Genomic DNA, 288,358 nt, shown 5'->3' on the forward strand with positions numbered 1-288,358 from the left:
CACTTAGAATATTCATTTTTTAAATGAGTTGCCACCAACCATTCACATATAAAAACTAGGACAAGATGATTAACAATACTGTAATAAAGCATGTGCAGTAAGAACACAGACACGGTAAGTTCCTGAAGTGCTCTCTCCCACCCCGGCCCCTGTGTGAGCGGCTGTCAGGGTCTGAGGGCCACGGAGGTGGTGAGGCACACACAACAGAGCTTGCAAGGAAAGGAAGAGCATCTTCACTCCATCTCTCAGCCGAAAACTGCCAGCTCTCTCAATTTACATTTTTCAGTTTGCAGTATACAGGAAAATTTTTAATTCATTTCAGATTATAAAAGGTAATTTAAAAAAATTATTTCAAGACCAAAGAAAAACCAAGATCCTGAGTGGCAATGAAATGAAACACCGTGGCTAGAGATGTGCAAGAAATTCCACCCTGAAGAATTCCATGAAAGGTGTGCATTTTTATGGGCATTAGGAATGTCAGAAAAAGGCAGAAGGCAGCCCTTTCTGTAATACAATAATCGTCCTGTGATGCTTTCTTCTCCCAAAGACAACTTGTTTGTTTCTGAAATATAGGAAACTGCTCTTATGAGCTTTGATATTTTTCTTTAAATTGTTTGAGATTAGAATAAAGAGAAAAATTTCACAAGGAAAATTCAGTAAGGCAAACCCTTATTTAATTCAGAAATTAAAGCAGCAATTGAAACCAGAAGTGTATTTAGCAAGCCGAACCCCCCCACACACTTTTTGCTGGTAGGCACCTCATCATCACCACGAGTGACTAAGAGAGGCATGGCCCTCCGGAGGCCCACAGCACCTTTTCTGTGGAAACACCAGCCCCTCCTCAATCCCTCACCCCATCCTTAATCCCCTGATTCTCATTGGCTTCTGAACAATTTGACCGTCCTCACTGCTGAGCTTGATAGGCTATTTGCGCAGACCCCTTCTCTGATCCATTCTCCACCCTGATCTGTGCTGCTGGAAGCTGACCTCTGTGATTTTCTGACACCAGATTTCTTTGTACCTGGCTTCCAGCTAGGCCCCACGGACAGGAGGCACCAGCAGGTGATCAGAGGGCAGGAGGAGAAGGAAGTTGGAGGATTGATGTTCCAAGCTTCTTCTCTGCCAAGCCACAGTGGCCAGAGACTGATCTTTCACCGAAGGCAGCCCTCCCAATAGCAACACTCCTGCTGAGATGGACCTTTCAGGTCTAAGGATGCTTTTCCCTCCTGACTGTGGCAGCCCTGCGGTGTGTCCTCATTCCTTATTCATATCCCTTAGCTCTATCCACATCTTTGTGAATCACTCTTAATTTCACTCTTCTCTGTTGCCACTTTTGAACTTGACACCCATTTCCTGCCAGGAGGCTGCCTGGTGCAATGCCTTTGTCCTACTTGGCATCTGAACTTGTATAAGAAACCACTGCTGCTGCTTCCTCAGATAAAGGTAGTCCCTACCTCAAATTCTAAATACTGAAGCACCTCATCATCTCTGAAATGCACCCTGCCACCACCAGGGTGACCCATTCTCACGGTCTTCTGTGAAGCACAGCTCAGCTGGACACCTTCCCGCTGTCCCTCTTTGTCTCCATCCTTTCCTGAATCACTAAGACTCTGAGTCTCCATCCCAGTGTACCTACCAATCTGGGCACCCTTACAGGTTATCTAGACCACCCACCCATGTGGCCATGAGATTCTGGAGCTCCTTGACTTCTGCCACCTTCTTCTGCTCTATCTTTCGCATACCTTTCTAAGATCACGTCTTACATTTTGTCACCAGCCAGAGTCGGTCTCCTCTGCAAGTTCAAAACTCAGCATCCGGATTCTTTCCACCTTTCATTCAGTTTCATTCTTCCAACCATAGCCGCTTGTGACACTATGAAACTTCCAGACTTCTAACCCTGCCTTTTCACCAGAGCCTTTACCCACCTCACTCCCACGGACATTTCCTTTCCTATGCATTCTAGACACGTTAACACATCATCTGACCACTTCCCTCCAGCACCTTCTCTCTCAGCCCTCCCTTGTCAAACTCCCTCCCTCCCTTATTTAACCTTCCGGAAGCTCAGTTTCAGCAATGGTCATACAAGCAGTCCTCGAAACACTTCACACTCAAGTAGTCACTACATAGTGACTGCCCAATGATGTTTATTACCTTCCCCTTTCCTGAATGAAATTTATGATGGTACATTTGTATCTCAGCACCTTTTCCCAAAGATGACAAAGCCTCTCCTCGTGCTAAGCTATTTCTTCCCTAGACTGACAGCCAATAACTCTCATCAACTTTTGGGATTTCTTTTTAGAAAGTAACATCTATCTTCTCTCTCTCTCTCTTTATTTATTTTTAATTATCATTTTGCTAAAACAAAACACAAGTGGTTAAATCAGCATAAGAAATTTTTAAAGATTGATTTACCTTAAAAGCTAACCTACCTGTTGCCACCAGTTGCTTGGAAACTATGGACGCTCTGTATCTGGAAAGACTGGTCCCCTCCCATTCCTTTTCCTCCACCCCCTTACCTATCCTCACACCTCTTGATGTGCCCTGGTCCTGCCAATTGGATGGTTTGGAATCGCTGCTGCAGACTCACAGCCTGATTGGCTCAGATCACTGTCAATCCCTATCTTGTCCTCGCCTTTTCTCAAGTTTACAATTCTGTTGCCTAGAAGTCCGGCGTCTGTAAAAGCCCCAGTGGTTTGTTGGAAGAGGAAAGACAGCCGAAAGTTTTTCTGGCAACTGTTTAGTTTCTAAAAAGGCACCAGAACTTGCCTCACATGTTTTATAAGAAAATGCTCAACAGATTCTCTTACTTCCTTTAGGTAACCCCTTCCTGCCCCTCTATTGTCCCCAGATAGCTCACTGCCAGGCTGTGTAATCATCAGGTGACACTTAAAAGCAGCACACAGGGGAGCAGGCAGGTGTAACTACAGGCAACAGAGAGTCCTCCCGCCTGCTCCGTATCCACTCACTGAGAGGATGCCTTTTCCATCTGTGACTACTGTAAAATTGCCACGGTTTTCTTTTAGAACTTTCACAGGTTCAGCATTTATTTTTAGGGCTATGATGTACTTTGAGTTTATTTTGGGATATGGTACGAAGTAACAGGCAATGTCTTTTGTGTATCTTATTAAATAAGAATCAAATCGCATTCAGATATGCAATTATTCTAGTAAAATTTGCTAAAAAGATTTTATTTTTCCCACTGAATTCTCTTTGCACCTTTCTTAAAAATCAACTGAAAATACTTCTGTGAGTCTATTTCAGAATTATCAAGGTGTGCCTGGAGAGATGGCCAGAGGCAAATCCCAGAGGCCTTGTCCTCCATGCCATAAAAGCCCTCGAAGGGTTTCATCAGGAGGTGACGATTGGATTTCCACACCATCTGGGCCATAGTGCAGGATGCGCGGAGGAACGAGACTGGGGGTGTCGCTCTGGTCACTGGCTGCTAGTGATTAGATTTCATGGATGGGGTGAAACACTTCCGGGCACCTGGCATGGAGTTGGTCTCACTGAATTATCAGATGTTCAGGGAGAATGATGTGGTGGGAATGGAAAAGAAGTTACCAGCAGGGATCCTCATCCTTAAGTCCCTATGTCACTTATGAGGGATGAAATCCTGGCCATTCATTCTCATTCATTCTTGGAAGGAGGAATTTCAGTCCATCTGAGAATGCAAAAGCAAATCATTGAAGGGCACAATCATTGAAGGTAGAATAGTTCCTGAAACCAACAAACTAGAGAGGCAGCTTGGCGAGTAGTTTAGAAAGGGAGAATAAAACGGCAACAGAACAAAAGAAGAAGAGAGAGGTGCAGGACCTAAGGCTCCAAGCCTTACTTGAAGGTTCGAGGTCCCCACTCAGATTTCTGTTAGCACATCTCTGACAGTAGGAGTCTGGGAAAGGGACCTGTGCAAAGTGGGACACACAGCATCAGCTGTGGAACAAAGACAGGCTCCAGGACAGACAGACGGGCAAAGGAGGTGTTTCCGCAGGAGAGGACTTGGGGCACAGCTCAAGGTGGTGTCCTGGGAGGGGCTGACTCTGCCTCCCTGCAGGAGAGGACAGGCTTTCTGAGCTTTGAGTGAGTTAAGAAGGAGATGCAAAAGGTAGGCCCATCCTGACCAGGCGGTGGCACAGTGGCTAGAGCCTCAGACTGGGACACAGAGGACCCAGGTTTGAAACCCCAAGGTTGCTGGCTTGAGCGTGGGCTCATCAGGTTTGAGCAAGGCACACCAGCTTGAGCCCAAGGTTGCTGGCTTGAGCAAGGGGTCACTCGCTCTGCTATAGCCCCACCCCACCCCATCAAGGCACATATGAGAAAGCAGTCAATGAACAACTAAGGTGCCACAATGAAGAATTGATGCTTCTCATCTCTCTCCCTTCTGTCTGTCTGTCCCTATCTGTTCCTCTTTCTGTCTCTCTCTGTCTTTGTCACACAAATAAAAATAAAAAATAAAAAGAGGTAGGCCCAAAAGGGAAGAACTGGGCAAATACCTTATGTCATTTTCATAGAAAGGAGAAAGGACAGAGAGGATGAGCCAGAGCACTGTGCCTAAGGACAGGAAGAGGAGGAAGGTGGGGCCGTCTGGTGAAGGCTTGAGCCTGAGGATAGGGGTCCCCTGATGAGGGGCAAATCAAGATGCCAAGACCCAATCCGTGGATGCCGGAAGTATAATGCAAGTTCCCGGCGGCTTGGGGTGGGGGCAGGGAAATAGGGAATTACTGTTTATTCAGTGCACAATCCTTGTTTGGGAAGATGAAAACAGTTCTGGAAGTGGATGGTAGTGATGGTTGCACAAATATATGAATGTGCTCAATACCACTGAACTGAATACTCGGTACGGTAGTTAAAATGGCAAATTTTATGTGACGTTTATTTTACAATAATTAAAAAAAAAAGAAAGAAAGGAAGGAAGGAAGACCAAGGTTGCTTCATAAGACTTTCTAAACAGGGGGAATAGCAGGCTGGTGTGAGCTGGGGAAAGTTTTCAGAGAACTGGTGGCTCCCCATTGCCCCCTCCAAGCCTGCTCTGTGCTTTCAGGCCTTCTTCAGCTTCCTGGCCCCACAGAGCTGCAGGGCTACCATGCCCAGCATCTTCCCACAGAGCCACCTGGTGCCCAGGGTGACCAGCAGCAGGAACAAGAAAACGTCCAGAAGGTACTGCTCATACCACGGCTGCTGGAAGCCATGGGGTTTGAGGTGTGCCGCGCCCCCTATCTGGAGGATGTGGTCGATCCAGCCCACCAGCCGCTGGGTGGGAGTCAGGGGGTGGGAGCGCCTGACAACGCTGGCGGCCACCGCTGCCGGTTTGTACCTGTTGGCAGATGCACAGGTGGGTGTTACTCATGTGGTCTCGGAAGTCTTAGAGACCTCGTGCCTCACACACACACTTTTCACCATGTGCCCAAAGGACTCCCTTTCAAGGAAAAGTGTTGATTTGGCCTTGCCAATGTCCACCTGGGTCCCTTTGAAAAATTTAAACTGCCCTGGCAAAATAGCTCGGTTGGTAAGAGCGTTGTCTTGAAGCACAGAGGTTGCCAGTTTGATCCCTGGTCAGGGCCCATACAGGAAAAGACTGATGTTCCTATCTCTCTTTCTCTCTCTCTTTCTCTCTCTCATTCTCTCTCTCTCTCTCTCTCTCTCTCTCTCTCTCTCAAAATTAATAAATAAAAATGTTTAAAAAAAAAGAAAAATTCAAATTGATACCTACATGTAAAGATCCCTGCTTAGTGCTAAAAGTGCTAAACTATAAAAAAAGTGACTAAGACTATATGGACTAGTCTCTATGCCAAAGAGGCTATGATATACAATGGGAAAGTTGTGCAGGATGAAGAGAGAGAGAGAGAGCCTACTCTGTGCTGGTGTCTAGGGTAGGTGACAAATGTGACTCCAGGGACTGTGGACCAGATAACGCCCTCACTTCCGGCCCCTGCTGAGCATCACACCAACCTGTGCTCAGAGGCGGATTAAGGTCGGTTGAGGCCCCGGGTGCAGAAGAAAAAAATATTGGGCCCCTTAAAAAAAAGAGAGAGGAAAAATGAAAATACATGTTGACCATATTTTTAAATAAATAAAAAAATATTTGCTTTTTTTATTTATGTGTGCCCACCCTTAAATCTGCCTCTGCCTGTGCTGGTGTCAGGGCGGGGCTGCAGATTTGCACAGGCCACGCTGAGACCTGTCCTGTGCTTGATCCAATCCTCTGCTGTCATTATCTTAAAATCCTTCAACTTAATAACAAAGGGCCTCATATGTCCATTTTAAATTGGGCATCATAAATCATGTAGCTGGTCCCGATGCACAGTACCTGGGGACCTGCCCAGCCCAAATGACTCCTTCACAGGGCTCAGTGGGTGATGGCCTTTGGGCCTTGGTGTTTGAGAATCCAATGGAAGTTAAAAACTCATTCATCAGAAACTAAACATTTTCAACACAAGATACCAAATACGGTGGCACCTTGACACATGAGTTCAATTCGTTTCATGGCCGAGCTTGTGACTCAATTTGTTCATGTATCAAATCAAATTTCCCCATTTAAATTAATGGGAGTACAATTAATCTGTTCTGGCCTCCAAGAACCACACAAATTTTTTATATGCTTTTAAATAAGAAAATGTACTTTATAAATAACAAATATATATATATATATGTATACACACACATAATAAGAGAGAATGTAAAGAAATAAACTGGTTTATAAAGTATATTTACCTTCAAAGTCAGGGGAAGATGCTGGCAGAGGGGGAAGAGACTGGCGGGGAGGTTTTTATTTTGTGCGCTATCGCCTAACATAACTTACTCTCTACACACTTAACACTACATTTAATTGGAAATTTTAACTTACACACTATGTATGATATGTAACTTTATTGCTAAATTTAATTGCTATTTATCATCATCTTCTTCACTGACTTTTGGCTTTTTTGCCACACTTTCCTCACTTTCACTTAGAGGCCATTTCAACAAAAACCTTTCCATAGAAGTTTGTTTCTTCTTCCCTTTCAGAATGTTCAGCAGGCTATCTAGTGGAGGGTGGCAGAAGCTCTTGATTCAAATATCTACTTGAGACTCAAAGCAAAAAATCCCACAAGTGACTGCTCGTCTCTCAAATTGCTCGTGATTTAACATGCTCGTGTGTCAAGGTACCACTGTATATATAAAATGTTGGTGGTATTCAGGCCCCCTAGAGCTTAACAACATCTCTAGGGCTGAGAACTTTAGGCTGTGTGGTTGTTTCACTGTCATTCAGCTAGAACTACATGCAGCTCTCCTGTGTGCAAGGTCATAGGTTAAGTCTTGAGATCTGGTTTGGGATTGTAGCCTGAAACCCTGTTATTCAGTCCTTCTCAGTTATAGAAAAGAAATATACATGTTTCTCTTCACGTGACATGGTGGTGCTGGATGGGAACTTACACAGGAAGTCCGTGGGTCCTTTTTACTGACTCACGAAACAGAAATTCATCACACTTACTCTGTGCTGGGCCCTGGGGGCAGAGGGGAAACTGAGGCAGCCCTTCAGATTGACTTCCCAGGGTAGGAGAGCAGATGAGAAGTTAAAAGGGCTAAAGAAATCGGGTAACTACAGATCCTGGGTAGTGTCAAGTGGAAGTGATAAATTAAGATTGGGATGGATAAGGGAGCCATCTAGTTAAGACTGTCAGACTGATGGCCTCTCCAGGGAGGCTGTGGGAGAGCTGGCGCCCAAAGCTCATGGAGGAGCCCTGTGAAGAGGAGGGAGCTGCTCAGACCAAGGGCCTGAGGTGTGGAGCAGTGTCACGAACCAGGGGACAGAAAGGCAACCTCCTGCCTCAGTTGGAATTCTACTACCAGCACCTCCAAAGTAAAGACCTGGCAAGGATGCCCTGTGGAAGTAGTTCAGGAGTCCCACAACCCAGAAGGTAGAAAATTGTACTCAGCATCTAACCTAAATTGCCTGGTCTTGCTCTCAGAGGAGAACAAGTTTCAGCTTCTATGCAAAGACCCTCACAGTGCCCTATGCTTCTGCTGTCTCCGTTCACCCTTGAGACCATCAGCCCCGACAGCTGCCTACCTCTCGTCCTCTATGACTTCCCGCATCTTCCGAGCCAATGTCTTGGCCTTGATCTGGTCGAACTGGATGGAGACACCAAACTTTTTGGCTTCTACTCGGACCATGTTTCCAGGCTGGTCTAATAAGATGGGAACTCCCACTATGGGCACACCATGTTGGATGGCCTCCATTATGCTATTCAACCCACCATGGCTGACGAAAAGACGGATGCGAGGGTGAGCTGTTGCAAATAAGAAAAACAGCAGAACATTTTAGGATGAACACCAGGAAACACCAGGGAAAGTAGCAAGGGCAAAGGAATAAACCCAGGAATCTCCAGATGTACTGTGAACACTGTAAAGATGATTTAACTTGAGACACATCTAAGGTGTACATTCCAACATACATGATTCCAAGACTTGTTCTTGCCTCAGCCAGAACACAGTCAAGGAATTCTGTAGAGAATAATGCAAAGCAAGGCACATATCTCCATCCATCCATCCATCCATCCATCATCCACCATCCATCATCCATCAATCCATCAATCCATCATCCACTCTATCCAGTGCCTCTCTTTGATGCTTTCATGTTTGTTCTCTCCCCCCCCCCCTCTTTAGAGCAATCTTCTCTTAATTTCCCCCTTCTATGAATTCCTGGCTCATTCATTGACATCACAACTCCTAGGGCACTCATAAAACTTACACTGTATGTGATGTCTCCTCAAATACATGAGAAGCCCCCTGAAAGCAGAGACCCTATGACTCAGTATTTCCAGCTTCTGCCACTCCATCTTGCCTTCATTTAAAGGTAACTAAAATGACTGTGAATAACAAAGAGTTAATCTCAGCCTGTGCCACTCAGCTGGGGTGTGCGTCCAAATCTCTTGTCTCTTCTGTGAAATGAGAATTATTATGTCCCAACCCGACCTAAAGAAATTCACTTGCAGATGTGTCTCCAAAGATATGTTCCTTAAACTCCACAGTTTGTTTTGAGTGGTAATCTTGATTCTGAGCCTCGGATCCACTCAGCAGCTATGGCTGTGAGGAGTCTCTAAGAAGTAGCACTGGGCAAAAAGAAAACCTTCTGTGTGGGGAGGAGGAGGGGACTCTGGGACCAGCGATTCAGTGCATCAAATAACTGGCCAGGAGATTGCTCAGAATGGTGCTCAGATTGGCACTCAGGTATTTTGGCACAACACAAAGACACTATTGGCATCAATGATGTAAAGGTATGAGTTGCTCACACTTTAGTATCTTAGGATGTATCTCTGAGTGGAAAGATGGGAGGGGTGTGTGTGTGTGTGTGTGTGTGTGTGTGTGTGTGTGTGTGTAAGATCACATGGATGTATAGGTGTTCATAAAGCCACTAAGTATAGTGGCAACAAGCACCCTGGTATGTGTTCTCAGAGTCACCAATGGTTTTGGACTCTGGGTGACCTTATTCAAGACCAAATGCAGTACATCAAGGTGACTTTGATGGTGGCCAATAGTGGACCTGAGACAGAAAAGAATGAAAGGGAGATGGCTGTTTAGCCATCTTATCTCATTGGAAGTGTGGCCTGATTTCCCATGAACTCCAGCTGGCTGCTGCACGTCTGCCATTGGGACACTTAGCCTTAGCTAAGTGCTGCTCCTCTTGTCCTGAGGGATTTCCCAAATAAAGGTTAGCGCCGTGATAAGCCCTAAACACACAGACACAAAAGGAGAGAGGCACACCTGGGCAGTCCTTACCCAGGAGGTCACACTGAGGAAGCCAGTCCATGATTTTCACATTTGTTGCCAATTTGACATCTTTGGGCCAATGAGAAGGATTAAACTTCCATATCACCCCTTGAGGCAGATAACCAAAGGCACTGTTCATCTCCTTAAGAACCTCCCTGGATTTAGCAATGCTCACCATAGAGCCCAGGGCCACAAGGACAAAACCAGAGTCTCTAAACTTGGTGATGAAAGTCTCAAATTCCTGGAAAGAGGTAAGAAAGGAAAGAAGGCAAACAAATTTGTCACAAAAGCCTAGTCAGCCATGCAATGAGAGAAAGGCTGTTTATTAACATACCCTTTTGTCACTTCTGGGCTCACAGTCCTGAAACTATGGTCACATCACCCTCCGCAGACAGTTCTGCACTCTCTGCATTATGCTCACAACCATGCTGTTGGTGGGAGCATCTTTTGTCTTGGAAACCCTAAGGCTAGTGCCAGAGCAATCCAAGACCCTCTACTCATTTCAGGTCCACTGAGACATGGTTACTGGGGAGTTTTCCGAAGCCAGAGGAGAGGTGGCAGTGTCGGGAACATTGCTGGTGGGAGTGACAGTCAGACGGAGGGAGGCGGCCCATCGGGGGGTTGAGTGGGGAAGCTGGGAGAAGCCTGCTGGCATAAGAAGAGGTAGAAGACTCCTCCCCTCTCGCGGCTAGTGCACCATGATACCCTGTGAGAGTCTCGGCCTCTGATCTTTGTAATTCACCTTCTCCCTCAGTGGTTTATCCACGGGGTTATAGAATATACCCCCATGAGATTTTTAAGAAGCAGCAAGTCTAGACTTGGGCACCTCATTTTTTCAAGTCCACCATGCAGTCCTTCAGGCAGGGGAACCTAATGTAATCTTGGTATTAACACAGTTTTGCTAATTCTGACTTTCAAATATTTATTTATACCCTCTGGACATCTGTGACTTGCCACCAGTTCACAGACCTTCATCCTCTGAAGGTGATTCTTTCTAGCAAGACAGTGTCTGATTTATCATCTCAAAAGACCACTTTGAAAATAGCCTGATCTTCTTGTATTACCATGAAAGCGATAGGATATAAAAATTGGAAAACAGAGAGGACAAAATATTTTTTTAAAGCCCACCATGTCACAGACCTACAACCCTTCCTCCCATTCTGCTCCTGTCTAAAAAGTCTGTCCCCCGTGCTGTGGCCACAACCTGGTATACCCTCCTGCTGGATGGGTCCTCCTGCAGTCTGACCTGACTACATTTGTGTGATAGAATCTTCCACTCTACCTCGGCACTGTGGGCCCCCTCTCCTCCCAGCTCCATTCCTAAAAGATCCTGCCATCAAGTCAGAGCACAACCAGCCTATGAGTCACTACCCAAATCTTCCTGATCACTCAGTGCAAGGTCAGCAGAAGTAGGGTGGACATGCCCCTGGAGGCCCAGGCCCAATCAGCGCGCTCCCTGGCTCTGACGTGGATGGTAGTGGGGAAATCAGGTACAGCACCCAAGCCTCTGTCTCCTAAAAAAAAAATGGAGACCATCACACTATACACATTTCACAAAACGGCAACCCTGTGCTGATGGGCAGCAGGCAGCCCACTCATTTCAGCTCCCCTTCATTTTGAAAACTTCCATGGCCGGGACTCTGAGTCTGGGCTTTGCATTCAAATGAACTGAGCAGCTTTTACAACTTCTAATGCCCAGGCTTGACCCAGACTCGTCCCATCAGGAGGTGGAGTTAGGAACCAGGGCTTGGCAGGCTGGGGACGCTGGAGATGGGGCCTGCAGCTCTCACTGTCAGGCCCATACAGTCCCACCTTGGCTACACCATGTTTCTCACAATGTTGTGTGTTTCATGGTGAGTCACTTATCTCCCAATAATCCCTGCATGTGACATGCTTACAATGCACTTCCTGCACATATGATCATAAAAAATGCATACGAAAATGCCCACATATTAAAAGGCTTACCCCAACAGACAAGGCCAACATAAGGCCAAGAGGACCATTTAAGGAGGCCCTCAATCTCAGGGGTGTTCAAGCACTAACAGTGTACCTGCATGGCCTTGCAAGTGAGTACTTCCTTAAAAAATATGCCTCAGGTGCCTCCCTGGTTTCACCCCATCAGCCCCAGTATTCCACTGCCAGGGGCACCCACAAAACCTCCAAAGCCCTTTGTATGACATCCACGTTCAGCCAAGGTGGTACTTACATGTGATACCAGCTTACTAGGCTTTGTCATTATGCCCCCAATATACACAGTGTTGGGAAGCAAAGGCCAAGCAAATTCAAAGGCAAAGTCAGAGTTAATAAAACACAGGGCCCTGGCCGGTTGGCTCAGTGGTAGAGCGTTGGCCTGGCGTGCAGAGGTCCCGGGTTCGATTCCCAGCCAGGGCACGCAGGAGAAGTGCCCATCTGCTTCTCCATCCCTCCCCCTCTCCTTCCTCTCTGTCTCTCTCTTCCCCTCCCGCAGCCTAGGCTCCATTGGAGCAAAGATGGCCCGGGCGCTGGGGATGGCTCCTTGGCCACTGCCCCAGGCGCTGGAGTGACTCTGATCTCGGCAAAGCGACGCCCCAAAGGGGCAGAGCATCGCCCCCTGGTGGGCAGAGCGTCGCCCCCTGGTGGGCATGCCGGGTGGATCCCGGTCGGGCACATGCGGGAGTCTGTCTGACTGTCTCTCCCCGTTTCCAGCTTCAGAAAAATACAAAATAAATAAATAAAATAAAATAAAATAAAATAAAATAAAATAAAATAAAATAAAATAAAATAAAATAAAATAAAACACAGCTCTGCTTTCCTTATGAGATGAGACAAAACTGGCCTAGAGCCTTCCGGAAAATGCTCCCTGATGGTGTCGTCAAACGTAGATTGCAGCAGCCATTGCCTCCTGAAGAAGTTCAAGCTCATTAGAAAGTTCTTTACTCTGCCCCAGAAGTCCATGTGATCTGTTAACAAGGAATAGAACACTGGCACATAAGACACTGGGCTCGGTAGCCCGAGGTCCATCGTGCCAAACGTGGCGGTGAGCACAGACACAAATGGCTTCCCAAGCTTCTCGGCCACCAGGAATGAACAGTAGTCAAAACTGTCAGCTATCACCAGGTCGATGTTCTCATCCTTTAGGGAATCCATGAGATCATGTCTCCTGAGCACATGGCTGCACTGAAGCGCCAGCAGTTGCATCAATTGTAATGAATTTTCAAATCTATGTCTATAAGAAGGGACATAAGGGATAAGTGTTTGTTGGTGTGAATTTCACAGCACAGGAAAGAATCCTGGGCTCTATAGGAAATACCCTAGGTCAGGGGTCCCCAAACTTTTTACACAGGGGGCCAGTTCTCTGTCCCTCAGACCGTTGGAGGGCCGGAGTATAAAAAAAAACTATGAACAAATCCCTATGCACACTGCACATATCTTATTTTTAAGTAAAAAAACAAAACGGGAACAAATACAATATTTAAAATAAAGAACAAGTAAATTTAAATCAACAAACTGACCAGTATTTCAATGGGAACTATGCTCCTCTCACTGACCACCAATGAAACAGGTGCCCAGAAGTGCGGTGGGGGCCAGATAAATGGCCTCAGGGGGGCGCATGTGGCCTGCGGGCCGTAGTTTGGGGACCCCTGCCCTAGGTAATGAAGAGCACATGTAGCAGTCGCCCTCCTGGTCGATCCTGAACACCCTCTTCTTGGCCACTCTGAGCAGATGTTCTGCTCCAAAGAGTAGCCCCATCCTCTCCTCCCCGTTCCTACTCACTCCAAATCCCAAGCACTATCTACTCCAGTTCATTAGAAAATATATCTTTGAACTGTCAATTCTTGAAACCCATGGGCACTACTGAATCACATTAACTGAGAACAAATGGTTGTGTTGGGCCCTCTGCTCTGGGTGCCATCTCTGACCATAGCAGACCTCGCAGACTTCTTTCTGCTTGGTGTATCCCCTGATGTTCTCAACCTTTATCTTCATACCAACATACTATGAGTGATTTTGCCGTTTACTCTGCCAAACTCTGGAAGTCATTTAGTGACACAGTCCCATAAATATTGATGATATAGGCTATTTTTATAAACCACTGTATATTCTGTAAATGACAGTCTCTCTCACCCAAGGGACTCTTTGATCATATTAGAACACAGAATCCCAGCTGAAAATTGGAAGTTCAAATTTCTATGTCCATGGGTTAAGCAATTTAAAAAAGCTTGATTTTTGAACACTTAATTCTTCTTCAGTATTGGCTGCAGTGAACAGAGAAGATAATGGCAAAGCTTTACTGATGTGTAATTCAGACTTTGCCTATGGGATTTTCTTCTTGCAATGCTTTCCGATCGCTTCCTGTATAGAATGTAACCCTGTTTCCTATTTGTACAAGCACAGGGAAATAAATGAGGATAACCGTCTACACTATGCCAAATTATCAGAGGTAACAGGTGCCACAGCTCAAGACACCAGGGGCCGCAGGGAGGATTCAGAGAATCAACACCAACTGTACACATTGCACCATTGCCTCCGGGACAAAGAAGACCCAGAGGCTGAGAACTCATTAACAATATGCAGATCTTGGCTTGATCATTAGGATCAACTGCAAGTCACACAACAGAAGAGATTGGTTAAAGTTATTCAATTTTTTAAGATTTCACATAACAAACAGAGTGATTGCTAAATATTTTGGATAATTTCAGTTATGCTAGAAAAATTCCTAAAAGATAACTCATGGTCTTAAAATTAATTTAAAAGTTTTCAAGAATGCATAGTTACTCAAACCTGTTCTTAAAAATATTAAACTAAGGGAGAAGAGACAAAGCATATAATAATATATAAATATAAATATATATACTACATATATATTATAAATAAAAATATATAACTAATCAGCAAGACAAAATAAATTAAATGTTACATGAGTAGGTTAGGTCAGACCTATACAGGAGGTACTGTGGTCCTTCAGTTTGAGTAGGAAGACTTAATTAAAAAAAAAAAAAAAAAAAATATATATATATATATATATATATATATATATATATATATATATATAGGTTTTTTTTGTATTTTTCTGAAGCTGGAAACGGGGAGAGACAGTCAGACAGACTCCTGCATGCGCCCGACCGGGATCCACCTGGCACGCCCACCAGGGGCGATGCTCTGCCCCTCCGGGGCATCGTTCTGCCGAGACCAGAGACACTCTAGCGCCTGGGGCAGAGGCCAAGGAGCCATCCCCAGCGCCCGGGCCATCTTTGCTCCAATGGAGCCTCGGCTGCGGGAGGGGAAGAGAGAGACAGAGAGGAAGGAGGGGGGGGGGGTGGAGAAGCAAATGGGCGCTTCTCCTATGTGCCCTGGCCGGGAATCGAACCCGGGCCCCCCACACGCCAGGCCGACGCTCTACCGCTGAGCCAACCGGCCAGGGCCAAAAATATATTTTTTAATTTCTTTTAAATCTTATTTGAGCAGGACCATGAAGAGTAAGTAGAATTTTTAAAGTAAAAAAAAAAAAAGAAAAATAATAAGAAGGTGAGACTACTGTAATTTATAGAGATAGACATGGATTTCTGTCTTTCCATTTTTATGTCTAAGATTAAGAAATTATATGTTCCTTTCCATTCCAAATGAAGCATAAGGAGTCAGCTTCATGTTTTATTTGCATGAGGGTGATGGCTATTTAAAACCACTTTCCACCTGACCTGTGGTGGCACAGTGGATAAAGTGTGGACCTGGAACGTTGCATATGAGAAGTAACAACTATGAGTTGATGCTTCCTTCTCTTCCCCCTTCTCTCTCTCTCTCTTTTCTTTCTTTTTTAAACATTTTTAAAAGATTTTATTTATTCCTTTTAGAGAGGAGAAAGAGAGAGAGAAGTGAGGAGCAGGAAGCATCAACTCCCACATGTGCCTTGACCAGGCAAGCCCAGGGTTTTGAACTAGCAACCTCAGCATTCCAGGTCGATGCTTTATCCACTGTGCCACCACAGGTCAGACTCTTTTTTCTTTCTAAAATCAATAAATAAAATCTTTTAAAAAAATAAAAAGGGAGTGATGTCAGAGAAATGCCATCGTGAGGGGTGCTCCTGATCTCTCTCCTTGAAATTTCAACAAATTCAACAACTAAAGACAGAAAAAAATCTCAGGAGCATCTGAAATATACACACACCAGACAAAGGTATGGTTGGATGAAAAGGTGGCTGAATATATAATCCACTCTGAAGGAAATAAGATGGAGAACAGAGTATTCCACTTTCTTCACTGATCTCGAGAAGGGCCATTTTCGTCTGGAACCGAGAGAGATGAAGGATCTGGGGCAGAGGGAAGAAGCTGGGATAGGGCGGATAATCAAGTCAATGAGAGCATGCCTGCTAGGCCTGAGAATGCGGATGCAGATGCAGGGTGAGCACGGGAGGCAGGCTCCTACAGAAGTTGCCTGTGTGGGTTGCCCACGGAGGCTGGTGAAGGAGCAGCTTTGTGCGCTTCTGGGTCTGCAATCACGGGCGGTGTGCAAGTGGCTCCACCTGGTGCCTCTGGCATAGGCACACGTGCTCACGAGCTAAAGGGCTTAGCCCAAGAGTATTAGCGGTGAATATCTGCATGGGCTGCAGCCAGCGTTTTTGTGTAGTCCTGGCTCCCCAACCAACAGCACAGGAAGTGCACAAGGGCTGGGATCCCTAGGCCTGGACCTGTCCAGGCAGGGCGCCTCTATGAGCTGATACAGGTCTCAAAGCGCATTCCTGCATTCCAGCACTGACTGAGATCACAGGCATTGTGTGCCTAAGTGGGCAGGAGCAGACCTCCATGTGCGCTGCGGAACTTGTGGTGGCTACATGCACACATGGCTTGCTGCAGGCTACCAAACAGGGCATAAGGGAGAAGCCTGTGGAGATTAGATCCACGGAGCACTGAGGCATACTAGACGTGCCTGGGGGCCCTTAGGAAGGCTCCTGAGATGTGCTAGACCTGTCCACTGGCCCTTAGAAAGGCGCCAGACCTGCAACCAGCTCCCAGCCCTCTCTGTTCTTGCTGGTGGCTCTGGTTGGCACAGCACAACCCAGAACTGTGCTTTGAGTGGTACTGGAGGAAGCACCTGGCTGTTCTTAGAGCCGTGATGGTGAACCTTTTTATAAAAACTGCCCACTTTTGCAGTGCTGGTCAATCTGGTCCCTCCTGCCCACTAGTGGGCATTCCAGCTTTCATGGTGCTAGTTCAGGAAGGAGAGATGTGTAGAGAGGCACCTGGAAAACTAACTGAGTCTACCATTGCCGGAGCCTCCAAACTCTAACAATCCCCACCTACCAATGGACTGAGGCCAAACCTACATCATTGCCATTGTGACACAACAGCAAATCTCTCTGCTCAAGAGCCACACAGGGGCAAAACCTGTAGCACAGCATCCAGCAGCTTGGGGACTTAGCTGTGAGGTTGCCCCAGCCACTGTTTGCAGAACAAGAGGCTCTAAGGCCATGCTGGTGAACCTTTTTATAAAAACCGTCCATTTTGCAGTGCTGTTCAAAAAAAAGAAGCTACCTCTCAAAACCAGGGAAAAAATTACCTTTTTAATAAGTTCTTTTCCACTTTGGTCATTATATCTTCTTCCTTTTTATTCTTTTGAACTTCATTATCCATAGTTGTTACATTTTTCATTCTTGTTTTTTTATGAGGGTTACACTTCAAAAACCTTAACTTTTTTTCTCATTCAATTGTCATTTATCAACAAATTATTTTACTTTGGATTCATATTTTTCTTTGTGGCATTTTGTGTGTTTTTTACTTCATTTTTTATCTCTTTGTCATTTTCCCTCAGTTCTGGCTCCCTGTTCTCTGTAGTTTTTGTTCCACTTATTATAACAGAATTTTCATCTTTTCACTGTACCTTTCAATTTTTTTATTTTTAATTATCCCTTATTAGTAGTATTAACAAAACCACTCTCAAATGCCATGAAGAAAAAAGAAATCAAATATCATGGATACAAAAGACAGAGATGTAGCTCAGAGAGATGATGAAAAATCTCTAGAAAAAAATTTCAATTGCTTGAAAACCTTAGAGTTAAATGACAGAGAATTAAAAATTGAAGTCCTAAAAATACTCAGAGAAATACAAGAAAGCACAGAAAGGCAATTTAGAGAGCTCAAGAAACAATTCAATGAACAAAAAGAATACATCACCAAAGAAACTGAACTATAAAAAGGAACCAGAGATGAAAACTACATGAACTGAAAAATGAGGTAACAAGCTTAGCTAATAGAATAGGCTAGGTAGAGGAAAGAATTAGTGACATAGAAGACAGGCAACTAGAGACACTACAGAGAGAAGAGGAGAGAGACTCACGAATTTTAAAAAATGAGAAATCCCTACAGAAATTGTCTGACTCCATCAGAAAGAGCAACATAAGACTTCGAAGGATTCAAACCAGAGACTGAGACCAAGGTAGAAGCGTTGGAGGAGATTGTGTCCCTGGGAAAGTCGATGGGTCTGGAGGTAGATGAGGGTCATGTAAACGAGCTCCTTGAGGAACATGAGGAGGAACTCTCAACTGAGGAGTTGAAGGAGCTACGGATGATGCAACATCCGGAGCTTCTGCAAGAGATTAGTAGTGAGGAAGAGGTAGAGGAGGAGGAAGTGATTTCTACAAGTGAAATTAAAGACATGCTAGCAATGTGGGAGAAGCTTTCAAGTTTCATTGAAAAGAAACACCCAGATAAAGTTTCAAATGGTCGTGCTTCAGCACTTTTTAATGACACTTGTTTGTCACATTTCCGTAACATTTTAAAAGGCAGGCAAAGGCAAACCTCTTTGGATAGATTTTTATTCAAAAGTCCTGAAAGTGAAAGTGCCAAAAGTGCAGCCAAAAAGGCAAAAACAGGTAATGATTAAATGAAAAATATGTAATGTTAAGCTTAGGTTAAAGTTAAGAAAGTGGATTTTTTTACAATTAAGTTTATGTGGTTTCATTTTAAAAAATTGCAGTTTTAGTTTTGTTTAAAGTAAAGAAAATGCAGTTTTAGTTTACATTTAGTGTTAAGAAAGTGCAGTTTTAGTTTACGTGTCTACAGTGCCTGCATCCCTTCCTCCCTCCCTCCTCCTCTGCCATTCACCTCCACTAGCCACACTCATCTGTCTCCAAGGTAAGAATACAGTACTAAATAACACTTCTTTCATTTATTTCATATATTTTGTTATGCATTGGTAAAGTATACATGTGTGTTTCTTAATTAAAAACATGTCTTTTTTATAATTTAGGATGGTTTGGGGATGTTTTACAGGGCTGGAACGGATTAAATCTATTTCAGTTATTTTAAATGGGAGAAATTTTTTTGATATATGAGTTGACTGACTTATGAGCTTGGTTACAGAATGAATTAAATTCAGATCTCAAGGAACCAGTGTACCTGACTTCAAATTATATTATAGGGCCACGATAATCAAAACAGCATGGTACTGGCAGAAAAATAGACAGTCAGACCAATAGAACAGAATAGAGAGTCCAGAAAAAACCCCACATATATATGGTCAAATAATCTTTGATAAAGGAGCAAAAAACACAATGGAAAAAAGAAAGCCTCTTCAATAAATGGTGCTAGAAAACTGAAGAGCCACATGCAAAAGAATGAAACTGGACTACAGTTTGTCCCCTTGTACCAAAATTAATTCAAAATGGATCAAAGACCTAAATATAAGACCTGAAACAATAAACTACATAGAAGAAAACATAGGTACTAAACTCATGGACCTTGGCCATAAAGAGAATTTTATGAATTTGACTCCAAAGGCAAGGGAAGTGAAGGCAAAGATAAATGAATGGGACTACATCAGACTAAGAAGCTTTTGCACAGCAAGAGAAACTGAGAACAAAACAAACAGACAGCTAACTAAATGGGAGATAATATTGAATATTTTCAAACAACTGCTCAGATAAGGGCCTAATATCTAAAATTTACAAAGAACTCATAAAACTCAACAACAAACAAGCAAACAATCCAATTAAAAAAATGGGAAGAGGACATGAACAGACACTTCTCCCAAGAAGAAATACAAATGGTCAACAGATATATGAAAAGATGCTCATCTTCATTAGCTATTAGAGAAATGCAAATCAAAACTACAATGAGATACCACCTCACACCTGTTAGACTAGTTATTATCAACAAGACAGGTAATAACAAGTGTTGGAGAGGCTGTGGAGAAAAAGGAACCCTCATTCACTGTTGGTGGGAATGTAAAGTAGTACAACCATTATGGAAGAAAGTATGGTGGTTCCTCAGAAAATTAAGAATAGAACTACCATATGACCCAGCAATTCCTCTACTGGGTATATACCCCCAAAACTCAAAACATTGATACGTAAAGACACATGCAGCCCATGTTCATTGCAGCATTGTTCCCAGTGGCCAAGACATGGAAACAACCAAAAAGCCCTTCAATATATGATTGGATTAAGAAGATGTGGTACATATATACTATGGAATACTAATCTGTCATAAGAAATGATGACATAGGATCATTTATGACAACATGGATGGACCTTGATAACATTATACTAAGTGAAATAAGTAAATCAGAAAAAACAGAACTGTATCATTCCATACATAGGTGGGACACAGAATTGAGACTCATGGGCATGGACAAGAGTGTGGTGGTTACCAGGGATAGGGGAAGGGAGGAATGGGATGGGGTAGGGGAAATGAGGAGAGGGAAGGGGGAGGGGAAGAAAGGAGAGGGAGGGGGGAGAGGAAGAAAGGGGAGGGAGGGGTGGGGGAGGGGAGGGGCAAAAGAAAACCAAATAAATGGGAGAAATTTAAAATTAAATAAAAGGTGGTGGAGGACAATTTGGCTTTGAGTGATGGGTATACAACAGAATCAAATGTCAAAATGATCTGGAGATGTTTTCTCTGAAACTGTGTACTCTAATTGATCAATGTCACCCTGTTAAAATTAATTGTCCAAACAAAATTTTTTTTAAAAATCTATTTTAATAAAATTTAAGTTTTGCACTTTAAGAGCTTACAACATAAGAATTGGAAAAAATTAAAAAATAAAATAAAAAGGACTTTATATGGCCCAATGCTCAATTCTTAGGATATCAATGTTCTTAAGTCTTCCCTCCATGAATAAATATATATGTTAAAAAAGGATGACAAATATGTGGCAAACATTAGCTCTGATTTTCCTACCAACAATGAGGGTTGAGATGCCCACGTTTCTGTGTTAGAAGATTGCAAGGAGATCCTAGAAGTAACAACCCCCACTTTCTATAGAAATACACATATGTTCTTAGTGGAGGAGGAAAGTGCATAGTAAGGAAGAATCTCTACTGACCAGACTGAATGATTTGGTGTGAAATAATTGTTTACACAACTCACTCTGTCATCTATCCTTTTGTTCACCCATACATCATCCATCCCATCTATCCATCATCCATCCATCATCCATCATCCATGCATGCATCCATCCATCCATCCATTTATTCATACTTTCTTATAAACTCAGTCTAAGTATCCATGTACCTACCTATTAATTTGTATCACTAAAATAGTGATTATTTGGTTCAAATAAGAAAAAGAAAATACCTGCCATTCAAAGCTTCCTCAATGAGAAAATTTTAAAACTTCTTAAATTCTTTGTTATAATCTTCAGGTGGACACTAAGTGATGACTTCGTATGATTTTTCCACATCCTTAAAATCTAGAAAAATAACAATCACTTAAAAATATTAAATATATCACACAACAGGATTAACATTAGCTTGATTATATCAACATTTGTTTGTTCCAATAAATCTACATGCACTTGAATAGTTGCCTTTTGAACCATTATTGTTTGGTTTGCTTTCTTATTCATTCAATCTTATAAACTGAAAACATTTATTGACAACCTTACAATGATTCAGGAATGCTTTTTAATTGAAAGTAATAAAAGCTTCCATTTAAAGATTTTATTGAAGGTAGGGCTATTTGTCTCACTGGGAGGGAAGAAAACAAAATTAATTGAGTTTCATATAATTTGTCTAGGTGGCATACATTGGAAGTGGGATAGTATTATTTAAATAAAGGTCTCTTTCATTCCATAGCCTCTGCTCTTTCTGTCATGGATACATTTATTTTTATTACTTAAGTTGATACATCCAAATAGTAATTTGTTCCAGTAAAAAGTACTAAATGGCTTCGTTAAAACTGTAGTTTTCGCCCTGGCCGGTTGGCTCAGCGGTAGAGCGTCGGCCTAGCGTGCGGAGGACCCGGGTTCGATTCCCGGCCAGGGCACATAGGAGAAGCGCCCATTTGCTTCTCCACCCCTCCGCCGCGCCTTCCTCTCTGTCTCTCTCTTCCCCTCCCGCAGCCAAGGCTCCATTGGAGCAAAGATGGCCCGGGCGCTGGGGATGGCTCTGTGGCCTCTGCCTCAGGCGCTAGAGTGGCTCTGGTCGCAACATGGCGATGCCCAGGATGGGCAGAGCATCGCCCCCTGGTGGGCAGAGCGTCGCCCCCTGGTGGGCGTGCCGGGTGGATCCCGGTCGGGCGCATGCGGGAGTCTGTCTGACTGTCTCTCCCTGTTTCCAGCTTCAGAAAAATGCAAAAAAAAAAAAAAAAAAAAAAACTGTAGTTTTCTATACCTCTACTTACACTTGGCTCCTCCCCTAGTACCCATGTCTAATATAATATGGGTCCATTTTTGATGTTTGACTGCTGACAGATTCCAAGCCCTATCTTACTCTCCTTTTTCTGGGCCCCATTTGGGGAAACTGGTAAGAAAGTCTGAGTGCTCTGTTCCTTCTCCCTAGTGAGAGTTTCAAAACATGCAAGTCAGGTCAATGAGGGTGAGCCCTCATCCTATCCCAACCCACTACCCACAGTGTAAACTCAGGCCAGTCCTTCTTCCTCGCTCTGGAAAGTGATTTTTCAGATTTTCTTGGGAGACTGAGCTGCTCTTCCAAAATATCCTTATTTGAGTAGAACATTTCATATTCTCAATGCCTGTGTGTCTTCCTCAGTCATAACATCCAACCAAATTGTGTGTAGGAGTTGGGAATAGGTTAATGTATATTCCATACATTGAAGCTCCCATAACCAGTCTTAGTGAAATTACTGAGTCTTTCCAAGTATCTACTGGAAAAGGCTTTGCAGTCATAGATTTGGGTAATACGTTCTTTTCAGCACCTATTTCAAACCTGCCACTTCAGTTTGCCTTACCTTGGAAGGGACAGTTAACTGGCTGCACATTGGGTACTTCACAATCTCACGATTGGCCATGACCTTTGTTGGCAAGACCTTCACCACATCCAGCTTTCTCCAGGAGCATGGGTATGGCATTACACTGAGTACATACTCTTCCAAGGAGATTAATCTGACATACTCGCTCAGTATAGAAAAACACTCACAAAGGGGCCCACACAAAGGGCTATGAGATTGCTTCCACAAAAGCTCAAGGTCCAGTACCCTTGTTAAATTCCTGGGAATCATTTGGCCAGTTAAAGTAATCTCTATCCCTGAAACTGTCAAGAAATAATACTGGGCTTCCAGTCCAAGATGATAGCATAAGAAAACCCTGAATTCACCTTCTCATATTCTATAAACACGTAGAATCTACACCTACAGACAGAGCAATTTCTCTTGAAGACAAACTGTAATGCTCATTCATTCCAAATGAGAGATCACCTAGAAATGCATTGGAGAGACAGAGACATGATGTTGTGGGAACAATCCCAACCCCAGTGCACTGGCGTGCATCAGGGAGAGATCATTGACGGGCCATGTACAGACTCACATAGTACCCCAAATGGCAAAAACGTCTGGTGTCTGTCCAAATTGTAATACAATAGGCACAGCCATCAGTGTCCCCCAAACTGTAGACACTTCAGCAACTTCCTTTTATGCCTCCTGTAGTTCTTCTGACCACCTATAAAGGCTGTATCAGTTTCCTACAGCTGCTTTAACAAATTACTGTAAACTTAGTGGCTTAAAACAATGCACATTTATTATCTTATAGTTCTGGAGATTAAAAGTCCAAAACACGTCTCACTAGGATAAAAGCAAGGTGGGGGCAGACCTGCATTCTTTCTGAAGGATGTAGAGGTTGAACTGTCTTGTCTTTTCCAGCTTTTAGCAGCTTTCTTCATTCCTTGGACCACGGCCTCCTTCCAATTGGCAAATCACATCTCTCTGACTTTTCTTAGCACCATCACATTTACTTTTGTATTCTCCTGTCACTGTATTTAAAGAAGGACTTCTTGGAATTACATTGGGCCCATAGGGACAATCCAGGATCATTTCTCCATCTCAAGCTCTTTTTACAACCACATCTGCGAAGTCCCTTCGCCATCCGGCATATTCACTGGTTCCAGGGATTAGGACATGGAGTATCTTTGGGGAACATTCTCTTCCCACTACATTCTGCTCTCTGTACCTCCAACACTCATGTCCATCCCACATGCACCTTATTTGCAGACATTGAGCCAAGCTCTACTCCTGAAGGGACAAATGAATATGCTACTTCAAAGCCTCAGAAATGCCCATTATTGGGGAATATTGGGAGAAACTCTAGACTCTTAAAACAGAAACTTAACGATAAGTCTGGAGGGATTCATGAACTCCCCAAACTGTATATGGATTTTGATGCAAATATGTTTGTTAAAGGGGTGAATTGTTTCTCTGGATAAGAGTGAATTCCCATGCAGAACATCAAAATACAAGGTCTGTAGCTTTTAAAAGTTTCTCAAAGTTCTGGGGAACTACCAATTTAATTTTTAATCTAACATTTTAATTATATGTAATTATAATTTTTAAAATTCAGAACAATACAATAATAGGCCTGACCTGTGGTGGCACAGTGGGATAAAGCATCGACCTGGAACACTGAGGTTGCCGGTTCGAAACCTTGGGCTTGCCTGGTTCAAGGCACATATGGGAGTTGATGCTTCTTGCTCTTCCCCCTTCTCTCTCTCTCTCTCTCTTTCTCTCTCATTCCTCTCTCTCTAAAAATCAATAAATAAAATTTTAAAAAGTCTTAAAAAAAAAGAACAATACAATATAGCTGTTTAATCAGATCTGCAGTAAAGGCAGTTGTAAAAGATTATACCTATAAATGGTGTTCAGTAAAAAATATAGAGCTTATTCTAGAAGGTGACTAAAATGGTTTTAAGCAGGAACTCCAACAAATGTTTGTATGCTATAACATTCAGAGCAGCGTTATTCACAATATTCAAAAGATGGAAAAAAAGTATCCACCAACAGATGAATGGATAAATTAAATACATATACACATATTGGAATATTATTCAGCCCTCAAAAGGAAGAAAATTCTGATACATGCTACAACTCGGATGAGACTTGAAGACATTATATCATTGGAAATAAGTCAGACAGCAAAGGAGAAGTACGGGTTGGGACAAAAGGAGGTTTCCAGCTGTGAGTACATGGAACACAGTTTACTCTTGCATTATTATACTGCTCACAAAAATTAGGGGATATTTCAAAAATGAATATGAAGCGATAAAATATCCCCTAATTTTTGTAAGCAGTATATTTATTAACTATTGTATTATTTTCTATACAAACAACTGTAACCCTACTTTATCCCCAGCCTGTATTGTATAATTCCATTTATATAAGCTATCCAGAATAGTCGAATTATAAGAGAAATAGAGTAGAATAATGGTTGTCAGGGGCAGAGGACAATAGGTAACTAGCAGTTATTGTTTAATGTGTACAGAGTTCCAGTTCATGATCATGAAAAAGTCCTGAAAATGGATGGTGGTGATGATTGCACCACAATTGGAATGAACTTAAGGGTCAGTCAACTTGACATTGTCAAGTTTATGTTATGTATATTTACCACAATAAAACATTTAAAAGAAATTTTCACAGGAAAAAAAATACTGTTTTGAAACAATCTGAACAATAACAAAAAGTGAAGTCACCTTTAAAGTTTTATACTTTATCAGAATTTTGTTCCCCAAAGATGCTGTTTAACATTGGATTTTTTAAAAACAAAACTTCAGTTTTGTTAGATTGAGCAATCTAAAGCTTAAAGTCCTATATCCAACATAATCATTAACCTACCATGAGACCTTGAGTAAATTATTTAAGTTCTTTGGGCTGCTGTTTTCTTGTCTGTCAACAGAAAAGAGTTGGTAAGATTTATGTGCTGATATTAGCTGAAAATTGTTTGGATTCAATGACCCAAAAGAGTCTCCAGCACTGGCCAGGTAGCTCAGTTGGTTAGAGTGTCATCCCCATATATCAAGGTTGTGGGTTCTATTCCTAGTCAGGGCACATACAAGAATCAATCAATGAACACATAAATAAGTGGAACAAATCAATGTTTCCCTATCTTTTTCTCTATTAAAAAAAAAAAGAATCGCTACTCATAAACTCATGAGCATTCACTGAATTTTCAAGACAGCAAGATCATTTCAACGATAGAGCCTCATCATATTTGCATAAATGACTGTCAGAGAAAGCTTCCTCAAATTTCAGACATCATTTTAAAAAAAAGTAATCTATGCTATAGAAAAAGGAAAGTGATGCTTACCTATTAGAAATCTAAATTGCCAAACATTTCTATTCAACATATTTTCAAGCCATGTTATAAAGTGAAATTTATCAAAAGATTCTGTAATAATGTGAAGGGTTGTGTAGAATGAAGTAGATGTCCAGGTTAGGGAGGAAAATATAACACTACGGCGTGTGGAACTCTAGTCAACAAATTTAAGAAGTTTTCTAGCACCTTATATAAACACACACACGCACACATTCATTTTTCATTCTTACAATCCAATTAAATTTTTAGAACTATTTGAAAAGCCCATCTACTCAAAAGTCATTGTTGTCTTTTGTCTGCAGTGGAAGATATTAAGAATTAGTGGGAAAAAGATACCTGACATTACTGAATTTTCTCTCTGGCAAAACATGGCGACATTATGGCCATGATCGTGAAGAATCTGAGATACCCGGTCCATCAGTAGATAATGACTTCCACCTAGAAACAATGAACAACTTCATTTTTGTAATGATGAGAATAGAAGTTCTGAGGTTGATAGGATGAAAAAGCCAGATAAGGAAGAGAAGGGGTCTTGAAACAGAAAGTTGATGTTGAGTAAAAGAGATGAACTTGATCAATTTCTCCATCTCCCTCTGAGTGAGCCCCTAGGCCAGGAGTTGGGAACCTATGGCTCATGAGCCAGATGTGGCTCTTTTGATGGCTGCATCTGGCTCACAGACAAATCTTTAATAAAAACATAATAACGTTAAAAATATAAAACATTCTCATGTATTACAATCCATTCATTTCCTACTGCTCATGTTCATGGTTGCGGGTGGCTGGAGCCAATCACAGCTGTCCTGGACAACACCAAATTTTTATTGGATAATGTGTAAGGTACACAGGTTGTTGTATGGCTCTCATGGAATTACATTTTAAAATATGTGGTGTTCATGGCTCTCTCAGCCAAAAAGATTCCCCCTAGGCCATGCACCCAGAGACTACTGGCCCAAATCCCTCACTTGTGGCAGATTTCCATCAAATATTCCCTCTTGTGACTCATAGGCTCCCTCTCGGTGTGACGATGTCTCAGTGCATATGCCTTAAGGGGTTTCTGACGCGAAGGTACATGCTGCATTTTAGCCAAGGTTTAGTGGAGACACCACTGTCCTATAGAAATAACTGCACTGTTAGAAATGTTGGCATGTGAGTGTGGATGGTCTAACTAACTGACAATCAATGAGAGGCGTTTCTGAAGTCTTTCTCTTTGGAAATTTGTGCTAGTATAGGAACCAGAAATGTGTGGATTTGAATATGAGTCCCAGAAACAGCGATTGGGGCAGAAGGATGTGGAGCTACCACTTGAAGTCAAAATCCTTGAGATTGAAGGCTTTGTAGGCTGTTTTATGTATTTGCTAGGCCGTTTCTCAGTCAGAGCCTGAATTTTACAGAACATCAAGTCACAACATCCAAGATAACGGTGAGTGCATGGGGTGGGCCTGCAGGGCCCTACATACTTGAGAGACTGAGGATCCACCCACCCTAGGACAATCTTGGGATCCTAAGGAAAGAGAAGATTGATTCTCAGGGGAGGTTCAAGTCCCATCACATCAATGTCTCCTCCTAGAACCAGTTTCAACAGAAGTCCTTTGTTTGAATCTAAGGTCCCAGTCACAGGGAAAGACCAGGAGAGAAGAGTTTGGAGATGAGTGTTAGAGGAGTGGAGCTGGTGTGGAGGAATGGTGTGGTTATTTCTGAGGGTTGTGTTTTTTTGAATATCCAAACTTGTATAGTCTGGAGTAATGGGATATATAAAGTACAGATCTCCCACACCTTTTGCCCACGTTTTAATCCTTGAAACACCTAAAAACTGGGAAGAAGATGGTGACCACATATGCACCCAGTCATAAAGGGTCTCTGTGAGCTCAAGGGCATTCTGGGGTGGAGAGGAGGCTTCCAGGCCCTCACCCCACACCAGTCTGCCTGGCATCTGAGGCAGGAGAACAGGAGCTCTTAAGAGGTGGGTAAGTTCTTTTACTTCATTGCTACTAACAATCAGGGAGATTTAAAATAAAATTTCAAATGGAATGGAATTACAGGGTTTCTTTAAGAGTGATTTTTAAAACCCTCCAATGAAAACGGCATGAGATAGAAGGTGTGGAGAGGACCCTGGGGCTGGAGAGCCCGAGTCAATCCAGGTGTGGCTGTGAGAGATGTCGGCGAGCTCTTGCAGAAGGCAACTTTCTCCCCCAACCCTTCACTTCCCGCTCAGGAAAATACCGTGGGGACCGAATCGGGGGATTTATGGTTCTTTCTAGCTCAAAAATCCACTAATTCTCGGTGATCTGAAAGATATCTAAAAGAGCTCACTGACTGTCCATTGAAATAGTCTTGAGAGAGCTCTATTCTATGATGACCCCTTTATCCTCCTATATTTTTCCCTTTTATCTTCTATTCACTTTGGTACAAAAAGTAAAGGAAATAAAACTGAGGCCACAAAATGCAGAATTAACGGCCCCAAGAGTCGTTCAAAGAAGCCCAGCAGCAGGGCAGAAAGGAAGGGGGGGGGGTGCCCAGGGTCCATTCCTCAGCCCACCTGAAATCTCCAGGTTTCCTCTACATAACAACACTCCACCCTCCTGTCTTTTAAACATCCTCCCTGCTCCACCCTGGCTCCTGTGAAATCTCAGAAAGAAAGCTGCTGCTGCTGCTCGCCAAGCCCCTTTCCCAGACCTCCAGGGGCCGTACGTGCGGGCCACCCTCTCCGGAACTGCTGCCTCCCTCTGAATGTCCACTTGCTCTCTGGAGGCGACCGCCCGGGACCCCCTGCACCGGGCTTGACCCACACATCTGTCCCCAGCCCCTCACCATACACACAAAGGCGCCCATCTCTTCATCCTCCAGGAAGGGGCAAAACCTGCCCAACGCTGTTTGCAAGAGCCTTGGATTGGTTTCCCGGGACGCACCTGTCTGAATTCTTCGGTCAAGCACTCACCCATAAAAGTCACAGTGAGGATTTTGGCAGCCTCTGAGAGCAGCAGCCCAAGCAGAAGGAAGCCCACTAGCAGCAGCGCCCGCTGCCCAGCCATGCTCGCTCAGGTAGAAGCAGCGGACCGCGCCCTGCGCTGTGGGCCCTGCGCGGCCACGCGGAGGCAACTGCGCCCCCGCACGGGAGGAAAGACGCTGGTGAGAGCTTGCGAAGAGGCGAAAGGAGGCTCTCGCCTGATTCTCTCCCTTCGGTCCCCCTCAGCCCTTCTGCCACTCCGCCCTTGGTGCACGCCCCACTAGGTACTCTGTCCCCATCCCCCTTAGCGGGAAGGAGGGGTTAGCCAGCTGATACTTAACCCCTCTGACAGCTAATTCCCACACTCTCTCTATAAAAAACGCTCCGACCCAGGAAAGGTGGGGACTTATGAAACCATGTCTGTGACAGTTCCACTTAACAGGGACTGAGCCTCATCTCCGTTTTATGGACCCTTCCCTGAACTTAGGGAACTCCAGCAACTATCTAACTGTTTCTGTTACCTACTACCCTCTCCAGTTCCTGCTGCCCCAGCTACCTGCTTCAAGGATCTGCTGGTGTCCCAAGCTCAAGGACACTAGTCTCTGTCCTTGGGAGTGGTTTGTTTCTGCTCTGGAAGCGAATCCCTAAGAGAAATCCACCTACCACTCCAGGATGACATCATGACAGCCTCTCTCATAGATGTAGTTTATCCATGAAAGGGTGCTACTGTCCTAAGTCTCCAAGTTCAGGTCTTTATCCCCAGGCCTGAACCTCTAAAGCTGAGGCTATAATTCTGAGTGAGCATCAATCACCACACAGGACTGAGGAATCTGTTAGAGCCTCCTCAAACACAAGCTGGGACATCCTTTAACTCTGCCCTTCATACATACAGTCAGACTCGGGAAGGACAGGGCATGCAAACTCCAGAATTCATCTTTGCATTTTCTGTCCTCAAAACAAGATTGGCTTTAGTGACGGTTTTTAGTGCAACTCTATAACAGGCACAGAAGAGGCTTGAACTTAAGACCTGAAACCAGGAAACTCCTAGAAGAAAATACAGGCAGTAAGCTCTTTGACAGCAAGCAGTCTTGGTGATGATTTTTTTGATTTTGCACCAAAAGCAAAGGCAACAAAAGCTAAGATAAACAAGTGGGACCATATCAAACTAAAAAGCTTCTGCACAGCAAAGGAAACCATTCACAGAATGAAAAGGCAACTTAACAAGTGGGAGAAAATAGTGACAAACCATATATCTGATAAAGTGTGAATGTCAAAAATACATAAAGATTCATATAACTCAATATAAAAAAATTGGTGAATAGACATTTATCCAAAAAAGACATACAGATAGCCAACAGGTGCATGAAAAGGTGCTCAACATCACTACTCTCAGGGAAATGCAAATCAAAATCACAATGAGAATGGCTGTTAGCAAAACAAAACAAAACAAAACAAAAAAAACCTCCACAAAATACATTGAGTGTTGGTGAGGATGTGGAGAAAAGGGAACCCCTAGGCACTGTTGAAGGGAAGATAAATTGGGGAAGCCACTGCAGAAAACAGTATAAAGTTTTCTCAAAAAGTAAAAACAGAACTATCATGTTGTAAGGTCGGTGAATAATGGGGGATGGTCACGTGGGGAACCCAGACCTGCGAACTTTGGCTAGGACCACCCACAAGCAAGCGTGCCAAAAGAAGCTTGGCAGGAGCCCTTTGGAAAAAAGCGACTGTCTGTCAGCCAGTGAGATTTCGCTACGTCATATTAGCCGGACATCCCTAGAGGACCCCTTTAAATATCTCCCACCGACTTCCCTGGCCTCCATCTTTCCTCGGGGCCAGGGAACCTTGCCGGATGGGATGCGCTCTGTACTCAATAAAGCCTTTTGTTATTCCACACTTGGTGCTCTGGCCCCTTCCTTCCTTCTCGGTGGGGAAAAATACCTTACACATGTGACCCAGCAATTCCACGCCTGGATGAAATAAAAATAGTAACTTGAAAAGACATAAGCACCCCCTGTTCACTGCAGCATTATCAGAGCAGTCAAGATATGGAAGCAGCCTACGTGCCCCTCAACACAGGAAAGGATACAGAAAAGGTGACACATATACCCTTCCCTTTCGCCCTCATCTCTCTCAGAAATGAAGCCTGTCCAAGACTGTTACCTTTGTCCCTCATGTTTTTGAGTCCCTCTCCTGTTGTCAAAGTTTCCTTCTACCAGAAGTCTTTTTCGAAATTTCCATCCATAATGCAGATTTTCTCTTTCTGGACACATTTTAGTTTGTGGATAAAAAAGGGCCACATGCTTAACCTGACAAGCTCAGGGAAAGCCTGCATGGTGTCCTTATAGACTCACGGACCTAAAGTAAACACATAGGATGGTCTGAAATGGAAACTTTTTTACTGAAAGTGGTTTATGGTGGATAGTCACGTCCTAGGGAGTTATTCTCTATCGAACTAAGGTCAATGCTTGCTTTGAAGTCTGTCTTTTGCCTTTTGTATCTAAAATAATGTACTTGATAACATGCCTTTGAAATGTAGGGGTAATCTTTTTTCTGCCCCTCTCAGGGTAGGCATCCCACCAAACTAGGAACCAACAAACCCCTTCATTGTTATCATGTTAATTAGCTTACCTATCTTATGCCTCCGTATGTAAAAGAAGTTTTGGTGTATGCATTTTACCTTTTATCCAATCCCAGAGATTCCCCCCACCTTGCTTTGCTTTCTCCTGCCTCCCTAATCTAGCACCAATCAATTTCATGTAACCCCTTGACTCTAATGTATAAAATAAGTGGTAAAACTGCCATTTTTTGGAGCATTTTCTCAATCTGTTGAGACTCTGCTTCCCAGCAATTGTCAACAGTTTGGCTTTCTGCTTACAGGAAGGTGTGGGCTTCATCTGGACCCTTTGTGTTGCTCTGTGCATTGTCCTGGAATCACAGCCACAGTTCCATCCCCTTTCTCATCTGCTTGGGAACTGAACACAGGCTGGAGCCCCAGGATGGGGCTCATCCCTGCCATCTTCCTCCCCATTGCACTTAGAAAGTCACTGCAGCCTTCTCTGCCAGCTCCTTTCTCAGTCCCAGCCAGAGACTGTAACCAAGAGACTGAAATTTTATTTCTATTATGTTCGAGATTGCTTATTGCTTTGCTGTATAACTGACTATAGGGCTGGACAAAATATCAGAACCCAGGCAGTTCTCCTGCGCATGGTCAAGAATTAAGGCTTTCTGGCCCTCTGCCATGTGGTTCAGACACTACAGTTCACTTAACCTGACACCCACTTCCAGCTCTCAGGCCTTACCAGCTGCCAAGGCAGAGATGTTCCTGGCTTCCCTTCCATCCCTGATTAGCCAGGTGAGTTCTGCACCTGAAAAGATGTCTCTTGTCTGGAAGAGGGGTAAATATAATTTGGTGGAAACTTTCATTTCCACATCAAAGTTCTATATGGAGATCACACTGCCCCTCCCCCTTTTCTGTCCCCATTGGAGCATGAACATGACATCCGGAACTGGACAGTCACCTTCAACTTTGAGGTAAAGGGCAGGAATTGTAAACACATTCTTCCTGACACTGTAGAGCTATTGGACCAATGTCAACAGTTGCCTGCCTCTTATCTAATTCCTACATAGAAAAAATGAACCCCTTTTTGTGTAAGCCAATGACAAAAAAATTGTGGCCTAACCTGTGGTGGCACAGTGGATAAAGCGTCTACCTGGAAATGCTGAGGTCGCCGGTTCGAAACCCTGGGCTTGCCTGGTCAAGGCACATATGGGAGTTGATGCTTCCAGCTCCTCCCCCTTCTCTCTGTCTCTCTCTCCCTCTCTGTCTCTCTCCTTCTCTCTCTCCTCTCTAAACATGAATAAAAAAAAATTAAAAAAAATTGTGATCTTCAAACTATTTTGTCAACTATACCTACAGAATATTTCTGTGTAAATAATTAAATAGGATGTCATTTCTGGTCATTGTAATGGTGTGGTTTAAAAATACAGTTACAGCCCTCTGTTAAATATATGCAACGGGTTGTAAACACCTCCGCAGTTTGATACTCACATCAGCCATTCTTAGTATTGATAATGAGCTCTTTATTAGTTGAAAATTTTGTATCATTCAATTTTTTCTTGATTATTCTTTTCTCCAAAGAACTGAATATTCTACTCTATATATGTTTGTGCTTGAAAGAAATGTATTGCTTATTCCTGCATAACCTTAACCCTTTGAGTAGTAAGTTTTCTTTCATGCCTGCTGTCCCCCAGGAATGAGTATTTTTCAAAAAATGAAATTAGTTCCAGTTACAGTTTTATTAACTTAAAATCATGTTTGTTTGATAACCAATTTATGGAAACAAGAAGAACATACATGTGTCTTTTTTCTTTTTTGTATTTTTCTGAAGCTGGAAACGGGGAGAGACAGACAGACTCCCGCATGCGCCCGACCAGGATCCACCCGGCACGCCCACCAGGAGCGATGCTCTGCCCACCAGGGGGCGATGCTCTGCCCCTCTGGGGCGTCGCTCTGCCGTGACCAGAGCCACTTTAGCGCCTGGGGCAGAGGCCAAGGAGCCATCCCCAGCGCCCGGGCCATCTTTGGCTGCGGGAGGGGAAGAGAGAGACAGAGAGGAAGGAAGGGGAGGGGGGTGGAGAAGCAAAATGGGCGCTTCTCCTATGTGCCCTGGCTGGGAATCGAACCCGGGTCCCCACACGCCAGGCCGATGCTCTACCGCTGAGCCAACCGGCCAGGGCTACATGTGTCTTTTTTAAATGTTGCCTTACCCATGTACGATGGTACCCTGGATGGTCAGGAGGCACGAGGACTTACATGAACGTCTGTACTACTCAAAGGGGTAAGCATCAAAAATATGTATTCAGATTAAAATATTTATATTTTCTATGACAATAATGCTCTATTAGCTTAATATTTTACTAAATTATTTTGTTTTAATATTTGATTAAACAAATTTTTAATTTGATTAATAAGCCCCTAACACAAAATATAAAAATTTTATTTAGAGCATATCTCACAATGAGATAAAGGACATTTTTTCAATTCTTTCAAAATTAATTCATTGTCTACAAATAAACATTACTTCTGGAATGACACAGATTGATATCAATATCTCCTAGTTATATCAACACTGAGAAAATTGTTCACATCAATAACAGGAGTAGCAGGAGTTCTGTTATGACCATCTTGAAAATGATGTACCTAAATTCTATGAACACCTTCAGCATGCTCTGTGCATTCAGGCCTTCTTCAGCTGCCTGCCCCACACAGCCACCTGGCAACCTCACCCAGCATTTTCTCAGAGCCACACGAGCCTAGGGTGACCAGTAGTAGGAATGAGAAGACGTCCAGTAGGTACTGCTCATACCATGGCTGCTGGAAGCCAGGGGTTTGAGGTGTCCTGCCCCCAACCCCATCTGGAGGATGTGGTTGATCCACCGTACCAGCCGCTGGGGGGGTGGGGGTCGGGTCAGCGGGTGGGAGCACCTAACAATTCTGGTGGCCATCGCTGCCCATTTGTATCTGTTGGCAGATGCACACACACACACACAAATAAAAAATATGCATATATATACACACACACATATATATATGCACACATATACATGCATATATATGCACACTATACCCATATATGTATATATACACACTCAGTATATATGCTGTATATGTATACTATAATCAGTTGAGAAATGTCAAAAGCCAAATGTTATTCAGCCAATTCTGAGATGAAAGCTGATTCTGACCATCATAGAATAAACTTCTGAAGGATTCCCAAATACAACACTCAAATGTTTGTGTTATTAAAAAATATAATTGCCTGACCAGGCAGTGGCATGGTGGATAGACCATCGAACTGGGACACAGAGGACCCAGGTTCAAATCCTCGAGGTCGCCAGCTTGAGCGTGGGCTCATTCAGCTTGAGCATGGGCTCACCAGCCTGAGTGCAGGGTCTCTGGCTTGAGTGTGTGATCATAGACACACACTATGGTTGCTGGCTTGAGCCCAAAGGTCACTGGCTTCAGCAAGGGGTCACTTGATTTGCTGGAGTGCCCTGGTCAAGGCACATATGAGAAAGCAATCAATGAGCAACTAAGGAGCCACAACGAAGACTTGATGCTTCTCTTCTCTCTCCCTTCCTGTCTGTCCCTATCTGTCACACACACACACAAAAACTGTATTATTCACTTGAAGTGTTAAAAATGCTCTTGAAAACTGCAGAAATGATTGTGAACACAGTATCCAATGTGTGGGGACCACACATGCAATGTATGAATGGGTTTTGGGATGTCAGAGTAGCAACACATATTTGGGCGTGTCTGGAGCTTAGATCTGACTCAGAAAGATACGGAGTTTGCAGGAGACCTTTGGTCCATTTCCACTGGAGCCTGAGCTTAGGAAACACATTCATATTATTTTCCTTTGGAGAGCTGAGCCCAGCATGCAGCCTCCTTCCCTGGTGGTGATCCCTACCAGACAGGCCCATAGACATTCTAGGACCACTGTATAGAGTCCAGGGCTGAGTGAGCAGGAGTTGCCAATGGGACTGGCTTGAGAAAGCATTGTAGTGTCAATCAAAACAGAAATCACTTATAATGTTGAAGTGGTTGAGAAAATGCATACACAGCATTTAAGAACTGACAAGCTGACAATATTGAGTCTTCCTATCCATGAACATGGTGTCTTCCTTCATTTAGCTCTTTGATTTCTTTCATCAGAGTTTTGGGTTTTTTCCTCATAAAAAACCCAAAACTTCCATGTTTTTTGTTAAATTTATACCTAAGTTTTCATTTTCAGGGGTGCTAATATAAATGATACTGTGTTTTTAACTTCAAATGCCACTTGTCCACTGCTGGTATATGGGAAAGTGATTGACTTTTGCAAATTAACCTGTATCCTACAAACTTGCTATAATCACTTAATTGTTTTAGGAGTATTTTTCTTCAATTCTTTTGGATTTTCTACACAGATGACAATGTGTAAGAATCTTTTATTTCTTATTACAAATCTGTACATCTTTTATTTCCTTTTCTTGTCTTATTGCATTAGCTAGACTAATGTAAATGGTGTTATATTTTTATTTCACATCTCTTTTTTTTTTTGTATACAGAAAAGCAAATAAGTTTTCTTGCTCAGCCTGATTATGGTTTCATCAATGTTTCTTCTCTTTCCACACAGCCAGATATTGGTTTTATCATTATTTTTTTCCTGTTTTCAATTTCAGTGATTTCTGCTCTAATGTTTATAATAATTATTTATTTTAATTATAAATACAGATTAAAGAAATATGTTGTCTAAATTTAAAACATAAAACATTTATAATGTCTTAATAAATTTGTAAGAAACATAGAATGCTTCAGTCTACTTAAGAGTTTAATCTCAAAGATGGTATGATGTAAAATGCATAAATAATGAACAAAATTCTTAGTAACTTGTAAAAATGTACTTTATTTCATGCAAAGCTACATAATTTTCTGTATTTTAACAGCTAGCCAAATAAGCACTTCAAAAATTCATTACATCACAATAAATTAAAATAGTACAGAGCAATTCCAAGTCCATGAGTTGGTCAAAACTAAACTAAGAGAACCTTATGCATAGATAAGGCTAATTTACTTAATATCTTTTTCCAAATACATATTTGAAAATGTAATGAGAATCTTCAGAGAAAAAGTTAAATCTACAACCCACTGATCAAATAGAAAAACATGTCAGTATATTATATGTAGTAATGGTTGATTAAAGATAAATTTGGCATTATAAATCAAAAATGAACGTAATATTTTGAAAAAGTATGATCAGATACATATTTGAAAAGTCTTACCTTTTATTTCACCTAATCCACTGAATTAGATAATTAGTACATACTTTATTAATGCAATACAGAAATTAGGCTTTTGGTATACTTTGCTTGGGTATTCCTATATATAAAAAGATACTGAAGAGATGTAGGAATATTTCAAATTCACACTGGACTACTGAACTTTAGAGTATTGCCCTAAGGAAATAGGTTCTGGGCAGAATTTATTTGAGAAATATTTTTAATCTACTTAAAAGCAATACTATAATTAGTTACTTACAAAAACATTTTACAAAAATTAAATACCAGGAAGTAACAACATCAATATCTGAACTCTTTTTCAATGCCATAATTTATAAATATATATTAGTTTACAGTAATTTAAAAGACGGGTCTACATGTTCTTTACCTTCTAACACGAGAAAAACTCTTCAAGTTTGTTTTCAAAATATGGACAAAAATCCATTGGATTGCTTTTAAAAAATAAAATCTAGTCTCTCCCCTACAACTTGATGTACTAAGTAGGGAAGATGCTAGCCTGCATTCTTTTGAGAAATGCAGCTCTAACCAATTAGGTTGAAATGATTTACATCAATAATATCAATTCAAAATGGTATTTTATAGTCAGATTAATAAATTTTGACTTTACCCTACATGTCTGCCATAGTAAGCTACTCTTCCTTCCTTCCTTTTTTTTTTCACCAAGCACAGAAAAATCTCTTTTTGCAAAAATAATATGAAATCAAGATAACAACAAAGAAAAGATTTTAAGGGGAAAAAAGTTAATTCTCCCCAGGAAGTGTAAAAACAAATGTCTTTTAGGGTATCAATAAGAAGAGGAACATGTCATTCTTACTTTAGCAAAACAAAATCACAACCAAGTTTCCATCAACCTCAATGGCCAAGTCTTTTAGGAAAATGAGGCTGAGAGTGAAAGGAATTAGAGGGGAGGAAATGATCCCTTTGTAGTGGGATGCAGGATGAGCAAGGCTAGTGCCTGCTCTGTTGGGGATGGCTCATAGGGCCTGGCCCCCAGGAACTGGGACAAGAGTGTGACACTGCCTGGTCTTCCAGCTCTCTGTGCAGGAAAAAGTCACTGAGTTGGAAAGAAGTACCCTATACAGAGAGAATTCATATTTTAGAAGTCCCCCTCTAACCCTCTTAAACTGTTTCAACCTCTCCTAATGAAAATTTTAACAATGATTTGTGAATTCCTTTTCATAAAAAGAGGTATTAAAGTTTTTAATGTTTTGTTTTTTAATAATCACTGCTTTTGGAAATCTATTTTTACGCAAGAACATTACACTGAGAATGATTCATTTTACTGAAGTGCCTTCCTTAGTGACCTACAAGACAACACAAGGAGCTGGCATATGTCACATGTCCATTCAGATGTTGCTTAGTTGCCTAGCAAAATCTGTTTCACTACTTTAGGTGCAATACTGCCATTCAAGTGGTGGGATTTGTAGTTAGAACTAGTTCCTTCTGCGTGTACTGAGCCTCAAAAACAGCTGTGCACACAAAACACAGAAGAATCTGTCAACACTTTAAAAGTCAGCTCTACAGAGAGACCTCAGAAAGGAAAGAGGGTATAAGCAGAATGAGAAAGGGAAGAAGAAAAGAGAGAGACAAGCCTCTAAATCCATTTACTTCTTACTATTTAGAATGTAATACAATATGACCCAATACACTTTGGAGACTCAAGCACATTAAGATTTTTCAGGGATAAGTTTTACCTCTTAGTGTAAATACATTTATCCTTGTGATTCTTAGGCATGGTCTATTCAAATCACAAGAATAAAAGTCACATAACTAAACAGTGTGAATTATAATCATGCAGAGTTTTTTTCCTTTAAAATGGTAACCAACACACAATCAAGAACATTCCTTAAACCTACTAAAGATATAAAAAAGTGAGGTTTGCTACTGTACATAAATGAAATTCCTTCATTAATATGCTCAGATAAACTTCAGAAAACACACATGGCCTTTCTCATCCACATTTAACTTCATTTGGGGACACAAAAGGCAACATTTAAGAACTGATAATCTATTCAAATAGTAGATTCCAAAAAACGAATCACTTGACAGCATCTTTTTGAAGGGTTGGATTGTCCAATTCTCTGATCTGTTTTCTATAAATAAAGAACCATTGTAGCCCTGGCCAGTTTGCTCAATGGTAGAATGTTGGCCCAGCATGTGGGTGTCCAGGGTTCAATTCCTGGTTGGGGTACACAGGAGAAGTATCCATCTGCTTCTCTACCCTGCCCTCTCTCCTTTCTCTCTATCTGTCTCTTTTCCTCCTGCAACCAAGGCTCCCTTGGAGCAAAGTTGGCCTGGGCGCTGAGGATGGTTCCATGGCCTCTGCCTCAGGCGCTAGAATGGCTCTGGTTGCAATGGAGCAACACCCCAGATGGGCAGAGCATCACCCCCTAGTGGGCCTGCCAGGTGGATTCCAATCAGGTGCATGTGAGAGTCTGTCTCTCTGCCTCCTTGCTTCTCATTTCAGTAAAATATAAAAAAATAAAGACAAAACAAAAAAGAACCACTGATGTTTTGATTTAACTCTTGTGAAATGAGGGCCTCTTATGTGATGAAATTATTTCAAAGCCCTTGTATTCATTTGGCAAGAGAACAAATTCTAATAATTAGGCTTATCCCTTATTTTATTTTAATAATTTTTGACAAAAATGCTCTATTGATAATAGATTATATTAATGGAGTAACAAAATTAGCAACTTACAAATGATTCATGAAATTAGTAGGTCATTACTTTCTGCAATGATAATTTGAATTATTGGTTTACTGAATATCCTTACCTAGCAATTAGTTAGAAAAATAATATATAAAATTTAATCAGATATCTATTATTATATAAGAAAGACATCAAAAGGTAATTGACAGAAGTAACTTCAAAAAATGTACTTTGCACGTGAAGTATTAATTTGGTAGCAATGTTTTATAATAGATGTCATTTTAATAAGATTCTCAAAAAAGAAATCTCTTGTACCTATTACATTTTTTTTAATACAAAGTGACTTAATAAATATTAACGTAGTTTCCCAGCACTAAACTCCCAGTCACCAGAGATTAAATCTTTACCTTTTGAACTTAAATTTACCTACTCAGGTAACCTTCCTAAATGATCTTAGTATACAAATCCTGCAAGATAGATTCTGCTTAAAAAGTTAAGTACCCTAGATCAGTGGTCCCCAACCTTTTTTGGGCCACGGACCGGTTTAATGTCAGAAAATATTTTCACGAACTGGCCTTTAGGGTGGGACGGATAAATGTATCATGTGACTGAGACAAGCATCAAGAGTGAGTCTTAGATGAATGTAACAGAGGGAATCTGGTCATTTTTTAAAAATAAAACATCTTTCAGACTTAAATATAAGTAAAACAGAAATAATGTAAGTTATTTATTCTTTCTCTGCAGACCGGTACCAAATGGTCCACGCACCGGTATCACTGCTCTAGATCACTTAACCAAATTTATTTGGGAAATAACAGAAGTCATAAAGGGAGCTACCATTTGTAAAGTATAATACTTTGATTATCATAATCATAAAAAAGTTTAATAACAAAGGAAAGTAGTACATTCCCTTAATACTTTCCTATCAATTTATCTTAGGACATTATAAGTTACAACAGTAAGCAGATAATTTCTTCTCTTTTTATGCTTCAGCTTCTGTAACAGCATCTGAGTTTTATTATAAAACTAGATGAGAAACATTATATTTATGAAAAATATTCCCAGAAACCCAAAGACTAAATAATGAAACAATACTATTTTCACAGAATTTTTGGTGAATCTTCCCAACAGAAATCTTTTTGCTTTGGGGCCTTAAAAAGTTTTCTGTATTAATAAGAAACTGATCCCCTTTGTGGGTGATTACTTCTCCATCCAATGTCAAAGTACCATTAGGAAAAACAGGACAGCTAAAAACTGATTATTTTCTTTTTAACTCCAATATATAAACCTCAACTCAACAACCTCACAATAGCTTTGTGAGGTAGATCAGTAGGTAAATAGCAAGTACTATCTTCATTTTGCAAATGAAGAAATTGAGGCACTGAAAGGTTACATGTTTTGCCCAAGGTATTCAATGGTCAACCATAAAATTACAAACAGTATTAAATTATCTCTGCTCCTGGCCTATTGCTCTCGAACCACACTTCACAATAAAAGGCTGTGTGTGTGTGATCTCAGATGGACACTCTATATAACCTTTGATTGAAAGTAAAATCTATCCATTGATAATTATTTTAAAGGAGAGCTAATCTCAAAAACTCATAAAAATTGAAGAAAATTAGATAAATGCAATAATACACTACTCCTTTTGGTATCTGCATAGACCTGTGTCTTTTTAAAATTTACATAACACTAAGTAAATAGGAAAATAAAAATTGAAAATTATGATTCAGAGAAAAATTACAAATCATATATTCATATTGTTAGAGTGACTATATAATTAATCTGCAAACTGGAATACTTAAGAGTAAAAGTGAGCACTATTAAAAATTACACAGAGTAACAGATTTTTAACTGAGACTGTCATGATCAAGCTCAAGTACAGTCACCATTGGGTGAATCCATCGTTTGGATCCTCTAGGATTTGTAAACATTTCAGGGACATAAAAAACGCTCTGCAAGCATGTTTTGCTCAACTATATTCCATGTGTGATGTATGATTTAAAATATAATACCTAACCCTGACTTAAACACAAAGGTTTAAAGAATCAATTAAAAATAATCAGCATGTTTAACAAGTTTTTACATATTTCTACTCTAATGTAAACAGGATATCTCATTTTATTCGACCTCACTTTATTGCACCCACAGATCTTACTTTTTTTTACAAATGAAGGGAATGCCTTCCACTAGCCAAAACAGCATGACCCACTTAATTGAGAGACTCACTTTATTGCTGTGGTCTGAAACTGAGCCCACCATATCTTGAAGGTATGCCTGCAGTTTTCTCTTTTCTATCAACCACAACTTAAGTGTTTAGTACTAACAAAAAATAGATTCACTTTTTAACCATTGAATAACCAGATTTTTTTTTCAGAAAGCATAAACAGGCACCTTTAAAAGTTAGAGAATTTTATGGGATTCTTTGGTTATGAAAAAAACAACAATACTATTTACCATTAATGTATAGGATTCTCCTTAAATGGAATAATCAAAACTTAAATCAACAAGCTCAATGGTAAAGGTGACTGACCACTTCTCTCTGAAATGAAAACTGTTTACAAAGCAATACCAAAAGCATCAACAATTTCCAGTTACTACCAAAGACTGACAGGATTACATATCATCTGATGACAGCACACATACTAAAGATATTAACACTATCAGCTGAAGTATAATGTTAATTGCACATGCAAAAACCTCACTAATATGCATAGAGTTGATAAGGAGCTTTTTACATTCAGTTATGGCTGATAAGTAAGCCTTGTTCTAAGACATGGGTTTTGTAAATATGGTTATTATTTATGGTCTCCAATTCTTTGGGAAATACAAGATTAACATATTCTTTAGAAACAGCAAAAATATAAATCTAAACAAAGTCGTATAACGTTATTTAGTTTGACGTATACGGCTTCCTTGGAGCTTTAAATCAACTTTCATGGGGAAAAAAACCCTGAAACAAATTGAATTACATGTTCTCAATATATTGATCTTAATCATGAATGAAGTCCCTCCTCTGTAACTGTCCTCCTAAGGCAGACACTTCAGGAATGATATGCAATGACCTCTATTAGGAAAGATCATACTCAGTGAAGAATGAACTGCTATTACTAAGATGTGATTAATTTTCAGTGTCTTCTTTATCCTGACCCTTTTCACTGAGAGTACAGTGTAAATTCTAGGGTAACAGATATTCATAAAGACTGAACAGATATGTTGATTTTGGCCAGTCATTCTATAAATTCTTTCAGATTTTAAACATCGTCAAATATTCTGCTGCGAGACATCGAGAGGTATCGTCCACCAGGCTGATACCTGAAAGGTGGATAAAGAAATGATCTGAGGCATCAAAAATAGCAGAGGAGAGAAAAACAAGGACACATTAAAAGGAAGTGGCTACACAATTTGTAAGCACTGTAATATCTATTCAGGAGCTGGAGATAAAAACCTATTTTCTAAGGATATTACCCAAAGAGATTTACTCAATTATAAACCCGCCAACAACTGTTCAGAGTCCCAAATAGGATCAGAGATGTAAAAGGAAGGGGCAGAGAGATGTAAAACATATCATGGAATGTAAAAGACTTAACAACCACTCTTGATTGTTGAATAGAATAGAATATTTTTTGTTATTTATAGGCAGGCAATAGTATAGCAATATCTTCATGCATGTATTTTGTTTCTGTATAATTATTTTCACATAGCATCATGGGTAAAAGCACAGACTCTATAGCCAGAGTCCTGGGATTTGAGTATCTGACTTTGCCATTTACAAGCTGTGTGACTCTGGGTCAGTTATCGAGCCTCTCTGAATTCAAATCTAATTGGATTTACAATGATAGAATACAATATCATGTGCAAGTGCTTAAAATAGTGTCTGATATCCATCATAGCTAGTTGGCCATTGCTAAATATGATAAATTTCATAAATGAGACTGTTCGAAATAGACACTCTTAAGATTCCTACTATCAATTTCAATTCTTGTTTATTTATAATGCCAATAGTGGTTTGTTAAGATTTCAGTTACCACCATGCTATAATTTTAAAAACCAGAAAAGCATTAGAAGGTATAAAAAGGCATCAAAGGTTGCTTAATACGCTTTTTATCGGTAGTCAAGATGAGAATTTTCCTTATGTTTATTTATCTCTTGAGTCAGCATGTCATTAAAATTTTAGAAGAATGCTGGAGCCAACATGATGCAGCTGGAACTCACCTTCCTGATTCAGATTCAAGGGAATCATCGGTAAATGCTTCCGCATTGAAGTCCAAGGGTTCTGCATCTTGTAGGAGTTCTATTCGGTCCCTTTCAGTCCTGTTATTAGCCCTCATGTATTTGGAAGCTGCTGCAAAAGAAGAAAAACAACAGGTTGACTTTTCTATTGTCTTTTTGGGTCAGTCTGTGAACTCACAGAAAGGAAAGTCAAGACTACAGTGGATCTGAATTTTGATGGCGACAACATTAAAATAACTATGTGGTTCCTTACAATCAGATTAAAATGATAAAGAGTATGATAGAAAGTAACAAGAAAAAGTTTTCCCTTGTAACAAGTCTAATATCAAAAGCAGCTATAGTGTAAAGACTGAATTACTATGAATCAGAGTTAATATTTAACTTTGGTATCATAATAAAATTATTCACAATCAAATCCGGTTTCAGATGGGTTTACAATGAATCCAGGGGCTGCTACATCTCATTTCTTGGCTAAGATTTTCTTTAAGGTGTACTCAACTCTAGCACTTTAAGAAAGGCCTGAACTATATAATTTTATTAACCAATGTCACCCCAAAAATTCATTAAAAAACGAAGAAAAGGAAAGAAAAGAAAAGAAAGGAAAAGGCCTGAATCCTTTTCCCAAAAGGCAAGAGTTTAGGGCACCAATGTCCAACAGAAATAAAATGCGAGTCCTCTACTTTTAATTATTCTAGTAGCTACATTAAAAAAGTAAAAAGGAACAGGTAAAATTAATTTTAATGTATTTACTTTAACTCACTATATCCAAAATATTATCATTTCAACATGGAGCCCAGCCACACTGCAAATGCTCAACAGCCACACGTGGCTAATGGGTCACCGTGGTCAGCACAGACCAGGAGCACTAACTCTCCCTTCCCTGCGCGGATGGGGTTTCCTTCATGAACCATCTACATTTTGTTTTGAGCAGTCCAATTGCTTCAAAATAACTTTATGATAGAGTTCCTTTGGAAACTTAGGGCATACCAATTCTAACCTATCTTACATTTCTGCCATCTTGGACTGCCTCTTCATCTTTCTCCCATTCACTCAGCAAATACTGGTTGCTTGCCACATGCCTGGTTCTCTCTAACTCATCACATTCAGGCTTTGTGTTTCCTCTTCTCTTAACCATTCCCTCAAACTCTTGAATCCTTCCACTGCTAACTACTACTCCATGGTAAGCAGGCTTTCCAACCTTTCAGTAAAATACTCCATTTCCTAGCTTTAACTAAACTTTACCTCTTCCTTTTTTCTTCTCCCCTAAGTATCATTCAAATCCATCCTGCCCTCTTCATCTCCAGAGCCACTGTTTATTTTAGGTTCTCATCAATTTTTTCAGCAAGAGAGGAGAGAGAGAGACAGGCAGACAGACAGGAAGGGAGAGAGATGAGAAGCATCAATTCATAGTTTTGGCACCTTAGTAGTTCACTGACTGATTTCTCATATGTGCCTTAACCTGGAGGGGCTCCAGACAAGCCAGTGATCCCTTGCTCAAGCCAGTGACCTCAGGGTTTTGAATCTGAGTCGTCAGTGTCCCAGGATGATGCTCTATATGTCACTCACCTGGTCAGGCATACCCTCATCATTTCTTTTTTACATCATTTCTTGACTGCATTACCAAAACAGACACTAAATTGGTCTCTGTGTCTTACTTTCCTGAAAATCATGTTTTGTATGGCTGTCAAAATCTTTCTAGATAAAAATATCTCAGTACATTTCTTTCTAGATTGAAATCTTGTCTTTGGAATAAATCCCAAACTGTGCACAATAATATCTGTTTCCCAACTATCTTTGTAGCTTCCCCTCATATCACGTTCCCCATACTTTACTCTAATCAGAGAAAAACTTGAATTTCCCAAGGTTCTCTCCTGTTACTCATTATTTCTTCTGCTTAAAACACCTTCACCTGGCTAAGTATTATTCATTCCTAAATACTCAGTTAAGTTTTCTTTATCACAGAAATCCTTTCCCAATAAAGAACCCTTTCCATTCTCTAAGCCGAGTTCCCTCAGCATCAGGGGTGCATTCCTGCATCTCCCCTAAAGACAGACAACCTCTGCTTCTACTCAATATTGGGTTTGGCACAAATCATGCTTTAAGGATGTGGGAAAGTTTCTTAACCCACTGACTAATGTCTCCTGCCTAGTATCAATCCCTCACTAAATTATGAGCACCTCAAGGATGGACATTTATGTTCTCTATATCCCTATATTCCTGAAAAAGTACCTGACATACATGGGTTGGTCAATAAATTATTATAAAATTATTATAAATTGCTCATATTTAGCTATTAGAAGTTTGCTGGTATGAGCAAAGGAAGGTTTAGAATTTAACAATGTCAACAGTATTTTTTAAAAATTGTTTAGCTTATCTTCCCCAAAGGGGGGGGTAAAAACTAAAGCATGAAAAAAACAAAAACAAAAAACTAAAGCATGGTAGCTTCAGGGCATTTTCTATAAGCAGTCACATATAACTCTTCTAGCATGAAATCAATATTTAATCCATTTTCTTTCCCTGTGATTTTAGTCTACTATAATATTCAACCCTTAAAGCATTTCTAAAGTACTTATTAGGCTCAAATCTACTTATAGAAAAGTAAAGAAAAACACCTAGGTAAATAATAAAAATCAATATCTGCCTAGAATATGCCTGGGATAAGTACTATTACTTGGAGTAGAACAATTACAACTGTTCATCTATATTCCAGATGTCTCCTTTTCCTACAGATGCATATTTGAGTTTCCCTCCCTCTAATATGCTAAGGGACAGAAAAGTAAACTCAATGCAGAACCACATTCCTGAATGGGTCTCCTAATCCTCAGTCTCTATGCAAGCAAGCGTAAGAAAAAATTACTACACCACTTACATCGGTTTGTACTAATATCTGAAAAATTGGACTCTTTTGAATCAATATGAACATTTCTGTTTCTAGTGGAATCATCTCTATTGTGTCCATAACGTTCTTTCCATTCCTAGGAAAGAAACACAGGTGAATATATATAACAAAAGAGCCCACAGGCAAAAAACAATTTATTAGTGTCAACAGATTATCTACACAGAGTAATATAATTTACTTATTTTTCATCAGAAATTAATATAACTAGTACGGTGCCTTAACAAATCATAGGTCAGTAATTTTCCTTATCTCTACATGACTTTTAATAGTTTCCAAACTTAACTTTTAAAAATGAAGACATTTCTAGACATATTTGCTAACTCTGATTATACTATTATTCAATTTTTCTATCTAAAATGTCAAAACAATATTACAACTACAATAAACTTACCTTGACAATGTAGAAGTTATGAGAACTTACAATAATTAATGAGATGCTAACAAAATTTTCTTCCACTCAAATTAACTACAAATTTTGAGACCTCTAAACTCATGATTGATACCAAAATTAAAGTTGTATACAAAGATAAATAGATAATGACTTACATGGCATTGTGTGTAGTCTTAACATCACTAAAACCATATTAACTAGGATTCTAGTCATTAAAATCTTAAAGCTATAAGGAACACGAGAGGTCACCGAATTCAACCTCCCATGCTGTGTGCAGGGCTTCATTCTAAAGCAGTCACACCAGATGCTTTTTGGTTCTCTTACTAGATGACAAGGAAATTTCTATGCATAATCACCCCTGCAGTTTTGGTAAAACGAGGAAATTTTTCTAGAGAAGTGAATGCCGTCTCCGGTAACTTCCACTCTTTGGTTCTAATTATGGCTCCGAGATAAAGAACAAGTCTCCATTTACATGACAAACACTAGCATGTTTTGTCATGTAACAAAGATGACTAGCATGTCATGTAACAAAGAGTCTTCACTTCTCCAATATAGATAGACCTAGGTGTTGAAAATGTGTGGTGACTCTCATTAGATTGTTCTCATTTATTGCCTTTTTACTCTCTAGAAGTTTAATGTGGCTCAGTAAACAGAAGACTGAAGAAAAATTAAAGAGCAATAAAATTAATGTCATATTATAAAAAAGTATGATTTAAAGCAATCAAAATTAATAGACTGCATGAATTTATTCATTCCTTTAATAATTATATTCTGAGCACCTACCTAGATGCTGAACATGAAATTATTACAAATGTTTATTTTAGTTTTCCTTTTTTTCAAAAACCACATCTCTGTACACAGTATTGTGTGTTCACTCTCCAAGTCAAGTCTTTGATGCTAATGACTTAAAAGTATGTCTGACAAGACACCTAGCATGGATATATAAAACTGGTAAAATTACCTTTCTTTAAAAACATGTCTTAAGTCTTTTCCAACTATTCTCTGGTCTTTATCTAATTTTTCTAAATCAGAAGATTCTTATATTTCACAATAATCTTTAGGTTGCAGCAATGTAATAAGTACTGTACTTACTCTTCTTCGATTTTCACCTTCTTCTTGCCTTTGCCTTTTTCTCTTCTCTAGAGACAGAAAAGTGGTCTCAAATTTGGTATAACATAATTAGATGTAGAGTAACTGAAGTAAAGGTATCAGGCTATGACCAATTTCTTTTAAATTACTACAGAATCAAAGGTAATAGGCTATCGTTGGAAAGGACCTTAGAGATGAACCTAACTCCACAGAGAATACCTTTTCTACTTCTGTTGGAGACAGCCCTTTAGGCTTTCTCTAGTTCCAGTGAGGGAAAGTTCTTCTTTATGGTGACTTGAAATGTGTTTCTCTGTAACTTCTCCTTTTTATATGTTTTACTTCTAAATTAAGTTCATACTTCTTTCTACACAAGAGTCTTTCCTCTTATTCTCTTCTGGCTATATACTCAGGGTTTTCGTTTTTGTCTTTTTTCCCATCAGATTTGTGCTTCACAGACTCATAGTTCTGTCCTCTAAATACCTTTTGACTTATCATTCTTACTCTTGAAAATCTTACCAAGGACTGGATATGAAACTCCAGATAAGGTCTAATTTTTTTAAGTTTATTTTACTGATTTTAGAGAGAGGAAGAGAGAGAGTAAGACAGACAGTAACATTGTTCTATTCCTCTATGTGCCTTGACCGGGGATCAAACCCGCAACCTCTGTGCTTCAGGATGGTGCTCTAACCAACTGAGCCAGGAGTCCCCGAACTATAGCCCTCGGGCCGCATGCGGCCCCCTGAGGCCATTTTTCCGGCCCCCGCCACACTTCTGGAAGGGGCACCTCTTTCACTGGTGGTCAGTGAGCATTTGTATCCTGTGCTCCTGGAGTACTGTATGTGGTGGCATTGCAAAGCGTAGCACCGCTCACGTACAGCACTACTTCCGGTGACGCAGCACGCACACGTCACAGCTCCGGAAGTGCGTCATATCACTTGTTATGGCTAGCAGTGACAAATATGGGACCAGACATTGACCATCTCATTAGCCAAAAGCAGGCCCATAGTTCCCACTGAAATACTGGTCAGTTTGTTGATTTAAATTTACTTGTTCTTTATTTTAAATATTGAATTTGTTCCGTTTTGTTTTTTTACTTTAAAATAAGATATGTGCAGTGTGCATAGGGATTTGTTTATAGTTTTTTTTTTATAGTCTGGCCCTCCAACGGTCTGAGGGACAGTGAACTGGCCCCCTGTGTAAAAAGTTTGGGGACCCCTGAGCTATCTGGCCAGGGCAGATGAGGTCCAATTAATACAAAAAGCAGTAGAACTCTTACATTAACTAGGTACCACCCTCCTATGGGAGCATGTGAAAGCCACACTAGATTATTTTAATGCTGCAACAAATTTTGACTTACATTTATCTAACGATTATATATAAAAGCCCCAGATCCAGGTAAGAAGAATCACTATCCCCAAACTTAAGTTTTATTTCCCTTTTTCCCCTATCCTACCATCACCTGAACCTTAGGGAATGTGATACATTCAGCTGTGAGACTGCATTCCAGTACAGTTTCATGTTAATGATCATCCATCACATTCTGAAAACTAGTCTTGGCCTGAATGACTTTCTTGCAGTGTCAAACTGATGATTTTTTAAATTAATAAATTTTGGTAGCCCAGGCCAAGTAGCTCAGTTGGTTAGAGTGTTGTCCTGATACACCAAGGTTGTGGGTTCAATCCCCGGTCAGGGTACATGCAAGAAACCAGTGAATGAATAAAAAAGTAGAAAACAAATCAATGTATCTCTCTGTCTCACTCTCTTCCTCTCTCCCTTCCTCTTTTTCAAAATCAATAAAAATATTTTAAAAATTAATGAGTTTTATAGTTGTATTAAACTTGGCATATCTGTCTCAAAGTAAACATGAAAATAACTTTAGCACCATACAAGGGCATTATTTAACTAAAGATATATCAAATAATTTCTGCTGCACAATTTCCTTTTATTTTATTGTTTTAAAAAAAAGAGAGCAAGAGAGAGACAGAAACACTGATCTGCTCCTGTATGTGCTCTGACTAGGAATCTAACCAGCAACCTCAGCACGTTGGGACAATGCTCTAACCAACCAAGCTATCCAGCCTGGACCCTGCTGCAGAATTTCTTAAAGATAGATGAGACAATCATTCATGTTTTCAAATTATTTTTGCTACAAAGGCATTATGTAGGCTTTTAATTAAAAATATTAACTTGTAATTTCTTAAGAAAGATTAAATACTATATTACAAATTATAAAAACATTAATTCAGTATTTTGAGTCTTTGCACGTTCTCATCATTTATTTTAAAAGACAAATCTTACCTCGCCTGATTAATTCTTTTCCTTCATCAACTAAGTCTGATGTCATATCATTATCTCCCATGAACTGCTGGAAACCAAGTAGATTCAAACAACGAGTTCCCAAACTAATAAAAGTAGATTTTAAAAAAAGCATTATTTCACATTGTAAATGTTTGGGTAAACTGTTTTTTGGTGCTGTCACCCTCAAAGAAGCCTGTTTCATTATCAGTTATCAGAGCACATCAATAGAGTTACATTGTCTTTTTTTTTTTATAGAGACAGAGAGAGAATCACAGAGAGGGATAGACAGGGACAGACAGACAGAAACGGACAGAGATGAGAAGCATCAATCATCAGTTTTTTGTTGCGACACCTTAGTTGTTCATTGATTGCTTTCTCATATGTGCCTTGACCGTGGGGCTACAGCAGACTGAGTAACCCCTTGCTCAAGCCAGCAACCTTGGGTCCAAGCTGGTGAGCCTTGCTCAAACCAGATGAGCCCGCACTCAAGCTGGCGACCTTGGGGTCTCAAACCTGGGTCCTCCGCATCCCAGTCCCACGCTCTATCCACTGTGCCACCGCCTGGTCAGATAGAGTTATAATGTCTTTAAGAACTATTTATTTCCCTTTCAAAGACTTCCAGGACTCTACTGCCTAGGGTATGCAGCGTATCCAGATTTCTTAAGGAAACAAATTAAGTTAAGCTATTAGCATACCTTTAGAAAACTACTATGCTAAGAAACTAAATAATAGCTATAATACAAAAGCAGTTTATTCTTTTCTTATATTCAAACAGCAATTTTAATACTGCTAATTCTGTGACTTTAAATATTCCCTTGCCATCTTCATATCCTTATAGAAATACTATACCCTTGGATGAGAAGCCCTAAAGTATATCACTGTCTCTGAAAAGGTCTTAGCTTTGTGTAAAGTGTCAGAAAACAGCCTTAAGCTCTCTAGGCATTGAGTCTGAAGACTGCACTGTGTATGGCTGTGTTGCTAGTAATATATACAGGTATTATTTAGACCTATTATGGCACAGTTTCAAAAGGAAATGGACTTATAAAGTCAAGTTACCATTAAAATGTCAGCAAGGCATTGCTTCATATATTCCTATAATAAATATCTATTTGAGAGAGAATTCGAAAATTGAGAAACACAACCTTCTTTTTTTCCTTAAAGACAAATTAGCATTCAATGTTTAATCTAATAAACACTAGAACAACACTTTTAAGGAGTTATTTTTAAGTTTAACAATTTTCCTTTTAGACATTATAATTCCTTGTATTTAATATTTTATAGTTGACAGAGCACTATCCTATCCATCTATTACTCGATCCATATAATAATCTAATAAGGTAAGAGGAGTTGCTAATCTCTTACTACTAACATGAGAAGAGATCATTTATACATCACAAGCTCTTAATGTTCCATAACAGTGTTATACACTTTTAAAGTGAATAAGCATATAATCAAAACTCAGTTCTGGATAGCCGACAGGTGATTGTTTTTTGGGGTATGTGATTTTCACAGTATAAACCTAAGTCATTATAGACAAACTTAGAGAAAACCCCCCAAAACAATAGGTTTATTATCAGTTCATATTAACTTTATATATCAGTTCATATTAAGCTTTATTTTAAATTATAATTCTCTAGTTCCTTTACTTATGAGAAAGTAAAATATAGATTTTTTAAAAATTAAACAGAGAATTTATTTCAAACAATAAACTTGTCTGTTTACCAATATCCCAATGTGAGTACATACATAGTATTTGTAATAACTATATAATGGTATTGGAAGATTTAAATTAAAAGTGGTTGAATAAGACTTAGTTTTATCAGAAAAGCAAACTGATTAACATCAATAAACTATTTTTTAAAAAGCAGCACTTTTGGTATGTGCATTAAGGAGTGATGAGGGTGGCTGAGGGCACCTGACATGAGGAGGTAGACAAGGCAGATGCTAGAAGCCAGCACACCTGCCCTTTCGAGTCTTACCTCTAAGATTTCATCGTGTTTTCTAATCCTATCAAAAGAGTGGCCCGTGTCCTTCTCAGCCTTACATGTACTATCTGATTGCTACTGCTCCTCAGAGACCATTTGTGCTATGAGCTGAAGCACCTAGAAACCCAGCAACGATTATGGGAAAGCCTAAGACTAATTTATGTTACTAGGCAGAAGCTGGGCATGACATGTTTTATAAGCTACATTGGCTTCAGTGTCGAAAGCCAGAGAACTTCGAGCTAACATTCTGTAATTATTGCTATGACCTTGTAGCCTAAGTATTTGCAATGACTAACTCTACCTCTCTTTTCCTGGAAATATCTTCAGAGAAAGACCCTTACCTAATCACTCAAGCAATCTCTTTAAACCAGTGGTAGTCAACCTGGTTCCTACCGCCCACTAGTGGGCGTTCCAGCTTTCTTGGTGGGTGGTAGCGGAGCAACCAAAGTATAAATAAAAAGGTAGATTTTTTTTTAAGATAAGTTGTTTTATAAAGATTTATTCTGCCAAACTTAGTGAAAATCCGAAATAAAGTACTTGGTAAGTAATTATTGTTATATGTTTTAACTTGCTGTAACTGTGCTTTATAAATTTTATAAAGTTACTTCCCTACTTTATAAATCACCATTACTGTGGAACCAGTGTGTGGTTAGAAAATTTTACTACTAACAGAGATACAAAAGTGGGCGGTAGGTATAAAAAGATTGACTAACCCTGCTTTATCCTATCCCAACATCTCCAAAGCCAAAATAACACAAACAACAATCTGAACCCAACCAGTAAATATTGAAAAGATCTTTAAGAAGAGAGGATATTGAGATCAGACTAAGAGTGTGTGGAAAGATAACATTGAGTGTCTCACCTAAAATAAGTAGCAATGCACAGAATTACCACCAGCATAGGGTAATATATGTAGAATCCATCTGCAATAAAGGATAAAACTTTCATGGAACCCATAATCTGAGGAGCAAGAAAAAAAGGAGAAAAATGTAAGTTAAATCAGTACAGTTCTATATTTTAATTTGTTTCCATCACTAGAAAATTCATACATAACTAGATATATCAATAAATTTCTACTTTTCAGAAAGCATAAATATAGCACTACTGGACTGATTTTTAAGTTCTTATCACAAGCAAAAAAATTATTACTGAAGTGATGAATGTTAACTAAATTTATTGTAATCATTTCCCAATTTGTGTATATATCAAATCATTATGTTGTACAACTTCAACTAATACAGTGTTATATGCTGAGTATATCTTAATTTGCTTACTTATTAAGGTTTTCCCCTAAAATAATCAACACTTTGTAAACATTACTGAAAACTGTCATATGAAAGTCAATTATTATTATAGGTCAGATCTATTGATACTACTTAGCTGGAAGACCTATGTGAACCAAAAATCATTTTTTTTTATAATAAAAAAACCAAATTCACTTTCATCCAGTCATTAGTAATTATATATACAACTTTTAAAAGAAAGTTAGTTATTAAAAAAAAATCCAAATAATTTTACAGAACTTTTCTGTATTTCACAATACAGAAAACTTATTGTGAAAAAAATTTTTTCACAATAATAATATTCATCATGAATCTAAAGAACTCTGTTTCTGACCATACTTACAGATGTATAAGCAGTTGGTTGCGTATTCTGGTGAGAGATAGATGAATCCATATGTGTCAAACCCAAGAAATTAAGACATAAAGGAGGAGTCAAACGGCAAAATAACCTGCAATAAGCATTTACAAATAAAATATATAAAAAATACACAACAAAATCCTTTTGATATTACACTGAAATGTAGTAAAAACATTTTAGATCATTGTAACTATCATTTTCACCTATCTGTATTACATATATCTTTGCTTTATTAATGTGAATCGCCCTTACTTCCTTGGGAGACATTCTGAAAACCCTATTAATCACATCGTCCTTAAAAACCTCCAAGGTAACCCTCCAGTCTCAGGCTGCCTGCTTTGGTGGTGTCTGCCACTGATTTATGCCAAGAGTTGGCAAAGTGCCTTTGTATGGGCCTCTCCCAAGTCTACTATCTGGACAATCTGTCTCGGTAGCATGGCAAAGACGGTAACATCTTTATGGTGAATCGCACTCACTACCTGAAAGGTCTGAAGTTGTATCAAAGTACGTCACTGGTAACTGTAGTTATAAAAAATTGTTAGAGCTCCATCTGTCCAGGTAAAAACAGAACATCACAGAGTTGAAGAATAGGGAAGAGAAAAATGAAGGGAGGGGAATGAAAAAGGTAAACTGATTAAGAAGTACAAATTGGTAGTTACAGAATAGTCACTGAGATGTAAAGTACAGCATAGGAAACACAGTCAATAATATTGTAGTAACTATGTATGGGGCCAGGTGGACACTTGAAATTTCAGGGGATCGCTCTTTAAGTAGTACACGATTGTCTAATAAGTATTCTGTACATTGGAAGCTAATACAGAATAATGTTGAATGTAAACTATAAAAAAAGTGGTAATATGAGGAGTGCTTTTGTGGTAATAGAATAGTTTAGCTTATAGGAATCTACACACACACACACACATACACACACACAAATAAAGGATAAAAAATAGAATTACATAAGGTCTTGAGCCTAGTTAATAGTATTGTGTCAGAGTAAATTTCCTGATGTTGATACTGCAGAACAGCTATATAAAATGTCTCCTCTGGGGAAGAAGCTGCAGGAAGGGTAATAGGAGGACTCTATTATATTTGGAAAAAAGGTAAAAACAAAGGTCTTAGAGATGTTTTGTATATTGATTCTTCTGCAAACCTCTCTAAGTCTAGTTCTTCTAAACACCCAATATGACTAATTTAATAAAATGAACAAATAACAGATTGAGCAACCTAGCCCAAGCTGAAGCTCTCTCTCTTGAAACTCTTGCTAAATCTCTAAGCAAAAACTATTCCTGTTGGTATTCTCAGTCCTCCGCAATTCAATCTGAGGCCACAGAATCCCAGAACATTCTGTAGGTCTGATTTAGTCTCTGAACTTTACCAACCTATTTAGTGAATCTCTAATTGGTAAATCCAGATTCACTGTGCCTTCCCTTTCAATCCTAGTCTAGCATCCCTATTTTAACCGTAACTTCAAGCAGTATTTATCTAGCAATCAACAAACATATAATTAATGGTACAGGTGTCAGTGGAAGACCCATAAACAACAAGAAATAAAAGAGAGCTCCACAAGGATACATGCAATAGGGATTTCCCTTGTTTCTGAATAAGATCTACTCACATGCCACTGAAAAGAAGGCTATAGGCATCAGTCTGGTGATGTGACGCCAAGTAATAGTAGTTAAACACACGAATCCTGAACACAGTGGAATAAACACAGATACTTAGGAAGAAGATGGAAAGGAAGCAAGCAATCTGAAAAAACAAACCAAAAAAACCCAGGTTAAGACTAATGCCTTTTGCCTGACCAGTGGTAGTGCAGTGGATAAAGCATCAACCCAAAATTCTGGGGTCACTGGTTCAAAGCCCTGAGGTCACCGGCTCAGAGCGCCGGCGTGTCAGTGTGGGGTACCTGGCTTGAGTGGGAAAATGGTCCACATGATCCCAAACCTTGTCAGCGTGAGCTCAAAGGTCATTGGCATTAAAAGCCAAAGGGCACCGGCTTGAACAAGGAGACAATGACGTGGCCCTGGTTGAGGCACGTAAGAGAAGCAATCAATGCACAACTAAAGTGAAAACAACAACGAGATGATGCTTCTCACCCTCTCTCCCCCTTCCTGTCTCTCTCAAAAAAAGAAAAAAAAAGACTAACAGACTAAAGACTAATAGTATTTTATATACTGTCAGAGCATTATCCTTTATTTCTAGCTAATATTATCGACATTCTAAAATTTAAATATAGTAACAGATTTTTAACCACTTAAGAAAATCAGAGTATGAAATAAAACTACATCTCAACCAATTTCCCATCCTGTTCCTAAGTTTCAAATCGACCTCCTGCAGTGAGCCTGTTCTCCCATTCCCTCGGCACCCTTCACATGAAGACTGTAAGTTATATGTTCCATTGGCATAAAAAGAATCCAGGTAATCTCAGAAGAGTATATTGTGCTATTTTGTACCTTTTTATTTCTCCTCAAATATAGTTCTTAGTTTCTATGGTCTGGGTAAATTGATGAAACTAATTTTTTGGAAATTTGAATGACAACACTGTGGGAAACTTCACTGCCTTCCTTACTGCATACAGAGAAAAGAGACCACAGGTAAGGGTTCTACTACAGACTGACATTTACTTATAACTCATATAAATGAACTGACCTCGATATAAATATAATTGTATGTTTTCTCAGCCAGCTGTATGAAGACTGCAAAGAGGGATAAGACAGGTGTGGTGCTAAAGAATGTGCACTCTGACCACACAACGATCACAGAGAAGACGGACAAAACCACGGCTAGTATTCTGGAAAACCACGGCCGTAGAAGACATTCCCAGTACCACTCTGGAAGGGGAAAGAAAAATTATTAGAAAAACCATAAAAGAGTAACAAGGTATTTATACTGTTTCACATCTGTATATGAGATACACAGTTACAAAAGAGAATAAAGTGAACACAACTACCAACTTGAATGTTTAAGGTAAACAGAAGTTTTAATACTTTGACAATGGCATTATCATTAAATTCTTCATGTTAAATTTGATAACATTGAAGAAAGTGTCATAAATAATCATAAAGGAGCATAGAATATGACTATTTAGAGTGCAGGTTTTGTAAATAGACTAATAAGTGTAAATAATCAAAGAGTCCTTCTTAGGGGAATATTTTAGTAGTATTTCAAGACTGGAGGAGAGATCCAAGCTTATGCTGTAAAAGTGCTTAAAATTAAATATGTATCATGTATACAAAATATGCTGATATCCTGCACATATTTTTGCACAGAATTTTGGTCATCTGTGAAGTAACAGTGCAAACCAAATAGATCATATGTTATATGACAAGTAAAATAGTTTTTGTGGGGGGAGGGGGATTAACAGATGCATAACATTACCACATGGTATAAGTCATAAATAGTCCAAATACAAATCAACTCCACATTGGTGAAAACATATACATTTTCTTCAGAAAAATTATCAATCAAACTTTGAAATTTGTATCAAATTACATACCAACTGTAGGACTGTAAAAATATTGGATAAATCTGTTTTCTGGTTCGGGTGATTGAAAAGTGTGAACAAACTGATGAGTAGCACTTGTTTCGTTCTTCGCTACATCTTCCAGATAAAATGCCTGTTCCAACAGAATCTGCCACTGTACTTGAGTTCGACGGTGCCGCTGCACTGAATAAATGACCTAAACAAGAGGACGGGGTACATTCAGTGTTCTGGTCCAACCGTGCCTCAACCCCCATGCAGGTGCATGTTTTTGTTGTCACCACAATGGGAGGTGCTGGTGGCATCCCGTTGGTGGGGCCAAGGATGTTACATTCTGTACTATAATGGAACAGTTATATTCAGTGAATCCCTAAATGCCAAGAACACCCCTGTTAAGAAACATGAAGTTAAAAACATTTTACTCACAATTTCTTTCTTGTGGGCAGTAATTATAGATCTAACTAAACTATCAGTAAGTGACATAGCTATAATTAATAAAGTTACCTGTTTATGTAATTTCACCAGACTTTTTTCACTTGGATAGGTATTATGCTTTTCATCAAAATCTTCATAATCATCCATGTTCCTACCCATTTTTTCCTGATACTCTGTAGGACACTGGAAGGAACACGTAGGTTTGTAAAAACTTTATTTGTAAAAAGATAAAAATTTTATTTTCATTAAAAATCTTTCATTCTTGGGCATATTTTCTCAAAAACATCCTTCTTTATTGTAATTTCTATGTAGTTGGAATTTTAGTTGATGACATGTTTCTTGAAAATATTTTAAAAGATACATTGAGTTTCTTCTTACCTCTATTAATATTAACCTTTGTGCTAAGATATACTAGCTGGAGATGGGTGGGGCAGGGGAGCTTACCGACGTGAAGCAACTAGTATCTGAGAGTATTATTCTAGGAAGCACCTAGAAACTGTCAATTTTTTTCCAGCTAAATAATGAAGAAGAACCCCAACAATCCGAGATGTTGAATTTTTATAAAGAATAGTACTGAGAAACAAATACATTATTTTGAGTTGTCTGTCCTGCTATTAGTCATTTATTATCTATGTGAACTTGGGAAAGTCAGTTAACTTCCCAGAATAGGTCTCAAAAAATAGCAAATGTGAGAGAAATGATTAGAGAAATGATTCTCATGACTATCAACTTAGCCAAAAGGAACACTAGCTAATACTCAACATAAAAAATTTAAAATATAGGAAAAGATAGTTCAATGGTACTATGGTTGCAGAGAAAATAACTGGCCAGTTCACTGTCCCTCAGACCGTTGGAGGGCCAGACTATAAAAAAAAATATGAACAAATCCCTATGCACAATGCACATATCTTATTTTAAAGTAAAAAACAAAAATGGGAACAAATACAATATTTAAAATAAAGAACAAGTAAATTTAAATCAACAAACTGATTAGTATTTCAACGGCAAAATTATGTTTTGAATAATCATTTTTAGAAGTACATGAATGCTCCTGATTCAATAATAATACATCAAAACCTTAATTGTATGGCTTCTTATTAAATATGTGTTAAATGCCTCACAATGTCATTCATTTGATGGTATATGAAATACACTGTAAAATGACCTATAGGAAGCAAACTGAAGCAGGTCACTAAGGCCCTCGTTTATTTTCATACAGGATATACGCCTTTAAAGACTGTTGTCAATGACACCCTTATAAACTGTAAGGGTCCATCTCCATGGCTGTGTCATGGCAGTTGTAATACATTACTCATACAAACTCTATGTCCACACTGCAATGGAAAATGCTGCCAATAATTAATGTTAAACTTGGAACACAAAGGAACAAATGTTATGTTCAAATGACTACTGGTTTATGGTCTATATTTCCATAAAAGAAAAAGGAATTAAGAAGACTTCAATCATAGGCTGCTTTCATACTTTCCTGATGATTTTATTGTAATAAAATATAGAAACATATCTCAAAGGAAAATAGATGCAACTTATAATTTAATTACCTTTTTAAGTATTGTGTCAACACATTTTCTCAATGGGTGGTTATACTTGATGCTTTCATTCACTTTACGAACCTCCTACATAAACAGTAAGAAAAATGAAAATATTTCCATTTCTATAGGTTGGATCAGGGTCCCCAAACTTTTTACACAGGGGGCCAGTTCACTGTCCCTCAGACTGTTGGAGGGCCAGACTATAAAAAAAAATATGAACAAATCCCTATGCACAATGCACATATCTTATTTTAAAGTAAAAAACAAAAACGGGAACAAATACAATATTTAAAATAAAGAATAAGTAAATTTAAATCAACAAACTGACCAGTATTTCAATGGGAACTATGTGCCTGCTTTTGGCTAATAAGATGGTCGATGTCCGGTTCCATATTTGTCACTGCTAACGGTAACAAGTAACATGTGGCGCCGCCACATACAGTACTCCAGGACTCACTGACCACCAATGAAAGAGGTGCCCCTTCCAGAAGTGTGGCGGGGCCGGATAAATGGCCTCAGGGGGCTGTAGTTTGGGGACCCTGGGGTTGGATGTTTGAAATGAGAATGCTCCAGGTACTATATAAATATACATATTCTCACAAATTTAATTTCAATCCAGATTACTTAACATTTATATGAAGTTCCATTCACAGAATAAAAGTTCTTTAGAACACAAGTGAAAATGCATGCAAAGTTATACAGGGCACAGCAAAAGCAGGTTTACAGTTGTAAGTATAGGAGAGCTTGTCTTTGTATTATTTATTAGTTAGTAGATTATTTTCCATATGAACAACTGTAAACCTACCTTTGCCCTGCCCTGTATAATAGGTATTTCAGCACCATCACACTTTTTATTCCTTTCTAACACTCCCTTGTCATTTGCTTACTGGGTCCACAAAGATGAATAAAAATTGTTAAAAAGTCTCAAAGGATGAAATTTTGCAATCCTGAATGAACAGGGCTGTGCTCCTTCAACTTGCTTATCAAGCTGAATTGTCTCACTGTCTGAAATACAGTGAAGAGACCAGAGGAGCAGGACAGGTTACCAATGTCACAGAGCACCTGCCTTCCCTGTGGGAGAGAGCTCCACAGCAGTCACAGCTAATGATTCACCCCTATTTGTTTATTACGGGCACCCTATGGGCCAGCCCTGCGCTGTGTAACCACAATCCGTACCAGAGGGTGACTGGGAAGACGTGGTATCATACGTGTTTGACTAAGATTAGAGTCTAGTGATGAAATAATTAAATAAGCAATTTAATGTGTATGAAAGCCATCAAGGGGTTAGGGAGCAGCACCTTTAGAACCAATAGTTCTGAAAGAATCATTATATTCTCTAATAGTAACAAAATTTTTAAAAAGTTGGAACCACTGTTCTAGATGGAATAAACAGCATGTTCAAAGGCTGGGAAGCAAGAGCGAACTGACCAGAATGTTGTCAAGAACACTCTGATTGTAGGGTCAAGAATGGCCTTAAGGTACATAAACTGGAGGCAGGGAAACATCTGGCATACAGACAAAGTGACAAAAAAATATCTGTAACTTATCTGACAAAAAAGTCACTGTCCTTAATATATGGAGGGCTCTTGCAAATCAACAGAAAAATGAAAGGACACAGAAGAAATACAATTGGCTGATAAATGTCTGGAAAAGACACGTAAGCTCACTGAAAAACAATTACAAATTTTTAAGTGCGAATAATTTTCTTATAAAATTATAAAAAAGTGTATCATGTAATGAGGTAAGATTGCAGGGAAACAGGTCCCCGTATACACAGTAAAATGTGGAAGATAATTTAGCAATATGTATCAAAAATTTAAATATGCAGACCTTATGAATAATCTGTATTGAAACACACTGCTCCTGTCAAATGGTTTAGCTTCATGAGTTTGAAAGCACATCACTTAATCTCATTATTTAATTTAAACTGATTAGTTAACTAATTTTAACTGATTATTTAAACTAATAATCAGCATAAGTAGGAGTCAGCCCATCAAAGGAAGAGGCAAGAATATTCCAGATAGAGGGACAGCACATACAAAAGCCTTCAAGCAGAAAGAAACAAATTTTCAAGGAACTAAAGGAAGTCCAGGTTGATTTCAGGATAAAAAAGAGTAAAGGCCTGAGAAGTACTTGATCAGGTTGAAGAATGATGTCAGCAAAGCACCCCAGAAGTCCTAACACCAGTTCGTTGTGGGTCAATGTGTGAGGCCCACACACGAGAATAAGATAAAACCCGGGTTTTTAAAAAGTGCTTGAAGCATCACTGGATTACAACTTTCCATTGCTATGCTGTCTTCAAGTTTTATTGACTTGTTAGCAAAACTCTGAACATGAACTATATACTCTGGTTATGTATTCATATATGAAATATATTTTTTCCTTTATATCCTTTAACCGTATTAAAACAAAATGAGTACTGAAACAGCTATTGATATTTGCTATGTGTGTTACAACAGTAAGTTTCCTTTAAAAGTTCCAAGTTTTTATAAAGTGTGGAATGTATGTGAAACATTAGCTTATTTTCTTCACTTAAAGAACGTAACCCTGAGCTCTGTCAATACTGCACCTCATCTCTTCTTTACGAGGCGGCCAGACAACACGGGTGAAGCCAGGCGAACAAGTGGTGTTCGGCAGAAAGAAGTAGTTGTTTCTCCCTTTCCAAAACCTCTACCTTGAAAAATGACTAAAGATAGAAGGGACTTCTTTGGCCATGTAGCAAATACCCTCTGAATAGTCTGACAAGGCTTATAAGTTTTATTAATGCTTCAAAGAAAAGCAATAGCCACACAGATGTATAAAACTGCAACTTGACGATTTCATGGGTAGATAAAAACTATAATCACTAATTACAAAAAAAAGGTGACTGAACTTTAGAGTCTGTTAAGACTCTGTGTTTAAAGGTTTTTCTCAAAGTAAATTATCTGCATTCTTGCTCCATGCCTTGCTCTGCGCCCCTGTGGCAGCCAGAGTGCACCCTGGGGTCAGTCTGCTCCCCTCGGCTGGGCTCAGGGATTCCTCACCGCTTCCCAAGTGCAGTCTGGACTTTCCACTGTGACATTAAAGGCCCCACTATCTGGCTACAACCTACCTTTCCAGCCTTACAAGCTTCATCTTTCCAACATTAACCTTATGTTCAATTAATTTGGTTTTAAAATCTCCTAATATGTGACCAGGATGCTGCCAGCTATAAAAAAAATTCTACCCATCCTTCAAGGCCCGGGTCATGTTTCACTTCCTCCTCTGCTCACTATTCAGAAGTGAAACCTCTATCCCAGAGCAGTTTCTTTATATACAGTAATTCACATAGCATTTACCATGCACCACAAAGGACTGCAGTTCTCCACTGTAGTTAGTAGCATCCTAACAGCCAGTTCTGCATAGCACTTAACACAAGAGGAAGACAAGAATTATTTATTAAATAATACATATATTTCCTTCTCAAGTTTATAGATTTTCAGACATTCAAAAAAGCAGAAAAGGTTCCAAATTCCCTGGAAATATGTGGACCAAAAAAATTACACCTAATAAATGATGCATTTTGGGGGGGGTTATGGGGCCAGAGTCCTGCTATCTGTGTGGATATGCTTCTATTTGCAAAGCATCCATTAAGAAGAGTGGTTTCTTACAGTATTTTAATGCATCCAATTAACATTTTGTAGACTTTAAATTTCCATGATATTTGTATGGCCAGTAGCTGTGGCAATCACAGCCATGCACGTGCAGGTTCCCATTAGATTTGGACAGACGGTAAAGAAACAGCGGAGCTGAAAACTGATGGGCCATTCCTTTATTCTAGCCTCGTACCAGCAGGCGAGTAAACACACAGACACAGAGGGCTCCAAAACCCACTTATTCAGTGCTCACAAAGCTACTGACACATCTGGGTTTTCCTAGAATCAAAGGTCCCCACTAGCTCAGTCACCTTTGGTTCCCCATCTCCTCTCTCTGCACAAACTCTGCACAAACTGGCTTCTCTTTCAGCAACCTGCCATCTTGGCTGCATTCTCTGCAAAAACATTGCCTCCTTCCTCTTTGTTCTCCTTCTTTTTAAAACTTTTTGGCATGACAACCCCTCCCCCAGCATACATTAGCGTAACAAAACCCCTTCCCAAGCAGGAAAGTAATTAGCAGTTTCACAGATCACATATCTGGGCATTTTTAACAATAAAAGTGAGCAAAATCAAAAAACATTTTACAAACTTATTTGTCCAACAATATTATATGTCAAATACAGTCAACAGAAAAGAGTGCTTTCCTTTCTATGTGGAAAGTTTTCTCCTTCCTAAAACTTTTTAAATTCCTCACACCTAACCCTAAACTGAAATAGCAGATAAAGCACCTGTTCCTTAGCAAGGTGCTCCTAGTTCACAATAACAAAAACAACATCTCTCTTCATTCAGACACTCAAAATCCAGATCTCAAAAAATAAAACGTATTTATATTTGTTGGACTATTGAATGAACTGGTGAAATTCATGTTCCTCAAATCTGAAACAATTAAATTTGATACCATCTTTTGGGGGAAACCCTATCCATTTAAATGATCTTTTAATTATTTTATTATCAAATAGAAATTTTCAAATATTTTCCAAAAAAATCAAGTTTTTAATATATAAAATTACCAAATATAAATTATCGTTGTTTGAAAAATATAATAATATTCATTATATGCCTGAGGAAATGTAATAGATTACTTATATTTATAGGAGATTTACTCCTATATTGCAAAACTACTTTAATGCCACAGTTCTTATATTTCATAGGGAATAAATGCTCAAAAGTCAACATAAAATTTTTCAATCACAGTATATAGGGTAAGCAAAAGTAGGTTTATAGTTGTTTGTATGGAAAATAATACAATATTTAATGAATAAAATAATACAAGAATAAACTCTGTGCTTCACGTACTCACAACATAAACCTACGTGAGCCCCACCCGCACAATCTTTTCTTCATTGACTCATCCACTTGAAAACGGTGCCGAATGTCTCAGAGTCTGGAGGACCAGGGATCGTGTTATGGTTTGAACTGCAACTTCTCCCAAATTCATGTTGTTGTTTCTTTTTCTCCGAAATTCATATGTTTAAGTTCTCAGAATGTGATCTTATATGAAAATAAGGTTGTTGCAGATGTAATTACTGAAATTAAGACAAGGTGTGCTGCAGTACAGGGCCCCTCATCTAGTACAAGGGGGAAATCCGCACACAGAAAGGTGGACAAGGAGAACACCATGTGAAGATGATGGCAGAGGTCTACAAGTCAAGGAATACCAGAGACTGCCGGCAAACACCAGAAGCTGAGAGAGGCGTAGCAGAGGTCTTCCCTCCAGTCCTCTGAAGGAACCAACCCTGCTGACATCTTGATCTTGGACTGGTAGCCTCCAGAACTGTGAGACTATTCATGTCTGCTGTTCAAACGGTCCCCTTTGTTATGACAGCACTAGGAAATGAATACAGAAGCCTTCCCAGAAGAATCCTCACTTATGTTGAGACCCGAAAATGAAGTAGGAGTTAGCTGAAGAGAGTGGAGAAAAGAGCATTCCAAAGGTTCGGGATGGTATGCTCAAAAAGAAGAGGTGATGAACGCAACGGCTAAGTTTAGGGGTCAGAAGCCAGGTCAAGTCTCGCCCAACACTTGTTCTTGTTTGGAACACATCCATTCTCACTCATTTATGTATTGTCTGTGGCTACTTTCATGTAATAGTGATGGAGCAGTTGCATACAAATCCTAAAATATTTACTATCTGGCCCTTCACAGAAAGTCCGCCAATCCCTGTTAAAGCACAAATTGAAGTCAGACTGCCTGGCTCTGTCACTCACTCACTGTGTGACTCTGGGACACTAACAACCTCTGTGTAACTTATTTTTTTCATTCATAAAGTGGGGATAAAAAATCTCCCTCATAAGGCTGTGAGAATTAAATGTATTAGTATATGTAAAGTTCTTGGAAAGTCATTAGTAAGTAAGCAACTCTATATATTGTAGTTGTTTGCTGTTATTCTCACCATTGTTAAGTTTGAGGAACAAAGTTGACCAGTGTAAAAGAGAGGCTAGAGATAAGACTGGAGAGCTAACCATGGGCCAAATCATTTTTCAGTAGGCCACAATAAAACTCTTTGGAGTTTATTCTAATACGAATGAAGAGCCTTCAACAGGAGGTTTTAAGGTGGAGAGTGACATCATTAGAATAGTATATTTTCGCAGAAGAGCAAAATGTGAGATGACTATGAAAATCTTTTAAATCAATAACCAAATTATTTAACAGCAAGATTTTATAATCTGTTAAATATTTTTATGTATATTATTGAAATCTATACTTTCAACACCTTTATGAAGATAGTTCAAGTGATTAGCATTTTTTGAGTACAATGAAGTGCCTTATTAAGATTACAGACAGGAAACAAAAGTTACTGATACAAACTCCCATGCAAATTGTTTTCTACTGCGAGTTCCAGACATGGTGGGAGTACTTCGGGTTTACTTTCAGGAAGAAGTGTTCTCTGATTCCTAATTTTCACTCCCACTATGTCAGGGTTACCTATAACATTAATCTGAGACACTTTAGAGAGCAAAAGAGGGCACTATTAGAAGCTACCCAAGGACAACGCGCACAGCCCTGCACTGTCGGGTATATTCTCCCTGAATCTTTGGCAGTTAGAAGATGGAGATGACATCTCATGAAGCTGAACTGCCAATTCATCATCTGAATGAATGAGACATCCTTAAGAAGTGTCCAACATCAAATATTAAAGTCCATCGATGTGCTCACAACAATAAACTAACCATGTATCCAAAAGGGGATATGCAGAACTTGCTGTTAGGTGTAAACTTGACTGTAAGGCTTACAACATGCTCACCTCCATGACGTCTTCTAATGTCTCTTCTGCATCTGCTTTCTCTGTCATCAGTTTGGCCGCCTTAAAATAAGTTTTCATAAGCAGGTAACCTCTTTTTGCTCCGTTCCAGTACGACCGAGGGATTTCCACCAAGCCGTACCCCAACAACAACACAAGAAGAAACAGACCCCACGTATTTGCAGCAGCTATCCCAATTGTCTGAAGCTGGTTCCTACGAGAGAGAACACAGCAGACAGCTGTCATAAATTTTCCCAACACAAATCTAAAATGAAACTAACTAGTGTTAAATGGTTTGTCAGAAAACCCTAAAAGATGGCTAACATTTTATATGAAAAAAATTAGACCTTCAAATCCTCAGCTCCCTTTTTAGTAACAGTGGATGTTATTCCATATTTTCCTTCTTAGTAATATGAATTATTCACATATTTTTTTGAGGAATCTATAAAACATATAACTTGTTATGCTTCTTGGTAAAATGGTGCTTGATATGAGATATATATATACATTAATTTTATAAAGTGGAAATATACACAGAAACAACATTAAGAAGATTTTTCTTACCATTCTAAGTGCAAATGTGGGTTTACAGCTACATAAATTAAAAATGCTCCAAAAATCAGCAAATAGGTGCCGTAATAGATAGCGTTCTCAATCAGTGCGGTTTTGATCTTCCCGGTGATAGAGAACCCCCCGGATCTCGCGTACGACTGCATAAATGGTAAGAGAATCCTAGGCGGAGGGGGGAAATGTGGTTAATAGCACTCGAGATGTCTTCATAATCTCAAAATACCAGAATCTCAATTTTAATGTGTTGTCTAATGTATTTTTTAATTTTAATATATTTGTTTTTACAAACACATATGATTTTGATTAATTGTTAATATCAAAAAAATTATAATAAATGACTGAATTTTTTGTAATATTAAATTTGGGGGAGAGCTAAGCACATTCCTGGGAGCAAAAGAGGCCATAATGACCAGCAGAGACTAGAACAGTGAGTGATTTATGAGTCTTAAAAAAGGCTTGAAAGCCTTATGAAGAGTTTGGACTACATCCAAAGAACAATGAGGAACCATTTTCTTTAACAGAAAAAGGGACTCAGTCAATTTTAGTTTTCTTAAAACTGACAAGGCTTCAGTGTGGAGACTAGAGTTAACAGGAACAAAATTGGAACTATCTGTGTTGTAATGAAGAGCAGGCTATCAATATACTGATTTTGAAGTGCCTAGGACTTCAAAAAGCTGGCGATCCAGCTTCAGAGTTCAAGAAGCAGGATGAGAAACAGACAGATCCGGGGTCACCACTGCATCGGTGATACTGAAATAACATCAGGAGGGCAGAGTGTGCAGAAGGAGAAGTGAGAACTGAGGCTGCCCTCTGAGAAACGGACTTTTAAAGCAGAGGAGAAAACAGGAGGAGGGGAAGCCCGCTGAGACAGGACAGCAGGGAATGGAAGGAGACTCAGGAGTGCACATAGAGTAGAAACCAGGAGAAGCACGGGTTTTAAAGTTAAGACAGAAAACAACAGAAGCAATGCTGCCGGGCGGTCAGGTAAGTGAAGAGCCTGCGTTTGTGAGGGTTGACAAGTGGGGACAGAAAAGAGCTCAGCGAGCTGAATAAAGAGTAAGCAGTGAGCATGTGGAGACACTAAATGCTAAACATAGACAATTCGTTTAAGACTTTTGGCTGGGTAGGATAATCTATGATACATATAATCAAATGGAATATTTTACAGAAATGAAAAAGAATACTAATAAATATAGCACAACACAAAAGAATCTTAAAAATGCATAAAGCCAAAAAGAGAGGCAAAAAGTACTTCTTGTATAATTCTACACTTCTAAAGTTCAAAAACTCAATAAATTCAATAAAAATTTTTTAAAAATAGACAATATAGAGAAATAACTTAAGTGCCCATCAGTAGATGAATGTATAAAGAAGTAGTGCATATATACAATGTAATATGACTCAGCCACAGAAAAAAATGAAATCTTGCCATTTGCAATAACATGATGGACCTAAAGTATATTGTGCTGGGTGAAGGAAGTCAGAGGAAGACAAACGCCAGATGATTTCACTGATTTGTGGAATCCAAAAGACAAAATAAATGAACAAGCAGAACAGAAACAGACTTGTAGATACAGAGAACATTTTGATGGTTGCCAGATGTCATGGGAGCTGGGAAATGGGTGCAAAAGGTGAAGAGATTTAGAAGCACAAATTCGTAATTACGGCACAGTCATGGTGATGTAAAGTACCGCAGGGGGAACCTAATCAACTATATTGTAGTAACTGTGGATGCTGCCTTGATGTCTACTAGTTTTGTCAGAGTGATCACTTCATAAGTTATGTACAAGTCTAATCACTGGTTTGTACACCTGAAACTAATATAATATTGTACATCAACTGTAATTGAAAAATAAAAAAAAAATTTAATGGAAAAATCAACCAGGCATAAACTCACCTATGGTGATGCAAGTCAGAATCGCCGTTATCTCTGGGAGGGCAATGACAGGGGTATGAGGGGAGCGTCTGGGGACACTGTTAATGCTCTTTATCAACATCTGAGTGCTACTTATGTAGGTGTATTTACTTTGAAAAAAGTTAAACTAAACACAATCTGTGAGCTTTGCAATACTAATTCATACTTCCGTGAAACAATCAACAAAAAAATTGAACTCTGATGAGGAGGTAATTGAGGTGGGAGATAGAAAGTGGGAAAGGGTTGGGATCTGAGGGACTCCTAAGTACGAGAGAACTGTGCATACTTTGCACAAGTACAGGGAAGTGAAGGTAACAAGAGCCAAAGGGAATGGGGCTATGTTTCAGGAAGAGAGATTCATTTAACAGTGACTCCTCCATGTTTTCTGGGGAAGGAAGAACGGAGGGATAGGTAGATAAATAGACTTGATGGGAATCTAAAACGCTGCCATCTGATCGCTTCTATTTCTGCTGGGAGGTAGAAAGCAAAGATGTTCAAGGAGAGAAGGTACTGCTTCTAGGATATATGAGAGTCACAAAGGGAATAGCAGAGGTTGAAGTGACGGGAAAGATTGCTGCAGAGAGTGAAAAGCAAGCCGACTGGAGAACAAAGGAGCAAGGCTGGCGACGATGAGCCCCGTGAGTTCACTGAACATTAGTTTACGGGGCACTACCCCATTCTTCGCGTGGCTTTTCTATTGCAATGTTGAAGGCCTCAAGTTTTAGAGCTGAGCTGCCTGCAGAGTATCTAAAATGCTCAGCAGGAAGTCAATTGTGGGTCTGGAGCACAGAAGAAAGACAAAGCGAGAGTGGATAGAAAAAAAGATTTGAGATGCATCACAAGCCGATGAAACCATGGCTATAATTAAAGCTATACAGGGAAAGTCAGATAACATGATGACCAAATGTGGGACACTGGCATTTAGGAAATGGACCACAGAACTGGAGCCCATGAAGGCAATGCAGAAGGCTGGAGTAAGCGGATAGAAAGAAAAGCAGGGATGATGATGACCTTGGCACGAGCAGCTTCCCGTAACAACGGGACTGCAAGGAGACTGACTTGCACTGAAGGTCGAGAGAGAAAGCAGTAACTGGGAGGGAACAGCAACAAGGAAAATTATTTATTCTATTTTCTATTTCTTGGGGTTTTTTTCATTTCTTTAAGATGGGACAGACTTGAAGCAGAAAGGTAAAGGATAGAAATTTAAGGGAAAAGATAAGTGACAAGTAAATTCTAAAATATGAAGAGTCACTAAAACAATAATTTCTCTTTTTACTTCAGCCAAAATTTAAAAACTTTATCGTTCACTACCACTTACCATGTTAAAAACTGTGATGTCCAATACACCACCCTCCAGAAAATTGGCATGATTCCATCAGGAATGTAACTCCATGGCTTGAAACACGGATGATGGCTGTTTCATAACAATTTAAAGCAAATTCATCATAAGTGATGACTAATTAAATAAATTATATTTATTAACATTCAGATTTTAAATTATTGACTCTAACTTGTATAATTTCATATAAAACTTAAAATTCAAAGCTGACTGTCAAACTAAACACACACACACAAAGGCAACCAAACAGTTTGAGGACACAATGTTCATCCAATAGACTGACTAATAATGCAACAGTACTTAAAAACCAATACACCATGAAATTAAATCTCTGACATGATTATCTTTAATATATACATTCAACCCATTTGTGAGGTTGGTTACTTTGGGGGAGGGGAGCAGGGAGGAGAATGACATTAGACAATTAATTTCTGGAAATTGAAACATAACTAATCAGTCACTGTAGCATAGCTTCTATGAAGATGCATGCCAGCATCTATTCATAATCCGTTTGAATTTTCTGAACATATGTGCATCTGACCATTGATTCTTTTACTGACAGTCTGCCTAGACTGGAAGGGTATCTTCTAGTTGAAGGACTTCCAACAATTCACAATTGTTGCAGATCTATATCCAATTTTTAATGATGCTTCAAAGGGGAGCATCTACATTTTAAATATACCTTCATTCAAGTTAGATTTTAAAATAAAATAAAAGCTGCAAAAAGAAGCATGTAAATACCACGTAAAGCATTGGTAAAAACTAGTCAACATTAATTAGTTTTCGATCTAAGCTGGTATATATTTGAACAAAACACTAACTCATATTGCTGGAAGTGAGACGTAATGCAGCCAGTTTTGTAATTCTATTTGGAAGGTAACTGCTATGAGAAGAGAACTGACCATTTTTCAATGCAAAAATTAAAAGACAGGGCCCTGGTCCATTGGCTCAGTAGTAGAGCATTGGCCCAGCATATGAATGTCCTGGGTTTGATTCTCAGTCAGGGCCCACAGGAGAAGCGACCATTTGTTTTTCTACCCGTCTTCCTCTTGCTTCTCTCTCTCTCTTTCCCTCCTGCTGCCATGGCTCAGTTGGAGCAAGTTGGCCCTGGGAGCTGAGGATAGCTCCATGGCCTCCCCTCACATGCTAAAAATAGCTCAGTTGCCAAGCAACGGTACACCAGCCCCAGAAGGACAGAACATCACCAGGTAGGGGGCTTGCGGTGGGGGAGGGGGAATCCTGGTTCCGGTGCATGTGGGAGTCTGTCTCTCCGCCTCCCTGCTTCTCACTTAAGAAAAAAAAAATTAAAGGACAGCATTGAAATCAATGATGGGAAACTGTTAGCCTAAAATATTTGCCTAAGAAAGTCTGCCACACTTTTTGTTTTTTATTCTGAGATTTCTTTGTTGGATTTTATCTTTTACAATCAAATGCGTTTTTGTACTATGAGCTTCTATCTTCTTTAATACTGGCCACATATACTTGAGATTCTCTGCCATAGTGTATACTGTGGGTTGAAGAAAGTACATTAATACAGGCATAAACATACACTTCTCTCCTACCTCCCACATAATGTTGTCCATAAAACCCATCTGTAAAAACATGTTTAACAGGTTTTTGTTTTTTGGTTTTGTATTTTTCTGAAGTGAGAAGCTGGAAGGCAGACAGACTCCCACATGTGCCCAACTGGGATCCACCCAGCATGCCCACCATGGGGTGATGCTCTGCCCATCTGGGGCTTTGCTCGGTTGAAACCAGAGCCATTCTAGCGCCTGAGGCAGAGGCCATGGAGCCACCTCAGCGCCTGGGCTATCTTTGCTCCCATGGAGCCTTGGCTGTGGGAGGAGAAGAGAGAGGGAGGAAGGAGAGATGGATGGATAGGGAAGCAGATGGGTGCTTCTCCTGTGTGCCCTGGCTGGGAATCGAACCTGGGACTTCCACACACCAGGCTGATGCTCTACTGCTGAACCAACTGGCCTGGGTCTGTTTAACAGTTTTTGAAATAAAAAAATTCACCTTTGAGTTGAAGGTGAACCAATACATACACACAAAAAACATTTATTAGTTTTTTTACTTGGAAGTTTGATATGAATTAAATAAAACCTTTGGTAATTTAAATTTTAGTCATTCATAGTCTAAAACTATAATGATTTCAAAGGCTGTGCAATATGTAAGGAATATCCCCCACACAGAATAACCTCCTTGTCCTTTAGTACACAACCTTGTATGTTAGGCAAAAAAAGAAACAAAAGCATGCCCCATTTTTAGATCAGAGAGTGGCGGAGAGAAAAACAGTTTTTGGAAGTCAAGGTAGAACCAGGACCAAAAAGTCAGGCTTTCTCCAAGTTTCTCATTAGCGTCTACTAAAAGGCCTTGTACATCAATAAATATTTAAGATTATTTAAATATTTAAGTTTTAAACAAAATACAATGTAATTAAAAGTCTACTAGCAAAGGATGAAGGTGGGCGTAGGGTGAGTAAAGAATGAGGATTAACTTTTATAAACATAAAATCCAGATGGTAAAAAGTGACAATTTCAAAACAATTTGTCTTCTATAATATTAGGAGGAAAGGAAGGGAGGGAAGGGAGAAAAGGAAAGGAAGAGAGGGAAAGGAAGGAAGGAAGGAAGGGAAGAAAGGGAAGTAAGGGAAGGGAGGGAAAGGAAGGAAGGGACGGAAAGAAAGGAAGGAAGGAAGGAAGGGAAGGAAGGAAAGGAAGGAAAGGAGAGGAAGGGAGGGGAGAGACAGTAAGAAGGGGAGGAAGGAAGGAAGGGAAGAAATTAACAAAGGAAGAAGAGCAATACCTTGGAGCTGGGGTAGCAGTTGCATACAGGCCTGTACTGTTGCTGTTCTCAGGGGGGCTTGAGTTTGCAGCAGCATGCTTGCACCGGTTGTATATTGTCTAAAGCAACAAATGCATGGTTTAAAAATGAAAATGAAAATGTTACCAAGTATTTAAGGAATAGGGGAGTGTATCAACCTATCTACCTAAAATTACTTTCCTGGCTATGCTTTCTAGTGATTAAATTCATATAGTAACATTTAAATTAAAAATATAAGTATAACCTTACATAATTTAGCTGTTTTGGGACCTAACATATCTCAAACATGCTATATGATTACAAGTGTCTTTTAAATTGTGAAAATCAGTTTCACCTCTTACCGTACTGACATCCAGAGGCAATATGAAGACAATGAGAAAGCAGAGATACCAAGCTAGCAGTGTTCCAACAATGACAAGTCTATGCTGCTTCTTAAAGTCTCCATATCGATGAAGTAGAAATAATGCCAGAAAAAAGACAAAAACAATCTCGAGTCCCAAAGCCGCACCGCTCATTATTGAATGCTCACTCTGCCTAACCAAAATAATTCACGTACAGGGTTGGATCATATCTGTAAACTGAAGGAAAAAAATGGTGGTATTAACAGGAAATGACCACTGGGAAACTTCTTAAATATTGTTTATTAATCTATTATAAATTCTTTGGAAAACGGTCAGGCTTTATAATGGACTATGAATAAGATGAAAAGGATAATCTTACTCTTAGGTTCTTATATCTTATTTTTAAAGCATATCTTAAAATTTCACATAAATTGTACCTTCAGGATAAAAGGTATTTTTGTAAAAAATTACATTAGTTCTAAAAACATTACACATTAAGAATATGAGATGTGGACCGTTTTAAAATAGTGTCATTTGCAATCAAAACAGCATGGTATTGGCAGAAAAATAGACACTCAGACCAATGGAACAGAACAGAAAACCCAGAAATAAAACCACATATATATAGTCAAATAATTTTTGATAAAGGGGCCAACAACACACAATGGAGAAAAGAAAGCCTCTTCAATAAATGGTATTGGGAAAACTGGAAAGCCACATGCAAAAGAATAAAACTGGACTACAGTCTGTCCCCCTGTACCAAAATTAACTCAAAATGGATCAAAGATCTAAACATAAGACCTGAAACAATGAAGTACATAGAAGACATAGGTACTCAACTCATGGACCTGGGTTTTAAAGAGCATTTTATGAATTTGACTCCAATGGCAAGAGAAGTGAAGGCAAAAATTAATGAATGGGACTACATCAGACTAAGAAGTTTTTGCTCAGCAAGAGAAACTGATAACAAAATAAACAGACACCCAACTAAATGGGAAATGATATTTTCAAACAACAGCTCAGATAAGGGCCTAATATCCAAAATATACAAAGAACTCATAAAACTCAACAACAAACAAACAAACAATCCAATAAAAAAATGGGAAGAGGACATGAACAGACACTTCTCCCAGGAAGAAATACAAATGGCCAACAGATATATGAAAAGATGGTCATCTTCTTTAGTTATTAGAGAAATGCAAATCAAAACTGCAATGAGATACCACCTCACACCTGTTAGCTTAGCTATTATTAACAAGACAGGTAATAGCAAATGTTGGAGAGGTTGTGGAGAAAAAGGAACCCTCATACACTGTTGGTGGGAATGTAAAGTAGTACAACCATTATGGAAGAAAGTATGGTGGTTCCTCAAAAAACTGAAAATAGATCTACCTTATGACGCAGCAATCAATCCCTCTACTGGGTATATACTCCAAAAACTCAGAAACATTGATATGTAAAGACACATGCAACCCATGTTCATTGCAGCATTGTTCACAGTGGCCAGGACATGGAAACAACCAAAAAGCCCATCAATAGATGACTGGATAAGGAAGATGTGGCACATATACACTATGGAATACTACTCAGCCATAAGAAATGATGACATCGGATCATTTACAGCAAAATGGTGGGATCTTGATAACATTAAACGAAGTGAAATAAGTAAATCAGAAAAAACCAGGAACTACATTATTCCATACGTAGGTGGGACATAAAAGTGAGACTAAGAGACATTCATAAGAGTGTGGTGGTTACGGGGGGAGGGGGAGAGGGAGAGGGGGAGGGGGAGGGGGAGGGGCACAAAGAAAACTAGATAGAAGGTGACAGAGGACAATCTGACTTTGGGTGATGGGTATGCAACATAACTGAATGACAAGATAACCTGGAGTTGTTATCTTTGAATACATGTATCCTGACTTATTGATGTCACCCCATTAAAAAAATAAAATTATTAAAAAAAATAGTTTACACCTTATGTATGCTATATACAGTGTACTGTGAACAGTTTTTCTATCAATTATATTTCAATAAAATTGTAAAAATCGTATTTTTAACAATGCGTACTAAAATAAATCACCACCAGGAATGTATGTGCATGCCTTTTGTCTTCATCCTAGACAGCACTGCCTATTTTTTAATTTTAAACATTCTTACCAAGATAAAGGTATTCCATTGTCAAAAAAAAAAAATAGTGTCATTTGGAGCTGGTTCTTTAATGTGGTAAGTCCTAACAGAATATTTTATACAAATATACTATGGACCAGATCCTAGGGAGTTAGATATTTCATAAATTCAAGTTTTCTAAATCATCAGTAACCCATTACTTAAAATTTTCTACAAGAGAGGGAGGGAGAGACAGAAAGAGAGGACCATGTGAAGTAATGTTTTCTTTGTTTGAAACAGTATTTTCCTTTACTGCTAATCTTGTCTAACAACTTTCAGAACTTGAAGTTCTTAATTCACTTACTGCTTCACAAGATATGCTTACTATTGTACTTTCCATTTATCTATATAAATCTTATTTTCTGTAAAGAAAGTTACTTTATTTTATATGCATAAAAACTTATCAGTGATTATTGAATAAAGTCATACATTGAAAATATTTTTATTATAAACTGATGATACAGACATAAGCAAATGGTTGTTTCCTATCTCTCTACCCTTATAAAATAATTCACCTTCATTAACAGAAGGCAATATGTACTTTTCACCTTTGTAAAATCAATGTTAGGCATTTTTGTTAGTCTGTGGACTAACTATTATAGATTAATGAATTGATTAATATCTTAATGTAGAGAATCAAGGTTGTGATGCAACCATCAAAATAAAATAAGGCAAAATCAATATATATCTCCAACCAAAACTAGTTATAAAAATAAAATAGAAAGTCTGGGTACTTTAATAAGCTATATTTAAGTCTATGTAAGAAATATCCCTTTGTAGAATATCACAAGTAAAAATCGTGCTTAATAAACTGCTTCTTTATATTGTTGAAGCAGTTTCTTTCTATTCCTCTGTGCATTTCAACTAATATTTTCAGTTTCCTTAAATATCTAAAATTGTACCCACTTTGTCATTTTCATCATATCCTGCTATATTTTTGTTCAAAGCACTTATCCAGTTAATTCAGTGTATTCTTTATATTTATTGTCTCCCTATAAGCCCCCCTGTGCGCACGTGCACGCATACACACACACACACACACACACACGAACAGGCTTGACAAATTTATTCAGTACTATAGTCCAAGTCTCTGATATATTGTCTGGTATGTAGCAGATATTCAAAACTATTTGTTGAATGAACACATGAATGAATAAAAAACATTACTGTATCCTTTAATATATACACTACTTTAAAACTTTTTATGGTCTCGAAATAGATTTTACAAATACTAATTACAACTCAAAAGGCTTAAAAATCTGTCTACTACTAGTACTCAAACTTTCAAATTTCATAATCTATCAAAAAAACTTACACCACTACAGTAAGAGTTAGTCGGATCTTATTTTAAGCCAAGAACAGATAAAGTGGTTAGGCAACCGCTCGACCTAGGATGTGCTGATGAAAACCACGACCATCGGCACGATCCAGCTTTTAAAAAAATATTATTCAATATGAGTTTAATACAATTATTACCTGAAAATTCCTTTAGGGTTTCACCTAGACCTTTATTTGACTGAAATTATCCAGTACAACAAACATAACCATTATAGAAAAGAAGACTATTGAAGATTACCAAGGAAATGTTAAAGTATGACAGAATCAAATGATGGAATATTACTGAAGTATAAGAAGTGATGTTTGTTAAGATTATTTAATAACATAAGAAAATTACCATAACATTAACTGAAAAACTAGATTTGCACAATTTTACATAACATGCATAAAAATGAATAGGACAATAATGGGATCTATGCAGATATCAATATCAGATGGTAAAATTACGGGCGTAAGCAAACAACAAAAGTCAGTTATAAACTTGCAACTAATATGATTTTTTACAATGACTGATATTTTTAGTCTATTTCATTGCTAGTACTTTAAAATATTATAGGTAAATAAACAGAATTATGGATCTACTATTCTAGTAATAAATGATTTGTTTCATCTCTTCCCATATTCACTATCTTAGTGTCCTATTGCTGCTGTAAACAATTCCTGTAACTTAGTGGCGTGAAACACATCCACATTTCATAGTTTATGTGGGTCAGATATCCAGGCACACTGTGGCTCGACTGAGTTCCCAAAATTGAAATGAAGGTATTAGCAGGTCTGTGCTCCTCTCTGGAGACTCTGGGGAAGAATCTCTTTCTAAGTTCACTCAGGTTACTGGCAAAATTCCATCTGTTCTGGTTAGGGACTGAGATCCTTGCTGGCTGTCAGCTGGCATTAGACCTTACCTCTAGAGGCCTCTTTGCAGGTAGCCCTGTATATCTGAGCCAGCAATGAATGCTTATCCAATCCTTCTCCTTCTAGGAATTTGACTTCCTCTTCCGTCCTCAGCTGGAAGAAAGCTCTGATTTTAGGGCTCAACTGCTCTCACTGGGCCATCTGGATAATCTAGTCATACTTCCAGGATTTAGGCATAGATATCCTTACAGCTCTATTTCTCTGCTTACCACAGCATCTATTTCTGTTCAAGTTGAACTCCTGATACATTGTGATGACACAAGGTTAGGACTAGGGGTCCCATGAAATTGGAAATAAAAACAGGTTTCCCTAACCTGAGATGAGAAAACTAATAGTTTTAAAGTTCGTGTATCTAAATTCAAGTGCAGAATTTTGATTTTGTTTTTTGTTTTTACAGTCCAGAATGATAGTACTTTCCAAGGTTCCTTATGAATTCCTATGGCCTGTTTTTGTTATTGCAGTTGAATGATATTCTGCTCGAAGCTAGGGATGCCTTATTCTCCATCTGATTTAGTTACTTGTATTTTAAATTTATAAAGTAACTGTCAATTAAAATCTAATAAAGATAAACAAAAATTGGTCAACTCAAGTTTGGCTTATTTAAAAAAACAAAAGCAAAGAAACCTTACTGAGAGGGCAGCAATTTGGCAATATGTATATCAGAGGCCTTAAAGAAGGTACATGTCCTTTGTCCAAATGATTCCTTTCCAAATAACTTAAAGGAAACCAAAATGGGAACAAAATTTATTTAAAATGTTAGTTTTTACAGCAGCATTATTTAAACATAAAAACATAGAAACAACTTAAATGGTTTACTCAATAGTCCAGGAAGTCTTAAAAATATTCACTAGCCTTCTCGTGGTCCATTGCCTTTTTGAGAAAAACAGTGAAGGGTTTCATAAATCATTAATCCTGCTAACCTGGCCATGACTGATGGGAGGAGAGATCTGTGTCTGAGTCAAGAAACACTCCATTGCAGACAGTACTTAAAGGAGCCCACCAGATTCCACCAGTCTAGAAGAAAGTGAGATCCAGAGAGACCCTTTAGAGATGTCACAAGGGACATGGGCAGGATCTGAGGGAGCATATATAAGAAGCATATGTATATTTCGGACAAATATACATCATGATACTAACAACAGTTGTCACAAAGTAGTCAAGAGATTACTTTTACATTATTCTTTGTACCTTCTTGTGTGTTTTTTTAATTTTAAACAATGAACATGCATTATTTTGTCATTTTAAAATTATTATGCCAAGGTTGTGGGTTCAATCCCTGGTTAGGGCACATACAAGAATCAACCAGTGAATGCATAAGTAAGTGGAACAACAAGTCAACATTTCTCTCTTTCTCTCTCTCCTCTCTCTCTCTCCCCCCTTTCCTATCTCTCTCTCTCTGAAATCAAAAAATAAAGTAAATACAATTATATAAGTCAGTATAGTAATATAAAGATAAAACACATAGCAACTCTAAAATAAAAAATTTTGCTGCAGTGTTAAGTGCCTAAAATCACAACTGTTTTAAAATACAAATGTTTTATTATACCATGGTAAACTTGGGTTCCAAATCCCAACTCTGATTAATAACTGTCTAACTTTATGCAATTGAAATTGTTAAATAAGGATAATTATCTCATACAGGCTGTTATGAAGATCAAATGAAATATAAAAGTAAAACACCAAGCAGCAGTTTCAGACACAAAGCAGGTTGTCAATAAATTCTTGTTGCTAATCTCCATTTCTTTCATATCATGTGCTTCCAAAAGATAACTAGTTGCTTCAATGGTCTCCAAGCATTGTTTTACACTAAGCTCTCCCCCTACCCCGATACCTATGCTTTCTACTTCATAGTTTCTATGATTACCAGTGCCTGGGCCCACCCTTATTCCTATAAAACAAAAATTGATCTTCACTCACAGAAACTGCTCCCCTTGCCTCACTTGACAAATTGGGATTACCATCTAGGTCTGCGAGGTAACCCAAATGCCCCTCACCAGACTCCTGTGAAGAGACATGAACCATGGTTCTAACAAAGGTATGTTTAACAAAGCAGTGCCATACAGAAAGACAATGCCATTCTTCCAGGAAGATGCTCAAAATAGAGGTGGGTCAAGATGGATCACTGGCTGAACTGCAAACATGCGCAGGTCTGCAAAATCACACTCAAAGCCAAAGGTGAAATAAGTCCCTGACCATAGCAATGGTCCTTCTAATAATATTCTTCAAATATTAACGTATTTACACTAAATAACAAAAATAACTGAAGAAAATGCTAAAATTTGGAGCCAAACCAAAATTCAGTCCCAGTGATTAGAAATGAAAGAGACTTAAGGTCATCAAGGTTGGCATTAGCACACAGTAGCAAAAGTAGATTTTACAATGCTAATTTATTCATTCCATCAAATTTAAGTGCCTGATATGCAGACATAGTCTACGTTTCAAATACCAGTTCTGAAAGTCTTAAACATTTTCAATCCAACTAAGTCTTTTACCAACCATCAAGATACAGTGGTACCTTGAGACACGAGCAGACCAACATACAAATTTTTAAAGATATGAGCTGCAACTCGGTCCGTATTTTTGTTCGAGATCAGAGAGAAATTCCGAAATACGAGTCATGATTCGGGAAGCTGCCGCTCGGTGGCACACTGGCGCACGGGTCCAGTATTGGCAGCACAACACCAGCATCTCGTTCTTTCTCATGTCTTACCCACAGAATCAAGTCGAATCTCGTGCACTGTACTCATTTTTGCATCATTTCTGCATATTTTACTTTTTTTGTGTGCTATCATGGAGCCGAAGAAAGTGTGTGTAAAGGACAATGGTGAGAAGAAGAGATTGATGTCAATAGAAGTAAAGCAAGAAATAACAGAAAAACATGAGCATGCTGTATGAGTATTGAACTGGCAAGAGGTTACAAGAAGAACCTTGAACTCAGCATGGAAAATGTTATGGCCTGATATTGTTGCAGACAGGGACTTTGAAGGATTCGAACCAGAGACCGAGACTGAGGTAGAAGCGTTGGAGGAGATTGTGTCCCTGGGAAAGTCGATGGGTCTGGAGGTAGATGAGGGTCATGTAAACGAGCTCCTCGAGGAACATGAGGAGGAACTCTCAACTGAGGAGTTGAAGGAGCTACAGATGATGCAACATACGGAGCTTGGGCAAGAGATTAGTAGTGAGGAGGAGGTAAAGTCAGAGGAAGTGATTTCTACAAGTGAAATTAAAGACATGCTGGCAATGTGGGAGAAGCTTTCAAGTTTCATTGAAAAGAAGCACCCAGAAAAAGTTTCAACTGGTCGTGCTTCAGCACTTTTTAATGACACTTGTTTGTCACATTTCCGTACATTTTAAAAGGCAGGCAAAAGCAAACCTCTTTGGATAGATTTTTATTCAAAAGTCCTGCAAGTGAAAGTGCCGAAAGAGCAGCCAAAAAGGCAAAAACAGGTGAGGATTAAATGAAAAATACAGAATGTTAAGGTTAGGTTAAGTTTAAAGTTAAGAAAGTGGATTTTTTTAAAATTGTTTATGTGGTTTCATTTTAAGAAAGTGTAGTTTTAGTTTTGTTTAAAGTAAAGAAAATGCAGTTTTAGTTTACATTTAGTGTTAAGATAGTTTACATGTCTACAGTGCCTGCATCCCTTCCTTCCTCGCTCCCTCCTCTGCCATTCACCTCCGTTAGCCGCACTCGTCTGTCTCCAAGGTAAGAATACAGTACTAAATAACACTTTTTTCTTTTATTTCATATATTTTGTTATGCATTGGTAAAGTATACATGTGTGCTTCTTAATTAAAAACATGTCTTTTTTCATAATTTAGGATGGTTTGGGGATATTTCACAGGCCTGGAACAGATTAAATCTATTTAAGTTATTTTAAACGGGAGAAATTATTTTTAAACATTAAATTTTATATTTATTGCCATATGGATCTCTCTTATTTCTTTTATTTATTTATTTATTCATTTTAGAAAGGAGGGGGGGGAGAGAGAGAGAGGAGAGAGAGAAGGGGGGGAGGAGCAGGAAGCATCAACTCCCATATGTGCCTTGACCAGGCAAGCCCAGGGTTTCGAACTGGCGACCTCAGCATTTCCAGGTTGACGCTTTATCCACTGCGCCACCACAGGTCAGGCTAAACGGGAGAAATTTGATATACAGGTTGACTGACTTACAAGCTCGGTTACAGAACAAATTAAAACTCGTATCTCAAGGTACCACTGTACTGTGCAATAATCGTTCAAATGCCTCTCATGATTAGCATGTTAATGTTACTGACCTGGAGTACTGTTTCCTAAGTACTTTATGGTTGATAATGATTTTTCAGGCTAAACACACTTTAAGTGGAAAATTTAGAGGTGAAGACAATTTAAAAATGTGAATAATTCCAAATATTTTCAAAAAGAGAGAGAGGTAATAGAAGGAAGGAAGGGAGGGAGGGAGGGAAGAAGGAAAGAAAGATGGAAGAGAGGGAGGAAAGGAGGGAAAGAGGGAGGGAGGGAGGGAGGGAGGGAGGGAGGGAGGGAGGGAGGAAGGAAGGAAGGAAGGAAGGAAGGAAGGAAGGAAGGAAGGAAGGAAGGAGAGGATTGAAGGAAGGAGAGGATTGAAGGAAGGACTGGTAGCAATCGAACACAAAAATCTTATCAACACCTAAGATTCTGAAATTGAATGAAAAACTCCCAACTAGAACTGGGTGCTTCATCAGAATAAGACTGTGTTAACTTAAATATGTATCTCTATATTTTTATTGGGGTGACATCGGTTAATAAAATTATACAGGTTTCAGGTGTATAATTCTATAATACATCATCTGTATGTTGTACTCTATGTTCACCACCCCAAGTCAAATCTCCCTCCATCACCATCTATCTATCCCCTTTCTACCCTCTTCCAACTCAGCTATGTGAAATAATAAGTAGGAGACAACTAAAGATTCTAATAATGAAAAAGAATCAGAACTAAATATGAGTGATGGAAATCAACAGCTCTCCACCCCTAATCAAAATTTACATTTAAAGATAATCATTATTCTCACATTTAAAGATTTTAGGTATAGAGAGAATGCAGTTTAGAATACAGACAGAATACCACAAAAGCATGTCACCCCCACTTTAAAATGTAAGAAAGTCATAACTGAGTTGGCAAACCAACCAAGTGAATGCAATTCCAAAGTATGACAAGCCATTCTGAAGAAAGATGGACACATAAAAACTGTTTCAAAAACAAACAAACAAAACTGTTTCACCTCTAGCAAGGCATAAGGAGAGATAGGAACCATGTAAGAAGGTAAGACGAAAACAAGTGAAATTGTAATTAATGCTTAAAGATTGTAGGTAAAGTTGTAAGACTTACTTTGATAATTACAAAATCCTTAGAATCCTTCCTAACGACTAAAGATTTTTTTAAAAAATAGGACTAACATTTAATGTGTTAGTAGATGCCAAATACTGTGCTAGCATGCTTTATTGAATTAAACCTCATAACCCAGTAAAAAAAAAGGACTGTTAGTATCTTTGTTTAATAAAGGAGGAAAATGGCAGAGAGAGGGTCAGAACTGGGATTCAAACCCAGACATCCTGACTACTGAACCTTGCTTACAGTTAGGATACACCATTCTTTTCTCCGGTGCAGACATGGCTTCTTAATAAAATTTAAACTGTTTAGCCTGGCCTGTGGTGGCACACTGGATAGAGCATCAGCCTGGAACGCTAAGGTTGCAGGTTTGAAACCCTGGGCTTGCCAGGTCAAGGCATATATGATAAGCAATCAATGAATAACTAAAGTGAAGCAACTATGAGTTGATACTTCTTGCTCCCCCCTCTTTTCTCTCTCTAAAAATCAATAGATAAAATCTTTAAAAAAAATAACAAACTGTTTAAATAATAGCTTTGTTCAGCAATTTGTTCACAGTGAACAAATTACAAACATTCTCCAATTAATTATTCCCTTAGATATATCATGGTAGAGTGCTAAGAAAGTCATGTTTAATATAGAATTTAAGTAAGCCTTTTTACCTTGTATCTAAGACTACCATTATTTAAGGATAATATATAATTCTAATCTACATAGGAGAAGTAGAAAAGAAAACAGAGCAAATTAGAATTAGGGTTAGTCTTTTGTTCCTCTAAGCTAAATCACATTTAAAAAACTAGAGGAATCTTAGATTTACCACATGCAGTGATGGAGCTAAGAAGCACAACACCCTCCATCTCAGTAGAATCTCTTTTTGTCATATTTGATTTTCAAGAACACTAAAAGACTACTGAATATAGATATAGCTTATAGTCAAATGTAATTTCCAGTACTTTTTGGCCCCTCCTGCGCACTGATCTTGTAACTATGTTCTTCCCCCTTTGTACGATCAACACTTTCCCAATTCACAAATTCACTTTGTATTCTAGCTGAAGCTTCTGAAGAGTACTAGAAATTACTCTGTCCTTTTTAGATATAAAAATATATATATTTCATTTGTCCTAAATATTGATCTTGTATTCTACTTGTAGAAATATGGTATACCTCTCTCATTAAACTGGGACAGCAGGTGTTCTGAGTAAGATTAATGAATAAAATTAATCAGGAAAACAAAATCATCCACATCATTTGCAATCACAGTGTAACTCTTGAAAAGACCAGACATTAATCTGTACTGTAGCCAGTAATCTCAAATTTTCAATGGATTTAATTCCCTAAACAGAACCACATGTACCAATTTAAACTTTTATAGATGGATAGATAAATAGATAGAGCCATGATTAGAGGGAATGAAGTGTAAAAAGGTATTCCCATTTTAGCAAGCTAAAGTATTTCTGTTATCAAGGCAAACTATTAGTGAAATATCTATTCTGGAATATAAAAACTCTGACTTTCAAAGTTGACAGGGTCTCCTCGAGTCCATTTAGGATCTCATGTCCATCAGGTCAGATATTTCAAGTTCTCTGAAAACTAGTCATGTTCCTTAGCTCTTGGGCACTAATAGCTAAGTCCTAAACAAGACTATTTCTCATCTCTAAATTGAGAATCATCCCACCTATTAGACCTTCCTATCTATCAGCTCTAAATCTAAACCGGCCTCTCCCAGTTATTTTATATGTCAAAACTTTGTTTTCTTTCATCAAGTCATTTTAAAGTTTTTTGTTGTTTATTCTTTTTCTTCCATTAACTTCTAAGTTCTATCTTATTCACTTTCACTACCCTCTTCCAACTCAGCTATGTGAAATAATAAGTAGGAGACAACTAAAGATTCTAATAACGAAAAAGAATCAGAACTAAATATGAGTGATGGAAATCAACAGCTCTCCACCCCTAATCAAAATTTACATTTAAAGATAATCATTATTCTCACATTTAAAGATTTTAGGTATAGAGAGAATGCAGTTTAGAATACAGACAGAATACCACAAAAGCGTTTTTGTTAAAACGTTTTTGTTAAAAATATTTTATCTAATGATTTGCAATTTTTTTTAATGATTTGCAATTTTAAGGGAAAAGATGTAGATTTCAAATTAAGACAACTGCGTTCTCCTTAGCCAAAGTAACAGAAAGGTAAGTTGATGTAAAAAAGAAAAAAAATTAGAATATTGCATTTAAAAATATGTTCCATATAACATTAGTTTAATGAATTCTAAACATTCGGCCTAGTTATTCTTAGCTATTTTCAATCCAAATTAATGTCAACAGATCCTTTCTAGACACCAATTTCACCTACTTCCAAGAACAAACAAAAGGATCATGAATACATTTCTCTGTCAAGAGATGGTATTTCCTTTTCAAGCTAAGCACCAAGCCTGAAGCAAACCTGGGCAGTATAAAGTGAATTAGTAAAAGAAAACGATGTATCATACAGCATGCTGATGTAAATTTTGTGATGACACTGGCCTGCTTACCTGTGAATTTAATAAATCCTCCCCATTTTTATTAAGGCTGCAATGTATTCCCCCCACCCCCTTCCCATTTTCCCAGGCCCCGGTTGTAGTGCAGTTTGCACAATGGATTTCGCACGGTCATCCCATCTGGAAATGGCACACTCTACTCTAAGCCGCCTCCAAACTCTGTTCCGGGGAGATAGGTTAAAAGCAACTCCCTTTCGGGCCGCGACGCAACCCAAAGCAACAGAATGGCTTTGTTGGTGGCCCCAGCGTTGCACACTAAAGCCCTTCGCAAGCACAGCCACCTTATTTGTTCCGGCGCTAGCGTTTATGAGACTTGTCGCGGCTGCAAGAGGATGCGCAGCTCTCCCACTGCACCCAGCAGGGGCCACCGTGGTCTCCTGCTCCCCGAAAATTAAACCACCGCCTCTTCTCGATCTGCGCTTCAATTTAATAACCGCTGTCCCACTCTGATTTGACCCTCACTCCCAGCCTGGGAGAGGAGCGCAGACGAGGCAAGGACCTAGTCCACAGACCCGGTCCTACCCCGGCCGCAGCTCCCCGGGAACGGCGAGAGCAGGTGCGACGCCCGCGGCTCGCAGCCTCGCACCTGGCCGCCCATCCGGGCCACCGCCTGCCCTCGGGGCTGGGGCCGTGGGCCCCACGGGCGCGGCGGCGGCCGCTCGGAGTTCTCAGGATCCTCTGTCCATCGACGCGCGCCCCAGACCCCAGACCCAAGTGCTCCACGCTCTTGCCCCGCAGGGTCACCGTCCGATCTCGCCAGACAGCGTCTGGAAGGACCGGGAGACTCCGCCTCTGCCACAGCGTCCAGGGCCTGGGACTCACGCTCCGAGGTGACGGCTGTGGCGGTCACCAGAAGGCCTTTGGGGCTCCTGGAAAAGGAAAACCCGATCCCCGTCAAGAGGCTGACATGTCCACGCCAGGCGGAGCACCGCCCGCTTCCGCTTCCCCGCCCACCCAGTGGGCCGGCCAGTCCAGCACGCGCTGGGGGTTGTGGGTATCTCAAAGGCGGCGGAGCGGCAAGGGAAGGAAGTGGTAGCGAGCCCGCCGGACTACAGGGCAGTGCAGGGCAGAAACTACAATTCCCAGCAGGTAGCGGGGCGGCAGGCGGGAGCCGCGGAGATCAAGCAGGGAGCCCTGCGCGCGCGGCGGAGATGGGACGTTGCTAGAGTTGGCGGGTCTCGCTGCTGGGGGCCGAAGCCTCCCGCCTCGGACCGCCGCGCACCAGAGCGGGAATCCGGGAAGCGGGCAAGTCTGCAATTAATGCACGCATTTAAAATCCCGGAATCGGTGGACGCCATGCACCGGTAAACCGATTGCGAAAAGGGGCAGCACATGAATGGACCGTGTTAATTCATTTCGGCTACGACTTTTGCTACTTGCTAAAATCGTTGCTAATGCTGGACGGTGAATGGTTTCTTAGCCCCTTTTGGGGAAAGCGTGGATGGATGGATGGATGGATGGATGTATGGATGGATGGATGCTTTAGTGCGAAAATCAGAGTGTGCTATCAGTCTTTCGGTACTGTACTCGGTTTTCCTGCTACCGTTTTGAATGGCTGTGGTTTTCCTCCGTCTTTCCTAGTCTCTTCTTTCCACTTTCAGAAATCCTTGATGCCTTCTACATTATCGGGATCGTAAACCAAAAAGCCTTCTCGATTTGTTCGGTTATTTTCTCTTTTCATTCTTGAGAATTCGCCCCCGGCACTTAAAAAATGCAGTTCTGTTAGCTGCTGCGAAAGTTTTCTGCATTGCATAACTTAAGTTTCCTTTAGGCCTACCAATTATTTATGGGTGTGTTCCTCAAAGGAAAGGGGCTATTGTGCATTTTTGCAGGAAACACCTCCAGGAGATTCCCGACCAGACTAGCAACGTTACCACCAGCTTCACTTGGGGATGGGATTCTAGCAAGACCTCTGAGCTACTGACAGGTATGGGGGTCTCCGCGCTGGAGAAGGAGGAGGTGGACAGTGAGAACATCCCTCAAGAACTGCTCTCCAACCTGGGCCACCCGCAGAGCCCCACACGGAAACGACTGAAGAGCAAAGGCAATGACAAGGACTTTGTGATCATCCGCAGACCCAAGCTAAATCGAGAGAGTTTTCCAGGTAAGGGATGAGGGTAAAACTCAAGTCTCAGAGGGGCCGGGTTCAACAATTTTGCTGGTAAACATTTGTTCGGGATCTTTAGGATGGGACCCTCTTAAAAACGCCTAATTCTGAAGTTATTTTCCAAAGAAATGAAACAACTCATTGTCAATGAACTCAATAAGAACCTTGAGGGTATTTATCTTCAAGTGTACAATTAATTTTTAACTCATATAAAATTTTAACCCAGAAGACATTGCTGCCCTTTTTCCTTAGAAGGGAATCTGTCTATATTCACAGGCTGGTTCAGTGCAACCGATAAATGGGAACATAAGCGGTGATCTTATAGAACTCTTTGTAGTCAGCTTTTATGCCCCTCGTTGAGCTTTTTGCCATAATCGCTTTAGTTATTTGCCAAAGGACTGCTAAGGTGGATGTTAAACTAAGTGGAGGAGACTGAACCAGGTCCACTCCCAGATGGGATTCTTCTGTTACGCTCTGTCTCTGTTACTGGTAGCATTGTCTGTTTAGCCACCCAACCCCAAAACCTGAAATCCCCCATCATCTAACCAATGATTGAATCTTCCTTCCTGTGTCCTAAGTATTTCTAAAGCTCTCTTCATCTCTTACCTGAATATTGGAATGGACTCATCATTCCAGCCTTATCCTCCCCAGATCCATATTCTAGAGCTAGAATGGCCTGACTGAAACATAGAACTCACCATATCGTTACCCTCTTAGTAGCTTTTCATTTCCACTCTCAAGCAGATGAATGAATGCCTCCTAGAGCAGATCAGAACTAAAAGAACTCAAAGTCATAGGGTTAAACAAAGGGTATTGACCTAGGGTTATCCATTTTTCTTGCTAGTAAGTCATTTAAGACATTAATTCAGCAAGTGTTTGCTGAGCACATACTGTGGGCCTTGTGCTTAGCATTGTTTTATGTGCTAGGGAAACAGCAATGAACAAAACGTCAGCATTCCTCCTCCCGTGGCGCTTCTGTTCTAGAGCAAGGACACAATAAACATAATAAATATAGTATGTAGTATGTTAAAGCATGATAAGTGCAGCTAAAAAACAAACTTTGAACAAACCAAGAGGCATTGGAAGTCGTATAATGGGAAGGTGGATGGAAATTTTAAACGGGATATTGATGGAAAGCTTTCCTTGGACAGTGAGCTTTAAGCAAAGACATAAAGGAGGGAAGAGAGTATGCTGTGCAAATGTCTGGATAAGAGAGCCCTCTGCAGAGAGAGCCACCGTGCAAAGACCCTCAGGCAGAGGTGTGTCTCTTGTTGAAGGAATGAGGAAGCCATATTCTAAGACTGGAACCAGTAAGGGGGAGAGCAGTGGGATATCTGGCTAGAGGTGCTTAACTGCTTGCTTGCTTGCTTGCTTGCTTGCTTGCTTGTTTTGCTCTTTTAAAAAATCTTTTTATGGGGGTGGGGTTGATCCTTTCTTTAGTAGAAGGACTCTTTAAGTTACCCTCTGGGAATTTGGGAATCAACATAAGTTGAATTAGAAAGGCAATAAAGGATTGTGGTGAAGTCAGACAAATCTACATTTGAATCTCTAGCATGCTATTTACCAGCCTTAGGAAGTTACTTGGGGCCCTCTCTGCCTTCGTTTCTTTGTGAAATGGAGAAATAACACCCAATTCCTAGGTTGCTGGGATGATTAAATGAAAGAAATGCCGGTGAAGCTCTTAGCATGTTGCCTGTATGTAACACTCAGTAAGTAAACCCAATTAATTTGGTCAATAAAACTTGACATCCATCTGGGAGTCGATTTCACTTTTTTTTGTTCTTAATACTGTTGGTCTGACCCTGTTAGCATCAGGGCTTTTTCCTTCTGGATTTAATGTCACTGTTTTACTTAGTGTGTGGAATGCAACTAGCAATCCGGCTCTTAACTTCCCACACGTGGTGAAAGACACTTGGTGCTAAATGGGCAGTTGTTGATTAATGTGTCCATTGCTGATAGCCTTTCACACCGGATGTGGTCCCTTTGTGCCCTTCCCCATTCACATACACAGATGTAAATGAGAGAGACATTTTTAAACAAGGCGATCTGGAAACCAGAGGAGACTGAGGGACAGTTGCTGTCTTCTAGGCACTTGCAAGTCAAGTTGGGGTGCAGAGACAATGTACAGTAAGAGATCCTCACAGCAAAAGATGGCAGCTGGCCGCCCTATGTAGAGGAGTCCAGAGAAGGGCTGGATTGTTCAATTTGACCTCAAATACATATGTCTGAAGTAAGAAGAGAGAGGCGGGGAGGGAAGCAATGTATATATTGCACGTGTGTGGAATTGCGCACAGCATAGACGGGTTAGCTGGTGAAGGGGGGGCAGGATGGAGAGGTGAGACCAGTGATGTAGGAGGAGGGACAGCTGGATGGAGGATTTCCAGCGGGCTTCCCGGAGCCCGGGTCCCCAGTGGAGTGGATCATCATTCCAGGGAGTTTTGAGTGCAGTTGTCGGGACAGGTGGCTTATAGCTCTGCCAGGATTAGGGTGGAGAGGCCACACCTGCTTTACATAGAGATCTGATGACAGTGGCCCTGGACTGGGAGTTCTCTTGGTTCCTCATTCAACAATCTCTCCCTGCAGGCCCCAAGCCAGGCTCACATCTGGCAGCTAAATGTTCTTTATCTGTCTACTTCGAAAGATAAAAAACTATGTGACCAACCCGTACCAGGATGGGTCTGACTTGCCTTTGTGTGAATGTGTGGGAAGAGTTGGGCAGAAATGGCCAATTGCAAGGTTGTGAATAGGCAGAAAGAGGACAACTGCATTTTATCTGTGGGCATTAAATGTTTGTCCTGATCCCGTCCTCCCCACTTCCCCCTCCAAACAGGATGGCCATGAAAACCCTGTTGACGTCATTCGTTAATCAACTCTTCCGTGGCTATTAAACTGCTGGAAATTCCAGACCCTGAGCTGATTCTCAGACTGGAGACTCCAGGGTTTATAGAGTATGCTGATATCCCCAAGGGAACTTGTTCAAAGTGCAAAATTCCTGAGATACTGATCCAAGAAGCCCTGCCTTAAACCTGGGAATCTGCTTTAACAGCCCCAGTCAAACATAGTTCCTCCAATTTTTCTCTTTTAACCAATAAGAAATATATTTTACATTGCAATCCTGGGTGTGTACTTGAAACAGAAATTTCACAAAACTATATTCCCCTAAGCTATTTCCTAGTCTGCCATTTGATTCTTTCAAAAACAGTGCTGGTCAAACTAGACTGATTTCATAGCTCACTAATGAATCTCAGCCTGCAGCTTTCAAAACTCAGCTGTTAGAGCCTTTCTGGGACCCTCCCAGGCGCATTCTTTGCTCTGCAGCTTCCATTCATTCATTCTGTCAGCAAAGATTTATTGAGCACTGTTAGGGATTAGGAATACAGCACTGAACATACCAGGCAAAAGGCCTACTCTCAGCCTATATACTGCATCTGTTCTCCCAATCCCAGTTTCCCTGGTCTGTCCACTGCTCTTCCCTCATGCTGGGGTCTCACAGAAATCTAGTGGGGCACAGGGTGTCATTGAGGACCCCTGGTTTTGTTTTGCTGTGTTTTGCTTTTCTCAGTTCTGCCTACCTAGCCACAAAGAGAGAGAGCATGAGAGCTAGTATGTGTATTCTCTTTGTGATTTGTGGGAAGAGGAAGGAAAACTCATCTCAGATGGCAGAATCCATAGCTTCCCAGAAGGGAAGCCTGGGTTGTTGCTCCTTAAAACAAGCTAGTGAAAGCAAGCATGAGGTGAACCCCCACCCTTAAAAATACATAAAAAACTGTCGTGAGCAGCAGGGCCTGCTTACTCCTCAGGTATAATTTCTCTATGCTTAAAGAGAGGGACAATTTTAGGAGTCAAAGTTTGGTTTATGATTAAGATGACTTAGGTGTTTTAAATTGAATTCAAGTGTAGGGGATGTTCTAAGAAAGAAATAGGTCAGGTGGGAAGAGTTATCTATCCTCCAGAGATCTAATACATGAAAACTCTTCAATGAGCCATTCTTTCCAGAGGGGTTTAAGAGGCATGACAGGGATGGAGTCACAGGAGTGGACACCTGGTTTTGCACCTCAGGAATAAGTGGAAATGGTGGTGATGACGGGTGATGAGGAGCAGGTTTGCGAGTCTGACCAACTGCTTCCATGTGGTTGAAGACTGGAGGCCTTGAGCTGTTATTTCCCTTACTGTGCAGGGCTGGTGTGCAGTCCTGGGGGGTGCAGAAGAGGAGGCGAGTGGAGGAAAGATCTGGACTTTCTCTTCCGCTCTGGGCAAACAGACCGGGCAGCAGTGTCGTCGGGAATCCAGGAAACAGATGGTTGATGTTTTGAGAATTAAATATGGCAAGTAAAATTAGATTAAGCACATCGTAGGCCTGGATACCAGCCGCTAGAGCATCGATATGAAGACAGACTTCTGCCCCATCTGCTTGGACCGCAGCCAGTCTTAGGCTGCAACACCCCTACCCAGGGGCCCCAGAATCACTGTCCTGTGGTCACTGAGTGGGGCCCTGGGTCCTTAGCTGCTAGTGCATTTCCTTGACCATTGCTGCTTCCATCTGGTAGCCAGCCACTCGGTCGCTCTCAGGGCCTTTGCTTTATGCCCCCTCCCTGCCACCTCTTCCTCCCAGCTCTGGTCCGTGTCTTTTTCCCTAAAATCAGGTTTAAGTCTCCCCTTCCCTACACTTGTAGAACATTGAGTACTCAGAACAGGGAGAGCATGGAGTCTTAGAGCACCTTAGGGTAGAAAGAAGGCATGAATTGGGGTCAGAGCTGGATTTTTGAGTTGTCCCTTTTTTCAAAGTTGTATATTCTCCTGAAGTCTCTTCCCCCACCTCAAAGGCACCTCTGTTCTGATGGAGAACATTTCCTCTGCGCCCTGAGTTGTCTTCAACCTCATGCCCTCAGAAGCCAATAGTGCCATGCCATTCCTTTGCGGATTCTGTGTCCCTACCTGTAGTGCCCTCTGCCATCTGGCCAACCTTCCAACACCCACTTCTTGTGGCTCTACGCCTTCACTTTGGGGCGTGGGGTTTGGAGCAGACAGAACAATTACATTTGACCTTGGGCTCTGCCACCTCATAGTGGTATTCTTCAGTCCCCTAAACAAGTTTCCTCATCTATAAGATGAGATGCTACTACTTAGTACATGAGGTTGCTGCAAAGATTAGAGTCAGTGTCCTTTAATCAATACCTGAGACTTGTAGAGCTTCTGGTAAATGGCCGTTTTAAACATTGGGTTATGTATTTGTTTATTAGCTCATCTCCCAGAGAGGCTGTTAGGCAGGGACTGTTGCATACACTAGCTCCCAGCACTAGAACATTAATTAGGCTCCCAGGAATCTGTTGTAGTGGAGCCAGCCTTGTCATTTTACAAATGAGGAAACTGGTCCTAAGAGGCCAACAGTGTTGCCTTCATGTAAAATACAGCCATTCACTTTCTCTCAGCTATTAATCATTTCTTTGTGACATATCAGTTGAGCATTTCCTAATACTCATTGCCAGGCTCTGTCCTAAGCACTGGTGTTTCGTATTTCCCTGGTTAACAAAGGTTACAGATTTGGCTCATTTACAGTCTGCATGAGAGGAGAATGAAAAGTCTAATGCATTTAGCAAAGATTCAGCCAGCGCTCACAGTGTGTCAAGCATTGTGCTAGATACTGGCTGTTCAGATCTGGGCATGGGGCTATGGTGGTGACCAGGGGCTGCTCCTCTGAGGAAGTGGCATTTCAGCTGGTATCTGAAGGACAAATAGGAGTTGGGCAGTGAAGGTGGACGTTGCGATGCAAAGCCCTCCTTGTTTTAGACTTCTCCTAATTCTAGACTTCTCTTATTTGCGTGGCTTCATTGCCTGGCATTGCTGTCCTCAACAAACCTTTGCATTCATTGTTAGGCAAATTTTCCTCCTAGCATTTTAATTACCGATCTTTTTATTGTTCCTGGCTTCTTGTGTCTTCTCAGTAAAATAGGAAGCATGAAGTTTATTCATTTATCCTGCCCCGTACTGCACAGCAAGCCTCTCTAAGTTTCTTTCAGCCTCATATCTTTAGTGGATACTTCAGCCCCCCCCCCCCATAGTCCTTTGAAGCTCCCCATTCCCTAAGCTTTCTCCTGCAAGCAGATGTGACTGTGGGCTTTCCTGAGCAGGCATGCTGGGAGTTAACATTGTGCCTCCCTCCTAGAATTGTCGTGACTGACAGCAGTTGGTGGATTAATACCCCAGCACCCGTGCCCTCAGCTTGGACAGCTCTGGGATGGTCTCCAGCAGATTTGAACCCCAATGGCCCATAGCAATAACCTCCTTAATTAACAAACCTGGAATTAGTTTCCTTCCCTCCCATATCTCTCTCCACTCCTGGGGCTTCCTGAGATCATTTCCCAACTCAGCTACTTGAATTCAGATCCTCAGGACCTGCTTCTGGTGATCCCACACGTAGCTAGAGGGTGGTTTGGAGGTCTTGGTAAATTACACCATGCCTCTCTTTTGCCTTAGAGTAAAAATTCTCAGCACTACTGAAAAGAAGAGGCCACAAGAGGAAAATGTGCAGATTTAATAGGGAAAGGAGAGGAATAGAGATGGAAAGAGAAAGAATTAGTGAGGCTCAGTCTTTTTCCATATTCTACTTAATTTCACAGTGAACAACTTGCAAAATGATCTTTCTGTCCCCATTCCTGCAGATGAAGAAACCAAGCCCAGAGGGCTTAAGTAACTCACCCACCCAGGGTTCACGGATTTGGCAGCACCGTTGTTGAATTCCAAGCAGTTTCTTCTTCTAGCCAGTGGTTCTTACGTTAGTTGGGTGGTGGTGGGGGGGGGGGGCGGTGCTGTCAAGCTCCTGGTGCCAGGATGGTCTTTGCAGAACATAGTAAAACTTGACATTAGACTTTAGAGATCTAAGTATGTTATTTTTTTTTTGCTAAATCAAATGGTAGAATGTGACCTGCAGATACAAGAAGCAGCAGAGGTCAGGGAGTTCAGAAGCATTAATGGAAGAAAAACCTGTCCATCAACTTTTTTCCAATTAGGGGAGCAGAACAGGATCCTGTTTGGAGAACCTCCATCCTCTGTCCAGGCTGACCTTGCAGGGGCTTTGTGGTGGTGGTAGAAGGTGCCTGCCTCACTGAGCAGCCTCAGTTTAATCTCTAGCCACCTCCTCGGCTCATGTCAAGGGTCAGCATTGATGATCTGCCTTCATCTCTCTACCTCTGGGACTCAGAACCTTTAATTTTGTCCTCTAGATAGAGAGGGGAAGTCATTAATTGAACAACTGTACATCTTCTACTTATTCTTCAATAGAAGCCACTTCTTCCAGGAAGGCTTCCCTGACCACTTCTTTACCACCATATACCACATAGCACAACATCCAGAAGCCTACCTATTGCAGCCTCTTGTGATCTTCATTAAAATTTCCTTCCTTGTCCGTGTCTCAAACTCTGAGCACACCATGCCTTATTCATTTTTGTATCCCTAGAACAGACCCCACCATGTAGCACCTGTTCAATAAATATATGAATAGATGAATGTTTCAAACATTGTGCTAGTCCTTGGAAATACAGAGATTTTTTTTTTTAATGTGTTATTCTCAAGAATTTGTGGTCTAGTAAGGGACAGAGTAAATAATAAATTGTAACACGGGCCTGTTTTGGTACTGGCCTGGAGGCCTTCCAGAGGAGTCGGGGCTTTTGGCCAGGAGTGGGCATAGCTTCTGCAGAGGCTTGAGATGTGATGCAGAGGGACTCATGCTGAGGATTACAAAGAACTCTCAATGGCTGCTGGAACCTATGTGTAGATAATGAACCTAGAAAAATGTGTTGGGCTCTGACATGAAAGCGTTGAACTTCACGTCAATCAGACTTTATTTAGGCTATTTGGGGAGCACCAGTGAAGGACTGAGGGAAGGGCATGATGGGCAGGGAAAGAATAAAATGATCACTCTGTATTACCGACCAGAGGCTCCGATCCAGGGTCTGCAGGCAGGAGAAGCCCCAAGTCCCAGGAGCGAGAGCCAGTTCCCCCTTGATTAGCCCTTTGTTCTCTCAGGTCCTTGATGGGAGGAGACCTGCCCACATTGGGGAGAGAGGGCCCTGTGCTTTTCTCAAGTCTACTGATTCAGATGTTAATCTCATCCTGAAACAGCCTTGCAGAACACCCAGAACAGTGTGTAGCCAGCTATCTAGCCATCCCCAGACCCAAGCTGGTTGGCACATAAAATTAACTACCACAGAAAGGAGAGAATAGCTTTAGAATTGGTATTGGTCAATGGAAGGTAGGAAGAGACTGGGAAGGCAAGTAACTGAGCTAATTTGACAACTCAATATATCTGGTGCGGTTTCCTTCTTGTCAGTTGTCCTATTATCCTTGTCTATACATTCATACGTAAGTGTTTACTTCTTGTTGGGAAGCTGTTTAGAGATTACTTTTATAAGAATAAGAAAACTGGTCTTCCTTTTTCTCCTCCTGGTTTTTTTCTGAACACAGCCACTAGAATGATTTTTTTTAAACTTATGTGAAATCAAGATTTTTGCCACCCCCGTAATCAAAACCAGTGGCTCCTCAGCACATTCACAGTCAAAGCCGAAGAACTCATCATGACACAGAGTCCTGCATGATCTCACCTTTTCCCTCTTGCCTGTACACTGTTTTTCTACACTGTACTCCTTGCTGTTCCTCAAAACACATGCTGTTCCTTGTACCTAGAACACAACCCGGACTCACAGGGCTGACTCCCTCACTTTGTTCAAGCCTCTAGTCAGTGGTCACCATCTCTGGAAGGCCTTCCCTGACCACTGTGTTCAGACTTGGAACACCCACCCCGTACTGCCCATCCTCTCCTGTGTGGGCACCTTTTGATATTACACTTTTAGGTAAGTTGACTTCCAAGTGCTTTCTGTAAATCTGAAAGAAGAGGGAGGAATGTCCATTTGCCTTTTAAATAAAGGTCACTACTCAATAGACCCTCCACTGTTTCCTTAGCATTCCGTAGCAATCAGAAGCATCATGATACCTTAGACCTTGTGTGACATCTGAGCAGGTGCGGACATCGTTCATACCGTCTCCGCCCAAGGTTGACCATTGGGCGCCAACCTAAGGAAGCGTGTTGTGAAAAGCATTCACAGTTTTCTCTATTTTCGCTAAGAAAATGCAGTGCTTACTGTAAAGTACCTACACAGTGGCTGGGCAGAAAAACAATCGTGGGGATGAGTACTTTGATTAGCGTTAAATTCCTGTTTTGAGCTAAATATTGTGTATCCTTTACGTGCATGGAAAGAGCCAACAGAGTGGCGGTGAAGGAATGGTGACAGGACAGCCCTTATTTTCCCCCAAGGTGTCTCCTGGGACTCGCTTCCCGACGAGCTGCTCTTGGGCATCTTCTCCTGCCTCTGCCTCCCTGAACTCCTCAGAGTCTCCAGCGTGTGTAAGCGGTGGTATCACCTGGCGTAAGTATTCTCCACCCCATTTGGCCTATGGGGAAGGGCATCTTCAGGAAGAGACAGGGTTCGTTGACTCATTCATTTGGGTCTGATGAAACCAAAACCCAAGAAAAATATAGGAGCACAAAGCAAGCTAAGGATCTTCATGTTTCTATTAATACTTAGTGTCTTATTTCACCGGGAAAGGGGAGGAGCCTCCTGGAGGTGAACGCTGTCCCGTGTCGGAGAGTTGCTATTTTCCCCGGGTTTGGTAGCACACATGTATTGGGCCCTGACCTGCGAGGGGGTACCTTGGGGGAGGCACCGCGGTTCCTCAGCCCGGTGGGCTGGCCGGTGAGCGCAGTGGGGAGAGGACGTGGGGCCCTGGTTTTAGAACGAGTGTGAACCCAGCCCCTGTTATTGAGGCTCTCTGTGACCTGAGTGAGGTGCTTGACACTTCTGAGCCCCCCTGCCTCCGTGTAGATAAGATGGGAAGAAGGGCATCTTCAGGGCAGGACAGTTCAGAGGATGCATAAGGTGCCGCCTGCGCGGTGCCTGGCTCCGGAAGTGGGTGCCGTGGCAGCCCGCGGTGGTTGGTGCTTTGCTGGTTTGGGGACAGCACCTTTCGGGGACGGACAGCGAGCTGCACGGGGAATGTCTTGGTGAGTTGGAAAGGCGAGAACAGGCTGGGGCCTGGAAAAGGCTGTGCTTATCAGTTTGCATGTGTTTCCGTCTTCATCCCTTCTCATCCCCACCCAACCCTCCGCCATCCATCTCTTCTCCTTCCATGTTGCTAGGACTCACGGTGAGACAGTAGGAGCCCCTTCCTCTCCATTTAGGGAGTGCAGGAAATAAGAAACCCTCGGTATTTACAGCATCCATCCTCCCAGCTAGTGACCCCGTTTTAACTTTCTTTGCCCACTGTCCTGGGCATGCAGAGTCTGTGACTCTTCATCTCAGTTACTGTAAAAGTAATAACACATTTATCAGGCACTTGTATATGCTCCGCACTGCAGTCCTGCCTTCTTAATAACGGAGATCAAAGAACACATTGACCATTTCTTTATGCGGAATTATTTCAAAGCCCTTGCCAGGAGTCTGCTTGTTTCAAGCAGTGTTGAAAAGTAAAATTCTGGTAGTAGGCATTTGAAATGTTCCCTCATGTGTTTGATACTTTTTTTTGTTAAACTGAATTTATCTGTGGTTGTTAAAGCTCCATTATTGATCTGTTCACTGTTGGTACCTCCTTTTTGCTTTAGAAACACTATCTTTTAATTTTATTTATTTTATTTATTTATTTTTTTAACAAAGACAGAGTCAGAGAGAAGGATAGATAAGGACAGAAAGACAGGAACAGAGAGATGAGAAGCATCAATCATCAGTTTTTCGTTGCGACACCTTAGTTGTTCATTGATTGCTTTCTTATATGTGCCTTGACTGTGGGGCTACAGCAGACCAAGTAATCCCTTGCTTGAGCCAGCGACCTTGGGTCCAAGCTGGTGAGCTTTGCTCAAACCAGATGAGCCCGCACTCAAGCTGACGACCTCGGGGTCTCGAACCTGGGTCTTCTGCATATCAGTCTGACGCTCCATCCACTGCACTACTGCCTGGTCAGGCTTTTTTAATTTTATTAACATGTTATTTAGAGTAACCATGGTAGCCTGTTTATGCTTAACAAAAACGGCAAGTGGGATCACTCTGGCCATTTTGAATGTACTTACCTTGTGAGTAATCCATTAAGTGGTTTGAGCAATCATCTTTAAAGTTAACCAATCGAATTGAATTTTATTTTCTGTATTCAGATCCTTGCCTGGCTACTGATAATAATGAGCCATTGGAACTAGAAATATGTAGAAAGAGGAACATGGAAGCCTGTCCATGTTATGAGCAAGAAATAATATGCCTTAAAAATGCCATAGCTAAATTGTAGTCAGCTTAAAAACAAAGGTTTCTTCAGAATGTGCTACAGGGCGGTGTATTGGCCGCATCCTTCTCGTTAGTAGCAGGGCGCCTCTGGAACCCACGCCCCGGACTCACCAACTCAAGCCCCTTCTCTTTTCCAGGTTTGACGAGTCTCTGTGGCAGACCTTAGACCTCACAGGTAAAAACCTGCACCCGGATGCGATCGGGCGGCTGCTGTCTCGAGGGGTGGTTGCCTTCTCCTGCCCACGATCATTTGTGGACCAACCATTAGTTGAACACTTCAGGTAAAAAAGAAAAATCTTGGGAAAAGACTTTTTAAATCTTGAGGTTGAAAACAGATCAAAACCTTTTTTTCCTCCCTCCATGCAGCCTGATCTAGCCTGTGACAGGTCCTCTGTGCCGTGTAGGATGTTAATTGCATATTTTGCCGTGTGGGCACATGGCCCAGATTCCAGCAACGCCCTTCCCATTTTAACTCGGGGTTCCAGTTGGGCTCGTCCCTGGGTCAGCAATGCTTGCTAGCTTCTGCAGTGGGTTCCTCAGCAGATGGCTCTTGTGTCTCATGAGGCGGGGCCAGCCGAGCACCCAGCAGCAGATAGGGCGGGGGCACCCTACTTCCCTAGGGTCCATTCCACAAGAGGAAAAAAGTGTGTGAGGAGAATTTTTAGTTTGGGAGCTCAGGTTTCTGATCCTCTCATGGACAAATTTGCAGCCTGGAGAATTGTCCTCTTTTTGTTTGTTCTGTAGAATATTGTGAAAAAAACATTTCCCTGTTATCGATAGTTTGGTAACACAGCTTAGTGTTAGCTCAAACTTGAGTAGAATGACTGGGTACTGAACAAAAAAAATGGGCTCAAGACAGAAGAAAGAAGGCAGGATGGAGCGCGTATTCTGATGCAGGTGGTTGTTCCCCCTCCATGGTCAGAGGGCGGCGCTCCCCTGCCCCCAGTCTCTATCCTTCTGCGGTGGCTGTTTCCACACATCCCCTGCATGGTTTCCTCTGCTCGCTCCAGCGTCTATCCCCAGCTGCACTCTTTCTCAGTCCTCACACTGCCCTTGGATAAACCGTGTCCTGTGTCCCTACATGTATGCCATCAAATCCTCGCCGGTTGCTCAGCTCTCTCCTCTCAGCATTCCCATTGCTAACGACCTGGACACAGCTGCTCCTGCATTTCCAGCAGGTACCTCAGGATCAGCATATCTGACATTAAATTCAGCCTACCCTGTACAACTTGCCCTTCCGTTATCTTCCCTGTTTCAGTAAATGCCACTGCCATCCACACCCTCATCCTCTCTGGAAGTCATCATAGACATAACTCCCTTGGTTACCCACATCCAGCTCATTCTCACGACATTCACTAATTTCTAAGCAGGACTAGATTGGCAGTGACATCTTGACTTGGCAAAAATCCTCATAAATTTTAAGGTGAATGAGGATGGGAATTAGCTAGGAGCAATTTGTTTTATGGAAGGGACTATAGTGAATACTTGAAATGTGCTTTGAGTGTTTGGTTTGTGATTGGCTATTCATTTGGGGAGGAGGCAGGGTCGGAATTGATGTGGACTGTGTGAGCTGCCTTACGGGACCCCTCTCTTTCTGGTCTCTGTTTCAGCCCATTCCGTGTGCAGCACATGGACCTGTCGAACTCGGTCATCAATGTGTCGACCCTCCAGGACATTATGTCTCTGTGCTCCAAGTTGCAGAATCTCAGCCTGGAAGGCCTACAGCTTTCGGATCCCGTTGTCAAGTGAGTGGCAGCCAGGAGCCTGTCACAAAGGCAGTTGTTTCTATGTGTACTGACTTTGTGTCCTTAGTATAACTGCTGCGCTTATCCAGGTGGACTCAGAAAATATCCGGGACAGTGTTTCAGCTTCTAAAGAACTTTCCAAGGTCTAGGCAACCAAAGCATGTATGCAGTGCTTACTAAGTGCCAGCCTTACACTGGGTTCTAGAGATACCTGGATGAATAAAGGCACGGTCCCTGCCTCATGCATGGGAGAGGCAGATAATTACTGTGCAGTGTGCTTGTTTAATCGTGTTGGTGAATACGTGACAACATGCAGTGAGACCTAATTAAGTGTAGGGAAGGTTGCCTTCTTGGAAGAAGTGACTCTTACTTTGAGTATTGACAATATCTCCATGCAGTAGGACAAAGGGAGCTGTCTGGGTACTGCTGCCCGTGGTTCTAAGCTCTTAAGTAATTGGGACTTGCTGGAGCACAGGGCTCAGTGAGGGGAGTGACAGGAAGTACAATCATCGGGGTCAGGTTGTAATGGGCCTCACCGTGCTGGGAGAGGTCTGGACCTCGCCGTAGGCTATAGAGAAGTGTGGTATAGAACGTGCTTCTGAAAATGGAAGGAATATGGCAGAGTTGAAGTTTAGAAGATCAACTTGTTGACCACCTCAGAGGGTCACTCAAACATGGAAGAAACCAAGTTAGTTAGGACTTGGTTGTGTTCTTCCGGTGATAAAGAATGAAACCTGATGTAAAAATATAGAATAATAGTAATAATAATAGCAGCGAACATTTGTTGAGCACTTACCTATGTGCCAGAGATTAAGTTCTTTAAAGGTATTCTCATTTAATTCTCATAACAATCCCATAAAATATGTTCTTATTGTTCCCTTTTTACAGATGTGGAAACTGAGGCACAGGCTGACTAACCTGTCCAAGGTCACACAGTTTGTAGGTGGCAGAACCAAGATTTGAACCTGGCAATGATGATTCCAGAACTCTTGCTCTATCACTGAGTTTCACTGGCATGAGACATTTGGGAATGTAGAGGAGAGGGCAAATTTGAGAGACATTTGATTGAAAGAAGCCAGTAACTTTATAACTAGAAGTTTGCCTATAAGTTAATTCTAATTATGCCTGAATGGAAATAGAATGTTGCTTTTGTTTATTTAAAAAGTATATTGACAAACGTTTCTTGTGTCTATACTCTGTGCCAGGCACTGTGCTAAGCCCTTTATTACATTCTATTATTTATTTATTTATTTATTATTTTTCTGAAGCTGGAAACGGGGAGAGACAGACAGACTCCCTCATGCGCCCGACTGGGATCCACCCGGCACGCCCACCAGGGGCAAAGCTCTGCCCACCAGGGGGCGATTCTCTGCCCCTCCGGGGCGTCGCTCTGCCTTGACCAGAGCCACTCTAGCACCTGGGGCAGAGGCCGAGGAGCCATCCCCAGTGCCCGGGCCATCTTTGCTCCAATGGAGCCTCGGCTGCGGGAGGGGAAGAGAGAGACAGAGGAAGGAGAGGGAGGGGTGGAGAAGCAGATGGGCGCTTCTCCTGTGTGCCCTGGCCAGGAATCAAACCCGGGACCTCCGCACGCCAGGCCGACGCTCTACCACTGAGCCAACTGGCCAGGGCCCATTCTATCATTTATTTTTAAACCTCCAAGAAGGTCCTGATGCTACCATTTCACAGATTAGTAAACTGAGGTAGAGAGCATTCTGCTCAATGTCATACAAACAGTGAGACATAAATTTTTTTTCACATTTTTATTTTAATTTTTAAATTAAATTTATTGGGGTGACATTGGTTAATAAAATTATATAGGTTTTAAGTGTACAAGCCTATGTATGATACATTGTCTCTATGTTGCATTATGTATTTACCACCCAAAGTCAAATCTCCTGTGAGGCATGAATTATTTTTCACATTTTAATTTTATTTTAATTTTTAAAATAAATTTATAGGGGTAACTTTGGTTCATAAAATTACTCAGGTTCCAAGTGTACAATTTTATAATACATCATCTGTATATTGCACTGTGGGTTCAGCACCCAAAGTCCAATCTGCTCCATGAGGTATGAACTTAAACTCACTTCTGACTCAGAGTCCTGCATTGCTTAAACACTTGACTAGCCTGCTTTCCTCAGAATGCTTATGAATCAAAACGAGCATCTTATTGGTTGTCTGTTCTTCTCTTTTTCCAGTAATCTCTCACAGAACTCAAATTTAGTGCGCCTAAACCTTTCTGGGTGTTCTGGATTCTCCGAATCTGCCCTGGAGACTTTGCTGAGTAGCTGTTCCAGGTAGGAAAGATTTGAGACTAGATTACATGGCTGTTGTTTGAAAGGTATAATCATCACTCACATCTGAACAGAACTGGGACATTTTTTGAGCAGTTCCTACCTCCGAGCTCTCAATCTGAATAATGCAGTGTCCTTTGCCCTCTAAACGTTCTGTCCAACCTCAGGAGCCAAATCCAGTGCGTTTGCAGAGGCTACTTGTGTAATGATCTCCGTTTCTGTTGTTGTTACTGTTTACTAAAGGGAAATGTGGTAATATGTTTATAAACAGGATGGTTGAAAGAAATCTGTGTACACCTGACTATACAGATTTTTTCCCCCCTTTAATATCTGTATACCTAAATTAACAGTTTTTGATTAAATTTGGTACATTGCAAATATACATCATGAATTTGGGTGATTACACTAAAAACATCTTTTATATTGTGTTAATAAGGCCAGCATAAAAGTAAAGGCTATAAAAAAAAAAAAAAGTAAAGGCTATAGAGGTACAGATATTACTGAGAGGAGATATGGTTCACAGAATACACAGTGTGTGTGTGTGGGGGGGGGGGGGGGTGTCCGTGAGTCCGTGTCTCTGTCCTTTTTAATATCCCTTGGTCTCTGCATGAATCTTATTGCATTGTACCTATGTCTCCTTGATCTGTTGAAAGCAGATTGCCTTTGGATAGGAACGTTATCAGTGAGATAATGTATAAGCCCTACATTTTCCAGGAATGCCAGGAATGGGGTGTGTGGTTTAATGATTGAACATACTCCTTGAATGTCTCATTTGCTTAGTTTGAGGCCAAATAAGATGAAGCAGTTTTTTGCAACGTCAGTGTCTCTTTATCAGGAATCAGTTGTTTAAAAGATCTCAGATGATTGTTCCATCTGTATAGTTGTTTGCCAGCAGTATGGGTAGTTGAGAAAGAAAACAGGCTGGAATTTCTGCTTCCAAGTTCTGGTGCAAGGCTTGAGCTGTCAGGAAGGGAGGAGGATGCTCCCTGTAGTTTCCACAAGGGGGCAGCATTCATTCAGGCCATGGCTCAGATCCCGTGGCCACTTTCTGGGGCCAAGTGGATTCTGGGGCAAAATGGAGCCCGGGAGTGGGTCACAGGGCCAGGGGGCACAGTTCCAGGTGAGCAGAGGTAGCTGTCTGGAGAAGCAGAGGTTCTGTGCATAAAATGGCAAGAGTCTATGGCTTCGTATCTGCTATGTGGCCAGAAGCAGTGCTGCCTGGAGAACTTGCTCCTGTGTGATAATTTCATGCTTTTCTTATTACCCCTCTGCTGTGCAGGCTGGATGAGCTGAACCTCTCCTGGTGCTTCGACTTCACTGAAAAGCATGTGCAGGTGGCTGTCGCCCGTGTGTCAGAGACTGTCACCCAGCTGAATCTTAGCGGCTACCGGAAGAACCTGCAGAGATCAGGTAGGAGCCGCTGGGCTGCTGGAGGTGCCTTGGCAGTTGTGGGTCTCACTCACTGAGCCCCTGCTAAGTGTGGTCCTCCCCAAGTTGTCTCACTTAACCCAGTACCTATGTTTTTTCCTTCATTTTTCAGATGAGATAGCAGCTAATCAGAACAGTTAGGTAAAGGCAAACAGCTAGCATGAAGATTTGAATCCAGGGTCTAGAAGTAGAAGCCTTTATACTTTCAAACAATTTATTTGTTAAGCAGAAGAACTTTTAATTAACTAGATTTTTAGGTAAAACTCCAACACAGAGATATATACCGTATTTCTGCATGTGTAAGACGCACATTTTGGGGGGAAAATTTGGTTCTAAAAACTGGGTGCGTCTTCTACAGTGGTTCTAGTTTTTTTTACCTGCATTTCCCACTTTTTCACACTTGTTTTTGCACTTACTGTTGCAGACAGTGATTCGTCATCAGACACAGATGAGGACAAGCTAGTGGATAGGAGTTTGACAGTGATGAGGAGTTGTATGCATTTTATGATTAATATAACTTGAGTTCAATAACTTTATGTAATACACTTTTTTCAAATTTTGGGCCCCCCAAATTAAGGTGCATCTTATACACGGGGAAATACGGTAAATGCAGTGTTTGATTAGTATTAAACAGTGGTTCTCAACCAGGGCTAATTTTGCCTGCAAGGAGACCTTGGTAAGGTCTGCAGACATTTTTTCTTGTCACAGATGCAGGGGTGGCTCCTGGCATCTGTTGGACAGAGGTTAAGGTTAAGTCAAACACGAGAGAAAATTATGCAATCCTTAGAGACAGTCAATGCGAGGTGTATAAGGCCGATGCCCACATAACACAGCCTACTACTGTTCTACTGCATTCTTTTATAAGTGGAAAGTATAGTATACTAAATACATACACCAGTAACATTTATTACCATATCAAATATTATGTACTGCACATGATTGTATGTGCTACAGTTTTCTACCACCGGCAGCACAGAAGGTTTGTTTACATAGAGTCCCCACAGACACATGAGCACTGTGTTTTGCTTAGACATTGAGGACGGCTATGTCACTGATAAGAACGTTCAGCTCTATGGGACCTTCATTGTATATGTGGTCCTTCTTTGAAACATTATGTGGCACATACCCATATATTGTAGTATTTGGTTTTGCTTTTTGCTATTGTGAATAGGACTTTATTTTCCAGTTTTTGCTGATATGTAGATAAATTATGGACTGTTGTTAACCACTCATTTTTTCTCTTTACTGTTTTCTGTAGTTTCCAGGAGGTTCACTTGGGGTTTCAGGGTAGAAAAATCTTTTACCAAGATGCTAATGTGTTTTTCTTTCTAATAGTGTGCGGCTGATTGAACTGTTCTGCATAAGCTCCTAGCACAATTGTAAATGATAGTGTTGATAGCAGATATCCTTATGTTGTTCCTTAATCATCACCATCTTTTTTTTTTCTAGATGTCTCTACCTTAATTGGAAGATGCCCCAATCTTGTCAACCTAGACTTAAGGTATTTTTTAATTAATTAATTTATTTATTTAAATGTGAACAATCATGATTAGAAAGATTTTTAAATGTTGATTTGGAAGAACTCAGCAGTAGACTACTTTTTTCTTCTGCACCTGGAATTGATGGACAGGTTTTGACTCTTCTCGTCTGTTCTGTTACAGTGATAGTATCATGATAAATCACGACTGCTTTCCAGAATTTTACCAACTCAACTACCTCCAACACCTGTCACTCAGTCGGTGCTATGATATAATACCTGAAACTTTACTGTAAGTACCTTTGTTTTTTAAAGCTAGTAGAAGTCAGGGACCCAAAGAGAGGTCACTGGGTGCTAAAATTCGTTATTACTAACAGCAGATGTTTGACACTTGAACATCGATACTAGTGTACCATGAACTGGTTAGGAAAGACCAGCAAAATAGAAAACAACAGGCAAAATTTTCTGCTTAAAATTAACCTGGTAAAAGTGAGTACTATTTAGCTGTGAGCAGGTTTAAATAGAACTCTGTACTGGCATCTGTGGAGGACTTGCAAAAGACGATGGCCTTATTGTCCAGGGTGCTCAGAGTATAAGTGGGGAGGCAGACCCAATGTGGTGTTTTTGTTTTTTAACCAAATAAAATGTTCAAATCAACTCCTGATTCTAAAAGTCTTCATCTGGACTTACAAGAAAAATTCTATAATTTTCTAGTGATGTCTATCCTGGATAGTCAAGGAATGGCAAGAACAGAAATACTTAAGTGGTCACTACTGTGAGAGTGTGATGCTCTCCTTGCAAAGGGGGGAGAAAGAAGTCCAAAGGAGTGAAGTTGACTTCACTCTTAGCTATAGAGCGAGTTCATGGCTAACCTGGGTCTACAGTGTAGACCTCCTGGACAGATGCAGAGTAGTCTGGGTCTACTCTCTAAGCTCTTGTTTGTTTATTTACTTTATTTATTTAAGGGTTAACTTTGTATCTGCTCGGCCATTTCCACAAAATCAAGGTGCATGCCCAGAGAAAAGGAACCTGGTCATCTTTTTTTTTGGAAGTGTTATCTATACCCAAGTCCTCCTAGAAATAATATCATCTCTTGATTTTTAAAAAGGTTTCCTCTCTTTCATCCCAAGGGGCTGGAAAATTCTTCCTCATATCAAATGAAAATCTATAGCAAATTTAATGTCATCTTTACAGCTCCCTCCCTCCTCACACATGACACTGAGTGTCTTCTGGGAGTCTGGTCCAGTTTCCTTCCTCCCCAAGGCTCTGTCGCTGTGGCTGCAGGGACACTTGCTCTTCTGCCACCTACTCGCTCTCCTTTTCTCCTCCCACCTACGGTTTCTTCTTTGAAATACTGTCCACAGCAGAGTGACTTAAATTTGGCTAATGGGGACATCCCAGGACCAAAATTCTCATATACTCAAATTTCATGTAACAGGGAGGTACGGTTGGCGTGGTACTACTGCATTCTGAAGTGATCAACATACCCATATATGTTGTGACCTTTCTTTTGTACTCCTGTTTCTATATCCAGACACTAGTTTCCTTCAAGAATGATTTGTTCTTTCTGGTTTTCTTTTAGGTCTATTGTGACCTCCATGTCATATGATCCCCTTATGAACACCAGACATGTTTATTTTAATGTGGATAGTTCTTTTACTTTCTAAATTCCCCTTCATATTTATTTAGCTAACATATATGAACTGTGTTTGGTGTTTAAGACACTTTGTTAATCACAGAAGAAATACACTTAGAGGAGCAGAAAGACTGGATTTGTCTGTTTTGGCTGAAAAACACGAGGGAAGCATCCAAGGTTCTAGAACAGGGAGTAACATGACCTAGGGTCTTGGAAGATGCCTTGGCCTTTGGTATTTAGACTAGGCTGGAAATTGGAGGCAAAGTGACAATTATTATAAGGAAAGTTTGTTTTGTAAGTAACTACCAGCAATATGAAAACATAAAGGATGCTTCTAACTCTAGGTATTGATATGGTCATTGATTTGCAGCGGGATTTTGTGGCAATTCCAAACCAAATATTCCCTCTCTGAGACTTTGTACTGTGTGTCCCAATCTGGAGCAAATACAGATCAGAGAGGGGAATTTCTGAGCACACAGATCTGAGTTAAGAAGAAAGAATCATTACGAAAAAGTATTTACCTTAGATAAACAAGCTCCATTTTTTTTATGAACCAGAGTTTCACAGTTGACAGAGGTATATTTCATCTAATGTGAAACATCTAAGAGAATTAGCCTATGGGTGACAGAAAAATGTGGTGATATGTGGAGAGGTAAGGTGGGTATTGGCCTCCTCTAAGGGTCTGAACAATCACCCCTCTTCTCCATCTGTACCCAACTACATAACCCTGTCTAAAATATCTTGGCGAAGTCACTGTTAGGTTCTATCACATATAAAGGACTTGTGGACTACTAACCATTATTAACCAAGGGTCCCCAAACTTTTTACACGGGAGGCCACATACAGCGCTCCTCTCACTGACCACCAATAAAAGAGGTGCCCCTTCTGGAAGTGTGGTGGGGGGCCGGATAAATGGCCTCAAGGGGCCGCATGCGGCCCGCGGGCCATAGATTGGGGATGCCTGGGACATTGTCAACACTGCTGACATCTTTTGAGACAGGGAGCCTAAGATCAAGTCCATGTCCGTAAATTACATGTAACTTTAGGTGATTTTCAACTGATACCACAGTAAAACTTGACCACCTCCAGCTTGCTAGTTTATCCGCCCAATATGGTGACACCTTCCAGTATAAATTAAGAATGGAGAAAGGAAGCAAATACGGTTGGATTTGAAATAAACCTTTCAGTTTCAGGTTGTCAGATATTCCAAGCTGTGGCCTGTGCTTAGCGGGTAGATTCACCTTTGCTATTTTCTTAAATCGTCGATTGCAGATTATGTTGTCAGTTTGCATTTTATCAAGGATGATACAAATTGTCAAAACAGGGTCAGGTAACTAGTGGGAATAGTTTCCATAGATACTGCTACTCTGAAAGCCTCTCTCTTCCTTTCCAGTGAACTTGGAGAAATTCCCACACTAAAAACACTACAAGTTTTCGGAATCGTGCCAGACGGTACCCTTCAGCTGCTGCAGGAAGCCCTTCCTCACCTCCAGATTAATTGTTCCCATTTTACCACCATTGCCAGGCCTACCATTGGTGCTAAAAGCAGCCCTGAGATATGGGGCATCAGATGCCGACTGACACTGCAGAAGCCCAGTTGTCTATGAAGTGATACATTGCAAGGTGCTATCTCCTTTCTTTTCTATGGATCAGGGAAAACAGTCAGGAAGCCCAATTGCTGAAGCGCTCGCCCATTTTTATGTCTGGTTTTTCCGTGTGTCTTCCTTCTGCAAGTATATTCGAGAAGCTTCTGAGAGAGAAAACTAGGATGTGTTGCTTTTCTTTTATTATTATTTTTAAATGACTATCAAAGCTTCTGTTGCTGCTAGGCCCCTAAGAGTCTAGTTGTGGGCCTTATGAAATTTCAGGAGAATGAGCCTGTAATTTCAAGACCTCTTAAAAGCAAACTTGGAGCTGTCTCTTCCGGTGCCTTTCTCATTAAATCTGTGTAGAAACAAGCTTAAAAATCACCAGCAAGCAAATCTTTCTTCTTGCTCTCTATGGTAACTGAACTGTCTTCTATTTAATTTTTCACTATTGCTTTATTATAAGACAATAGACTGGAAGAATGATAAGCTATTTGTATTGTGAGTTAAACAGAAGCAGCATAGGACAGTCGATTTGAGGCAGAAAAAGAAAAATACACATTTCAACATTACCTTTTAGATTTGCAGTTAGATTCAGGAAAACAAATAGTCCTGGGTAAGTCACCCTAAAGCCTAAATAAAAGAAGAGCCACATGCAGATGCAGGATTTGAAGGCTCAGGAGGGAGTTTTCTATGACAGGTTAATCTGGAGTATGCTCTGCATATTAATGAAGTATCCTTTAATTTACTGTGCTCCCAGAATATGAAAGTAGCCAAGGAGGTGATCATGATCTTCTAACTTGATGATCAAATGATGTTAATATGGGTTCTTTAGCTTTTAAAATGCCTTGCTTTGTTTTAGGATGGCGATATAGTGTTTCTGTTCCTAAAATGTTGGTGGAGCCACTGAGCTGCAGTTGTTTGCCTTTATTACCAAGGTTCTTGAAGTTATTTTTATATTACTCTGAAATCAAGTTTTTTTAATTGTCCTTTTTGCCGTGACTGGCCCATCATGAAAGCTGAACGCCCACTAGTGGGCGGGAGGGACCAGTTTGACCAGCACTGCAAAAGTGGGCGGTTTTAATAAAAAGGTTCGTCATCAAGGCACTAGAAGCAGGTGTGGGTCCCATAATTCCAGAGCTGTAAGCCCAACTTGCACCTGCAGAGAAGTTAACACCCGGGTGTTGAACTTTTTGACAGCAATGATTTTTGCCAATGGCACATAGAAGCAAACAGATTAAATTCTACTTTAAAATCAAACAAACAAACACTAATTTCTTACTTAAATTGATGACCTCCCCATACATTCACAATGGAACAGAAAAGCCAAACCCCATTATTTCTATTAACATTTTTTAAATCAGATTTTTCAAATGTTAGAAACTATGGTGCGAAGTGCCCTTACCTGCCTAGGCCTAAGGAAGAACACTTTAAGGTAGTTATACCCGAAATGATTATGTTTCAATTTTGTAGTAGTTAAAAAGTGCTAAATACTACTTGATATCATTGTTTACAGATTAGTGACAAGGGCTGAGGATAGGTTCCGGCGGACTCTGACTTCCGGATGCCCTCAAACACATAGTGCTTCCAAACTCAAGTTCAGCCAAAAGCTATTTTGCTAACGTGTCAGAGTAATCTGTATTTTTGTATGTAATTTCTACTTTTATAGACTTGTTTTAAAATAAAACACATTTTTATAAAAATGAGTACTTCTTCTAAGGTGTATTTCTTTTTTCTTTCTCTTTTCCTTAAGTGCTATTTTTAGAATTGGGAAGCATTTGGTGGGGGTGCTCTTTGTCCCAGCCCCCTAAATAAGAGCCTTCAAAACCCTAAAGTGGCCCTTTTTGCCTCATCTAATTGATATGCTCATTCCCAATTAAAATGAGAGTTCGTAATACTTCCTAACAAGGTACTAAATACAGGCTTGTTTATCTTTAAAGTGCTTTAAAAAGTATGGGGGAAACAGCTATGCTAGGCTTGCTTGCTGGTTTTCCAGCTGTAAGCACTTTGCAAGATTAGTGCTTGATCAGAAAGCCACGTGTGTGGCTCTATAAAAGCTACAGGTGGTTTTCCTCGTTGGTGATTCTCCCAGATCGCTCTCCCACCTCTGTGAAGTGTGGTTCCCTGATCCCCTCAGCTGCCGGTGGCGGTGTTTCTGATTCCTCACCCTCCACTGCTAAAGCGGTTTTCCTTTGTTTATTCACTCACCTGACTCTGCAAGCTTTCAATAAATGGGAATGGCCCGACACCTTCCGGCTCTGCAGTTCCTCTGCCATCTGCCCTAATTCAATGTGAACCCACCTGGCCTCAACCACCCGCATTACAAAAACAGCATTTATAAAACTTCTGAAATTTAAGTGATTGAGGAGATAGTGAAGTGCTATCAAGAAAAGTCAGCTGCTCGCATTTTTAAAATACAGCTTATACTGTGTATTTTCTTCTCATTAGGAAACTATTTGCATAGTTCACTTTATATCCAGAGGTCTTCCAAGAATTCATTTCCTTTTGAACCCACCCATTCAAATGATAGAATGGTGATTCTTCTTGAATATTATAGTTTTGGGGTTTTTTTTTGCTTTTCCCCCCTTATCACTACTATGATTCCTTTTCTGTTTTCGATTATGAAAAACATTAAAATGCAGGAAGAATTAAAATATAATTCTCTAATATATATGGTGAGCCTCATCATCCGCTGTCAACAGTCATCAACTCATGGCAGTCGCTCTCCATCATGTCCTCCATCCTTCCCTCAACTGCCCCAAACAAGATTTTGAAGCAAAACCCAAACCTACTGACTTCATAAATATTTTAGTATATACCTTTAAAAGATAGATTCTCCTGAGGTAATTCTGAAACATTAAATATCAACTTGTCTCAAGTGTTCTCTTACCTGGGTGTGTGTATGATCAGGTTCCAAACATGGTCCACACACTGCATTTGATTGACATTCTTTTTTTAAAAAAATTTTTATTTACTTGCCTGACCTGTGGTGGCGCAGTGGATAAAGCGTCAACCTGGAAACACTGAGGTTGCCGGTTCAAAACCCTGGTTTGCCTGGTCAAGGCACATATGGGAGTTGATGCTTCCTGCTCCTCCCCCTTCTCTCTCTCTCTCACTCTCTCTCCCCCCCTCCTCTCTAAAAAAAAAAAATAATAAATAAATTTCTGTTTTAAAATTTTTTATTTACTTATTCATTTTAGAGAGGAGAGAGAGTTAGAATGAGAGAGAGAAAGGGGGGAGGAGCAGGAAGCATCAACTCCCATATATGCCTTGACCAGGCAAGCCCAGGGTTTTGAACCAGTGACCTCAGTGTTCCAGGTCAACGCTTTATCCACTGCACCACCACAGGTCAGGCGACATTCTTTTTTTAAATTAAGGTTTAATTGGCCTGTATTATATTAGTTTCAGGTGTACAACATAATGATTCAATATAAAGCGATAACCACCACACATCAGTTAACACAGAACTTTTTATGGTAACTTTTAAAATCTATTCTCAGCAGCTTTCAAATATGCAGTCCAGTATTGTTAATTATAATAGCCCTTCTGTACATGACATTCCCACGACTTATTTTAGAACTGGGAATTTGTCGCTTTGGACCCACTTGACCTATTCACCCACCCAGCCTGCAGCCTCTGGCATTCACCAATGTACTGTGTGTACTGTGAGCTTGGAATTTTTTTTTTTTAATATTCTACATATAAGTGGGATGATACAGTGTTTGGTTTTTCTTTTGACTTATTTCACAAGCATAATGCCCTCAAGGTCCACCCATGTTGTCACAAATGGTGTAAGAGTTTATTTTTTATGGCTGTAGAATAATCTGGTGTGTCTGTATGTACACACAGTGGAAACTAACTTGAAAAGATCCATGCACCTGTGGAAAGCAGCTGTGTTAGGCTCGATCGCTGGTTTACTGGCTGCAAGCACTTTGCCTGGTTGATGCGTGAACACGTGGCGATGCCACATGTGTATAGTCTATGTAAGGCTATGGGTGCTTGCGTTCAGGGGGATTGCAGATGACAGGTTACCTGCCCACCACTGTGAGGGGCCATTTTGCTGTTTGTTTGCCTGAGAGGCGGTCTCCCCTGCCTGTGTGCTTGTCCGCCATTGTGAGACTGTTAAACGAGAATAACCCACCGCTTTCCGACTCTGCAGTGTCTCTACTGTCTGCCCGATTTCAACGTGGACCCACCTATCCTCGGCCACCAGCCGAGGTTACTGACAATGAACACCCCATGTTCATTGTCAGTAACCATTTACAATAACCAAGATACAGAAACAACCTGTATGGATGAATGGATAAACAAAAGATGGTATATGTTAATATCCTCTTATCCACGTTTTAAATCTTTCTTTAGCCATTGAGTTGTATGAATTTTTAAAATTATTTTGCATATTAACCCCTTATCAGATAGATGGCTTGCAAATATTTTTTCTCCTTCAGTGGACTGTTTCTTTTCACTCTGTTGCTGGTTTCCTCTGTGCAGAAGCTTTTTAGTTTGATGTCAGCTCATTTGTGTTTGCTTTTGGTGCCTTAGCTTTCAGTGTCAAATCCAAAAAATCATCAGCAGGACTGATGTCAAGAAATCTACTGCTTACTTTTTCTTCTAGTTTTATGATTTCTGGTTTACTGCTCAAGTCCTGAACCCACTTTGAGTTAGTTTTTGTGTGTGATGTAAGTCTGTCATCGTTTTTTCTGCGTGTTCTGTGCAATTTCCCCAGTACCATTTATTGAAGACTAGCTCCTTTCTCATAAATTAATTGATCATAGATGCATGAGTTTACTTCTAGGTTCTCTATTCTGTTCCATTGATTTATGTGTCTGTTTTTATACAAATACATTGCTGTTTTTATACAAATACACTACTGTTTTCAGAGCACTGAAATATAGTTTGAAATAAGGGAGCATGATCCCTCCAGCTCTGTTCTTTCTCAAGATTGTTTTGGCTATTTGGGGTCTTCTGTGGTTCCTTAACAGCTGGCTGTCATTTTTATGGAGTTAAAATCTGATCTGCCTCCAGCTCTTGACTCCTCCCTCTGCTATACCCTAGCCACAAGTTGCAGAGATCTGAGGGGTACTCTGGCCAAGTGCAAAATTCTTATTTCTGGATAAAGTGACAACACTGTGTCCCTTTTATCCTGGTGAACTCAACTGTCCTGAAGATCCATAGTGTGGAGGATTCTGTGTTTCAAAAATAGCACAGGGGATAGTACAGAGCATCTAAGGAGGCAAGTTTTGGGGACTGGGGAAACTAGAGCCCCTTTCCACTAGAGATCCTGACCCCGAACAAGCAAAAAGACAACTTCCCCTTTGTGACCACTGCTCTCCCATGGTTGGATTTCCCAGGGCCATAAATATGAATACACATGGGGCAACAAGAAATATATATTAAGTCAAAATCATCTAAAGTGCCTCTATACTTACCAGGTAAGCACTTTATCCTGACTATATAACAACTCATGCTTCTGCATCAAAGATGAGCAGTAAATGAAGTCAACAGAGCAAAGAATAATACATAGTGGTGGGGAGAAAGACGAAACGTAACATTTTTGGAAAACCATGTTTTCAGATATAATGACCCCATAAGAGTTAAAATAAATAAAAGAGGAAATAACAATAGTAGTTTAATTTTATTCACATCTTGTTGCCATTAAAGGTTAATTCATAAAAACATTTTTTGTATTCTAACATCCTTTGCCTCTCATCATCTCTTACAAATAAATCCCTACCACATAGCAGAAATATTAAAAGTTATATTGCAAATGGAGCACATTAAGCATTTTTTAAACCTTTAAAATGTGGCTTATGAACAACTTTACACAACAGGTTACCTATTAATATGTTACATATTAACATCTATGGTACCATATGGACAATCAGAATTCCTTGATGTTAAAGGTGGGATTGGTGTTTTTGTCAAGAAGGCATTTCGAACCTACCAGGGGAATTTCTGTAGTGTAGACTTTCACTATATAAAGTAGACCTGAAGGATATCATTTTTATGTCAAACCAGAAACTAGACCCAGCTCTGGGAAAACACCATTTTCACTGTATGTATCATGTAAATGCTTTGCTAATGAGTGTCTATACATACTCTTCACTAAAAAGGAAAAGCAGGTTCTTGTTCTGGATATATATCGAAACCTAGATTACTTTTGTGTAGTAACATTTATGTAAAACACTTGACAAAAACGTTAAATGTTAGCAAAATGAAGAGCACTCAATTTGATTATGCATCTTAGCTGTTACAGAATTTACTTCCAAGCTCACACTACTCAAGTTCTATCAGGAGAGTCTGTTTCATTCACCAATGTATATCCACCCAGCGATGGGTACAGTGCATGGCACAGAATGGGTATTCAATACTTCAATGATTGAATAAAATTTTTTCATAGCTAGTGAATAAAACATACAACTTTGAAAAATGACATGAGACTACCACTGTTCTCATGATGCAGCAGTTAAGTGCTTTTTGTGAGGATTCTAGGATTACATATAAGTAAATCAAGAATTAGATAAAAAAAATTTTCCTCCAAAAGTAGAGGAACTCTCATGGGGGCCGGGGGTAGAAAAGCCATAGCATTTTATCCTCCAAAACTAATGTGTAAAACTTGGAATATGAAAATTATCATGACATTAAAAGTAGATAAAAATACTTTTTAAAGATCTGAGCAAACTCCTAGTGGAATATGTCTAATCAGTTCATCCTTTTAGTCTTTGAATCCATGTTAGAGTTTTAAATATGGAAGAAATCTATTAGACTCAAATAATTTTTAACAAATTGGCTATGACCTGAAATAGCTATGGGACAATTAACACATTTGTAATAGCATCATGATTTCAGTTCACCCAGCACTGTCAAAATTAACCTGTAAGTCAATTAAATGAAAACTATAAATAACTTCAAAAATGGTTGTTTGAAATTCTTAAGTCAATAGTCATAATAATATGTTCTGAAATTAGAAAATTCTTAGCACATATAAAAACACATTTACCTACTTCAATTAGGTCAACATCAGGATTTATCAAAATTCTCCATCAAAATTTTTTTAAATCTTGATTTTTAGGTGCTATAAAAAAATATACACTAATCAAATAATGTGTTTGTTTTGCCCAATTCCACAAAGTTAGGAGAAAAGAGAAGGAAAAAAGTTGTACAGTTAAATTACAAATCCTAAACATTTAATCCTTTATTTGAGCCTACCTCCCTAAATTTAAAAAGGTATCAGCACTCTTGGATACCAATCATAAACAATATAAAAATTCCACTGGTATAAATTCTAACAGGTTAGTCCAACCATTTTCTCACACAGTGAACATCTTTTCCATCAAAATCCAACACAAATCTCAGTCACCTTTGAGCCCAGGGCCAACCAGTCTCAACATTAACCAAAATATGTAGCTTTATGACTGGTAGTCTGTTCCTGCAGTAAAAGTATTTTTCTGGTAATCAAAATGTGTCATCTGAGGAAATCTTTCACTGTTCTAGAAGCACAGTTCGAAGCTCATCTTCTTTATTGATTGTCATTGAAGCAATTGCTCCATCATTAAACTCAAAAGAAGTTCCTCCGTCCACAACCATGCAGGCATCCCAGCAACGAGAGCGAACACAAACCCTAAGCAGAAAGCGTATCTCATTTAATGATTTTTCTTAACCCTAAATAACAGTTTCTTTAAAACCCTTAATTTTTTATCTAAAGTAGCAGATGTGGGAGGGAAAAGACATGAATCCTACTCTGTAGGTTTACTGCTACACAATTTAGGTTTTATATAAATGTTTATCCAGCTTTTATTCCACAGCATGTGATAAAGGTTGCTTTCCAGTCAGTTTCTTTTAAAACAATTTGATCTTAGTGTGATCTAAATAAATTTTAAAATAACATCCACATCATCCAATTAAGTAACTATACCCCTTCTACAGTCTTCCTTTACATTTCAGTTTCTCTAAAATGCCACAGTGAAAGAAAGGATCTTTTTAGACAGGCTAACATGAGCCTCCTTCATTCCACAGGTGCTACTTCTCCCACCAGATTTAGTTTGAATGAAATTTAATACTTTTAAAACCAAGTGTGCTTTATAGTTACAAGGGATGAAAACAGACTTGGGAAGCTTACTTCGAGGTGAAACAACGCTGACGGCTGCTTGAGAAGACTCTGTTTGCTATTGGTTCTCGAATACTGAAAAGTATTTTTGGTTCTTCTGGACTATAGAGCAGCGATTCATTATATTCATTTGTTACTGTGAAGAAAGAAAAAAACATTAGCACATTCAGTAACAGTCACCTGAGAAGTGCAAAATGAAGACTGGACACCATTCCCAGCTTAAAAGCAGTCTGTTCCAAAGGTCTGTTTGGTATCAAGTATCTTAGAACTCACTACATATTCCATTAAAAAAACAAACTTTAAAAATGAGGATTAGGTTCCAAGATTAGTCCACTGAAGCTGACATTATTCACAATATAGAAATATGTACATTTGGGGGGGAAAATTCAAAGCTGGTAATAATGGAGGAACTAGTTTATGGCACTCAAAAATGCAACCTGAGTTGCCACAGTCCCCTGCCAAGTTCTTTTCCAAAATACCATGTCAGAAAGTTCACAAGTATAAGTTAATGTTTTGATATAAAATGCACTCTCAAATACTGATAGGCAGTATGCCTTCACTACTGAAAATGCCATTAGTTGAGATAGCTTTAGAAATCGTTGGGACCTGCTTTCTGTCTAACCAAGAGGCACGTGAAAGTTGGCAGGTAAAGCACAAACTGGTTCAAGTCAACTGTACACAGAAGCATGGCTTGAAGTACGCTTAGTTCAGAAGCACATTAAAAGACATAAGACCGTCAGATAATCTACCTGATTTTTCAAAATTTCACTTGAATTTTTGGGTTCTTTTAAAAAAATCTAATTCATTTTGAAAAATAAGATTTTGCCCCGGCCAGTTAGGTCAGCAGTAGAGCGTTGGCCCAGCATGTGGAAGTCCCAGGTTTGATTCCTGGCCAGGGCACACAGGAGAAGCACCCATCTGTTTCTCCACCCTTCCCCCTCTCTTTCTCTGTCTCTCTCTTCCCCTGCCACAGCCAAGGCTCCACTGGAGCAAAGTAGGCCCTGGACGCTGAGGATGGCTCCATGGCCTCCACCTCAGGTACTAGAATGGCTCCAGTTGCAGCAGAGCAATGCCCTAGATGGGCAAAGCATCGCCCCCGGGGTATGCTGGTTGGGTGCATGCGGGAGTCTGTCTGCCTCCCCGCTTCTCACTTCAGAAAAAATAAAAAATAGAAGAAGAATTTGTCTCTCTGGGCCCACACACAAAATGGTGCTAGCTCTAGAGAAAGCTGCTCCAGGACATCAGGGACTGAACTCTGCCACCCACTCCGCTTCCGAAGACAGACAGCCTTCAAAGCAATTGTGTCTAGTCAGTAGAGCAGTTTGTTTATTAAGAGAAAAATAATCTTTCTTTTATCTATACCCTTAAATTAACTTACATACCTAAGTTTCAGTTGGTCTATATATATCGTTTGTTTAATTACATAATGAAAACAATTACTATACATGGCTAATTTTCCTTTCTTTAACTTAGATTTAATGCTAATGCTAGCTCACAAGCCATGATTAAAATAATCATTAGGTCTCAAACTGAGAGGAAGAGAACACTCCATTTTAGAGAAATAAAGGACCAGAGTATGGTCCTGTTTTCACACTAGTATTTTAAAGGCAAGCCACGTACCCAACAAAGGCATTCTTGTGTAGAAGTCCCAATATACAGATATAGGAACTGACACTGTTAAAAAGCTGTATCACATTTCTGATGTTTTGCTAAATCATTTTAAAGACAACGAATAAGAATGAAGTAATTCTGATAACTCACAAATTCAAGTGTCTGTGTTTACGGATAGATGACAATTTAATCTTTTATGTGTTGACATCCACTTTGTATCTACAATTCATTTTGGTTGTATGTTGGCAAATCCTTACAAAGGTAGGTAGATGCAACTGTAAACAAGTTTGGGGTTTTGGTTGTTTTTTAAAATAACTTAGCTTGATATTGAAGGATACTCTTCAGATAGTTTGAGGTCTGTACAACAGTGATCTTGGTAAATAAGTGGACTTCAGTATGTTAAAATTTCACATGCAAATCAAACAAATGTATTTTTCATAATTTGAGAATTTAAATATTTCTCAATAAAATTTAGAGACTCTGCAGACTCCCTGTGCCCAGTGAGGAAGCAGGGAGTGGGGAGTCGCTGTCCTCTCACAGGGAGTCACTAGTTGTTCTGGGACTAGATCACAGATGTTCAAATTCCCTGATGAGTGTCCCTTCTCCCAACAGGACTAGTTCTCTCAAAGGAGCCCGGAAGGATCTGGGCAGGAGTAGGTAGAAGGCCAAAGAACATTTGAGAATGTGAAGATAAGCATTTACAGCCCCGTGAACTCTTCATTCAGGGGAAATAATGGCACACCGAGTTCCCTGTGCGTTCCCCAGCCGCCAGATACGTGATTTTCTGTGTTTCCCTATTCCCCAGGGCATATTTTCAGTTACGCTGTTCCTGACATAGAGGTTATATTTCATGGTTGACAAAGATCATAATATAAAAGTTCGGTTTAAAATTTCTTCTTGTTTAAATATATTTAAAGTGATATTAAAAGTATGTTCAAGTCCAAAAAAGTACTGTGCTTTGCTAATCAGACAAGTATACATCATGATAACATCCTAAAATCAATACAGAACTTCAATGAAACTGTTAGTAATTATGATTATTTGTTACTGACCTTTCTCTACCAGTTCTCTGTTCAATGGAAGACTTAAATTTCCTTGTCGGTTTGCTAGTGAAAAAGAAAAGGGGAAAATATCTTGATTAAATAGAATGTTTCCTAGCATCATAAAACATATACATTATATAGCATATTATAACTGTAATATACAATAGCTTTTATTGGTACTCACCAATATTTAAAACATCTTCCACAGCCTGAGTTGCAACTCTGTTAATATTGAATGACCTAAAAACAAACACCACATAAATTCTTTGTTCCAAAAACATACTAAAAATGAAAAAGAAATAATCTACTTGATATACAAAGAACTCTTAGAAATTATCAGGAAAAAAACAACCAAAAGGCAAAAGCCATCTCACTCAGTTTTAAAAAGTGGTCAAAAGACAAAGAAATAAAAAGCATCCATATTGGAAAAGAAGAAGTAAAGGTATCACTTTTTGCAGATGATATGATCCTATACATCGAAAATCCCAAAGAATCCACAAAAAGACTACTAGAAACAATAAGCCAATACAGTAAGGTCACAGGATACAAAATTAACATACAGAAGTCAACAGCCTTTCTATATGCCAACAATGAAACATTTGAGAACGAACTCAAAAGAACAATCCCCTTCACCATTGCAACAAAGAAAAATAAAATACTTAGGAATAAACATAACAAAGAATGTAAAGGACTTATATAATGAAAACTATAAACCATTGTTAAGGGAAATCGAAAAAGATATAATGAGATGGAAGAATATACCTTGTTCTTGGTTAGGAAGAATAAATATAATCAAGATGGCCATATTACCCAAAGCAATATACAGATTTAATGCAATTCCCATCAAAATTCCAATGACATTTTTTAAAGAAATGGAACAAAAAATCATCAGATTTATATGGAACTATAAAAAACCCCGAATAGCCAAAGCAATCCTAAAGAAAAAGAATGAAGCTGGGGGCATTACAATACCTGACTTCAAACTATATTATAGGGCCACGACAATCAAAACAGCATGGTATTGGCAGAAAAATAGACACTCAGACCAATGGAACAGAACAGAAAACCCAGAAATAAAACCACATATATATAGTCAAATAATTTTTGATAAAGGGGCCAAGAACACACAATGGAGAAAGGAAAGCCTCTTCAATAAATGGTGCTGGGAAAACTGGAAAGCCACATGCAAAAGAATGAAACTGGACTACAGTCTGTCCCCCTGTACCAAAATTAACTCAAAATGGATCAAAGATCTAAACATAAGACCTGAAACAATTAAGTGCATAGAAGAAGACATAGGTACTCAACTCATGGACCTGGGTTTTAAAGAGCATTTTATGAATTTGACTCCAATGGCAAGAGAAATGAAGGCAAAAATTAATGAATGGGACTACATCAGACTAAGAAGTTTTTGCTCAGCAAGAGAAACTGATAACAAAATAAACAGACACTCAACTAAATGGGAAATGATATTTTCAAACAACAGCTCAGATAAGGGCCTAATATCCAAAATATACAAAGAACTCCTAAAACTCAACAACAAACAAACAATCCAATAAAAAAATGGGAAGAGGACATGAACAGACACTTCTCCCAGGAAGAAATACAAATGGCCAACAGATATATGAAAAGATGGTCATCTTCGTTAGTTATTAGAGAAATGCAAATCAAAACTGCAATGAGATACCACCTCACACCTGTTAGATTAGCTATTATTAACAAGACAGGGCCCTGGCCGGTTGGCTCAGCGGTAGAGCGTCGGCCTAGTGTGTGGAGGACCCGGTTCGATTCCCGGCCAGGGCACACAGGAGAAGCGCCCATTTGCTTCTCCACCCCTCCGCCGCGCCTTCCTCTCTGTCTCTCTCTTCCCCTCCCGCAGCCAAGGCTCCATTGGAGCAAAGATGGCCCGGGCACTGGGGATGGCTCTGTGGTCTCAGCCTCAGGCGCTAGAGTGGCTCTGGTCGCAACATGGCGACGCCCAGGATGGGCAGAGCATCGCCCCCTGGTGGGCAGAGCGTCGCCCCTGGTGGGCGTGCCGGGTGGATCCCGGTCGGGCGCATGCGGGAGTCTGTCTGACTGTCTCTCCCTGTTTCCAGCTTCAGAAAAAAAAAAAAAAACAAGACAGGTAATAACAAATGTTGGAGAGGCTGTGGAGAAAAAGGAACCCACATACACTGTTGGTGGGAATGTAAAGTAGTACAACCATTATGGAAGCAAGTATGGTGGTTCCTCAAAAACCTGAAAATAGAATTACCTTATGACGCAGCAATCCCTCTACTGGGTATATACCCCCAAAACTCAGAAACATTGATACGTAAAGACACATGCAGCCCCATGTTCATTGCAGCATTGTTCACAGTGGCCAGGACATGGAAACAACCAAAAAACCCGTCAATAGATGACTGGATAAAGAAGATGTGGCACATATACACTATGGAATACTACTCAGCCATAAGAAATGATGACATCGGATCATTTACAGCAAAATGGTGGGATCTTGATAACATTATACGAAGTGAAATAAGTAAATCAGAAAAAAACCAGGAGCTGCATTATTCCATACGTAGGTGGGACATAAAAGTGAAACTAAGAGACATTAATAAGAGTGTGGTGGTTACCGGGGGAGGGGGGAGAAGGAGAGGGAAAGGGGAGGGGGAGGGGCACAAAGAAAACTAGATAGAAGGGGACAGGGGACAATCTGACTTTGGGTGATGGGTATGCAACATAAGTGAACGACAAGATAACCTGGAGTTGTTATCTTTGAATATATGTATCCTGATTTATTGATGTCGCCCCATTAAAAATAAAATTATTAAAAAAAAAGTGGTCAAAGTACATGGATAAACAGTTCATAGGCCTATATAGTATAGTGTTCAGTCTCACTCACACTTAAGAAAATACAAACCACAAGCTTCTTCTCAGATGTGCAAAAATTAAAGGCTGATAAATAATGACTGGCATGAGTATGTGAAACCAGCATCGTCATACACTGATGGGGTTACGTATAGAAGTAGCAGTCAGAGAGCAATTCTGCACTATTAGAATTTACAAAGAACATATTCTTCAAGCTAGTAATTTATCCTAAAATACACTTGTACATATAATATACAAGAACACATGCAAGGATAGTTACTGAAGCATTGTTTATAATAGCAAAGCAATTATATGTAGCAAAACCCTCAGACATCTAGCAATAGAAAGCTGGTGAAATAAATTTATAGCTAATCAGCAGAGTACTACAAAGGTATTATAAAGAATAATAAAACTACATGTGCTAATAAAGAGGGATAACCAATATATTGATATTAAGTTTAAATAAAAAATGTTATATAGTATATATATTACTTCCCCGTTTTACTTATATTAAAAAAACAATTATACATATATATGGGTTTTTTTCTGGAGATTAGCACTAGAGGTATGAAATTAAAGAGACTGGCTTTTTGCCTGGTCCCTGGCGGCACAGTGGATAAGGTGTCAACCTGGAATGCTGAGGTTGCCAGTTCGAGACCCCAGGCTTGCCTAGTCAAGGCATATATGAAAAGCAACTGCGAGTTGGTGCTTCCATTCCTCCCTCCCTCCTGCCTTTCTCTCTCTCTCTCCTCTCTCTCCAAAATCAGTAAATAATGATAAAATATTTTAAATATATATATAAATAAAAAATAAAGACTAGCTTTTCATTATATATACCCTTTTGTAATATTTAACATTTTTAACATGTATAAGTATTTCTTTAAATCATAAAAGTTTCCTTAAAGCTGAGAAATCCTTTGCCAGTATGATGCTTTATTTAACCACTTAAAAACAAATGTTAACACAAACATGAATGACTTTTAAAAGTAGCTCTGTCCCGGCGTCTATAAAGATGTTTAAGGAAAGGTTTAAAAAAAAAAAATCTAGGAAACTTGATGCTTCTCATCTCCTCTCCTCCCCCTCTCTCCCTTCCTATATTTCTCTTTCTTAAAAAAATAAAAAGTCACAGGCCCTGGCCGGTTGGCTCAGCGGTAGAGTGTCGGCCTAGCATGCGGAGGACCCGGGTTCGATTCCCGGCCAGGGCACACAGGAGAAGCGCCCATTTGCTTCTCCACCCCTCCGCCGCGCCTTCCTCTCTGTCTCTCTCTTCCCCTCCCGCAGCCAAGGCTCCATTGGAGCAAAGATGGCCCGGGCGCTGGGGATGGCTCTGTGGCCTCTGCCTCAGGCGCTAGAGTGGCTCTGGTCGCAACATGGCGACGCCCAGGATGGGCAGAGCATCGCCCCCTGGTGGGCAGAGCGTCGCCCCTGGTGGGCATGCCGGGTGGATCCCGGTCGGGCGCATGCGGGAGTCTGTCTGACTGTCTCTCCCTGTTTCCAGCTTCATAAAAATGCAAAAAAAAAAAAAAAAAGTCACATTAAAATGAGTTATGTTTATTAGGATTCCATGGAGTTAAAATATATAAAGAACAAAAGATTTTAGTAACTAATATCTCCTTACTGTAGTTAAGATTTAACTTCAGCCCTGGACAGTTGGCTCAGCGGTAGAGTGTGGTCCCGGCATGTTAAAGTCCTGGGCTCGATTCCTGGTCAGGGCACACAGGAGAAGCACCCACTTGCTTCTCCACCCTTCCCCTTCTCCTTCCTCTCTCTCTATTTCCCTCCCGCAGCCAAGGCTCCATTGGAACAAAGTTGGCCCAGGCACTGAGAATGGCTCCATAACTTCCACCTCAGGCACTAGAATGGCTCCTGTTGCAACAGAGCAATGGCCCAGATGAGCAGAGCATCCTCCCTGGTGGGCGTGCCGGGTGGATAACTAGTCGGGCACATGCGGGATTGTCTGTCTGCCACCCCATCCCACCCCTTTTCACCTCGGAAAAATTTTTCAAAAATTTAAAAAAAGATTTAACTTCAGAGAACAAAAGGCTAAGGAGATTTGCTGCAATGCTCCTAGATTGCTATTACTAGGAACACCACATTCCTATTATTAGGGATACCACAAACCAACCCAAACTAGGCCTCTGATTTGGGATTAAATTAAGACTAATTTCCTGTGGTTAGACCCTGGATCTCAGCCAATTCACCCAACCTTTAGAAGTGGTTTATATTCTTTTTTTTAAAGATTTTTATTTATTGATTTTACAGAGAAAGGAGAGGGGTAGGGAAGCGAGAAGTATCTCATAGTTGCTTCACTTTAGTTGTTCATTGATTGCTTGTTGCTTCTCATATGTGCCTTGACCAGGCTAGCCCGGGTTTGTTTGTTTGTTTCCTTTTTTTTTTTTTGTTTTTTTTTCTGTATTTTTCTGAAGCTGGAAACGGGGAGAGACAGCCAGACAGACTCCCGCACGTGCCAGACCTGAATCCACCCCGCACGCCCACCAGGGGGCGACACTCCGCCCATCCGGGGCGTCGCTCCTTCACGACCAGAGCCACTCTAGCACCCAGGGCAGAGGCCAAGGAGCCACCCCCAGTGCCCAGGCCATCTCCGCTCCAACAGAGCCCCAGCCGCAGGAGGGGAAGAGAGAGACAGAGAGGAAGGAGAGGGGGAGGGGTGGAGAAGCAGATGGGCGCCTCTCCTGTGTGCCCCGGCCGGGAATCGAACCCAGGACCTCCGCACGCCAGGCCGACGCTCTACCACCGAGCCAACCGGCCAGGGCCTAGCCCGGGTTTTGAACCAGTGACCTCAGCATTCCAGGTCAACACTCTATCCACTGCACCGCCACAGGTCAGGCAGGTTTACATTCTTCATCAAAGACAAAGTGTGTGACTAAGCAACAGTTAGCTAGCACATGACCACTTTTTTTCTATAACTTTCACCATTCTAAGAGTTCCCATTTGAAATCAGACACACCTTTGTACTACAGATAACCAAACTGAAAGACAAACTGAGTCTCATCTTCAACAGCTGTAAAACTTTCTTCATTTAACACCTCCTCAACCCTTCTTTAAGTCTGCTAGGACAGAAGGTATGGAGGAGGAGGCCTGGGGACAGTCTTAAGAACTAACAAACATTATGATTCCACTCAATAGTACATCTCCCAGTGTATGAAGCAAACCACGTTCCACAATGGGAAGGGGACTGAGGTGTGGCAGGGAAGGGGGATACTTGACAACATGATGGATCTTAATCTTTATGTTCTTTCCACTACTGAAAGGCTGAAAACTAAAACTATCAAAATTACACACTACTGCCTTAACCATACATGAGCACTTCTCTAAGATTGGTAAATTAACCTTGACGATCTTCAATACAACCTAGTGACTCATCTCCCAACTGCGTGACCTCTAGACAGCCCCCCCCTCCACTGACCAGTCAGCAATGGAGGGGGCATCAGTTTTGTGGTCAAGCACTCAAGCACACTTGTGCTCATATCCAGGTCTGACACTCGTGAGATACCAGCGTAATTATTTGTCCCGGCTAAGCCTCAATTTCTTCCTTTACAAAACAGCAATATTACTATACACTTTCCTGCAGGTTTCTATAAGGATTACAGTCAACGAATGAAAAGCCCATAGCACAGAATATTAAAAGTAGCAGGCTCTAAATAACTGGTGGTTTGCATTATAACGAATAAAATATTAAAAGAATCACAAAAGTTCATAGGATAAAGTAGTCTTATGTTCCATTTCCCTCACTTTGCAGAAAAGTTGTACAAGGTGGCAAAGCTAGTCAGTGGTTTGGCCAAATCTCTCAACTTCCAGGCCAGTACTCTTCTCAATTATATCATTTGCCCATTTTTAAAGGATGGGAATACAGAAGAAAAGGGAAAGGCTATGGAAAACTATTTCTAATTCTCAATCAAGTTTTCAACCAGTAAAACACCATGTAGAGCAGAAGAAATGTTAGGATGAATTAAAGCTGTTCATTGTAATGTTTCAATTTATGAGATGGTTACAAAATAACTTTATAGTGTATCATATGATTAAATTTATTGTTTAAAATAATTAGAAAAATAATTTTAGAAATGTATTCTCACTGGCCCTAGGGAGAATAAGATATTAACCAATCTTTTAAAATGATACTTCTCATATTTTCCCAAAGATTTATTTATTTGATTAAGACTAGGATTTTTTTTTTAAGATGTTAAGTTATTTGGTCCTTATGAAGTGATATGATGTCTGAAAATTACTTCATAACAACATGGGATGGAAGGAGATAGGGGGACAGAGAAAACAAATGGATGTGAGTTGGTAACTATTGAATCTGGCCAATAAGTACATGGGGATGAATTGTGCTAGAGGAACCAGATCCCTGTGAAGTTTTCCCACAGAGTGCGACATCTGAAGACTGGATTTTCCAGCCAGGCCTGGAAAGTGGAGAGTGTTCAAGTATTCAGTGCAGAAAGAAGCTACACTGAGCACAAAGAAGAAGGGCAGCAAGAGCCTGGCTTGTGCTGGGAATCGCAAGCAGCCTACAGCATCTCCAGTGTGTGTGTGGGGAGGGGCGGGGGGTGGAAGGCGCAGCAGGCTGCCAGGGCACCTTCAGTCATATTTAAAGGGCCTTACACGACAGACTGAGTAATCTAGACACAGAGAGGAGTCAATGAAAGGTGTAAAGCACAGAAGGGGTAGTCAGAGTTTATCTATGTTTTAGAATATACAGACGATGTATGAATTGTGCAGCTGAAATCTGTATAATTTTATTAACCAATGTCACCCCAATAATGTCAATATAATATTTTTTAAAAGAAATATTACTGTTAGTGGTACAGATGACAGCCTGAAGACTAAAGGGTGAGGCAGAGTATATTCACTAAGAAGATGGGGGCCCAGGCCGAAAAACAAGCAGGAGAAACTGAAAGGGGCCCAAGACCCAGAGTGCCACTCACTGGGTTCGAGACTGGGGCGTGCAGGGGGCGAATAAGGAGGCTCAAGCAAGGCCTGGAAGAAAAGCACTTACCCTCTAGCACCGTGATGGCGAACCTATGACACGTGTGTCAGCACTGACACACGTAGCCATTTTCGATGACACACAGCTGCATGCGGCCGCATACCAGAGAAGTATGGGGCCACATGCCGAGAAGGATGTTTCATCCTTGGCTCCTGCACAGCCAGGTGCAGTAGCCGAGGATAAAACGTTTGCTGTAGTGTAGACACTCTGTGCCGGAGGTCTGTAGGCCAAAACAACAGAACTCGGAGCACAGAGCGTCTAGTTCTGGGACTTCTGGTTAGGCCGTTAGGGGATCTTTGACTTCACTTCTGGCTGGTGGAGCAGGGAGCAGCAGAATGCCCCGGGAGACGCATTTCTGAGGGCCCTGTGATCGCCATTACCAGCAACCACATAACCACAGCAACCATCATCCAATCTACTGTTCTGGGGTGTCGTGGATTTCTAATTGACCATCAGTACTGAGATAAGTGAGGGGGAGGCTGGGAGAGGCAAGGGCCTGCGCTATGGGTGCCGTTTCCCGCCATTAGAAATAGCGGCAGCCATCTTAATTTACATAAGATGCAACTTGTAGAATTTCAAGACAGCATCTGGGCTCAGGTGTTTGTCAACTTGAGGTCAAAGCTTGAGAATCTGGAAAGATGCCGCTTGGAGAATCAAGAGGAGTGCCACTACAAACAGGAAATTTGGAGTGCCTTGAACCAACTACCAGACACTTTTAGCACCCTGAAAAATATAGCAATGGCTTTACTCACAATTTTTCCCTCCACGTACTTTTGTGAGACCTTATTCTCAGCATTAAATAATATCAAAACCAACAAAAGAAACAGATTGACAGATGAAGTTAGTAGTGCTTGCTTGGGCTTGAAGTATACAAAATACCAACCTTCAATTGAAGATTTAGCCAACCTTCAATTTCATTTAGCCAAATGAAATTCAGCAACAAAAAAGTCACTAATAGGCAGGTTAGTTAAAGAATTCCCCCTCCCCCTCACTTATCTTAGTTCACGGCATCCCACGCAAGTTAAATAATATCAAGACCAACAAAAGAAACCGACTGACAGATGAACAAAAAGTCACTAAGCAGGTAAGTTAAATAATTAGTTTTTGGTTTATTAAATACAGTTATATATTACAACTATACATTTTTGTTATTTAAACTATAAATATCACAAAATTATGGTTTTTTTCTCGAAGTGACACACCACTCGAGTTATGCTCAGTTTTTTGGCGAATTTTGACACACCAAGTTCAAAAGATTGCCCATCACTGCTCTAGCATGTGAACTCAGCGTAAACACTGATACTAGCAAGCAATGCAAGGAACACAGGGAAAAAATCCGAAGACAATATATGCAGTTTTAAATGCACTGAATTTGAAAAGCTGGATCCCCATTCCATCTACAAAGCAATTTTAGAACGTGAGTGTAGTCAGGAGAGAAGAGCGCTCCAGCAGACCGAAGTCTGGGAGGCACCTCCTGTGTGCTGGATGCAGAAGACCACCCAGAATGAGGTTATAGGGTCAACAAGATGCTGGGGGCCCAGGGGACCTCTGGTTAGGCCTCCAATGGACAAACCTCTAGCATATGTTTTTTGTATTGTACTTTCTTTCCATTTTTTTACTGTTATTTAAATATTTTGCACTGTAAAAAAAAATTCTACTACTAACAAATTTTTGTACTACCAAAAAAATTCTCATTTTATTTTATTCTTTTTACAAATCTGATAAGGTAGGCTAAATAATGACCACAACTAAGCTGCTGCTGTAGCCTAAGAAGTCAAAGCAAGACTCCGAGGCCCAATCCAAGTGAAGCAGAAACCGAACCAAGCGACATAACACTACCAGGCGGCCTCTTGTGCATCAGAGGCCTCAGATATGCCGATATGAGGTAACGCATAAGTCCCATTACTGAAAATATTTCCCAAAAGTCAATAAGCAGCATCCCGAGTGACTCACCAGGCCTTTGATCCTGTCCCAGTACACAAATTGAGTCCTGAACTTTTCTGTTTTTCCCATGGACCATCATCAATGGAAATCTCATAGTAGGAAGCCCTAAGAATTGAGAATATAACACTGGATTTGCTGCATTTATGGCTCATAGTAAACAAGACAAACATCGTTTTTTTCAGAACTGATGAAATCTAAGTAGGCCAGCCTGACTTAAACATACCTTAGTAGGCACACACATCATGACGCTAACTCTAATATTAAGTGAAAAAGTTAAAAAACTATCCTGCATGTCTGCATCCCTCTCTGATCTACATGCTCCTGTCAATCAAGACTTTAGTACTTTAACATCTCACACCAGGGCATCGGGAAATTTTTTGCCTGGCGCTGCCACTGCTACTTCTATGGAACCTAACACGTACAGAGCCTTAGCTCAGAATTCAAAACGGAAACACCATTCTTCCTGAGTTTCTTTCCTGGTAGATAGTCCGCGATGTATTTTCATCTGAATCTAATCTTTCAAGTTATCGAGAGTTCCTGTTAAATTTTTGTTGAGTTACATACTATTTATTGTGCCTTTTGAATTGATAGTAAGATAACAAGCTTTAAAGAAAATTCTTAATCCGTATTCTAGTGGGCAAAACTAGAGATAAAACTAAACTGTAATTCCGTTAAGGATTTATATTTCTTAGAGTACTTCATAAAATGAAATCCAACGGGTTTTCTGATACCAGCAGAAACGACACAATTCTTTAACTGCATGAAAGTATAAATGATCTGCAACTCTTTCAGGAACTCCTGAAACATGTAGAAGTCTATTTTGTAAACTGTATCTTAAAACAATTGTGTTGCTAATTAATCCTGGGTTAATTTTCTCTAGCAAATAAAAAAGTTAAAATAAACCCTTAGTAAAATATAGCTTTTCAAAATAATTATCAGACATATTTGCAAACACTAACACTCAGTGGATAATTTAATTCGTATTCTAACCTTTTCAATTTCTCCTGCCAAGCTCTGAATCTGCAAAGGTTTTACATGATAGAACTCCTTTTCGATTTTTATTCTGAACACAGCATTCTTCATAAAAGTAAAAGACAGAAGGTTTCATAGTCACATCTAATCTATTTCATAGCTTTATTATGTCATCTTAGAAAATGAGGCATTTTAGTCACATTAGGAGCCTGTTATATAGACAAGCCAGCCGGATCATTGGGGTGGCTGCTATTATGTCCGAATCACATACAAACCAGAGGTTAGAGGTCAGCGGGGACAGAGACACAGCGGTGGAGAGAAAGAAAAGTAATAGGTGAGAGATGATGAGCCCAAAACAATGAGCAAGTTTAGTGTCATTCTCTCATGCAGGTTTATCACGATTAGTCAACTCAGAATTTTTGTTTCAGGGAAATTATTTTTTAAGGCAGCAATAAAACTCACAGTCCCTTTAGAGTGGGTATACTTCTTCTTAAACTGTCCACTGCTACAGCCCAAGAATAAGACATTCTAGGTCAGAACAAATAGGAGAAAAGAAGAAAAAATTGGGCTTTTAAAATGTTCTTAAATCTAAGAACATTCTAAACAAGGCAGGAATAATATTGCTACACTTCCTCTGTCCAAGCAATGCCCTCCAGTATGCAGGGCACGATGGAGACTGCCACAAGGGCTGGGATCAGGAACACTGGCTTCACATGGCCCTTCTGAGGCTAACTAATTACATGACCTTGGCCAAATTATTTGAACTCTCCCAATTTCAATCTTAATTTTTTCATGGGTAAATACAACTACCTTTCTCACAGGGTTGCCATGAGCATAAATGTGAGCATACACAATAGATGCAGTGCCTGACACACAGCAGGCACCTAGGAAGTTTCATCACTTCCTGTCTGCCTAAGAGTCTTTGTCACAGAATCTTTAAAAAGGAAGTTCTAAGACCCTCAACGGTGAACCCTCTTTCAATAGCATTGGAAGACAACCCACTGCTGTCCTTATCTTAGTAAAGATATAAGGCATCAAAGAGCACAAAGAGAAGCAGCATCAAGTATTATTTAGGAGATAAATTGACCAATCACTACTGCCACAGAAAATAAAAGCATTCAATCTCAACTCTCCTTCTGGGACTTCACAGAATACCCAGTCTATCAATTATCCCAGTTTTCCTTCTTTTATCTGTTATTCCATTTTTTTAGTAAGTACAAACTATAAAGCAATGCTAGCAGAAGCTCTCAGAAGTTACACCTGTAAAATATACAAACTGAATGGCATGAACCCCTAAATGGCTCCCCTGGAGTAAATGCATAAACTCACAATGTTTTTAACTTTGCCATCTATTTATTTTAATAGACTTTCTCCAGCCTCATTTAAAGTTGTTGCTCTCTTCTATCTTGAGTCTTTAGCAATAATAACTAGATTATATTACTAATTAGCTGCATTTCCTTCCTTCTCTTTTCCATCACATAAATGAATCCATTATTCATTCCATATTGCTTCAAAGTTGACAGACAGCAAAAAAAAAACAACAAAAAATTTATAGACAGCATGTCTTACTATTAAGATAAGTACATTTTTACAATTTAAGTTCTTTAAAGAATATATTTTTTGCCTAACCAGGCGGTGGCGCAGTGGATGGAGCGTCAGACTGGGATGCAGAGGACCCAGGTTTGAGACCCTGAGGTCGCCAGCTTGAGCGCGGGCTCATCTGGTTTGAGCAAAAAGCCCACCAGCTTGAACCCAAGGTCACTGGCCCCAGCAAGGTGTTACTCGGTCTGCTGAAGGCCCGCGGTCAAGGCACATATGAGAAAGCAATCAATGAACAACTAAGGTGTTGCAACGGAGAAACTAATGATTGATGCTTCTCATCTCTCTCCGTCCCTGTCTATCACTCTCTCTGACTCACTCTCTGTCTCTGTAAAAAAATAAACAACAACAAAAAAAAAAAAAAAAAAAGAATATATTTTTTATTTCTTTGAAGAAAAAAATTTACTTTTAATAATTTTTTAAGTTATATACTGTATTTTACTGCCACCCTCCAAAAAAGTAAGATACCATTACCTTTATCTTATTCATCTTTATATTCCTAGTGGCTCCCATATTACACATGGCAGAGCACAATATATTTTTATTGAATAAACTTAAAATTACATTAATCAAAATAATTACAGCCTGACCAGGAGGTGGCGCAGTGGATAGAGCATCGGACTAGAACACGGAGGACCCAGGCTTGAAACCTTGAGGTCAATGGCTTGAGCATTGGCTCATATGGTTTGAGCAAGGCTTACCAACTTGAGCCCAAGGTCGCTGGCTCGAGCAAGGGGTCACTCGGTCTGCTGTAGCTCCACAGTAAAGGCACATATGAGAAAGCAATCAATGAACAACTAAGGTGCTGCAACAAAGAACTGATGCTTCTCATCTCTGTCCCTTCCTGTCTGCCTGTCCGTATCTGTTCCTCTCTCTGTCTTTCTCTATCTCTGTCACCAAAAAAAAAGAAGTAATAATAGTAATAATAATTACAACTACTCAAAAAAATAAAATAAAACCCTAAAAACTGTTCGTATCATCTTGTGGAGTTAGGCTCCATTTTCTTCAGTACCACTAAGAAGCCCTTGGCTAAAATGTGGATATCGTTTTCTTCAAGATGAATTTTCCTCCCCATACTTAAACTTCTAAAAGAATATGACTTACATACAGAATTTCAGAATATGTGGAACTCTCCTCAGTAAACTAGGGGATCAACTACAATGCCTTCAAAAGGTCACATGGCTCGGGGAACAGGAAAGTGGGACACAGACTCATCTCTAACCTTCAGCCCTGAATTTACTTACAGACACAGAAAGGAGAAGGCACGTTCTAAGGGACCACCAAGAGTTAAATGAACTCTATTTTATAGCAGTCATTTCTGGTAACTAACACAAAAAAGTTTTGCAAAAAAAAAAAATTCTACTGACAATTTAAGCCTAAGTTATATTCAACACCAACAAAACAAATTTCATCCATTATAAAACATACTATATGCTCTTAATGAAGAACTTGACTATCTTAATTTTTTGCTAATAATTATTGGTTACAAATCTTCAGCTGTCAATGTGCTTGCCTTATGATGTTGCTATGAGAAGGGTGCAATGATCACTTATGTAGTATTCCTGCCAAAAATATTTAGTCTAAATCTTATGCAGAGAAAAAAAAATCACACAAATCTAAAGTAAGGGATATTCTGCAAACCAACTGGCTTAGACCATTCAAACTATTAATCTCATGAATGACAGAAAAGGGGTGGGACTAAAGACCTGTTCTTAGTTAATTCTAAAGGACCACAATAACCAAATGCAATGCACGGTCTTTAACTGGATCCTGAATAAAAATAAGCAAACAAACAAATCAGCTTTACAGGACATTAAGATAATTAGGTAAGTTTTTAAATAACTTATCTATAAAAGTTTTGTATCAATTGCAAATGTATGCCTAGTAAGTATATCATTCTCTTAAACATGCATATGATACATATAAATGCACCTATAACACAGATTAAAGGTTCTGGAAAATACTGCAGTAGAGAAACCAGAGTAACTTTGTCTAGCCTAGGATTTCACAAACTTTTTGGGTCATAGAACTTTTTATCCTCTTGATTATGTATCAACATGTATGAAGGTTTCAGAAATAATTCATTAAATAATTCATTTCTGTTACTTGTACAGTGTTAATTATTCACAAATCTTAGGTTGTAGAAATTCAATAAATATCTAAAAAAAATAGTAAAACATTTAAATTCCAAACTCAAGATCACAGGCTTCAATGTACCTGGATGAGAGGCTCTCCCCAATGAAGACTTCGTTCAGCGCCCTCACCGGCAAGAGCTGTGGCCCCGAAGCCTCGGACCCTGCAGGTATGGGGAAGGAAAAAACCCCACATAGCACTTCAACTTTAGCAATGCCATGATGTAAATTTTATAAAACATTAAAATAATCATATTATTTATTAACATATAAATTATCTCAAAGTATTCTTAATATAAATCTCAAAGTCATCTAATATAGCTGTAATGAAGCCTCTGTCTCTCCAAAATAAACCTTAATTCTTTTTGAAAACAATTTCTCCAAAGTAATAAAATATATTACCCATCTCATAAGACTCTTGTCACACTTAACTTGGTTTTACTCTGGAAGCTTCAGAGGTGGAAATGATCAGGTACCTCCAAGGAGAGCCATTTTGGATTTAAGCAGCAAATTACATAAACAGCTCACATGGAAATCACATCAGTTATGTTAGAGATCAGATCTATTTTTCTTTTTAAGAAGAAAACCTCAAGAGGGTTTTAGTAGCAGCCGCATTGCAGAAACACTGCCACGTCTCCTTTCATGACTCCTAAAAAGTGTCACCTGTTCTTTTTTCACTCTATAAGGCTGCATGCATAGCTTCAGCAATCTTCCTTGGCAATTAAACATCGCTCCATCCCATAAAATCCTCCAAAGGATTCCCACTGCTTTCTGGATCAAACCTGTGACTGTCACCCACAAATGGTTTCTTTTACAAGTCTCCAACTGGAAATGCCATCTTCTGAATGTCACCAATAGCAGATTCACTACACCCAAGAATCTCTCACTGGGCAAGCACCAGATCAAAAGAACTGTAAGTTACAAACTGCCCCAAACATATCTAATTCCCAATCCACCTACTTGCATCATGAACTCTTTCAATATTGAAGGCTCTACTATGCTGCTTCAAACTTAATTGCTGTTCGTGAAGGTCCACAGGAACAGGGTTGATGCCAGTCCCTTCGAGGTACAGCCTGATCCGCTGCCTTGACAACCACCTTAGAGAAGGGAGTAAAAACAGAAGAAATAAAACTAAAAATTAAACATTATAATCTCATCAAATTAAAAATTCATTAAAAAAAAACCTAGCTATTCCAGGAACAAATTATACTAGAAACACCTAAAATTCACAGGTTCCTGCTTAACGTCAAACTTAGAAGTTACTTCTCTATTCAATTAAATGGAACTATCTAATGTATGTGCACAAAATCTCTCAAATAACTTGAATTAAAATAAAATTAATTAGCAAGTATCCAATCAAAGCCGACATACTGAGCTAGATACAATTGTGTTTTGCTCATCAAAAAGTATAAGATATAGGCCCTGGCCGGTTGGCTCAGCGGTAGCGCGTCGGCCTAGCGTGCGGAGGACCGGGGTTCGATTCCCGGCCAGGGCACACAGGAGAAGCGCCCATTTGCTTCTCCACTCCACCCCTCCGCCGCGCTTTCCTCTCTGTCTCTCTCTTCCCCTCCAGCAGCCAAGGCTCCATTGGAGCAAAGATGGCCCGGGCGCTGGGGATGGCTCTGTGGCCTCTGCCTCAGGCGCTAGAGTGGCTCTGGTCGCAACATGGCGACGCCCAGGATGGGCAGAGCATTGCCCCCTGGTGGGCAGAGTGTCGCCCCATGGTGGGCGTGCCGGGTGGATCCCGGTCGGGCGCTTGCGGGAGTCTGTCTGACTGTCTCTCCCTGTTTCCAGCTTCAGAAAAAAAAGAAAAAAAAAAGTATAAGATATAAAACAACAACAAAAAAACCCAAAAAAAACACACACAAAAATTTTTTTTAAAAAAGTTAAGATATACAAAAAAAAATAAAAGCATTCTGATATGAAAATAATAGTGTGTTAAGGTAAATGGATTAGATGAAAATACTTCACCTAAAACAAAAATGGCATTTTTGGTACAAGTAGAGAAAAAATGAATCAGGTTTAATGGATTTCAAAAGCAAAAAGTGATGTATCAGAAAGCCAACTGGATAGATTCTGGCAGATAAATACATAAAAGTATATTCCTACTTGGTAACTACAGCCATTTGTAGAGGTGCCAAACTTCTGAAATTACTAGAAACTAGAATCATTATTAATGATTCCAGAAGTCAAAAAGATTTATTACAATCACTCAACCACCCAGAGAATAAGCTTTCCCAAACTAAAATCTCATAATAGTAGTACCTCTCAGCTCTCTCTATAAATTGGCCTACTCCATCTCTTCTCCTTCCTCATGGAAAAACCCAACCCCACTGCTTAAGAAACAATATGTAAGAGAGAGATAGATACCAAGAACTCAGCAAGGTTGGAGTAAATCTAACCTTCAGTCATTCTGGGCAGGAGAAGATGACGATAAAAAATATAAAATCTTAGCAAATTTGAGCACTCAATTTTAGCCAACAGTTTTAACTCAGTTCTACCAAACTGCTAAGAAAATGTAACAAGGTTAGGAAAACAGAGACAGGGCCTCTATCTCACTTAAGGGAAAATCTCTACTTGAAATTACATTGAGGGTCAGGTGGCATTTCTCAGGGTTTCTCTCCACAGTTCTGACTGGACTGGAAGAAGGTAACTTAGATGAGTCTGTGACTCAGCTGCTAAGGTATTACTTTTCATGGTGATTGTTATACTATGGACTAATCTAAATATTAGCAAATTCTGTTTAACAGCATTTTAATGGCGCACATTTATTAAGATATATGTTTATAACAATAAGAAATTCTTACCTGAACTCACCACGATAGAACTTATGCAAGGCTTCTGGGAAGGAATGTGTATATCGAACAGGAAGACATAAATGACCCTCAGACCTTTATTTTAAAAGGAATTTGGGGCGGTATTAAGGGAAGAAAAGAAAAAAATACTTAATTTGAAAATCAGATATAAAATTTAAAAAAAATTATACTCTATACTTCATTTTTTTGCCACAAAATTGTCTGTATTTTCAACAAGAACAAAAAAAGACCAAATAGACATTACTGCCATAATACACAACATCGCTTAGTTTCCACATTACAGTGAATCTGAAAATAGCAGCAAATTTGCCACTGATTGACCAGTCCACAAAATTATCTCACAGTACAGTGGTGTTTGCATCTTACCTTTAAATTATTTAACTATATTCATTTGGGGTAAGTCACTTTAGCATCAGCTTCTTCATCTCCATGCTATAAAACCACCAATCTCTAGCCTGACCAGGCGGTGGTGCAGAGGATAGAGTGTTGGACTGGGATGCAGAGGACCCAGGTTCAAGACCCCGAGATCACCAGCTTGAGTGTGGGCTCATCTGGTTTGAGCAAAGCTCACCAGCTTGAGCCCAAGGTCGCTGGCTCGAGCAAGGGGTCACTTGGTCTGCCGTAGCACCCCCCAGCCCAGTCAAGGCACATATGAGAAAGCAATCAGTGAACAACTAAGGAGCTGCAACAAAGAACTGATGCTTCTCATCTCTCTCCCTTTCTGTCTGTCTGTCCCTATCTGTCCCTCTCTCTGACTCTCTCTGATTCTATCACACAAAAAATAAAAAATAAAATAAACCACCAATCTCAAAAGGTTATTCTGAGGGATCAAACCATTTATGTCAGTGTTTTGACCTATAAATCCCTTTTAAATGTCATTTAAAATATTCCAAGTCACTAAAAGAAAACTCAAAGTTTAATTCAATGTTATGTTTCATTTACTCAAAAAACATTGCTGGATGAACTCCTTCAAGGAATTAACAGCATGATGTAGAAGACAATTTTTTAATTTTATTTATTTATTTATTTATTTATTTATTTATTTATTTATTTTTCTGAAGTTAGAAACAGGAAGGCAGTCAGACAGACTCCCGCATGTGCCTGACCAGGATCCACCCGGCATGCCCACCAGGGGGTGATGCTCTGCCCATCTGGTGCATTGCTCTGTCGCAACCAGAGCCATTCTAGCGCCTAAGGCAGAGGCCATGGAGCCATCCTAGGCCAACTTTGCTCCAATGGAGCCTTGGCTGCAGGAGGGGAAGAGAGAGACAGAGAGGAAGGAGAGGGGAAGGGGTGGAGAAGCAGATGGGCACTTCTCCTGTGTGCCCTGGCCAGGAATCAAACCCCGGACTCCTGCACGCCAGGCGGACGCACTACCATTGAGCCAACCCGCCAGGGCCAAGAAGACAATTTTTTTTATTGCAAATTACAGTGTTAAGATTGCCCATACGTTGCTATAAGAAGATGACAAAATGTGGCACCTAACATGAGGAAAGGTGTCTAGGAAGCTCAATTATCATCAATCTGAAGGAAAGGTTGAGTACACTTGGCAAAACAAACTCTTGGTAATAACTATAGGTAAATTTGTAAGTGTGAAGAGCAGAAAAGTGGTTTTCACAAAGTTGTCACTAGTCAATTTCTTTAAGAGGGTCAATACTGCGGTTAAGAACTTTATGTTCATTCTAATACTTTACATAGTATTAAGTATATAAAAGGTATCAACAGTCATTTGCTAGAACACTACCTGCTGAGGTCAAGTGCAGGTCTAAAGCCCTCTAGAGAAGTATCAGCTAGGGCTACAAGCATCTGAAAGCTTGACTTGGCCTGGAGGATTCACTATCCATGGGGCTCACTCACATGGCTGGCAAACTGGGGCTGGCCGTTGGCAAGAGGCCTTAATTCCTCCCCAGTGAGCCTTTCCATGGGGCTGCTCAGGTATCTCACATCATGGTGCTAACTTACCACAGAATGAACAATCCGAGAGGCTGCAATAGAAGCAGCAATACCGTTTTCAACCTAGTCTTCGAATCTGCACACAGACATCCCATACTCTATTGGTCACATAGGCCAGTCCTGACTGAAAATAGAAGGGCGTAGTGAACCACAGAAAGGTATAAATACTAGGAAGCTGCTGCCTTGGAGGCTGACAACCACATGCCCTCTATCTCATTCTGATTATTAAGCATTAAATGTCATATTTACCAGGCTCAGTAGAATGAATGCAGAATACAGAAGTGACACACAGAATTTACATATTAAATTTAGATAAGCCCATGTAAATGAACCATCTTAGAAGTAGATCCACCAGCCCAAGTCAAGCCTTCAGATGCCTGAAGCCCAAGCTGACATATGACTATAAACTCATGAGAGATCCTAAGCCAAACCCACCCAGCTAAGCTGCTCCTGAATTCTGGACACACAGAAACCATGAGAGATAATCAGTCGTTACTACTGTTTCAAGCTTTTGAGTTCTGGAGCAATTTGTTATGTGGCATTTGATACCTAATACAGAGAAGAAAGTTAAGTTGAACATTCTGGGCTTAGTTAAGGATTGTGAGGGACTACAGTGCTTATGAAAAAGAAGTCGGCAGCCTGAATTGTTGAACACGCTAGGAGGCTCAATCCATTTCTGCCTGAATGCAAGAAGAGAAACCAAAGGACTTCTAAAACTTATAACTCTAGGTAAAAAGTATAGAGGCAACGCCATCTACTCAGTTTCAAATTCCCAAAAGTTTATGAGTATTAAGTCACCTTTTTAAAGGAAAATATATTTTAATAAACTATATAAAATATCTAGAATCTCTTTAATGATATAAAACATGCCATTAAGAAGTTCTAAAAATACATACTCATCAACAATGAAGGCAATCAAAAAAAATTACTGAACCAATGATGTCAATTACTTATGCTCAGGGAATATTGCCCTGTTCCCTAAGATCATTTAATTCATCACTCATTTCAAATGCTTATTACCTACTGACTATATATAATACTGTAATAGTAATAGCGAAGTTAAAACACAAAGCCCTATACTCAGGGAACTTAGTCAAATGGAAGAAAGAATCAAGCAGAAAATGATCTGAAGGAAGAAGTGCTCTCTGTACAGGGACTGGTGGTCAGAGCCCAGGAGGGGCACCAATCGGAATGAATAAGAACTACTCAAATGAGGAAGTGGCAGAAGGGCTCTCTAGGCATGAAAAGAACATGGCCTTGTGGAGAACTCTTTACTCTCTCAAGACCTGCCATCTTAAATGCCAACAAAGCTCCTCCCCAGCAAAAGCCTCCACATGTGAGCCTCCACCCATGGTGTTCGCATATGCTTGTACATTGCATTTGCACTTAAGAACAGGGAGCAGGCTGGGAGAATCAGATGAAGGTGGTCCAAAGTACAAACTCCCAGTCCTAAGTACTAGAGATGTAATGGACATCATGATGACTACAGTTAACACTATTTGGTATATTTGAAAATTATTAAGAGTGTAAATCCTGAGAGTTTCTACCACAAGGGAAAAAAAGCTCTTATTTTTTTCTGTATCTATGAGATGATGGCTGTTAACTGAACTCATTATGTTAATCATTTCACAGTATCTGTAAGTCAAGTCAATATGCTGTACTGTGAATGCACAAAGTTCTATATATCAATTACACCTCAATAAAGCGGAGTAAAAGAACAGTTAAAAAGGAAAGAGCAGCCTTTAGGAAGGACTGTAGGCTGTTCCTAGAGGGGCTTCAGCACTACTTTTTAAGCTGAAGGACTTGTGTGCCTGTGGGCACATGAGGACAGCTGAAACCAGAAAAGTAGATGGTGAAGGATCATGGATTATGCTAAGAAATTTTGCTAAAGATTCTACTTCAGGAGTGGACACAATCAGACCCACACCTCGGAAGGAGCCCAACTGCAAAATGTAAGGACGGTGGGGCTGGGCGGGACCAGAAGCTACTGCAATGACAACAAACCGTGAGGGCCTGACTGTGTTCAGCAGGGACAGCAGTGAGGACAGCAGGAGATGGGAGTCAGACACGGGATCCCCAGAACGCAGACTAGACCCCCTGCAACCTGATGAGGAAGGCGAGGCTCGGTAATCATAGCTTCCGCACAGGCTATGACTCTTCCGTCAAGTGTGGCGGGGAAGGGGAAAGGAGACAGGTCCACTTGCAGACATGTTGCACTGGTAATGCCCCTGCATACATTCAAGTAGAGGACAGTATGACTGAAATAGCAGGAGGAACGCAAAAAATAACAGGACACAGAGTAGTCAGGGGCCTGGTAAGATAGTCTTATATGTTCCAGATAAAGTGACCAACTGTTCCAGTTTGCCTGGGACTGACAATTTTCCTGGGACATAGGACCTTTAGTGCAAAACTGGGAAAGTCCCTGACAAAACAAGATGAGTTGGTCACCCCAGTCATAGTAAAGAATGAGATTTTACTCTGAGCTCCATGGAGAATCAGAGGAAGATTCTGAGCAGAGAAGTCACACAGCAGTATCGAACTTTCCTAACATGATCACTCTGGCTGCAGCAGGAAGAGCCTCTAAGTAAGAGTAAGAACGGAGACATAACTCATGTTGGACATAAAGATTTAGGAGTCACTAGGATCTAAGTTAAAACCACGGCTATTAATCAATTATTCAAGAGACTGTATAGAAAGTGAAGGGAAAAGGAGAGCCCAGATGACAGTATGTGAAAACACCAGTAGGTAAGCAGTGACCAAACAATAATATCCTCCAAAAGAGAAAGTGACCAAGAAATAGCCAGAGAGGTAGAAGGAAAGGGGCATCATAAATGCCGAAGTACAGGTGCATCAAAGGGAGCAGTGAGCACCACCAACTTCCCAGAAATAAAGCAATTCAGGAACTAAAACGTCCAGTGGCTCAGTAACCACGATCTCACCAGTTTCCAAGGCAAAGGCACAGTCCATGAACTGGCTGGGGCAAATCTGGAGAAGATCGCAAAGGTTCAGAAAATAACTGTGAAGTGAGAAAAAGAGATGCCAATCTTCAGGGGAAAGGGGAGGAAAGAGAAATAACCAAAAGAGTGACACAGGTAAAGGATTTATTAAAATTTCTTGAAAGATGGGAGTCTTGAGCTTTAAGCCTAAAAGGAAAGCATGGGTGAGGGGAGAGAGTGAAAAAAGGAACAAATGACAGAACAAGATTTTTCTTAAGCATGAGAAAAGCTGAAGAAGTTCTACTCCTGTGACTTCCGTTTCTGTTCCGAGATGAGGTGTGTTGAAGGAAGAAGAACAAGGAGCACAAGGAGGGCACGAAGTTGAAGAGCCACTCCTGCTGGAGCTGCCACTCCTGAGAGAATGGGGAAGAGAGGTGACCTGAGCCCAGCAGGAAACTCTTGAGCAACTCTCTGAGAGTCCAGTTCTAAATGCTAGAAACCACAAATGGAAAGGAAGTTTGGGCCACCAAGCCCAAGTGCCTACGATTTTCCCCCCGGATGGTGTCAGCAGTGCTGATGTAGGAATAGAAAAGATGACAAACTGACCTAGGATTAAGCAGAAGGATAAAATACAATATATTTAAGAAACTTGTCAAGAAAGTGAGTAAGGGAGAATTAAGTGAAGAAAATGGATGGGTCAACTCGGTCAATGTCAAAGGAAAAGTGAATTAGCAGGGAATAAAACTGCTGTTAAAGTAGGAGGCTGTGGCCAGAGTGGAATTAAGATTTGAGATATGGGGAAATTCCAGATGATCATAAAGGCCAAGTATGGTCATGGCCATGGGCAACTGAGCAGAACGAGGGTAAATGTCAATGAAACTGAGGAAAGAAGGAAAAAATGGTAATAGGATCGGTCTGTTCATAGAGTCAATGAAGTCACCAGGGTGTCAGCGGAGGCACAACCAGGAGTGTAGATGCGAGCCATAAGAAAGGACAGAGATGGATCATCATTAATTCTTCCCTCTTTAGCGATACTAAAGGTCACTAACAGTCACTGAGGCGAAGGGTCAGGTCTATTCTGTCACAGACACTACTCCCAAACTATCTGGGAAGTGAGATGTGAGGACTTGTTTTGCCCCATATCAATGCCAGTTAAATATATATTTCTCATGCCTGAGCTAAAAACCAAAGCTACATGCTTAAAAACAACTGCATAGATGAGAAATCTATTAGAAGTAGAGATCAATTCTCTATGTCTATATTCCACCACTAAAATGTTCTTATGTTCATTTAGCCTTGACAGCTAGGAGCCATGATGCTTCCACTGAAACATCACATACCACAGTCGACACCTTGTAGAACAGAGCCCAGTAATGACTAGAGTACAGACAGTTAAGAAAGCTTCCAGAGGTTAAGATTCACCATAAACAGATACTATACAAAGCAAAGCATAATGTTTGTTTGTATTATACTAAATAAAAAAGCCAAACAAACAAATCCTGTTTTTCCTTACCGTTCTGGATCAGTGTTTACTCCAATAACTGGTTTAAGTCTGTCCAACACTTTACTAGCTGCCAGAAGCATTGTGCCATCACCTAAAGCACAGAAGACATAACCAAACTTGTTACAAAACTGGTTTTTAGCATCACTGAAACACTTGTACTTCTAACACTCACCCCCCCACTACCTCCTGCTGACTGCCACAGGCCGCTCCACCTCCTCCCTTCCCACTATTCCTGTCCAGTACCCCTCCCACTCTAATCTTGGGTTTCTCAACAGTGACAAGACTGACACTGTGTACCAGATAATTTTAGGCTGTCCTGTGCATCACAGCATGGTTAGCAGTATCCCTGACCTCTGCCCATTAGATGCCAGTAGCATCCCCAAGTTGGGAACTGGCTCTAATCCTAACGCTACTAGTGGGCATTCCAGCTTTCATGGTGGGCGGTAGCCAAAAAAACATGTTTTGTTTGTTTGGCTTTTTTATTTAGTATAAATAAAAAGATTTAACTATAGTAAGTTGTTTTTATAAAGATTTATTCTGCCAAACTTAGTGAAAATCCGACATAAAGTACTTGGTAAGTAATTTTTTTTTTTTTTTTTGTATTTTTCTGAAGCTGGAAACGGGAAGAGACAGTCAGACAAACTTCCACATGCGCCCGACCGGGATCCACCCTGCACGCCCACCAGGGCGACGCTCTGCCAACCAGGGGGCGATGCTCTGCCCCTCTGGGACGTCACTTTGCCTCAACCAGAGCCACTCTAGCACCTGGGGCAGAGGCCAAGGAGCCATCCCCAGCGCCTGGGCCATCTTTGCTCCAATGGAGCCTCGCTGCAGGAGGGGAAGAGAGAGACAGAGAGGAAGGAGGGGGGTGGAGAAGCAGATGGGCGCTTCTCCTATGTGCCCTGGCTGGGAATTGAACCTGGGTCCCCCGCACGCCAGGCCGACGCTCTACCGCTGAGCCAACCGGCCAGGGCCAAGTAATTATTATTATATGCTTTAACTTGCTGTAACTCTGCTTTATAAATTTTATAAAGTAAAGTTACTTTCCTACTTTATAAATCACCATTACTGTGGAACCTGTGGGCGGTTAGAAAATTTTACTACTAACAGAGATACAAAGGTGGGTGGTAGGTATAAAAAGGTTGACTATCCCTGACTTATACCATCAGTACAAATCCATAAGTTATTTTAATGAGAGTATGTCCAACAAAGTGTCCAATTTCAGATTTTTCTCTCCAAAACTACTGTCAATTTAAAGCTTGAAGAAAGAACGTTCACTAACTTAATAATAAAGCTCAGAAAAAAGTAAGTGTATGTATATCAGGGCCAAAGAGGGATGGATTTTCTCATCTCATTAAACTCTTAACTTCAACTTTTTTTTAAAGACTGGCATAACTAAACCAAAGCACAGTTACAACTAATCCTTTGAATCATATTTAAAATGCACACCTTGAATAGACACACAGAATTATATTCATGGAACCTCACAGTAACCTCATTCACTGAAAAAGTGAAATGTTACATAAAACACATCTTTTTAAACCTGATCCTAAAAATCTAAAACTTTGTCTTATGATAGGATTCTGAAGGCTCATTACAGCTAGACCACAGGGTATGTGGAAGAGGAGTGTTAACGAGCATTTCCATACTACCACATCTTTAACTCTGTAAAACTATTACCTCCTGCAGCTATGACGGCATCTGCCCATCGGACGGTTTCTTCATCATATTCTCTTCTCTTTACTAGACGAACCTCAATTCCCTCATTCCTAAAATAAAAAAATAAAGGTTATACAAAAATTCTACTAATAACATCCAGGAGTATATTTCTAAGAAGCAGATTATTATAATGGAGATGTAAAATAAACAACTGTGTTTTATAAATAAATTTATTTTTAGTTTCATAAGGTTAGCTTCATTTTCTTTTAATTGCAACAGCCAATTAACTATAAGTCAGAAAGCATATGAATAAACTGAAAGTGAATGACTATCCCAAATCTCTTTAAACCATCTTTTATAGCTCCTGACAAATGACTATACTGATTAGAATTTCACTTCATTTTCTCTGCTTCTGATGTTAAAATTCATTAATACAAAAATGACCCAGAAGATCATTCTTTAAATTAGAAAACTGAATAGCCATTATTTTAAATCCAAACAAATATTCATTGCGTGCCAGACAGGAAAACAGTGACCAAAATACTTTCTAGGCCCTGGCCAGTTAGCTAAGTCGGTTAGAGCATCATTCCGAAACACCAAGGTTGCAGGTTCAATCCCCAGTCAGGGCACACACAGGAAGTGACCAATAAGTGAACACAACTAAATGGAACAACAAATGAATGCTTCCCTCTCTAAAAGCAATCAATAAGTTTTAAAACTAAATAAAAATACTTTCTAATTTGCATGTTTTCACACTGATGGTGTTATACACATAAATGTATTCACTCACTACATTAAGCTCCAAATTAACTGAAGTTTCTATAATGATAATTTCTAAACATTCAAAGAATGTTAGAATGAACACCCATATAATCCAGGATTCTGTTTTAGAAATAAAACATTACACATACAGTTGAACCCTGCTGTGTACAGATTTAACCCTTTGTTGAAAAGGCACTTCTCTGTTAGATCAAATAATAACTGAATCTGTAAAATTTCCTTAAAAGCACTATATCAGGTCCATTAACCACAATATAATTTTCTGAAAGTGATTTTATAATGGCAATCTTTACTAAAAATCTAATGATAAACAGCCACTTAGGAAAAAATTGGAAGTCTTGCATACAAAAGCCCACCCAAAATCAAATCACACCAACTTACCGTAAACTCTCTAGAATATGCTCTACATTTTTGGTGTGAATATGATGTCGTTCAAGCAGTCCAGTGTAGCTAGAGCCTTTCAATGCAAGCTACATCAAAATAAAAGAAATTTTGTCTTATAACATGACATATAGTACATATTATAACATATTTCTTTTAAAAGTCCTCCATATAATAAACAGAATGAGGATTTTATTGAAGGCACATTTTAGTGACTACTTGTGAAATTTAAGCTTAAACTGAACTAGAAAGTTTGATTTTGGACAATCAGTTTGGTTTTAATACCAAATATACCATTAAGTTTCCTGAATCATGCAGTCAACAGGATCTCATAATTTGCATGTTTTACAGCTTAAGTGTTTTCTTTATATTTTAAATGAATTTTTAACATATCACATATGGCTACCTGAAGATCAAAGATAAACTAGTATTTTAGAATGCAGTGACTTTTGTTCCACTTGGATTTGCAGCTCTCTAGTGCTTAGATTAATGAACTCTAAGTGTATTTGCCCCATTCAATTCAAACAAAGGGCTGACTAGCTGCCAAAATACATAACTTTTAGATATAAAGATGTATTATCTTTCAAGAAGTGTCTTTCCCAGTCTAGTGACATGACATTTTATAAAGTTACTATCTCACCACTAATCCTCTCCTTTTAAAGTATGTCTTCTAAATAACCCATAAAGTAAAATGTTAGCAGAGAAGTTTTGAAATAACCTCAATGACCATCCATTTAATCAAGTAGATTTTTCTATTAGAATAAAAGCTAGAATTAAAATCATGTTATTTTCTTCTCCAAATTCCCTTATACCTTGCCTCTTTATGATACAAAATCAGTTTTTAAGTACCTGTCCAAAATGCAACCTTAAATATATTTTGTTTTAAATCATTACTTATTGATTATAAATTAAAACCAATTTTTAGATAGAATTTTTAATAATATGTATTTTATTTTTTAAAAAAGCTATAAAATAATACAACATGGAAGATGCATATATAAAGAAAATTTTAATTAAATATAATCTTATTACCCCAGGAAAATTTGTATTAGTTATATTTTAACACCTACATTCCCAATCTTTTGTTTCTAAGTACTGAGGTAAGAATTATAAAATAGTTTTAGCCTTACTCTACAATAAAAGGCAATGTATGCTCCTCAAAAGAAAAACTGAGGACCTACTTGGCTATTTGAAAACTAATACACAGAAGACATTAACTCACAAAGATATACTAGATCAGAGAACCTGTACAACAGCTTAGTGCCTAGACATAAGTCTCATATTTAGACAGAGCACACCAATGACAAGAATATTTTTTAAAGCAGTGACAAAGGTAATAATCAGAGAAACTTTCATTTACTTTAATCAACAAATCAACATGAACCAGGTTTGAAAAACAAGTCTAAGAGTTGAGTTTCTTAATATGAATAAACATGGCATTAACATTCAAATTGTTACTCTCATTACCCAACTGTGGATTAACTGACTGTACTAACTACCTCTCAATGAATGTGGATCACAATGCTTTTCTTCTCTCCTCTCTCCCTGGAGCCTCTCTAGTTCAAGGCTTTCTTTAAAATAGATCTGTATGCTGATGCTGATGACTCCCAATTGCTTTCTCTAACCCTGGCCTAACTTGAGGGCTCCAAATAAATGTACCCAGCAGTGTATTTGACATCTTTCTCTGGATACTTAACAGACTTTTCAAACTAACAAGCTCAATATCATGCTTTTGTAGCAGATTAGTTGCCACAATAATTACCTCCAATGAGCCTGTTTCAAGAGTGAACACTTTACATAGCTAGAAATATAGGGTTGTTGTATTCTGCTGCTAAAAAGTGGAAATCAATTCCTTCACAGGACACTTCACACCTTTATAAGGTCCAGCTTACCTGTTTAGCTTCAGATTACTTACTACTGGGCAATGATTTTCAAACTGCCCTTACATTGGTTGCTATATCAATCTAATGATCACAACCAGCATTATTATTGAAGAGAAAATAAACTATACTACATGTAACAAGACTAAATTGTTTCATGTTAACTTTTATTTCAAATGTGAGTACATGTACTAAGTCACGATGTAAAACTTTTGACAGTGAATTGCAGTAAAAAATGTTTGAGTTCTTTCCATTTGCAAAGAGAGGAACTTTCCCACTATCTTGCTAGCACTTTTCTCTTCCTTTCACACATAAATTCTTCCTTATTCTTCAGTGTTTAATGCAAATATCCCAAAATTAAAAGATACCTTTTCAGTCTCATCACATTGGCAAAAATAGGAAAGTCTACCAAGTGCTGGTGAGAATGTGGGGAATCAGGGAGGCATTCAATGCTCATGGAAAACTGATTTGTACTTCTAATTGCAGCATTTTTTATCTAGTGGAAAAACTGGAAACCTAATTACCCAAACAATGGAATACTATACAATGGTTAAAATGAACTAATATATACCAACATAGATAAGCTTCAAAACCACTAATAAAGAAAAGCAGATTTCTAAAGAACGGGCATATAATCTAAAGAACATAGTATTATTGATGCAACTTTTTAAAAACACAGAATAATATTACACTTTCATATGAAGGACTAGATGACACAGGAATGTGAAAAGTATATATAACAATGCCAGGCTAGTGGCTCCCCCTAGGGAGGCAGGGATGGGGGAAATTGGAAAGATGGGGCTTTAGTTCTAACTACAACATAGCCTTTAAAATATCTGAAGTAAATATGGCAAAATAAATACCTGCTAAGGCTAGACAGTTCTAGACACAGGTGTCTAGTTACTTTTTGAAACTTTTCTATGTGGTAGAAATAGCTCCTAACTGAAAATCAACACTTTAAAAGGATCACTATAGAGTCTACTTAGTAGTTAAAGAAATACTCAAAGGTCTTCTTTCTCCTTCATTCCTGCCCTTCCCCAAATCATTCTCTCCCTTCTCTGAATTCCCATGGACCACTTATAATACAATTTAATAAGATGCAGTCCTTGCCTTCAAGTCTAGAGCAGAAAGAATCACAACAGATTATACTCGAAAGTGGAACCCTTAAAAACGTTAAGTGTTATATAAGATACAGTGAAGAATACCTAACATAATCCTGGTGGCCAGAGAGAGGCACAACAAGGTTCCCAAGGATGGCTACTGAAAGTAAAGGGGAGAGGACTACAAAGTGAAGACAATGAGTGATGTAAATGAAATCATCGTGAAATAGTATCTTCACCTACCAGGCTGGCAAAGACACCACAATGTGATTAACTACCTATGGTAAAACAAGCACCTTCATTGCTGGTTAAGGTGTTTATTGGTACAGCCTCTAAGAGAAGCCACCTGGCGATACCTATTAAAATTTCAAATGCACATGCCTTTTGGCTCAGCAATTCCACTTTCAGGTATTAATCTTAGAGCTTGATTCACATATGTAGGAATTAACACAAATGTTATTCATTATTCATTACAGAATATATTTTAATAAATTAAGGCACCTGCACACAATGAAATACTGCACATACTGCTAAAAAAAAAAACAGATGCAGAATACCTTAAATAAACGTTATCATTAAACAGAGGCCTGAGGCAAAAAGAATATTTCACTGTTGATTTTTGTGTACAGATTATTTCTGGAAGGAAACAGAAGAATTGATCAGAAATGAAGTTCAACAGGTAGAGAGGAACCAGTTCATGAAGCAACTTGTCTGACACACTTAAAAAGATCATGAAGGTTCACCCACAGCAGTGTTTCTCAAAGTGTGACCCAAGGACCACTTGCAAACCTGAAAAGCAGTGGTTTAAACATGCTGAGTCAGCAACCTTAAGGGTGTGAGTTCAGAGAGGCAGAGTCTGGAAGTTCTCCACAAACAGAATCATAATCTTGGGGGCGGGGGAAGCTTAAAATTCAGGCATCTTCGTTTTAACAAATTCCAGGTGACTCTACAGGTTATGAGGAGTTTTTAAGGCATTCTAAGTAGACGAGTCAAGAGGCCTGATGCTCATGTTAGATACACCACACTGGTGCCTGTGTCTGTAAGATTGGAGAGGAGTGAGGTTTCCGTTGGAAGGCACTGGCAGTATTCCATATCCTGTTCTTCCATTTGATAAATGCATTGCATACACTATACTCACTGCACTCCATGTGGCAAAAGTATTATCTGCCCAAGAACTACAACCTAAGCTACACCAATGTTTTCAGAAAACAGAGTAAGAGAAACAAAATCCAAGGCGCTACATCCCCAAATCTGTTCACAAGGTGGAAACTGGGAATAGTTTAATCCTATAAACTAGAGAATGCTAAATAAAATTATTCTATCTCATTCTGGAAATAATTTTTTCTAAAAACTATAAGTGAGAACCATTAAAGGGGGTTGCATTTGGGGTTGTAATACTTGCAACTGGGGGAGAGGAGGGTGAAAACTGCTCATTTCTTATTTGGTATATGGCAAAATATTGTTAAATGAAACCTTTTTGGTCAGTCAGCTCTGATTCATCTAAAGGTCTAATTTGTGAGTCTCTTGGATTCTGTTAATAAAAGTTCCTTATTTGCCTACAGCTACATCTCTTATGATGTAATAATAGTTTATATTAATAATAGTTTAGTATTTAATAGTTTAATAATAGTTTAATCCTTGCAAGGTCATATGCCAGTTGAGAAAAACTCCTTGACTGGAAGTCCTCAAGTCACAAGAAAAGTTGTTGATCAGTAAGGGGAAGGGAAAAGCAAAACTTAAAAATTAAGCAACATAACCACCATGGAAGAGTAGCTGAAAGTCAAACATGATGAAATATGAGGGATGTAAACCTATTTTACACATGCTTTATTAATGAAGAAGTATTTCTTCTAATTGTTATCATTTCTACAGTTAAAAAACCAGGAGGCTTCAAGGATATAAAATTACATTGGTATTCCATCCCTCATCTTCCCTTTGTACTTTAACAAGTAACCTAAGTAACCTAATGGAGATCTATTTTCAACAAAAGCACCACCACCACTACCAAAAAAAGAGAATCCTTTGATACGAACTTCAGGTTACCATGACAGTACAGACAAAGCAACCATGGTGCCTGAAGACTCAAGTAAGCACACATGGCTACTTTCTTTCATACCTAATTCACATGATTTGTATACCAGTCTCTTTTACTCTCAACTAAATAACAAACAGTATTAATCATCTTTCCACTCCTAATACAGAATCCTATTTTAGAACAACTTCACACAGCCTAGTTTTCTTTGGCCTGTTCCTGATCACTGGTCTGGGATCCACCTAATTCTATTCTATTCTGAATAATGGCCTTCATATAAATGAGAAAACTAATCCGATAAAATTTAATTGAAATAACTATTTCAAAACTGTGTGTTCTGTAGTCCAAAAGTTTTACTTCAAAGTTTTCTTATCCTGAACAGCATTACCTATCCATAGACAAATATTTACCTACTAAGAGATTTCTCTTCAGATAGTAAGTGGGTACATTAGGCAGTTTGCTTTTTAAAAACTTACTGACTCTCCTATATTTAAAAAGTTGTGATCAGTGGCAATCTAGTTAAGAGGTCCAAAAATTAATCTAATTCAGATGCCACCCATTTTCTTGAGGTCTTGAAAAAGTTAAGCAGTTTCAAAACACCAGCCTTTCTGAGGCTTTGGAGGCTATCCAGTCCGACCCGAGTATTCCACACATGCAAAACTAGGGAAAAGCACTTGGAAAACTGACAGTACTACACAAAAAATATTGTTTTCACCCATCAATCCCAGATAAGTTAAAAAAGAAAAAGACTCATAGGAAGGATGTTTACCACACAGAACCTGGGCATAAGATTCCAACCTCCTAACCCAAACTCTAAACATCCCAATCAAGTGTACTATTGAATATTTTAAAAATCATTATGGGTGACTCCAATCAAGTTGTATGAAGAACACATTTATGGGTATATGGCCTTTGACAAATTCTAAAAAGTACATCTTGGAAAATTAAAAGTACAATACAGTCAAGGTACATACCAAAACAGAAACACCTGCTTCTGATATTATTCACTGCCTCGGCCCAATTTCACACCCTAACACAAACTTAGCTACTTCAACCTCCTGCTCTACCTGTTTTAACTGATTGCTTCCTATCAATTCCTACATTCAAACACTTAGGGAAAGGAGAGAAGACAAATCTGCACCTAGCATGTCATCAGATGAATGCAGGGCCTCTCTTTAATCCACTCATTCTAAAGAATCAAAAAGTTTAATGATGAAAATAGATTCAGTACTTAAGCAAAGATGATTTACAACTTTATTTGGATACTTCCACAAAAAAAATTTGCTGAAGATTACAAAGCAGAAGTTCAGAACAAGAACAGGCTATCTATTCTTGTACAGAATTCTACAAGAGTAGAGTTATAGGCAATTAATCCCAACGCCTTTTGTTGCATTGTGTCAACAATTAGAGATCTCCAATGGAGGTTTTTGTAGACATGTTCACGTAAGCATCCTCTCTCTCCTTTTCCTCAAGTACAATAGGTGGATGGGGACCTGGGATCAAAAGTTTCAAAAGGACAGGTTTCAACAAGAATACTACTCAGGGTTTCTTCCTTAGATGGACTGCAAAAATATTACCGAAAGTAGTCTTTTGTGCAGGTACTGCTTATATATAGACATCGGCTCTTTATTGCATAATCATCAGGTTTGCCTACCCTTTGTCTAGACCAGGGGTCCCCAAACTACGGCCCACGGGCCACATGCGGCCCCCTAAGGACATTTATCCGGCCCCACCGCACTTCCAGAAGGGGCACCTCTTTCATTGGTGGTCAGTGAAAGGAGCATAGTTCCCATTGAAATACTGGTCAGTTTGTTGATTTAAATTTACTTGTTCTTTATTTTAAATATTATATTTCTTCCCGTTTTGTTTTTTTTACTTTAAAATAAGATATGTGCAGTATGCATAGGGATTTGTTCATAGGGTTTTTTTTTTTATAGTCCAGCCCTCCAACAGTCTGAGGGACAGTGAACGCCCCTGTGTAAAAAGTTTGGGGACCCCTGGTCTAGACCTTTCTACTTAATATATTCAAAGTCAAATTTTCTCCCTTGCTCTTCCCAGCACCAGAGACACGTGCGTTTTTGTTTTTTTTTTAAGATAAACTGTTAGAACTTCGTCTGACCAGCACGTTCCAGCACGGATAGGGCTCACCCAGAGCGGCTCTACCGAGTATCCAGGGACTCGGTCCTGCAGAGGAAAAGGGGGTGTGTCCGCGGCACCTCGGCCCTCGCAGCGGCGGCCCGGGTCCTGCGCTCTCAGGCGGCTTAGGAGCTCTCTCCAGAGAGTCCGGACGTAGCGACGGGCCAGCCCTTCTGGGGGGGGGGGGGGTCTTGCTACTATTCCCAATAAGGGGGTAAGGGTGAGGAGCTAAGGACCAACTGCATCCCTGAACCCCTCCGAGTGTGGGAGCCCCTCGTGCCCCCTCCAAGGCTTCCTAGAGACGCCTCCGCCTCGGGGAGGTCTCTGCACGAACAGTGACCCTGTCCCTCGCCATCTCTCGCACACACAGAGGCGACGGGGGACCTACGAGAGAAGCCAGAGGGAGTGGGGACCGCGGGCAGGGCCGGCAAAGCATTTAGTGCGCCTCGGGGAGGAGGTTCTGGCCCAGACGCAGGGTGCGGGCCGCTGGGACCCACCAGCTGCTTCAGGTCCTCCTCCGAGAGCTCCGCGTAACGGTACCGCTGCTGCTCGAACTCGTACCGGGTGGTTTTGGCCATCACCACCACCCGGGACGGGCGGAAGCCGCCGTCGGGGCGGCTGCCGCGGCCCGCCAGCTCGCGCGGCGTCCCGTGCCCCAGGCGCCGTCGGCCGTCCCCGTCCCCGCCGAACCGCGGCCGCGCGGCGGAGCCTCCCGCGCCCGGGCCCCTCAGCGCTGCCGCCCGGCCGCCCGCTACCCGACGACAGCTGCCCAGCAGGAAGCCTCGGTAGCAAGTCATGCTCGGCCGGACAGAGGTGACAGGCTCGGGCGCTCGCCTCCGCTCCCCGCGGGCAGGTGCGCACGCCACCCGCGCCTCCCCAGCCTCCCACTCCGCGCCGGGCGCCCAGAGGTTAAGTGCAGGGCCGTGCGTGGCCCGCGCCGCGAGGGGGACGTGCCGGACGTTGACGGAGGCGGAGAAAGCCGGACGATTGGAAGGGGGACAGCCCACGCGAGGTAAAGGTGGGCGGGGAAGAGCTGGAGGCCACAGGGTGGTGGGCTCTGTTTGTTTGGGTGCGTTTCCATCCGCGCCTGCGCAGAGTCCGCTTCGCCGCCCGGGGACCAACTTCCCGCTCCACCCCCTCCTATCCGAGCTCTCCCGCCCAAGCCAACTCTGCCAGCCAATCAGCCCTCTGCCAACTCTCTCAGCCAATCGAGGCCCGCTGCGGTTTCGGAGCCCGAGGAACTGCGGGGATTGGCTGCGACCGGGGGAGGGCTGGGATTCTATTTGGCATTCGAGCTGCCCTAAGGAATCCAGCTGGACCCACCCGGAGGCCGGCGGGGCTGCGGGTTGGGTGTTTGACGGCCTGGCGGGAGGGCTTGTGCCGCGTGTCTCCTTGCTGCAGTTCTGTCCTTTTTCTTGATTACACGTAGGGCTAGACCACAGAAGTCTAGACCGTTTCATTATTGCTCAGGAGAACAGACCCTTTGTTCGTTCATTCAAACAGCGTATGTGAGATGGCTGACACAAAGCCGGGCCAGGGGCCAGGAGACCTTCTGGAACCAGCTGCACCATTTGTAGGACCTAGTGCAAAAGGAAAATGCGAAGACCGTGCTGCAGAAATGACTAAGAATTGCAAGGGAGCAGTAAGCCGAGCACTGAGACATCTAAGCATGGGGCCTGTGGGACTGCACAGGTCTCTGCCCTTGCTGACCGCCAAAAAAACTTAGCCCAGAGGAAGAAAGAAGAGGGGATAACCTTTGAGGAAGTTGGCGGTTACTGAGTAGAGAAGCCTGGCCAACTGGAGCATTTCTAGATGGGGAAATAAGATTCAAAAAGTGGGACAAGACCGAATATTTAAGAATGTTAGCAATTTGGACTTGATTCTAGATTTAAGTAGTAGGTAGCCTTTGAGGGCTTTTAACCAGAAAGAAGTGGTCCTGAAAGCCATGTTTGATGACTATTGATCTGGCTCTGGCATGTGGAGCACGTTGGAGGCAAGAGGAGGAAGGGAGACTAGGATGCTATGGGGATAGTTACAGGTGGACCTGGGCTAGGGAATTAGTAATGAAAGTGAAGAAAATTCTCCTGTTATATGAGGAGACTCAAATGTGCATACCCTAGTGTTTATCCCCCCCCGCTCCTTGGGTCTACTTGCTCTGACACCCTCTGTTTGTCGTCCTGGCACTATCAGTACCTAGCCTGTGGGCTTTGGGCAGGTTACTTCATCTTTCTGGACCCCAGACTTCCCATCTGGAACTGAGGGAGGTGAACTATAGTGATACCAAGGTTCTATTGAGCCTAATTGATTCTAAATCTGTGACTCTCGCTTGTCACCTAGTCACTACCACCAACATTCATTCATGTGTTCACTAAATATTTACTGAGGCCCTACTGTGTGCCACATAGTATATTACACTGGGAAATACATCATGGGGTCTGATAGATGTCTACTTTTAGTAGGTCACTGATCCCTTCCGGCCATGAACTTTGCCTTACAGCAGCTACTGGAAGTGATTTGTAGTAGAAACTTAAAGCATGCCTCTTAGTTTCTGTGAAATGTTCTAACTTGAACATCCCCAAGGTCCTATCTATTTCTTATTATTGTTACACTTGGTAATTCATTAGCTATTAGGAAGGAAGAAAATAGTCACAGATGACACAGGTTTGAAGCTTTGATGTATAGTGGCTATGATCTATTTGACAGAAAAATAATTCTAGAAAACCAGTTCGGGATCAAAGTCTATGAGTTTGGTCTGGTATATGTGAAATTTCATACCTCTTCTCTTCCCACTCACAGGTAAGAACTCAAATTTTTGGATTCCCCCCCCCCCCCATTTCCAGCTACAAACTTGGTTACCTTGACATCTCAGTTGGGATATCCCTTTGTCCACTGTTATTTTTGGATCCCATTCCTTTGACCTCCTCAAACATTACTTCAGGAAGTTACCCTCTTTAATATATCTTTCATTCTCTCTCTACTGAATTTTCTTTTTTATGATTTTAACATGCTCATATCTATGACATCTTAAAATTTTTTCAGCCCTTAAGTGCAACATTTGAAATGGTTATCATTTCCTCTGGATAATTTTTTTGTATGTGACAGAGCTAGAGAGAGACAGCAAGAGGGACTGATAGGGACAGACTGGAAGGGAGAGAGATGAGAAGCATCAGTTCTTTGTTGCACACCTTAGTTTCTCATTTATTGCTTTCTCAAATGTGCCTTGACCAGAGGACTACAGCAGACCGAGTGACCTCTTCCTCAAGCCAGTGACCTTGGGCTCAAGCTGGTGAGCCTTGCTCAAACCAGATGAGCCCATGCTCAAACTGGTGACCTTGGGCTCAAGCTGGTGAGCCTTGCTCAAACCAGATGAGCCCATGCTCAAACTGGTGACCTCTGGTTTTGAACCTGGGTCCTCCACGTCCCAGTCCGACACTCTATCCACTGCTCATGTTTGAATGTTTTACTTTGGCTTCCAATACACCAGCCATTGATGGTATTCCTCCCATCTCTCTGTCCTCTTTTCCTTCCTAAGTTCATCTGCAAATCTATCCTTTCCTCCCCTTCCTTTCCCTCCCCTCTCTCTCCACTCTTCTGCATGAGTTCATCCAGTATTGTGTAATGAAAACAGAGTGGACTTTGGGTTTAAAATGACCTTAGTTCAAACCCCAGCTTCACCACTTAATACCTTTGTCAACCTAGGACTAGTTTAACCTTCCTGATGCTACTTCTTCATTTATAAAAGGTAAGAGCTACCTTGTAAAGTTGTAAATATATGTGCAAATGCCTAGACGTGCCCATTACAAAGTATATACTTGGAAAATATTAGTCCCTTTCCCCTTCCATGATTTTAGCTACTCCCAGTATCTTTAGCCCAGACTGTCCCCTGAGCTTCAAATCCTTGTTTCTATCTTTCTGTTGAGCCTTGTACATACAGCACAGGTATGGAGATCAATTATATTTGGTTGTATTTGTGGACGAGGCACCCTGCTAGGTGCTGAAGATAAAATGGTAAATAAAAGATAGTCTCCCCTCTTACAGAGACAAAGTTTATACACAGAATGCTACAGGAATCAGGAGGAACAGGTCTTAACTCAGCCTAAGAGGAGTTAGGGAATGCTTTCTGGAACTGTCAATAGCCAAGCTGTGAAGGAAGAGTAGACATTAGCCAGAATCAGCAAGAATGAGAAAGGAATTCCACAAAGGAATGGAGCGATGAAACAGCAGTTCTGAGTCCCTAGAGAAATTAGAAGGAAGCAGGCAATGGTGGGAGGTGAGGCTACAGAGGTAGACAGGGAAAACGACATGGAAGTATTATATTTATGCTTATGAACTTGGCTTTTACCCCATATAGGCTAGGAAGCCACTAAAAGGAGAAAATGGCATGCTTAACTTTGCAAAGATTATAAACAGGAATTTCTTGGAAGAAACACAAGCAGTGAATAAATATCTAAAAGATATTGAACCTTATTACAAATCAGAAAAGTACAAATTAAGGTAATAGTGGAATAGCCTTTTATGCCTAATAGATTGGGAAAAATTAAGAAGTTTTGGTAATCCTGTAATTTTAAAAAATTGTTATACATCAAATCTTTATTAGGCTAAACATTTACCAGTTATTTCAATAACCTTTCCAATGCCATGGTTCTTAACTATCAAAACATTTTCAGAAATCATTTTGGGATTGTGAATCTTATTCCCTAGTTATAGACTGGATGTTTATGTTCTTGCAAAATGTATATGTTGAAGCTCTACCCTCCCCCAACATGATGGTATTTGGTGGAGATGGGGCTTTCAGGGATGATTAGGGTTAGTTGAGTGTATGAGGGTGGTGTCCTGGTCCAATGAGAGTATAGGACGAGACCCCAGAAAGCTTACACACTCTCTCTCTGCTGCTCCCACGAGAATAGGTCATGTGAACACACAGAGAGATGGTGGCCCCTACAAGCCAAGAGCACAAAACCTATCTTGCCAGCCTGCCTCCAAACTATGAGAAATAAAGTTCTGTTGTTTAAGCCACCAGTCTGTGCTATCTTGTTCTGTCAGCCCAAGCAGACTAAGATGCCTCTCCCAGGGGGAATCATTTAAGGGTTACAATCAACAGTTATTGTGTAACCAAAGGGTATTCAAACTGGACTGAAAAGTGAAATGTAGCTATTAAGTGCTGAGACTAATTGTCTTGTATAACACATTGTCTCTGAAACAAAAATCAAAAGAGGAGCATCAAAACTCAGTTGCATGATTGTTGAAATTACTGTTGAATTTTTTAAGAAGAATTTTATATGGCTATATAGGATATATTTGTTTAAAAAAGGTCTCTTTACACAGCCACACCTATAAGAATATTAATAACAATTTAATTACATAAAGCAAAGAACAAGTGAAAATATTTCAGTTTTTGTATACTTACTTTTTTGGTACATAGGTAATGCATTTTGCTCATTCCTTCAACTACTGGAGGTTGACAGTGAGTCAAGCATATACAAGGTACAAAGGATACAAGTCCAAGAACAAGTACTCTCTATAAAGGAATGCATGAATATATAATCTTATAGTATTAAGAAACCCAAAGGCTAAATGAAAATACATATTTCCCAGAAGAAAAACATGATTTAATGCAATATAATGTGCTTATAGTGGTTTTCAAAGAAATGACTGGAAATTTTATAAAATATTTGTTTTCTGGCCACACAATGTATGACTGAAAAAAACAAATATTTTAGACATTTATCAAATCCAGTAATTTATAACTTTAACTATCTTGTTCATCAATGTGATGAATAGTCCAAATTAGTATCAAATCCTATTCTAAATTGACTTCCCCAAAATGACAAATTTTGAACTCCCAAAGTCCAGGCATTTCTTAAATTCTGTCATTTGTCTCCAGAATAAGAAAAATATAAAACCTCAGAATTATTAGACGACATGAGAGAAAAATTTTAATTGCAACAAATTATATTTCATGAACTTTTCTATTAAAGCTCTTCAAGGAATGAATAGGATCTTCGCATTTAGTTAGGATGGCTTAGTATTTTCAGTAGGTGACCAATCTTTGTGAAGATGTTGTCATGTTTATAGTAGGTAGCACTCATGAACAGGCAACTGACTGTCGGTGGGTCCACCTAGACGGATCTGTGATATAAATTTAAAATACTTTATTATACAATGTTATATTCAGGGTTATATTTAATATTGAACACAACTAAACAGGATTACTCATGAATATGCTTCCTCGTGAGGAAATGAAATATATAGAACTTACATCTTTTAAAAGTAACATTTGGAAATGCTAATTTTAAACATGACATTTTCAAATACTTAAACCCTTCCTTAAAGCATGGGCAACAAAGTTTTAAAAAATAGACGTTTTATTGCTTTCATAACATTTTAGCATTTGGATGCAGCATCTGTTGGAGAAGGTACTAATTGAAAGGGCAAAAGAAGAAGGATGTGTTCATATTATTGACATTTATTTTGCATTATTTCCATTGTTTCTCATTGTATCTGAAGATAGTTGCATATTAAAAAATATAGATTCCAAAATCAGGTCATTGTTGATGAGACTTTTGCCATTTGATCCTTCTTTCAAGTTAATATGTTTAGTGAATAACAACTTTTTTTTTTTTTTTTTTTTGTAGGTGAGAAGAGAGGAGATAGGCAGACGACCACATGCACCCTGACCAGAATCCACCTTGCAACCCCGTCTTGGGCCAATGCTCCAGTACCGAGCTATTTTTGGTGCCTGAAGCTGATGCTTGGAGCAAATCAAGCCACTGGCTGTGAGAACGTAAAAGGGAGAGAAGGGAGAGGAAGAGGGAGAAGCAGATGGTTGCTTCTCCTGTGTGTTGTGACTGGGAATTGAACTTGGGATGACCATACGCCCAGCCAATACTCTATCCACTGAGCCACCAGCAAGGGCCCCAACTCATTTTCTAATAGACCCCATTGTATTGTTGACAATATAAACTTTATAGTAATATAAAAGATAATTTCATACATTTCAAAGAATAATAAGCCATTTGTTTAATAATAACAGGAAAGAATCATATTCACTTAGTTCTCTGGTTCACTGATTCAAGTACTTTATGATCCTGATCTGCATGTTTGGTGCATTTTTCTCTTGATTTCATTTTTAGTATTAGGCAAAAGAAGATATTACATTGAGTTCTGCACATGTGTTTTGGTGTATTCTTAAATAATGTATGCTTAAAGTAACTTTAAGATTTAAAGTGGTCAAAAGTTGGAAAATTGCTTGCTAACACACTATCTTTGTAAGTATATCACTCAGTACTCTGTAGAGCAGAATTCAAGGCTAAATGGAACTATTACTGAAAATATTTGGCTGACATCTAATCACAAAGCTCACTGTTTCCTTGACAATGTTTTTCTCCAAAACTAATGATGAACTTTCATTTTAAATCCATGCATCAGGACAAACCCTGCAACCCAGAAGTCTGTTTACTACTGGGTAAACCACTTCCACCCCACTTAATTCATGAATTCTGACACAATAACAGAAGTAATTTGCATTATACCAGGCAAAGAAAGTCTTTGAAAATAAAGCAGTTAGATTCCAAACAGGGAATAAGGAAGGTTTTTGATGTTTCAAGCAAAATTTGCCTGGTGGCTCCATTGCCAGTATTTATAATTTCTCCTATTATGGCCAATAATAGGGGAATAAGAGCAGTGAAGAGAAATATGAATAAACGGTTAGTTTTAGGGTAGCAATTCATACTTTATATTGTAAAAGTGGTCTGTATACAATTTATATGTAAATCAGTGGTCCCCAACCTTTTTTTGGGCCACGGACCAGTTTAATGTCAGAAAATATTTTCACGGACCGGCCTTTAGGGTGGGATGGATAAATGTATCATGAGACCAAGACAAGTGTCAAGAGTGAGTCTTAGACGAATGTAACAGAGGAAATCTGGTCATTTTTTAAAAATAAAACATCATTCAGGCTTAAATATAAATAAAATGGAAATAATGTAAGTTATTTATTCTTTCTCTGCGGACCGGTACCAAATGACCCACGGACCGGTACTGGTCCGCGGCCAGGGGGTTGGGGACCACTGATGTAAATGATCTGCAGGCCTCATGATAAGGCTGACTTTTTGTAAAATCCTAAGGAAGGCCTATATAAAGACAGATTTTCAAACCCACTCCTCCTCGGATCCAAACAATAAGGCCTCTAACCCTGACCCCCTTTCAACAATCAGTTCTACTTCTGAAATTCTGAAATATCTATTTCATATACTAGGATTGTGTTTAAGATTTCCTTCTTAAACTGCTGTCCTACCAAAAGAAAAGTCCTTTACCTGATCTATTTTTAGTGACTTGGACGAAGTCTTCCTCCTCCTCATCGCAGCTCTCACAGTCTAATGGTTGGAGGACTGTTTCTGATGGGATTTCAACTTGATTTCCGTCCTTCTGCTTATCGAAGCTTCGAAGAGCAACAAGACGGTGGTGGATTGCTGCGTACAGAGATGCTGTATCTTTGGCTCTGGCCTGCATGAGGAAAATTAGGTTGTTAAGAATATAAGTAACTCAATAGCCACATTTTAAGGATTTTTGATCTTTCACTATTAATAAAAAAGAAATTATATGGCATGAGTCTAGAATATAAAGAACCCTAAAAACTAAAGGGTAAAAAGTCAATTTAGTATAAAACAAACTGAATCCTAAAGTGGATAATTTGTAAGAGGTTCTAATTTGTACATTTTAAATAGAGAAAGAAAATTGTGTAATTTAAAATTTCTATTGGAATTTCACTTTGTAAAGACCACCCTATCCTCCACTTCTACTCTAGAAAATTGTAGAGTTGGGTAGGGGGAAGACATTCATCTCCTTTACATCACTTTGGTTAGACATCCTCTGCAAGTCGCATAGCTCTATGGAAGAGCAGAGCTCATCAGTGCAGCCTATGATACTATACCATAAACACATCAGAAGTACTTGTTTTCAGTATTTTTGTATGCTATTTATGTGGTTGCTATTAATATAAAAATGACGGTAACAATACTATGTGTATAACATTTACTGTTATTAGAGTATCCCCCATTTTTTTATTTATTAACTTTATTGGGATGACATTGGTTTGCAAAACCATACAGGTTTCAAGCATACAACTCAATATAACACTGTCTATAGTCTGCATCATGAGCCCCCTGCCCTAAGCAAATTCTCTTTCCATCCTCATCCCCCCCCCCTTTGCCCACCTCCACCTTGCCCCAATCCCTACTTTCTCTCTGGCTATTGCCACCCTGTTGTCTCTGTCTATATGTTATGTATAAATATTTTGGATAATCCCTTCACTTTCTTGCATCCAGTCCCCTCCACTTCTCCTCACTGACAGTTGTCAGTCTGTCCCATGTGTCCATGCCTCTGTTTCTATGTTAATTCTTCAGTTTATTCTGTTCACTAGATTCCACATATAAGTGAGATCATATGGTACTTGTCTTTCTCTGACTGGTTTATTTCACTTAACATAATAATCTCCAGGTCCATCCTTGCTGTTTCATAAACAGCTTGGTACTGACATATAGATCAATGGGACAAAACGGAGAACCCCAAAATAAACCCACACTTTTATGGTCAGCTAATATTTTACAAAGTGGCAAGAACATACAATGGAGTAAAGACAGACTCTTCAATAAATGGTGTTGGGAAAGGTGCACAGGTATATCTTTACCTAATTTTTACAATAAAACTATAGTTATTTATTCCATTTATATTAGCAAAGGCACATACCACAGATATTCAACATATTCTTGTTTCCCTCTTCCTTTTACAGATGTTGGGGCTCAGAAAGGTACAATGACTTGTCTGAATTTACACAGCTAGTTGGCAAATTGGCTGGCACTTGGATTCTGGATTTTTGTCCTCTAACTCGGTGCTCTTTAATATAACATGTCAGTAGTTTATGTTTCTGTATCTTTTCACAATTTTAAAGAAAATATTGAAAATTCTTCTCTTTGCTAACCCTCCAGAGAGTTATCAAACATGTTAAAACCCAGAACTGAGAACTGACCAACTATATGCCAATTCTTGAGAGAACAGACGTAAAGTACAGTATATATATATATATATATATATATATATATATATTTTTTTTTTTTTTTTTTTTTTTTTTTTTTTTTTCTGAAGCTGGAAATGGGGAGAGACAGTCAGACAGACTCCCGCATGCGCCCGACCGGGCGCCCACCTGTCACGCCCACCACGGGCGATGCTCTGCCCACCAGGGGGCGATGCTCTGCCCCTCCAGGGCGTCGCCCTGCTGCGACCAGAGCCACTCTAGTGCCTGGGGCAGAGGCCAAGGAGCCATCCCCAGCGCCCGGGCCATCTTTTGCTCCAATGGAGCCTCAGCTGCGGGAGGGGAAGAGAGAGACAGAGAGGAAGGAGGGGGGGTTGGAGAAGCAAATGGGCGCCCCTCCTATGTGCCCTGGCCAGGAATCAAACCCGGGTCCCCCGCACGCCAGGCCGTTGCTCTACCGCTGAGCCAACTGGCCAGGGCCTACAGTATATTTTTTTATTTGCATATTCTTATGTTGCCTTAAATACTTTGTGGGGAGAAACTTAAATATAAATGCAATAAAATACTTTTGTTCCTCATATTGTATTCAATATTACAGAGTTAGGTATTTGTTGACTTGATTGATTTAACTTTTATTTCATGTACAAAGGTGTAATTTTTCTTTAGTAACCTAATTAATAACAAATATTGAAAGAGTATCTGTAATTGAATTATAAACACCATTCTGCTCCTTGACTTTCTTACATTAAATTTTAAATATGACTTTCACTAGTTGATATATTTACTTCCTTTTGACAAGTTCATTCAGATGTTTTCATTTTAGAAATTCAGAACAAGAAATTAAAAATAAAATAACATGATATTTTTTGAATAACAAGTTTACACTGCATAAAAACTATAATTCTGAGGAGATACCATAAGAAAATTCTGGTGAGAATGAAAATTGGTTCAGTCTTTCTGAAGAGAAATTTGTTAAGACAAGCCAAAACCTTAACCTTTTCCCAAGAATATTTACATGTATGTCCACAGAGAGTTTCTTTCAGCCTCCTTAAAGAATTTATAATAATGAAATATAGTAAATAATCTAATTATTTAACAAAGTGGGATTAATGAAATAAATTATGATACATAATACAAAATAATTCTTTTCACCCATTAAAAAAACTTTGGGGGCATGAACTACTATTTAATGACACAAAAACACTTATTTTAATTGATAAATGAAAAGAAGTTTGTATATATGTATTTTACAATCAAATATTAGCTATCTAATCTTCTCAACCACTTTATAAAGTATATTATTATTATTATCTTCATTTTGCAGATGACTAAAGTCACGTTAAGGAAGGGTAACTACCTTGCCTGAAGGTCATACAGTATGGTGCCTACGTACAGTGTGTCTGTAAAGTCATGGTACACTTTTGACCAGTCACAGGAAAGCAACAAAAGACAATAGAAATGTGAAATCTGCACCAAATAGAAGGAAAACCCTCCCAGTTTCTGTAGGATGATGTGGCAGCATGTGCGCATGCGCAGATGACAACGTAACACTGTGTATACAGCGGAGCAGCCCACGGCCATGCCAGTCGAGATGTGGACGGTACAGAGGAAAGTTCAGTGTGTTCTGTGGCTCGCTAAATTTGAATCTGTGACCAAAGTGCAACATGAATATCGGCGCGTTTATGATGAAGTACCACCACATAGGAATAACATGACTCGGTGGGATAAGCAGTTGAAGGAAACCGGCAGTTTTGGTGGAGAAACCCTGTTCTGGTAGGCCATCAGTCAGTGATGAGTCTATAGAGGCTATACGGGATAGCTACCTAAGGAGCCCTAAAAAATCTGTGCATGAGCCCACATCGAACTGCACTGAACAGGTATGAAACTGTGGGAGTTTTCCTTTTATTTGGTGCAGATTTCACATTTCTATTGTCTTTTGTTGCTTTCCTGTGACCAGTCAAAACTGCACCATGACTTTACGGACACACTGTATATACACTAAATACAGTATAAAGCCAAATGTGAATAATGACCATCTCTGGGAGTGAAATTTGGGGTGATTTTTATTTTCATTTATTTGCTTATTGCTAAAAAAAATATCCCGCAATTTAAAAAGACATCATGGGTCTGATACTGAACAGCAGAGACAACCACAGTTACAGTTTCACTCTCTGTCTCTGCCCAGGCAGGCTGCCTGACCCATCCAAAGTCAGGTGATCTGGCTTGGCAGAGTATCATCTCCCTAGATAATAAACAGGGTTTGGACATCATCTTACTCTAACACCTTAATACTCTACATCATTTACTCCTAACAGTGCACTAACTGGTAATTAATAAAACCTTTGGTTTTTCATCGATGATCACTTGCCAACTTTTTTTGTTTTTCATTACTCTATGGAAGCCAATTTACGTGTATTGTTACCTTCTGCCTGAGTCCCTTGGGCACTCAGTTTTCTCCAGTCTTCTCGGGTCTCAACCCAAAGGGGAGACCCAGTCTTTTTCCTGACCTGATTCCTGCCAGTTCTCTCTCTTGTGCCTGGATATCTTGTATTTAAAATCAAGCATTCCTGTTGCAGGGAACCGCTGAAGCTGTGCTCCCCATCCTGCTTCCTTGGAGACCGACTCATGCAGAATTGGAATTTGCTGTTGGACTGGCTAACTTGCTAGCCCTGTGTTTTTCCATTCCTCACTTATCCCTTTCCACTGATCTCAAAGCCGCCTCAGTTTCAGCATTCAGCATAAGCATCAGGCTGTGGATTCTGCTAGCTTCCTGGGAGCCACTCCTGACGGCAGTCTCTTTAGTAACTTTGTATGATTGTTGACACAATTTCAGTAGTGAAGAGAAAATGTAGACGTTCAATGGTATATACCAATACAACTGTCTAGGGACAGGTACCAACTGATTACCATAGATTTGGGTGTTAATATCTAAATTTCATGTAAAATTTAGATCTTGTATTAAACTATGAACAACCAAAATGAATGCCTGATATTTTGGCAGTAATACAGGTTATTATCATGAAACTTAAGAAAAACCAAATTAGTAATTACAAAGATCTAGAAATATAGTAGAGTGGGTAATTCTCTATCACTGGAATTTCTTACTTACCTGAATTAAAAACACTTTGATACTATAGTCTTCTAAGTCAGTAGCTGTTATTCGTAAATTTTGGTGGTTCGCTCTTTGAATCTCCATTTGAGCCCAGAGTTTGCTATTGAGAACCAGCCTCAGGCTGCCCTGGTTGCGCATAACTGAAATAGAAAGTTGATACATCAGACTAAGGAACAGTTGACTTAACCTTCCAGGGGAATTCTGTACTGTTGAAAGCAAGGTAAATCTTGCAGTTATTTTTCAGATTGTATTTTCACTACTAAGTTTGACTAGATCATAACTTGATTTTCAAATTGGACTTTATTACATTAGAGGATTTATTATTGTCAAAATGCTTGAATTATATACTTTTTACTATAATATTTAAAATGATGAAAAGTTTAGAACTCCTTCGAGGACCTAGTGGTCTAAAGAATTTATCCAAGAATTGTTTAAAAGAGAGAAAACTGAAACAAAAACTTTAAGCATTCAGAAATGGGTTAGTTAAATAAATGATGGTACAGCTACTCAAGGTATTATGAACCCTTTAGGAATACTGAAGAACAGTAATTATTGACGTGGAGAGGTGATCATGGTATACTATGTAAAAAGAAGAAATCAGGTTGCAAAGCAATATAAACAACATGAAACAAAAATTTCAAAATATATATATATATACATTTATGTGTATAGAAAATAAAGTCTAAAAAAATATATTGTTAACAGAAGCTATTACAAGAAAATAGGCCTGTAAGTTTTTCCTTTTGTTTATCCATTCTCTGTCTTCTATAACAAACATGCTTTTCCTGTATAATGAAAAATAAAAGTTGTTTTGTGGGTTCTTTTGGCAGGCAATGGGGAGGAGTGGAATTTAACCAGAGTAGAAAAACAACCAGCACCTGTCCCAGGATAATACTTGGTTGAGTTACCTAGAAACCTGTTTGCCAATTACAGACGTGAAGGCTGTTCTCTTAGTCCGAATTCTATTCCTTATCTGTTTCTTGAGCTCAATACCGGACACTCAGCAAACACGCGTATATGTAGATGCAGCTTCTGTCTGTGGTCTCCTCCACAGCTCGGACCACCTAATGTTGTTGACCAGTCAACCAAGCTTCTCTGGCCTTCCCAGATCTCTCTCTTCTGGGGCTCACTTTCGGTCTACACCTCTGAACAAGGGCCGATGTGTCTTTCCAAAAGCCAAAACCTCAAACCTCGTGAGCCTTTCAGTTTGACTGACTCCAGATTCCAGCCATCACTGTCTCTGCTGGATTCAATAATCACACACCTTTATTTCCTTGGAAACGAACCCCTCATCCTGACCCACACACCATGTTTACAACAGCAAGAGTCAAGAATAAGGCAATTATTCTCTTTTAAAAAACTATTTTCTCCTTTTTTTTATAGATAATTTGTATATTTTTGGGGTAATGAAAGCGGTGAATAGATTTTTGTTCATTTCTATTTCTTTAAATAATAACGGATTTCTATTTAGGTATGTGGTGGGCTCTGTAATAGGTACGTTCTGTACAGTATCTCACTGAATTCTCACAATCACTCAATAAGTCATGGAATACTATTACCCCCATTTAAAAATGATACAACTAGGGCACAGGGAGGTTAAGCAACTTGTCCAAGGTCATGAGTTAGTCAATGGGGGACCCAGAACTGGGACCTGTGTACTCTAAACAGGAAGCTCCTATCACATATTGGAAATGAGATTGTTTTCAATGGTCTGATTTATGAACATATTTTATAACACATCTCCAGAAAAATAGTATGCACCTATATTGGAAATTTTACCCTGAGAAATAGCACCCTGCTTTACAGAATGATTCCTTACTTAGTCGTGACTGGAAAGTTCCACAGTCACTGCTTGCTGAGTCATTCAGCCTCAGAGCTCCTCGGCCCCTTTCCATCCAGGACGGCGCTGTCTTGTTGAATATAAAAAGCTTGCAGTTGATCTAGAGGACAATATTTTAAAATGTCAAATATACAGAAAGTTTTTTCAAATTCTTTCCTATACTTTTGTTTGATCTTTTACCAGCATGACAGTTGTTAATGATTTATAGATCAGCTTTTCAATATTATTTAACTTTTAAGAACATATATGTTCTGAATAGTTCAAACATCTCCAACCCTAGTTTCTCATCTGTATTTTCTACCTCCTGTAACGAATAACCACTATTGCTAATATTTTGTTTGTCCTTCCAGAGATATGTAGGTGTATATACATGCAAATATACATATACATTCCCACTCTTTTTTTGTAAATGGTAGAATATTGTACTTTCTGTATATTGCTTTTTCACTTAATACAGAGTGGGAAAAAAGTAGGTTTACAGTTGTGATTACACGAATACAGTTTATTCTTGTATGTTTATTTATTAATTATTCTATTATTTGCCAACAAATAACTGTGAACCTACCTTTGCCCCACCCTGTATATCTATATACACCAACTTTTAAGTTAAACTTAATGTTATTTCAGCCATATAGTTTATTTGAAAGTAAAGAAGTCATGGAACTGTTTGTGTGTTTAAAATATTTTAAAGACTATAGCATGAGAACTGAATGTGATACCAGATACCCTACTATAATTTGAAATTGTTGTCAAATGTCACTGTGTACATGAATCACCTGGATGACATGTTAAAAATGCAGCATGCCAGTGTCTCACCCCTAGTGATTATATCAATAAAGCCAGGGATAATCTGATCCAACGTATGCTTTGAAATACCCTTGTATAGTAAATGTATTAGTACAATAGATTGTGGGAGAAAAGAAAAGGAGAGAGTTTGGAGGAAGAGCAGATGTAGAAACAAAAGGATATCTGTCTTGTTAAAAAATGATTCAGTTACAGTAATTATGTTTCATACCCCTAGGCTGATACCTAGACCACTCAACATTCAAATCCTAGGTATGACGCTGTGGACTACATCTGTGAAATTCTTCATTTACACGACATTCACAACTTGCTTAAAAACTTTCAAAAGGAAAACAAAATTCTTTTACTATCTTGAACTAAAATCTATTTCTCTTATCAGCACTTAAAAACCTTCAGTGTAAATTGAATTTTTAAATCATATGATAATAGCACTGATTATATGAGCAGGTTGAAAAGTATAAAACACAAGGTTGAAGTTATATTATATACAGGGATCTTGAGCTGTCATCTTCCTAAGGAACTAATGTGCATGGTTGTAAACCCAGCAACTCATCTTTCGGCAAATTACATGTACAACTGTAAGAATACAACAAAATACTAGCTTAATTTTTAGAAGCATCAACATTTTTATTTAAGCAGCTTAGTCTTCTTAAAAACTGTATTTCTGCTTTTTTTTTTTAAAAGATGTCCTTGCTGATGGTCACTTTACTCGACATATGTAAGTGCTACTAGCAGGAGCAATGCACGATATACAGACCTTTAGCACATTATACTCGGCTTCCTCCCCCGTTATTACATCAATTTTCTTCAGCAAGCATTCTGGTGGTGATTTAAAAGAGAGAGCGGCAGCTGATTCAATAAGGGATATATTTTCAATAGTGCCTGTTCCTAAGAGAAAATAGGGGGGAAAACACATAAAAGGCCCCATTTTCTCTATTGTGCACGTTCTTTGTGGCCCCTATTAAATACATGTTGCTTCCACCTTTTATAATAATGAGTGTTTCCAAAAAAACCAAAGTTCTTGAGTTTAGGTAAATCTCTTCCATGATTCCCCAGATCATTATGTCAAAAATTTTAAAAAGCTTCCATAGCATGTAACCATATGAATATGCTTTAATCTTTACCAACAAATTTAAAAATACTGGACTATTGCTTTTGTATTTTATAAATAATAGACAAACGACACAGCAAAATAGGAAATAAACCAGTTGAACCAAATGTTTTACAAATGAAATGAGTCTTACTTGAATTTGGAGAATTGAGAGGAGATTTTAGAGTGGATTTGAATGGTTTTTCCTTGGCATGGGAATCATTTTCAAGTTGAGGCTGGGTGAGGTCTTGAGTACCCTAAGTGGGAAGAAAAGATGTATTTTATCTTCATGTATTTGCAATAAACCAAAAGATATCTTTGTTCTTCTGTCTTAACACAGGGCCAACAAACCCAACTGCTGTGTTTTTGTTTGGGCTTCCTATGTCCTGAACGGGAACTTCTTCCCTCCCCTCCGAGGACCTTGGTACTGATCCTCTGGAAACAATCCAGTTACCCCCAGCCTATTTCAGGGACAATGGGAGACCTTTTAGAGCCCAAAAGGAGCTAACAAGTGTTCCATGCTACCACCAGACTAACCTGATACCTATAAGGAGGTGTAACTATTATCTATTTCAAGTTATCTCAGTATTCCCAGCAACTCACTGTTTCTATGCACTGCATTAAAAAATAAAATAAAATAATCCAGAGAAACCACTGAGCTGTCTCAGAGATCATTTCGTTGCAAGAAGCAACCCAAAGGAGGATAGACACTCAGATAACTCAATCAATAAAGGAAGGAGAGTTTATTAAGCCAGCGGAGCACATGGAGTTTGTAGTTCCAAAACACGGGCTCCCCGAAGTTGATTTTCTTACAGGTTATATACCTTTACAGTATCTAAGCAAAGTGCATGTGATTTATTTGTTTAAGGTTTCCCAGGACTCAAGGAGAGGGAAGGGAAAGTTTCAGTGGAGTAAACAAGGGGAAAGGGGTTTCCAGATCACTGGCCATAGTTACATACAGATCCTGCTGTTCTCATTTTGTATTGTAACTATGGAATATCACTGGCTGACTCTGTTACCCCAGCTGGCTCCTTTTCCTTGTATTCTTTTCGTTTCTTGCTTCTAAGCCAAGAGGGGGCCTGCCCCTCCTCCTACAATTTTCATAGAAAGAATCTTAATTTTCCTCCAAGGCAGTTGTTGCCAATAATCGCTTTTAAAGGTCTCTGCACAGGTGTTATAATCTAGGTCTATATAAAAAAGACTGAGTAGTTGCCCTGCCATCCATGATAATGAATAGCCTCCTGCAGAACCGGAAAAATTGAAATGTACTTAGGTTTATATTTTTTCCTTTATAAACTAAAGATTCTTTTACATCAGGGGTCGGGAACCTGTGGCTCGCAGACAAATCTTTAATAAAAAAAAATAATAACGTTAAAAATATAAAACATTCTCATGTATTACAATCCATTCATTTCCTATTGCTCATGTTCATGGTTGCGGGTGGCTGGAGCCAATCACAGCTGTCCTCCGGGACAACACCAAATTTTTATTGGATAATGCGTAACATACACGGGTCATTGTATGGCTCTCATGGAATTACATTTTAAAATATGTGGTATTCATGGCTCTCTCAGCCAGAAAGTTTCCCGACCCCTATTATACATTATTTAACTGAACATCAAGATATTCTGTCAAAATTGGTAGAGATAGGTGTAATTGTTTTCATTTTAAGAAAATAGAAACTAAGGCACAGAAAGCTTAACGACTAACTCTAAAAAACCTATGACCAGCTAACAAGTCAGGAGGATACCCTGACCTGCAAATCACAATGCCACAGGATTATAGGATTAACTAGAGGACAAATACAATCTATCTCTATTGCCCCTGTTTTATCAACTTAAAAGGTTAGGAATCTCAGGTTCTTTTGTAAACCAAATGTAAACTGCCCATAAGAAATATGCACAAATGCAGCCTCAAAGTAAATCTATGATCCTGACTCGTTCCCTTGTACTGGTATGTCTCTCTTTACAAGACTATAAGCACCTCTAGCATATGGACTCCTTTAGCTTTGATCATGTGGTTTTCAACCTGGCTATGTGTTAGAATCACCTGACACCTGGCCTCATGCACAGACATTCTGATCTAATGGCTCAGGGAGATGCCCAGGCATAAGAAATACTTTAAAGGTTCACCAGATGTTTAATATGCAGCCAAATTTGACATTTAACAGCAATATTTTATATAGCATAAAAGCACAGTACACTTGTTAAATTGAATTGAATGTTAAGGCTGATCCTATGAGGTTTGGAAAGTATTTTGCTTTTGTCTGTGACATCATGAGGAAGCTGTGACTAACCAGTGACAAATTTAGGAGTAAAGGTTATGAAGTAAATGTGCCTAAGTAAATATATTGCCTGAAACTTCACTCTGGAAGCTGGTCCATTCTGGTTCAGATGCAAATGAGTGGGTCAGCAGCTCGGGGATTACAGGTGTTGACCTTCGATTTGGGAGTGGCAGAAGGGTACCTCTACTGAAAAGCCATGGCACTACTCTTGGAATTGAAGTGTAGCTTGAGGCCGGTGGGGAACAAAGTAAATCTTAAAAGTGACTGATTTGTGGAAGCCCTAAAAATCTTGGAATAAACTGGCCTCCTGAGTTGGTCCTCTTATTAATCTGAGCCCTTTCACGGGTTTTTAATCTCTACGGTCTCCTTGGGGCCTTCATGTAACTATCAGCCATAAGGTAAGCTATCCATCTCGACCGACCTTAGCCAAGGTTCTGGTCTGGGTAAAAGCTGGAAAAGGTCTGAAGATGTGACGGACCAGACTAAGGCAGAGGCTCGTTTGCTCTGCAGCTTTCACTTTGCTGTAGATGCTGTAGTTTTTGCCCCAGCAAAATGCTGTTTCAGACATGCCCAAGAGGGCAGACCACAACTGCCGCATGCAGTAGGATACTGACTATTGGATGAGGACGGCAGTAATCATAGTTCAGGAGTTCTCCACTGGGCAGGTCTGTTCCCCTAGGCAAGTGATTTTCCTCTTAAATCTAGCCCTTCAAAAGTTATAGTAACACTTTTTAGAGTGAGAGCTTGAAGGAGAGGGTTGTGGTTAATGAGAAAAAAAATGGCAAATGATTTTAAATTCATCTTGTTATAAAAATGCAATTGAAAAACTATATTAAAATATTATTATCACTTGAGCTTATCTAATTATTGCAGATCATTATGGGATTGTTTTGGGTACCTTTGGTTTAATACAAGTCAAGAACTATTTAGTATTTCTCATCAGTAATAATGTTACAGTTATACAATTCTCTTCCTCTGTGGAATCCTTCCTATTATTCTAACACTAAAACGAGCTTCCCAGGGGAATCTCTCCAGTTAAAGAAAGAAAACATGCCTTTGAACCTAGGAGTTAAAGAAAATGCTCCAATTTAACATTATTTTAATTAACTTGTCTTCAGAAATTTGAAGTGACAGTTCTCTACATAATAATAGAAACGTTTGCCAAAATCTTACCAAAACTCTTTCTACCATGTTTTCTCCAAAAACGAAATCAGAACTGCAGCTTTTAAAAGAATGCTTATCTTCATTTGATTGACATCTAAGAAAAAAATATAGGCATTTGTTATTTTATTTTTGTGTGTGTGTATGTTTAATAGCTTTTTAAAATTTTGTTGTACCTTTTGCATTTTTCCTTTTATCAATGATTTTTTTCATTTTTTAATTTAAAAATGTTTTTCAATTATAGTTTACATTTAATATTATTTTGTATTAGTTTCAGGTGTGCAGCATAGTGGTTAGACAATCATATATTTTATAAAGTGTTCCCCCTGATGTTTTCAGTACCCACCTAGCACCACACATAGTTATTACAATATTATTGACTCTATTCCCTGTGCTGTACTTTCCATCCCTGTGACAATTTTGTAAATACTGATCTATATTTTTCATCCTTTCACCTTTCACCAGTACTCCCTCCCCAGCAACCATCAGTCTGTTCTCTGTATCTATGAGTCCGTTTCTGTTTTGTTTGTTTGTTTATATTGCTCTTTGGACTCCATATATCAGTGAAATTACATGGTGTTTGTCTTTCTCTGATTAACTTATTTCACTTAGCATAATACCCTTTCTATCTAGTCAAGCTGTTGCAAATGGTAAAATTTTGTTCTTTTTTATGGCCAAGTAATATTCCATTGTATATATGTACCACTCTTTTTTTATTCACTTGTTTATTAAATACTTGGGTTGCTTCCATAGCTTGGCTACTGTAAATAACTATATATCTGGAGAAACCTAAAATATTAATTCAAAAAAATAAATGCACCCCTATGTTCACTGCAGCATCATTTACCATAGCATTTGCTATGTTAAGTGTATGGATAAAGCCATTTTAAACCTTAGCAAGAGAAATCATCAGATGACTTAATAGATTTATGTAAAGTAATTAGATTCATCTAATGCTAACTTTCGATTATCTGAAATTAATGAGAAATGAAGAAAAAATTGAGACACGTACTTTCCAGGAAATAGTAAAACTATTTGACAGTTGTTACAACCCAGGCTGAGACCTGTCCACATAAGTCCTGTGCCCATCATTGTACTGTGTGATCAACCAGGCGGGCTGCCCAACCCTTACCTTTTTGCTCTTCCAGCACAGACTCTCCAGTCTCTAATCTCCACTCTCTTCTTCCCCAAATCGCCAATGCTTTTAGCAATCAGAGGTCCAGGGCAAAAGCAAAGCCAATGTATATATATTTAGTCAGCTATACTTATCTTTGCATTGGCTTAATTTGTTGTTTATCTCCCAGAAATGTTTTGTTTGTTTGTTTGAATGTTAAAAGTGTTTTGCATGATGAGACACTCAAAGACATTCAGCTTCTCTCTGCAGCAGATGTACTCCAGAGTCCACAGTGGGACCCGGGTGCACAGTAGGTGAGTCCTGCGGTTCGTACACTGGCCCTGACCACGTGAGTCCAGGTATGTCCATGCTAGTTTCAATCTTCCCTCAGATCAAATGTGCCTTCAGCACTGGTACATATTAACTTTCATTTTGCATATATACTGTTTTCTTTATTGTCTACCCAACCTATGTCAATAAATAGGGCCAAAAGTAACTTAAAAGAAGGGAAAAAAGAATGCCAGCGAAAGAGGAGGAAAGTCTAATCTAATAGATAATTAATGCCTAACTAAATACAAATGTAGCCGTACCTGTCTGAAATATTCTCACTCACATCAACAAGGCAATGGAGACAATCCAATATTAATATGATGATAGTGAAATATTAGAGACTTTTGAAAAGTGTTAGAAACTTGTGTTCTCTATAAAATCTCCTTTGCAACAGAAATATTGGCAATTTATCTCTACAATGTGAGAAAATTATTTTTCAGTAAATGGTTATATACCGCTAAAAGAAAGCAAGAAGGAAAAGACAGCACTTACTTACCCTATTGATGTAACACCCAAAATAATTTGGTTAGTAGACAGCTGGACTGAAATTCTGGCACTTGGCAAGTTGTCACTTAGCAAACAAGAGTTCCTCTCAGAAATCTGAAAGAAATCCATCAAAAAGTTCATTTAAATTGCTTACTTGGGGGGATCAGACAAGGAAACAATCGTTATAGTTAAATGTATTGAAAATTTTCTATGTTCTAGTACTGCCCTGAGCATTAGAGGTATGTTACCTCATTTTCTCCTCACAACAACTCTACACACTTTGTACATCTATTATTATCTTCATTTTACAGATGAAAAACTAACCTAATTAGAAGTTAAGTGACTCGGCTAGGCTTGGGCAATCAGGAACGGGGCTGACATTTGAGCCTGAGTCTATCTGACTCCAGAGATGATACACTTTATAATATTTTAGAAATCCCACTCTTTTTGTTCCTTTTACCTTTTTAGCCAAATGGAATTCATTCTCATTTTCAGATTAGTAAATCTGTCTTTCAGGTCTGCCTAATCCCTGGAAACATCCTAAGAGCTTCACCATCACCACCATCCAATGTGAAAGGAAACTTCATCTCTTCACCTACAAACTCTGGACTGGTAACATAATTAATTAGTTACTCTGATGTGTATATACATGTGCACATTACCTGCATTAATGTATAAATGAAGGAATGAGCGCTTTTAAAACTGGAAGAAACCCTATAATGATCTTATCTAGTGTCTCCAATGTTTTGTGAACACCTCCTTTCCCCTACCAGATATTTGCAAAGATTTGTTGTAGGGAGCTCATATTTTTAAAGGCAGATGGGGTCTGTTCCCACTTTAATATTATATCTACCAATAGAAATAATTTTGAACACTTTTCTCATTATGACAGAATTTGAGAGCTGAGAAACATGTATCAAGAGAAAATGTGTAATTGATTAGCAGAGATCAAATACATGTTCATGACTGAGTCACTCAAAGGATTTATCTTTCAGCCAAAATCAAAGTTTTTACTCTTAGCTTGCTTAAAGTAGTTTTTTAGAAATATATTGCTTACATTGTCACAATAAGTGGCTACTGATAACAAGATGAATAAAAATTCTCTGATTTTGATATACAAGTTAATAAGAAACAAGAAATAATGGTGCTATAAAATTTTCACTGGCTCTATAAATTACATTTATTTTGTCAGAATTTTTAGATAACATTTAACTTTTCTTTATATCTTCAAAGGTCATCATTAAATAAAAAATTCAGTGATGAGCATATTTAATTAGGCTTTTTACTTATTAAAAATAAGTTCTATTCATGACCTTAATAAGTTATTCAAGAAGACATGCTTACAAACAATAGCCTGAAAATTTCTCTTATGCTGAATCATTTAGGTAGAAAATGTGATAAATATATTAAATTTTATTATTTAGATATGCAACAAAGATTTCAAAAAATCATACCAAATAAGAAGTATTAATCTACCTTTGATATCATAACATGTAATAAAAATTTTAATCTATAACTTATGGTAGTGCTGTTGCAAAATCAAATGCATCATAACATTGTAGAAATTAGTCGATATATCATACTTTTCTTATAAATTAAAAAATTAAATAACATGCATCACTTCTTAAATATATAAAAGAATTTAAGTAATATTTAGTGATGATTATTAGAAGTGAAAACTTTTAATAATATACTGATTTAAAATTTAAAACTTGCTTTACTTACAAATCACATCATAAACCATGCATAAATGATAAAGTGATTTTTAAAATTCACAAAGGGCCTCATGAAATTATATCTTTACCAATAAATAAATAAATAAATAAATAAATAAATAAAGATTTCAAAATATAAAAATGTTGGCAAATGCTGAGTTCAACTCCCTCACTTCACTCACAGAAAGAGAAGGTTGGGTGCTTCCTTCCAGGAATGCAAGCATGGGTGGTAGCAGAGGTAGGATTACTACACATCTGACGTTTGTCACTGAATTCATGCAATCACTGTATTTTTAACAGTCCGTGTGTTGCTGTCATGTTCAGTAAGGAAAAACAACACAAAACTAAGTGACCAGCCCTCGATAGTTTAGCTGGAAATAAGTGACTGGTGGGGTTAACTCTCAAATTGTAACTAACTGATCTTGTGTCTCATTCCCCTCAAGTGTCCACTTCCAGAGGACACAGCTAGAACTACAGCAACAGAACATCCCATCCCCTATCAGCATGGCCTGAGCACAATGCCCACGAAGCATGACTCAGCCGCCCACAACAGTTGGAAGAGAGAATTCTTATCTGTCTCCCAAACCCTCCCAATTCTACTGTTCCTGTGATCCACAAAGATGGTCCTGGAGTGGATCCCTGGTGTGACCTAAACCAGCAAAGCCACAGTAGGAGGTCAAGCAGTTGGGGATGCAGCAAATCTCGGTCCCATTTCTAACTCCTGACTCCTGACCTCTGCCACCTCATTGCTCCCCCTGTTCTTACATGAGATCAGTGCCCCGGAACAAGGACCACTAGGGCTCCCACCTTCTAAGACTCAGCTTTGCAGCTTTGGAGAAACCATAAGACTTATTCCTGGGAACAACCTTCCAAGTTAAGGAGACACGCTAAATGAGTTTAATGGGGGCTTCCTGCAACCCAGTCCAGGTGTTCTTCCAGCTCGACCGTGGATTCTGCAACAGCACAAAGCTCAGACAGCCCCTAATTCTGGCTCCAGGACCTACAACAGCCTACTAAAAGACAGGTGGGAGATTGAGGTCAGTCCTGCCATAGCAGAATTTTGTTTTTTTTACCTTATTTTTGTTTTTTTCTTTAGTCTTGCAATGTTCCGATGCGTTGTGTCTTACTTTTTCACACCTTTGACCTTGAGGTTTCTGCAACATAGCGGGTCTTAGAATATGGTCAGGATGTTGCACAGGACCTTAACAGGACAGAATTAAAAGCCAGTTTTTCTTTCTTCCATATCTTTGATTAATTTAATGATTATTTTCCAAAGTTAGAATTAAATGAGGGCTTAATATTAACTAAGCAAAGACAAACTAGACAGTGAATTGCCTACTACTCACCTCCAGTCAAAATTTTACTCAATATAACTGTTTATTTTGACCATGAGACTTGGCTTCAAATATATTCATGTTTTATCACTCAGCCTTACCTCATTCCTCCAACACACACATATACAGATTAAAATATAGATGGCGAATCTAATTTCTGAGGTTTTGGTAATGGAAATACTACATACCTTGTTCTGCACTGTTCATGTAAATATTCCTTTGCACAAGAGTTGGTGTCATAAAAACATTATTTTTCTTCACTGTAAGAAAAAATATTTAGAAAAATTTAAATCTGAGATTGGGTCAGTTTCGGCACTTTTTGGGTTTTAACAGTCCTTCACTGAACTCATCAGTAGATGTCACTGTTGGCACTAGAGTAGCAGGCTTTGCACAGGGAAGTGCTGATCCTGCTAAAATGGATGAGTTTTGCTACATAGTGAGTTTTGCTACATAGTTCTGTTTACTGTCATAAATGTAGGTGTAACTTAGGTCACTAACAGAATAGGCTGTCTTTAGAATTATGACCTAGAGTACTGAGACGAACTCTACATTGACAAATTCTACTGAGACAAAATCTAAATTGATAATGAACCCTCTGTGTGCATTGATATATTCTTCTTATAGAATGTTATAAAATTGTTAGCAAATTCTGCCCCTCTCCTCACTTTAACAATATCCGAAGATAGAAATAAAACCATTATGATACGTTATTTTTCTATGAAGTGTGTTTGTGGTGTAAGTGGTGGTGGCTACAAGAACAGAACTACTATCCATTTCAAGGAGATCGCCTATTGGTGGCAAATTGCAGAATCAGCAACCATTGAGCATTTGAGAAAGGGAGATGAGAAAAGAATAAGAATTGCTTCTTCAAAGTATTATAACCTATTACACACTTGGGGGTAGAATTGCTTCTCTAATTCAAAATTCAATTAAAGGTGCTTATGATCTTTATAATTGAAAAAAAATGAATGAATGGACCACATAAAATTATACAACTTTTCTCCATTTCAACACCACCAACATTCTGCATATATATACAAAGAAATGGTGCTTACTAATATGAATGTTTCTTTATTCAGTCTTTCCTTTTCTGTGTGTCTGGTTTTTTTGTCTGATTAAAATAAAAAATATTAAAGCAGTTATCTAGATCAGTGGTCCCCAACCCCTGGGCCGTGGACCGGTACCGGTCCATGGGCCATTTGGTACCAGTCTGCAGAGAAAGAATAAATAACTTACATTACTCCCATTTTATTTATATTTAAGTCTGAATGATGTTTTATTTTTAAAAAATGACCAGAATCCCTCTGTTACATTCGTCTAAGACTCACTCTTGATGCTTGTCTCGTAAGTTCGACAATTATATTTAAAAATACCACAGTTTTTATGCCAGTTGCATAATTTCATTTTGTGCATTTATCCATCCCACCCTAAAGGCCGGTCTGTGAAAATATTTTCTGACATTAAACAAAAGGTTGGGGACCACTGATCTAGATAACTGAAAACCATCCCTTTGCTTTATGCACAAATACAATATAACAAATCCTCTAGGATTAGGACCCCGATTCCTCTTAATGTCTGTAAGGTATCAGTGAGGTTTATAGGAGGCCTTTTAAGTTAGAAAGCATCTCTTCTGTATCTGAAAGGTGTCTGACAAATTGTTGCTTAATCATTCATAGAATGATTAACAAAAACATAAATTCATTAATTTGAAAATTTGGCGGTTCCCAGGTAGATGGAGATCAGTTAATAATTCAGAAAAAGTTTGTATTTTTCATTCCTGGTGGTAAGCATCACTTGCAAAAGGCAGTTGATTGTTCAGTAGAAGCAAAAACACACAAGAATATAAATCATATTAATGTAGCAAATGTTTCAACCATTTCAAAGATTTTAGTATAATAAAATAGTTTTACTTAGCAAAGTATAATTAATTTCAAATTAAAAATAAGTAATGTTTTAATTAGTTAAAAATACAAAAAATTATATTCTAAACTTTAAAATATAAATCTAAACCATAAACTTTAGAATAAGAATCTAAAGCATAGCTGTATATTTGGAATACTATATATATATTATAAGCCATAGACATGAACAAAAATAAGTAAAATTAAGAAAGTTATTCTATAGGGCTGCCTTATACAATATATTGCTATCATAAATATGAAATTCTAAAAAAATAAAAAACCCAAGCTCAAACTTTTCACCAATAATAAACAAATATCATGTCTGAATTTGTGGTATTGTTAAGGTATTCTTCCATACATACTTTGCTAAATCCTCTATTTCATATGCCACTAAAATGTCAGCATTTTATAGTACCTGAGAAAGAAAGATCATCATTAATGAGAATGGATTTTGAAAAGTCAGAGTGTCAGGCTTAAGGTTCTAGAAACTCTTTATTACCTGGGCCAGTAGGGGGGAAGGTTGGGAGGTCAGTGAAGGATGATGATCTCATTCGCTTCTGGGACAAGGTTGACACTAAAAGCAGATTGCAAACTGAAGTCAATTAGGAAGTGGCTTTTTGTTTCTTTTGATTTGGATTTTTTGCTGTTTCAGAAATTTTTCTACATACTTGTTTAGAAAAAAAAATCTGTATTTTGTCAATAAAAATAAAGTGTGCATCCGGTAGGGATTATAAATGAACTTCTATTCAACTCAGTAAATTTTGAGTGCTCACTCTGTTTAAGAGACTCTATCGGGCATGAAGACAGGCTCAAGGAACTTAAAAGTGGAGGAGACAGACAGACGTAAACAGGAATAGCTGCATTACAGGGCAGAGGACAACGCAATCAATCACAAAAGGAACCACTGGAGTGCTTTGAGTGGAGAAAAGAGGCCAACTACATCACTAGTTTACTCAGAATGCAGTAGTCTTATGATGAAGTTCTTAGAATAAAATGCCATTTTAAAAGGCAGACATCTATTTATTTAAGTAGACAGTTACTTAGGAGAGAGTAGCCCTTTTCCCTGCAAAGCTAATAGAGACTGAATGCAGAAACTCTGTAACCATAGCAAAATACAAAGGGGGGGGGAACCAAATCACTTGCAATCCCATGACCTAAAATAGCCATTGCTAGCTTTGGTCCTTTCAGTGATTCTTCAATGTTGATCAATTGAATGTAGTTGCTATACAATTCATTTTATAGACTGTTGTCTTCATAGAGCCATGTATGTTATTTTATTATTTTTTTAATTTATATTTATTTATTTTAAGATTTTATTTATTCATTTGAGAGAGGAGAGAGAGAGAGAGAGAGAGAGAGAGAAGGGAGACACAAGGGGGGAGGAGCAGGAAGCATCAACTCCCATATGTACCTTGACCAGACAAGCCCAGGGTTTTGAACCGGTGACCTCAGCTTTCCAGGTTGACACTTTATCCACTGTGCCACCACAAGTCAGGCTAGAGCCATGTATTTTAAACACCATCCAGTGGGTAGATTTTTAAAAATTATTCATTTGAAAAGTTTCTTAGAAATTTTATACTCAAAATACACATAACAGTGAACATCCGACAGTCAACAAACACTCTACCTACCTCCTCGGAACTGAGAATCTGTAGTGTGCAAAGAAAAAGATGAAGACCGTATGCGCTTTCTGGAAAAACCATTACATTCTGCAAGAAATTCAATGTGAAGGGTAAAATTGCTTTCAATAACAAATTATCCTCGACCTATAATATAGGGAGATAAATAGCATTTCCTTTTGTCTACACAAATTATCATTTGATAGCATGTTAACTCTTAAAGCACAATTTTAAATAATGGGGTTCATAGCTTGGTGATTATGAACTGATAAGTCATATCACCCTAGCATAAAGCCATCAGAAACAAGTAGTTGCAGCAAGAAATTGAATTCTGAGATTGTGTAGCGAATTTTTTTTACGTTGAGGCAAAGCAGCAGAGAATCATGGGATTTTTGAGTGGCTAACACCACTGTTCTTAGGGGCTCCCAAGTTGTCTCTCAAAACAAAAACCAGACTACTTTCATGTTTGTTTTTACTTTTATTTTAATTTGGAAATATTTTCAAATTTACCAAAAAGTTGGAAAAATAGTCCAAAGAATTGTCTAATGCCCTTTAACCAGACTCACCAATTGTTAATATTTTGCCTCACTTGATACCAGTTTCTGTCTATATACATATTATTCAGAATCACCTCAGATTAAGCTGTGTATATTATGCCGTTCATACCTAAATATTTCAATGTGCATTATCTAAGAATAAGTATATCTCTTATATTATCCCAGTATGATGACCAACTTCAAGAAATTCAACATAATATGTAATACTCTTATCTACCCACCAAAAGTAACTCTGTCCGTTGACTAATAATGTCCTTTATAACATTTTTCTCCCCAGTCTAGAATTCAGTCCTGAATAGCATGTGATTGTCAGTCTTCCATCTGTGATGGTCCAGATTAATCCTTTCATCTGGATTAGTTCCTCAGACTGTCTTTGTTATGAAGAATTTTTTCCTCATGTTTTAATAAAACTGCTTTTTCATTTTGAGTTTTAATGCAGTTTAAGCTACATTTTTCTGTTGTGGTTTTTAAAATTTATTGAGATAATACTGGTTAATGACATTATATAAATTTCCAGTGTGCAATTTTATAACATAATGTTTGTACGCCCTATTATGTGTGAGCACAGAACACTCTCATGTTTGAACACGAGAAAGAAACATTACGTTTTACACAGGCCATGCCACATGCCAAACTGCTTGTGCCTGCTTATTTTCTTTGTGTAAGATTGATTTTGAAATACAAAGTCTATATCATTACCATGTTCTGCAGCTTCATACAGAGCGTCTTCCGCGGGTCTCTGGAAGGAAACAAAGCTGCTGATGAGAGCTGTTGGCTGTTTTCACACCAGACTTCCACCATTTTAACTGTCCATCACCCCGTCACTTTCTGAGAGAATTCTCCAAGCCAGGTCTCCTCTGCCAGGCCAGGACCAAGCTGCTCACCTTTACTCACTAAGCATGTATTCAAAAAAAGCCAAGTCTGGTAGAGCAGTTTTATATTTCAGCGACTGCAGAATCCCTTGCGGGAGCTTTTGAAACACCAGCTCTCAGGATGCTGAAGTGGTTGACCCTGGGTAGGGCCCATGAATCTGATTTTTCAACAAGGGCTTGAGGGTAAGAGTTCTTTGGTTAGTTAGTTTTGTGGGTAGTGACATACATTCCCTGCATAAGCAAGAACCAAAAACAAGGAAATACTAATTAAGGTAAAGTGACTGCTACTAATGTTATCGATTGTCTTTCAAAGCAAGAGATTTTAGTATGATGTTGAAAAAAACCAGATAGGGTCCTTAAGATTCCTTTTTAAATAATATATTACAGAGGACTAGATGAAGAAGGTGTGGTACATATATACAATGGTATACCACTCAGCCATAAGAAATGATGACATTAATGTCATTTACAACAACACGATGGACCTTTTGAACATTATACTGTGTGAAGTAAGTAAATCAGAAAAATCTAAAAAAATATATAATTTCACACATAGATGGGGTATATAAACGAGATTCATAGGCATAGATAAAAATGAAGTGGTTACTGGGGGTAGGGCAGGGGAGTAAAGAGGGACAAATATACAATGACAGAAAATGGTTTGACTTTGGGTGATGGGCACACAACAGAATCAGCAGTTCAAATGCTATAGAAATGTTTACCTAAAACTTAAGTACTCTTATTGATGAATGTCACTCCATTAAATTTAATTTTCTAAGTAAAAAATAAATGAATAATATTCCATAGTTTACAAAGTATTTAATACCCAGTTTTAGGCTGGATTGGTGGTGGAAATCCATGAGGAGCCTTAGCTTTCCTAATCTTTTTCAGTTCCACACTTTTCTAAGTCACTCCAAAAAAATGTATAATTTAGTATAAAAATATCATAGCTTTGAGACAAGGCCACAGACTTCCCATTTCAACCAAATTGCTGTCAGTAAATCTCTACTGTATAAATACTCTGGAGGCATTCTTTTGTTAAGTAAATACTAAGAGAATAAACTTATTCAGTAGGGATGTCATTTAATATAGCTAGCTTCATGAAATACAATTTTCTTTGTCAAAGTAAAAATCAAATAAAGAAAAGTAGCCTAATCTTACCTTAAAAGTTTGTTCTCTCTTTTTGAAAACAAATATTGGTTGAGCAATGACAGATTTTTCTGCAAAAGAAAAAGATCAGGCAAGAAATGAAATCATATTCTGACAAGTCTAATTAATACCAAATAAAACAATTGAAGATTTTTTTTTTTGTTTGTATTTTTTTCTGCTTTTGGGCAAAATCCAAAATGTTTTGCTTGGATATTATAAATTGCATGTTTACAAATGATTTTAATAGTTCATCACAGAAATAAATACTTGGGGAAAATAATAATAATATATTTCCATAAATAGATCATCCCATTAAAGGAACATGAATTAAAAGTTTAAGAAAAACAAAATATAATTATCGGCTTTAGAATCCCACCAGGACACAGTGATTAACATTCTTTACTTTTAGAATAAAACATTCCAAGGGGTGAAAAATTTCATTTGATAATAGTACTCCTACTTGGATTCAATCTCCAGATATAGATGTCCTGCAGTCCACCCTTAAAAGTGATCTAGAAATAATTCATATTTCCTTGACTAGAGTAGTCATATACTAAGTCATGTTTCCAATATTTAGGCTAAGAATCAGTCTTAGTGTTATAAAGTAGCTGAAGTTTATCTTCAGCCCTAGCAATCTTATTAATCTTTTAAATTTTCCTATCTTAGGACAATAGAGAGAAACTATTTAGGGTGTAAATGAGTGATAACAGCTTTAAATATCTGCACTCCAGAATTCTTAGGGAAAATGGTTCTTAAGAAGTTGGGCTCTGGAGTTAGGTGGGCATGTTTTCAAATATATGTTATACTACTAATTGCTTTATACTTTAGGAAACTTAATCTCTCTGCACCTTAGTTTCTTCAGCTAAAAAAAAAAAGATTAAAATAGTACTTACCTCACAGAATTTATGTGAAGATTAAATGGATTTTAGACCTAATTACAGGTACTTAGATTTTTAACAAAAGAAACAAAAAAGGATATTAAATATGTGGTATGCCACCAACCCCCATTTGAAAACTCATACCTAACATTGCTAACTTACAGCAGTACTTTCTTGATGGGCCCAAATATGACCTCAAAACTCTTCTCTTTGTAGGTTCCCAGAAGCCATTACCAATATTCCGTCCTGTCATACAAGCTGAGATAATTTACCATCCCTAGGCTGAAGAAATAAACCTCTAGCTGAGTTCAAGGAACTACTAGACAATCACATTGTTTAGATGCCAGAAAGGGGTTCTCCTTCCCCACAGTGTAATCCATAAGAGAGTGTCACACACTCTGCCAGCTTTGCCAAGCTCCTGGGGCCATGCGAAGTTGATACCTGCTTTCAGTGCAATGCTTACTGCCCCTCTGCCAAGTGACCCCCAGCACAATGTGCTCATAACATATGGGCAATCCCAGCCCTGTAAAACTACAGTTCAATTCTGTGTGCTTTCTCAAACAAACCCCCTTTCCAGCAATCCCATGAGATCTAAGAAAGGAGCTTGCTAGTGATTTTGAAAGGAAATAGTCTTTGTGAATGTGTGGGGACATACTTATGAATTAGAATAATGAATGGGCCACTTCTGATGTGGACTTAGGTTAGTTATTCTTAAAATAGCACAACTTGGCCTAACCCTAGACAAATAACATGACTCTCTCTCTATCAAAGTATTCAGCTAACCATGGGCAAAAGCGATCTTCAACGGCAGCTTTAAGGAGAAAGTCACGAAGTGTTATTCGCAGCGTGGAAGGCATATGGTAAAGTAGGAAAGCCACTTTCATTCATTAACTCAACACATATTTATTGAACATCTTCTTTTGTGCCAGCCACTGTGTTAGGACCTAGGTACACACTGTCTGATTGAAGGTATATTAGCCTCATTGCAGCGCCTTCTCTCCCCAACAGGGCCCAGCGCGTTAGTGAGAAAGCAAATAGTCCTCACCTCCACTCGCTTCTAGATTTCTCCCCTCTCCCAAGCAATCCTCTGGGCTCCAAAGACAAAGCCAAAGTAAGTATCAAGCCATGGGGTTCATACCAGTTTTCACGCCGGACCCAGTAGGAAATTAACAATTTCAAGTGAAGTCCTTGAAACTACAATATATCTTAAAAAATGTATCCTTTATTCTTTAATATGTTTATTGATAAACCCACTTCTTTAACAACAATGTACTGAGGGGTGGCTATGTATAAGACTCTTTATAAGGTAAGAGAGAGGGGACAGTGGTACAAATTAAGGCTGAAGATGAGATAGGAGCTTTGGGAGGCCTTGTAGGTTGTGCCAGGAGTTTCCTTTTATTCCCAGAAAAACGGGAAGCCAGTAAGAGATATTAAGCTATGGAATGATTCACTCTGATCTTCATTTTCTCTTTGAAGATCACTCTGCTTGCTGTGTGGAGAAGGGATCAGCAGGGACAGGGACAGAGAGGGAGGAAGTAAGAGGCTAGTCTAAATTCTAGAGAGTCAACTACTGTGTTTTTTATTTCTTTGTTCACCTTGCAGCTATGATTTTTTTTTTTGAGGCAAATGGAGAAATTAAAAGTCTAAAATACAGTCTTCTGTGAAAGGGAATGAAGATGAGGGAATGGGGAGGAACACCTAAAACCCTTAAAGATTCATTCTTGATGTTTTGCCTGTTTTAAGGTTCATGTAGCATTTAATGAATCCCGATATTGTTGTTTTCTGAACTACTTCATTAAGAGAAGACGTTCATTCACAATATATTTAAGTATCTCAAATACATTTAAGTACCCATTATATACAAGAAAAAGCACAATGTACTCAGTTCACCTGTCATTCTGCTCCATAATGGAAGTAGGCTGTGGGCCAAGATCTTTATTTATTTATTTTTAATTTTTGAAACCGAGAGAGACAGGAAGGGAGAGAGTGGGGAGCAGCTGTGTTGGTAGTGATGATAGGGTTCAGAGAAATCTGGGAAGGGATATAAATTGTCCTATCGTTGTCAGTCAGTAATGTCTAAACATATATATAAAGAAATTGCACTAAAATGCCTGATAGGTAGAAATCCAGAGATGAACACCTAAAGAAAGCTATGGGAGTTGGATGCTGTTTTTTCTTGGTCAGAAGATCAAGAAAAGAAAGAGCAGAGAAAGGGGCAAGGAGAAAATGGCTGTTTTTTCCCCTAGAAAATCTTGTAAAACCATTTGATCTTTTAAACCACATGAATATGTATAACTTTAAAAATTAAAAACAGCCTGACCTGTGGTGGCGCAGTGGATAAAGTGTCGACCTGGAAATGCTGAGGTTGCCGGTTCAAAACCCTGGGCTTGCCTGGTCAAGGCACATATGGGAGTTGATGCTTCCTGCTCCTTCCCCTTCTCTCTCTCTGTCTCTCTCTTCTCTCCCTCTCTCTCTCCTTTCTAAAATGAATAAATAAATAAATAAAATTATTAAAAAAAAATTAAAAACAAAAATAATTCCTATTATAATGTCAGACGCCCATAATTAAAGGACAAATCTCATGCTCCTTGCCAAAAATAGACTTATTGAGTTACACTGCCTAGCAGGCATCCAGTATCTTATTTCTTAGGCCCAACTGGTTTTTGCATAGAGATAGTGGGAAATAAAGGTGTGAGCAGGAGGAACTCACTGAGCTCAGAATGCACATTTGAGAGGCAATTTATGCCCTTGCCTTTCACCAGCGCATTCCCCCAAGTCCCCAGACAAGAATTCAGAGAGAAAATTGTGCATATATGTAAGAGCTTGGGTCTTCAGGATTCAAAGTGTTAACAGTAAATATAATTCTCCCCCCTATTCTAATATGCACCAAATTCTGGGTGGGTGGTAAAGTACTCTGTATCTCCACATATTTCATTGGCACTCGATGATCTCTGGCAAACAGACCTATTTCATGGAGGAAAGTAACTGGGTGAACCTTCTTGATGGAGGATGTTTGAAAGGATTTACTGAGTGGAAAGCAGCTCCAGGAAAAGGAGGCAGAAGAGATGCCTTTCGCTCAGAGTCCCGGGGGATGTGGGGTACAAGCAGCTTCTAGGGGTCTCAAGTTTCTGCTACCCGGTCCCTCCCACCTGGAGCCTAGCAAACGTCTGCTTGCTGCTCTTGTCGTTTTAGGGGGCATGAAACCCGAGTTCTCCGCACTGGAAAGGCCCAGACTCCGCTAGCTAGCGGGGCCAAAAAGGCTGTGGAAGAGCCCCGGCAGGAGGGAGGGGGATAACAAGCCCTGTGCAGAGGGCCCACCTGCTGCTTGACTTACAGCCCTGGCGGGCCCTGCGTGTTTCTGTCTCTTTCTTTCTGAACCTGCCCATGCGTCTCTGCCACGTCCTCTGCCCTGATGTTCTCCCTGTGCACGGTCTCACACAGGCTCCAGCGCTGTCCTGTGTGTCCCCATCCTCGTCCTCCGCCCTCACTTGTGTCCAGCTTTCTGGTCATGGCATGGCGGTAGAACTCTGAGGTCAAGAGAGGCCTGGAGCGGTGTTTAAAAACAAAGTAACCGCAAGCCTTAGCCTTTTTCATCTGGTTCTGCAGGTATGATATACTTATAAAGGGTTGTTAGGATTGAAACAATGTGTGCATATGAGAGCCCCTAGAATAGCTTCCTCTTTAAACCCTTTTGGAATAAAGCAGAATAACTCTCAGTCTATCTATCTGCAAAGAAGACCCTCAATAAAAGTGAGATCCCTTTTCCCTCATCCTCCCCAGTCCTATGTGATGTGCAGTCGTCCTGCTACCTTGTCAGTTCTGGAAGAAGTGCCTTTTTTGTTCCTCAAAGGTCTTTCTTTTTCCCTTCACTCATTACCTTATTCTTACCCCTTGTTCCCTTCTCAGTTCCCCTTGTTGATCTGTTATATTCTGCTTCTTTTTTTAGTATCAGGAAGTTTCTGGATTCAGGCCATAGCACATAAATAGCATTAGAGATCCTTGTTCTTCAAAGTGTGGTCAAGACAGACTGGCAATATTGACTGGGACCTTGTTAGAAATGCAGATTCTTAGGCATCACTTACTGAATCAGGATCTGCATTTGACAGGACCCTCTGATGATTTGTACACACATTTGAGAAACGGTCCCCCAGGTTTCTGTCGGAAGATAGCAGTTAGTGACCAAACCTCCAGACGTTCTGAGAAACTCGACAATTAGTGAGAAAATAATTAGTACTCAGCCTACAGACTGTGATTACTATGGTTCAATGGAAGGTGAAGTCAAGGACTTCTTGAAAGACTTAAAAAGAAAACATGTAATAAGAATAATGAAATATCAAAATTGATATTAAAATCAATTATTCAGATATTCTGCTTGAAGTAATTAATGAATTCTTCTCTAATGCAAATATTTGCTTTCATAATGTGTCTGAAATCTAACTTTATTCAAAAATTTCTAGTAAATATATCTGCTTGAGGTTAATTACAAAGAAAAATTTAGCCTGGAAACATAAACTGCATCAAAAAACCTTTGTCATAGAACTTATATTCTTCAACAAGAATGTAAAACATCTAAAATCTCAACTGTAAACAATGATATCTTCTGTAGGAAATTCAGATAAATCCTAGCAGGTTGAGGAAACACAAAGTATCTGAATCACAGTCCTGATTTGTTGAAAAAGAACAGACAAAAATCAAAACTGTATGAAAATATTCTAAGATAGTTTTAAGAAAGGACACATTGTAGCCCAGAAGGAAAAGGAATCCCGGCCAGTTCATGAGAGAACCACCAGCATGAAATATTCTGTACTTATTTCTAGCCATATACAGAGGAATTCTGTAAAAATGCAAAAGAAATGAAATAAACAGTAATTTGCCCACCAAATTCTAAAAAAAACTATGTCTTTACAGAAAGGTGTGGTAGGGCCACAGAATGACATTATTAACTGTGAAGGGACAATCTTGAGTCTATTTTATGAGATCCCTCGTATTGACCTGAAGGTAAAATAATCAGAACCCCAGCGGGAAACAAAGGCAGTTGGCCTAGGAAGTTTCCAGACTGTCTCACAAAGCACTAGTTCAACTTGAGACACAAGATGAATGAACCCTGCTGGCATGATGCCAGCCCTGCTTAAGTTATAACAAATTTTGTGTGCTATAAATACAAGTGTGTTTAATAAATACAGCATCTGGACTAAAAGGGGAAAATCAGTCAATCTTTTTTTTTTTTTTTTTTTTTGTATTTTTCTGAAGCTGGAAACGGGGAGGCAGTCAGACAGACTCCCGCATGCGCCCGACCGGATCCACCCGGCATGCTCACCAGAGGCAAAGCTCTGCCCACCAGGAGGCGATGCTCTGTTGCGACCAGAGCCACTCTAGCGCCTGGGGCAGAGGCCAAGAAGCCATCCCCAGCGCCCGGGCCATCTTTGCTCCAATGGAGCCTCGGCTGCGGGAGGGGAAGAGAGACAGAGAGGAAGGAGAGGGGGAGGGGTGGAGAAGCAAATGGGCGCTTCTCCTGTGTGCCCTGGCCGGGAATCGAACCCGGGACTTCTGCACACCAGGCCGACGCTCTACCACTGAGCCAACCGGCCAGGGCCTCAGTCAATCTTTTAAATCCAATTTTAAATTGTTTGAACTGCTTTAAGTTTTTGTTGGAAATGAAGTTATAAAATGCCAGTTCTAAGAAATCTAGCATTTCTAGTTTTGATTCATTTGTCACCCTGTTAAAGTTAATTTTCTAAATAAAATTTAAACATTAAAAAAGAGAAACATACACTAGAGACAAAAATTACAATAAAACAAAAAAAAGTTGTTCCTTGTCTCCTCAATACCATGCTAACAAAGAAATCACTCATTTTTAGAATAGAAATAATTTCAGAATAGGAAATTGAAGATGACAAAACTATCTCTCAGTCCAATGACTATACCCATCATCACCCAGAGCTTCATCTAAACCAGGGGTAGTCAACCTTTTTATACCTACCGCCTACTTTTGTATCTCTGTTAGTAGTAAAACTTTCTAACCGCCTACTGGTTCCACAGTAATGGTGATTTATAAAGTAGAGAAGTAACTTTACTTTATAAAACTTATAAAGCAGAGTTACAGCAAGTTAAAGCATATAATAATAATTACTTACCAAATACTTTATGTCAGATTTTCGCTAAGTTTGGCAGAATAAATCTTTATAAAACAACTTACTATAGTTAAATCTATCTTTTTATTTATACTTTGGTTGCTCCACTACCGCCCACCATGAAAGCTGGAATGCCCACTAGTGGGTGGTAGGTACCAGGTTGATTACCACTGATCTAAACCATCACATTTTCTGAATTCATCTGCTTTCTCATGCTGATAATCTTCAAGGGGTTCATTCATAGAAGGTTCCAAAGACTCTAGACACTTCCCTCCACTAGTTTACATGCTGGTCTAGATCTAGACACAGAAAAATTTTGAAAAACCAAGGCATAGAGATAATAAAAGGCTTTGATGTGTGCAAGAAGCAAAAAGATTCAGAGGTTGTGTCAAACATAAGACTTGCTACCCTTCTGGAAGTAGTCCCAAGCCCCTGAAAAATTGTGTTGGGTCCATTCTCACCCCAAACTCAATTCCACACTCTGCTGCTTAATTTATAATCCAGTCAGATGTGAAGTCACATTGACCAGTGAATTCACTGCATTTGCATTTTAGAATCTGAAGATTTGCAGCAGCAGTAATTCAATTGAAAAAAATTCTTATTACTTAAAGTCATTTACTTCACTAATGTCTTTATAAATAGAGAAGTTCATAGATTCAAAATACAGAGAATGTTAACAAAATTATTTGATACAGAACATCTGGCTAATTCACTCTTTCCATCAAAATGCAGTGATGATGAAGAAAATGGTTTTAAATTCTAAGTGTTCTGTAAGTAATCCCAAAAGACATGATCATCATGTTCAGTGTGCTTTATATTGGGGTGAGGTGATGAGTGACTCTTTAATAGACATCACAGCATACTCCATTAAATTTTACTACTGTTCCAATGTGAAAACATTACTTTTTGAATTATTTATTTATTTTTTAATTACTTAAATATTATTTTATTTTTTCTTAAGTTATTTTATTCTTTCCTCTTAACAATGTTTACCCTTTGGCCTTTTGAAATGTTTAATTTAATACGACCTGAAGAAGTAGTATGAGAAGTTAGACTTTGATGATATCCCCTGATGCTTCTTTTATGTACAGGCTTAATATAAAAACTTATATTTGCATCATACTTTACCTTTATAAAGCGAATTTAACTACAAGTTAGGGGATATTTCAAAATGAATATAAAAGTATAAAATATTCCCTAATTTTTGTGAGCAGTGTATATTAGTGGCTAAATGGATGGCTAGTAAGAACCAGAACATCTGTTTTTGTTTTGTTTTGTTTTGTTTTTTCCATTTTTCTGAAGCTGGAAACGGGGAGGCAGTCAGACAGACTCCCGCATGCGCCCGACCGGGATCCACCCGGCATGCCCACCAGGGGGCGATGCTCTGCCCCTCTGGGGCGTCGCTCTGTTGCATCCAGAGCCATTCTAGCACCTGAGGCAGAGGCCACAGAGCCATCCTCAGTGCCCGGGCCATCTTTTGCTCCAATGGAGCCTCGGCTGCGGGAGGGGAAGAGAGAGACAGAGAGGAAGGAGAGGGGGAGGGGTGGAGAAGCAGATGGGCGCTTCTCCTGTGTGCCCTGGCCAGGAATCGAACCCGGGACTCCTGCACGCCAGGCCGATGCTCCACCGCTGAGCCAACCGGCCAGGGCCCAGAACATCTATTTTTAAAAACCTAAGCTTTGACACAAAAACAGACATAGATTGAAATTCCAGCTCCTCAATTTACCAGCTCTGTGAGCTGGGCATTTCATGTGATCCTACCAAGCTCGGTTTCCTCATCAGTAAAATGGGGATAGTAAGACATACTTCACTGAGTTGTTGTAAGAATTAAACAAGGTAAGTAGGTCAAACGCTAAACTCAGTGCTTGGCACCTATGAAATGCTCAGTGAGCTGCATTTCTTATTACATGATCTGATCCACAAGAGGTAAGTTATTAAACCCTTCTGCCATGAGAGCACTGAAGCTTTAAGCTTATAGGATGTACCCAAGGGCACACAGCTAACATTTAGAGATCCAGGACTAAACCATGTGAGCGAGTGCTTATTTCAAATCTCATGCTTTTTCCTGTTTAAAAACAAAACAAAAACAAAAACAAAAGAATTCCCTCCTGGCTTGCATTGTGAATGAAATGACTGTCGGGGCTTCTCTCTCGAAGCTGTGATATGCCCAGGCTATGACAGTCCTCCTGCTTTCATGGCCAGCCTGGTCGAGATGGGGTCCAAGGCTGTGCAAGTCATCCTGAACTTGGGTTGTGCCATCTGTAAACACTGCTAGGTGCTCCACTTACTGTTGCCATTTTCTATTTGTATTCTGACTCTAAAGAGGTTTGTTTGAGAAGGTCAACAGGCCAGTGGCATGGTCAGTCTGGTCATTTAAAAATCTTGTCAAATCTTTTCAGTCTCTGGCAAAAATAACTCAGAAGAATGAATTACTTTTGACAGAGCATATTCATTTCTCCATAATTTGAAGGTGTTATTAGATTTATCTATAAATAAAATTATGTGCCTTTGTGATACAATCACTTGTAATCTGTGATTACTTCAATATGTTTACCAGTAGCAAACTTGGGCTCTCTGGATAGAAAATGCCAGAAACAGCTGCCTTGCTCTTTCTCTACAGCGTTTCTTTATTTATGCCAATTGGGTAATAAAGATGCAGAATGTGTCCTGAGACATGCATGGTCAATTCAGTACCATTTGAAAATACATATTTCACTTGACAGCATTTATAAATCACTACTCTCCCCTCAGAATAACTTGCAGTGTGAAAATGCTTCCATATGTTAGAATGAGTCTCTCCATTTTGCTGAGGGAGGAGGAAATTGATACATAATCTAGTTTTCCTGGCATGTTGAAGATAAATATTGAGCAGGTACACGCATAGGTTTAAAATGATATCTCTTAGAGTTCATTTAAGTGATCCTCTAGTGTTTTCTGTACTGCTAAAATTAAAGAGGTGATTTTGACACAAAATAGAATTAAATTATTTTCCGCAAAGACTATTCACAAGTCAAAGTGGCTGATAAATAGCTTCATATATTGAATTCTGAAGTATCACTTCCTGTTCAGTAAAGAAACACATTATTTTTAAATTCCTTCCTAGATCCCAAGGACATGGGCTAGGTGGAGAAGCTTGATTGCAATGTCTCCCAATTCCAAATCTCTTTTCCTTAAACATGTATTTTGTGCTGCTTGAGAAGACATGAGCACGGGTTAAAGCAGGGGTCTCAAACTCGCGGCCTGCGGGCCGCATGCGGCCTGCCGAACAATTTTGTGCAGCCCGCAGACTAATCCACGAAGTTCAAAATATTTTGGATAAAATTAAGTAAGCCTAGGGGCCTACTTGTATTTTTCATTTCTCTTGCATCCTAGCTAGATATTAGCTTAGTTAACAGCAGTTGTGATGCGAACTACAGTTTCTGGTCGTTTTGTGACACTGAGTAAACTGCATGTATAACTGTGCTTGTTGTACTGATTTTTTTTTGTTTTCAACTGCAGTGAGAAAAGTGTAGCATAACAGTTGCCTTTTGTAGACCTAGTGCGGCCCGCCGAACGGCTGTGATCTTGCTCTGCGGCCCACATGCTGAGTTGAGTTTGAGACCCCTGGGTTAAAGGCTCAGACTCTGACACCGGGCTTCTAGGATTAGGATCTTGTTTCAAGACCCCCACCGTGAGGTCACGACGTTATCTATATCATGAGGTAACACATGTAAAGTGCTTAAAAATAGTGTCTGTCGTATGACAAACACTTCATAAATGCAATTTGTTCATAAGTGACATGTTGGCACTGTGGTGTGGTCCTAAGGATAAACCTGGTTTGCTGCTCTCAGAGAACTTGTACAATACTGAGAAACAACAGGAGGGAAATATTACAGGCACATCGCAGAATCGTAGTTTGAATGGGGTCATGTAGGTCTCCCAGTGGGACTTGAACATCCTCATTGGACGGCCTCCATGACACAGCCTATCAGTAAGGATCGAAATGCATGCTAGAGCTAAAGCATGTTAGCCCATGAGTAGCAGCACTGGTGTGTGTTCCAGGTGTGCCAACATCTTGGTCCTTCACCCCACAGGGCCAGCCTCCTATCTTTACCTCCAAAGGGTCATACATATTCGAGATTCATCTGTGAGGTCACGTGCATCAATCCTTCATTCTCTCCTACTACTGCATAGCTTTCCAGGTTGCTTCCACTGTTTGGCCATTGTAAATAGTGCGTCTGTGAGCACTGGGGTATGAATTCCAGTCCCTGCTTTCACTTGTGTTGGTTATGCACCCAGAAGGGAATTGCTGGATCACATGGCAATTCTATTTTTAGTAGTTTAGGAAATGCCATACAACTTTCCACAGAAGATGCACCATTCTACATTCCCATCAACAGTGCATAAGAATTCTAATTTCTTCCCATTCTTTACAACACTTGTTATTGTCTATTTTTTATAGTAGCCATTCTAATGAGTGTGAGGTGGAAAAAATGAAGTTCAAGTCGTTATATATATTTTCCAAATCTTCACATATGTGCCACTTACTAGAGAGGCTTATTGTGAAGCATGGGAGTTTGAACATAATAAAGTCTAATAAAATATGAATTTTAAAGTTATTTTTAAATGGTCTATATTTGTTTCTACCCATATGTGCCTTCAAATGCCAGTAATGACTTTTCATATAGAATAAATGCTATTTGAGATTCTTTGAGGCTCCCTTTTGGTGGAATAAAAACAGCTATATATGTGTAGGTCTTCTTCCATTGAAATTGGTGGACTTTGAGTAAAGCAGACTGCCCTCCATAATGTCAGTGCATTTCATTCAGCCTGCTGAAGGTCTGAAGGCCTGGCTGGAACAAAAGACTGAGCTGCCCTGAGCAAGAAGTAATTCTGCCAGCAGACCACCTTTAGACTTCAAGTGTGACATTGGTTGGCTCTCTGTATGGACCTCCAGATTTTGGACTTGCTTGCCTCCATAGTCCTGTGACAATTTGTTGAAATAAATTTCTCTCTCTCTCTCTCTTTCTCTATCTCTAACTACCTATGTGTGTGTGCGCGCACATACATATATATATATATATACACACACACACACACATCTTATGGGTTCTATTTTTCTGGAGAACCTTGACTAATATACCACTTTACCTGGATGTTGTGAGAATGAAATGAGATAATGTATCTGGAACCACTTTATAAATGTTAAAGACTATAAAACATAAGAATAACTACATCTGCCTAGTTCATGTAATGTGTACTGAGCTTTGTTGAAGCTTCACAGACATGTAAATCAATGTTTATAGTTGTGGTCTCAGAACAATTACACAGATAAATGGATTTAAATATCACAGAAGAAGCTACAAGACAGCACCAAGTGGGGAGAGGAGGCTCCTGGAGTCTGTTCTATGCTTATCCAGCACCTGCTGCCCTAGAGCTCAACTCCATGTGGACCAGAACCACAGCTCAGGGCCGCGCACCCCCGGCACCTGGACCAGTGCTTGGCGCAGTCATAGCCCCAATTACTGCTGAAGAATGAGTGACTTTTATCTATATCAACACCCCAAAAGTACATTTTTGTAAGTGACTAGGTGGAAAGAGTTAAGTACCTCAGAGTTAACATAAAATACTTCAGCATAAAGCAAGGAATGTTAGAAAAGATGTGTGCTGAATCTAGCCATGACCTCTGAGGAGTTCAGTGTCAATCATGGTCTGGAACTTTGGTCTTTTTGGTGGGATGCTAGTGCTATGAACCCAGGATGCCTCTGTGAGTGAGTCCTCCGTCAGACCTCTGAAACAAACAGCTTTGATGCCTTGGACCTCTCTGAACTTTGCATAATAGCAAGGAACAAGTATAGCTTAGAGTAAAAGTCAGGACCACTGCTCTGAATGAGTACTTTTAAACTCCAGGACAGTAACTGGAATGTTTTTTAGCAACACAGCAAACACTGCCCAGGGTCACTTGTCAATGCAAATATTTAGATGATGTTTCTTATAGCCGTCAATTGTCAGTCTGGGCTGCATTAGTGTGCTCCAAAACTTTATGTATTGTGGTTTATGTGGGCAGATATTTTGAGACTCGGCTGTGGAAGAATATGGCTGCTTTTAAAACATTCTAGACAAATGCTTCAGTCTGAGAAATGAGACCAGACATTTAGTCTTGTTGGTATTTTGGGAAGTATGTCGTAATGATATTTCCAGGCCTCTTTGGATATGGCTGGTAAGGGAGAGACCATAAAAAACAGTCTGCCTCGAATTAAAACAACAGGGGGATACCATTTTCCACTTATAAAATTGGGAAAGAACTTTTAAAATAATATGCAAAATACTGAGAATATATTCCTATGTAGCTAATTGGGAGGCCTTTTGGCCAAAACAAACAAACAAACAAACAAACAAACAAACAAACTTAAAACTATGCATATTCTGTGATTCCACAAACTCTGCAATGATTTATCCATTAGTTTATGCTAAACACAGTGTTGTCTGTAATTGTAAAAAATGGGAAATCAAAGAAATGCCCCAAAATAGGGAATTGTCTAAAGGAATTTTGCTACACCAACGTGAAGGAATAGTATACAACTGTTAAAAATAAGGTTGTAGAAGAATATATAGTAACATGGAAATTTACTCATGAGCCATTGTCAAGTTCAAAAGCAGTTTACAAAACACTACGTACAAAGTCTGTTTTTGTTTAAATATCACACAATAGAAGAGTCATAGAAATGTGCATAGAAAAAAATGCTAAAAGACTGTACATTCAAATGATAACAGCAAATATCTTTGATTGGTGACTTTCACAGGTGATTTTTAACATCTCGTTTATGCTCTACCAGCAAATCTCATACAACAAATATTATATCAGCAATTGGGGGGGGTAGCTTTAAACATTTCAAACAAAATGAACTGCAAACAAGAAACCTCTGATGAGTCAGGATTGTCTTCTGATAGGGGAGCAAGAATGTTTTGCAGTGCTGTGATTAAACCCTGGCACATGCCAGGACTTTACATTCTAAAGAAGTTGGTTCAAAATAATTTGTAGGAGCCCTGATGGCACAGAATGGTCTTAAAGTGCTTTCATTTAAGACGAAGTATTTTCTACCCACACTATGCTGATCCTTGCACAGCATGAGGTCCACATGCAGAGAGATGGCCTGACACATTCCCACAAATGTTAGTGCACAAATGCCACCTTGGAAATGGGAGGTTTCAGTTCATTAGCCAACACTTTGCATGCCACTGAAATCTAAAGCTGTGTCCATGGAAAAATAAATAAAGATCTCGTAGCCTAGATTCATACATAGATCAATCCATCACAAGTTATTGAGGATAAGTTATATGTCTGGGGTAAATCCTTCATCTCTGAGGGGTGATGATGTCATCTGTGACAGCACCCAGCCTGTTCTACAAGTGCCCTTTGCTGTCCCTGACAGAATGCACTGGCAGGACCAGCTTGTCAGCCCATTAACTGATGCGGCTGGCTGGACAGTGGACTTCAAATTTTAAAAAGACGGTAAAAATGGCTGCAAGGGAGATGACTTAGTCTGAGTGAGTGTTCACCATGTGAGAGGCAATGCTTTTCCCTGTCTGACTCCAGCTGTTCCCAGGACCATAGAAGGGAAAAAGCCAATAATAGATATTCATTTTGCCCACAGATGAATAAGGAAAAGATACAGACACAAGTAAGCTTACACTCTAAGTCTACAAGTGCATGATTAGGGGTCGGACAGCGGAGAGAGTTCCAGGCTAACAAAAAGCTACTCTCAGCAAATTCTCTCTGTAGCTGATTCAGCCCTGCCCAGATGCGTTTTTTGAATTACACAAAATCTATCATACTCTAGAAAAATGACAGTATCTAGAGGGTTAAGCACATAAGTTTCAGAATGACAGCTCCAAGAAATACGCATTCTTGATAGTCTTCCATAATCCCTTAAAAACAAATAGTGATGCAAGGTAACCCATTCTCATGCATCACTATTATGACTATTCTCGGAGTTTAAAATGGAAGGTTGTCAAGCATTTTACAACCAGAAAGTCCCTAGCCCACCACTCTTCCAGGAATGCAAATGGCCAGGATATCAGAGAACACACACCTCATTAGTCTGACTGACTCACCTTGCTGTTGCTGGTCCTCCGGAAGCTTCCATCTACAGGTGTGCAAACCGTTGAACAGGTGGCTGCTGCCTTCTCTTTGTAGAGCAGACATGATACTGGGAGTGTCACTACGGCTCCTGTATCACTGGGTCATTTCCTTCCCTTGGCCCAGGTACCTAAAATGGTCTTCACAAAACACCCAGAACCACAGACATACGTGCAGATCTTGCCTTTGTGTGTGAAACATTTACTTCTCTAATAAATTTCCAAGTGTCTCTTCATCATGATTTTTAAAATAAATGTTTACCAATATAACTGCCTCTACATATAAATATGCCAATGCATTTGGAGAAAACAGAAAATTCTTTCATTTCAAAGCATATTGAAAATTTCCCCTTTATAGTGTAAAATCCTACAGAGTAACTATTTCTGACAGATTACACAGTTTTGGCATTTTTTCATTCCTCCTGCTGCCATGCAATCCAATACCCCATATACTTAGAGAGGAACGCTAGAGTAATATAGACAGGAGAGGGAAAAGTGCTGCGTTAAATCAAGTGATTTCTAAGCCTGGTCTCAATTACCCTCTGTGACAGCAGAAAGTGAACAGTTCTTAAGGGCGGCTGGAAGGAGGAGGAGCCCGGTGGGCTGGGCTCATTAGCATAAAGAGGCAGGCAAGAAATGACAGTGGAGTTGCTTTGAATAACAGTGACCAAAGCAGGGATTCTCAAGAGATTTCCTGACGTTACAGTAATCCCATACCCGACTTCTGCTGCTTTGTGTGTAATTGAAACAAAAGCTCAGAGCAGGGGTCTATGCCGCGTGGATTTTCACTAGTACACACGACATCTAAAGGGCAGAACTGGAACTAATAATGAGCTCATGGAAATGTACCGCTAGGACTTCCAATTTCTGTAAACACCTTCAGTTCTTCCGAGATGGGCAGTTAGAGAGCAGCCTGCCTGCCAAGGTAACTATTTGGAGTTCTGGAAGAAATAAAAACACACAACACATTATCTTTCCTGAGGTCTGGCTCTGCTTCCCCTTAGATTCTCTATTGCTACTTCTAGGTCATAAGACAAAGCTATTTCCAGTGGTGTGTGTATGTGTGTGTATGTATTGAAAAAGCGCATTTTATTGAAATACTAAAAACAGCTCATATTTCATTTAAATAATAGCATATTTACTAATCTTTTTAAATAACCCCGAAATACCTTTCCATTAAGTGAAGTCATGATGAATGCTGATAGAGCCTGTCCTTCAAGATTCACAGCTCTTTGTAGATTAAGAAAGGAGGTGGTGGGCAATAATAAAGGAGAAAGGCAGAGCTCTTTAGCCTTAATGTCTGTATCCTGCCGCTTCCTGTGCATATCTGGAAATTGGTGCTCAACCTGACACCCTAACTAGAAATTTACCTCCTAGACCTATCAGGATGGACATCCTCATTTTATTTTGAGGCAATTATTGATTTCCCCCAGCAAACTCTGAGCTATGAGAACTCTCAATGAAATCTGGTCGCTCTTTCATATTTTTTAAATGATTTATTAAACTGCTTTCATTATTTTAATAGTCTGTGTAGAGCAGTTTTAGGACCCTCACAGTGTAACAGGTTGTAGAAGTATTTAGCCACTTTGTAAGAGATTCCTGTTCTTAGAGAACCATAGTTTTTGCTTTAAGTGGCTGGAATTTATCTCCCGCTTCACAATGGTCATGGTGGAAGGCTGTGGAATATTATTCCTGAAGAAATGAAAGCAATTAATGTTCCATCAAGTTGTGGGCCTCACTAATGAGCCTGTTATTATTTAGGTAAATTAAATAACCCACAAAACTATAAGCCAGCCCTTGAAAGAAAAGAATATTTTAAAAATATTTTATAATGAGAATTTATATATATAGATATATAGAGATATAGATATATATAGCTATAGATATAGATATACAGAAAGAATAATAAGCTTTATGACCGCTCACTTAAATTCAATCATTATCAACTCATGGGCAACCTTGAATCAAATCTGTTTCTTAATAGCCACTTTCCCCCTCACTTGACCATTGGAATTGAAGCATTCCAGACATCATTGCACTCATAAAATTTCAGTATGTATTTCTAAAACACAAGGACTTAAAAAATAGGACCATAATTAAATTGTCATCTTTTTAATAATTACACATGATTGCTTGATGTAATTAAATATCCAGGTGTTGTTATTTTTCTGATGCCTGATAATTTATTTTTTATTTTTACACTTTGTTCAAATTTGGATTCACAGGTCCACACATTGTATCTGGTTATATGTCTCTTCAGTTTTTTTACTCTGTACCTTTCTCTCTGAGAAAATGTTGCTTAGGGATTAATATCTACATTTACCTTTATTTGTGTCTGATTTTTCAGGGAAGACCCTTACCTGCCTCTATTTTTCTTCCACATGGATGTAAACCTGTGGGGAAAGACAGGAAAAAGAGTGGTATAGACCATAGAGATTAAAGCAGCCAGCTTTCTAGACTGGCGACTCCTGTTACTGCACCGTGTAACCCTGACCCAGGTAGTGAACATCTCTTGGGTTTGTGTCTTCATTTGTCAAATGAAACAGATGTTTGATAAGCAATGAAAGAAATTATTCAACACTCATTCTGTGATTATGAAGACCTGGGAAAGGAAAGATTATTCTGCGTTGTCTCTGACTACAGACTGAAGAGAAAGAAATAGATTTTTTTTTGTTTTTTTTTAATTTTTTAATTTTATTTATTCATTTTTAGAGAGGAGAGAGAAAGGAGAAAGAGAGAGAGAGAGAGAGAGAGAGAGAGAGAGGAGAGATAGACAGAGAGAGAGAAGGGGGGAAGAGCTGGAAGCATCAACTCCCATATGTGCCTTGACCAGGCAAGCCGAGGGTTTCGAACCGGTGACCTCAGCATTTCCAGGTAGACGCTTTATCCACTGCACCACCACAGGTCAGGCAAGAAATAGATTTAAAATAAAAAATCTAAGTAGGATTTGGGGGTGTATTTGAAAATCTAGGCCCTCAATTCTCAAACCTGGCTGAGTACCATAATTACCCTGGGAACATTGTAAATGCCCACATATATACATATATATATGTAAGTTTAAGGTATACTATGTGTTGACTTGATACATTTATAAAGCAGGATGGTCACCACCACAGCATTAACCCCCATCCTCATCCTGTGGCATAGTCACAGGATGTGTGTGTGGTGAGAACGTTTAAGATCTACTCTCTCAGCCACATTTACATATATGGCACAGTATCATTAGCTTTAATCACCATCCTGTACATTAAATCACACTTATTGCTCTTATAACTGGAAGTTTTTATTTACTCTTTGGCCAATAGCTCTCCATTTCAAAACTGTTTCATAAGAGCCACTTTCCCCTCTCACTTCACCATTGGATTGGAAGCATTCCAGACATCACTGCATTCATAAATATTTCAGTATGATAAGACGCTAACTTATCAAAGGGGCTCCCTATCTGAGTTGCTACCATTGATCTTTAATTCATTGAAGACCAAACTTTTGGTCGTGGTTATCAAAAATCTTGCTCACTCCACAAACTTTGCCTTGGCAGTTCAGACTGATTTTTGGCCCTTATTTTTGCAGATGGGCCTCAGATTTGGCTCCCTCTGGAGGTCAGCAGAGTCCAAGGTCAATTAGTAAAACAGCTTTGGCCTCAGCACAAGATAAACCCACTTCTTTTCATCTAATGCCCACAAGAACGGGGTCTTGTATTTGTGATATAGGAAATGATTATCTGTGTCTGAGATTGTAGGAAAGTTACCTGATTATTCTCCTATGGGTAAAATTTGATCATTTGAAATACCTAAGTGCAGGTATTTCATCTTTACAGCTTTACACTTTTTTCTATCTTTATTGAGGCCTTTTGGCCAAAGTGAAAACAAGACAAAATAAAACCAAAGATCAGAAAAATTGTGGAGTTTTATTTTGTTTGTTTTAAGTGGCAAAGAAACTCAGAGTTCAGTGGTTCTGGTTCCATGATTTTCACCATCTGGGCAGGATCAAATGATCCTAGAGAGTCTGAATTTCATTTAAAAGTGTTTGAAGTACACAGGAATTGGGGTCAATGGGTCTGCAGGAGAACTGAACTCTGAAGGTAAATACTTATTAACTGGGATTATTTCCAAAATAAAGCAAATTAACTTGCACCTGATCAAACTTTTGTTACTTGAGCTGAATTTGCAATAACAGGAATATAATAATAACCAAACCCTGTTACTCTTTTTCTACCTCCTTCATATCTGTCTTCTTTCAGTAGCTCCTTCCTTGCTTTCTTGCTTCCTTTCTTCCTTTCTCCCTCTCTCCCTTCTTCTCTTCTCTCTCCTTTCTCTTTTCTTTCATTTTATGTTAATTAAGTGGAGTATAATATAATTCTAATGTATTAAAAATGAAATTATTCTATTTATGTAACTGGCTTCAAAATAATTTGGGTGAAGAAGATATCAGAAGTATTGATGAAAATAGATTTGCCGGCCCTGGCTGGTTGGCTCAGTGGTAGAGCGTTGGCCTGGCGTGCAGGAGTCCCAGATTCGATTCCTGACCAGGGCACATAGGAGAGGCGCCCATCTGCTTCTCCACCCTTCCCCTCTCCTTCCTCTCTGTCTCTCTCTTCCCCTCCCGCAGCCGAGGCTCCATTGGAGCAAAAGATGGCCCGGGCGCTGGGGATGGCTCCTTGGCCTCTGCCCCAGGCGCTAGAATGGCTCTGGTCGCGACAGAGCGAGGCCCCGGATGGGCAGAGCATCGCCCCCTGGTGGGCGTGCCGGGTGGATCCCAGTCGGGCGCATGTGGAAGTCTGTCTGACTGCCTCCCCGTTTCCAGCTTCAGAAAAATACCAAAAAAAAAAAAAAAAAAAAAAAAAAAAAGATTTGCCATACATAGATAATTATTAAACTTGAGTGATGATCACTTGGAATTTATTTTATGTTCATGTCTACTTTTCCATATGTATATTTAAGTTTTCATGCTAAAATGTTTTAAAATATAAAGTTTTAATGAATCTAACAGAAAAGTTACAAGGAATAGGCAATGTGCTAGATTTATTAGGATGGGAAGAAACTCTTCAAATTTCTTTTTCTATTTAATTTTTACTTTATATATTATAAAATATATAGAAAGATGGAAAATGTTAACATTCAAAATGTGTTTGTGGAGCAGTACATGAATACAATTTATAACCAAACAGAGCAGCTCACACTGAGGTACATTCTCAAACACCTGCTATGGGCAGGGGGCATGACCATTACCCAGAGACTTCTGTGGCAGGGGAGGAAGCACCTGATGTGAAGATGGCACTCACAGTTTTAAAAAGAACCAGTCATTGACTTATTACTTTTGAACTTACAGATGTTCCATACTATACTACATTTCTATAATTGTATCACTATCTTATTATTTCTACTTTAAAAAATGTAGTCAGGTTGTGCCTCAGTTTGGGCTGCTATAACAACGTGGCATAGTCTGGAAGGATCAGAAGCAACAGAAATTTCTCTCTCACAGTTCTGGAAGCTGGAAGTCTGAGATCAAGGTGCCAGCCTGGTGGGGTTCTGATGAGGGTCCTCTTCTGGGTGTCAGATTGCTGACTTTTCCCTGTGTCCTCACATGGTGGAAAGAGTTGAGAGAGCTCACTGGAGTTCCTTTCACAAAGGCACTAATTGCATTCATGAGGACTCCCTCCTCTTGACCTGATCACTTCCCTAAGGTCTCAAATCCTCATACTGTCACATTGGAGGTTAGGATTTTGACATATGAATGTGGGGAGACACAAACATTTAGTCCATAACAGGCTGTATTTTCAAGGATGGAAGACAGTTTTTAACTCAATTTCAGTGCCTTGATGGGGCATGAAGAAAAAATGTCTTTGAGCTCTTTGTATTCCCATGTGTATGACTTCAGACACCTACCTACATTAGTCAATAAATATCAACTAACTTCTTATTGCAGAACTACAACCACTTTGTGCTTCCCAACCTACATATCTGAGTGCACACACATGTGCACACATACACACAGGGCACCTTGTCTCCTTGGCATTCATAACTTGCATTTGAGGAGCAGGTGTTAGAGCTCAGACATTGATCTTCAGCTTCAAACAACAAGAGCACCTAGTGAGCTGCAGTGGGAAATCCTAGAACAGCCTGGGGTTTCCGGGAATAGCTGCGTCAGTAGTGAGCCATTGAAGCCCCTCCCACACTCTCCACAGGGGTTCAGAGTGGCTGGGCTTGAAGATAGAGGGTCAGAATGTAAGATCACTCACATTGCCTCAGGGGTCCAGTGAGGTGACCACATGAGAGTGGTACAGGATAAATCAAGAAAGAATCAAACTTCCACTTCTGATCTTTTCAACTATTTCTCACTCAGTGGGAGCGTGAAGCTCTCCAATGAGCTCTGAAATCTAGATGCAAATGTTATTGGCACAATGAATAAAACGACTGGTATGTTTTTCTGCTGCTTTTTTCTGTATATTACACATATTAGCTACATCAGCTAACATATACTTCTTTATTGTAAGCTTTTCAAGTAAGCCTGTATAATAGTGAATCCTAAGTAGACACCTGAAAAAGACAATAGAGATGTTTTTTATGTTTTTAAATTACTAATCAAAATAATGAACTGAGCACACACTTTCAAATCCATGCCTTGGTATGGAAGCTTATACAGATATACATAAAAATATGGACAATATATCTTAGAAAGTCATCTTTATGAATCTGCCATCACTAGGTGAAAAATTATGAAGACTTACAAGAAGTCAAAAAAGAGATGGAATCTGAATAATAAGAGCGAAGTAAGCCATGGTAAGAGAAGCTTGGAGTCTATAAATACCAGTAACATGGGCAATGGTCACATACTACTAGAAAAAAAAAACAACTCACATGTGGAACAGTAGCATTTATCCACAGGATAAATTCTGATGAGTATCCTTTAAGAATGTGAATTATCTGCCTGGAAAAGGCTTTCAAAGAGAAATTAGGAAGAAAAATGAAGCTGGCAAGGGCTTAGCACTTCTTCCTGCCTACTTCCAGATGGGAATTCCCATGGAGAGAGACTGGCGAGGGAGGTTGATCCGCTCAAGAAATGAATACATTAAAGCCTTTCACAGCCAAAGTCAAGTGCGCCTTTGTAGTAGTTGGAGGGTGTCTTCCTTCTGACCATGTGCTCTATATCCATGAATTCAGAAGTGAACTCTGTCAACCAACTGGCACACTTACACAAAGCATGCAGTCAATCCTCAGGAGAAGCCAGCTGGGGGAAAAACCTGCCCCCACCCAGCTGCAGAGGAAAATCATGCTAACTCCTCAGACATCTTGACATAAATTTTTAGTCATAAATATGAATGGCAAATGGAAGATTATCAGATACTTGAGGAAGGGCCAATAGAAGAAAGAAAAAAGACCAGGATAGGATAAGCAAACAGAACAAATGACCCTGGAGAAAATAGAAATAATGCCAGAAACCAAAAAGAACTTTAAAAAAATAACAACTTTAGTGCCCTCAGAGACAGAAAGAATATTACACCCATAATCGAAGACTAGGTTGTTGTGATAAAAGTGAGCTACCAAAGCCCTAGAAAAATTCTTGGAAATGAAAAATATGATTTCCAAATAAAGGAAAAGTGGAAAAGTTTCACTAAAAAAAATTGAACTGAATAATGAACACAATTAAAGATAGAATTAGTTATGAGAAAGTTAAATCAAGGAAATTTTAAGAATACAGAGTAAAAAGGCAGGAAAAATGCGTGAACAAGTTGGAACATGGAAGGTCAGTCTAGGAGGTCCAGCTAAACCTCCACTTACTAGCTGTGACCTCGAGCAAATTGCATTACTGATATCTACCGTAAGTGTGTGTTTACCACCTGCCATTACTGTTCCAAGTCCTTCCATAGATTGACTTCCCTAATCCACGCCACAGCACTCCGTCTGTAGGATCACTTTTGTGTGTGTGTATGTGAGAAAATCAGTACTCTGCAACACAGCCTTGCACCAGTTTGTACCATGTCAAATGGTTTTTACAACAAACAGAAACAGTCTGGATAAAAACTAAGCATGCAGTATCATCATTTCCAGGAGAGAGAAGTCATTCCATCAGCCTTAACTGGCTGGGCGCCATCTTTGCAGCTGCCTCCCCTGTCACTACAGGGATGCTGAGAGCAGCAGGATGCATGTCTTGGGAAACAATGCACACTGGCCAATAGCAATAAAATGATTGGTCAGCTCTGACATTTCTGCATCTCTGTTTCACCAACAAAGACCCCTCCAGCTTTTCAAACGCTGTGCTCTCTTCCCAAATTTCTCTTTCTCTTGCCCATCCATTCTTTAACAATCAGGTCCGGTGTCTTTTGTGTAAAGATTCCCACCCCAACCTCTTTAGAATAAAATTAATCACACCTTCTTCTGGGCTGGAACTATATTTTCAATATCTTTTCATCATTATACATATGATATTTCTGATAATTATCTATATGCATGCTTCTTCTCACTGAGATATGAGTACACTGGGTCTAATATGGGTTTTAAGGTATTATAGTAATAAAGAAAAGAAATAAAAGAAGATAATTAAATGAAGAAGAAGCAGAAGAAAGAGGTGAAGGAAAGAAGAGAGAAAGAAAAATGTTAGGTTTCTTTCTTTTTTCTCAAAGAGATCATGATTAAATAATCAATTTGTGGCATGCTTAGATTCTAGTAGATTGTTCCCCAAATTGGGAAAATTTCTGCTCCAAGTGGAAAAAATTGCTTTCAAATATTTTTGAAAAATTGTTTGAGAAAGGTAAATTAGATGACCTTAAATAAGTGATTGACATCTGTAATAAATAGAAAAAAATGCTGCCGATTTAAGAGGCAAAGACAGACTTTCAGTTCATTTAAATGAGAGCAAGAGAGTTGAACTGGAGGCTCTGAACTCAGGCAGGCCTGCTCGAACCTGAGCTTCACCCTTGCTAGCTGCACGTCCTTGAGTAACTTACCACCTTCCAACTTCTGTTTCTTTTCTTTCTTCTTTTTTTTTAAATATTAATTTATTTTAGAAAGACAGAGAGAAGAAGGGAGAGAGAGAGAGAAAGAGAAAGAGGGAAGCATTCATTTGTTGTTCCACTTAGTTGTGCATTCACTGGTCACTTCCATATGTGCCCTGACTGGGGATCAAACTCGTATCCCTGGTGATTCATGAAGACGCTCCAACCAACTGAGCTGACCAGCCAGGGCCTCCAGCTTCTGTTTCCGTATCACACAAAACGAGTACAATAATACTTACTTTATTAACATTTAACTGCTTCTAGCTCAATGATGGGCAGAGCCATTTAGATGTTTAGATGTTAGCATTTTCCATGCATAGCAAGCACTAACTTAGAATATATATATTTCTTCCCACTAATATATATATATACACTTATATTTAGTATATATGTATACTTTGTATGTATTATATATACATGTATATATACACATTTATATATACATACTTAGATATATAAGTATACATATATTTAGAACAAATGTATATTTTGTATTTATAATTCATACAAATATATACACATATATCTAGTGAGTTGGAAGTGGGGACTCTGGGTGGTGAATAAGGAAGGAGATGTTAAGAGTGTTGTGTCAGCTCAAACATATTCTGATTTATACTCTGTTGCAATTTGTTTAGGATGAGTCAGTACTCCACAGAGTAAATATTTTTGGGAAAAATGGTAAAATCGAGTTTCTGGGCCATCTAATTTGAGGCCCATGGATTGCAAGGGCCTCCACAAGAGGACATGAGGATTCTCTGAGGACTGGGACCATGTCTAGTTCAATTTTAGGTCCCAAGTGCAGAGTGCAGAGACGGGCACACCACGGTTGGCAGTGCGTTGCATTGGAGGAGTGAATTCATGGAATTAACACTCACAGTCCTGTCTGAGCCTAACTGCTGAAGTCTACATCAACAGTGGAGCCCAGAGCAACTAACAGAATTTGCATTGATTACATCTTTTAAAAACTTGCGCTTGACCAGTGGTGGCGCAGTGGATAAAGCGTCAACCTCGAAACGCGGAGGTTGCTGATTCAACGCCCTGAGCTTGCACATATGGGAATTGATGCTTCCGGCTCCTTCCCCCTTGTCTCTCTCTCTCTCTCTCTCTCCCCTCTCTAAAGTGAATAAATAAAATCTTAAAAAAAAACATTATAATTAAAAAAAAACCAAAAACCAACCCCTCCCCAAAAAGCTTGCATAATAGCAAGCAGGAAAGAAGAGGGCTTCATGCTTACTTGACTTGCCCCACACTCCCATTTTCTCTCCAAGCAAGGAAACCTTTGACAACTTTGTGGCCGAGAGACAGCCGCTGTTCAGCTGGGGAAATTTTCTAGTTGCGTGAGAGAGTTTCAGTAGAAACTGTCTCCACTCTTACCCTCCAAAAAATAAAAATAAAAAGGAGAAGAATATTAGAAATAATATTGACTCCCCAAAACAGATGTATGCTTTCTCTTCTGATTTTATTTTTATGGGTTATTAATTGTGTTCAAACTTACATAATTTTTATGATTTATAAAGTTCTAAATAAAATACTATTTACATTGCCTGCACAAAGCACAAAAGCCATGAACTAAATAGGATGGAAAGAGGAAAGAGCTGCCCAGTAAGCACCAACAGGAGAACTCCTTTGGGAGCCGACTAGCATGATGAGCTTAATCAGCATTTGGCAGCCCTAATAAAATACAAACACATCAGCTATGGAGTGAAATTATCTGCAGTGCATTTCAAAGAGCCAGCCATGCTTGGTATAAAAAAAATAACAGTTTTATCGAGGGGAATTACAATTATGAACTAGAGCAGGGGTCGGGAACCTTTTTTGGCTGAGGGAGTCATGAACGCCACATATTTTAAAATGTAATTCCGTGAGAGCCATATAATATGTTTAACACTAAATACAAGTAAATGTGTGCATTTTATGTAAGACCAATACTTTTAACAATAAGGCTCTGAATTCTTTTTAATAACTTTGTGCTGTTGCTAACCAATGATGAATAAAGTACTTCTTACCATTAATGTGACTTCTGGTGCTGCATGGTTTTGCTGATGGCTTGTAGTCTGGTTGATCCGTGGTGAGGTTAAGCTTCATGCAGGCGTTGAGATTTCCATCCGTTAAACGTGATCGTAGGTTGATCTCAACGTTCTTTAGATGTGAGAAAGACTGCTCACATGCATATGTAGAGCCAAACATTGTCAGTACAGCAATATTCACACGCTGCAGTGTGTGGTATGTGACGGGAAGCGCGTTCCAAGTTTTGACAATCAGCTGGTCTGCAGGTTGAAGTTTTTTCATTTCTTCCCACTTGTGTTTGCTCGCCAACTCTGCTTGCTGTCATGCAAGTCTTTCCAAATCTTCATTCAGTGACTTGAATTTATTCACCCACATGTCTGAGGCCTTCAGGTCAGCAGCTTGTAGCTCAAAATCTCTGACAGAGACACCGGGGATGTAACTCAGGTTGGTGCTGTCCACTGCACACTCGTGTGGATGGGTGATGAACTTAAAAAGATGAGTGCACTCATGAAATTCTTCAAAGCGTGCTTTGAATGACTGCAGGAGATTAGATGTGAAGCCCGCTAGCTGCTGGAGATCAAGATGTTGAGCAGGGTCACTTGCTGTGCATGCATCTTTAAACTCTCTCAGTTTTTCAAAGTGTAGTAAACAACCTGTTTCAATGTTGACAATGAAGAGTTCCAGCTTGTTTTCAAATGCAAATACTGCTTGTTGAAGGGATAAGACTGTATTTCCAACGCCTTGCATTTTCACATTGAGCTGGTTCAGATGTTCAGTCATGTCCACAAGATAGTAGAACAGGTGTCCCCAAACTACGGCCACGGGCCACATGTGGCCCCCTGAGGCCATTTATCCGGCCCCCACCGTACTTCCGAAAGGGGCATCTCTTTCATTGGTGGTCAGTGAGAGGAGCACATAGACCATCTCATTAGCCAAAAGCAGGCACATAGTTCCCATTGAAATACTGGTCAGTTTGTTGATTTAAATTTACTTGTTCTTTATTTTAAATATTGTATTTGTTTCCATTTTGTTTTTTTTACTTTAAAATAAGATATGTGCAGTGTGCATAGGGATTTGTTCATAGTTTTTTTTTATAGTCCGGCCCTCCAATGGTCTGAGGGACAGTGAACTGGCCCCTGTGTAAAAAGTTTGAGGACCACTGTAGTAGAACTTCAGGAGCCACTCAGTGTTAGCTAACTCAGGATGCTCAATGTTTTTCATTTCAAGAAAAGTCTGGATTTTGCTCAGACAAGCTGCAAAACGGCTGAGCACCTTCCCTCTTGACAACCAAAGCATATTGCTGTGCAGAAGCAGACCAGGATAATTATTCCCAGCTTCATCCAGCAGTGTTTTAAACTGGCGATCATTTAAAGCTTGGGCAACAATAAAGTTGACCACCCGAATGATCAGCAACATCACCTCACCAAGCTGCTTGCCACACATCTGAGCACAAAGTGCCTCCTGATGTAGGATGCAGTAAAAACTTAGGATGGGTCTCTTTTCATGTTCAAGAAGAAGTGCTACGAATCCTCTGTTTTTCCCCACCATGCATGGAGCACCATCAGTACACACGGAAATAAGTTTATCCATTGGTAGATTTTTTTCTTTAGCAAACTCAGTGAAAGTCTTGAATAAATCCTCCCCTCTTGTTGTCTCTTTCATAGGCAAAACAACAAGACTTTCCTCACGTAGTGTGTCACCGACAGCATACCTTGCAACTACACTGAACTGGAATAAATGGCTTACGTCTGTTGACTCATCCAAAGCAAGAGAAAAGAATGGTGCTGCATTTATGTCCTTCACTTGTGTTGCCTCAATCTGATTTGCCATCATGATGGTACGATCGTAAACAGTTCTTGCTGATAGAGGCATGCCTTTTATTCATTTGATTATCTTGTTTTTATCTGAAAAGTTGTCCAAAAGTTCATTGACAACATCAAGCATGAATGTTTTGGCATACTCCCCATCTGTGAATGGCTTTTCGTTTCTCACAATTGCTAAAGAACCAGCAAAGTTAGCCGAATTCCAGTCACCTTGTTGGGTCCAAACATAGAGGTGCTGCTAACTAGCTTGCACTCTGCACAGTAGCTCTTGACATGCTTTCTTCCTGCTGTTCCCCGCTGGATATTTTGATGCAAATGTAGTATGGCCTGTGTTGAAGTGCCACTTTCTATTTGACCGTTTCATCAATGCAATTTTATCATTGCATATTAGACACACTGCAGAACCTGCTCTCTCCACAAAGGCGAATTCCTCCGTCCATTCCTGCTCAAAAGTACGATACTCCTCATCAATTTTTCTAGGTATTGTATTCTTTTTATTTATTTATTTTATCAATTTTTCTTTTAGCCATCTTCTTCATCAAAAGGGCTTCTGCAATTAGCTAGTTGACTCCTTGATTAAAAGGAGGGAAGTTTACTTCCTGACCTCACAACGACCCATGTAAGTTATGCATTATCCAATACAAATTTGGTGTTGTCCCAGGGGACAGCTGTGATTGGCTTCAGCCACCTGAAACCATGAACATGAACAGTAGGAAATGAATGGATTGTAATACATGAGAATGTTTTATATTTTTAATGTTATTATTATTTTTTATTAAAGCTTTGTCTGCAAGCCAGATACAGCCATCAAAAGAGCCACATATGGCTCGCGAGCCAAAGGTTCCAGACCCCTGAACTAGAGTTAAGTACATAAGCAGAAAGAGTCAAAAAGTATTAAATAGGAATACATGGTTTTCCCCCTTTGAAGCTCTTTTGAAACAAATGCTTATAAGCTTCATTTTGAGCTTAGAAGGAGGCAAGCATGTTGTAGTTCAAAGATACTTATTCACCTAAATTCCAGAAGGCCGACAGACACTTAAGATACCTGAATTGTCTAATGGAACATGCCAGAGATTTGGTTTTATAATTGTTTCAGGTGTGGTATTACATTCTGAAAAAGCTCTTTGTGGTTTGGGAGGCGGTCCCATTGGCATTGAGACAACCTGGTGTTATTCTCTAAACCAAAAAAGCCATAACAGTCATGAAAGAAGTGATGTCCTCCAACCCTCAAAGTGATCTAAAGTCTGGTCCACCACAGCCAACTGGTGACGAGTCCTTGGGTGGTTTCAACATGGCACATGGAGTCCTTGGACACCTTCAGTGACAGAAAGAACTCACCAACCAAACATCCCGTGACAAAGCATGCCACAGGGATTCGCAATCGGGTAGGGTAGATGGGAGGCCGTGGGCACCAGAAGCAGAACTCCATGCCATTTGCTGCCTGCTAAGTCAGCAGTTCTCAACTCTGGGTGCACGTTAGAATCATTTAGGGAATTTAGAAGCATTCTGATGTTTGGGCCCCACCCCCAGGAAATTTCATTACATTGGTTTAAGTTGGAGATTGGGAACAAGTATTTTTAAAAAGCTCCCCAAAGTGATTCTAATTAATAGCTAGGATTGAGGAACACTCTCTAGACTGCAAACCCCTTGACAGAGTGCTTACCCACCACTGCTCATCTCAGCATCTACTGCAATGTCTGGTCCGGGGCACAGGATAAATATTGTCGGGGTGAATGAAGCATAATAAAAACAAGGGGTTATCTGCTAACCAAAGTCAGTAATGCTTCTGCTAGTCCTCCCTTCTGTGTATCCATCCACTTTATTGCCCACCAAAGGGGATTTACTGAACTCGGTCCACTGCAGCTAGCACAGGATGTTCCCTAGACCTGGTTGAGTGGGGCCCTCCCTTTGCAGTGCATTCTTTCACATCTTCTAACTCTCTTGGGGTGGCTCTGTCCTCTGGGCATGGCATCCTGTACTCAGAACTGAAACTTTATTTCTGTACCCTCCACCAGACACATGGGCTCAACCAGGTGTCTCCAGGGGCTTCTAGACTCAGGGCTACGGGGCTGTGGCTCCAGATGGTTGCGATTCAGTGGACTACTCACACTGTCCGACACATAGTTCTCACATGGGAGTGTATGAGATGGGGCTGCCAGAATTGGGCTGCCATGTTAATTTTGGGTGACTTAAAGCATTTAGATGGACAGGGTCCACAATAAAAGTATGTTTGGGTTTTGCATATCTTTGGAGTGGCTGTGCCTTTAGGATATTGAGCCTTAAGTTTCTTAGAAATGAAATTGTATGCTTGCCTACATTGAAAACATCACCACATTATAAACCTCACTTCTTGGGAAAAAAAATTCTAAAGGATTTTGGGTGCCAAATCAGTTATAAGCAGTTGACCACATTTCTAGGTTAGCCTTATTTACAGAGTCTTTTCTGCCTGAATTTTTGCAAATGTATTGTGAGCAAACTGCCAAGTGTCTAAGAAGTACCAAAAATAAAAATAAAAAAAAGAAAGAAAGAAAAAGTGGAGACTGAAGGACCCCTTACCCTTTCTGTCTTCTCAAGGCAAAATTATTTTCAACATTTTAAGAACCTAATACATTTTTAATCCTTTTTTAAGTCAGGGAAAAAGAAAGATTAGCTATCTGATTATTCTTTCATAGAAAGTTTATCTTTATTAATTTTGTTAATACTGACTAAGTGTTGAAATGATAACATTTTGGATATTTGAGTAAAATAAAATGTTATATTAAGTATATTATAATGTTATAGTATTACATATCAAATATAATATATAAATATATTATTAAACTTTATTTTAATCTGTTTTATTTTACTTTTTTCCATATGGCTGTTAGAAAATATAAAATTACATACTTGATTTGCATTTGTGGTTCATATTATATTTCTTTTGGACAGCATTAAAAGTTGTCAGAGGCATAACATGACCTTAAAATTTCATGAACTATGAACAGGCATGGAAGATTCCTTGAAACTAGCCAGAAACTTTGATTCAAACTGAAGAGAGTAGCCATGGGCCAGAGGGATGGGGGGAATAGGAAAGACTTGACAGGGACCTGTGGAGGACATCACAGGGCTTTGGACATAAGCAAAGGACATCAGAAAGGGGGCAGAACACGTAAGGAGACATCAAAATCACTTCCAAGTTTTCCACAGAGTCCAGATGGTTGTAACAGAGTCCAAGTCTCCTGTGGGCCCGGAGGTGCTATAAGAGGCTGGAAACACAGGTTGGCTTGCTAAGCAAATCCCGTGCCCTGGACGCAAGGCAGCAAAGCCTTAAAGGGCTCTGTGTATTGCCAGCAAATACATTTGTAAAAGAGCACATGGTACTGCTGACTCTCAGGATGTGACATCAGAGCTGGCCCAGCCCAGCCTGCAACCCTAAACCTTTGCTCTCTGACTGACACTGCTCAGGGAAGCTTCTCTACCCCTTACACCCTCTAAACAAAAGGCATCGTGTCCAAAGCTCTGAAGGTAAGTAGCTGTGCCTCTGCTAGAGGCTGCTGTGAAGTGTGAGGAGCCTGTTAGCAGCGAATTGGATGAAAACACCTCAGGGAGAATCAAGGAAAAGTAATTAACTTGTAAATCTTTCCTTTCAAATACTGTTATTGCAGAAGATGCTTTATAATGAAACAGCAGTTCCCTCATAGTGCCAACTCTCCATTTTCTTCTCTTTATGTTTTAGTTTGTACATCCCGCAGTGCTCATGGATTTGCTCACTATTTCCAGCTGGTAGCCTGACAGCTGAGAAATAATTACAATCTTGTTCATATTACTCTTGAATGTGAACATACGCAGGTCTACTTATAACATGCATGAAGCATGATTCTTGTTCCTTACACTGGCAATTTCAAGGACATTAAATCCTAGAATTGCAACTAGTTAAATTTTTATTTAAATATTTAATAAAGCCCTGGCCAGGTGACTCAGTGGATAAAATGTCGTCCCAGTGCACCAACGTCACGGGTTCAATTCCCAGTCAAGGCATGAACGAGAAGCATTTAAATGAGTGCACAACTAAATGGAACAATCAAGTGAAAGGAGTCAATGCCTCTCTCTCTCTCTCTCTGTCTCTTACCCTTCCTCTCTCTTTCTCCTCTCAAATCATAGAAAAAAACTAAAAATATATTTAATGGTCTCAATAAAATTTTTTAAATTAATTAAAATTTTGGGTTTTTAAAAATATTTTATTGAATTTATTGAGTTCATATTAGTTAATAAAATTATATAGGTTTCAGGTATACAATTCTGTAACACATCATCTGTGTGTTATATTGTGTGTTCACCACCACAAGTCGTCTCCTTCCAACACCTCTTACCCCCTTTACCCTTGTCTACCTCCTCTCACCTACATTCAAAAAATAAATTAAAATTTTAGTTTTAATAAAATAATTTTAATTTAAAATTTGATAAAAATTATTGATATTATAATCTGCAGTTTGCTTTTTAATTTTATTAAGTAATTTAAAATACATTAAAAGAAATCTATCTTATTTAAACATGTAGGGAAAATATTTTCATTGGTTTATGTTTATTTTAATTTATATTTTCTTAAAAACACATCCAAATTTTACACACTTTGAATATAATTAGATTTTATTTTTTTAAAGTTTTTCAATCATTACTGACACAAGAATATAAGTTATATGTGAAAATTTTCCCATTACAAACTATAAAGGAGGGGGGGGCTTGTAAAAGGATGTCGTATTTGCTTACATTTGATTTGCGTTTTTCCAATGCAGACCTCTTACTGGTTGTACCTTACTGGAGACTGGTTGTACCTTACTGGAAGAAGTCAACAAAGGTAGAAGATGGGTCTATTCATTTCTTTTCTTAACACAAGAATTTGTAACCCTACCTATACAATAGAATTTTATCTAAGAGCTTTAAAAATATTCCAATTTTTTTTTCTTTTGCTCCACATCAGACTAACTGAGCCTAAATCTCTGAGTACAGGGCTTAGTATCGATATGTTATTAGATCAATTCAAGTGAGTCTACTGAGCAGCCCTGTTGTAACCCACAGAGCAGGTGTTTGCCTAGCTGATTCTTTGCCAGTTTTGTGTCTGTGTCCCAAATCCTGGCAGATTCCCCAGTTAATGCTGTACTCTTTTATTATCCCCCTATTGTGTTGTCACAGTCCAAATCCTGTCACCTGATTCGGTTCAAGAGCTTGTTTACTGATGGGTGCATGACAGCCACATCAGTCACCTGGGGAAATTAGCCTGTGTCAGAGCCAATTAGTCTCACTGTTTCTAGTTTAATGAAGCCAATCAACTACAAAGACTACACTGGAAAATTCCTGGGCCTGCCAGGCCAGCAGTCCTTGGGTTATGGCATTGAGTTCATGCTCTCTATAGGCATGTATAGAAAACCAAGTACATGCTGGACATTGGATGCAAAATGGTGAATAAAGATACAATCTCAAAAGAAAGCCTCTTCAACAAATGGTGTTGGGAAAACTGGAAAGCCACATGCAAAAGAATGAAACTCGACTATAGCCTGTCCCCGTGTGCTAAAATTAATTCAAAATGGATCAAAGACCTAAATATAAGACCTGAAACAATAAAGTACATAGAAGAAGACATAGGTACTAAAATCATGGACCTGGGTTTTAAAGAACATTTTATGAACTTGACTCCAAAGGCAAGAGAAGTGAAGGCAAAGATAAATGAATGGGACTACATCAGAATAAAAAGTTTTTGCTCAGCAAGAGAAACTGATATCAAAATAAACAGACAGCCAACTAAATGGGAAATGATATTTTCAAACAACAGCTCAGATAAGGGCCTAATATCCAAAATTTACAAAGAACTCATAAAACTCAACAACAAACAAACAATCCAATAAAAAAATGGGAAGAGGACATGAACAGACACTTCTCCCAGGAAGAAATACAAATGGCCAACAGATATATGAAAAGATGCTCAGCTTCATTAGATATTAGAGAAATGCAAATCAAAACTACAATGAGATACCACCTCACCCCTGTTAGATTAGCTATTATCAACAAGACGGGTAATAGCAAATGTTGGAGAGGCTGTGGAGAAAAAGGAACCCTCATACACTGTTGGTGGGAATGTAAAGTAGTACAACCATTATGGAAAAAAGTATGGTGGTTCCTCAAAAAACTGAAAATAGAACTACCTTATGACCCAGCAATCCCTCTACTGGGTATATATCCCAAAACCTCAGAAACATTGATACGTAAAGACACATGTAGCCCCATGTTCATTGCAGCACTGTTCACAGTGGCCAAGACATGGAAACAACCAAAAAAGCCCTTCAATAGAAGACTGGATAAAGAAGATGTGGCACATATACACTATGGAATACTACTCAGCCATAAGAAATGATGACATCAGATCATTTACAGCAAAATGGTGGGATCTTGATAACATTATACGAAGTGAAATAAGTAAATCAGAAAAAAACAAGAACTACATGATTCCATACATTGGTGGAACATAAAAACGAGACTAAGAGACATGGACAAGAGTGTGGTGGTTACCAGGGGTGGGGGGAGGGAGGACATGGGAGGGAGGGAGGGAGAGAGTTAGGGGGAGGGGGAGGGGCACAGAGAACTAGATAGAGGGTGGCGGAGGACAATCTGACTTTGGGCAAGGGGTATGCAACATAATTTAATGACAAAATAACCTAGACATGTTTTCTTTGAATATATGTACCCTGATTTATTAATGTCATCCCATTACCATTAATAAAAATTTATTAAAAAAAAAAGATACAATCTCAGTCTTTAAAGTGCTCACAATTTTAACAATCACTTCAGAAAATCAATTATTTCTCAGCCACCTGGACTTCCCCTCTTCTTAGTCCTAAAATTTATTGTTCTTTTCCAGACTTTGGAATTTGACAGGCAAGTATTATTTTTAAGTTGGAAAAGATACCAGATACCAGTTTTTAATTTTGCAAGATAAAAGAAAATTCAATGTTTTTTTTAACACACAAAATAGTAAGTATATCACTTCAGCATAAGAAATTACCATTTAAATGAAATACATTTAGCTTCATGAAAAACACACTATTTTTCTCAGGAAAAAAACCAATGTTGCTGCCTCCTAATGATCTTTCTACATAATTTGTTTAAAACCAAATGTTTTCTTTCTTTTTTATTTTTATTTATTTTTTCCTTTTCTTTCTTTTCTGACAATGACTAGTATCCATTATTTTTCTCCAAAACATTACGCTAGGAACTGAATTACATTTCTGGCCAAGATGGCGAAATAGAACCAGATTACCCCACACACACACCTTAAACAATCAGTAAGTGAAGAAAGTATATGAAATAGTTGTTTTCCAGACACTGGGTACCATGCAATGAAGAAGAGTGATTCCTGAAAAAGGAAGACAAATGCGGTCAGCCCCATGATTCCCCTCACTTTCTCTCTCTAGTCCAGGAAAGGGGAACCCAGGTGGAGTCTGGATAATTCCCTGATTTAAGATGGAACTGAAAGCTGGGTGAACAAGGTGGCCAGAGGTCGCAGGAAAGAGTACTGGGAAGGAAAGAGCTGCACAAAGACTACCTGCAGCTGTGCAGAGTGTCCCTGGAGTTCTCAGCAGAGCACTGACTGGCGCATGGGCGAGCACACACGCACACACACAGAGACATGACAAAATGGACTGAGACTAGGGACAGAATCACCTGGAGGTGGTAGTACCTAGAAATCATGCAGGACAACCTCATGACTCACGGAACACTGGGTAAAGTACTCAGTAGGGTGTTATCTTGATAGTGATGGACAACTGCCCTATGTTGTGGGCTGTTATGATCCTACCTAATAAACCATAAAAGTAAGGCCTGGAAGGTTTTTTTCTCAGATTTTCTATGTGGAAAATCTGATAGAATCTACAAAACAAACTGTTTGAATGAATAGGTGAGTATAGCTAGGTGGCAGAATATAAACAAATTGTATTCATATATACAGTTACAATAAACAATCAGAAATGAAAATAATAATACAGTACCATTTGTAACAGCATCAAGAAATACAAAATACTCAGATAAATATGACAAAATATATGAAAAACATATATACTGAAAACTGCAAGCATTACTTAGAAAAATAGAAAACCTAAATTAACTGAGATAAATACTGTGTTCATGGTGGGAAGACTCTGAATTATTAAATCTCAATTCTCTCCAAATTGACCTATAGATTCAATACAATCCCAATCAAAATTTCAGCAAGATTTTTAATAGAAATTGACAAACTAATCCTAAAATTCATATGAAAATACACAAAACCTAGGCTAGTCAAAATAATTTTTGAAATTAAGGAACTAATTGTTTTCAAGATATTAGCATTAAGATAGACCAAAAAATACCAATGGAAAAGAATAAAGAACCCCTAAATAGATGGACCCATACATATGCACTCATTTTTTGACAAAAGTGTGAAGGAAATTCAGTGAGGGAGAGAATAGTCTATTGAACAAATGATGCTAGAACATTGTATATCCATAGACAAAAACTTGAACTTAGATTTATACCTTCCATTATACACAAAAGTTAACTCAAAATGGATCATAGATTTACATGTAACACTCCAAACTGTAAAACTTCTAGGTGGAAATATAGGAAAAAAAAGACTTTGTGATCTTGGCTTAGGCAAAGATGTCTTAGACAGAATATGAGCAGCTCAGAGGCATAAGCCATTAAATAAATGATACAATATGATATGACTCATAAGCATGAGTCATAAAAGAAACATTTGTTGTATTGAACTCTGTCAAAGTTAAAACTTCTGTTCTCAAATACTGTTAAGGAAATAAAAAGAAACTACAGACTAGAATAAAATATTAACAAATACTTAAAAAAATTTACAAATAATATATCTGAAAAGGACTTGTATGTAGAATATAAAAAACTCAAATTTTAAATAACAAGAAAATAACTAAATTTTTATCAATTTATTATTAATTTCAATTTTTCAAAAATGTCTTTTTAAAAATATGTCATTGGGGCTGTGACCGGCTGGCTCAGTTGATTTTGGAGTATCATCCTTACATGCCGAGGTTGTAGGTTTGATCCTGGGTCAGGGCACATACAAGAATCAACCAATGATGGCATGAATAAGTGGAACAACAAATTGATGTCTCTCTTTCTCTCAAAATCAATTAAAAATATATGTCATTGGGAAAAGACATGTCTTCACTGTCTGTGTTAAAGTTGCTTACCTTAATTCTGTCACCAATTCTCTTGATTTCTGAGTGCAGTCAAGAAATCGAGAAGGCTGAGTCTCAGAGAGCCGCAATGAAAGAATTAGGAAAGATTACCAGAGCAAAGATGTGTCATTATAGACCAAGGCTAAGAATCAGCCATCCACACCCTCGTGTTACTACGTATAAATTCAAAAGTCATACAGTATAAAAGGCTGATAAAAAAGTATTTATTTGAACTATGGTTTTGGAATAGAACTCTAAGGTCATCCTGGGTCACCAGAAAGATGAACAAGTGGGTCCAAGAGGAAATTAAGCCTAAAACATCGCTGGAGGCAACATGACAAAACTGAAGCTGCTCTAACTTTGGGCACATCATGAGAAGTCTGGGCTCCTTGGAAAAGACAATATTGCTGGAAAAAAATAGAAGGCAGCAGGAAAAGAGAAAGACAAAATGTGAGAGAGATTGACTTCGTAAGAGAAGCCACAGGCATGAGTCTACAGGGGCTGTGAAGGCCTATTGAGGACTGGATACTCACTCTTGAGTCGCCAGGAGTCTGAGCAAATTCAACGGCAGCAAACACACAAGAAAAAACATAATTTAGAACCAGAATTTTTGTCAATTTAGCTCTATCTCAATTTTTAAACTACTGTGGATGCAAGATATATATAAAACAAGTAGAATCGGGTTTAACACTAAAATAGCTTTCACTAAAATAAAACTTTTAGCCAAGTCAATTGCCAAGAGATATGCAGAATAGTTATAAAATGACTTAGATCTTAAGATACATTCAACAGTATCTTCTATTCTATCACCTACTTAGTAACATGATGCAAAAAAAAATTTGTTAAGTGTCGAGGAAGGCAGATGGATGGCACACACACAGTGCTCTTACTATTTGTGAAGACATCAAGGTCATCTGTTGGGAATCAGGGGAATGGAGATGTCAGTCATCCATGGAGATGTGGAGAATATAAAGAAGGTTGGCGTTATCATATGCATAGTATATCATATAAAATACATTCTGAAATTACCAGAAAATCAGAATTAGAAATACTTGGACCTCTACATCCTCTTAAGCCAACAAAAAATTCTAAAAACTGCATTTTTTTTACACCTAAATTCAGTATTTCAAATTGCCTCCTAAATCCAGATATGAGATAAAAATCTTTGTTGGAGTCATGTTCTCTCTCACACATGCTCTTGATGGGAGGGAGGGAGGAGGATGTGTTTGCTAAGAAATCCTCAAGATAGTAAATCATGATTGAAAAACCAAAAGTCAACAGACCTATACTGAGAAATTTGTTTGGCCTCAGTTTCCCTCTTTGCCATTCTATATGATTTTATGATGATCACATATATTAAGAATAAGAACCCTAAGAAGATTATAAAACTAGAAACCAAGATCTAATTTTTTTTGCTAGAACTGATGACTGCTTAGGGATTGCATGGAGAACTGTCGTCTTCAGTTAATATACTAAGTGGTCTGAGGTCTTGTTCTTCCTGTGCTCTTAAATAGGAACTTTCAAAGCCTTCCATCAAATGTTTTAGTGATAAAGTCTCTGGGAATTTACACAGATCATATCTGTGGATCACAGCAGAGGTTACATGGGTCTAGCCAGCTCTTGGACTTGGGTTTGAAGTATTATGGGCCAAACCAAGGCCAAAGTTTCCCAAAAGAAGGAATGGAAAATTTTAAAATTCCAGGAGGAAAGTCTAGGATACCATTTAGGTTTTGAGTAATTTGTATGACAAAACAGTAACAAACCTATGAAGGAATCTACATTGTCAATGCTACTGGAAAAAAAAAATGTTTTAAAATATAGTATAAGTCCTTTTTTTTTCTTTAGCAAAAATGAACAAACATATATGTTCACACATATGTTGCCTGTTACATTTTGATGACCAAATGGTTTTATTTAATGCTTTTTGCATTACATCTTTAACATCTTTAAGTATACTTTCTAGAGACATTTTCTTTTCCTGGAAGAATAAGCACAATTTTTGCCTTTGTCTTATTTTGCAAGCCTGTATAACATGCCAGGTTACTGTTGTTGAGTTATCAGCAAAATATAATGAATTGGATACTAAATAATAAACTAAGAAAGACTGTAAGGTAGAGCAGGACTTTTTGCTCTCTTCTTGGGATGGGACCAGGCCTTTCTCTTCCTTTCTCTGGGCGCTAACCAAAACCAGGAAATACAGAGATGCATGAAAATAATTTTTAAAAATTCATTAATTTTTGGCCTCATCTGTGGTGGCGCACTGGTTAAAGCATCAACCTGGAATGCTGAGGTCACCGGTTCAAATTCCCAGGCTTGCCTGGTCAAGGCACATATGGGAGTTGATGCTTCCTGCTCCTCCCCCTTCTCTCTCTCTCTCTCTCTCTCTCTCTTTCTCTCTCCACCTTCTCTTTCTCCCCTCTCTAAAAATGAATAAATAAAATCTAAAAAAATTCATTAATTTTTAGTGCTGACAGGAGGGAGCTGAAATGATGTCTTCTGGCCTTAAAAATATTTTTGAGCAAGTAAATTTTCATTTTATTTGGGAAGGTGTCTCACACACCTTCTTGAAGAATTGTTTTTTTAAAAAATAATTTTATTTTTTTAATGGGGCAACATCAATAAATCAGGATACATATATTCAAAGATAACATGTTCAGGTTATCTTGTCTTTCAATTATGTTGCATACCCATCACCCAAAGTCAGATTGTCCTCTGTCACCTTCTATCTAGTTTTCTTTGTGCCCCTCCCCCTCCCCCTTTCCCTCTCCCTCTCCCCCCCCCCCCATAACCACCACACTCTTATCAATGTCTCTTAGTTTCACTTTTATGTCCCACCTACGTATGGAATAATGCAGTTCCTGGTTTTTTCTGATTTACTTATTTCACTTCGTATAATGTTATCAAGATCCCACCATTTTGTTGTAAATGATCCGATGTCATCATTTCTTATGGCTGAGTAGTATTCCATAGTGTATATGTGCCACATCTTCTTTATCCAGTCTTCTATTGAAGGGCTTTTTGGTTGTTTCCATGTCCTGGCCACTGTGAACAATGCTGCAATGAACATGGGGCTGCATGTGTCTTTACGTATCAATGTTTCTGAGTTTTGGGGGTATATACCCAGTAAAGGGATTGCTGGGTCATAAGGTAGTTCTATTTTCAGTTTTTTGAGGAACCACCATACTTTCTTCCATAATGGTTGTACTACTTTACATTCCCACCAACAGTGTATGAGGGTTCCTTTTTCTCCACAGCCTCTCCAACATTTGCTATTACCTGTCTTGTTAATAATAGCTAATCTAACAGGTGTGAGGTAGTATCTCATTGCAGTTTTGATTTGCATTTCTCTAATAACTAAAGAAGATGAGCATCTTTTCATATATCTGTTGGCCATTTGTATTTCTTCCTGGGAGAAGTGTCTGTTCATGTCCTCTTCTCATTTTTTTATTGGATTGTTTATTTGTTTGTTGAGTTTTATGAGTTCTTTGTATATTTTGGATATTAGGCCCTTATCTGAGCTGTTGTTTGAAAGTATCATTTCCCATTTAGTTGGGTGTCTGTTTATTTTGTTATCAGTTTCTCTTGCTGAGCAAAAACTTTTTATTCTGATGTAGTCCCATTCATTAATTTTTGCCTTCACTTCTCTTGCCTTTGGAGTCAAATTCATAAAATGCTCTTTAAAACCCAGGTCCATGAGTTGAGTACCTATGTCTTCTTCTATGTACTTTATTGTTTCAGGTCTTATATTTAGGTCTTTGATCCATTTTGAATTAATTTTAGTACAGGGGGACAAACTGTAGTTCAGTTTCATTCTTTTGCATGTGGCTTTCCAGTTTTCCCAACACCATTTATTGAAGAGGCTTTCTTTTCTCCATTGTGTGTTGTTGGCCCCTTTATCAAAAATTATTTGACTATATATATGTGGTTTTATTTCTGGGTTTTCTATTCTGTTCCATTGGTCTGAGTGTCTATTTTTCGGCCAATACCATGCTGTTTTGATTGTCGTGGCCCTATAATATAGTTTGAAGTCAGGTATTGTAATGCCCCCAGCTTCATTCTTTTTCTTTAGGATTGCTTTGGCTATTCGGGGGTTTTTATAGTTTCATATAAATCTGATGATTTTTTTCTCCATTTCTTTAAAAAATGTCATTGGAATTTTGATGGGAATTGCATTAAATTTGTATATTGCTTTGGGTAATATGGCCATCTTGATTATATTTATTCTTCCTAACCAAGAACAAGGAATATTCTTCCATCTCATTATATCTTTTTCGATTTCCCTTAACAATGGTTTATAGTTTTCATTATATAAGTCCTTTACATTCTTTGTTATGTTTATTCCTAAGTATTTTATTTTTTTTTTGTTGTTGCAATCGTGAAGGGGATTATTCTTTTGAGTTCGTTCTCAAATGTTTCATTGTTGGCATATAGAAAGGCTATTGACTTTTGTATGTTAATTTTGTATCCTGCGACCTTACTGTATTGGCTTATTGTTTCTAGTAGTCTTTTTGTGGATTCTTTGGGATTTTCGATGTATAGGATCATATCATCTGCAAAAAGTGATACCTTTACCTCTTCTTTTCCAATATGGATGCTTTTTATTTCTTTGTCTTGTCTGATTGCTCTGGCTAGAACCTCTAGTACCACATTAAATAAGAGTGGAGAGAATGGACAACCCTGTTTTGTTCCTGATTTAAGGGGGAAAGCCTTCAGTTTAGTGCCATTTAATATGATGTTAGCTGATGGTTTATCATATATGGCCTTTATCATGTTGAGATATTTTCCTTCTATACCCATTTTGTTGAGAGTCTTAAACATAAAATTGTGTTGTATTTTATCAAAAGCCTTTTCTGCGTCTATTGATAAGATCATGTGGTTTTTGTTCTTTGTTTTGTTGATATGGTGTATTACGTTAACCGTTTTACATATGTTGAACCATCCTTGAGATTCTGGGATGAATCCCAAACTTGATCATGATGTATTATTTTTTTTAATATGTTGTTGTATTCAATTTGCTAGAATTTTGTTTAGTATTTTAGCATCTGTATCATTAGAGATAATGGTCTGTAGTTTTCTTTTTTTGTGCCATCCTTGCCTGGTTTTGGTATGAGGGTTATGTTGGCCTCATAAAATGTGTTTGGAAGTATTGCTTCTTCTTCAATTTTTTGGAAGACTTTGAGTAGAATAGGAACCAAGTCTTTTTTGAATGTTTGATAAAATTAGCTGGTATAGCCGTCTGGGCCTGGACTTTTATTTGGGGGGATGTTTTTAATGGTTTTTTCTATTTCTTCTCTACTAATAGGTCTGTTTAGGCTTTCTGCTTCTTCTTGACTCAGTCTAGGAAGGTTGTATTGTTCTAGGAATTTATCCATTTCTTCTAGGTTGTTTAATTTAGTGGCATAAAGTTTTTCATAGTATTCTATGATAATTCTTTGTATATCTATGGTGTCCGTGGTGATTTCTCCTCTTTCATTTTGGATTTTGTTTATATGAGTTCTTTCTCTTTTTTCCTTGGTAAGTCTTGCCAAGGGTTTGTCAATTTTGTTGATCTTTTCAAAGAACCAGCTCCTTGTTCTATTAATTTTTTCTATAGTTTTTCTGTTCTCTATTTCATTTATTTCTGCTCTGATTTTTATTATCTCCTTTCTTCGGCTGGTTTTGGGTTGTCTTTGTTCTTCCTTTTCTAGTTCCTTAAGATGTGAAGTTAAGTGGTTCACTTGGGCTCTCTCTTGTTTGTTCATATATGCCTGAAGTGATATGAACTTCCCTCTTATCACTCACTGCTTTTGCTGCATCCTATAGATTCTGATATGTTGTATTGTCATTTTCATTTGTCTGTATATATCTTTTGATCTCTGCACTTATTTCTTCTTTGAACCATTCATTTTTTAAAAGTATGTTGTTTAGTTTCCACATTTTTGTGGGATTTTTTTCCTCTTTTTTGCAGTTGAATTCTAGTTTCAAAGCTTTATGATCAGAAAATATGCTTGGTACAACTTCGATTTTTCTGAATTTGCTGATGTTGTTTTTGTGGCCCAACATATGGTCAATTCTTGAGAATGATCCATGTACCAAAGAATTCTTAAAAACATTCTAGGAGAGGTAAAAATCTCTGAAAATGAAGTTGGGTTTTTGTTGTTTTCTAAATTTATTGAGATATAATTGACAAAAAAAAACTGTAAGGTATTTCAGGTGTACAACATGATGATTTGATATTCATATATATTGTGAAAAGATTCCTCCATCAAGGTAATTAACATATCTATAACCTCACAGTTACCTTTTTATTTATTTATGGGGGGATGAGGAGAAAATAAAGTATATGGATTAATCATCACTTTTTGTCTTTATTTTCTGAAGCTCACTTTTCAGTTAATATGATTATATTGATATTTACTTTGTCCAAATTGAAAGACATGAAGATATTCTAATAAAGCAATTTGCTATTTCCTTCGCCCTTAGCCTATATCATTTCTGTCCCATTAGATGTATACATGCATTCATATAATTTACATATAATTGATTTGATAGAATTCGGTTACTAACAAATTAAGTGTGTTGATAGGAGAAATAAGAAAAATAAAAGCTTGTTCGAAGACCTCTTTCCACTGTTTTTTCAGCTGTCCTCCTGAGAACTGAGTGCCCGGTGCTTGGGACAACATTTTCCTTCCTGCCTGTGAGACCCTGAGATGCTGGGTTTGGTGTTTGTTTATATACTGTATTCTTCTATTCAAAACAGCAAGAACTACATCTTTGGGCAATTAAAAGAGCTAGGAGACAGCAGTGGGCAGAACAAAGAGCCTGCCCTTTGGAGCATGTGCAATGAGCAGTGTGAAGAGAAAGTGTAAGAAATCTCAGGTTAGGGAGTGGTCCTTGTGCACTCCTTTTCTGTCTTGGAAACCTTACCGAGTGGAAGGATCCAGGTCTCAGGGATCTGGCGGGTCAACTCTTTATGCATTGGACTTGTACCTCGCCTGCACAGCGCTGTTTGGGCCTTGTGGGGTTGCAACCCGACAGGACCATCTGGGCTCCTGCTGACATATACTGGGCAGACTTGCTTTAATCCTGTTTCTCCACCTTCCTTCCCCAGCCCTTACCTAATTACCGAGGAAAACTTCCCTTCTGTCTTTCATTCTTCACTCCCCTTTTCATTCCATTCCCTAACATGAAGAGTAATGTTAATAGAACATCTTGTTAAGCTTAAGTAAAATCTGATGTTTTGAAATGAAATGAGGTAAAATTAATAAACAGTGCCAGCAACCTGTCTACAAAGCCCTTACAGGCACTTGGGATGCGCCTTCGGGAAGTCTCCATCTGGTTCACATCGTATTCTGATTCACTCTGCTTCTCCGTAGCCCCGTCCCCTTCTTCCCTAAGCTGAGCCACTTATCCTGTGGATGGAGTTACTCCCTCCCTTGTCCAGAGTAGGGCTGATTCAAACCATAGGAGGATGGGGTTCAGGGATTCCAGCCACACTCCTAAGAGCCATGTTTTACTGCTGACCGAGAATACACACCACTTGGCTGAGGTCTGGGAATGCACGTTGTTGTTGCTGCTGTTTGTTTCAGAATACTTGCAGTAGCTATAAGGCATACCTTAGTTGATGAGCTATTGTAACAAAGAATATCTACTTGAGATATGAACTACTTCAGAGTCACAAAGCGTGTTTCCTGGGCCTCTCATCACAATGTTTTAAATCTCTAGCATTGGGACCTGGAACTCTGAATTTTAATAGCTCCTCTTCTGATACACGCTCGAGTATGAGATCCTTACTCAGCTCAAATATATATAAGCATACATACTATTTTCTTCAATTGCTGTTTTATTTCTCTGAGTAAATGGGACCAGAGGAAGCAGATCAAATGAAAATTCATTTAAAAAATTACTCTCTAAAGAAATTAGTGTTGTGAAACTTCTCATTCATGTGACTGGAACATTAATAATGTATCTTTTCCATGTCTGCACAATTAATGCAAGCTCTTCTTTACACCTCAGCCTAAACATGGATATTTCATTTCTACCTGATTCTACTGAGCAATTAGTCATGTATTTATTCAGCAAACAATTGGGGAGGGGCCTCTAAGGGCCAGGCACTATACTGGAATTAGGAAGACCTTTAAGAAACTTACAGATGAAAAGAGTGTGGTAGAGGGAATTTTGGAGTCAAATGGGTAACTACTAGGAAACTATGATACAATAAGGCATGCATCATGATGAGTCTACCACAAGCAAAATGAACTACAAAAAATAAGCCATTTCCTAACCATAGCACGAATCTCCTAACTTCTGCAGCTGCAGTCACCCAGCCATGGGCGTGGTCTGTGGTTTTCTGCCACCAACACTGTGCCCAACTCAGTATCTTTATTAGTAAGACTTCAGAAAAAGGAGTGTTTATACTGATACATAAAATAGCAGTTTAGTCAGAATTGTAACTGGGAGAAAAAATATCCCCAACTTTAAGGGACTTTTTCTGAATAGAAGAAGTATAAATGTTTCTACCACTCCTCTTACTTAAAAAAAAAAAAGTTGGTAGACATAATAACTCTACTCAAAAATCTAATAAGGATGTGTTAAAGAAATGTGTGCTGATTTTTTTATTGCTAGGGGTGGAGTTTTGGACTAAACGGTCCGTTGTTTAGTGGATCATCTTAATCAGATCTGGATTTGCGGACCTTTGCCCTGATCCTAGTTTGGTTGAGGTGGGTTGGAAGTAGATCAGGGTTTCTCAACATCTGCATTGCTGACATACTAGGCTGGATAATTCTTTGTCATAAGAGGTTGTTCTGTACATTGTAGGATGTTTGGCAGCCTCCCTGGCCTCTACCCACTAGATGTCAGTAGCACCTCCCTGCTCAATCATGCCAATCAAAAATGTCCCCAGACATTGACAAATGACCCCTGGCATCGGGGAGGCAAAATTGTTCCCAACTGAGAACACTGGTTTAGATGGATAAACTGCTCTGCCCCAGGAAGGAAGAGCAGGGTAGGGTGGTATGCAGGCATCTAGGCAAAGAGAAGAAGAGGCAGATCCCAGCAGCACAGCAGCAGGCCTGGCTTGAGAAATTCCCACTGATAGGGAAATCACTGGTTTTATAAGAAGAGTGGTGTCAAATAAAATTGCAAGTCAAATTGTTTCCTGTTTTGTACCAAACTGAAATTCTCTTTCTCTCCCTCTCTCTCTCTCTTTTAAACATCCAGTAAAATTTAATGGCATAGCAATAGCGGAATTGTAGTTTCCGTCACCTGACCCCCCCACCGCGCCCCTGGTAAAGCCAGTTGATACTGCATCCTAGAATTCTAGGCACTGACCAGTAGTGAAATGAACAGAGGCCCCAGATGATACGAGGAGCCACAGAACAACATGCTCCCCTTTCCCCAAGTACTGCAGGAAGGAAGGTAGCCATGGTGGTGGAGGAGATAGGCAGACACAAGAAAGAATAACTGATGGCAATAAATTGTGTCTTTCTCTTTCCTGGAAATGTCTTTGAATATAGTAGCAGGTGATCATATTTCGGATGGATTAGGCACCATATTTTGTGCATATGTGGAGAAAATCAGACAACTTCTTGGAAATTATTTCTAAAGTGATGATTTTTTTTTATTATCACTTCTCTCTTATTTAATGGTATCATAGTCCAAAGACCATTTCTTTATTTATTCATTCATTCATTCATTCATTTTGAGAGAGAGAGAGAGAGACGGGGGGGGGGAAGAGAGCGAAAGAGGGGGGAAGAGCAGGAAGCATCAACTCCCATATGTGTCCCGACCAGGCAAACCCAGGGTTTCGAACTGGAGACCTCAGCATTCGAGGTCGAGGCTTTTTATCCACTGTGCCACCACAGGCCAGACTAAAGTGATGATTTTAAAGCAAGACATGAATATCAAAACACTGAAAACTAGTACATTTCTTTTAATTATTTTTAAAATAAATGATTGACTTAAGATTTAAAAAAAATATACTTACTGAGGGAAAACTTTTAAGAGCATAGAAGTAACTCCTTAAATTATTTTATACATGGTTGAATTAGGATGTGGAGATACAGATTATCCTTTCTTTAGCCAATTTATTTTTCAAATATGTTATTATCTTTTTAATATACATGTGTATATTATATGGTATATGGATATATATATGTATACACACACACACTATGGTAATATATATGGTAAATGAATACGTTAGTATTTTAAGTGACCCTATTACAATTAAGAAATTAAAGCAAATGGATTCAATATAACCCAAGATTATTTTTGTGCAGAAGTTATTCTAACAAAGGAAGATTTCTTTAGGCTGAATGCAGGCATTGGACCTGTAATGTTATCAAGACTTGCACAAATGTGAAGGAAAGAGAAGGAAGCCCAACATCTTCTACTTCAGCGGTTCTCAACCTGTGGGTCGCAACCCCGGCGGGGGTTGAACGACCAAAACACAGGGGTCGCCTAAAGCCATTCAGGTTGAGAACTGCTGTTCTACTTCTCTTGGTCTGGAGAGATACTCTGAGAAATAAGAGGTGCTCAGAGTGCAGGAATAAATAGTTTAACTTCATTGAACCCCAAATTTTTCAAGCTTATTGTCATCCTAGGTGATATACTTTGAAACACATCACTGTAGGCTAATCAATAATTTTAACATCTCAGGCAAGAAAATCAAACATGTGTATGGCAGAGAAAGGGGACGTTGTCATGGAATCAAGAAAGGGGGAAAACTCCGAGAATAAGGAAGTGTTACAACCGTTAGCATCGGGGGTAGGAGATTCTGACTGATGAACGTATTTTGCTTTTATTGGTAGGCACCTATCTAGTATGGAGACAAATATGCCATGCTTTTTGAGTTTGATTTCATAGTCATTAACATAATTCAGCTACTCCTCTGATTCCATGCTCAGCAAGCAGCCTTCTGGCTATGATTTGGCTTTCCATATAACTTTACCTGTAGGGAGAGAAAGCAATAATATAGTTCCAGGGTGTTCTCCTTGCAAGTTACTCAATTAGCCTCTGGACTGAGTCTCTTGTGGGCTTCATCAGCTGAGTAGTCCAGCTAATCCTAACTGTTCGGGGAACTCTGGAAAAAGATCAGCTTTGCACCTGCAAGCACAAGATTGAGCTTAGGTTTTAATGGTTCTTCCTACATATCCACACTTTCCATTCTGAGGCCCAACTCTAATAGCCTCCTTTAAAAGCAGCTTCTTTCTACTCTTATTTAACTACAATAAAATGACAAAGGTGAGTTCTGGGGAAGGGGGATGGTGATCTTAAAACAACAACAAATATCATTGCATAAACCTGTGTGTCTCAAATTAGAGAAATAGATGCATGGCAACAAACCAAGAGGTATGCAACGTCCTGAAGCTAACATGGTACATCTGCTATGAGTATCCATTTTATTCAATCGAAAATTACATCTCTATTGAAACAAGCATGGATATGGAAGGAAAAATCCCCCTAAATTTTTAGGATAAAATGTGAAACATTAAAAATTTCATACTTGTGGAAGACCACTTTGGACTTTGCCTTCAAGATTGCTCTGTGAAGGGGGTGGTGGTGCAGTAGTAATCATCACCAATGGGGAAGAGTGGGTGGAGGGTCATGTTTTAAGCAAAATTTAAAGGGAAAGGGGAGGGGACGACTAACATTGGTCAAGCACCTACCAGGGCCAAGCATTTTAGATAAATAATCACACAAAACTCCAAGTAGCAGTCTCAGGTGGGCATTTTAAACACTTATAAATGCAAAGGTAGTAACAATGATGGAGCTAGAATTTGGATTCGCTCTTCCATCTCTGTGCTCCTGCTCTGTGCTTGGAAGTGTTCTAAGTACTGAATCACCATCTATTAGGTCAGGTTCTGCAAACTTTTTTTGTAAAGGGCCACAAGTTTTTTTGTAAATATTCTGGGCTTTGTAACCATATGGTCTCTGTCCTAACTACTCGAATCTACCTTTGCTGTGTAAAAATAGTCATAGACAATATGTAAGCTAATGAGTGACTGGGTCTCAAGAAAAAATTTATGACACTTAAATTTGAATTTCTTTGAATTGCTGCATATGACAAATTATTCTTCTTCTTTTTCTCATTCCCAAGTACTTAAAAACAATGGTTTTCCTAACTCATGACCATAGTTGCCAACCTCTGCATTAATGAGTTACAAAACTCCATCTAGAGAGTTGCTTCCAACATTTAGAAAAAAAATTTTTTTAAATAAAAAAGAAAAGAAAAAAATATCACAATATATGACTTTAGGTAATTGTTTCATGAAACTTGTTGCCATATTTTAATCTTAAACCATTAATTATGAGAGGCCATATTATTTTATGTATCTCTAAGAAAGAAAATAAAGCTGACAATTATAAGTGTAAGATTTGATCAGTTGTAACATGCATTCTGATTTTAGTGATGTTACAATGTGAAAATATATGAATCTTATAAGGAAATCAAGTTTACATACATGAGTGTGTGAGTGTGTGTGTGTGTGAACATGCACACTAACTGGGGATATAAAATGCATTTTCACCATGAGTCATAGTCAAAAAAGTTAAGCCACTGCCTATAGCATGCCTTTTGAAATGAATGAAGAAATGAAAATAAAATTTAAAAAATAATTCAGATTCTACCATTTTAAAATAGGTTATTTTTTTGTATTTCTTTCTAGTTCTTGGCAAAATATATGCCTAATTTTAACTTAGTTAAACTTTAATCATAGCAGAAATACAACATATATTTTTTCTGTATGTTTCCAAGTTGCTACTTAATTTTTCCAATGACCACTTTTAGTGGCTGTATTTCCTCTAATAAAGTTGATCATTTCTTATGTGTAATTTACCAAGCCATTTTCTCATTGTCTAACTATCAGGTTGCTTTCTATTTTTCTGTACCTCTACAATGAATACCTTTGGGTTCTAGCCATCACTTTTTTTTAATTTTAGTTATTATGACAAATGGTAGCCATGTTTTCATGACTTTAGATGTGTTACCAAATAGTTTCTTAAATGGAGAATGATAATTTACATGTTTAATATCTCTCAGCATTGTTTTAAATTTCAAAAACAGCTGCTGAAAGGAATAACACTGATGTTTTTCTCATTAAAAATAATGAAGTTTACATCTGGAACTTTAAAAATAGTGATCTTCTCCAAAGAAATGAAGCTTCAGCTTAGCTGAGAAAAGGGTGGATGGTAGGTCCCTGCACTCTCAGTTACTGCACTCTACCAGCAGACAGAGCAGGTGGCAGGTGGCAGCTACTTCTTGCCTCATGGCATGGCTGCTCCTTCAGGGCAAAGAAGCAAAGATGGCTTCAGCATTGCCTGCCTGGGTGACTAGAAGAGATGCACTCTTTACAGAGATAAAGGATTTGAGAGAAAGAACCATTTTTGAGTGGGGAAGTGCTTCATCTCATATCAGATATGCTGAGTTCCGGACTTCCATGACAGGCATGAGAACAGAACCAGAAACGCAGTAGTAGAATCATTAGCATAAAGGCGATGATAATCGTATCTGTGAGAAAGATTTCAGCTCTCAGAGGAGAAGGAAAGACAGAGAAACAAAGAGACGGAGATGGCAAGAGAGCAGAAGGCTGTGTTCCATGGATATCTGCCCAGTTTCAAGGGACAGGAGGAAAGAGAGCTGATGAAGGACAGGGAGAAGGGCAGTCAGGACAATGTATCAGGAAGGAGGAAGCAAAGGGTTTCAAAGAAGGCGTGGCTAACGGAAACACCCACTTCTACAAAGTGAGGCAGAATTGAAGGATCCAGTTGGCCAGCAGGAAAGGCTAAATTTGGCATTAAGGATATCTTTAAGAGTGCATTTGGGGGGATGGCGGACATAGAAGCCATTTTGTAGGAGGCTTCTCTCTTCCAGGCAGTTGACTGCTCAGGGAAGAGAAGTGGAGAGGAAGCAGCAGGACCAAGCAGACTGCAGTGAGCAGGAGATGCGCATATGAAGGCTGGGAGGAAGAGGCAGGAAAGATATAATATAATAGAGAAAGAGAGAGAGACTGAGAGAGAGAGATTTCAAGGAGTTGGCTTATGTGACTGAGGGGGTTGGCAAATCTACACTGTGCAGGGCAGGCCAGCAGGCTGGGGACCCGGCCGAGACCTGATGGTGCAGCTTGAGACTGAAGGCAGTCTGAAGGCCAAACTCCTTCTTCCTAGAGAGACTTCAGTCTTCTATTTCTTAAGATCATCAACTGATTAGATGAGGTCCAATCACATTATGGAGGGTAATCTGCTTTAGTCAAAGTCTACGGACTGAAATCTCACAGCAACTCTAGACTGCTGGTTAACCAAATATCTCAGTACCACAGCCTAGCCAAGTTGACCTATAAAGTTGACCATCATGCCCCTTACTAATAAACCATCCCTCCCTTTTCCAGGCCCCTACAAATAGGACAGTAGTGTCCCTAAGTGGCCAGCTAGCTTTCCAAGTACTTTTTCCAACTTCTATCAGCCAAGTTAAAATTTTCCTCTAAAGGAAATGTAGCAGTCAGAAAAATTCTTTGAATTTAAGGGTCTTATTTTTCTCAGGTAATTAGAAGTAATCCTTTTAAAAGCATAGCTGAAAGTATTTCAGACTGTAATTCTAATCATTTTTGTAGGTTACACTGAGAAGATCTATTTCTTTTTGCTTAAAATGCTTCAAACTTTCTGCCACAGAGGAACAAGCTATGAGAGAAAATTAACTTTTCATATTTGCACACATATAAATTTCAATTTCCTTATCTGCAAATTAAGGAAATTAAAGTGTTATCTCTAAAATGTTTTTTAAAAATCCAGCCCATAACCATAATGAGTCTAAAACCATTGTGAGTACAGTAGCCATCTGTCCTATGCACAGGGAGCATGTGTGTGTGGAATGCAGGAGCATACTAAATATTTACATACAGCAGTGACTCGGGACACCGAAGTATGGGTTCTTCTCTGTCACCTTCATTGTCATCACTCTCCAGCCACCACTGCTATTTTATTATGACTGCCAAGAACAGAGGTACTAGGTTATTAATAGGCAGGTTCAGTGGGGACCTTGCCAAATGTTGGACAAAATTGATTTGAGCAGACTAGAAGATCTGATTTATGACCTTTGCCACCACGATATATTAACAGAGTCTGGAAGAGGGGAGACTAGCTCTCTTTGGAGAAGTGAGAGTTTGTGGAGCCTCCTAGTGTAATTAAAGAAAGCAGGCACTGAACTTGCCCAACCTCACATTAGAGGTACCAAGAGAATCCATCCAGTACCTTTGAAGGAATCATTCTAAAAGATAGAGTTCGTCTGCATTTATCATCTGGAGCTCTCTGGAGGGCAGGGGATGTACTAAGGGTGTCACACCAGCCAATACAGGTGAGGGACAGGGAGAGAGTGTCCGGGGACAGCCTAAGTTCTCCCTGTGTGGTGTGGCGAAGGACTGTGAGACTTCCACGGGCTCAGCACGAGCTCTGAAAGCTGATGGGAACAGAAACTGGCTTGCTGCTCAGATATGTCTAGCCTGAGGAAGAATCAGTGCACAGGAGATGGGCAGTGGCTTCCTGGGGGAAGAAAGTACATTTCTGTGGGGGAGTCCATGACCACAGTTATGCCGAAGGTCACATCAAGTTCACCGCACCATCGTGCTCTCAAAAGACAAGGACACAAGTGGTTGGAGCCAACCAAGGAGTGACCACAAACCTCCCATCTCAACATTGAGCCAGGTGCCTGAGGCCTCTTCCTCCTCTTTGAGGCCAAGGCGGGGGGGTTGGACTGCAAGATGTTTCGGTTCCCCCATCTCTAAGCACCTACAGTTCCATCAGAGGACATACTGTAGGTAGTGTTGTGGATGACTTCAACTCAAATGTGTCAGGCACAGCTCCCAAACTGCTCTAGGCCCACTCTTGCCTTCAGGCATTGGCATTGGCTCCACCCTCTGCTGAAATGCTCTCTCTCACACCCTCACCCCAATGGCTCACTTCTTGCCTCCTGCCCATGTAGACGTGCATCCCCCGTCACCCCTGCCACACTCCCGATTCCCCTCGCTCCGCTCCGTCTCCTTGTTCTGTTACCTCCTAGCACACCATGCAATTCACTCTGTTTTTTCATGAGTTATGATCTCTCTCCCTCTGCCAGATTTCTGGTGTCAAGGATTTCTGCCTTTTTCTTGCATTGAGCACCTACAACAGTTTCTGACTGACCACAGGTGACAGAGTGGGGAAGCAGGGTGGGGCAGTCTGCACTCAGGCTACTGGGACCTGGCTCAGTGACTTGGGGCACATACATCACTGAATCACTCTGGACCTATTTCCTTTTGGAGTCTGTACATTTCTAAGAGTCATTATATGATTTAAAAATTCAATGGGTGGTCTGCTGTTTGCCTCTTAAGAATATATTGAGTAATTTCAAAATGAACACCAAATACAAAGGCCAGAAAATGTGTCCATCACCCCTTTGAACTACACTTTGTTCTTTTGGCAGCTTGGAGACTCAGATTCTCTGTTGCTCTGAGAACCTTCTGTTAATGGAAACACACCGTTAGAAGAGAACTCTAGTGAGCAGCACATGTTTGCTCTGCTTCCTCTCCGAACCGTCATGCTGGGGATTTTCCACTGTGAGGTTGCTGCCGAGGGGAAAATTTTAGAGCAGCAGGAAAAAACACTGATGATCTGCTCCTGCTGCTGGTATAATGCACCATGACTGGCTTCTCTGAGCTCACTGGGGTATATCAGCTAGTCTGGATTGTTTGGTGATTATTCTTTTATCCACATATATTTTGTGAGTGTCGCTATTGTTTTCAGATACACTTTGATGGTTTCACATGAACACGAAGAAAGCATGTCTTATGTACTATGTGAAAGTGCATAGCTAATATATACACCGTACCTAGTGACATACAAACATAGATGATAACTGAGTATTTTCTATCAAACAATCTGGCACTGTGTAACGTGCGTCGTTTCTCCAGCTTCCAGCAGCAAGCACGTCATTGCTGTTCTGACCTCCACTGTCTCCTTGCCTCCTTCCAGCTTCTACCTTCACTTGGTACAAAACCAATTCTACATGTTTTAGGTTTTCTGCATGGCCACACCCCACTTCTAGTTACCAGTTTCTGTGTCAGTTTTATTGCTGTGTAACAAACAACCCTAAATCTTAAAAACTCTACCTGTTAGTCATGAGCCTGTGTTCTCCTGGTGACCAAGCTGAGACTACAGGCTAACTTGCCTTAACTCTCCATGTGGCTCCTCCACATGGCTAACTTGGGCTTCTGCACGTGATGGTCTCTAAGCTATATTTCAACATATATCTAGCACTTTGTTCAAATGGCTGGAATAGGCAGGTATCTTTCTCTCTCTGGGTTCTCTCCAGCACAGAAGCTGGACCACTGCACATGGTGGATGAAGACTAGAAGCGGACATGGACAGAAGCCGCCAAATGTCTTAGAATCTAGCATAGTATTGATTCTGCTGCATTTATTGATCAAAGAAAGTAACAAGACCAGATATATAGAGGGAGAAAAAAAATAGGTGGGAGGAGTGGCTAGAGTTTGTGGTCATCTTTAATCCATGAAAATTACAATGACTTAAAAATAGTATGGAGCCCTCCAGTGCTTCTTGGTTCTCAGGTTTTGCTTTGTATCATACATTCTACCCTCCGTGGAAGACTCAACAGTTTTTTGAGAACAAAGATGAGAAGAATAATTTATATATCCCTCCAAGTCCTTTACATAGTCTGCCAGATCATAGAAATGACTTCTGGATAATGCTGGTTGAATGAAATATTTAGTCTGACTTTTGTAATGTGTATATTATTTTATTCTAATTCCATGTAGAATGGATTTTCACTGGTAAATTTGCCAGCTCACATTAACTAAGATATTTGATTAACTAACCACTGAGTATCCCCTAACTGCTGGTTTGACAGTAATCTTACCATCAGTAGAATATTCTTTCATAAAGTGGAACTTCTCATAAATAGTCCTTCTCTAAGGGGGCAGTTCTCAGCCTTCACTGCATAATAGAATCACCTGGGGTGCTCAGACAAATACCACGCCAGAGTCCTTCTCCCAGACTACTTGAATCAGGATCCCTAAATGCATTAGGATTTGTCTGTAGGTGACCCTAATATGCATCCAGAGTGGTAGGTCACTTTTCTAGAGATGAGACTCTTGAACTATCTTGCATTCCAAGAAGGAAACTTTGGCGCAAACTCACCCACTCAGCTTCAACCACCGTAGTCCAGCATTTTTGTTTTGTTTTGTTTCAATGATATATTCAGTGAACAATTTAGTTCATGAAAAGGATTTGGTGCTAAGATAAAGTTTGAAAACACTAGGATGTTGTGAAAGCCTAAGTAAGACTTCGCTTTCTGAAATAGAACAATAATCATTGAAATGTTTTTCTTGGCATTTAGATGTCTGATCTACTTGAACAACTTTGAAGTTCTGATTACTTAATGAGGCAGGCTCTGCCTTCCAACACCTCCAGTCCATTTTTCTGTGCAAAGCCTTCTGACCACACTGCAGAACTGAAGCTCATTGGTCAACTTCTCTGCTTACCCAAAGGTAACACAGGACCTAGGGTCTGTGGATAGCAACCAAGAGGCACATCCTTGCCTCTATGGTGGGTGCTTTGCCAGACTCAACAATGACTGCCTAGCCCCCAAAACTTTCTTTTCAAATGAAGAGATGCTGACTCATTTTCTTTGAACTCTTGTGAGAAATATTTACACTATAGAAAAGGCCAAGAGTTGTTACGTAGAAAGTTTCTGAAGATGTAAGGAGTAAACGATGTTTTTAATAATAAAAAGAATCAAAGGTTAGAATGCTCTGATATTTGAATACTTCCTCAAGTCAAAGGATTGGATGTGATTATTTGACTTCCTGGGAGTTCAGGCAGGTCAGTCCTGAAGATATACACCTCCATAATTTAGCAAGCCAGATTCTTCAGGAATAAACTTATTAGCGATATCCATGTGGATTTCCTTTTTAAGGATCCTATAAGCAATGCCTGGTCTTATCCACATTTTCTCCTCTCCCTGTCACTCCTCAGTCGCTTGCAATCTGTGTTATGCTCACACTGTTCCATTCAAACTTCTCCGGCAAACATTGCCAAATCAATGGACAGTTTATGCTCCTTAGCTGGGTGTGGGCCTGGTTGTGTTTAACCAGTTGTCTCTTCTCTAAATTCTTACTCCCTCGGCTTCTCTGACTATTCCCTCTGCTGCTTCTCTTTGGCCATTCATTTTCTCTCCCTTTAATGGGTTCCTTATTTTCTGTTCTGACCTTAAGCATTGGGGATACTCAAATATTCAGGCTTGGTCCCCATTCTTCTCATGTTACATTGTCCACTGATTTCCTTCACACTCTTTGTTTTAACTATTAACAACTGATAGATGTTACCTACTCTTGTACTCAACAATATTTTCCAAAAACACAGCCACCAGGCCAGTGTGGGTTGGCCTGGAGAGGCTCTCAGCAAAACCCGCATGTTGTGCTGTAATCCTTTAACATTCTCTCCCTCCTTTCCCTGTCCCTGAACTTCAGACGTCATTGCAATATCTCAGTGAGGGATCTAGAATCTTGCCTCATAAGAGAAAAGAGATTTACAATAGATTTACTAGTGTACCTTTTCTGAACACCAAGACATGCTCTTCAGGGTACCACCTGAGTATCTCTTTCTTAGAATTAAAATCCAAATTTTGATTTCCCATTTTTTTATTTGTAAAAGGGAGTTTTAAGAAGACATCTTTTTCTTTTGCTGTCTTTCAGTTTTCATACTGTCATATATTCTCCATATCATTTCCAGCAACTATAGTCTAACATATTTGAGGGAGGTTGACCTTTCATCATGAACTTTGATCAACATTTCAGTAGATCTCCCCTTTTGCATGTTAATCGACAGTGAAGTACAGTATAGGTCTTGGCAAGCACTGTTTCATATGGTGATTAATGTCCCCTGCATGAGCCAATCACAGAAACATTTTCTTTCTTTCTTGCACAGACTTAAGGGTTCTAATGAAAATCTCAACTTGGTATAAAACACATTCATATTTTCCTGCTTTAGATATGTAACTAGAGTTTTATTTCTACTGCGCACTGGAGACACTTCTGAGTTTGCCTATAAGATACCCTTAGGGGTCAGTTCATTCCTGGTTATTTAAGACTATCTTTGACCTTGATAAAGTTGCTGGTATAGTAATTCGAGGTGGTACTCTGTAAGGCAGTATTTTGGTCTGTCTTATTCATTGCTGTATCTCCAATATCTTGCACAGAGCAGGTACTCACTGAAGATTTGTTCTTAAAAATCTATGAATGAATAGATCCTTAGACCTCTTAGCTGATAACTGAGGTCCCCTTTGCTCATGATGGGTGAGGCAGATGCGACACAGTCCTTATGCCATCAGAAGTGTGAGTATGGGAATCCATCTTGACACCAGACGATTTTTGATCATCACAGAGCAAGTTTAGTCTCTCACATCTTGTTCTAGTGTGTAAGGGCCACTTAGTTCCTAAGTTTTTCAAGGAAGAGCCTGGCCCAATTACTGAGCACAACCTCTTGGTCTGACTGCGTAATGACTTTCCTGTAGCATTAGGTTATCCTGAAGCTCATCAAAGGGGAGTGGTTTAGAAACAGATTCTAAAGGCTTTTTAATAAGCATAGGAATTAAGGAAATAGAAAGCTGATTTCAAGTAAGTATGGAAATTTTCTGTAAGAGGGTGGGTTCCAGGAGTAGCCCTAGAGATGGACACATCATGGTGGGCATCCTGCTCACTCTTATCAGGTTTCTTTGTGAATATTCTCAGATGGCTAAACTCAGTGCTCAGTGATAAAATCTGAAGAACACATTTCCCCTATCGAACCTCCCTCCTAAGGACCCGGGCGATCAAAGCAAGGTCTTTTCCCAGAGGAGACTCAGTACCACTGCCTTTGGATCACAAGGGACCCAAAAGGTTGTTCTTTTCAAACCTTTGTTTGCATCAACATTATTCTTCAATACCTGTAAGTCTCTGTTTTTATAGTCAAATATTTAAAACCTACACATTCTACACCAAAATTTTCCTACAAAACTTTTGAATAATAGAAATGTTCACCTCTGTGCTGTCGTCTAAAACAGTAGCCACTAGCTACATGTGACCACTGGGCACTTCACATATGGCTAGCGTGACTGGGGAATGGAGGCTTTCATTGAATTTAATGTTTATTAATGTAAAATTGAATATTTATAAAGATGTTAGTGGTGATCATATTGGACAACACAGCTTCATTCAATTGAAATACAAACCAACACAAAGGAGAATGCATAAAATTATGTTTTAGATATTATAACATTATAAAAGTAACATACTGTTAATAAAGAAAAAATTTTAAATAGACACATGTGGAGGAATACACTAAAAATCTCACATATTGATACCTAAATATGCATTCTTATCATTGTGGTGTCAGATACCCTTTCTATTTCTCTTCAGTTTTATTTAAGAAGGGACAATAGTACAAGCTAGACAATAAATGGTGAGAATTGTCAAGAGAATATTAAGAATATTCCAGATGAGCCTGGTATTCATTGATTATAATAGCTATGCCAGGATCTGTCTCCTGCATAGACCGCAAGCCAGGTGTCTGTCTCCATGGGGTAAATGGCCACTCCTGTCCTTCCATAAATCTTCTCTCTGTAAGCTGTCTATAATGCCCCAAGTTCCCACAGCACTTAGAATGATGTGTTTCTGTTAAAAGCTAAATATTATGCCCAGCACCTCATGACATGCCAGCTTTCAGCTCCTTAGGGAGGTTTTGTCTAGTTTGTCAGACCTGAGGCTGGGGCACTTAAGGGGGCTGAGCAGCAAACGGGCAGCGTTTAACCACTGGAACTCGTGAGGTGAGTACCTAGGGGATGAAGGTGGACAGAGGAGAGATAAAGAGTGCTATCTTCATATTTTAGTCAAGGACAGGGTCATGTGTACTAAAAATGTTCATCCATACAAAACAAGTAATTTACAGGTAATAATTCTATATCAAGGTCCCTCAGAGGAGCATGGATATACTGGAACAAGTGGAGTCATGCTCACTCGCTTATGGATTTTGTAGTCTAACAGAAAAATACACTAAACAGTGGAAGACATTTTTAAAGTACTCAGTTACATGAGTAAGAGAAGCCCTCTTCAAAGAAAGAACCTTTATAACAAGATAGCAAGGTCAGAAAGGAGCTAGTCCTGTGAAGTGTGTATGTGTGTGTTTGTGTGTGTGTGCACGCATGTGTGTGTGCATGCGTGTGCATTCAGCACACCAGAGAAATCATTGGCTAGAGCCTGGCTGGTCAGAGCTTGGAGTGTAATGGATGAAGAAAAAGTGTCTTGATCTGAAGTTGGAAAATTGAGCAAGGGACACTTCATGCAGGCCTGTAGGCCACATAAGGGTGTTAGTGATTATTTTCACGGGGAAACAAAGATATTAATTTTTTTAAATTTTTTTTATTTATTCATTTTAGAGAGGAGAGAGAAAGGGAGAGAGAGAGACAGAGAGGGAGAGAGAGACAGAGAGAGAAGGTGGGGAGGAGCAGGAAGCATCAACTCCCATATGTGCCTTGACCAGGCAAGCCCAGTGTTTCGAACCGGCGACCTCAGCATTTCCAGGTCGACGCTTTATCCACTGCGCCACCACAGGTCAGGCAAAACAAAGATATTAAAGAGTTATGAAAAGTAGGGTGACATACTTGATAGTTAGCCCTTACTTTAGGTGAAGCACCATTCTAATTGCTGAGGATACAGCATGGAACAAACCCAGCAAAAATCTTTGTCCTTACAGAGCTTATGGTCTAGTGGAAATGGGAATAATAGTAAAGACAAAGTTAGAGATATTATTGAGAATTCGACCATGTCTTTGAGATGACTGGAGACACTCCCTGAGGGAGTTTAAGTCAGACAGGTGTGACTCTACCTGTCGGCACAATATCTGTCTTCCATCTCAGAAGGAGACGTTCCATCTGGATCTCTGGCTGCATCTGCCTGAATGTTTACCTGGCAAACCATTCGCTTGTTTCCTGACCTGATAAACATGGCACTTCCTCCTGGCAAATGAATGATCTCTTGATCTAACGACCATATCTGAGGACATGGTTCTGGTATTGTCATTCATTTATTTCCTAATCCAGACTAGTAACGACTGAAACTTTCAAGCTAGCCAAAGTCAAGCTAGTCAAAGCTTAACTTTCAGCTAGTGGCAGGTTAAGCAATAAATACTCCTTCCCGGAGGTATGTCATTTGCTACTTAAGCGGCAAGAGACATAGCCAAAATCTAACCAGTTCTAAATTTACTCTCGGCTGGTTTCTTACAGAGACGCCTCAGATATTCACCGGGCCTACATCCAGCTCTGCAACTGACCTGCTGCTCATCCCACCCCTGTGACTGGCCGCCAACACTCCTGGGAACACAAAACAGAGCCATAGGGAGGCTTGGCATGACCTTCCAAAAAAAAAGAACACAATGTCCAGTTCATTTCCCTTTCTAGATGCAATTTCTAGACAGGCAGAGTCAAATGAGGGCTTCTCTTAAGTACTCCCCACCATTTGACTACGGCCTTACGTGCAAAGTTTGAGGGGCGGGTGCTATAAAAACCCCAGTAACCAAAACAGACAATATTTTTTTTTTCATTTTTTTCATTTTTCTGAAGCTGGAAACAGGGAGAGACAGTCAGACAGACTCCCGCATGCGCCCGACCGGGATCCACCCGGCACGCCCACCAGGGGCTACGCTCTGCCCACCAGGGGGCGATGCTCTGCCCATCCTGGGCGTCGCCATGTTGCGACCAGAGCCACTCTAGCGCCTGAGGCAGAGGCCAAGGAGCCATCCCCAGCGCCTGGGCCATCTTTTGCTCCAATGGAGCCTTGGCTGCGGGAGGGGAAGAGAGAGACAGAGAGGAAAGCGCGGCGGAGGGGTGGAGAAGCAAATGGGCGCTTCTCCTGTGTGCCCTGGCTGGGAATTGAACCCGGGTCCTCCGCACGCTAGGCCGATGCTCTACCGCTGAGTCAACCGGCCAGGGCCAAAACAGACAATATATTTTTTTTTAATAGATTTTATTTATTCATTTTATTTTATTTTATTTTATTTTAATAATTTTATTTTTTTTAATGGGGTGACATCAATAAATCAGGATACATATATTCAAAGATAACAAGACCAGGGTATCTTGTCGTTCAATTATGATGCATACCCGTCACCCAAAGTCAGATTGTCCTCTGTCACCTTCTATCTTGTTTTCTTTGTGCCCCTCCCCCTCCCCCTTTCCCTCTCCCATTCCCCCCTCCCCCCCCCGTAACCACCACACTCTTATCAATGTCTCTTAGTTTCACTTTTATGTCCCACCTACGTATGGAATAATGCAGTTCCTGGTTTTTTCTGATTTACTTATTTCGCTTCGTATCATGTTATCTAGATCCCACCATTTTGCTGTAAATGTTCCGATGTCATCATTTCTTATGGCTGAGTAGTATTCCATAGTGTATATGTGCCACATCTTCTTTATCCAGTCATCTATTGACGGGCTTTTTGGTTGTTTTCATGTCCTGGCCACTGTGAACAATGCTGCAATGAACATGGGGCCTCATGTGTCTTTACGTATCAATGTTTCTGAGTTTTGGGGATATATACCCAGTAGAGGGATTGCTGGGTCATAAGGTAGTTCTATTTTCAGTTTTTTGAGGAACCACCATACTTTCTTCCATAATGGTTGTACTACTTTACATTCCCACCAACAGTGTATGAGGGTTCCTTTTTCTCCACAACCTCTCCAACATTTGCTATTACCTGTCTTGCTAATAATAGCTAATCGAACAGGTGTGAGGTGGTATCTCATTGCTGTTTTGATTTGCATTTCTCTAATAGCTAAAGAAGATGAGCATCTTTTCATATATCTGTTGGCCATTTGTATTTCTTCCTGGGAGAAGTGAACAGACAATATTTTAATGCAATATTTTAAAACTCAAAATTAATATAAAAATCCATGATGGACAAAATGTCATATTCTAACTAAAGACAGTTTCTATTAGGGGAAATGCCCTTGGATGGGCTCCAGCAGACCTGGGGCTCTCTCAAACTCGGCCAAATTTGGTAAGTTTCTGCACCTCTCTGCTTTCAATTTACAAAAGGACAAACTGAAACCCAGAGAGGTGGTTACTCTTCCAGTCTTCCAAGGAGCTATTGATTAAGTCAGCTTCTCTTGCGGGAGGGAGTGCATGCTAGACATTGGTAATTTTTAAAATTCTGCCCAGTGATTCTACTGGGCACAAGGGTTGAGAAGAGTTGGGCTAGGTAATTGCAATTAAAGTGTAGGCTGCTAAGAGTGGATTTCTGTATTTCTCGTGCCACATGTTATCAGCACTTTGACAGTAATTCTCTTTCAGTTTAGGGCAGAAGGAGACCAGGGCAGGGTCATGGGGAAGGTGGGAGGAATATTTATCGGCCTCTTCCTTCCTCTCAGTCATCATGCTAGATGCCTGTCATCTGGTTGCACTGCTCCCAACACCGGGTGAGGCCAGGACAATCACCTCCATTGAAGAAAGAAAGAAATCAATGTCTCTAGAGAGGGAGGCCTCCCATGAAAACTCTCAACGAGCCTCACAAAGCAGATTCATTCAATGGGGCATTGGACTTACTCATTTCACAGACCCTCCAGAACTGCCCATGTGCCCACCCTCAGTGATGAATGTTTCGGCAGCACTGACATGGAGCTTTCTATTCAAATAATTGGAGAGCCCCACATGCTTCAGCAGCTTGAAGGTGATCGAGACAGAATTTGGGAAAAAAGAGGTGGATCTGGCTCTGTGGTCTGTTGAGGATGGGACGTGTCTGGACAGAGATAACATGAAGTGTTTTGTTTGGGGGTAACCTGGCTCCAGTCCAGATGATCCCTCTGATTAAAGAGTCCCAATCTTAGCTTCTCTTTCCCACCTCATCTCCCCCATGGTTACAGTCTTTTGAGCTCTAACTCTGTGGCAAGCCTTTGTACAATATATTACTTTTAATCTTCCCAACAATCCTATATGGTAGGACTTAGTATATCCTTTTTCTTGGAGAAGAACCTGAGATCCAGTGATGTCAAGTAATTGCCTGGCTTCTCACAAGCTGGGAAGGAACAGAGTTAGGACTGGAGTTCAGGTCTGCTCCCTCCAGGGCCTGTACTCTGCAGCATGCTCTATACTGCACTCCTAGTTACCTCCCTGGTCAGGAGCAACTCTCTGAAAACTAGAGAGTTGTGCGAGTTTTCAGTCATCTGGCCAGACTGATGCAGTGGGATCTCTGAAGACCCGGCTTTCCATTGGTAAATAACATAAAATTTCCACCATCTGGGTATTTTCCATTTAAGGAGAGAACATATCTCACTTGAGCCCAGTGGTGGTTTACTCACGGCCTAAGGAAGTGCTAGAAATTAAGAACTCTCTATAGTTTGCCTGACCTCAGCCCATAATGATGTGAGCTTACCTCTGAGCATACCAGTAACTTTCCACTGCAGCCTGGATGGGCAGGGCCCCCACCTCCCAAACCTGGTGTGTGTTATTCCTGCAGCATCAGTAAGAAGATGCAAAAGGACAGCAGCTTCAGCATCCAGAGCTTTTTCTTCCTTCATATTTAACCCAGATGCACCCACAGCTCACCTGGGATCGCAGTCTCGCAGACCATGGGCAGCATCAGGGTCTTTGTCCTAATTTCTTAAAAAATTTGGGACCAGATAAGATGCTTGTGGCCAAGCACTGTCTTTTATCCACCTTTGTATCTCCAGCACCCAATATAGTGTCCAGGGCAATGCAAACGCCCTAGAAGTATTTGGTGAATGAATGAGTGAATGAGTGAATGAATGAATGGTATACTCTGAATGTGAAGAAGGTACTACTGAAACACTCAGAGCACAAAAGTAGAAGCACAAAATGCTTCTAGATGTGCAGGTAGATATTCAGTAGGTCATCCAAATGTCACCCTCTGCCTTGCTTACCCTGGTTTTTCTAAACTACTTCTCTGTAGATGGATTTACCAACATCCCCTTTGTGTCCCAAGATTACCCTTGCCCCACTAAGTTTGGAGTTAAACAAGTTGGGGCATCAGTGACTTAAGTCCCCTTAACCACAGGTCTAAAGACCTTAAGATTAGGACAAGGTCCCAAAATGGGATTCTGTGTGCTCAGTCATGTCTGGTGGGTTCACCTCAGGGTCCCACCTAACCCTCACAACAATCCAGCAGATAGATAAGTGTACCTATGACGACTTAGTCTGTCTGTATAGAACAGAACCCCAGCCACCTTCTGTTAACCAAACAAGACTTTCTTTTTCACACATGATGAAAAGCGACAGTATCATCCAGGTCTAGCCTTGTGACTTCCATTGCCATCGAGGTCTTAGGCTTCTTTTAGCTTCCACACCCACCAAGCTAAGCTTGTGGCTTTGAGCTCCATGTTCACCACAGAGCTGTTTCTCGAGCAACATCCTGCCTGGGTTTCAGGCAGAAATAAGGGGAAAGGTGAAGGGCAAAAGCATGTGCCAGCTGAACCCAGCCTCTAACAGGCATTCCCACACCTCTCCCAGGGATTTCTGTTCATATCTTACCGAGCACCCCTGGGACTTTGGTGCGATTAGTGTTTTTAATAGATTACATTGCATCTGAAACAAAATTGGGGTCCTCTTTGTAAGGATAAAGGAGAGTCAGGACTGGTATGGAATAGTATCTTGCTGCAGCCTGGCAGTATTCAGTGCTCCAGAGCCCTGGGGGCCATGGTTGTGAGGGTCGTGGCACCTCCTCTCCACCTTTGGGCGACCCAGTCCACAGCACCAGGCTTCCGCCTTGCTTCCCCTTTCTTCCTCTCTCTCCCTCATACCTCAGTCTCCCTCCTGAACTGGAACCCTGCCATGAACCTTGGCCACTGCCCAAAGTCTCTTTCTTGCTTCCCCATCAGTCCCGCTCACCACTAGCAGGCTCCTTCTGTCTGTGAACTGGATTTCCAGTGCTGGTCACTGTCCTTGCCCACAGTCCCCTAGCTACCAGGCTAGGCCTCTTTGAACTTGAGATTGTCCAGTTCATTTCTGTAGTTGTACAGGGGATGACCCAGAACCTGTTCTCCTGTCAGGTTAGTTTCAGGGAAAGAAGATCAAATTTTTTGTGGTCATAGAGTTCCAGACAGCCTTGCATTTGGTCCCCCTTGAGGATGGATGTACCGTCCACACATAGAGCAGCTCTAGGGCACATTGCAGGAGGCAGGATCTAAGGGAGCTAGGAGGCAGGCAGCCTTCACCTAGGCTGACTGTTGTGCTTTGTTCATGAGAGACTGTGGTCCAGAAAGGCTGAAGTAACTTTCCTAAAGGGGGCAGAACTGCACCCACAGCTCACCTGGGATCGCAGCCTCGCAGCCCATGGGCAGCATCAGGGTAAGCTTCGAGTCTGAGACCAACCGGTGGGATACTTCCCAAGCTTTCTCCCATCCTTCTTTACCTACAAGCAAACCACCCAAAATAAGTGCCAAGAAAGCAGGGGGAAGACAGGGGAGGTGTGTACAGGGTGTGTTTCCTTATTCTGAACCAGGAGAGCATTTGGGTAGAGAGCTGGGAAGACAAGAGCTTCAGGGGAGTCAAATGCTGAGTGGTTGAATGAACAGAAGTTCAGACGTGAATAGCTCCAGGCACAATAAGGAAACAGGTCTGGAGCAACGGTGGAAAGTGTTCAAGGATGCCGAGCACTGCAGTAACAGAGGGAATAGCCTGGCAGCCAGTACTACTGAGTACCTGCTATGGGCCAGGCACTAGGCTTAGAGCTTTACCTGAACCAATTTAACCAATCCTCACAGCAACCCTATGAGTTTGGTTCCAAAGGCCCACAATCCTGTATCCAAAATCCTCAAGGCCAAATGTGTTTCCAGTTCAGATTTTTTTATATTTTAGAAAAATAGTACAGTGCATATACTGCATATTCTGTAATGTTTCCCAAAGAGACCTGGGCAACACCCAGTAAACAAGCACAATGACATTTGTGCAGTGGTGGGCTAGACAAAAACCATAAAACCCTCCTGCCAGTCATGCCCCCAATAAATGTGGTGCCGCACTTACGAAAGAACATCAGGTTTCCGAGCTTTAAGGGTCTCGGGGTTTTCAGACTACACCAGTCCCCTCATTTTCCAGGGAGCAAACTGTCGCATGTCTCCAGCCCATGCAGAGCTGCTGTGTCCTGCAGCCTGGCAATATCACGCATCCATCTTATTTTAGACTTCTCCCACCACAGTAACACACATACCCTCACCCGTTTCTCATAGCAATGCTGAGAAGAGGGAGCACACTCAGTGTCATGAGGGGAAAGAGGCTCAGAGAAGTGGAGATTTGTGTCTTGTCCCCAATGACAGAATGTGGGACAGAATGGTGGAAAGAAGCAGGATCCAAACCAAAGGTCAGATCTGCGGACTCCTGGCTGTCCTGACGCTGAGCCCCGTGACATTCAGGCACTTTTCTTAGGCATCATTTGAAGGAAGAGTAATTTGACCAGAATGTGAATATTTGTGACGTTTTCAAGAACAGGTTTGAAGTGGCCACAGAATCCTAGTAGAAGTGTGGAAACCTGGCTAACTTTTTGAACAAAATTTAGAAGTGGATGTGGTACAGACTCCTTGTCCTCTCCCACGTGCCACAGAGCAGGGTTCTGAGCAGTGGGCAAGGGGCCAGGACAGGGGGTGCATCTGCAGCCCCCCCCCCTCCTGTGACTGGGGAGCATTGTTCTCCGAGACCGAGACAACCTTCTGACGTTCAGTTTATCTGAAGTCTCCTGCCTACCACCAAGGGCGTTAGAGAAAACAAGCAAGCAAGCAAGCGAACAACAGCCTGAACACTGAGAGGTTTGGGCATGAGGTCTCTGTTATCCAGCTCCAGGGGCCCCCGACTGAAACTCAGAGAGCAACAGGAGTTAGGAGAGGGGTAGTCTGTGATATTCAGGAAACAGGCAGAGGAGGAGGCTGCAGAGTCAGCCTCCAGAGTGAAGGGGAGGGAGGCAGATGCTGCCTAGCTCTTTGCGCTTCAAAGAATGGAGTCCCCAGTGAGGGGGGAGAACAGGCACGGGCGGGGGCAGCTGGCCTTGGAGGATCCTGGGAGGGTTGGCGAAGATGAAGGACATGGGAAGAACTTCAATACTCCACCTTCTCACATTACTTCTGGCAGATATCTCTGGAGATATTTCCACTTCTGGCTAGACTTTTCCTAAGATGCCAAAATGGGCAGTTAACTACATGGTATTATTTAAGGGCACCAGAAAGCCCTCCTACACTGTCTCACAAGTATCTCAACATCAAAGGAACTCCTTTGTTCTGATGAATTCTCCAGAAGACAACACATGCAAAGACTTTGCCCAAGAAGTGCCTATACCCATGCCATCCCTCTGTCTGGAATGTTCTCCTCTGACTTCTCTCTGTTAAATTCCCCCTCATCTTTCAAGACAGTCCTCAGACTTGTGCCTCTTCCCTGGATACAGCAATAGCTTTCTCATATACCTCTAGAATCATTGTCACTCTGATACCATTACATGCTTACAGGTCTGTCTTCCCACTAGATGGTAAGTATAATAATGTAACTCACAGGACTAAATAGGGCACTGTATGTGAAGTGTTTGGCATGGAGTAGGCCCCAAGCAAATGTTAGCATGTCTCTTCTCTTGCCTTCTGTCAGTTTTTAATTGAACTATATCTGTGGTTCACTTCTTTCCCTCCTGCTTCCCTCCTTTACCTCAGTCCATTCCTCTATCCCTTTAAGGCTTTCTAACTGCCCTCCGTGGCCTCCACATTTTACTTTTAGTATGCCCTACAGGCTCTGACTAACGCATTTCTCTCAGATATGTCTGTCCCGGTGTTTCTCCGCTGTTCCAAGACTGCAGTGATTCCCAGTGGTCTGCTGCACCTGGCAGTGTGACCAGAAGCACCATTTGTTCCTCCCAGTCATCCGGCACTTACTAATCCTTTTCAGATCATCCTGCCCTTACGCACAAAATATGCTGCACTAACGATTTGTTCTAGGACCTCTGTTCTTACATCTTCTCCTAAATCACAATGTTCTCCTTTCTCTATACCCCCTTCCAAATTCTCCGTATCAGCCTTAGCTTAACTTGGACATCCTCTGTAAGTCTATTAAATACTTTAATTAGTCAATTTGCTTCACAGTTCTTAGTATCTTGACTTTTCATCCTCCTGCTGATATAGCCCGTGGCCTCTGGAAGGCTTTCATCACTCCAGGATCACCAGTAATTCAGACACAAAGCAAGTGGAAGAGTCAAAGGCTTCCTCTTCCCCATGCATAGTCTCTTTACTCTGAAAGGGAAGCCTGCCGACTGCCTGACCATCTTATCAGGACTCCCTCCTCCAGACACGTTCTGCTTCTCCCAGGCATCATTGGCCCTTATGGTTTAGTACATTAAAAACATGACACCCAGTTAAATTTGAATTTTTTAAACAACAAATAATCTTTAGCATAAGCATGTCCCAATGTTGCATGAGATATACTCATGTTAAAATGTTATTTGCTGTTTATCTGAAGTTCACCTTTAACTGGGCCCCTGCGATTTATTTGCAACCGCCCTATGTGCACAGCCACAACTTCTGCCCGCTACCACGGCTCCCTGAGGAATCGTATACACCCATGGATGGCCTGGAGTCCTCGAATGTCACAGCACTGGGATGTTAAATGAGAAGCTCAGCCCAAATACCTCTGCTCACCTTTATTTTACCCTTTATTAATAGACTCATAAAGTCACTTGTGCCCCCTTATACATTTTCAATGAAACATCTCTTTAGAAGAATTCACTATTTCTAGCTAAATTCTTTAGTTCCTGGACTAAAGAATAAGACCATATTGTATTTGAGAAAAAATACATAGAATATTCTTAGATAGTCAAGTCAATGTCAACTTCATCTCAGGCACAAGAGTATTCTGGGGCATCTAATTTTGATCGTTACTAATTTTTGGATAGCTATTTTCTTCCTCCTGGGCCAGAGGCTTGTTTGCAGGAGATATTCCGAGTATGTGTACCGTTCCTGCATCCCATTCCCCACCTGACAGTAAACACAGCCCTCCCTTCACCCAAATACACCACCCACCTAGCTACCACTCACTCCCCAACATGTGCCTGCTTTTTCTTGCATTATTGAACAAGGATTGGGCACACCCTGTCTTCTAATTACACTGATCTGGCCCAAGGTAAACCCTTTCCCTTTTTGTACTTTGTCCCTCTAGATGGCCCCTTCCCCACTCAGGGCCTTGCAGCCTCTGTCCCTCCCCTTCTGCTTTAAACCCCATCCTGAAAAGGATCTGACCTGACAAAGTGTTTCACATGAATGCTTTGAGATGTTCCCAGGGAGCCGGGGCAACCGGGAACACGAGGGGCACAGGGAGCACAATGCAACTCTTTTCTAAGACTTTCTCTTCGTCTCCTGAAAACAAACAAACACATCTGGGGTGGGGGCAGATTTCTTGCTGTTACTTCTGTTTGCCTTGGAATTTTTCCACTGTGACATTCACGTTTGCTTGGGTGGAAATGGTCCCCACAGCTTAGTATGTGTTTCTTCCTAGAAAAATAGGAAGGAATAGATTTCTCAAATAAATCAAGCTGGCATTATGGAGCTCTGGGCACCAGCCATTCAGAGGAAGCACTGTTTCTTCAAGCCGGGGCGGCCTTCCCAGTATAACAAGGCAGAGAATGACAAACGTCCAGGCTCTCCTGGCTTGGTCCCTTTGCTCCGAACCCTTCACTTCAATAGTCAGAAGGGTCATTCTAGTTCAGGTACTGTCATTTTTCCATGGATTTATTCATGAACAGATCACACATGAATGTGGCACAGAATTCAAAATATTCAACAGGTGATTGGGTAAAAGGTAAGCCTCCTTCCTTTGCCTGCCTCCTGGCCACTCTGTCTTCCCTACAGTTGACCTCAAGATCAGTTTCTTTAATGTCCTCCTTCCAGAGATAGTCTAGGCATTTAGAGTTAGACTTAGTTGAAGTTCTTTTACTGATTTATTTGCTTATTTTTTCAGAGATATTACATTCACACAGGTATATATATATATAGATAGATAGATAGATAGATAGATCTATATATGTATATATCAATATATTTGTATATATAAAAGATAACTTGTGAAGTCATGCATTCAACCCTGTTCCCTGCCACCTTCCTGGTTTCTACTTTCTGCACCACCTTCCCCACACCCTGGGGCTAACCACGGTTGTTATGTTCTTGTAAATTACTCCAGACTTAAGGGCATATACAAGCAAATACAATTCCTGTTCTTCCTCCCAAGCGATTCCTTAACTTGGGATTCTATAAAGACAACAAAAAAGATTATTTGAAAAAACAAAATGTGCATTAATGGAATTAATTGCATGACATTTATGACATAGTCAATTTAAACATAAAAATATATGCAACGGACTACAGGTAAGGAAGTACAAATTTAAGTGGATGGGGTTCTTTTGCTTCAGGACATTTTAACCCCCTTAAAAGGGACCCCTTCTTTCAAAGATATTTAAAAATCAGTATCTCCTGGGCCCAACCAATCAGACTAGCTGCCAACAATAAAGTATACCACACCAGGTGTACCTGCTATCCGGTACAGATGTGGCCTGCTCACTATCACACTGTCTGTCCCTGGGGCAGCCTGGGTGATGCTGAAGTCCAAGGTGATTTATCACCCAGGTTAGCTCTGCGGTTCTGCCCACCACACATGGGGGTGGTGTTTGTCATCGCTGTTGCTCTTGATGGGAAGAGGGAAGTTCTTCCCAGAGTCCCACCATTTGAAGGGTACCTTTGTTTGGGAGGTTCACAAGTCCTCCCCAATTCCAGCAGACTAGAATTTTACTGTGTAATCATTGCATTTTCTCTCCTGAGTGGGCTATGGCAGCCCCCACATGAACAGCTTGGTAGGTTATTGCCTTGTTTATCTACTTGGGAGGCCAACCCAGAGAAGGATAACCCAAGTGTAGGCTCAGGAAGCTAGCTGTGACCCAGCTACATCTGTTGATGCTGTTTCTTTAACTTGGAATAATCTCTCCATGCAACAATATTTTTAAAGTCTTACCCATTCTTTAAAATCTGTTCAGGTCCTGTTGGCTCAGTGGTAAAGTGTTGGCCCAGTGTGTGGATGTCCCGGGTTCCATTCCCAGTCAAGGCACACAGGAAAAGCCACCATCTGCTTCTCCACCCTTCTTCTCCCCCTTTCTCTTTCTCTCCCTCTCTCTCTCCTCTCCTCTCACAGCCATGGCTCAATTGGTTCCAGTGAGTTGGCCCTGGGCACTAAAAATAGCTCAGTTGCCAAGCAATGGCCCCAGATGGGCAGAACATAGCTGGGTAGGGGGTTTGGTGGGTGGATCCTGGTTGGGGCACAAGTGGGAGTCTATCTCTCTGTCTACCCTCCATTCACTTAAAAAAGAAGTAAAATCTGTTTAGGTATCTCCTAAATCCAGGTCTCCATTAGAATGTATTTCTCCCTTTCCTTACCCCTTACTGCAGTTCCTGTTATACAATCACATTCTGCTGACAGTTATAAGTCTAGCCATAATTCTAAATACCACTTTCCCCATCATAAGACTATACATTTTGTGGCCCTGGCCGGTTGGCTCAGTGGTAGAGCACCGGCCTGGCGTGCAGAAGTCCTGGGCTCGATTCCCGACCAGGGCACACAGGAGAGGCGCCCATCTGCTTCTCCACCCCTCCCCCTCTCCTTCCTCTCTGTCTCTATCTTCCCCTCCTGCAGCGAGGCTCCACTGGAGCAAAGATGGCCCGGGCGCTGGGGATGACTTCTTGGCTTCTGCCCCAGGCGCTAGAGTGGCTCTGGTCGCAAAGAGCGACGCCCCGGAGGGGCAGAGCATCGACCCCTGGTGGGCAGAGCATCGCCCCCTGGTGGGCGTGCCGGGTGGATCCCTGTCGGGCGCATGCGGGAGTCTGTCTATCTCTCCACGTTTCCAGCTTCGGAAAAATACAAAAAAAAAAAGTAAAAAAAAAAAAAAAAAGACTATACATTTTGTGACTACGGCAGAGTCAAGCATGGTACCCAGCAAATAGTTGTATATCAATAAATATTTATTAAACACAATTGAATTGTTTGGTTTAATCCTCACTTTTGGCCCAACAGGGTGTATGGGGTAGAGGGTGAGGGAGATAGTGTTGGCAATCTCTTCCTTGATAGGTAGAAAAGAGAAGCTTGTTACATAGTGTGCAGGATGTCAAAAATTCAGTCTCTGGCCTTGGTATGACCCACATTCAAGCCAGATCCTACACTTATTAATTATGTGACCTCAGACAAGCTACCTGACCTTTCTAAAGTCAAATGCCTAGCAGACAGGAAACATTCAATTACTAGTATCATCTTTAATAGTTTTTGTTGGGGTGTCTGTGACTATCATTGATTTCTGGACAGCAAGATTTGACGGCAGCTGAAATCCAGAGCGCTTTGAACCACAGTTCAGTCCGATCCCACTCCCAAGATGCCGTTCGCTTGGAAGGAGGGAAATAAAAAGGCCATGAATGAAACTTCAGTGAGCCTTCATTTCCCATTGGGGCAGCAAGCTGAATGATAATTGCAAATGCTTTGTCCAAGTCTGTTCGCTGGTTCAAAAATAAACATTCTCCTTCCTGAACTGACAGCAATACAGAGTACCACAGGGCACACTTTCTATTTGCTCTTCAGTACTTACTATTCATTAGTATTCTCAAAATGCTATTTTTAAAAATCTGTCCAATGATCTCATTATAGTTTGAATAACAAATTAATGCTTAAACTTAAATTTTAAGACGTTTCCCAACATAAATTAAGCAGCGCATTCAGCTGACAAAGGACATGGAAATTTACAGTTTCGAACCAGAGATTACAAGTAGAACGCAATACCATAATGCCTCGCCAAAGTTCAGGAAGCAGAGAGTTAACGACCGGAAACTGCTTGTCAGTTGTGCTGGAAATTTCCATTGCTTGTTGAATTTGGCTGTGGAAGGAGTTATATGTGGAGAAGACGTGTGTATGTGTGTGTGTCGGGGGGTCTATTCATAAACCCTCTGCAATACTAGGTCTCCAGGATTCTCTGGAGGCACCAGAGCGCCCTCTCCTGGCCTGTTTACTGTATAACCAATGCTCTGTTATACATGCTCTTACTCCCACTATCCAATCTACTAATATTCACATTGCAAATACGTTATGGGTGATACTTGTTAATGGAACAATTATTTAGAAAAAATGCATTAAAACTCATAGGCCCATCTGAAATAGAACTGCTGAGAAATTTGACCAAAGGGAAAAAGAGGGTAAAGGAAGAGCAGAAAGAGGCCTGCTGATCTTGCTGGTGCCACTGTCTTGTTCTCTGGGGGACTTTATTTTTTTTTTTTTTTTTTTTTTTGCATTTTTAAAAATTTATTAAATTTAATGCAGTGACATTGATAAATCAGGGTACATATGTTGAGAGAAAATATCTCTAGATTATTTTGACATTTGATTGTGCTGTATACCCCTCCCCCAAAGTTAAATTGTCTTCTGTCACCTTCTATCTGGTTTTCTTTGTGCCCCTCCCCTCCCCCAACCCCTCTCTCCTTCTTCACCCCATCCCCCCTCCCCCCACCCCCACCCCTGTTGCCATCACATTCTTGTTCATGTCTCTGAGTCTCATTTTTATGTCCCTTCTATGTATGGATTCATCTTAGTTTTTTTTCTGATTTACTTATTTCACTCCGTATAATGTTGTTAAGGTCCATCCATGTTATTGTAAATGATCCGATGTCGTCATTTCTTATGGCTGCGGAGTATTCCATAGTATATATGTACCAAAGCTTTTTAATCCACTCGTCCTCTGATGGACACTTGGGCTGTTTCCAGATCTTCGCTATTGTGAACAATGCTGCCACAAACATGGGGGTGCATTTCTCCTTTTGGAGCCGTTCTATGGTGTCCTTGGGGTATATTCCTAAAAGTGGGAGAGCTGGGTCAAAAGGCAGTTCGATTTTCAGTTTTTTGAGGAATCTCCATACTGTTTTCCACAGTGGCTGCACCAGTCTGCATTCCCACCAGCAGTGCAGAAGGGTTCCCTTTTCTCCACATCCTCGCCAGCACTTATTCTGTGTTGTTTTGTTGATGAGCGCCATTCTGGCTGGTGTGAGGTGATATCTCATTGTGGTTTTAATTTGCATTTCTCTAATAATTAGTGATGTTGAGCATTTTTTCATATGCCTATTGGCCATCTGGGGGACTTTCTTGACATGTCCGAAGAATTTCTGCTTTTCTCTCTTGGCAATCATCACATGAAACGTCTGGACCATTTCCCCTCACTGTTTTTATTTACAACAACGCAAATAATGATTACATGAGATAGCTGTCCTGCTTCCCCAGTTTCTTCTAGTATCCTTGCTCTTGCGACCTGGCTTCCTGCAGTTGGGGCTCCCCTGCAGGGAACTCTCCTGGTGGGGGCAAGGGAAGGGGCTCCCTAGCCAACTCTGCAGGGGCACAGCAAGGCGGCCTTTCTGGAAGCACTCAGAAGAGTCCTTCCTGGGGAGCAGCACGTACTGGATAAGACCAGCCCAGCGTGAGAACGGCCCTGGGTGCGTGCTCCAGGTCCTGTCTGCCACCACCAGCCACCGTGCTTTCCATGCAACCACAGTAGGCTATGAGCTATGTGACAGGAAGCCCGTGAGATCTGGAACTGTAAGCTGACCGGCCTATCAACCTTTCCAAGACCTTCTCAGACTTCCGCTCACCACCAAAGGAAACAAAAACACTTGCCCACAAGCAGCAGCAGCAGTCAGGAACTTGAAATCCCTTCCATTCTAGAGCTGTTTCCTGGGGTTAAGTTTATCTCAGATTTTCAGGGAAAAAACCGGAAGCTCAGAGAGGTTAAATGATTCAGAGAAAGGATCAGGATTTGGCTGTGGATTTTCACCCTGAACGTTATTGTTTTTTGTTTTGTTTTGTTTTGTTTTTCTGGTCACCAAGTCAGCTGCTATCACTTCAGTAAGTGTTTATCAAGTCAGCTCTTGTGTCCAAGGTGAATTGTGGATAGGCCAGGCGGGGACACCTTTTTGTCATAAGGAGAAGGACATTTAGAAGCATTATTTTAGCCTAAGCTACAATCAGTTAGGCTTCTTGGACACAGCAGAGTGGAGAGAGAGCCCAGAGAGACAGCTGGAATATATTCAATAGAGTACTATGGTTGACTTCCCACCGAATCATATAGAATGCGGGAAGAGCTGCTTTGCAAAGGACAAGCAGATTACTGCACCACAAGAAGAGAGAGTAGAGGTGCTGAGCTGTCCAACACACAAAATGTCCATTACACACTCCTAGGGGAGGGTCTGTGCAGAGACAGTTTTACAAGCTGGCTGAAGGGTCTGAAGGTGGAAGTCCTTAGGGCTGAGAGACCTGTCTCTGTCACTAACTGCCAGCCAGATCCCTCTCCTCTCATTCTGCACCCACACACTGCAGCACCCCTCTCAGGGCACCGCTTGTGTTCCATGACATTGTTTGTCCTCTCTTTTTGCATGTGACTTAATTCCCCAACTGAAGTTAAAACTGGCATCCAGCCTAAGGATTTATACCAGATAGATGTTCAAGAAAAGTTTGGTGATAAAGTATTATTGACTTTAGGTAGAAAAAGGGTATGGATTTTTCTTTAGTCTTTTAAGCTCTCTGTCTCCCTTTTCATCCTCTCATTAAGTAAATGGAAAAGCATACAATGGACCTGTTTGGGGGGTTGGTGAAATGGCATAGGTGAAGCTGGGAAAGTAGTGACCTGAGCATCAGGAGACCCAGACGATTTTCCCAGCCCAATAACCTGTGTGGCAGCAAGGCTTGTCACCACTGACTGTGTGTCTTTGATTCTCTTCGCTACTAATTGAAGTGCTTTGGGGCTTCATAATTTTTCTTGTTGGGGGAAAGGCTGTCCTGTGCATTGCAGGGGTTTATCAGCATCTCTGGCCTCAACTCAGTCGATGTCAACAGCAACCTCTGTGCCCCAAATGTAATCACCAAAAACGTCTCCAGATATTGCCAGATGTTCATTATTAGGGCATAGAATTACACCTTCCCTGTTGAGAACAGCTGGGTTAGATAGACTCGGCACCAGCTGAGATACAGGCTTGGCTTCATGTTTCTGAGGCTGAAAATAACAAGGACTAATGCAAAAGAGAGACATAATAAGATGAAAGTGAGCCCCAACGTTTCCGGGACTCTGCCCAGCCCCGGGTAACAACAGTGGCAGAGCAGCCAGAGGCAAGTGGGGAAGTTTGACCTTTCATACACTCTTTTAGGACATCACTGGCTTTGTCTCTGGGATTGTCACCCACTGACCGAGTTTATCCTTGCTTGCTCTTCTAGACTGGAGAGTGTTTCTACCATGTTAGCTGAAACCAGCCTAGTAGGGATAAGGTTTAATATTCCCTGCACTCTTTCATGGCACTCATTGCAGTTGCTATTACTGATGCAATTCCCTAATTATATAATACATAATTACTTATTGTAATATATAACCACTTATTTGTAGAATTTCCTAATGAGTGTCATTTCCCCTTGATAAGCTGTATAGATAAATAAGTAAGTAAATAAATAAAACACACAATATAGAAAAAAAAGTGCTAATTTGAACTGCACTTGGTTCTTGACCCAAGAAAACCAGGAGGAATTAGGAAGTGTGTTTTTCTCTTACACAACAAAATTGGCCAAATAAGCATCTGTTCATTCTCAAGCTCTTAATTTCATATGTGTGTTGAATAGGCTCTGGCTACAGGGATTGCATTTTTAAACTCTTTACTGTGAAGCATCATACGCATATATGATAGAAAAATACATAAGATCTGAATGAGTGATCAGAAAGTGAGCCCTCATCTGCCCACCTCGGACAGAAGTATGTAGGTTGCCAGCACTCAAAGCCTCGCTCCTGCCCCTTCCCAGTCACCACCCCATTTCTTGTGACTTTCGGTGTAGTCTCCTTTTGCCTGTTTTGAACATTATGTAAGTAAAATAATATATTTTCTTAAGATAACTATTGAATAGTTTTAGAAGCAAACCTACTATGTATACCATTGGGTCAAGATGAGATATTTGAAATAGGAACTGCCTCAAAATTCACAACACATGATCAATGTAACTTTGTCTCTTTATGGGGAAAAAATTACTTCTAGAGTCTATGCTTATTCCATCAGAAGAAAGAACAAGGCTGTGACTTACCAGTCCAAGAGACTTAAAAGCTTCTTCCAGGAACCAGCAACTTACCCCCAAATACAACAGTTTTGTTCTCCTAAACAGGAATCCAGAAAGCTTCCATGGCCAAGCAGGCACTGATTGGGGATCAGAAGAGGAGAAGGAGGTAGAGGAGGAGGAGGAGAAGGATTGAAAATTGGGGAAAAGGTTTTGACATTTTTCTTAGTTATTTTAGGAGTGATTATTAAATACAAGCATCCACAGTAAACTTGTATTTTTCTATTTGTTTATAGATCAATAACTACTTGAATGAGGGAAGCAAGGAAAGAAATTGAAAATTAAAGAATTAAAGTTACTATTAGTCAGCTTTCACTGTGTTTTGCTGTATAACAACCAACTTCCAAATATCAATAGCTTAAAACAATAAAATAGCTTTTCCCTTACTGGCATTACTTCAGACACATGCTTTTCCATGTGTCTTCTCCTCTGCAACACAAGCGTAAAATGCTGTTCTGAGCTAGAACATTCTTGAGGCAAAGGAAAACGAGAAAGAGATGGCAGAACCAGTCAGTGGCTAAAACTTCTGCTTGGATCTGACATATGTCATTTCTGTTTATACATCATTAACAAAAGCAAATCACTTGGCCAAACTTGACATTAGCCCTTTCGGGGGGAGGGGGGGCAAACAATTGGGGAAAATAATGCAAACTATTACAAGGTTCATTTTCTAATGAATATCAATCAGAAACTATAATATGAAAATCAAGGGGAAAGAAAAGTAATTTGCCCCAAATTAAATGAATAGTCAGTATCTAACCATTGTGTAATGGAGCATACGTGTAAAATCCACTGAATCATTAAACATACATGCATTAGATAATGTTAGAAGCCCATACAGTCCGCATGTGAACAATGACTTCTCCAGGAAACATCTCTTATTCAATGCACTAGATGTCCAATAAATTGTCTGCTTGAAGAGTTTGAAGAATTCTAAGGGTACAACTCAGTTGAAAGGAAAAATCTAATCCCTGCTTTGTACCCAGAAGCCTCGGTTTATAGGGTTGGTTTTCAGTATTTCTTCTGCTCTATAATCCTCTTTACGGACTTCTCTGTGAAGACAGAAATTCTTCATCTTCATCCAAAAGGTGACTATGATGTATTTTCAGAAATTCTACAATCTCTGATCCTTGCTAAAGACATAAATCCTGTCTTTATATTGAAAAGACAGAAAAATAATTATCTGTTTCTTCAGATGTTTTGCCATAAATATTTAAATCCAGACAGCACTTTCTTAGTCCTTGTAGAATTTATTTCCTTGAAGCCCTGTGTTTCTCTTTGAAGTCAAAATTTTTGCCTAATTTTTAGTGAGCCCGTGTGGTGGGTTATGTGCCTTAGAGGTGGAGGCAGAAGACTCGTGAGTCTGGGAAGGTTATCCCAACAACCGGAGTTTAGTCTTCAGAAATGCAAGTCTGACACCTTCTGGAAAGCACGGAACTATTACACTCGCAAGTAGTTCCCTTTGTCCAATGTTCAGAGGGCTGGGTACCTGTCAGGGACAGTGAGATGGGCCCCAGGAAACTCACTTAGGGGTTTCTGACCTGGGTAAGATTCAGGGCTGTACAAAATCGAATGGGGAAATCTTGCGTCTTTGTTTCCGTTTATTGCTATTTGAAATTTAGCACTTTTTTTGATTATGAATATAGGCATTTAACTCAACAGTAGAAATTACAGATATTTAAAAATTATTATTCTAGTTATTGCAGATAGTGTAAAGTATTTTTTATACTCATCATCACTTTGAAATATCAATAGACCTGCCACCATATCCTGTTATTGTGTTAATTAATAAGCACATATATTAATATTTTATAATTCACTCTTTTATATCAGGTCTACCAGAAAGTTCTGTCCATTTCTATCACAACAAGTTTCGACATGTAAGCACATGTTTATATGGTGCATGTGTGCCTCTCTATTTTTATCACTTAATGTATACATACTGATGTAGCAAATTAACTAAAACAAAGTTGATTCCCATTAGTTTATGTGTGAAGCGATAGTGTACCCATGGCTACTGATAAAGTTCATTTACGCCACTGTAATTTTTACAAATTTCAACAAGGAAGAAATGCTACAGAAGCATGTAGAAATTTATTGAAAGTGTTTGGTGAAGGTACAGTTTCTGATAGGACATGCAGAAGATGGTTCGAAAAATTTGAAACAGGTGATTTCGACCTTTCAGATAAGCCACGTTCTGGGCGACCATCTTTGATCAATGATGATGTTGTTAAGACCATGTTGGAGCAAGATCCTTTTCTGACAACATCGGAGATCGCAGAAAGGCTTAATTCAGCTCAGCAAACCATTTCAGACCGTATTCGGAAGACAGGATTGGTGTGGAAATATTCAAGATGGGTGCCACATGAATTTGGATGATTGAGTCGTCATATGCACATCTCTGCTTGCTCAGAACAAAATCGAGCCCTTCTTGAACCGGATGATAACTGGGGATGAAAAGTGGATTACCTACGAAAACATCATAAGGAAAAGGGCATATTGTGAACCCAGAAAACCTAGCCCTTCCACCTCTAAACCAAATTTGACTCTGAATAAGAGAATGTTGTGTATATGGTGGGACATTCGAGGACCAATACATTATGAGCTTTTAAAACCTAACGAAAAGCTCAATTCGGAGAAGTATTGTCAGCAACTGGATAATTTAAAGACAGCAGACCAAGAAAAGAGGCCGGCGATGTTCAATAGGAAGAACATCATACTGCATTATGATAATGCCAGGCCACATGCTGCTTTGGGGACTCGTCAAAAAATTGCTGAACTAGGCTGGGAAATTCTGTCGCATCCACCATATTCCCCGGACTTAGCACCCTCCGACTACCACTTGTTTTTGTCCTTACAAAATTTTTTGAAGGGCAAAAAATTCAAAAATGAAGAAGATATCAAACAAGCACTGGTTCAATTTTTCGCATCAAAAGATAAAACATTTTTTCAAAAATGGGATATACAAATTGCCCTCACACTGGCAAGAAATCATTAATAATAATGACAATTATATTATTTAATAAAGTTTATTGATGGTAAGAAAATTTTGTATTTTGTTTTATTCCAAAAATGGAGAGAACTTTCCGGTAGACAGTATATTTTGATTTTTGAGTATTTCAATGTAATTTGTTTCCTGTGAAATTTGATGCATTTTATTTTATATCTTATAGACTATTTTGAGACTATGTTTATAGTTTTTACCAGATAGTTAAGAGTGTATGGCACAAAAGATATTATGAAAGTTTGTTCCAGATGGGATAGAGGAGGATAAAACAACATAAAGAACTACCTTCTCTCTTTCTCCACAGACAATGAACCTTGTGTGGGCAAGGACTTCGCCTATTAGCTCTATACCCCCAGCTGCCAGCCCCTTACTTAGAATGGGTATCAGCTCAAAAAAATGTTTGCTGGATTAAGAGACTCAAAGAAACAAGGAACAAAGGGGAGTTTTACCTTTGGTTTATAGCATAATTTTTCTTTGCCCCTTAGCATTGCCCAGTGGTGGGTAGTTATTCCAAGATGGAGAGCCCCTCCCTGTGTCATTAGTATTCAAACAACAGCATCAAGGGCCTGAGTTGGTAGGAAGCATCAATTCCTGGAGAGAGATAGAAGTTCTCCCTGCTCCCATGGACCACCACCAGCCTTTGCTCGTTGCTCTATGTTACAGGACGAACAATCTTGCACCATATTCAAGTTTCTGGTTGTCTCCCACGTTTAGCTGGGGAGCTGATGGAGAGGGAACACAAGGTCTTACTCATCCTTGTTTCTCTGATAGCCTAAAACAATGCAGACACAGAAGAGGAGGGGCAGGAGCAAATATATCTGAGCACCTACCCTGTGCCAGGCACTTGACATGTGTTATCTCTCTGTCACATTAACCCTATGACAGTGAAGTTACATTCCCAAAGTCATGAGTAAGTGAGGGGTTCAGGATTTGAATCTAGGCTGGATTCCAAGTCCAGGATTCTTTTTACTAACCCATATTATATCAACAAATGCAGGACACATAAATTAGTTGATTAATTGATATAGCCTCTCCATCCTGATTCTCAAATGGTACAGTGCTCACTATCACACAAGGGATCCCACTTTAGTTTCAAGATGCCCAGTCATAAACACTCTTTCATTGAATGAAACCCTGCTTCCCTGCAGCACTCACTACTGATCCTGGTTCTTCCCTTCTTAGAGCACACAGGAAAATTGTAATCCCTCTTCCACAAAACCAGCCAGTGGGGACGACCACTGCGTGTCACCCTCTCATTGGGCAGTTCTTTGTCCATGCCATAATGACCAAAAAAGCAGAAAGGAAGCCTGATGTTAATCTTTCAATGTGGATCTTTTGCCATGAAGTGTACAGCCTTCTCTAGCTAGAAGTCTTTGGGCTTCTAATGAGATAGACCCAGATGGGACCTTTCCTCTTTCATCCACCAAAACATGGTGGTGCAAGCCACTGGCCCTTGCCCGTTCCTTCATTTCACTTATACCAGTAAGCAGTAGGTGCTGGCCTAGGGGAGGCTGGAGACTCACAAGATGCTTTGCGAAAAGCTCTATGGAAAATACTTTTACCAGAAAGTATTTTTATGGAAAGTACTTACTTTTAAAGTTCAGTCAGGAGCTGCCTCGATCAGAATCACTGGAAGTCTGTGTTAAAATGCAGATTCCTGGGCCTGCCCCAGGGATCCTAGATCAGCATTCCTGAGACCGGGAATCCTTATTTCTTCATGAACACTCCCTCCTTCAATGATTCTAACATATTCCCAAGCCTGGGGGTCTTGGACTAACGCAAGCCGACGTTGCAGTGGACCTGGCAGTAGCATTTCACTGCAATCCATGTTGGTGGATGGCAACTGGAGTCTGTTCATGCAAATAAGAAAGACGTTTTGTGTGGAATTGTCATTATTTATATGAGAAAAGTGAAGGGATCTGCCATGTGAGTTGAGCAGCACTCACATCTTACACCGTGATCAAAGGACAGGGTCCTGCCATTAGTAGCGCTGGCCAGGCCACGCCGGTGCCACCTGCGCCCGCAGATGGATCAGACAGAAGATGGGATCTGGTGCCAGTCTGGCCATCTGGTCACTGGCTGAAGGGACAACGTGGTTTCTACCAAACTCAGTGTCGCCCATGGAGATTTTGCTAAGACTTTGCAGGTTGATTTTATCTCTTAAATATTTCTGGAATAGAAAACAAACTTCCGCCCCAGTCCCAACCTCCTTTACCAAAAGAAAGAATATATTTTATCTAAATTGAATACATCCTAAAATCCTTTGTGGCTAACATGATACTTAGATAAATTTTAAAAACATAGTGCAGGAATCAAAAGTAATCAAAGGAAATTCTATGCTTTTCCTTGTGGTTTTTAAAGAAAGTAAGGGAGATTCACATCCTATCATTCAGCAATATTTAAAATCCCCTCTGTCAGTGTTGTCTCTCAGACTTCTTAGCTGCCCAAATGCTTTCTCCTCATTCTGACCCACAATTCTCTCTCCAGAGAGCCTCTGTGCTTGGTGGGGCTGAAAGGTTGAGTGCAGAAGGGAACTCACAAACAAGAGCCTTAGAAGGAATCATGTCCTGAATTCTTGGGAATTCTGCTCCGAGAGCCATTGGGAGACCTATCAGAGACATTTTCTGCTTCTCTAGAATGGGTTTGCAAAGCCATTTCCATTGCTGTTTTCTTTCTTTTTAGCCTCTAGGGCCTCACACATATTTAAAATAGATAGAAGCCATCAAACAGGCCACCAAGAGGATAGAAGTTGATGAACAGAATAGTTGGTGCATTTGATTTGGATGATGTGGCAGTTAATTTTATGTGTCAACCTGACTGGGCTAAAGGGATGCCCGGAGAGCTGGCAAGACATTATTTTTGGGTGTGTCTGTGCGGGTTTTTGGGAAAGAGATGAGTATTTGAGTTGGTGCAGAGTCAAGAAGACGCCCTTCCCAAGGGAGACACATTCGCTTCTCCAACCTTTTGAGGGCCTGAATAGAACAAAAAGGCTGAGAAAAAGCACACTTCTTGTGTCTGCTTGAGCTGGGTCATCCAACTTCTCCTGCCCTTGGACATCAGCACTCCTGGTTCTTGGGCATCTGTACTCCAACCTAAACTTACACCATTGGGTCCCCTGGTTCTCAGGCCTTTGAACTTGGACTGAATTACACCATCTCATTGGCTTTCTTGGTTCTTCAGCAACAGAGAGAAGATTGTGGGACTTTTTAGCTCCCAGAATCACATGAACCAATTCCTATTATATGTAGATAGATAAATACATAGATAGATCTATATCTATCCATATCTATATACATCTCCTATTGGTTCTGCCTCTCTAGAGAACCCTATTACAAATAGTAAACAAACATTTTATTCTCTTAATTCTGTTTCATTAAAACTCAGAGCATGCTCTTCTGGTGAACTGCTTGGTCCTCCCTGACAGGTGAAAAGACCAGAGGAAATAAACAGCCTTTGGGTGTCAGCAAGTGGTTTCATCCCCAGATGAGATCAAAGATCCTGGACTCTGAGCTCAAATCCAAATATTTACATTATGTCTTGCTGAGACACCAGCATTTTGGAGAAGGACATTTGGGTCTAGGGAACAAAAATAACTGGATGATGTTGAGAATAATTTGATGATAAAGGAGGAGCTAGAATGTTGAGTTAGGTTTTTCCAGCTTTGGTTCCTTAAGGAGACCGGTGTCAGAGGCTGGGCAAATTTCCAACAAGGTTGGCCAATCCCCAGGATCCCAGGCTGCTGGGAAGAGGATCTAATTCTGCCTTTCATTCACAATTCCTGGTTAACAACGTGCAAAAATACAGATTGCGTCTCAGTGCCCTAGAATTTCTTCAGCATGCTAAGCCTGGGTGAATTCTGCATTCAGAAATCCAAGTTTGCCTGAACAGGCGGTGGCTCAGCAGATAGAGCGTCAGACTGGGATGCAGAGGACCCAGGTTCGAGACCCCGAGGTCGCCAGCTTGAGCGCAGGCTCATCTGGTTTGAGCAAAAGCCCACCAGCTTGAACCCAATGTTGCTGGCTCCAGCAAGGGGTTACTTGGTCTGCTGAAGGCCAGCGGTCAAGGCACATATGAGAAAGCAATCAATGAACAACTAAGGTGTTGCAACGCGCAATGAAAAACTAATGATTGATGCTTCTCATCTCTTTCCATTCCTGTCTATCCCTCTCTCTGACTCACTCACTGTCTCTGTAAAAAATAAAAATAAATAAATAAATTAAAAAAAAAAGAAATCCAAGTTTACAAAAATGTAAATTATTTATGAGGAAACCTTTCAATTTAGAGAGTTGCCACAAGGAATACTTATAAGGGCCTTTGAATATGATTTCAGGTATAAAACTCTGATTCACCCACAGCTTTTCAAGAACACATTTGCATGGTGAGAAATGCTGCAAAAAAGTCCACAAGACCCAACTACTTAATAGTAGCTGAGCAGCCCATCTGGGAAATAACTCCGGAACCCCTTCAGACGAACTCACTGTGGCAGGTTGACTGGCAGCCACTGAGCCCTGCCAGTTCATTTGTGGCCAGCACTTCGCACAGATGCTCCCTGGCGAGTAGCAATTTCCGGATATTTTTCAAATGATTTTCATCCTGCCAGCTGGGTACAGTTCAGGCAGCTCAGCGTGCAGAACTCAGCTGGACAGACCAATCAGAGGCCGCCTGCCTGCCTGATTTGGATTAGACAGGGCTTTCTGAGCCTTGCCCTGAGGTTAGCATACCCACCATTTCCCTCACCTGTTGATTTCCATCCTCTTCCCTTCTGCTTCTTTAATCTTCTTTGCCCTTGTTGTGAGCTCCCTCTGCAAGCTCCTCCTCCGCCCCCCAACACCTTCTCCCCAGGCTGACACGGTTAATGGGCAGGCAACCGGATGGAGTGAGGACAATATTCCTGAAACAGAAAAATTTTCATTGAAACCCAGTCCCAGTTCTCTCACTAACTAGCTATGCCACATGGCCATTGGTCAAGTTGCATAACCTCTCTGGGCCTCAGTTTCCTCTTTTTTTAAAGGGAGAGAGTCCATCATGAGTCTCATACGAGGCCTTGACTAAGTCATCTGAGTCATTCTCTTAAGCTGCAGATCTGGTGACAGCCACCCCTGCCCACGTCTAAGTATGTTTTCTGAGATACATCAGGACGTAGGATTTCTGAAGCCATGTTTGTTGCACGGATCTGCTTTAAGGCCAGTTGGAGCTGAACGTTAGTTAGGAGATAGACAAGAAATCCATTATTCATGTTGCTTGGAGCAAGAAGAGGCTGAAAGAAACATAGCAGCTATAAAAATCAATGGTGAGATGCAATTTATTACCTGTCTGTGAGTCTGGGGTCCCATAACTTTTCCTCTGGGGCCCCGGGATCTTGAATAATGAATAATGGATCAAAACCTGCTCTCCATGACCTTATGCAAACATGGAGGAATGATAAAGAACAAAGAAAAGAGAAAGTTTTTAGAAAGTGTAACTTTATCATTATACCCTAAGTTAGAAATAATGTTTTGCAGATTATAAAATAAATACAGAAATATGGAGAGTACTGAAAAATATAAATCATTAAATAAAATCACTCAAATACTCAACATGTTGACTATTTCTTTGTAGCCTTTCTGATCTGAAAACTAGGAAACAGTTTCCTCCACTATTTTGAAATTATCAGTCATATCCTGAATCATCCTGGTGTGTGAAAACCTCTGAATCTCAGAGACTCCAACTACCAACCCTGCTTTGGGTTTTCTTCCCTGTGTTTTACCCTAACCTCAAATGGAAATAATGCAGACTTGGGGTGACTTTTGAGAAATACTGGTGCTTAGCATTTGTAAGCAAACCTTTGTCTGTATCTCTGTTTCAGGACAGAATACAAGACTCCTCAAGAGGACTTCCAGGGACCATCATGGTTAGATGCCTGCCTCCCCCTCTGCTCTTGGTTTGTACTACTCTCACCCCAACTCTCTCCTCCAGGAATACTGGTCCTTGGCCAAGGCTGCCCCTCTCCTTGAAGCACTCTTCCTCTTCCCATTGCCTCAGTAATTTCTAATTTATTGATCAAACTAGGTGAGGTCCTTTTGCTAGATGCTTCACATGTGAGCACTTATTGTATTTCATTGCTATGGTTTATTTAATTTAATTATTATTATTATTTTACCTTTCCTACTGTACTCTAAATACCTTGAAAGCAATGACTAGCCGTCTGTTCATCACTTCTTTGCCATCCCCAAGCATTGGCTTTGGCAAACTGAGTGTTAAATAAACCAAGAAAGCTCTTCAAGAGAATATATACCTTATACTACTGTGTTTCAGACTTGGAGATTTTGTAAACAGTCAGCACCTTGAAGTGAGAAAACACTGTACCCTCATTTTGAAACTCACAATACTTGACTTTCGAAAGTTGACATTTGGAGCTTTATACAGCTTTTATAATTGCTACTATGACTCTTAAACTTGCCCATAGTAGGACAGGAACTAGGGAGATTGTCAATACCCCAGTGTCCTATGAAACCAGAGAGTACCCGTTAACATTTGCATTCTACATCTTACTTCTCAGAGAGTGAATAGAGACAACCTCTAGCATTAATACCCCCAGGCCCCATAATGCGTGCTCCTCAACTGCACAAAAGCTGATAACGACAAGCTATACATGTAGGAAATTTCCAGTTATTGGAGAAGTGGAGAACTAGGGCTCAACTGAAAGTAGCAGGAAATCCAGACTTACTTATATTGGGCATGCTAGGCATTTTTCTATGAATGCAGCAGCTAAATCTGTCTTTACAGTGATAATACAGTGTTCTCACTCTCTAAAAAGCCTCTCAATTTCAGGGACAGGGATCTGGAGAGAGACTCAAATAATGGAAACCAGCCATTAGTAGCATCTGCCTTCATCCCACTACAATGCAGCAGTTTCCTCACCGCCTTCCAAAAATGTAGGAAGGAGAAGGGAAAAGGACATGCTGTATCCCAACGTCTCTAAAATGGGAATAATTTAATTATTCTATCATATTTCTGAAAGTTGTAATCATTTATAATGAGCGGCATAAAGTGCAAAACTAAATCATGGTTCTTTGTTCTGTAAAAGTGTAAAATTCCCCTCCTTTATCATAATAGAAAATAAAACTATGATCTATCACACCAGAAGGAGATACTTATCCCTGAACATCCATTTAAGCCCCATGACTTTTCTCTTCATGCTCTGTACACACGATTCTTAATTGTCATGCTTATTCACAACTCCAAGCTTTTGTTCATGCTTGACTAGATACTTGATAGAAATGCCTTTCCTTCTCTATCCCTTCACATTTGCAAATTCAACCTAGTCCATGAGGACTAACTTCTTGCTGCCTTCTCTTTAAGATCTTGTACACCTCCAATCCACATGGCCTGCCATATCTTGGTTTCCTTTTGCACTTCTACCCAACATTACTCACTTTGATGATTAATTACACTCCGCTCCATTGTCTCTTGGTCATTTCTCTCAAAGATCAAGCTTCCTAAGGAATCTCTAAATCCCTAGAAAGAGATAACTGTGGCTTAAACTTCATTGTGTTTTTTATTACAGAATTTGCCACACAAAAGATGTTGATAAATATGATACTGATTCTACCATCACGAAACTAAGAGTGAATAAAATATAGACCCTTGTAGTAGGATCCATAATATTTAATTATAGCCAGCTAGGAAAGAATTCATTTAACAACACAGAGAGAAACTAAAAAGAAGTCAGCACATTAGTTTTGATTTTCAGATAGATGTCTTTACAATCTAGGACACCAGATTAGAAATGAAATGACCAGACAGTGGAATGTATGTTTTCTGGATTTTAATATGAAACTGCTTATGAACAATTTTCTTTAACAAGCTGATTTAAAGCATTCTTAACTATTTGTGGTATTAAAGGGATATCTGGTAAACCTGTTTTCATAGTTCAATGTTGGCTGACTGCCCATTGCTTCCATTTGGGAGTAATATTTCAAAATATTTAAGATATATATAACAGATTAAAATGAACAGCTACAGAAAACCTACAACTGCCTGACAAGGAGGTGGAATAGTGGATAGAGCATTTGCCTCAGGTGCTGAGGACTCAGGTTCAAAACCCTGAGGTTGCTGGCTTGATCACAGGCTCATCCAGCTAGAGCACAGGCCACCAACTTGAGTACAGGGTTGCCGGCTTGAGTAGGAATCATAGACATGATCCCATGGTCACTGGCTTGAGCCCAAAGGTTGCTGGCTTGAAGCCTAAGGTCTCTGGCTTGAGCCCAAGTTTGCGGGTTTAAGCAAGGGGTCACTGGTTCAGCTGAAGCTCCTCGGTCAAGGCACATATGAGAAAGCAATCACTAAGGTACTGCAATGATGAGTTGATGCTTCTCATCTGTCTCCCTTCCTGTGTGTCTGTCCTTATCTTTCTCTCTCCCTCTAAGAACAAAACAAAAAACCATACAGCTAACATCTCACTTAGTGGTAAAACTAGAAGCTTCCCCACTCCTGGTCAGGAATAATGTAAGAATGTTTCCTCTCACCAGGCAACATTGTTCTGGCAGTGCTCACTAATGCAATGAAATAAGAAAAAGTAATAAAAGATATACAAATTGGGAAAGAAGAAATAAAACTGTCTTTGTTCACAGATAATATGATCGTCTATGCAGAAAATCTGAAAGAGTCAACAAAAACACCTGGAAATAATAAGCAATGACAGAAAGGCAAGATCCAAAGTAGTTATAAAAAAATTAATTGTTTTTCTGTAGACTAACAACAAACAAATAGAAATTGAATTTAAAAACACAATACCATTTACACTCCAAAAAAGTAAAATAAAATACTTAGGTACAAAGGTAATAAAATTTTACAAGATCAGTATGAGGAAAAACACAAAACTCTGATGAAGAACTAAATAAATGGAGAGGTGTTCCATGTTTATAGTAGATGCCAGCTCTTTACCTGACCAGTGTTGGAACAGTGGATAGAGCATCAACCTGAGATGCTGAGGCTTCAGGTTCAAAACCCGCAGATGACAAGCTTATCTGGTTTGAGTGTAGGGTCATAGACATGATCCCATAGTCACTGACTTGAGCTCAAAGTTTGCTGGCTTGAGTAAGGGATCACTGGCTCAGCTGGAGGCAACAGGTCAAGACATATATGAGAAGCAATCAAATCAATGAACAACTAAAGTGATGAAGTTATGAGTTGATGGTTTTCATCTCTCTCCCTTTCTGTCTCTCTAGCAAGAAAAAAGAAAAAGAAAGTTAGCTTTTCCCAATTTGATGTATAGACAATGCAATTTGATTAAAATCTTAGCAAGTTGTTATGTCGCTATTGGCAAAATGATTCTAAAGTTTATGTGGAGAGGCAAAATACCCATAATGTTAAAGAACAAACTCATTACCACTACCCAACTTCAAGACTTACTATAAAGCTACAGTAATCAAGGCAATATGTGATATTAGGGGAAAAAATCAAATGGAACAGAATAGAGAACCCAGAAATAGACCCAATAAATACAATGAACTGATCTTTCACAAAGCAGCAAGGACAATAATACAATGAAAGACAAGACAGTCTTCAAAACAAATAGGGCTGGAACATGGGACTATCCAAAAGCAAAAGAATAAAAAAATGGATCCAGACACAGACCTTATACCCTTCACAGAAATTAATGCAAAATGGATCATAGGTCTAAATGTAAAATGCAAAACTATAAAACTCCTAGAAGATAACAGGAAAAAGAATAAATGACCTTGGGTACGGTGATAACTTCTTAGAAACAATACCAAAAGTCACATTCTGTGAAAGAAATGTTATAAACTTAACTTTATTAATTTAAAAAATTCCACTCTGCAAAAAACACTGTCAAGAGAATGAAAGACAAGCCACAAACTGGAAGAAAGTATTTGCAAAGACATCTGAAATAAAGACTCAAAATATTCAAGAAATTCTTGAGACTACTGAGCTGAGCTTGAGAACGCAGTCCTGCCTGGCAATAGAGCCAAGGCTAGCAGCCGTTCCTCGAGTGGGCTCCTCCTGCAAGGGCAGGGCAAAAGCCCAGAAACAGGTGGAGACCCGCAGCTGAGCAAAGGTGCTCACCAGTGCCCTCAGGACTGAGCATAACGTCACACACAGGGTGGGGCAGAGGCCAAGGCCACCAATGCTTGTGCACCCGAGCACGTGATCACAGCCACTCCCGTGAAGAGAAAATGCAGAGGCAGAGAAATACAACACAAATAAACCAAGAGAAATCCCCAGAAAAGGACCTAAGTGAATCGGATATAACCAAATTACCAGATGCAGAGTTTAAAATAACGATTGTTAGGATGCTCAAAGATATCAGAACAACCATAGATGGCCATTACAAAAACCTAAATAAAGAGATAACAAATATAAAAAAGGACATTGAAATAATAAAAAAGAATCAGTCAGAAATGACAAATACAATATCTGAAATAAAAAATACAATGGAAGGAATTAAAAGCAGGATGGATGAAGCAGAGAATCGAATCAGTGAGTTAGATGACACAATAAATAAAGGCACGGAAGCAGAGCAGAAAAAAGAAAAGAGACTCAGAAAGTCTGAGGAAACTCTAAGAGAGCTCTGTGACAACATGAAGAGAAATAACATCCGCATCATAGGGGTTCCTGAAGAAGAAGAGAAAGAACAAGGGATAGAGACTTTGTTCAAACATATTATAGTGGAAAACTTCCCCCAATTAAGGCAGGAAAACATTACACATGTTCAGGAAGCACAGAGAACTCCATTAAGGAGAAACCCAAAGAAACCAACACCAAGACACATCATAATTAAAATACCAAAGCTAAATGATAAAGAGAAAATATTAAAAGTTGCTAGAGAAAAAAAGACTATCACCTACAAAGGAGCCTCCATAAGGATGACTTCTGACTTCTCAACAGAAACACTTGAGGCCAGAAGGGAATGGCAAGAAATATTCAAAGTAATGCAGAACAAGAACCTACAACCAAGACTACTTTATCCAGCAAGGCTATCATTTAAAATTGAAGGAGAAATAAAAAGCTTTATATATATAAAAAAAAAAAACCTCAAGGAATTCACTGCAACCAAACCAAGGCTGCAAGAAATGCTAAGGGACCTGTTGTAAACAGATCAAAGGAAAAAAAGAATATAGCAAAAGAGGAATACAGTTTCAAAAAAAAAAAATGGCAATAAACAATTACATATCAGTAATAACCTTAAAAGTTAATGGATTAAATGATCCGATCAAGAGACATAGGGTAGCTGCGTGGATAAGAAAACAGGACCCATACATATGCTGTCTACAAGAGACACACCTTAAATCAAAAGATGCACACAGACCGAAGATAAAAGTATGGGAAAAAATATTTCACACAAATGGAAATGAAAAAAAAGCTGGGGTAGCAATACTTATATCAGACAAAATGGACTTTAAAACAAAGACATAATTAGAGATAAAGAAGGTCACTACATAATGATAAAGAGAGCAATCCAAAAGGAAGATATAACCATTATAAATATCTACGCACCTAATATAGGAGCACCTAAATATATAAAGCAGACTCTGATGGATTTAAAGGGCGAGATCAACAGCAATACTATAATAGTAGGGGATTTCAATACCCCATTAACATCATTAGATAGATCCTCAAGAAAGAAAATCAACAAAGAAACAGCAGACTTAAAGGACATATTAGATCAACTCGATTTAATAGATATCTTCAGAACCTTTCACCCTAAAAGAGCAGAATATACATTCTTTTCAAGCGCTCATGGTACATTTTCTAGAATAGACCACATGTTAGGGCACAAAAGCGGTCTCAACAAATTTAAGAAGATTGAAATCATATTGAGCACTTTCTCTGATCACAATGGCATTAAACTAGAAATCAACCACAATAGAAAAATTGAAAAACATTCAAACACTTGGAAACTAAATAGCACGTTATTAAACAATGAATGGGTTAACATTAAGATCAAAGAAGAAATTTAAAAATTCCTAGAAACAAACGATAATGAGCATACATCAACTCAAAATTTATGAGACACAGCAAAAGCAGTCCTGAGAGGGAAGTTTATAGCATTACAGGCATACCTCAAGAAGCTAGAAAAAGCTCAAATAAACAACTTAACTCTGCATCTAAAAGAACTAGAAAAAGAACAGCAAGGAAAGCCCAGAGCTAGTAGAAGGAAGGAAATAATAAAGATCAGAGCAGAAATAAATGACATAGAGGCTAAAGAAACAATACAGAGGATCAATGAAACCAGGAGTTGGTTCTTTGAAAAGGTAAACAAGATCGATGAACCTTTAACCAGACTCACCAAGAAAAAAAGAGAGAGGACTCAAATAAATAAAATTAGAAACGAGAGTGGAGAAATAACAACTGACACAACAGAAATACAAAATATTGTAAGAAAATACTATGAAGAACTGTACACCAAAAAACTAGACAACCTAGATGAAATGGACAAATTCCTTGAATCATATAATCTTCCAAAAATCAATCTGGAAGAATCAGAAAACCTAAACAGATCAATTACAAGAAATGAGATTGAAACAGCTATCAAAAAACTCCCAAAAAAGAAAAGTCCTGGGCCTGATGGCTTCACAAGTGAATTCTACCAAATATTCAAAGAAGAACTAACTCCTATCCTTCTCAAGCTATTTCAAAAAATTCAAGAGGAAGTAAGACTTCCAAACTCCTTTTATGAGGCAAGCATAATTCTGATTCCAAAACCAGGCAAAGACAACACAAAAAAAGAAAATTATAGACCAATATCCCTGGTGAACTTAGATGCAAAAATCCTCAACAAAATATTAGCAAACTGGATCCAGCAATATATGAAAAAAATCATACACCATGATCAAGTGGGATTTATTCTTGGGAAGCAAGGCTGGTATAATATTCGCAAATCAATCAATGTGATTCATCACATAAACAAAAGAAAGGAGAAAAACCACATGATAATTTCAATAGATGCAGAAAAAGCATTTGATAAAGTCCAGCACCCATTCATGATCAAAACTCTCAGCAAAGTGGGAATACAGGGAACATACCTCAACATGATAAAGCCCATCTATGACGGACCCACAGCCAACATCTACTCAATGGGCAAAAATTAAAAACAATCCCCTTAAGATCAGGAACAAGGCAGGTGTGCCCTCTTTCACCACTCTTATTCAACATAGTTCTGGAAGTCCTAGCCACAGCAATCAGACAAGAAAAAGAAATAAAAGGCATCTGAATTGGAAAAGAAGAAGTAAAACTATCATTATTTGCAGGTGATATGATATTGTATATAGAAAACCCTAAAGTCTCAGTCAAAAAACTACTAGACCTGATAAATGAATTCGGCAAGGTGGCAGGATATAAAATCAATACTCAGAAATCAGAGGCATTTTTATACACTAATAATGAACTGTCAGAAAGAGAAATCAAGGAATCAATCCCCTTTACCATTGCAACCAAAAAAATAAAGTACCTAGGAATAAATCTAACCAAGGAGATTAAAGATTTGTACTCGGAAAATTATAAAACATTGATAAAAGAAATCAGGGAAGATACGAATAAGTGGAGGCATATACCATGCTCATGGTTAGGAAGAATAAACATCATTAAAATGTCTATATTACCCAAAGCAATTTATAAATTCAATGCAATACCGATTAAAATACTGATGACTTACTTCAAAGATTTAGAGCACATATTCCAGGGATTTATATGGAACCAAAAGAGAACACGAATAGCCTCAGCAATCTTGAAAAGGAAGAATAAAGCGGGACATATCACACTTCCGGATATCAAGTTATATTATAAGGCCATTGTACTCAAAACAGCATGGTACTGGCATAAGAACAGGCACATAGATCAATGGAACAGAACAGAGAATCCAGAAATAAACTCAAAGCTCTATGGACAACTGATATTTGACAAAGGAGGTAAGACAATACAATGGAGTAAAGACAGCCTCTTCAACAAATGGTGTTGGGAAAATTGGACAGCTACCTGCAAAAAAATGAAACTAGATCACCAACTTACACCACTCACAAAAATAAACTCAAAATGGATAAAAGACTTAAATGTAAGCCGTGAAACCATGAGCATCTTAGAAGAAAACATAGGCAGTAAGCTCTCTGACATCTCTCGCAGCAATATATTTGCTGATTTGTCTCCACAGGCAAGTGAAATAAAAGATAGGATAAACAAATGGGACTTTATCAAACTAAAAAGCTTCTGCCCAGCTAAAGACAATAAGAACAGAATAAAAAGACAAACTACACAATGAGAGAATATATTTGACATGGCATCTGATAAGGGATTAGTAACCAAAATTTATAAAGAAATTGTAAAACTTAATACCAGGAAGACAAACAATCCAATCCAAAAATGGGCAAAAGAAATGAATAGACACTTCTCCAAAGAAGACACACAGATGGCCAACAGGCATATGAGAAAATGTTCAACATCACTAATGATTAGAGAAATGCAAATTAAAACCACGATGAGATATCACCTCACACCAGTCAGAATGGCGCTCATCAATAAAACAACACAGAATAAGTGCTGGTGAGGATGTGGAGAAAAGGGAACCTTCCTGCACTGCTGGTGGGAATGTAGATTGGTGCAGCCACTGTGGAAAACAGTATGGAGATTCCTCAAGAAATTAAAAATCAAACTGCCTTTTGACCCAGCTATCCCACTTTTAGGAATATACCCCAAGAACACCATAGCACTGTTTGAAAAGAAGAAATGCACCCCCATGTTTATGGCAGCATTGTTCACAATAGCAAAGATCTGGAAACAGCCCAAGTGTCCATCAGAGGATGAGTGGATTAAAAAGCTTTGGTATATATATACTATGGAATACTACTCAGCCATAAGAAATGATGACATAGGATCTTTTACAACAACATGGATGGGCCTTGATAACATTATACTGAGCGAAAGAAGTAAATCAGAAAAAACTAAGAACTATATGATTCCATACATAGGTGGGACATAAAGATGAGACTCAGAGACATGGACAACAGTGTTGGGGGTACAGGGTGGGGAGAGGAGAGATAGGTAGGAGGTTGGGGGAGGGGAGGGGCACAAAGAGCATGGCTTTTCAGCATTTTCCATATTCCCCCTTTAATCTATAGACAGACAGCAACTATTTACTTATGGTGTTTCCACTATAAAGACTGCTGTCTTAGGGACAAATGCTGATGAATTATTTCAGCAGTTCCTCCTTCTTCAAAGACTTATATGTCAACATAGAGCTCCATATTTCATAGGACATACTCAAGCTCACTCCATGCTCCCTGGAGCTTTAACACAAGGGAATGCCCCCTTTTTTTTTCTTTCTTTTTTCCTATTTTTTTTTTTTGTATTTTTTCTTTTATTCATTTATTTTTTATATTTTTCTGAGGATGGAAATGGGGAGGCAGTCAGGCAGACTCCCATATGCGCCTGACCGGATCCACCTGGCATGCCTACCAGGGGGGGATGCTATGCCCATCTGGGGTGTAGCTCTGTTACAACCAGAGCCATTCTAGCAACTGGGGCAGAGGCCATGGGGCCATCCTTAGTGCCCGGGGTGGCTTTGCTCTGGTGGAGCCTTGGCTGCGGGAGGGGAAGTGAGAGATGGAGAGGAGGGAGGGGAGGGAGAGGGGAAGGGATGGAGAGGTAGATGGGCGCTTCTCCTGTGTGCTCTGGCCAGGAATCGAACCCGGGAATCCTGCACACCAGGCCAATGACTCCTACAGGTCTACCATATCATGCTTTTTACTTAAAAAAAAATTTACATTTCTTTTGAAGGCTGATGAACAGGAGACACCAAATCTTTTTCGCCTGCAAACTACTACCTTCTTTATTAGATCCAGCTAATAACACTATTTTGTCTTTTTCCAAATAGCTCCAGATATATGGAAAAGATTTATATAGGTGGATGGGGATCCTCAAACCCCTCAGCGAGATCTTCTGAGCATAGCTTTTAAGATACCTAGAGGCAGAAAAAGCCCAATAGAAATCAGGGGAACTACCAGCTTTTAGGATACACCCTTAAAGGCTCCAACGCCCCAAAGGGGTCTTATAGGATGCCATCTGGGTCCTGCTTCTATAGTGGAAAGGAAGGTCATTGAGCTAAAGCCTGCCAGGCTTACATGCCTCTGCTGTGAGGAAACATGGACACTGGAAGGTGGGCTTCCCCCTCGCTCCTCTAAGATACGGTTCAGTCTCTTCCAGCCCTGCTCCAGCCACCTATGACCTAACCTTGCCCAGAAAGCTGTGGTTTGCCACTGAAGGCTGAAGGTGTCCAGGACTGTCGGCCCCATCTATGACACTGTGGACGAGCCTAGGATATTTCTTCCAAGAAGCAGGTAAACTGATCTCATTTGCACAAGGGCCACTTAACTATGTTTTGCCTGAATAGTCAGGTTTTTTATTCTTCCCTCAAAGATCTTGTTGTGGGTGTTGATAGTCCTATTTTCTGCTGCTTTGCTTAGTATATAGTGTTGTTAAGCGTCTACGGCCATACCACTCTGAACGCGCCTGATCTCGGAAGCTAAGTATATAGTGTTTCCTTTATCACTCCTACCTCAATGCCCCACTCATATTTCAAGCTGGGACCTACTCCTAATGTAGCGCTCTCCTTCCCCCTTTTGCCAACTTGTATTATGAATTTACCTTTGCCACCCAGCTTAGTGTATCCCAAGGTTCTCTTTACCACGCCACAGTCGCAGAGCTCCAGGGAAAAGCAACCTGGTCTCAACTCTCCAGGCAGAGGAGAACAGAAGCTCCATATCCACACATGCTGCAAATGGCTTTTCCAGTCTACCTGAATCATTACCAGCTAGAAGCAGCTGTCATTGGGACTTGGACATGAGCTGCAAAGTATAGAATGGTGACAACAATTCCAGTGCTATGCGGACTTTTCCTGTGGGGAAATTTCCTGGACTCCTGCTCCCTGTGACAGCTCCTAACAGACTGAACTGTGGTTGGGTTGCATTTCTCAGGGATTTGGCATGGTGATGGGGCCAACTTGGACTTGGTGAACATGTTAAGTACACTACTCTTTTATGGATTCTTGCTGTATTGGCCAAGAGTTTGCTTAAAAGCTTTTAATCATTGAAAAAAAAAATAGAACACTGGATAAAGAAGATGGGGCACATATACACCATGGTATACTAATTCAGCTAGAAGAAATGATGACATTGGATCACTTACAACAGAATGGTGGAATCTTGATAACATTATGCGGAGTGAAATAAGCAACTCAGAAAAAAACAAGAACTGCAGGATTCCATACATTGGTGGGACATAAAAGCGAGACTAAGAGACATGGACAGGAGTGTGGTGGTTACGGGGGGTGGGGGGAGGGAAGGAATGAGAGGGGGAAGGGGAGGGGGAGGGGTACAAAAAAAAACTGGATAGAGGGTGATGGAGGACGATCTCTCTTTTGGTGATGGGTATGCAGCAGAACTGAATGACAAGATAACCTGGAAATGTTTTCTTTGAATATATGTACCCTGATTTATTGATGTCACCCCATTAAAATAAAAATTTATTTATAAAAAAAAAGGAATTCTTGAAACTCAACAATAGAGTAAAAAACCCATTTAAAAAGTAAGTAAAGGACCTCAGATAATACCTCACCACTGACAATCTATACAGATAGCAAATAAGCACATGAAAAGATGCTCTATATTATATGTCATTAGGGAATTTCAAATTAAAATAACAGTGAAATTCTACTACATACCTATTAGAATGGTTAAAATCCAAAACAATGAGAATCCAAATGTTGACAAGAATGTGGAGCAGTAGGGACCCTCAATCATTGTTAATAAGAATTGAAAATGACATAGATACTTTGAAAGACAGTTTGATGGTTTCTTTTAAAACTAAACATGATCCAGCGATCCATTTTCTTGATATTTACCCAAAAGAGTTGAAAATTTGTATCTACACATAAACCCACACACTGATATTTACAGCAGCTTTATTTATAATTGCCAAAACTTGGAAGCCGCCAAGATGTCCTTTGGTTAGTGGATAGATACACTGTGATATATATCCTGACAATGGGATATTCAGCACTATAAGAAATTAGCAATCAAGCCCTGAAAAGACATGGAGAAAACTTAAATACATATGACTAAGTGAAAGAGCCAACCTGGGAAGACTAAATACAATATGATTCAACTACAACATAGATAACATTCTGTAAAACTATATGAAGAGTAAAAGGACTAGTGATGTGATTGGCCAGGCTCAGAGCAGAAAGAGGGGAAAATAAATGGAATGCAGAGGGTTTTTAAGGCAGTGAGACTACTCTCTATGATACTATAATTGGTGAATACATGTCATTATACATTTTCCAAACCCATAGAATGTACAACACCAAGAGTGAGACATAATGTAAACTATGGAGTTTGGGAGATAATGTAGGTTCATTTATCTATTATAACAAATTTGCCACCCTGGGGTGGGGTGGCACATATATGATGGCAGGGGATGATATATGGAAAATCTGCACTTCCTGCTCAATTTTTCTGTAAATTTAACACTGCTCTAAGAAAGTATATTTCTTAAAAATGTGAAATAAAGTGTTATAAAAACGTAAACCGTATGCTGATCGTAAGACTTTTGAAAATTCTCATTAAGGGTAAGAAATTACATTCCCTGTGGTTTAACAAGAATATTATCGTTTCTTCCTGAAGATGGCGTGTGTGTACTATAGTCAAAAAATTCTTCCCTCATTAGTTAAGAAAAAAAACTTTACCAGAAAGTAAAACAACTCATAAAACTGCCATGAGTAATTCCAGCAGCGGGGCTGAAATGGCAGGCTGCTCAAAGCGCCCTGGCTCTCTGGGACAGGGCGAGCTTTTACAGATTGAGATTATGGATTTACCTGTGAACACTGGGACTCATAACTCAATTCACAGGTGCCTTGGGGCTGAAAGAATGTTCGCAGAGCTGACCCGCTGGGATTTGTTACAGGTACCAGGAACTTCATGAGCTACGGAAGGCCCCAGGAGGTCTCAGACCCGCGCAGAACCTGTGACCAATTTATTCTTAGCCACACACGGTTGCCTTGTGGGAACTATTTGAACTTTAGGGGGAAATCCCCTAATTAAAAGGTTTCTGAACTCAGATTCTGCTGCATAGCAATGCCCCCTGACACACATTAAACACACATATTTCTGGACTTTAACCTCAGAGATCCTATCAAGAGCATCGGTGGAGCACAGGATTCTACATTTAAGGTGCTTTCTAGAGTAAACAATTATTCAGCTATATAAATAGAACAAATTACTGGCATTATTATAATCAACAACATGGATGAAATCTCAACAACAATATTCTGAGAAAAAGAAGCCAGACACAAAAGAGTATACACTGTATGATTACACATATGCATGATTACATATGAAGCTCTAAGCTCTAGAATGAACACAACTAATCTAATTGATAGAAATCAGGCTGATGGTTGCACAGCACAGGGGACTTTTTACTAGAAAGATGGTAGTTATACGGATATATAGAATTGTCAAAACTTATCTAAATATACCATTTAAATGATGTAAACTTAATTGCATATAAATGGTATCTCAATAAACTTGACTTAATGAAACATTTCCTAGGTGATTCAAATGTACACTCAGGTTTCGGAACCACTGGCCCCTCGCTAATGGACAATGACCAGGTCTTATGTACGCTTGAACCACATTGAGGCTTCTTTTTTTGGGCATTTATACCTCTATTAAGAGAATTTCTGAGGCCCAGGGCTCATTTAATCCTAAAAACAACCTTATGAGGTATTTACCATCATCATCATTATTTTAATCATCACTATTTTCATGTGAAGAAACAGACTAAGACTTGAAACCATTACGCATATTGCAGACTGGTTGTAACCCTATCAATGTTGTGGGAACAGGGGGGCTGTGTGTGAAAAACCTGTGGACTGTTTTGTTCCAAATCATAGTCAAGGTCCCAACTCATGCAATGGTCAGTTTCTTAGCAGTTTGGGCAAAAGGTAGGCAGAGCTGACATTTTTGAAAAGAGATTTTAAAAACCAATCAGTGAGCAGGAGTGACTTTTCTGTCTCCCATTTCTCTCAATCTCCTCTCCTGCTCTCCAAGGCTGAAGGGGCGGAAGGGGGGCATTTAGCTTGAAGCATCCAAGGTCAAGTGAAGCCATAGCTTGTAATAACCAGTGTTTTGGGCGAATCTAGCGTGTCATCTTCGGGCTTTGTTATCCTATTGCAACAGATGTTTCACTTCTAACTTGTTAAGATGTGAAGAATTTATATATGAATCCTGTTATCCCAATTTATTTTACAAAATAAGTAACCATTTACTGAGAGTTCACTATGTGCTAGACACTGTGCTAAGTCCCTCGAGTGCATTATTTCAGGACAGCCAATATCCCTACTGACTTAAATTGTTGCCCTTTAGCTTCACTTTGATGGACTGGCTGGTGGCAGTATCTGCCTGACCACATGCTGCAGGGCCACCAGCGGGAACACCTGCATGTCCCCAAGTGACAGTCCATGGACCCCACACCACTCACAGATGGGTTCTGATTGTCCTAGTGATGTTTAAAAGAATTTGGGTTGCTTGTAAACATTAAAAATTAGGAAATTTCACATCAAATTGAGATGCCAAACTTTCCTTGAAAAATTAGCTCTGAGAGCACAGGTGTGAGTTCCTGCACAGCAAAACGGACTGGAGCTAAGAAGTGCTGCCTACTTTGTGTGTCTACTTATTCCATTTTTAAATTTAACACTATACCTTGGGTTTTATTCCACATTAGCACATAAAGAGCTACTGTTTTCTTTTTTAAAATTATTCTTTATTTTAAGGTTTTGAATAGATAATACTTGCATCTGATACAAAATTCAAAAGATACAAATGAGTTTAAACATGGTCTCCCAGGCACCTAGGGCTGCTCCCAGAGGCAATCACTCTTACAAGTTCTTGTATGTCCTTCCAGGGATATTATATGCACACATGAGCCACTATATATGCTGTGTTTCCAAGATAACATAAATTGAAAGATGCACCATTATTTATTTTTAAAAAGAAAAAAAATGCTGATAAACTCAGAATACTCTGCCTTAATGAGGGTCCCGCTGAATTCCTAAATCAGTCAAGTCAGGGTCCTATTGCTCGGAAATGTGTCTTATCTGTCCTGAAGGACTTGATGGCTTTTCCTGCCCTTCTTTTGCATTGCTTACAGTGTGGCAGGCAATCCTTCTACATGTCATTGGGTAAGAAAATGGAACACGGTCTTATCTACTTGGGGACATCTTCATTTCTTAGGTGTTATATAAAAAAAGACTTAGTTATTGTGTTGAGTTATTGAGATCATGTATATATACATACATAATTGATTGAGGTGATTCTCCCAGTTTATTTTGGTGTAAAAATGAGGTAGGAATCTAACTTTATCCTTCTTCAGCTGCTATCTCTAGTTTTACTACAGTTCCCACTATTTCCTATTGTCACACCCTGCACAGCTTCACTTGTGTGACTTGTTTGGCCCCTGCAGACAATCAAGTTCTCGACACCTGGACAATTGGACACCTGGACAATTGGACAGCTGGCTGGGTGGTGCACGAAGCAATCTCACTGGCTGTCCAGTGATTAGGAGAGGTGGGACGGCCTCAGCACAGTCAGCAGAAACCTGTGAATCAGACCGACGTAGCTGTGCTCACAGGCTCTACTGGGAGAGCGCGTTCAGAGCCCGCCCATAGCTCGAGTGGTGGGGGCTGCCTGACCAGGGGGCTTTTGACCTCCTGCTTGATCTGTCTCCCTCATTCTTGCACGTGCTGTGTGTCGGTCACTGATAGAGGTTGTAAGGAGAACAAATAAGATTTCTGTCAATACAGGACGAAGTAGCGAAGAACGAAGCTGAAGTCAAAGCCTGGGAACAGGTTCCTGTGTTTCCATTGGACATGGAACAACTTGGTGCAAATTGACATGGTTGTTCTAAGACAGATACTCCTGTGAGTTTAAACTGTCTCTTGCACTTAGAAGATTCTCAAATTTTTGAAGCATGAGTTCTAGCCCTTTCTCTGCTAGGACAACCTATGCATCCTTGAATAAACCACTCAGTCTGTGGGCCTCTGTGTGTTAGTCTGGGCTGCCAAGTGGCGACTGTAAACTATACTCTAGATCTAAGTTTTAAGCTTTTGGCAGAACATGTGTTCTTGAAATACACTTAATTTTACATAGAAATGCAGAGCATTCACAGACTTCCTGATACACATCCATTGGTTTCTATAAGTGACTGTCTTGCTTTTATACACATTCTTTCACCGATTTTCTCTTGTGTCATTATCACAAAGCCAGTATTCGATGATCCTTAGCAGCTGTATATTAGAGATATTTCACAATATCCTATTCCCTGAGAGAGTAATAGCAAACACAGCCTTGTGGAAGACATCCACGGCCCTGGCATCTGAGACAGCGACAGACATCTTTGCTCGCAGAGTAAGCATGCCAGCCAATCACTGTCCTGACACTTTTGCAGCGAGGGCTGGGACCTCAGTTTTGTTTCTACCCTAGATTTAGAATTGGAAACAGGTGACACAGCCCATCTGGTGAGAGTGGCCACAGTGCCAGTAGCTCCACTCTATCTCTGGAGCAGCAGTGGCAACTGTATGGGTGGCAGTGCCCAGGGTGACACTGGAGATGCTAGCTGTGCAGTCTGCAGCTCTGGGACAGTGCCGAGGACAGTGGTGTGTTCACAGGGCAGGATCGC

General features: G+C 39.8%; 5 protein-coding genes across 10 annotated transcripts; 1 reads left to right on the plus strand and 4 right to left on the minus strand.

Annotated features, from left to right (window-relative positions):
* Positions 1-4,861: 4,861 nt before the first annotated feature.
* UGT3A2 (UDP glycosyltransferase family 3 member A2) lies at positions 4,862-29,436 on the minus strand. The gene is given in 8 exon segments (XM_066253541.1): positions 4,862-5,311; positions 8,048-8,267; positions 9,757-9,988; positions 11,954-12,065; positions 12,527-12,952; positions 21,294-21,408; positions 26,593-26,694; positions 29,192-29,436. Coding segments are annotated over 8 exon segments (1,578 nt in total). The 5' UTR covers positions 29,286-29,436; the 3' UTR covers positions 4,862-5,034.
* Positions 29,437-37,000: 7,564 nt separating this feature from the next.
* Positions 37,001-86,798, minus strand: LMBRD2 (LMBR1 domain containing 2). Of its 3 annotated transcripts, none has more exons than XM_066239806.1 (18): positions 86,591-86,798; positions 73,547-73,783; positions 73,188-73,285; positions 70,362-70,457; positions 67,123-67,290; positions 66,562-66,772; positions 59,713-59,787; positions 58,223-58,336; positions 57,734-57,917; positions 56,887-57,068; positions 55,853-55,986; positions 54,220-54,325; positions 53,456-53,553; positions 50,609-50,712; positions 48,314-48,360; positions 46,801-46,906; positions 43,914-44,040; positions 37,001-43,013 (listed from the first exon to the last, which is right to left on the minus strand). In XM_066239806.1, exons 2-18 carry the CDS (start codon positions 73,718-73,720, stop codon positions 42,953-42,955), a joined length of 2,085 nt encoding a protein of 694 aa, XP_066095903.1. In that variant the 5' UTR covers positions 73,721-73,783; positions 86,591-86,798; the 3' UTR covers positions 37,001-42,952. The 3 variants fall into 3 exon arrangements, with proteins under 3 accessions (XP_066095903.1, XP_066095893.1, XP_066095909.1); XM_066239796.1 differs by having other exon boundaries at positions 43,914-44,043; XM_066239812.1 differs by lacking the exon at positions 59,713-59,787 and having other exon boundaries at positions 43,914-44,043.
* A 172-nt stretch (positions 86,799-86,970) lies between these two features.
* Positions 86,971-111,143, plus strand: SKP2 (S-phase kinase associated protein 2). Its single transcript, XM_066239825.1, has 10 exons — positions 86,971-87,150; positions 87,679-87,950; positions 97,261-97,372; positions 99,409-99,552; positions 100,882-101,016; positions 103,215-103,313; positions 104,590-104,720; positions 106,188-106,239; positions 106,400-106,507; positions 109,245-111,143. The coding sequence occupies exons 1-10, from the start codon at positions 87,107-87,109 to the stop codon at positions 109,456-109,458; spliced, it is 1,311 nt and encodes a 436-aa protein (XP_066095922.1). The 5' UTR covers positions 86,971-87,106; the 3' UTR covers positions 109,459-111,143.
* A 3,910-nt stretch (positions 111,144-115,053) lies between these two features.
* Positions 115,054-154,989, minus strand: NADK2 (NAD kinase 2, mitochondrial). 3 transcript variants are annotated; one of them, XM_066239860.1, is made up of 13 exons: positions 154,381-154,989; positions 146,736-146,824; positions 145,596-145,684; positions 143,925-144,006; positions 137,514-137,597; positions 135,667-135,803; positions 134,792-134,870; positions 131,438-131,503; positions 130,013-130,108; positions 120,383-120,438; positions 120,208-120,261; positions 117,557-117,680; positions 115,054-117,058 (listed from the first exon to the last, which is right to left on the minus strand). In XM_066239860.1, exons 1-13 carry the CDS (start codon positions 154,678-154,680, stop codon positions 116,920-116,922), a joined length of 1,395 nt encoding a protein of 464 aa, XP_066095957.1. In that variant the 5' UTR covers positions 154,681-154,989; the 3' UTR covers positions 115,054-116,919. The 3 variants fall into 3 exon arrangements, with proteins under 3 accessions (XP_066095957.1, XP_066095964.1, XP_066095971.1); XM_066239867.1 differs by lacking the exon at positions 131,438-131,503; XM_066239874.1 differs by lacking the exons at positions 130,013-130,108; positions 131,438-131,503.
* A 4,230-nt stretch (positions 154,990-159,219) lies between these two features.
* RANBP3L (RAN binding protein 3 like) lies at positions 159,220-200,941 on the minus strand. Of its 2 annotated transcripts, none has more exons than XM_066239848.1 (15): positions 200,385-200,941; positions 185,294-185,352; positions 183,960-183,999; positions 182,716-182,793; positions 181,584-181,658; positions 179,372-179,443; positions 178,923-179,050; positions 176,145-176,248; positions 174,217-174,301; positions 170,914-171,016; positions 170,427-170,488; positions 168,845-168,965; positions 167,023-167,165; positions 162,199-162,388; positions 159,220-160,012 (listed from the first exon to the last, which is right to left on the minus strand). In XM_066239848.1, exons 1-15 carry the CDS (start codon positions 200,473-200,475, stop codon positions 159,969-159,971), a joined length of 1,395 nt encoding a protein of 464 aa, XP_066095945.1. In that variant the 5' UTR covers positions 200,476-200,941; the 3' UTR covers positions 159,220-159,968. The 2 variants fall into 2 exon arrangements, with proteins under 2 accessions (XP_066095945.1, XP_066095935.1); XM_066239838.1 differs by having other exon boundaries at positions 170,427-170,557.
* Between the last annotated feature and the right edge of the window lie 87,417 nt (positions 200,942-288,358).

The sequence above is a fragment of the Saccopteryx bilineata genome, chromosome 1 (genome assembly GCF_036850765.1).
Source record: "Saccopteryx bilineata isolate mSacBil1 chromosome 1, mSacBil1_pri_phased_curated, whole genome shotgun sequence".
Taxonomy (NCBI): Eukaryota; Metazoa; Chordata; class Mammalia; order Chiroptera; family Emballonuridae; genus Saccopteryx; species Saccopteryx bilineata.

Bases quoted from the DNA above. Each gene is read 5' to 3' on its own strand.
- SKP2 (XM_066239825.1), top strand. From the start codon at position 87,107: ATGCACGCATTTAAAATCCCGGAATCGGTGGACGCCATGCACCG. The intron at 104,721-106,187 runs GTAGGAGCCGCT...TTTTTTTTCTAG, and splicing joins GAAGAACCTGCAGAGATCAG to ATGTCTCTACCTTAATTGGA. The intron at 106,240-106,399 runs GTATTTTTTAAT...GTTCTGTTACAG, and splicing joins CTTGTCAACCTAGACTTAAG to TGATAGTATCATGATAAATC.
- RANBP3L (XM_066239838.1), bottom strand. From the start codon at position 200,475: ATGTCTGCTCTACAAAGAGAAGGCAGCAGCCACCTGTTCAACGGTTTG. The intron at 184,000-185,293 runs GTAAGATTAGGC...GTTTCCTTCCAG, and splicing joins AGAGAGAACAAACTTTTAAG to AGACCCGCGGAAGACGCTCT. The intron at 162,389-167,022 runs GTAAGTAAGAAA...TTCCTCATGCAG, and splicing joins TCAAAGTGTTTTTAATTCAG to GCCAGAGCCAAAGATACAGC.
- NADK2 (XM_066239860.1), bottom strand. From the start codon at position 154,680: ATGACTTGCTACCGAGGCTTCCTGCTGGGCAGCTGTCGTCGGGTAGCG. The intron at 146,825-154,380 runs GTGGGTCCCAGC...ATTTTGATGTAG, and splicing joins AGGAGGACCTGAAGCAGCTG to CTTGCATTGAAAGGCTCTAG. The intron at 120,439-130,012 runs GTGAGTCACTCG...GTTTGTTTTTAG, and splicing joins GGGACAGGATCAAAGGCCTG to GTCATTCAATATTAACAGAG.
- LMBRD2 (XM_066239796.1), bottom strand. From the start codon at position 73,720: ATGAGCGGTGCGGCTTTGGGACTCGAGATTGTTTTTGTCTTTTTTCTG. The intron at 67,291-70,361 runs GTAAGTGGTAGT...CCCTCCGCCTAG, and splicing joins ACATCACAGTTTTTAACATG to GATTCTCTTACCATTTATGC. The intron at 57,918-58,222 runs GTAACTTTATTA...CCTCTTGTTTAG, and splicing joins TGGTGAAATTACATAAACAG to GTCATTTATTCAGTGCAGCG.